The sequence below is a fragment of the Homo sapiens genome, chromosome 3, assembly GCF_000001405.40.
Source record: "Homo sapiens chromosome 3, GRCh38.p14 Primary Assembly".
In the NCBI taxonomy this organism is placed as follows: Eukaryota; Metazoa; Chordata; class Mammalia; order Primates; family Hominidae; genus Homo; species Homo sapiens.
The window spans coordinates 148,242,584-148,530,941 of NC_000003.12; the positions used below are offsets into that span (position 1 = coordinate 148,242,584).

Sequence of the window (288,358 nt, forward strand, 5' to 3'; positions counted from 1 at the left end):
TTAGAGTGACCCTGACACTGTCACTGTGTCTGTGTCAGATGGATATATATTCTTTATATAATGTGATAAATGAGAATGAGGAAAATTGAACACCCACGGTAGGTTGACATGGGCTGGGAGGGCTTACTTCTTTGTCTCCTTTCAGCATACTGCACCACTCTGCACTGTGTTTTACCTCAGTACATGGATATGAGTTGCAGAAGCTAATTTTGACTCTACTAACCTGCACAAAGTGGACACTGAATTAAAAAGATTGACAATTATATTAATAACTCAAGCACAGGTAAGCAATACAAAAATGGCAGAGCTGTCTCCAGTAAAACATCAGGTCTTTGAAAGGTATACAATTGGGATTTAATCAGAATAGCCAAGAAATTGGCTAAAAAATTGAAAATTATGAAAAAGACTATTTGGAATATGGATTTATTTCAATTATTCATAAAAATGAACTTTGCCCTACATGCATATGGTACTTTGAGCATTAACAAATTATGGTATTGTAAAGACAGATGGTCATAACTCATACATATTTATTTTATAAAAATTGCAATCTGTATATAGCATTTTTTCCTTTGTTAAAATTTTATTTCTGATATTTATTTATGCTTTGGTATTGGCTAATAATTCTTGGTTGAAAAGCGATTGTGAACTGATGTTTAACAGTATTTGTGAAAAGTAGATTTTTTTTATCTTATCATAAAGGTTATTTACTCAGACATTTCATTTTTAAGCAGTACTAAAATTTTAAAGTTTTTATGATGAAACTGAAGGCTGAGAATTTACATTAAGATATTTAATGTAAAATAAATCCACACCCATTGTTTTTGAGTAGGGACTCAGTTTTCAGATTATACCCACACCATGTCTTATATCCCACCAGTTATCTATGTTCATTTATATGTTTTTTGAAATTATTTATAAGAATTTTGTGTATACACTTGGACTCAAAAGTTTAAAGTTATTTCCTGTAGACTGTAACTATCAATCTTCAAGCCTAATTAATTTGCAATGCAAACTTTATTGGTCTTTTTGTCAATGTGAAAAATCTCAGAGTCTAAGGTTTTACCCTGCTCTCAAGCTAAAAAAGTAGCTTGCCAAAGTTTTATAGAGACTGGCAGAAGACAGACTTTTGGTTCACAGAAAAAGTCTTTAGTAATTATGGCACAGGAGGCAGCATGAAGTTCACGTTCATGTCAGTTCCCACTCACTCCCCAAGTTCCACTGGGGCTATCCAGAGCAGTCCAGAGAGTGGTTGCATCATCAGTGCATTTGTATCACAGATGAACAGCCCCAAGTTGGGAAACATCCATCTTTTATAATGAGCTATAAGCAAAAACTGCCTCACCTTTGCTCTAGAGATAGACATTATTTTACTGGACAGCAAACAAATCTTCCCTATGCTCCAGAAAGAAATATGTTTCTATCTTCCAAGATAATGCACTCTGCAAACATTCTTGAAAAGAGCACAAAAGTTTGTCCTAATTGGGTGTGAGGGCAAAGGGTTATGAGATTAAGTCTGTGTTTCTCCTTTTTTTCAAATAATTCTTACAAGTCACATTGTTAAAATTCAGTATTTAATATTCATCATATACTAATGATAGTAGGGCATATACCTAATTTTAAAATAAATAAAAGATATATATTTAGGATGTGTTAACCCACAGAAAATGTGTTAATAGAAGTATAAGATCAACAAAATTTGGAGATAGCTGTTATTATAACCAAGTAGGAGGCTGAAAAATGATTCAGAAGAAAATGGCTAAGGTACTTATCAATGAGAAGGGCAGTAAGACAGGAAACCTAGGCTTTGGAATTAAGTAGGTCTAGATCTCACTTCCAGTCTTCCTGTGTAATAAGACAGGTAAATGAATTTCTCTATGGCCCAGCTACCTTAACTTAAAAAGAAAAACAAATAATTTCTTAAAAAGAAAAACATAATTTCTTTTTTGTAAAAGTTATCTACAATTGCTCTTAAAACATGGAAAAAACATAGTATTTTGAATAACATAAAAATCGTGATTCTAAGCAAAGAGTAAAGGTATTAGAAAAAATTAATAGTAATTTTAACCTTGATATTAAGTAAATACTCATTTAATTAAAGGAAAGAAAAAACAGAGATCATATATGGTTATGTTTGTGATTTCTAAAAGTCGTGAAAGGGAAATTCTAAAAGTAGCAAAAAAATATATAATCTTAATAAAATATGAGAGATTAAATATATTTAAACATAAAAGAAGAAAGAAATTTTAGTTAAAATATTTCGTGGCTCACCAGGCGTGGTGGCTCAAATCTGTAATCCCAGCACTTTGAGAGGCCGAGGTGGGCAGATCACACGGTCAGGAGTTCAAGATCACCCTAGCCAATATGGTGAAACCCCATCTCTACTAAAAATACACAAAAATTAGCCAGGCGTAGTGGTGCATGCCTGTAGTCCCAGCTACTTGGGAGGCTGAGGCAGGAGAATCGCTTGAACCTGGGAGGCAGAGGTTGCGGTGAGCTGAGATCGCGCCACTGACTCTAGCCTGGGCAACAAAGTGAGACTCCATCTCAAAAACAAACAAACAAAAAACCCAAAAAACAGTTCATGGCTAAATGGGTGAGTTTAATGCAAAATGTTTAATAAGTATTTTAATGAATTTCTAAGTTATCAAAAATGTAATTTGTAAAAGACTGAGTAGAGAACATTGCTTCTACTTTTATTGTAGGATAGCTTCTTTGAGAGAAAATAATGAATTGCTTCCTTTTGCCCTATCTTTCCCACTCTCTTCCCCCCACATTTGAATTTACATGGCACTTTTTTTCATCCTTAATTTGTAGTTTCTGATTGTCAATTTCATATGGCCTATGCTTGTGACATCACAAATCTCTTCCCATGGAGAGAGTGGCTTGTGATGTCTTAATTAAATGCACTGTGAGGTTTGAACATTTCTAGAATAAATAATCATCCTGGGAGCCCATGTAAGTACAAGTGAAAATAAAATATATTGTGCATAAGTTAATAAATTATAGGCAAAAATAAGAGATAACACGTAAAGGACAGATAATACCATCACTTTTCTGACAGTTAGTGTAACATTTATTCAACATTTCATATGAACAAGAATAAATACATTAAATATTGCTGTGTCATATGTGTCCCCAGTGAACATTTACTCCACTTATAAATTCCTAATTCACTGATGTTCCCAGGACTTGTTTTCTGAATCATCAGTTATTTAGATTCCCTTTGAAAAAAAATATGGTGGAGTACATTTCTATAGCAGGGGGATATATAATAAGTATTACGTAAAATTTTTGTCAATTAATTTGGTGAAATTCATCTTATCTGTTTGACAACTCATTTTTCAGTTTTACATCTTTAAGGTAAATATACTAGCTATAGGCAGAAAGATAGACAGTGGTTCCCTCCAGCTAAGTCATCATTAAAACCAATACATGAGCCAATCTGTCTGATGAAGAGATATTTTTATAAATCACTGAAATTTTGCAAAACATTAATTTGCATTAATTTAATTATTACAAAGTTCCCATTTAATAATTGTAAATAAAATGAGCATCTTCGAAATGACATTGACTAGAGTGCCTATTTTTCAAACTTGGGATTCCAGGAAGTTCCAAGGATTGAAATGTAGTCATTCATTTTGTTGCTTTTTTATTAAACCTCAGCTCTGTGTATCTGTATACAGTCTGAAAAGCTCCAGCTCTAAAGATAATCAAGATCACCTGACTGAAGAATGGCCCAACTGTAGGCAAATAAAGATTCCATCAGTGGAAAGCTAATGCCCTCCTTGTTGAAAGCACGTACTCATTTTGAAGTATCTTTTTTTTTTTTTTAGAAGAATGTCAAAAAAGCAGAGTCTAATTTCATGTGCCTGGGAGTAGCTATCTAAGCTTCAGGCAATACAAACGCTGCTATTACTGGGGAGTAAAAGCTCTGCATAATTAACAAACATCATCAGCCTTACAGTTCCTGTAGAATGCTGTAAGTTCCTTGCCTGAAGGCTGCTCTCATCCTAGTAAGTCTGTTTACCCTGTCCAAGATTAGATTAGTTTAATTATTATGAAAAAGACTGCTAAGATCTTACAGCCTAATTATGCAAATGTTTCTAAATGTTCACAAAAGTAATTTATTTATTTGGAGATAAATGAATCTGTTTTGTCATAAAACAGATTGCAGTCCTGGCAACGTACAAGCAGGGTTATGTAGCCTTGGGCAAATCTTTCACCACAAATATCAGTGGGATCCCTAGATTACAACATTTAAAAATACATAAATGTTTTTAGCAGGTTTTTATTGTTTTTGTAAATTATAGTAATCCCAGAAAGAACTATCACAGGTTTAATACTCACCAACCTTGTTATGAAAACATGGTTTCTCAGCAGAAGCATTTAAAAGATGCTAACAGCTAAAACATTCCTGGTAGACCTATTAAGGTACACCTGTTTTATTATGCTTCAGAGCAGATATATTCACAATACTGTTGTTTGTTCCCCTCTTCCTTGTAGTATCATAGTTTAAGTAACTCATAAAAGAAAATGCTAGAAACAGAAGAATATATGTATAGATCATATTATCTATATTAATTTTACCTGTAAAAAATTGTATTACATTGGAATAAGTTAACCACTACCTCTGTCTGAAAATGACTTCTAAAGAAAAATACATTGATATGTAATTTAGCCAAAGCTTGCAAACTAGGAAACACACACTTTAATCCTACCAAATCTTTTTGTTACCAATATCAATAACATCTTTAAATAGTCATGTCTAATTAATCCAGCTTAGGTTAGTTTTCCAGAGCTTCAAACTTTGATATTAGAAAACTTTTGCAAATTTGCAAATTTTAAGAATCTTTAGTGGGCTGGGTGCAGTGGCTCACACTTGTAATCCCAGCACTTTGGGAGGCTGAGGTGGGCAGATCATGAGGTCAGGAGATCGAGACCATCCTGGCCAACTTGGTGAAACCCCATCTCTACTAAAATACAAAAAATTAGCGGGGCATGGTGGCGCACGCCTGTAGTCACAGCTACTGGGGAGGCTGAAACAGGAGAATCACTTGAACCCGGGAGGCAGAGGTTGCAGTGAGCCAAGATTCCACCACTGCACTCCAGTCTGGCAACAGAGCAAGACCTCCATCTCAAAAAAAAAAAAAAAAAAAAGAATCTTTAGCAAAAACAAATATTCAATGGGCCAGGTAGTTGATTAGGGAAATGTAGTGGATATATGTTGTTCTTGCTTGCCTGACATTTGTTATTTCTGCTTTTAGAAATAGATTACCCCCATTTAGCCTGTGGTAATCCATTCTCTAGGTTTGACTGAGTATGAATAGACTTTAATTCCCTTCCCTCCTACCACAAGATGATCACATGACCTAGGTCAAGCCAATTCTAGGACTTGCCTGCCACAAGCTATCAAGATGATGATAATAATGATGATGTTGATGACAACGACGATGATGATAATAGAATAACAAGAGTTGCAATATAAAAAACCATCATTTATTGGGAACTTTCTATATGTTGGACACTGTGATCAGCTTTTGTGTGCATTAATCTCATTGAATCCTCAACTCCATTTACACTGAGACTGAAAAGCTATTAGGAGGTGGGACCTGAGCTATCAATAGCTGGATACTGACCGTATAGGGAGAACCTGTCGAAAAGATGGAGCTCAGAGGACATTACTTAAGGACAAAGGCAGCCTACTTCTGAACTAGACTTGTCATTTGCAATTAGGAATCATAATGTCATGAACATTGTGTGCAAGTAACAAACCCTAAAATAGAGTTGTTAGCCATGATTGGCCATGCTATGAGGAGCCATGTCCTGACCAGAAGACATGATGCATATAAACTAGAGAACTCCTAAACTTAGAAACAAATGCAGAATTCAAACAGCACATCAGCGAAGGGGGAGCGCATATTTCAGAGTCTATATGATGAAGTTGCTGTGTATTATGTATCTAAAAGTATATAGGTGGCCAGGCATGGTGGCACATGCTTGTAATGCCATCACTTTGGGAGGCCAAGGCAGGTTCACTTGAGGCCAGACTCGCCTCGAGACCACAGATGGTGAAACCCCATCACTACTAAAAATACAAAATCTAGCCTGGTGTGGTGGTGTGCACCTGTAGTCCCAGCTACTCGAGAGGTTTAGGAGGGAGGATTACTTGAGCCCAGGAGGTGACAGCTGCAATGAGCGGAGATTGCACCACTGCACTCCAGCCTGGGTGACAAAGGTAGGCCCTGTTTCAAAACTAAACTAAACTAAAATAAAGTACATATGTAAGAAAAAAGAAGGGGGTACATATATACGAGAAAATCCACCGTGGAATGCAAAGGAATATGTTGAGGATCCCAGCATCTCTTTCCACTTCTTTTAGTAAATGAAACGCCGCTTTTATGTGGGGTACTGATTCCATGTTTCAGTGCAAAAAACATAGCCCTGTTTCCTTGCACCCCTGCCTGGAGGCAGGCATACAACCTAATTTAGACAAGTCAGAGTCTTCATCAGAAATTCTCTGCCCAATCAATCAAGTGGGGAAGACATCATTTTTCAGCTGAAATTAAGCTGGCTTCATGTGGATCTTTAGGGTGACAGGCGGTATATGCTATGGCTCTCTTATTCCATTATAAAAAGCTTTTCTGGAAGACAAGCAGTTGGCAGAGGAAAGTCTTGAGCACCTGGGTCTAGCCATGGCTGAAATCAGTTTAACCCTGGACTTTTCAGATATTTGAGTCAATAAATTCCTTTTCCTGCTTAAGCCAGTTGGGGTTTGATTCCTCTCACTTATAACCAGAGTCTTGATGAGAAGAAAAAGTTCAAAATTCAAATGAAATGACCTAGACACCCACATCCATTTTTCCTCTCTCTATATGTTTGTAATCATTGCTATTAAATGTAGTTTGTTTTTAGAAGTGTGAATTATGTTCATTTCAACTAAGGATCCTCAACACAGCAAATCAAAATTTTGTCAACTTTGCTTAAATCCACTAGTTTCTATTCCTTTTGGACTCTGGGGAACATGGTGGCTGCTACCTTTTAGGGCCTTGGTCAAAAAGTTGTACTGCCAGTCTTCGGCATTTCCTGTGCCTTTAACACTAATGGGGGATAAATCTCAACAGCAAAAGAATGGTGCCTATATAAATATACAGACATGTTTCTCGAGACAGGGGTTCTGTTATTGGAGAACATAGTTTATTAGAAAGAGGTGTGTTAGAAATAATGCAGTTTTGACTTGGGTGTGTGTTTAAATTAACTGCTATTTAAATAAGCAGGGCAATGAGTCCACAGGGAGATTCCATCTGAAGTTCTCTTGTGTATTAAATGAATGGCATGAACAATGAGTTTAACAGGCTTCTCCAATATCACCATTATCTTGGTTATTGAAGCCATTAGAAGCTGTTTTCTTTCAGTTAAATGATCATATCTCCAGTGCACCTGCTTTATAATTATTCATTTGGAGCAAGATCATTAACATATTCCTTAAGTCATTTACAGGCAATTTGACTTGACATTAACATTTTTTTGCTCTTTATAACAAATTAATGAGATACAAAAATGTATAGTTGCACAGAAATTCTATACAATTCAAATAGGCTACAAAAGAGCTACAATTTGTGTGACTTGCTTATTTTTATATAAGTAATGATTGAGACTCATCGGTTATGACATTTAAGAAGTTTCTAAAATAATGCAAAAATAATTGCAATGGGCAGATTAATGTAGACTTGTCTTTTAGTTTGAGGCAACAGCAAAATATTACAGTTCTTAACACATTCCCTGGCACACAGTAAGCACTCAGTTAATGATTGTAATATTAACGATAATATGCTCAGTTCTATGAGGATAGATAAATATAAAATATATTTTTCCCTCAAAGAATGTATAAGCTAGTACAGAAAGCATACCAAAAAGCATTCAATAACGTAATTTTTGTAAGTAACACCAATGCTTATCTACTTTGCAGTTGTTTCTTACTATATGCCAGGCATTGTCCTAAGTGTTTCACTTGGGTGTATTAATTTAATCTTCATAATACAGCTACAAGATTGGTGCTATTAATATCTCCAGTTCATATCCAAAGAAAATGAGACATAGAGAAGTTAAGTAACTTAGTTAAAGTCACACAGCTAGAAAGCAACAAAACAAAGCTAAGATTTGATTTGAGGCACTTGACTCAAGTATAATTAACTTCACCACTGCCTCTTCAGGTATAGAGGCCAACCACCTAAGGTAGTGGTTCTAAACTTTACATGAGCATCAGAATCACCTGGAAGGCTTGCTAAAACACAGATGGAAGAGCTGAACATCCCAGAGTTTCTGATCAGCAGGTCTGAGTTGAGGCTAAAAATCTGTATTTTCTAACAGTGTCTCAGGTGATGTAGATGCTGCTGGTCCTGAAACAAGGCTTTGAGAGCCACTTGCCTATGGTAATGTAGCAGGAGAAGAGGAAACAGAAGTTCATCATGATGGGGTTTTGAACTTCCTTAAGTACATTTAATCTGTTGATAACTGGACTAATGAGACCTTCATTGGTACTGGGGAGTCTTCAAAATGGAAAAGTCAGTCTCCCCTGCTTCCTAGACACTATTGTTCTGACTTCTCAGATTTTAATGCCTATTCAAAGAGTTACAGCAAAACAAAAATCATGGCTTTTATGAGATGACTTATTTGAAAAGGGGTAGCTTTTGTAATTATGATAAAGGAGCACACTCATACAAGAATGGGTTTGTGTGTTTATAGAAAGGAGGAAACAGGTAATAAGTAGGTTAGGTTACTGAAAATGTGAAAGCCTCTCTATGAGATTATTTCCAAGAAAAAACTCTATATTTATTTCTTCATTCAACATATATTTATTGATACCTATTATGTACTGGGCTTATATTAACAAAATATAGTTTTTACTCCCATGAAATGTACATTCTAGGAGGCAGAAACTGGTAATACATGAACATAAATTTATAGTATGTTGGTGGTAATAAGTGCTATAAAGAAAAATAAATCAGGGCAAGGAGTGAGAGTCTATTAAACGGGAAATCAGAGAATGCTTCTCTTGTAAAGTAACATTTGAGAGAGACCCAAATGAAGTGAGGAAGTGAGCCATACAGAAAGCTAGGAATAGAAGCTTTCTAAGTTGCTGGGAATAAGAGCTTTCTAGGCAAGAACATCCCTAAGGCAGGATAATTGCCTCTTTGAGTATAAGAAAGAAGACTAAGGTAGAATGGAGGAGATAAAATCGGGAAATTAGCCAGAATAAGAGGATCATATCTTTTAGACCAAAGTAAGGACTTTGAATTTTATTCTGAGTGAAACAGTAAACCATTCAAATGATTTTAATGGGTCAGGATCACTCTGCCCTTGCTATGGAGAATAAATTAGAAAAGCAAGGGAAAAAGCAGAGAGACTAGATAGGGAAAACTTGCAAATAGCTAGGCAAGAGATGACCTGAATCAGGATGATACCAAAAACGGAGAGAAATATTTGAATCCTGAAAATATTTTTATGTTAGAACCAACAGAATTTATTGATGGTTTGCAAGTTGGGTGTTAATTAAAATTATGTGAAACTTAGGAAATAAGGCAAGAGGTGGATGGCCTTATTGAAAGGATGGCATATCCTTTCAATGTCTTATGGGAACAAAGGCCCATTTAAATGTTATCTCAGTGTAAGAATTTTGGATTAAAGGTACCAGGTTTAGTAAAATTACAGGACAATTTGGAGATGTCTGTCCAATAGATATTCAAATAACCATTGTCTAGTGAAAAAGATAACCCCCAAATTATACTTTATTGCTCTATGGGATACTAACCAGTTTTACATCTAACATAGCAATCCTTTTCTAATATTTATTTCTTAGTTAGCAAGCTTATAAATACACCTTACTGGTTCCCTCTTTAATGTGTCTTTGACATATGTTTATTTTATTTTATACTTGCATGACAGCTATGCTTTCTTTGGAAAATTATACTTTAACATGAGTGAGAGAAAGAAGAAAGGCAAGGATGACACCATGGTTATTGTCTGAGCATTCAAAAGAATGTAGTTGGGAAAGGATGCTTGTGGAGCAGGATGGTGTAGAGGATGAGAATGGAGAGTTTGTTTGTTTGTTTGTTTGTTTATTTATTTATTTATTTATTTATTAGACAGAGTCTTGTTCTGACACCCAGGCTGGAGTGCAGTGGTATGATCTTGGCTCACTGCAACCTCCGCCTCCTCCCGGGTTCAAGCTATTCTTCTGCCTCAGCCTCCCTAGTAGCAGATATTACTGGCGTGCACCATCACACCCGACTGATTTTGTATTTTTAGTAGAGACAGGGTTTCACCATGTTGGTCAGGCTGGTCTTGAACTCCTGACCTCAAGTGATCTGCCCACCTCAGCCTCCCAAAGTGCTGGGATTACAGGCATGAGCCACCGCGCCCAGCCCAGCCATTTACATTTTCATACTGGAGTCATTCATTAGGCAAGTCAAGTTATCAGGCTAGAGGTTACTTTACAAGAAAAGCTTTCTCTGATTTTCTGTTTAATAAACTCCCACCCACACCCTGATTTAGAAAAACAGAACAATGGCTGCAAAGAGATGTGAGTTCAGTGGGAGACAGTATCACATGTTTGCAAACCAGAGACAATTATCATGTAGAGGGGGAAAACAATGCAGGAGTGAAGTTTCTGAGTAGGTTAGAGGAAAACTCAAGTGGAGTTGGCTTCAGATAAAAGGACTAGTAGTTAATACACATAACCAGAGGGATGGCAAAATACAAGGGTCTAGGTGCAGGGCATTTGGCAAACCAAATAATAGCAACAATTGCAAAGTTCTTCTGATTGCTTCTATTTTGTCAGTGAAACAAAAAATAAGTCATTGTCTGATACTCTGGAGAAGGAGGAGGCATCAGAGATTTGAAGTGAAAGGAAGAAGTGTGAAATCATTGTTTAAGGGAAAATGGGAAATGAAATGTCCAGGGAAATATCAAACAGGATGTCTATTAAGTAGCCCTAAAGGTCCCACTTAAGAGTTTTGTGGTCAAGAATTTAATGTGAGATGGTTAATTATGTTATGGTCTCCTCTGGCAATACTCAGCTAAATAGATACAAGCACCATGTAGTTAAAGAATTGGATGTAACTAGAGTTGGGACTGTGTTGGGAAGATATTATTTGGTAAGAGACTAGCAAAGGAATTCATTCAAAGAGGTGTTGCTAAAGGTAGACTATAGAATCCAAGGTTGGTAAAAAGATAGTGACAGTGAAAAGCTCATAGAGATAATGGACTAGAGGTCCTGGTGGTGCAAAAGAATAAAAACCTTATCAAGCAAAAAAAATATGGCTACAATATTAAGTCAATATTTGTAGTCAAATACTGACTTAGGACTGTAAAAAATTAGAGTGCAGCTTTGTATGCTTTTTTCATTCCGACAAAACTTTTTCCATTTAACTCTTCTCTTTTTTTGAGACAGGGTCTTCTACTGTCACCCAGGCTGGAGTCCAGTGGCGCCATCTCAGCTCACTGCAACCTCCACCTCCCAGGTTCAAGGAATTCTGCTGTCTCAGTCTCCCGGGTAGCTGGGATTACAGGTGCCCACCACTATGCCTGGCTAATTTTTGTATTTTTAGTAGAGACTGGGTTTCATCATGTTGGCCAGGCTGGTCTCAAACTCCTAACCTCAAGTGATCGGCCTGCCTCAGCCTCCCAAAGTGTGGGGATTACAGGTGTGAGCCACTGTGCCCGGCCCCTTCATCTCTTCTTAAAGCAGAGCTAACTGAATAGGAAAGGAAATATGTGTGGAAGCGTAGGGATGGGTGCATAAAGGAAAAAAAAAAAAAGAAAGAAAGAAAAGTAAGAAAATCTCCAATTTAAAGGAGTTCCTGAGACCCTACGGGCTCAGAATAAAACAGATCATCCATTGGGGCATAAGAAGAGCGATTTACCTCAAGCAGCATTTAAGTCATGACCATTGCCCCTTCTGGGTGGGCAATGAGACTGTCTTTCCTGTGACTCCCCACAGCACCTAGTACAGTGCTCATTATCTTTAATAGATTATTAACCAACAAGGGCAGAATACAAAGGGAAAATCTTTTGCCAAGGTCATTTTCTTTTTTAAAAAAATTGTACTCCTGCTTCAGTTTGTTAAAGCAAGGGCCAGAAATAGTGTGTAGAATTTCCAATTACAGCACAAGATCACTCTTCTAAACTCATATTCTCACACAATTTCTTTAGAAAGTGATATTTTAGAGATAAGAAAATGAGGTGCATATATTTATGCTATTAAATTAAATAATGTAAGACCTAGGTACAGTAGTTTCACAGAATTTTTCCAACATTGTTATACACAAAATTACCTGCTAGCTAATATTTTAAACCTGATAATTTAAAAACCCCATAATATCACCATTAGAAATTTACTAGTTTATCAGGCAATAAAAATACTTACAAAATCAAAGGCAGAATTAGCCTAAACAGGGTTGTATGTAAAGATGATTTTTTAAGAGACAAGTTTATTTGTCTTTTCCTTTTTTTCAGCATCACTAATACAGTTTTGAAAGTTTATCTTTAAATTAAAAGAAGTGTGAAGGGAAACAAAAATTCCACATCTGATGTTCTAAATTTTAGCTTGCTTTTATTATTTCTACAGAGCAGTATTGTCTAACTAAGAATAGTCTATCAATATTAGAACAAACAAGCTAGTAAAGTGGCCCAGCTCTTTCCCAGGTGGATTCACATCACATGGAATGATTATGTCACAAAGTGTGCTCAGTCCCATATACCTCCCTATCCTTTCTATGAGTTACATGGAAAGCCCCACTTTTGGAGACGGTCTAGGTTCAAATTTTGCCTCAGAGATGTAGGTCAAGGTGAGCTGGATAGATGGCAGTTTTCCAAGGGCCCTCTCTCACATACCATTTGCAAGATATGATCCCCTCCACTGCTAGAGTTCCTCTAGAGGAAGAGCTCTGTGAGATGAGAGCCAAGTCCCTGAAAATGCAAAAAGACAGAAGACCAAATGCTGAAGACCATGTCATGAGCCCTGAATGCTTGAGCAAACAAGAAAGCAAGGATCTGAGTCTGAGCTATAACCACATTCACGTGGAGCCTAGACTAGGGCTCACCAGCGGGTCTTGACAGACTTTAGGTTAGCAATATTGAGCATATGGAAAAAGAAACACATTATAACATGTAAAAATTAGTAAAAAGTATACTTATAATAATGTACTCCTAAAAATGTCCAGAACGGCATTTTATTCTTCTTAGAAAAATAATGTTTATTGAAGTAAAATTAGAAATGGCAAAGAGAAGGAAAAATAATTTAATACCCTGCCAAGAGATACATGCATATTTTCCTAAAAAACTGGAGTTATTGAATAACAATGTTTGATCTTGGTTTTGTCACTTAATATATCTAGAATCCCATTTTAAAGTATTATTCATCCATTAATATATTATGTGTTACCTTAATGCTGAATAAATCAAGGTATTCAGTCCATGTTATTAACACTCTATTGTTAAATGTTTGGGTGGTTTCACTGTTGTCATATGCATCTGCAATAATTTCTGACACGAACTCCCTGCAGAGGTCAAATTTCACTGGCTAAGGACACAGGTCTTCACAAGACTGCCCTTACTCAGACACCACGAGCCACAAATTTGGGGGCCTCCAGGCCACTTTCATTTTAACCAGCTGGCTACAATTTGGAAGTTCTCACTCTCCCCTCAGGTTTCACAATTCTATAGAATGATTCACAGAACTCAGGAAAGCGTTATACTTCTTATTATAGTTTTGTTATAGCAAAAGAACACAAATTGGTATCAGCCAAAGAGAGCCATAAGGCAAAGTCCAGCAGGGTTCCAAACACAAAGCTTACATTGTCCTCAGGAATGCATTACCCTCCCGGCACATCAACGTGTGATAATACACAGAGTGCTGCTGATCACCTAAGCTCACCTAAACTTCAGTGTCAGAGTCTATTGAGGCTTCATTACTAGGTATAATTGCTTGAATAATTGACCATGCAGTTAAACTCAATCTCTAGTCCCCACTTCCATCACAGGATGTCAGGCTGATATCATGTGGCTCAAAATCTCAATCCTTTAATTTCATGGTTGATCTTTCTGATGTAGTCAGCCCCCATCCTGAGTCATTTCACAATCTGATAGGTGCAAAATAGTATTTCACCATGATTGTACTTTGTATGTTTTGATTACTAGTGAGTGGAAACATCTCTTCATACCTTCTTAACCATTTAGTTTCCTACTTTGAATTGCAGGTTTATATCCTTGCCCATTTTTTTACTATTCTGGATTATCAGATGTACTTTTGTATATTTTAAGTATTTATCTCTTGTTTTTAGGCATTACTAATACTTCCGCTTTAACCACTTTTGCTTTTTTTAAGGTGTCTTTCATTGAACGGAGATCTTTAATCTAATATAGTTAAATAAATTCTTTCTCCTTAAGATTTGCATTTTTGCAGCTGTCTGTAGGAAGACTTTTCTTTCTTCAAGATTGCAAGGGTATTCTATATTTTCTTCTATTAATTTTATAATTTTCTTTTTTCATGCTTAGGTCTTTAATCCATATGGAGTGAACCTTTGAATATGTTGTAAGAAAGAGATTCAAACTTTCCCAACCACATTGTGTACCAGTTTTTCCAATATTAACATCTAAATGATTTATTCTTTCTCCATCGGTTTGTGTTACATGTCAATTCTCATACATATTAATGTTTTTGAGCCTTCTATTTCTGATATGGTTTGGCTGTGTCTCCACCCGAAATTTCATCTTGAATTGTAATCCAAATTGTAATCCCAACATGTCAGAGGCAGGACCTTGTGGGAGGTGATTAGATCATGGGGGCAGTTTCCCTATGCTGTTTTCATGATAGTGAGTGAGTTCTCATGAGACCTGATTATTTTATTAGGGGCTTTTCCCCTCTTCACTCTGCACTTTCCTGTTCTGTCACCCTATGAAGAAGGTCGTCTTTGCTTCCCTTTGTGCCTTGATTGTAAGTTTCCTGAGGCCTCCCCAGCCCTGTGGAACTGTGAGCCAATTACAACCTCTTTATAAATCACCCAGTCTTGGGCAGTCCTTTACAGCAGTGTAAGAATGAACTAATACAGTAAATTCGTACTGAGGTAGTGGGATGCTGCTATAAGGATACCAGAAAATGTGGAAGTGGCTTTGGAACTGGTTAACAGGCAGAGGTTGGAACAGTTTGCAGGGCTCAGAAGAAGACAGGAAAATGTGGGAAAGTTTGGAACTTCCTAGAGACTTGTCAAATGGCTTAGACCAAAATGCTGACAGTGATATGGACAATGAAGTCCACGCTGAAGTGGTCTCAGATGGAGATGAAGACCTTGTTGGGAACTGGAGTAAAGGTCACTCTTGCTATGCGTTAACAAAGAGACTAGTGGCATTTTGCCCCTGCTCTAGAGATCTGTGGAATGTTAAACTTGAGAGAGATTATTTAGGCTATCTGGTGGAAGATATTTCTAAGTGGCAAAGCTTTCAAGAGGAAGCAGAGCATCAAAGTTTGGGAAATTTGCAGCCTGATGATGTGATAGAACAGAAAATTCCATTTTCTGGGGAGAAATTCAACCCCTCGGCAGAAATTTGCATAACTAACAAGCAGCCAAGTGTTAATCACCAAGATAACAGGGAAAATGTCTCCAGGGCATGTCAGAGACCTTCACAGCAGCCCCTCCTATCATAGGCCTGGAGGTCTAGGAGGGAAAAATGGTTTCCTGGGCAGGACCCAGGGCCCCCCTGCTTTGTGCAGCCTTGGGACATGGTGCTCTGAATCCCAGCTGCTTCAGCTCCAGCTGTGGGTAAAAGGGACAAAGGAAAGCTCAGGCTATTGCTTCAAAGGGTGCAAGCCCCAAGCCTTGGTGTCTTTCACATGGTGTTGAGCCTGTGAGTGTACAGAAGTCAAGAATTGAGGTTTGGGAACCTCCGCCTAGATTTCAGGAGATGTATGGAAATGCCTGGATGTCCAGGCAAAAGTTTGGGGCAGGGGTAAAGCCCTCATGGAGAACATCTGCTAGGGTCATGTGGAAGAGAAATCTGGGGCTGGAGCCCCCAAACAGAGTCCTCACTGGGACACTGCCTAGTAGAGCTGTGAGAAGAGGGCCACCATCCTCCAGACCCCAGAACAGTAGATTCAGCAACAGCTTGCACCACACACCTGGAAAAGCCACAGACACTCAATGCCAGCCCATGAAAGCAGCTGGGAGTGGGGCTGTGGCCTGGAAAGCCACAAGGGCAGAGCTGCCCAAGGCTGTGGGAGCCCACCTCTTGCATCAGCATGAGCTGGACATGAGACATGGAGCCAGAGGAGATCATTTTGGAACTTTAAGCTTAGCTTAATGACTGCCCTGCTGGATTTTGGTCTTGTATGGTGTCTGCCTGTAGCACCTTCATTTTGGCCGATTTCTCCCATTTGGAAGAGGTGTTACCCAATGCCTGTACCCCCATTGTACCTAGAAAGTAAATAACATGCGTTTGATTTTACAGGCTCATAGGTGGAAGGGTCATGCCTTGTCTCAGACGAGACTTTGGACTTGGACTTTTGAGATAATACTGGAATGAGTTAAGAATTTGGGGGACTGTTATAAAGACATGATTGTATTTTGAAATGTGAGGACATGAGATTTGGGAGGAGGCGGGGGCAGAATAATATAGTTTGGTAGTCTTTCCACCCAAAATCTCAACTTGAATTGTAATCCCTGTTGTAATCTCCACGTGTTGGGGGCAGGACCTTGTGGGAGGTGATTAGATCATGGGGTTGGTTCCCCCATGCTGTTCTCATGATAGTGATTGAGTTCTCATGAGGTCTGATGGTTTTATAAGGGGCTTTTCCCCATTTCACTCTTCACTTCTCTCTCCTGTCACCATGTGAAGAATGTGTTTGCTTCCCCTTCCACCATGATTGTAACTTTCCTGAGACCTCCCCAGCCCTGTAGAACTGTGAGTTAAACCTCTTAAATTAAACCTCTTTTCTTTATAAATTACCCAGTCTTGGGCAGTTCTTTATAGCAGCATGAGAAAAGACTAATACAATTTCATTTTTTGGTCTATTCTTGTCAGTATTGTGCCTATACTATAATTTTAGTATGTTTTATTATCTGAAAGTCAGTCATGATATATTTACATTTCTTCAAATCATTCTCCCATAAAGATTGATTTATTATTTTGTGGTATGTTAGGTTGCTATTGCAAATGATGTATTGTTTACTATATTTTCTAGCTAGTTATTGTCATCGTTATTGCCATAGAAGAAACCTATTAATTTTTGTTAGTTGAGCTTCTATTCAGCAAACTTGGTCAATTTTCTCATTAGGACTAATAGCTTACCTGTTGACCTCTTGGGTTATCTACATAGTTGATCAAATCACCAGTAAGTAATGACAGTCTTATCTCCTCCCTTTCAATTCTTATGTCTTTCATTTATCCTTTCCAATGTTACATTACTGACATTGCTGTAATAAACACCCTGAAAGCTAAATCTTTGAGCATAATCCATATTATTTTTATAGAACACACTCATAGAAGGGGGTTTTTGGGTCAGAGAGTATTCTACTTTTAAGACTTTTCAAATATATTGTAAAAATGTATACCAAAATGTTTTCCCAACAATAGTGTATCAAAATGTGATTTTTTGGGATTTCTACCAATATCTCAGCTTATCTATTTTTAATTTTTATAATTTGATAATATTAAAGTTATCTCCTTTTAAGCACCACACACCTGGAAAAGCCACAGACACTCAATGCCAGCTGCTGGAAGTGGGGCTGTGGCCTGGAAAGCCACAAGGGCAGAGCTGCCCAAGGCTGTGGGAGCCCACCTCTTGCATCAGCATGAGCTGGACATTTTTAGGTATCAGTTATAAAGTGAGTGTAACGTATAAAGTAAATCAGAAAATATATTAGCTTTTTGTCAGAATTTTATTATGATATTAAATAAGGCAGTTAACATATTTAAATGCTCTATTGCTTACACCCAATTTCCCATTCTCTAAATGCACAAAGGATTCTTAATTTATATTTTCAATGTATTAAATTTCTGCTTTGTGTAAGTCATGATACTAGGTACAGTCAGGGATCAAAACTCTGATAATCATGATCCTTGGTCTTCAGAAACTTCTAACAGGAAAAATTAGAGATAGACATAAGTAGTTATAACAGATGGTAGAAACTGATATTTGCCATAGGAGTCTCATAAGTAAATTCCATAGAATGTTAAAAGAGGTAAATACAGTCATATGTCACATAAAATACTTCTGTCAGCTTTGGATGCATGTATGATGGTGATCCCATAAGACTATAATACCATATTTTTACTGTACCTTTTCTATGTTTAGATACACAAATACCACTGTGTTACAATTACCTATAGCATTCACTACAGGAACATGCTATAGAGGTATGCTGCCTAGGAGCAATAGGCTATACCATATATCCTGGGTGTTCTGTAGGCTACGCCATCTAGGTTTGTGTAAGTACACGCTATGATGTTTGCAAAATGTCAAAATCGCCAAGCAATGCATTTTTCAGAACGTATTCCATGTCACCAAGCACACAAGACTGTAACATAAAGTGAAAGAGTTTTAAAGAATGCAATAAGAAGTGGAGGACAGCTGAAAAATTCTGAGCAGGGAAACAAAATGATTCCAATCACATTTAAAAGATCTTGATCTGTCAGTGTATTTAGAATGGATTGAGAAAGGTCAAGAAAGTAGCCTCAAGACAGATAAAGTGGTTAATGGAATATTTAGACCAGGTAAAGAAGCAGTGATGGGTTGAATCAGTGAATTAACAGCAGAGATTAAAAGGTGGGAGACAATATGCAGGTAAACTTGTCAGGATTTAGCATTGGTCAGATTTAGTAGCCTAAAGAACAGGGAATGGCTCCTACATTTTTAGCTTGAGCTATTGGCAAGAGAGTGGAGCCATTAACACAAATGGGTTAGAAATCCAGGGCAAGAGTAGTCCAATCTGAAGAGTTGAAAAATAAAATGTCTGACATGTAGTTAGAAGCTGGAAGTGTGTGGTTTTTTTTCTGTGTGTGTGTGTGTCTGTCTGTCTTTCTAGCTCAGAGTAGAAGTAAAGACATGAATTTGGGCTGGGTGCAGTGGCTCATGCCTGTAATCCCAGCACTTTGGGAGGCTGAGGCAAGCAGATTACTTGAGGCCAGGAGTTTGAGACCAGCCTAGCCAACATGGCAAAACCCTGTCTCTACTAAAAATACAAAATTAGCTGGACACATTGACGTGTGCCTGTAGTCCCAGCTACTCGGGTGGCTGAGGCAAGAGAATCACTTGAACCCAGTAGGCAGAGGTTTCAGTGAGCTGAGATGGTGCCACTGCACTCCAGCCTGGGTGACACAGCCAGACTGTTTCTCAGAAATAAATAAGTAAGTACATGAATTTGGGAGTCATTTGCATAGAGCCAAAGGTAAAGCTCCTATGGCCACAATCACTCAGAAAGAGAAGATAAAGCAAGTAAATGAAAGAGAGTTAAGATAGCAACATCTTACAGGTTTACAAGTAAAGAAGCAGCAGAGAAAAAGATAGTGAAAACAAAGGCAATCATTAAGAGTGACAGGAGAACTCAAAGGTGCGGGAACATGAAACCCAAGGGAGACGGAGATGAGAAGCACAATTTGGTCAAAAGGATCAAATGCATGACCAATTGACAAGGGTGAAGACAAAGAACAGAACTGAATCCACTGCATAAGGGGCATCAGTAACCCTGAGACAAAATCTAGCGTAGTTACAGGTCCTGAAGCCAGAAAGTATTCATCAGCCACAAAAAAGAACAGGCAATGACAGCCAAGCATTCTAACTGTAGGTGTGGTCATGAAAACCCCAGGAGATGTTAAGACAGTACCTCAAGAGAGTTGGGAAGAAGCTTCTTTAGAGAAAAGGAAACCTGACATACTTATAGGAAGAGTAAATGGGGCCCATGAAGAGATAAAAGTTAAAGATACAAAGAAAAACTCTAATTAATAAAACAAAGCCTTTAACGATGTAGAGGGTATTGGAGAAAATGTACAGATCAAGAAACAATCTTAAAAAGTATGAAGGGTGCATTTTGTTCAGGGAACAGAGAACTGTTTTTTTGAAAAAGTAACCTTTCACAAATAGAGCTAACATTATTTTTAATGTGGGAAAAAGATCAACTGAACTATAACCTGTAGAATTTAGGACTGAGACTATCCTCTAATTGGTCAATCATCTTCTCAGATATATCAGTAAGTAAACAGTTGTTTTGAAAAGTCTTAGTGGCAAAAGTTGCCTTCCTGATAACAGAATGGTGATTTTTCCTTTCTCTTGGTACTGCTTGCATTTGTAATAATATTAATTTTGCTACCTATTTGAGTCAAGGGCTAGTGAATAACTCAGGATATCTCCTTCTACAATTCCAGGGTATAAACCAAGTCCAAATGACTTTATGGCAGGCTCTGAAAAAAACTTTCACCAGTGACTAATAGAGTCCTATGGCTTCCTACATTGTAAACTGCCTCTGATTACAAAACAAGCCACCATATGCTGCTGCTCCCTGAGGCTCTTTCTTTTGTGGTAGTCCATCCATCCTTTGTTGTAAACCTGTAATCCTAAAGGATCAATATCTGACCTTTTACTCTGTATCAGTTAATGATCTACCTTGTTATGAAACCAAAGATGGGAATAGCCACATGACCACACTTTGCTATTGCTCTCCTCTAATATACACAAAATACTACACTTTGTGGAAGTGAAGGGAAATGCTAGGTAACTATTTCAACTCAAATAAGTACTGCACCTCCATTCAATGGGAAGAGTTAGTTCACTTGCCGATGTGACTAAAGGAGTGAATGAAGGCAAGTGCAACGCTAACAAGGAAGGCAGATTCCTCTCTGGGGCATTCTAGGGATTTGGAGTTGGCAAACAAGATGATGCCCTACATAACACACAGAACATGATAGAACCTAATAAATATAAAGAAAGAGCTAGAGGACTATAACAGAGTAAATAAACTTCTGATTTAAAAAACCATCTATTTAAATACTTGCTCAGGAGTTAATCATAAGGTCTATCATAATAGTTGGAGACTATTGTCAGTTTTCATAAAAGATGTGCTTTCACTTGCATAAGTTGATAAACTCTAAGCTTAGGTATTTTGATAGAAAATAATTGACTAAGTAACAATTTACTAGACCTGTGGTTTGTAAATTTAAAAGTAGTCAGTAATAAAATAATATACTTCCATTCCTTATCTCTTTAAAATGTTAGGAGATTGTGTGCTCTTTTTTTAACATAAGCTTTATATGAACTCAGACATTTCATAGTCACAAGATAAGCTTCTTGTTTCTTACCTGGACACATCTGGAATAGGAACAGGTGGTAGCATACCTTCAACTGCTTTAAAACTCTTGCTTGATTTATAACATGAAACTTGTCTTGGCACTAAATGCTTCTGCTTCTTCTGCCCATCCTTCTGCTTCTTTAGTTTCTATTTCTTACTGCCCTGCACTGCATTGTGAATATTAAAGCTTTAATGACACAATTGCAAAATGTAGAAGTTATAGAAATTTTGGAATGATTATAACAAAATGTTACAAGAAATTGTTACTATGTAGTGAGATTATTGGTGACTTTCTTTTTTATACTTCTATATATTCATCTTCCCCATGCTTCTTTAATATTCCCTGAAATATTCACAAAATATTATTTTATAATAAGATGATACTATTTGCATTTGAAAAAATTGATTGTAAACCATTTACATTTGAATCACTTTTTTCATAGTTCTATGAAAGCACTTTTGTATAAAGCTAGAATCATTTGAAACTTGTAATTCCTATGTTTCAGGTTTATAAAACATTGCCTTCCTTCTATAATTTATTTAAATTCAGGTATATGTGTGATTATACAAACATGTATTTCTACATTTTCTGATTCTTAATGGAATTGGAGGTGAAGAAAACCAAATTTAGTCAACTCCTGAGATTTAAGATAAGCAATTTTGCTTACCAAAACCAAGTTGAATTCCAAACCATTCATTTCCACCCACATTAATCTCAATGCAACACAACCAGTTAATCTTATTTAATTTTATTTTTCTAGAGTGGAAAATATTGTGGTCAGCATTCTGACTTTATGAAAAAAAGATGACTTTCAGCCAGAGCAGTATCGCTTATTCTCATTTAAATCACTGATGATTTTCTTACTGCAAAAATTCACTTTAATTTTTAAAACATGTTCAAAAAATAATGTAACAAACACATTTGGTAAAGGATCAAAGATATTGAGTCCTTCTCCCCCTTCAATTTCTAAATTCTATGGAACCATAATACCTCATAGCTAATTAGGTGTTAATTTAGAAAATTCCCTACATGGAAACATATCCCAGTTCTTGCAAATCTACACAATTGCGATATTTCCTGTTCTTGTGCTATTCAACTCTTCCTTGAGAACTAGCTTACAGAGGTTTCTTTTTTAAATATATATTATACTTCAAGAGCAATGTATATATCAATGTTACTGCCCACTGAGAAGTAACCTAAGGGGGAAACTGTCCCAATAGGATGAATGTTCATCTTCAGGAAAGTCTGTATCTTTTAGGAAAAATAATGGCTCAAAGGAGTCAAGTTGACAGAGAAAGAGAGTATATGATGATAAATCAATTATATATTATCCCCTGGAAAATAGTGACTCTGACCACCTCACTAACTACTTCACAGGATTATTGTGAAGAGAAAATGAGAATTTAGGTAAAAGCATTTTGTAAATTTTAAAGTACTATGCAAATATTATTCTTCTATTCTTCCCAAATAATTTACGTTGGTACAGTTTCTGGCACAGCATAAAAATAGTCAAGTTTCCTGACAACACAAGTTAAATGTTTACTTTAGCTGATTAAATTGGTCACAATTAGAAATACATTGATTTGTATTGTTTCTTATTATTTTAAAATGAGAACTCAAGCAACGTGTTACGAATAAGATGATAAAGAGGCATTACCTGAATTTTCTATAATGAAATTGTGTAGCTTAGAGGGAAAAATCATGTAGTAATGTGACAAATTTCTAGTATTCTTCGATCATACTCTGCCTGGTTGCTCCAGTCCACCACTGAACTTACTGGGTTTCTTTTGTTTGTTTCTCTTCTACTATATGTATTTGATATTTGTTATTCAGATTGCATTTTTGATCATCATACTGCATTCACAGTTGACAGACTTGTTAATATGATAGTTTTCCATTGTTTTATTGTAAGAAAATTTTAGCATTATAGTAATTGTGCTTAAATTGAAAGTAACACATCCAGTTTTCCAGGTACAAGATTTTTATGGATGTAGAACTGCTCACAACTTCAATGGACAACAGCGGTGCTGATTACAGATCATTCAAACAAATGTTCTTTGATTTGGCTATTATAACCACGTCTGTCTCTGCTAAGGGGGGAAAATAAAGCTGGTGATGTAATTCCCTGTGTGTTGAAACCTTTTAGCTGGGAACAGCTTTTTAATGGCTTTTCTTGCAGTCAGCAAGAAATGTACATTTATTCAACTGAAAGCAACGATGATAAAGAGAAAAAAAATGTTTCCAACTCTTGTTTCACTACATGATTTTGAAGATGGTTTTGTGAAGTTTCATTTACAGTCTCTAACAAAGCAAATCAAGAGATACATATATTATCTGTGTATAGAACACAATAAAAGTCTGAAGAGAAATAAAATGACTGCATCAGATGATATAGCACTGTGTCTGCCCAGACAGGGCCTATTTTATTCCTAATCATAAAGAATTGACTGGTAAATGTTACATATTTATTCACTTTTGGAAAAAATTTCCTAGTTCAATTCAATATAATAAGTCACCTAATGATCATAGCCTTTGTAACAAAAGAACTACCAGGATGTTGCAAATGTTAGTGCAGATCAGGGGAAACATTACCACTCTCATCTGCAAGATGGCTTCTGTCTAATTAGATGACTGCAAGGATCTCAGCTGAGGTCACATCGCCATCACCAACATTGAGACATGTCAGAATACAGTATGCTGATTGTCAGATTTAGGCATATCCAGAGACTATATTGAAATTGGCTGTAATAGGATTTAACTTCTTTTCTTGAGTGGGTGCTCTATGAAAGATTTGAAATTAAATCTCTACGACACATTTATGGTGGAGTTCAATTTAAACAGGAATTGGGTTCTAAAATCGGCAAGTCAAACAAAAAATCTAGTAGACCCAAAATCACCATTTAAAAGCTGTTGCGCTATCCTTAAACCTCCAGGATTTAGGTCCTTGTGTAGTCAAAATCCAGGAGTTATCTCCTTTTTTTCTTTGCATTTTAGTCGTAACCTCCTCTGGCATAGTGGAGGTCAGGATCTAATTTGAACCAGGGACTATCCCTGAATCAATGAGTCTCTCTCTTTCTCTCTCTCTCCTTCTCTCTCTCTCTGCTTTTCTGTTTTTGCGAAGCCTGCAATATTGAGTTCATAGAATTTAAATGAGTTTAATGCTATTGCAGTATCCTGAAACTGCCTATGCTATTCTGAATATTTAACTACATTATTTTTCTTTAATCTTTGTGATAGGCATTAATACTTTCATTTTTAGAGGAGGAAACAGGCTAACAGAACTTATGAAACTTGCAGATAAGTGACAAAGCTTGAATTCAAACCAACTGTATTCCAAAGCCTGTGGCCTTTATATTATACTGCCCTCAATGCCTAGAAATGTTGGGATGTATTTAAAGTATTACTACAATCATAAAATAAATAATAGAGTGGAATCTAACCAGATTATTTGATAATTTTTAGCATGCTACTTTAAATGTCTCCATTAAATAAAAAGCAGTTATCTAGGCCATGTTATCTAACCCTCTCCATCACTCTTCTCAGCCAGGTTCTAAAAATTCCTTAGCCTTACTGATTGTTTATTTTATTTTAATTCCTCCTTCTTTTAAACCAACATGCAAAATACTTTTATAAAAGTCTTCCTCAAACACTTTTTCATCACATTATCACCCTCCTTAAAAATTTTCAGTTGCTCCCAGTAATGGTTAATTTTTTATGTCCACTTGGCTGGGCCGTGGTATCCAGATATTTGGTCAAACATTATTTTGGACATTTCGATGAAGATGCCTTTTCAATGATATTAGCATTTAAAGTAGTAGACTTTGAGTAGAGCATACTGCCCTCCATAATGTGGGTGGGTCTCTAATAGAATAGAGACTGATTTCCTCCCCAACAAGAAGGAATCCCACCAGCAAACTTCCTTGAACTGCAACTGCAACTCTTCCCTGAGTCTCCAGTCTGCTGGCATACCCCATCAGATTCTTTCTCTTCCTCTGTCTGTTCCTCTCTCTCTCTCTCTCTCTCTCTCTCTCTGTGTGTGTGTGTGTGTGTGTATGTATACATCCTGTTGGTTCTGTTTCTCTATTAATTCCCTATTTTCTATTTTATTAAGCTAAGCTCTTGACTTTGGTTTTCAGAGGTTTCTGTGATTAGAAAGCATCTATTGAAATTCATTTCCTGTCAACTTCTCATACACTTCTTCCATTATAGTCAAAATTTATTCATTTGCTTTTTATTTTCCCATATTTTTGCCTATAAAATGTTAATAGCTACTGAAAATGTTTAACATGTTTGTCTTTTTCATGCCTCTACCTCGGCATCAACTTTCGCTATCCAGAATAGTACAAGTTTGGAAGTAACTTTATATCAATGTGGTAAGAAATTAGCTATATTTTGCAAAATACCTGCTTTGCAATTTTGCCTGTGGTGTTTTAAATTTCTGTCTCTCTTACATATCTATTCACTGTTCTCTTTACACTCTCTAGTTATTCAAAATCTCATCCACCATTACAGACTTATTCATCATTGAAGTCTCATTGTCTTAGTCCATTCAGGCTGCTATAGCAAAATATCATGTCTTCCAAACAATGGATATTTATTTCTCACAATTTGGGAGACAGAGAAGTTCACGGTAAGGCAAATCCAATGTCTGGTGAGGGCTTTACTTTCTGGCTCATAGACGGGGGCTTCCTGCTATGTTTACCCTGGCAGGAATTGCATGTTGGTGGCTCTATCAGTCTGGGGTCACAGGGGCAGCCCCACTCCCATGGCTTCTCTGGACATTGCCCTGATGAAGGCTCACCACTGTGGCGGCATGCTCACTGGGGCTTTTGCACTCTGAGCTTGTAATGGAGGTGGTACCTCTAAGTATTTCTGAATTGCCTTCAGAATTACTCTTCTATGGTTTTGGACAATAGGTCCTGGCTTCTGTTTAGATGGCTGACTAGTATCAGACAGTCATTTGGCCACACTCTTGATGTTCTCTTCTGAATACCCTTTCTCATTCTTCGTGAAAGAGATAGGTTGAAAATTTTCCAAATACTTATGTTCCACTTTTTTGTTTTCAAGTTAGTAGTTCCACTTTAAAATTGTTTCTCTTGTCCCACATTTTACTAGAGCAGGTGAGAAGAAGCACTTTCAATATTTTGCTTAGAAATTTACCCAGCCAAATAGTCAATTTCATTCCTCAAAAGTTCTGCTTTCCACAAAACACAATGACATGAACACAATTCAGCTAAGTTCTTTCCAGTTTATGATGAGGATCACCTTTCCTACATTGTCCCATAACATGTTCTTCATTTCCTTCTGAGACTTCATCAGTAGAACCATTACCCTCCATATTTCTACCACCATTCTGTACACGATCACTTACGTATTCTCTTAAGAAGAGGGAGGCTCTCTCTACAGCCATCCTTCTCTCCTTCTGGGTCCTCACCAGAATTGCCCTTTATAATCTGTTCATGGCAATGTAGACTTTTTATAACATGCACCTCAAAAATCTCTGGCTTCAACCCATTACCCAGTTCCAAATCTCTTTCTGCAGTTTTAGGTATTTGTTACAGCAGCATCCTCACTTCTCAGTACCCATTTTCAGTCTTAGTTCATTCACATTGCTAGAATACCATAAGCTAGGTAACTCATAGAAAACAGAAATTTATTTCTCATAGTTCTGGAGGCTAGGAATTCCAAGATAAAAGCATATCCGGTGTGTGGTAAAGATCCATTTTCTGGCTCGTAGACAGTGTTCTCACATGGTAGATGAGGCAAGAGAGTTTTTTTCAAGTCTTTTATGATGGCACCAATTCCATTTATGAGGATTCTTTACTAATAAAGGTATAAGCACAACTTGCATGTCAATCCATACTGGTTATGTATTTCTATGTAAAAAATCAACCTAAAGCTTAGTGGTATAAAACAACCATTTTATTGTTCTATTTTGTGGTTTAGAAATTCAGGCAGAGTACAGTGGGGATGGCTCTTCTTTAATCCACAATGACTAGGCCCATAGCCATAGAAGCTTGAACAGTTGGGATCATATGGCAGGGACCATGACAAAGGACTTTTGTTCTTGCTGTTCACTGGGGTCCTTTGTACTTCTTCATGTTACATCTGCTGGGAATGGATCCAAGATGGCTTATGTCTGGTGCTAGGATAGCTAGAATAGTTATGGCTGGGCCATCATTTCCTTTCCACATGGTTTTATTGGATTCCTCACAGTATGGCAGTCTCAGGGAGGTAGTCACATTTATTCAACAGTGACTGACTCACTCCAGGGGAAGCCTTCCATGAGCTGCTGGTGAAAGTTGCAAGGCTTCTTATGACTTGGTCTGGGAAGTTTCAGAATGTCTCTTCCACCACATTCTGTTGTTCAATCAATTCATCCAGACAGGTCCAGATTCAAGGTGAGGGGAAAAATAGACTCTTCTTCTAAAGAAGGAATGCCATGAACATACATGAAGAGAAAAATTTGGTGGTGGCCATCTATGAGATAAGTTCCTACATTCTTCATAAAGTTATTTTGAGTATTGAAAAGGTAGATTTATATAATAAGTACTTCACTCAGTAAATGGGTGAATACTATTGTTTGAATACCCCTTCCCCTCCAAAACTCATGTCGAAATTTAATTGTCGTTGTGATGATGTTAAAAGGTGCAAGCTTTAAGAGGTGATTAGGTCATGGCATCACCACCCTCATGAATGGATTAAAGTCATTATCATGAGAGTGAGCTAGTTATTACGGAAGTGGGTTAGTTATACAAAGAATAAGTCCTACCCTGATTTTCACATTGTCTTTCGTGCTCCCTTGCCTTCCACCATGAGAAAACACACAAAAGGGCCATTGTCAGATGCAGCCCCTCAATTTCAGACTTCCCAGCTTCCAGGACTGTGAGCCAGATCACTTTTCTTTAAAAGTTTCCCAGCTTGTGGTATTCTGTTTATAGCAGCAGCAAATGGACTAAAATGGTGGCTATATTACTGTATAAAAAGTGTTTTTAAAGAATGTGCTACTTGTAAGATGGCAATATCCTTATTTGTGGGAAAAGGAAACACAATTATTTTTTCCTCTATTTAAATTAATCAATACATAATTTTCATCTTAAAATTTTGCTCCATGCACATTGTGATTGTTTCCACATCTTAGAACCAAAAGAAACAGTCACCATTGTAGATTGCCTCCTATATGAGAAGTCTGAGATCTAGAGAGTTTCCCAAGTCCAAGTCACTGGCAAATTGTGACAATAAATGATGTTTTAGCATGACTTACATGTGTTTACTATGTTTAATTTAAAACCTATTTATATTACATAGAATTAAATTTCCATAGAAAGAATAAATTCTCTGGTTTTGAAACTTTATTTAAAGACCTCAAGTAGTGCTTCTCACGTAGTGGGCAGTCAGTAGCTATTTGTGAAATATTTATAGAATGAATAATGTCAGTAGACTTTCTTCTTTTTTTTACTTTGCTTTTAAGTTCAGGGATGTAAGTGCAGGTTTGTTATATAGGTAAACTTTTGTCATGGGGGCTTGTTATACAGATTATTTCATCACTCAGCTATTAAGCCTAGTACCTATTAATTATTTTTCCTGATCCTCTCCTCCTCCTGCTCTCCACCCAGTAGAGATTAGAACAGTTTGAATTGTTCCCTGGCGAAAATTAAGTAAAAAATAAGATTTTCAAGTAAAGGAAACTGTTCATTTATATATATTGAACAGCATCTGTGTGGCCTTATGTCCATGTTTGGTTAATCAACTTAAAGAGTACCCTTGCAAGAGGGACACTAAGAACCATAATCTCCTCCGATGGGCTTTTCTGGTCTCTTCACATCAACAACCCTGTATTAACCTGTGGATCCTAAAACAGGCAAGTTTCCTGCCCTACACTTATGATTTCCTCCACCTAGAATCTATTCCTTCAGATGCCTGCATGGGTTGCTTCCTCAGGGATGCAGTTTTCTGCTCAATTATCTCCCTTCCAGAGAGGCCCCTACACCTCCTAAGATGCAATAATCCAGTCCCTTTCTTTGCTTAATGTTTCTCAACAACCCTTGGCAATTTTTGACATTGTTACCAAAAAGGGGTTCCATTCTAGACCCCAAGAGAGTGTTCTTTGACCTCACGTAAGAAAGAATTCACGGAGAATCTGTAAAGTGACAACAAGTTTATTAGGAAAGTAAAGGAATAAATAATGTCTACTTCACAGACAGAGCAGCCCTGAGGGCTGCTGGTTACCCATTTTTATGGTTATTTCTTGATGATATCCTAGAGAAGGGGTGGATTATTTATGCCTCCCCTTTTTAGACCATATAGGGTAACTTCCTGATGTTGCCATGGCATTTGTAAACTGTCATGGTGCTTGCGGGAGTGTATCTGTGAAGATGACCAGAGGTCACTCTCGTTGCCATCTTGGTTTTGGTGGGTTTTAGCTGGCTTCTTTATTGCACCCTGTTTTATCAGTAAGGTCTTTATGACCTGTATCTTGTGCTGACCTCCTATTGCATCCTGTGACTTAGCATGCCTTAGCCATCTCAGAATCTAGCCCAGTAGGTCTCAGCCTCATTTTACCCAGCCCCTATTCAAGATGGAGTTGCTCTGGTTCAAACACCTCTGACAATTTGACACACTTATTCGTTTGTCTATTTATTGTCTGTCTCCCCTACTGGAATTAAATCTTATAAAGACATAGACTTTATTGCTATTTCTCTTACTGACTGCTATATGGCTCAGCATGTAGAACAGTTTGTAGCACAAAGGAGTGCTCTTTACCATTTGTTAAAAGACAAAATGCATTACATGAGGAAGGAGCTGGAAGGGGTTGGGCAGCAAGGCAAATCAACTTTTCTGACAAAAACCTGCAATTAATTTTTATCTACAGAATCTCTTCTGTTTGAACAAAAGTGATGATACTCTGGTTATTCAGAATTACTACAGAGAATTTACATCTTACCCTTCAACAGAGAGGACTTACCTTGGCATCCATATAAAATAGAAGCTCTATCCTCTATACAGGAATTTCATTGTTTTATTTGCATCATTCAGAAAACAATCAAGTGCCAAATAGACCATTTTGAATAAAATAAACTAAATCAAATAAAAATTAAATGCAAATATCAATATATTGTTAAATTTAAAATACTGTTAAAACTTAAAAGGATGAAAATCGTTTAAAATTAGCATGAAAATTAAGCAAAAACAGCTAAACTGAATTGTTAAATAGGATCATTAAGACGACAAAGTACCACTTAGGCTATTTTCTAACCAAACAACAATTTGTTAATACAAGCAGATCGGCTGCAAATTAATTCCTTATAATGTAAAATGCGCACTGGTTTCATTTTCTTCACTGATACAAACATCTACCCTCTAAATGCTAGTGTAAAAGAAAATAGGGTAAAGAGAAATGCATTTTTGTTGTGTGAATCCTTGGTTGAGACTTACTATTACAAATAATGATGCTTTTCCTTTTGTTGTTTTGTAAAATCAAGTGGATCTTATCATAGAGAGAGAAAACACATCCAGGGTCACACAGTTTGCTCCTTTGCATTACTGTGGGTTTGACCTTGTCCTTGCAGCCATAAATAGTAATATGTATTTCATCTAATCTACTCTTGAGTATTACTAGTGATAGCACCTTAGTGACCTTTTCTCAGCAAATTATTCCAAAACCTAATCAACCCTACATTTGGAAATACTTTTCTAATGTCTAACCTAATGGTCTAGTTTCAGGCTGTTATACCTCATTATACTACCTTTAACAACATTAGCAAATTCTTCTTCCTGTTGGGTGTTATCACCTCCCAAGTATCTATGCTCTATCATGGCCACTTGTACAGCCTATTCTCTAAACAGAATTGGGTAAATAAATAATGTTCCCTTAACCTCACTGAAAAGACCATGCTCTGCAAATCCCCTATTATCCTTATTACTACAATCTAGATTCTAGCCTTCTAAAGAACTAGAATGACTTTATATTTTAAAATGCCCAAGTAGTGATATAGTGTTTCCTTTTTTGCATTGTGCAAAGCTACACCCTAGGTTTAGTCATCTCAAAATGAAAATGAATCTACTAGTATGATCTTATTAATGGTGGGTGACCAAAATGACCTTAACATTTCCCTTAGTTTGACTAATTAACAGATTTCTTCATGACTATAGACCCCGATCTCCCTTTTCTTAGAGCACTAGCTTTAGAAAACCTTGCAATTACAATTTATTTCTTGGCCCCTTTGAGTTGTAAATCTTCAACCTAGCAGTACTTTCACAAGGACCTGGGAGGCATCCCTTTGGAAGTGTAATCAGGAGAGAGAGTGCCCCCATTTTTCAGAGTTTATTAGGGGTCAGGAATCCAACTTCAATAAGTGCCAATTAGAAAACATAGATGGCCTAATTGCATTGACTAGTCTCCCCTCAACATTCTCCTGTATTTTTTCACTAGTAGACTCCAATGCTTAAAAAATCTCCTACCTTTTGTTTTAGTGAGGTTAAGTTCAATCTCTGTACCCTATTGCAATAGTCTTGAATAAAGTCTTCCTTGCCAGTTTAACTGGTCTGGTGCAAGTTTTGTTTCACATACAAAAAATAGAGATAGCCTTAGCCTCTATAAAACACTAAGTCATTGGTTTAAACAAAAGAGGCTATTTCAGCACAAGTAATGTTACATATAAACAGGTATGTCAACTTTGTGAGACTTTATTGAGCCATACATTTACATTTGTGCACTTTTCTTTATGTATGTTAAGCTTCAATCAACAAGCTTACATAAAAATATAGCTTGAATGCTAGCTCTGTCATTTACAATGTTAGGACATTCGGGCTGGTTACTTAAGTTCTCTGAACCTCAGTTTCTTTATAGATTAAATGAAGAGAATAATATATACCTCACTGGGTGGCTTTGAGGTTTAAATCAATCAAATGTCACAAAGTTTCTTCTGGTAAAGTATCCAGCCTCTAGCAGTCAGTAAGTGATAGCTGTTATTGCTACTCACTGTTAGTTTTTAAACAATCTTTTGTAGTAAACAGTGGAAAATCACTGAAATGAATTTGCCTCTTATTTTAGCAGCCCTCCAATGGATCAAGATTAAAAAACAGAAACAATTAGTGAACTTGAAGACAGGCTATTTGAAAACACACAGTCAAAGGAAGCACACACACAAAAAGAATAGAAAAGAATGCTGCACACCTACAAGACCTAGAAAACAGCCTCAAAAGGGCAAACCTGTTATTGGCCTTAAAGGGGAGATAAAGAGAGATTGGGGTAAAATGTTTAATCAAAGGGATAACAGAGAACTTCCCAAACTTTGAGAAAGATATCAATATTCAAGTACAGGAAGGATATAGAACACTAAGCAGATTTAACCCAAAGAAGACTACATCAAGGCATGTAATAAAAAGAAAGAATCCTAAAAGCAGCAAGAGAAAAGAAACAAATAACATGCAATGGATCTTCAATATGTCTGGCAGTAGACCTTTCAGTGGAAACTTTACAGAACCGGGAGAGCATGGCATAACACAGTTAAAGTGCTGAAAGAAAAACCTTTTACTCTAGAATAGTAGAACTGATAAAACAAACAAGCAAGCAAACAAAAAAGAGCAGGAGTAGCTATACTAATGATAGAGAAAATACATTTCAAGACAAAAATATAAAATGAGGTAAAGAAGGTCACTATATAATGATAAAGAGGTCAATTTAGCTAGAGGATATAATAGTTATACATATATATGCACCCAACACTGGAACACCCAGATATATCAAGCAAATATTATTTGAGCTAAAAGGAATGATAGACCTCAATACAATAATAGCTGAAGACTTCAACAACCTACTTTCAGCATTGGGCATATCATCCAGACAGAAAATCAACAAAGAAATGTCAGACTTAATCTGTACTATAGACCAAATGAACCTAATACATAGTTACAGAACATTTCATCCAATAGCTACAGAACACACATTCTCCTCAGAACTTGGATTATTCTCAAGGATAGACCATATGTTAGGCCACAAAACAAGTCTTGAAACACTCAAAAACACTGATATCATATCAAGTATATTCTTTTACTACAGTGGAATAAAACTAGAAATAAATAATAAAAGGAATTTTAGAAACTATAAAAACACATGGAAAATAAACAACGCGCTCCTGTATGAACAGTAAGTAAATAAAGAAATTAAGAAGAAAATTGAAAAATTTCTTGAAACAAATGAAAATGAAAACACAACATACTGAAATCTACGGGATACAGCAAAAGCACTACTAAGAGGAAAGCACTACTTATAGCTGTAAGTGCCTTTACCAAAAAGTAGTAAAACTACAAATGAACAACCTAAAGATGCATCTTAAAAAATAAGAAAAGCAAGAGTAAGATAAAAACCAACTCTCCAAAGTTAGTAGAAGGAAAGAAATAATAAAGAACAGAGCAGAAATAAGTGAAATTGAAATGAAGAAAATATAAAAGATCAATGAAACAATAAGTTGGTCTTTTGAAAAGATAAGCAAAACTGACAAACCTTTAGCCAGACTAATGAAGAAAAAAGAAAAGAGAAGACTTAAATAAATAAAATCAGAAATGAAAAAGCAGACATTACATGTTTCACAGCCAGGCGAGAGAGGAATCACTAATAGTAGGATGAAAAATTGCATTAACAAAGATGATCAAATACTGTCATACCTCCCATTTGTTTCCATAAAAGCCCATTTATTTTTCCCTTATTAAGCTTATTTGTTCTTCCCATAGAAGCCTTTTCTACTTTTCTCCCTTTTTCTTATTAAGTTGGGATAGAAATCCCTATTTCTAGCTATTCAGGGAGTCACTTCTTTTGTACACTACCACAGGCATATGAGTAAACTTTGTCTTTTCTCCTATTAATCTGTCCACTGTTAGTTCATTCACAGGTCCCCAACCACTCTAGCCTTAGATGGTAAAGGGAAAGTTTTTCTCTCAACAGTAGTGAAAACAAATCAAATGCCACTATAAAGAAAGCAGTTTCAAAATGAAATACAGAAGCTAGTTGGGCATAGGAAACAAGACTATAAAATATGTGAAGGCCTTCAAGAGATATGCTGGCAGGAGAGCCCTACTTAATAGAAAATATGAAAGAAATTAGAAGAGGGAGGAAGAGAGAGAGAGAGAATATCATTGGAAAAGAAAAAGAATAAAAGAGCTTTGCTTTATAAACTCTGGCTTATATATCTTGTAGTACATGGATAGAGAATGAACTCTATCCTGTTCCCCAAAGAGTTAAAACTAAGATATTCTAACTTACTGGCATTTTAAAGGCCACAGATTAACTTTATTCTTCACCACCTTTCCTACCCCTCTTTAGCTGTTGTTCCTAGAGTGAACACCCACACTGCCCATTTATCCACACTGCAACTCACAATTCTCCTTTAGGTTGTCCAACTCACTTTCTATGCCTCCCTGACTGGCAGTCCTTCTATGGTACACATATTACTAATACCAACAGAAAGCATTACTTTTACAAAATGCCCAAGTATAACTGATTACACTTGGTTTGTTTCCATTAAAAAAAAGACAAGGCAATTGACTTTCACTTTTCTTCTAACTACATTCTTGCATAAATAAAGCTTTTCTTGGTAGCCCTCAGTATGAAGCGGAGCATGGTGCGTATTTTCTATGGTTAGTAAACTCTTTGTTTCAATTGCTTCCAAGGCAAATACATTTGGCTTCAACATCTGCAAAGTTAAGCAATTAATACAAGTGTCAGATAAATGACATCAAAATCAAGCCTCAGTTGAATACAAATGGACAAATACACAGAGTACATTTGATATTTAATAGAATGAATCTCAAAGATCACAAAATGATGAGTTCCGTTATTAGCAGTGATTAACTCTGACACTGCAATTAACTTTTGTTTCACATGTATGTCATGGAAACATCTTTATATATGAGTATTTTTACAGTTGTGTTAGGTATTAATATCGTAGTTTTTATCTCTTACTCTCTTTCTCTTCCTCCTCCTTCTATTTTTCTTCCTCCTCTCCTCCCTCTCTTGCTCTGTGAATTTCATCAAAAAGTTCTTACTTCTAATTTGCAGGGCCCAACACAAAATGAAAATGAGGGGTCCCTTGTTCAAAAAGCAGGAAAAATACACCATTGCATATGTTTAAATATAAAGATTTTTCCCTTTAAAATATCTATACTAATTTAAAAGGATAATGATGATATATGAATACCACCATAAACTAAAAATTGCAAAAAACCTCACACTTTACTTCATAATAGAGCATTGTTTCTATTAGTATAAATATAAATGCTTATCAAATACAATGACCTTAAGTAGAAGAGATCATGGGAAAATGACACCCCAACACAGAGAAGACAGACACAGACTGCTCTGGCACACAAGGAATAGTGCAGCAGGGACTCTACCCATGCATCCTTCCTTCCATCCCTTTCCCCTAGTCCACAGAACTAGGGCTAAGGGCTCACTGCAATGCCATCCAGGAGGACTGGCTCTCTTAATGGCAGAAGAGAGGGCTGAGTCCCTGTAACTCTCTTGGGGATGACGACCAGACTGCCCAATTTAGGCTACTCTCTCCCTTCATGAGCCTATAGCATTCTGCTTGCAAACTTGGACCTCAGGTCTATATTCTCTGTAAGAGGGGACAGAGGAGGGTAAGGTAAATGCCAGGAGGGTGGGAAGAAGGAAATTTGCCTTGGTGCAACCCAGGAAGCCATCTCTTCTGCTGTAGGCAGCTAGGCAGTACTCAGGTAGCAGAGAGAGAGAGATGGCATGAAGAGTTTCTGTGTGACAATAGGAGAGCTCATGGTTTTTGGCCCACACGCTGCAGTAACTGAATTTCTCAGGCTCAGCTAGAGGGTATGGGGGTCTGTGGAAGGGGTATATTTTCAGAATAACAGTGGCAGAATTACCTGGGTTAAGTCACAGCATGGCCTAAGTGAAAAAGTACTATATTGCTATGAGAAGAAATGAATTATCCACCAAAAGATCTGTAAGAATTGGCTAATTTGTTATAAAAGCAACCAGGAGAAAAAAGTCTAGGAGTATATATTGAGGATGCAGAAGCAGGGAGGGAAGATTATTAAACTTGTAGATATTGACTGATTTGAGTTTATTGATATGAAGACACTCTACTGTGCCTTAGGATTTAATCTCCTGGCAAAAACCAGGAGAACAAATGACTTATATTAGATACCAGCCAGATTTGGCACTTGGTTATTCGAATGCTCATTCAATAGACTCAGGAATAGAGTAGCAATAATGACAGGAAAGGAAACTATGCACCAGCTCCATATCCTTCTCTTCCTTCACTGTGGCTAATGTAGCTGCTGCTGTTGCTGAATATCTGATCTTCAAACAACAGTTACCAACACTAAGCACGGAGGCCACCTCCCAACCACCACCCCCAATATAGGGATATCCCATGAAGAGACCAACCAACATTACAATGTGGGCCTTATTAGTCTGACTAGTGTTTCATCCTTACTAGGACAGATGTGTGTTTGGCTATGGGTTTGCCTTCTCTATCTTTTTAACACCGTATCTGAGTAAAAGGCATAAAAAGCATTAGATTCCCAATGAGATAACCTTTGATTAAGAGTGGAGAAATGAGCAAGTAACCACAGGACCTACTAATTCAACCATATACCACATCATGATAGCCTCTTAAAGTCTCAGCTTGCGGCATCTGCAAGGTTGGGGCACCATCTTTCAAAATGTGAGGTAAAATTCCAACTACTGGCCATTATATGACGTTGTATCCCAGGTAATTAGAATGCAATGATCTGAAAACCAAAGGGTGTCGAATTCTGCAGATCATATAGAGCAGGAAAAAAAAAGAAAGAAAACCAGAGTTAACATAGTAGTGGTCCCTCTTACCGTGTCCGGAATTGGTGGGTTCTTGGTTTCACTGACTCCAAGAATGAGACTGCAAAACCTCGCCTGAGTGTTACGGTTCTTAAAGGTGGCCTGTCCAGAGTTTGTTCGTTTTGATGTTGGGAGTTTCTTCCTTCTGGTGGGTTCGTGGTCCCGCTGGCTCAGGAGTGAAGGTGCAGACCTCCACGGTGAGTGTTACAGCTCATAAAGGCAGCATGGACCCAAAGAGTGAGCAGTAGCAAGATTTCTTGCAAAGAGCAAAAGAACGAAGCTTCCACAAACTGGAATAGCACCGGAACAAGTTCCCACTGAGGGCTCGGGCAGCCTGCTTTTATTCTCTTATCTAGCCCCACCCATATCCTGCTGATTGGTCCACTTTACAGAGAGCCAATTGGTCTGTTTTACAGAGGGCTGATTGGTCCGTTTTGACAGGGTGCTGATTGGTGCGTTTACAATCCCTGAGCTAGACACAGAAGTTCTCCAGGTCCCCACTAGATTAGCTAGATACAGTGTCCACACAAAAGTTCTCCACGTCCCCACTAGATTAGCTAGATACAGAGTGTCGACTGGTGCATTCACAAACCCTGAGCTAGACACAGGGTGCTGATTGGTGTGTTTACAAAACTTGAGCTAGATAGAGTGCCGATTGGTGTATTTACAATCCCTTAGCTAGACATAAAGGTTCTCCAAGTCCCCACCAGACTCAGGAGCCCAGCTGGCTTCACCCAGTGGATCCCGCACTGGGGCCGCAGGTGGAGCTGCCTGCCAGTCCCACGCCCTGCGCCCGCACTCCTCAGCCCTTGGGTGGTCGATGGGACTGGGCGCCGTGGAGCAGGGAGTGGCGCTGGTTGGGGTGCCTCGGGCCGCGCAGGAGCCCACGGCGGGGGCGAGGCTCAGGCATGGCGGGCTGCAGGTCCCGAGCCGTACCCCGCGGGGAGGCAGCTAAGGCCCGGCGAGAAGTCGAGCACAGCAGCTGCTGGACCGGGTGCTAAGCCCCTCACTGCCCCGGGCGCGGGGCCGGCTGGCCGCTCCGAGTGCTGGGCCTGGGAGGCCACGCCCACCCGGAACTTGCCCTAGTCCGCAAGCGCAGCGTGCAGCCTGGGTTCCCGCCCGCGCCTCTCCCGCCACACCTCCCTGCAAGCTGAGGGAGCCGGCTCCTGCCTTGGCCAGGCTAGAAAGGGGCTCCCACAGTGCAGGGGCGGGCTGAAGGGCTCCTCAAGTGCCACCAAAGTGGGAGCCCAGGCAGAGGAGGTGCCGAGAGCGAGCGAGGGCTGCGAGGACTGCCAGCAGCTGTCACCTCTCGTTACCATCACTCCTAGTGACCATTTCGGGTAAGGGGAGCTCTCTGTTCCTCAAATTTTAGATACTACTACATTAGAAGATCTAGTTCCCAGAATAGAAATGTTTCTTCCAGGAGGTGAAGTATGGATTTTAGTAAATATAAAGCTCAGGATATCACCTGGCCATTTTAGTCTCCAATGCTAGAAGACCAGCTGACATACATTGTACTATACAGGCAGTGTAATTGATCCTGATTATTATGAAAAAACTACATTGATACCTCATAAAGGACTCAAGAAGGTATATGTTTGGGCTGGGCTTGGTGGCTCACGGCCGGTGGGAGGCCGAGGCAGGCAGATCACGAGGTCAGGAGTTCGAGACCAGCCTGGCTAACATGGTGAAACCCCGTCTCTACTAAAAATACAAAAATTAGCTTAGCTAGGCATGGTGGCAGGAGCCTGTAATCCCAGCTACATGGGAGGCTGAGGCAGGAGAATCGTTTGAATCCAGGAGGCGGAGGTTGCAGAGAGCCAAGATCATGCCATTGCACTGCACTGGGCAACAAGGCAAGACTCTGCCATCTCAAAAAAAAAAAAAAAAAAAAGGTAAAGGTATATGTTTAGAGGCTTAGACTCCTAAGGGATGAAGGCCTGGTTTACCCATTGGGCAAGCAACCTAGACTAGCAGAAGTGCTATCTGAGAGTGAGAGAAATAAAGATTGGGTTGTAAAGGAGTGAGATAATTAATAGTTTACAAATTCTGGCCTAGGGGCTGACTGCAGCTGCAGGCAAAACCACAACTTCAGTTTTATGTTTGTTTCATATTATTTTTAAGAATTTTAAATTTTTGAAACAACAGCTATCCAGACCTGTGAGAGAATTAAAAAAAAAAAAGAGAGAGAGAGAGCGAGAGGAAGAAAAATAACTAGACATCATCTTGAAGAGTCAGTGACCAAACATAGTGAAATTAAACTGGAGCATAAGTGAATCAGAAGGATACAAGGGATGGACCACAGTAGACCCTGCCATGGTACTGCCAGTTTCCCCTTAGCACTTAGTGCTCTCATTCAGCTTCTTAAGGCAACACTTAGAAGCTATTAACAGTGTTGAGGAACATACTCAGCCACAACATGGGAAAGGCTGAGGTGCTGGGGAATTAATCCCCTCAAGAACATTCCTCAACCAATGGTGGATGAGAGTTGAAGGATAAATGCCCCAGCTTTCTAGTCCCTCTGCTGGGGCAACTCTCAGAGATGAATTACAATCTTTCAGAGGCACCCATCAGGATTGAATTTTAGTAGACAAAAGCAGTAATCTGCTCACTAATGCACATTCATTTTTTTTCTTCACCTTGCTGACTCACTTTCCTACTCTCCTACCAATGTTTTCTTGAATAATATGTCAAACAAAATACTTTTACTCAAATCCTTGTTTCGGGATCTGTTTCTGGGGAAGCCAACTGGAGAAACTCTTGAGGAAGCATTAGGGGGACTATCAATCCACGTAAAAGGCAACTGAAGGATATGTATCAGAAAAGGTGTTATTTTTTTCTTAGAGGAATTAAAAAATATGTTTCTATTAATTGGACTATTAAGTATAGAAAAACAAATACAAAATGTTATATTAATTATATAAGAGTTAATTTTCAATATTTAAAGAAGTTTAAAGACATATTAAGAGAAGAGGTTAATATAATCTTTATTGAAAGGATCTAAACAAAGAGAAATATTAAATGTGTTCATAATAGGAGAGTTCTTTTATGGAAAAAATGCATGTTTCAGTTATATATCTGCTTTGCATCTTATTTTGTCAAATCAGGAAAATTAATGATTTGGATAATTGTTGATAAAGTAGAAATTATTGGCATTAATCATTGACATAATGTGTTTCTAAAAATCTCTTATAAAGCATTTTTCTGTGTTACTAGCAACCAATATGTTGGACATAAAACAATACTGTGAATTAGACCCTATGAGATATTGTCTGGATAGAAAACTCACTATTAATGATCCCTCATTCATGATTTTTTTGTGGGACCTATACACGCAAAGTGTTTCTTTTGGGAGGCTTATGTTCTTCTAGGCTACAAAGCTGGTTTGTAGCATTTGTAGCATTTGTAGCATCTGCTGTAGGCTCAGGGTCTAAAAAGGAGTCCTCATAGCCTAACCTCAAATACAGATCTTACCATCACCCTGATGCTAAGTCAGAAAGGATGCACCTGTTGAAGCACACATATAAGATGAAACAAACAAACAAAAAAAGATCTGTAAGAATAAAAAAGTGTGTCATTAGGAAGTATTTGAGATAACATCACTGGAAGCAGACAAAGGCGATCCCTTGTAGATGTAATTTTTTAAAATATTTTCACCTTTTATTTTAGATTTGGAGGGTACATGTGCAGGTTTGTTATGTGGGTATAATGTGTGATGCTGAGGTTTGGGGTAGAAATGATCCCATCCTTCAGGTGGTAAGCATAGTACTTGATAGTTTTTCAACCTTTGCCCCCCTCCCTCCCTCCCTCCCTGTTCTAGTAGTCCCCAGTGTCTATTGTTGCCATCTTTATGTCTGTGAGTACCCAAGGTTTAGCATCCACTTATAAGTGGATGTGGATACCACATCCACAAATACATGTGGTATTTGCTTTTCTGTTTCCGCATTAATTCACTTAGGATAATGGCCTCCAGCTGCATCCATGTTGCTGCATAGGACATAATTTCATTCTTTTTTAGGGCTGCATATTATTTTTACATTGAGAAAAAGGACAAAAATATTTCAAGATAACATAGAAGGCAACTTTTCTGAAAATAAAAGTAATTGCATTTGTCAATTGAAAGAAAAAAATAGGTCCCAGAAAAATTTGATACATAAGTATTAACGCCAAGACAATACAAAGTATTAACCCTGAAATCAAAAGTCATGAAATGGTTGTGCAGGATCTAGATTTTAGGCAAAAACAAAACAAAACAAAACAATAACTCATGAAAAGGCTGTGTAGTAGTTTGCTAGGGTTGCCATAACAAAATACCACAGACTATGTGACTTAAATAACAGAAATTTATCTCACAGTATGGAGGCTGGAAGTCTAAGATCAAAGTGTCTGCAGGTTTGGTTTCTCTTGATGCCTCTCTCCTTGCCTTGCTGATGACCATCTTCTCTCTATGTCCTCATGAGGGCTTTTTTCTGTGAGTATGCATCCTTGGTGTGTTTCTTCTGATAAGGACACCAGTCTTATTGAATTAAGGTTCCCACCCATATGACCTCATTTAACCTTAATTTCCTCCTTAACAGTGACATTGGGGGTTAGGGCTTTAACATATGAATTTTGAAGTGGACTCAATTCAGTCCACAACAGGCAGTCAGGAAAGATATCCAATTTTCTATGAGAAGGTGACAGTAGGCTTGCTTCACATTACTGCAGCAACACTCAATCTATGACGCAGCTGAGTTAAAAAAAAAAAAAGAAAAAAAAAAGAAGGATGTTATCAATAATTTTATAAATAGGCAAGTTGTTTTCAAAGCATTCTTAAGGCCTTTTTAACTTGTGTAAACTGAGGTAAATATTTTTCCTGAGCCCTCTTAAAAACAAAATTTAAGAATAAATTCCCCCTGAGAAACCAATGGAAAATCATAGTTAAAATCCATAGACATGTAGAGACATACGTAGTCACATAGGTAAAAGAACTGCATTTAAATAACTATTAGGATTATAACTACAAACAAGAATGTATAAGAAGCTCCAAAGTGGTTAAAAAATTGTTTACCATTTATCTAAGGCTTAGAAAGGAATTCAGTGACAAATTGTCCTTCAAATTAAATTAGTACCCCAAAATTTACCCATGTACAATAATTCTTATTATAACACTAATCATGTACCTATAACTAAAAAATATCCAAATGCCTCTCAATGGCAATAACTATATAAGTTATAATGTATTCAAATAATGGAATACAATACAGCAATGAGAATAGATTACTATAAGTAACAATATAGGTAAATCTCACAAATAATAAGAGAAAAGCCAGACACAAAAGGTTGCATAGTATCTTATTTGATTTATATAAAACTTAAATAGGCAAAATTAATGCATGTGTTAGAGATCAATATAGGATGTAGTGTTTTAAAAAGTGGACACAGTGTGGGGTTTCTGGGGTACTGGTTCTTTTTTTTTTATCTGGATGCTGGTTGCATGTGTGCACTCTTTCTGCAAAGGATCTGTGTACTTTTATACATCTATGCTACACTTCAGAAAAGTTCAAAGAAATTATATTACTAAAGGCAGCCTTAAAACACCTGTTCAGCACATATCAAATAAAATTCTTAACAGTCAAAAACCAGGCAAGGATCGGTAAAACTTAGTTACATAAGACTGGTAGCAATCATTTTAAATCCCATTTTTAAGTCTGAAGGAGATATTAGGTTAAGGGGTATACTCCATAACAGTTGCTTTTGGAGAGAAGACATTGATTAAAACAAGAGATATTACAGTCTATTTTTTGTTAATAAGTAAAGATAAGACATAAGGCTAAAATTATTGAGGACAGAGGATATGGGGGAAAGGGGCCATAGCAGAGGAAACCTGAGTCCTTGAAAGATTAAAACATCCATGGAAAGCAGTGATTCGGAGGACCTCTTGCAGATTGATAGTCAAAGAGGCCATTGGGGGAATTTGAGAGGGAAAATTTCAGCTAAAGGAATTAACTTCTTGACACATTTGTGACTTAAATGTTTTGCTCACATCCCAGGTCCAATCAAACACTAAAATCTGTTTTTTTCTACATTTTAAAAATCTTTGTAATCTGCTGCTTCTTTATGACCATAGTGTCTTTACCTTGGACCAGGGCAACTGCACTTGAATTACTGCACACTTATTTCTTTGGCCTCATACCCTTTCAAGATATTTTCCATGGTAAATCAAAATGTTTCTGAAACCTGACCATGTTAAAGTTTACCTGAGCCCTGTGCTCCTAGAAAGTAGATACAATTAAGGAGCCCTCCCACACTTTTGTATTTTGAATATGGCTTACTGCAAAGAATCACCCTTCCCCTTGTAACTTAGATACAACTCACAGCTCCTCCCTTTGTTTACCTATGACAACAGGACACACAGATATTTAGTCTCCAAATTCCCATTCTTTTCCTCATACGTGATTAGCTGAACTTTCTGTACTTACTGACTAATCTGAACAAAATGCCTCCTAACATGTCTAGTTAAGCTTCTCTCCTTCCCCCAGGTCCGTAAGTTTTGACCCGTCATTAGCATAAGCCAGCACAGAAATTGTCCGTAATAGTCCCTCACAGTTGTAGACTGACCTCAGGGTAAAACATTCTCTCATCTGCTATCCAATCATGCCCTTTCCATCCGTTCATCTCATTTTCCCACACTTGTTTTTTTTTTTCTATCCTTGTTCACTACCCCCTATAAAAGAAAAGTGTTTTTGGCTGGACACAGTGGCTCATGCCTATAATCCCAGCACTTTGGGAGGCCGAGGCAGGCGGATCACGAGGTCAGGAGATCGAGACCATCCTGGCTAACACGGTGAAACCCCGTCTCTACTAAAAATACAAAACAAAACAAAACAAAAATAAATTAGCCAGACGTGGTGGCAGGCACCTGTAGTCCCAGCTACTTGGGAGGCTGAGGCAGGAGAATGGCGTGAACCTGGGAGGCAGAGCTTGCAGTGAGCCGAGATTGCACCACTGCACTCCAGCCTGGGAGACAGAGCAAGACTCTTGTCTCCAAAAAAAAAAAAGAAAAAAAAAGTGTTTTTTTCTGCCTGAACTTTGAAACATTTGCAGATGTCATTGTTGGAGCATCCTTCTTATTTCAATAATCTCTCTGCTCTTATTGAAATAGTCTACCTTCTCTTATTACAATAATCTTTTTGAATAAGGTTACCTAAATCTGGATTAGACACATCAAAACCTAATCATACCATCTCCCTATTTGAAACCTGATTGTCTTTTTACTGTTTTTAAGATAAAGTTCAAATTCCTTTGTTTCCCAGGCCCTTGATGGGTAAGTTTATCCCATGGCTATTTACCTTTAATCCTGTCTCTTTCCACTCCTAAACCACCTCCCTTGCTATTACCCTTTATCAAGCCCTTCTGTATGTCTTTTCAGTTACTTAATTTATGTTTTCTTTGGAAGGTAGAGTTCAACTCTCTGTCTCCTTGCCTTGCCTCAGCCTTTCTGGTTTTACTTATCTCTCAGGCCTCAGGTTTGGTGCTCCCTCATCCAGGAGACCCTCTGTGGCCCAACATTTAAGGGCTTGATGTTCTTTTAAATTCTTTTAAAAACTTTTTGTATTCTTCCTCTCATTGTAACTTCTTCTTTAATAATCTTCTCTATTATGAGACTCTGTACTTTAAGAAGAAAGAGACTATGTGCTTTTTATTGTTGCATCAACAGTATCTATCACATAGAAGACACTCAATATCAATTATATCTGTACAATTGTATTAATGGAATGAAAGAATGAATTGATTGCTTAGACACAGGAGAAGTGGAGATCAAAATATTGAATCTGCCATCAGCAAAGAACAGTTTATTAGTATTAGTTTGGTTACAAGTATCAAAAACTGAACTGAACTACTTTAGGCAGGAAAAGGTGATGCTACTGATGTCATAAGAAAATTAAGGTAAGGGACATGTGAATTAGTTAAGGCTCTCTCAATTTCAGGAAACTCAACTTTAGCTAAAACTTTCTGGGCTGGATTTAGCTTTAAGGTGAAACTTAAATGAAGAGTCCAAGTGCTGATTCATAATCTGGTCTCTCATTATCTCCAGTTTTTCACTGTTCTCTTCTGTGTGAAAGTCTCAATCTCAAGCCCCATTGGGTGATAAGATGAGGGGAATGGAGCTTCCCCTCCTCCCAACTTCTCCAAGATCAACTTCCAGAGCAGCCTTTGTTGTTGTTGTTTTCTAGTGGTTTATATAAAAGTTCTGAAACCCATTATGAGGTAACTGAACTAAGTCACGTGTGCTCTCCGAACCAGTCACTGTCATGCACAGAACGTAATTCCCTTTTTGTCCTAAACTTATGTTACATACTCATCCCTGCATATGGAGGTGAAGCCATGATCAAACCTCAAAATTGAGAGTGGGAGAAAGCTAAATCTCCATCCTAACATTGATGCTGCTGCTAGATTAGCAACAAAAGCAGCAGAGGCAAAGGACAAATGATCCCTACAGGAGATGATAGAGATGAACTAGGGACAAATAAGCCAGGAGCCCTAATGCCCTCAGGCCATGCCCTCCCTGCCTGTGCCACACTCTGCACTGTTACTTTCACCACAGAGCTAAGCTATGGCTCATAGTTCACTTTCCTTCTTTCTACTTCAACAAATGTGACTACACATTAACATTTTAACACTTGAAAATGTATTAAACATTCATTTTCTTTTCGACAATAAATAGTGAATATTTTATTGCATTTCTAAATGAACAATGTAAAAAATATGTTGCTATAGTAGTTACAGGATAACCATAGGACACAAATGCCCATATCCAATTAGTGTGCCATTAAACACTTGTCACACATGGCAACAATACTAATCAAACTCATTATCCTAGAGAAAATATAAAAACTAAGAGGTAATTAAAATGTCCCATTACATAGTAGGGAAAATCTACCACATTAAATTCTCTGTAATGCCAAATAAATGACCCTGAAAAAGTCAGACAAAGTAATACAATTCTTCATGGTGCTTTTGGTACAATTTTTCAAAGTTGCTATGTTTTCTGTTCAAACCATATTTAATCCTGAGTTTGTGGAACTCTTTTCCCTATCTTTCTTTATCTGTCCAAGCGCATGAAAGAATTCTCTGTAAATAGATTTTAACTGCAATTAACAGCAAATTAATCCTTCCCTCTAGATAATCCACCTTGCCTCATCAAACCAGAAAACAATTCAAACCTGGCCTCCTTCTAACTGGAAGCCACATTTTAAGAACTTATTGTGAAGAACTGGAAAGCCTCCAATAGGTGAGTGTAACTAAGGTAATTTGAATATGGGTGAATACAGGAACAATTCCCAGGCTCTGTTACTCTCTTTGTTGAAACCCATTCTTTTGGAAAATCATTTTCTTTAGCCATTGGACAACAAAATGCATTGTCAAGAAATTTTATAGCAATAATTATAAAAGATGTCCATTTGAACCCATTGAGGTCTCACTGATTTTATAACACCCAGCAGACCTCCCTGCAGGAGAACACTATATTTATGTGAGCAATATATGCGAGAATTGAGATCGTAAAATTAAATGACCACATAGAACTGTCATTTATATGATGAGCGCCTACATATGTGAAGGCTGGTTTATTTTGCAGTGTCGGGTTGCGTTAAATGGTCCACTCTCAGTAAATGTTTTTAATCACGCATTTCTTCACTCTTTCTGCAGTATTACACTTGAAGGACTGGTAAGCAGTTTGCTATGAAATGCTAAATGGTTACTGGTACTGCTATTCTGACAGAAGAGCTCACTAAAATAGAAGTACAGTACATATTGTATGCAATTGTTTTATGAGAGACATTATGGTTACTAGAATAACATTTCACCATTACCAACTGCTGAGAGAAAAGTCATTAAGATATTTGGCAAGCCAGTGCAATTTTTCAACAGAACTATAGTATAAGACCATAGAACAGCTTCCATATAGAGAGGCTGGCTGTCTCACAAGAAAAAAAAAAAGAAATCAAGTCTCAAGTCTTCTATGTTGTTTTATTTATAGTTGTTTATTTTCAGAGTCCATTGAAAAAGTTATAAGATATGTCATGTATGTCAGGAGAAACATAGCAAATGCTTATGTGCAATATATGTATATTTCACATATAAGTATTTTCTGTATATGTGCATGTTTAGTGTGTGTGTATGTAAAAGATTAATCTCTTGTGATAAATCTTACAACAACTTCAGTGTGTTAAAACTCACCTTTTCCCAGGGAATTGCCTTTGTTCAGAAATTATTATGTACATTTTTAACAGTTAATTTCTTGTTGTTGTTTCTTTTTTTAATAAGAAGACATTCATGAATGGGGCAGAGGTGAGAATATGGATTAGTCTGAAGGCACTTCATCCAAATAAAGGAAAATAAAATAAGCAGCTTGCTGTAAACATTTAACGTTTCCTACCATGTATTGGTGGTTTAAAAAAAGAGAAAGTCATGATAACAGCTTTATAAATGTTTTGCAAATATATATACCCAAAATATATATACACACGTTTGTGTGTATTTGTATACATATTATATATATGTATAAAATATCTGCACAGTAGATAACTTTTTGATTGCTAAACCAACAAAGCTTGCCACTTGCTCCTGCCAATGCTACTTTCTTATGCTACTTCTTTATACTTCATTTCATCAAGAAAAAATGCCAGCATTCACCAAAAGCAAATATACTTTGGAGTGTCTCTAAAACAACAAACATATAACCAAATTGGAATTATTTAGTCAGATACATGAATATATATGAATAATCGTGAAGGCAAAACTAAGCTACCTTTCTCATCACTGCTGTGGTCCCTTCAGTAAATGGCATACAATCTTAAACGGAGCTCCTAGTCAGTAACTATCAGCTGGATGAATATTCAGAAAAAAGATGCTGGAGATGTAATAAATAATAGTTTTTAATAGATATTTTAAATTACCCAGAAAACGGAATTCTATTTCTGTATATTCAAGACTTTTGACTCCATATAGAGAGGCCCTGAGTTTCTCACAGAAGTTATAAAGGAAAAATAAAAGCTATGCAGTCAATTCAGTTAAAAAAAAATCAACCCAGCTGAATTAAGCAAATTTTTTATTATTTGGAGGTGCCTATAGAAAAATCCAAAGTAGGAGCTAAATGATGAAAACTCGTGAACACAAAGGAACAACAGACACTGGGGTCTCCTTGAGGGTGGAGGGTGGGAGGAGAGAAAGGAGCAGAAAAAATAATTATGGGGTACCAGGCTTAGTACCTGGGTGATGAAATAATCTGTGCAACAATCCCCCATGACAGGAGTTTACTTGTGTAACAAACCTGCACATGTATCCCTGAACCTAACATAAAAGTTTAAAAAAAGAAACATCCAAATTATATATAACTTGTAGAATCATGATGTTTAATTAAATAGCTCAGCATAGCTAGGTCTTATTTCTATCAAGGTCTCTATGACTCATTTTACAAAAGCCAGTTTTTATCTCTCCAGTTACTGATAATAAAATTCATCAGTATCATTAAAATAAATGTAGATATCACCTTTTTTTTTACACAATTTTGGACGGCACCAAGGTGACAAGGAAGATAATGTTCTAGATGGAGGTGATTTTTCCTAACAAGGAAATGAAGTAAACTCTTAACTGCTGATCTTTCAATAATCTCCTTTTCATTCATGCACTTTGTTTCAAATAAATTATTATAGCATCTTATACAGATGGTATAATTAACCTACTTTATTTAAAATTAACAAGTTTCTTTCTTTACCTACTCTGCTGTATCCCATCATAGCTACATTTCTTCCCAATGGAAGCCAAAATGGCCTGACATAGTCACTGACTTTCTATACCTAGAGATTTCGATGTGGTGGAAAGAAAGGGGAAGAGACTGGAAGAGCTGAAGCACGGTATCCTTTGGTTCTACTTCTCCCTTTGTACCCAGATCAAACCCAGATCCAATCACAAATCAGCCTGTAAAAATTCTAAAACCTGTACACACTGTAAAGCCCATTCCACTATGCCATGTGGAAGCAGAAAGGAGTTAACTCCACTCTACCGTGAAAGCTCTAGCACCGTTTCACTTTTTCTTTTTTGCTTTTTTTGTTCTTTCTTTCTTTTCTTTCTTCTTTCTTTCTCTTTCTTTTTATTTCATTCCTTTTTCACCTTTCTTTCTTTGTCTCTGTCTTTTCTTTTTCTTTGCTTTCTTTCTTTCACTAGCATCTCCTAGCATTATAAGTCGTATGTGGCAGGTTGTATTTGAATGAATTAATAAATGAATGAATATACAGAGGAATAAATTAAACAGTAATGGAGTAAACAAATGAGCGAATAAATAGTTTGAATTACTGTCACATAATACGTTTCCTATATTAAGCACATAAACTTAATTACCTTGCAATGGAAAATATTTATAAGAATATTATTATATATTTCCATATATAGGTATTGAAGGTGTTATTCATATTTGATAAGAAGAAATAACGTAGCACAGAAAACTTTTAAAAATTCAGTGCAAAAGGCATTGCCTTTGCCAAACTATAAGGATTTTTTTTTCTAGTGGAGTGGCTGACACCTTAAAAATGCTGAACAGCAGCCCTTGTAAAACAATTTTAACAAAATAGATACTTCAGTTTAAAGAGAGATATAAAAATCTGCCTGGTAAACAAAAGTCTTATTTTTTAAAAGTTCTTCAAGGCTGTGACCCTGGGGAAAGCTTAAATAAACTCAATGAAGAAAAAAAATTAAATCATAAAAGTTGAATAAGTCAAAATATAAAATATTCAATTATTATTTCCTGTGGGGTTTATTTTGTAAATATTTTATCCACAGTCTATAGTCAGCTTCTTCTCCTTCTCATCTTTTAAGGACTATCTGGGGAATAAACCCACATTTCCCCACTCAGTTGCTTGACTTCCTTTTAGTCTTCTTATAATTTATTAAATGATGTTTTTTAAAACATAAGTACTTCAAGTTTTCCTTCTTGCTGCTTTGTGTTTTGTTCCTTTCACCCACAAAATTGCCACAATTAGTGATATAAAAAGGATCCATTAGGGCATCAGCCCATCCTTTGGGGTTTTAGCTATAATTGTTTCTTTCATGGAAGTGCCTCCAGTCCTGCCTCACATACACTGTGTTGAATGTCCCAATATGACATAACTCTCTTAAGATACAGGAGATTTTATTTCATTCAATATTCAGAAACCCCCAGAAGTGTTTCTCATTCATGTTACAATTTTTAAAATAATAATGTGACCATCAAAGTTTATCTCATTACTTTTCTACTATGCACCTGTTCATAAAATGTGAGCCCAGGGTGAATATTGGATAAAGTTTAAAATGCTTTAAATATGAATAAGCCTATAAGAATTGACTTTATGTTGAAATAAATGGCTTAACGTTCAGATATGTAATAAAGCTATATCACTATTTTTTAAATCAACATAATTGGTAGCCATTCACCATATTACCATGATTTTTCCATCCCAACAACAGACTACATGGTTTTTCTAGTAAATCCAAGTTATCAGAAAGTGTTAGTCTCTGATACATCTTTTTATTTTAAACATAAGCATATTTCTTTTACTATAGAGGCTAACTTAAAATTATGGGAATTTTTTTATTAACTAAGCCATACTTTACAGGTCAACAATAGCATGTTATTTAAGTTACAACTTGCTTTCAAATTTATATTTTGGATAACTTATGATTATCACATATTTAATTTATTTAAGTAGGAGGAAAAATAATAATTATAATTACATATTTTATTCTACAGTATATCTTGATGTAAATTGATCATATTCATACCTGCCACTCATATTTTGAATAGTCTTTCTATATGTGGGAAAAATCTCACACTGGGTGTCTTCTCCCCAGTATGGAAGGCAGAGCCAAAATTCTCTAATTCTCCAGCAATTATTGCCCAGAAATATGACCTCAGCTACACCAATCAGAATAACCTAGAGAAGATTGTTTTGGACATTATCAACATGATGCCAGACACTACACAGACTTTCTATTTTATTGGTGTAGTTGGAGCAAAGTAGCACTCCTAGAAAAGAAGTGACATCCATGCTGTGGTAGTCATGGTTTCTTTCAGAAAAATCTCATAGCTGATCTTTGCTTCTCTGTGGTGGCTGTGGCACCAGGGAGGTTCCCTCATCAGGCCATGACAGCCTGGTCATGAGCATTGCTCCTGGCAATTAGTTTTAAATCTTCATCTTTCTAGTCATTCTGAAGATGCTCTAAGCAACCTAATCTTTTTTAATAAACTATTGTTTTTTGTTTAAATCTGCAAGTGTAGATTCTGGTACTTGCAACTAAGAGGTCTAACTGATATACAAGGTTCTCATTATGTTCATAAGACCATCAAGGTTGGGACATTTTTTAGTGCTCTATGATTATAAGATTGGAAGAAAAATGAAGTAATAGTAAGTAAATAAAATTTTCTGAAAGTTTTTGAAACCTAAGTTATGATCTAATTTAATAAGCTATAGAATGACCTGGTAAGTCAGTAAAAGCCATAGAAAATACTTAAGAAATAATTCAAAATTAATGGTATAATTAGGGATAGACACATGATTTAAAAAATTGTATTAAATTTCAAATTGCATTTACTCGGGAGTGCACTGGAAAATTTGTTTATCCTCACTGTCTAGAATACAATTACTAGAATCCTTTGCCCAACAATACTGAGTAAATGTAAAGTGGGAAAAAAAGAAGAAATAATTTTAAAATAACAAGGTGGAAGTCTTGAAAAGGCAAATAACACATAAAAATGACCTCAGGGGGTATGCTATAGTTTTCTTTTTATAAAAAAAAAAATCAATATTTAGTACTCATTTAAAGGAATAAAAGTGACAAGCAAGAGTGACAAGGAAAAGTGTTCTGAAGAGTGACTCTGAATTACGAAATAGCATTTCATATGACAGGGTAGTAAAAGTAGAATACTAATTTAGTGCAACCAATTCATCTATTTTAATTTACACTTTGCACTGTGTCACTCATTCACTAATGCTTGAAATATATAGATGCCTGAGATAGTTCTTGTTCATCAGGGCAGCTCTTGACGCTAAAACAGTAATGTAAATGTCCCCAAAGCAATAGACTATTACCAAATTGATTTATGTGCCATCTCTAGGATACTTTTAAATTCGTAGCCTATCACATGAGTACCATACAAAATTCAACTCAGAATTCAAAATTTAGTTGAAAAAGGACATCTCAGTTACAAACATCATTGCCAGTTAACATTCGAAAAACAGGAAAATATTTAACAGAGAGAACCACAGTTAATTGAATATTTACCCTACCCCAAATATAATGTTACTAAATGGCTGCAAGGGATATCACAATAAAAGAAAAAAATAAATAAGCTGTGCTCTGAATTTGGGCACTCACATGAGCTAATATACTATTCAAATTAAATAAACTAAAATGAGACTATTTTTCTAAAATCTGTTAGTTGATTTTGCCATTATTAAATTGCAGACTTTGTTCTTCAAATACTCCAAGATGGAAAATTCAGATGTAGTTTGAATACAAGGCTCTTAAAAATGACAATATGAAAAAACAATATTTATCTGTTTGATAAACTAATAAGGATATCATATATAATATGAGATATTACTCTCTATATGGTCTATTATATTTAATGTTAATATACATTTGTGGGGAGTGATATGGTTTGGCTGTGTCCTCACGCAAATCTCATCTTGAATCGTAGTTTCCTTAATCTCCACATGTCGAGGAAGGGACCAGGTGGAGATAATTGAATCATGGGGTGGTTTCTCCCATCCTTGTCTGGTGATAGTGAGTTAGTTCTCACAAGATCTGATACTTTTATAAGGGGCTTCCTCCTTCTCTGGGCACTGATTCTTCTCTTTCCTGTGGCCATGTGAAGAAGGACATGTTTGCTTTCCCTTCTACCATGATTGTAAGCCTTCTGGGGCCTCCCCACCCATGCTGAACTGTGATCCAATTAAATCTCTTTCTTTTTAAAATTACCCACTCTCAGGTATGTCTTTATTAGCCTGAGAATGGACTAATACAGGGAGACACTATGTTGAGATATTAACTGGTGTGCTTTCCCCATTCTATACTCACAGACTCTCTTGTTTTTACTCTAAAAGAATCTTTTAACCTCCTTTCACCACCCTCCACAATCGTCCATAGCGATTAGACTTGAAGGATACAGCATGGTTAAGCTGTATTATTGAAAGAAGTGTGGACAAATGGTTAAAAATGCACTCTTGAGCCAGACACTTTGAATTCAAATGCCAGCTTTGTTAAGTTGATAATCAGATAATTTTGAGCAAGTTATTTAATTTTTCCATGCCTCAGTCTCCTCAAACACAAAATAGGATTGTTTTATGGCTTATGTGAGTTTATACGCATGAATTGCTTAGAATAGTGCCTGCTACACAGTAAGCATTAAATGTTCATTGTTATTAGTTGTTACTATGCTCAGAAGTCGTTGATGCAAGTATCTAAACAGATCGAGCTACTTATAGTTTTAACCATTCCAAAAGACTAGATCAAAAGGTGCCAGGCACAGAAGAACAAGTGTAGAGTTGATAATCATACAAGGAGCATGGGAATATGAAAGTCCCAGAGCAAGCACCTCCCACCGCGAGCTCCTGAGAGAAAGGTAGAAGCCAGGGCAGACTGAAATCCAAAGTCAGCTCATTTCTGGCAATCACCCAATTTGGCCAAATGTTTACCTGTTCTTTGAGATTCCATCTAGGTCCGTGGTCTACACCCCAACCCCAATATTGACAAATGCACCCAGCAAACTAGGACTTTTGTATAATCCTCCTGAGAGAATGATGAAAACTTGGAGTGACAAGGTAGTGCCACACAGGGAAAGCCTTGCCCTGCACCAGGATAATTCCAAAGCAACATATTTATTGCCAAATATTTATTGAATTTCTATTAGATTTCTACTAGATATTTTCACAAACATTATATTTTTCTACTACATATAGTTTCTACTAAGTTTCTACTAGATTTTCCCACATGCATTATTTTACTAACAAACTCTAAAAATCAGGAGTACCATAATACTTCAATTCTTCTTTTCTTAATGTAATGGCAAAGTCTACCAAAGATATATATTTTTAAAATGAGTATAGAATGTTAGGCTTTCTGTAATGAAATAGGGCATTCGAGCATATAAAAGGAGCCCTGCAATTAGAATCAGAACACCTACATTTGAATGGGCCCTGCTACCTGGTAGCTAGATGATCTTGTCAAGTCACATAGCCATTTGAGACCTCAATCTCATCTGTAAAATGAGAAACACTGCATTTGTGACCTTACAGAATTATTTTAAGAACCCAATCACATAATAAATATGAAAGCATTTTAAAAACTGTACAGTGCCCTATAATTATCAGGCATAAATCTGCAACAATATGTCAGCTACTTCCTTCTAAATGTCCCACAACAACCTCAATATAAACTCATTCTCTTCTGAGAAATGCACACTTTTATGCAGGAAGATAGCTTTAACTTTGGCAGTAATAACAGGTAATTGTTTTTCTTAGAATTCATTATTACTTTCTATAGAAAACCTTGTTTATAATGTTTAATGATTGAAATGACTCAAAGTTCCTTAATGAAATAATTGGTAAAGGTAATGAAAAATAGTTGATGTGACTTACTTTGCTGTGTTTTTTAGTTCAAGACAGAAAAAGATAACTTTAAAAATAAAAGGGTAGTCTTCTAGGATCCTAAAGAAAAGAGGCCAAACACATACTTAACCCTTGTTTTGTGTGGAAAACCACAGTTATATTGCCCCGAGTCCCCAATAAGGGGACAATGAGTACCCAAATTAAAATCATAGAAATGGTTGCCAATATATATTTGTTGTATTGAAAAGCTGAAAGGTAGGAAAATAATAGCTATGTTCCTGTCCCATGTCCTGATAATGACAGTAGTAGTGATACTGGCTAATCAAAAAGGTCAAATCAATTCAAAAGAGCAACCCTAGAGGAGTTTTGCATGTTTAACTTAATTTCATTATGTGATTGGTATTTATTAGAGTCAAATCCTGAGTAGTCAAGAATTGATTATCTAGTTTGTAAACTATCTAGGGATTTTTTAGGGTCTCTCTTACTGCCTCCATCTCCTAAGTTTTGGTCATTTCAATGTCAACTACCCTCCCTGCTGAATGGTGGATAGAGAAAGTAAAAAAGAAACACAAAATGTGCTATATCATGGCTTAGCAATCCTGACAAAGGCTCATGAGAGATAATTTGGAAGAATTCAGCATGGGTTATTTGTAGATTTCTATATTTAATTATATTTGTGTTCTTCCTTAATTTATCTCATTTAATTAATAACATTTTATTTCCCTTACTGACAAATGGTAACTCTAAAGGGCCAACTCAAGTATATTTCAAATTCCATGAAGACATTTATCTAAAAGCAAATTAATGATACTTTAAAACATCTTATTTTGCATGGTATTTTTTATTTTGTAATAACAATACATTTTTAAATTATAGACCACATTGAAGGATTTAAAATGTACATAAGTGGTATATAATTCTTCACATTCTATAATTCACTCTTTTACTTGATTTTTAAAAAGATTTATCCATGTTAACACACACACGCTTTATTTATTTTGAAATCCAAGTATTATTCTGTTAGATGAATGTACAATATTTATCTGTTTTCTAATTGATGTACATTTTACCTGCTCCATTTTCTATGATTTTAAATTATTCTGCAACTCTCCTTACTAATTTATATGAGCATTTTTTCATGGGGAACATCCAGGGGTAACAATTTCTGTGTCCCGAGATACATCAGCTTTACTATATACCAAACTAATCTCCAGAGAATCTGAACTATTTAACACTCCTGATAGGAGTATCTGAGAGTTTCTGTTTCTCTAACACTTGTTATTGTCAGATCATTTTTCAGTTTTGTTTTTCAGTTTCAGTTTTGCCAGCGACAGGTGTAAAAGTTCTTTTATGGTTTTAATTTGCTTCCCGTGATTACTAATATAGTTGAGCATGTTTTTGCTCATTTCTTGGCCATTTATATTTTTTTCTCCTGTGAATTACCTATTCATATCCTTTGGACATTTTGATTGGCAGTTGATACTTCTGTTTGTTATTCACATGGGCTGCAAATGTCTTCTCTTAGTATGTGACTAGTTTTTCACTTTGTCTATAGTTTCTTTTGTGCAAAAAGTTTAACTTATTGTGTTGCAAATATATCACAATCTTCCTTTCTTTCTCTCTCTCTCTCTCTCTCTTTCTTTTTCTTTTTTTTTTGGCGGAGTCTTGCTCTGTCACCCAGGCTAGAGTGCAGTGGTGTGATCTGGGCTTACTGCAAGCTCCACCTCATGGGTTCACGCCATTCTCCTGCCTCAGCCTCCCCAGTAGCTGGGACTACAGGCACCCGCCACCACGCCCAGCTAATATTTTTGTATTTTTTCAGTAGAGATGGTGTTTCACCGTGTTAGCCAGAATGGTCTCGATCTCCTGACCTCGTGATCCACCCGCCTCGGCCTCCCAAAGTGCTGTGTTTTCTTTCATAATTTGTGTTTTTTTGTGTCTGGAGTAAATAAATCCTTTCTTATCTGAAGGACATAAAGATGTTACTCTTTATTTTACTCAAAAAGTTTTAAAGGACCTAATTTAACTTTTTCCATATGGATAAACAATTATCCCAACACCGTTTACCTAACAGTTCATCTTTTTTCCTCATTTATTTGTAATGCTATGTCTGTCATACATTATTGTCATATATGAATGGATCAGTTTCTAGGCTTGTTATATTCTGTTGCTCTATTTATTAATCATGTACTGATATCTTTATTATTCATTTATTAAAATTTTTGTTATATGTTAGGTCAAGTTTATTATCCCAGTTGTTCAAATCATCATAGTGGTTTTTGGCCATGTGATCTTGCATTTGTAGTTTTTGAGTTCCACAAAAACCTCCCAAAGATTTCCTTATGTAAATTGTATTAGATTTTGAGATTAATCTGTGGTGCATCATCAAAGTTTTCCCAACAAACAATCATATGAACATAACTTTCCATTTATTCAGGCTTTTAAAAATCATCTCCAGTAATTTTTCACCTACAGTCTAACATTCTGTATAACTTTTTCTACTTTATAGAACATATTTTTATTGATTGATTTTTGTTAATTATTGGTGTATTCATTATCAGGAATGATACTGATTTTTGTATGCTGGTGAGTTTTAATAATCTGTCCACAGAATCCCTTAAATTTCCAATGTAGGTAATCATATGCTTAACAAATAAGGGGAGTTTTATCTCTTCCTTTGTGATTATTATTATTTCCCAGATTTATTTCCTTTTCTTTCTTACTGTAATCATTTTTGAACATTGTGTTGACCATTACCTTTTAGAAACCATAAGATTAGGCATCTTTTTCTTATTCCAGACTATATTAGTCCATTCTCACACTGCTGTAAAAAGACTACCCGAGACTGAGTAATTTATAAAATAAAGAGGTTTAACTGACTCACAGTTCTGCATGGCTGGGGAGGCCTCAGGAAACTTACAATTGTGACAGAAGACGAAGGATAGTTAAGGCACCTTCGTCACAAGGTGGCAGGAAGAAGAAGTGCCAAGTGAAAGGGGAAGAGCCCATTATAAAACCATCAGATCTTGTGAGAACTCACTCACTATCATGAGAACAGCATGGGGAAAACTGCCCCCATGATTCAATTACCTCTACCTGGTCTCTCCCTTGACATATGGAGAATATGGGGATTACAATTCAAGATGAGATTTGGGTGGGGACACAAAGTCTAACCATATCACTGACTTAATGGAAATGCTCATCATTTTCTTTTAGGTTTTTGATAGGTAACTTCAATAAAACTAGGAAAATTCTTTTTTATTGATAGTTTTCTTGCAATTTTTTAACAAAATATCATGAATGAATTTTAGAATTTGCTAAAGGAGTTTTCAGCATTTATCTTCATATGGTATATTTTCTTTGACTTGTTAATATGATATTTTGGAATAGTAGATTTTCTGAAGTTAAACTATTTTGTGTTCCAATATTATAATTAGTTATGGTGTATTGATTAACTGAAAGATAAATTTGGTTTGCTAGTAGTTTAGTAAGATAGTATCTTCAGATTTTTTGCATGCATTTGTATCAATATGTCTATTTTTAAAATATTCTCCTAATTACTGTAATATATCTAAACATTAGTCTAGTAGTATCTGTGCTTTTGCTGTTCTCCAAAATGGTAGGTGTAAAATAAACACGTCTGGCTCCCTCGAAAGCTTGGTAAAACTTATCTTCTCAGTTTAGTTTCTTTTGGGGTGGTTTTGTTCACCTTCTAGTCATGAGGTTGTGACTATGCCTATTCTGTATCTCAGCAGGAGCTATAAGCAACTCTAGGACTTCAAGTAGCAAACCTCATTTTGGTCCCCTTTCTTGAGGGTATATTTTAGATCCTGGAAACTTCTGCCTACTGAGAACCTAAAGTTAGGAAGTTAGGAAGGCCATATCATCATCTGCTCACAACTTTTCATTTCTTTTCTGTTAGTGGCCAAAAAAAGATTTTGCCTTTGCATTTGAGAAAGGCCATGTCCTTCTGACCTTATTTTATATTTTACCCATCTTTGATAAGTGTTTGGAACAAAGGGTGTTATCAAAATATGAAATTTTGTCATAGTTTTAATTAAGCACCTGTAAAACTTAGTTTTCTTTTTCAAATATTTGATAGCTAGACGTATTCGTTTCCCAGAACTGCTACAATAAAGTATAAACTGGACAGCTTAAAACAACAAAAACATATTATCTCACAATTATGAAGTCTCAAAGTCCAAAATCAGATTTTCTGAAAGATCATGCTCCCTCTGAAGCTTTCAGAAAGGAGTGCTTCTTTGCTCTTTTCTAGCTTTTGGTAGTTTGCGGGTAATCTTTAGTGTTCCTTGGCATTCCTTGGCTTGCATCTGCAGCACTTGAATCTCTGCCTGTTGTCACATGATGTTCTCTCTGTGTCTCTCCTCTCTTTTTATAAGGATGTCAATCATATTGGATTGTGGGTCCACCTACTGACTTCATTAAATATTTGTTATTATTATTATTATAATTTAAGTTCTGCGGTATATGTGCAGAACGTGCAGTTTTGTTACATAGGTATACATGTGGCATGGTGGTTTGCTGCACCCATCAACCCATCACCTATATTGGGTATTTCTCCTAATGCTATCCCTCCCCTAGCCGCCCACCCCCCAACAAGCCCCAGTGTTTGATGTTCCCCTCCCTGTGTTCATGTGTTCTCATTGTTCAACTCCCCCTTATAAGTAAGAACATGCAGTGTTTGATTTTCTGTTCTTGTGTTAGTTTGCTGAGAATGGTGGTTTCCAGCTTCATCCATGTCCCTGCAAGGACATGAACTCATTCATTTTTATGACTGATAGTATTCCATGGTGTATATGTGCCACATTTTCTTAATCCAGTCTATCATTGATGGGCATTTGGGTTGGTTCCAAGTCTTTGCTATTGTGAATAGTGCCACAATAAACATACATGTGCATGTGTCTTTACAGTAGAATGATTTATAATCCTTTGGGTATATATACCCAGTAATGGGATTTCTGGGTCAAATTGTATTTCTAGTTCTAGATCCTTGAGGAATCACCACAGTGACTTCCACAATGGTTGAACTAATTTACACTCCCACCCTGCAAAGACATTATTTCCAAATAAGTTCATATTCACAAATACTAAAGGTTAGGACTTTAACATATCTTTTTGGGAGACATACACTAATTCAACCCACAACTTTAGGCATATGCTGTGACTAATTATATCAATTATATTTTGAATTCAATATATATTGAATTTAATATATATTGAATTATTTGAATTCAATATTGAATGTTATATATAATCATATTTTTTAAACTTATGTGTGTCTTTGTATATCAAAATATACCCACAAACACACGCACAGAGATATGGTTATATGCATATTTGTAATTTTCTCTTCCCACCATATCAAACTTTGACATCCATTTGTTGAACTCTGACTTGCTTCCCTTAATTCTATTATACATAACACTGCTCCCTTTGTTTGAATTGAAGCTACTGTAATTCTGACTGATTAACCTAGTGAAAGGCAGTCAGGAGAAAGGTCCCAGTCTTCTTATTCTAATAGCAACAAAAAAGTGCCTTAAGAAAAACAATCTATCAATACAATTTCTAAATTATAATGAACAAAAATAGTATGGAGCTCTTTTAGATTGGTAAAATCTACCTCCCTGTAATTTGTGGCAATTTTTAGTTTAAAAAAATCAGGTGTTTGGTATTGATTAAAGAGGGAACAAAGCATAAAATCTCACCTGCAGTAACATGTCAAAATTTTGCTGTAAACTAACAATTCAGGGAATACAGCCACTCCAGGACACCCAACAGAAATGTGAAACAACTGGGAAGCAGGACTACTGCAAAGCATGGCTAAATGACCTAAAATGCATTTTGGAGTAGAGCATATGTGTGTATAGTATAAGATAACAAATTAGCTGTTTATAAATTAAAGATTCTGCATCATCCATAAATATTTATGGAGCACAGGTCATTTGCAAGGTCCACGTATTAAGTTCTTATGTAAGACATTATACTATTTTTTAAAGTATATCACCTGCGTTAAGAACTTGTATATGTAGAAAGGGGGAGATACAAAGTAATATGTGCAAGAAGGCCATTACATAATGGTAAAGGGATCAATTCAACAAGAAGAGCTAACTATCCTAAATATATATGCACCCAATACAGGAGCACCCAGATTCATAAAGCAAGTCCTTAGTGACCTACAAAGAGACTTAGACTCCCACACAATAATAATGGGAGACTTTAACACCCCACTGTTAACATTAGACAGATCAACGAGACAGAAAGTTAACAAGGATACCCAGGAATTGAACTCAGCTCTGCACCAAGCGGACCTAATAGACATCTACAGAACTCTGCACCCCAAATCAACAGAATATACATTTTTTTCAGCACCACACCACACCTATTCCAAAATTGACCACATAGTTGGAAGTAAAGCTCTCCTCAGCAAATGTAAAAGAACAGAAATTATAACAAACTGTCTCTCAGACCACAGTGCAATCAAACTAGAACTCAGGATTAAGAAACTCACTCAAAACCGCTCAACTACATGGAAACTGAACAACCTGCTCCTGAATGACTACTGGGTACATAACGAAATGAAGGCAGAAATAAAGATGTTCTTTGAAACCAACAAGAACAAAGACACAACATACCAGAATCTCTGGGACACATTCAAAGCAGTGTGTAGACGGAAATTTATAGCACTAAATGCCCACAAGAGAAAGCAGGAAAGATCCAAAATTGACACCCTAACATCACAATTAAAAGAACTAGAAAAGCAAGAGCAAACACATTCAAAAGCTAGCAGAAGGCAAGAAATAACTAAAATCAGAGCAGAACTGAAGGAAATAGAGACACAAAAAACCCTTCAAAAAATTAATGAATCCAGGAGCTGGTTTTTTGAAAGGATCAACAAAATTGATAGACCGCTAGCAAGACTAATAAAGAAGAAAAGAGAGAAGAATCAAATAGACGCAATAAAAAATGATAAAGGGGATATCACCACCGATCCTACAGAAATACAAACTACCATCAGAGAATACTACAAACACCTCTACGCAAATAAACTAGAAAATCTAGGAGAAATGGATAAATTCCTCGACACATACACCCTCCCAAGACTAAACCAGGAAGAAGTTGAATCTCTGAATAGACCAATAACAGGCTCTGAAATGGTGGCAGTAATCAATAATTTACCACCCAAAAAGAGTCCAGGACCAGATGGATTCACAGCCGAATTCTACCAGAGGTACAAGGAGGAACTGGTACCGTTCATTCTGAAACTATTCCAATCAATAGAAAAAGAGGGAATCCTCCCTAATTCATTTGATGAGGCCAGCGTCATCCTGATACCAAAGCCAGGCAGAGACACAACCAAAAAAGAGAATTTTAGACCAATAACCCTGATGAATATTGATGCAGAAATCCTCAGTAAAATACTGGCAAACCAAATCCAGCAGCACATCAAAAAGCTTATCCACCATGATCAAGTGGGCTTCATCCCTGGGATGCAAGGCTGGTTCAATATATGCAAATCAATAAATGTAATCCAGCATATAAACAGAACCAAAGACAAAAACCACATGATTATCTCAATAGATGCAGAAAAGGCCTTTGACAAAATTCAACAACCCTTCATGCTAAAAACTCTCAATAAATTAGGTATTGATGGGACGTATTTCAAAATAATAAGAGCTGTCTATGACAAACCCAGAGCCAATATCATACTGAATGGGCAAAAACTGGAAGCATTCCCTTTGAAAACTGGCACAAGACAGGGATGCCCTCTCTCACCACTCCTATTCAACATAGTGTTGGAAGTTCTGGCCAGGGCAATTAGGCAGGAGAAGGAAATAAAGGGTATTCAATTAGGAAAAGAGGAAGTCAAATTGTCCCTGTTTGCAGATGACATGATTGTATATCTAGAAAACCCCATTGTCTCAGCCCAAAATCTCCTTAAGCTGATAAGCAACTTCAGCAAAGTCTCAGCATACAAAATCAATGTACAAAAATCACAAGCATTCTTATACACCAATAAGAGACAAACAGAGAGCCAAATCATGAGTGATCTCCCATTCACAATTGCTTCAAAGAGAATAAAATACCTAGGAATCCAACTTACAAGGGATGTGAAGGACCTCTTCAAGGAGAACTACAAACCACTGCTCAATGAAATAAAAGAGGATACAAACAAATGGAAGAACTTTCCATGCTCATGGGTAGGAAGAATCAATATTGTGAAAATGGCCATACTGCCCAGGGTAATTTATAGATTCAATGCCATCCCCATCAAGCTACCAATGACTTTCTTCACAGAATTGGAAAAAAATACTTTAAAGTTCATATGGAACCAACAAAGAGCCCACATCGCCAAGTCAATTCTAAGCCAAAAGAACAAAGCTGGAGGCATCACGCTACCTGACTTCAAAGTATACTACAAGGCTACAGTAACCAAAACAGCATGGTACTGGTACCAAAACAGAGATATAGATCAATGGAACAGAACAGAGCCCTCAGAAACAACGCTGCATATCTACAACTATCTGATCTTTGACAAACCTGAGAAAAAGAAGCAATGGGGAAAGGATTCCCTATTTAATAAATGGTGCTGGGAAAACTGGCTAGCCATACGTAGAAAGCTGAAACTGGATCCCTTCCTTACACCTTATACAAAAATTAATTCAAGATGGATTAAAGACTTACATGTTAGACCTAAAACCATAAAATCCCTAGAAGAAAACCTAGGCAATACCATTCAGGACATAGGCATGGGCAAGGATTTCATGTTTAAAACACCAAAAGCAATGGCAACAAAAGCCAAAATTGACAAATGGGATCTAATTAAACTAAAGAGCTTCTGCACAGCAAAAGAAACTACCATCAGAGTCAACAGGCAACCTACAAAATGGGAGAAAATTTTCGCAACATACTCATCTGACAAAGGGCTAATATCCAGAATCTACAATGAACTCAAACAAATTTACAAGAAAAAGACAACCCCATCAAAAAGTGGGCGAAGGACATGAACAGACACTTCTCAAAAGAAGACATTTATGCAGCCAAAAAACATGAAAAAACGCTCATCATCACTGGCCATCAGAGAAATGCAAATCAAAACCACAATGAGATACCATCTCACACCAGTTAGAATGGAGATCATTAAAAAGTCAGGAAACAACAGGTGCTGGAGATGATGTGGAGAAATAGGAACACTTTTACACTGTTGGTGGGACTGTAAACTAGTTCAACCATTGTGGAAGTCAGTGTGGCGATTCCTCAGGGATCTAGAACTAGAAATACCATTTGACCCAGCCATCTCATTACTGGGTATATACCCAAAGGACTATAAATCATGCTGCTATAAAGACACATGCACACGTATGTTTATTGTGGCACTATTCACCATAGCAAAGACTTGGAACCAACCCAAATGTCCAACAATGATAGACTGGATTAAGAAAATGTGGCACATATACACCATGGAATACTATGCAGCCATAAAAAATGATGAGTTCATGTCTTTTGTAGGGACATGGATGAAATTGGAAATCATCATTCTCAGCAAACTATTGCAAGGACAAAAAACCAAACACCGCATGTTCTCATTCATAGGTGGGAATTGAACAATGAGAACACATGGACACAGGAAGGGGAACATCCCACTCTGGGGACTGTTGTGGGGTGGGGGGAGGGGGGAGGGATAGCATTAGGAGATATACCTAATGCTAAATGACGAGTTAATGGGTGCAGCACACCAGCATGGCACATGTATACATATGTAACTAACCTGCACATTGTGCACATGTACCCTAAAACTTAAAGTATAATAATAATAAAATAAATATTAAAAAAAACAAAGTAATATGTGCACATTACTTCAGTGATCAGCAAATTTGTACGTTATTTCTATGTTTTCATATGTGTCTCAACTATTGCTTTATTGATGTGACCAATAACTTAGTTTCACTAGTGATGTATAAAACATCAAAATCAAGAAATATCAAACTATGCTAGGGTTTCTTATTTTCTTCTAATGCTATTTTGTGGGTGTTCAATATATCTTTGTGTGGTAAAAGTAAAAGTCCTCTCAGAGGACAATACCCTCAGTCATTATCTTATGAAAATATGAGTCAACATAGGAGCAGTGCCCTATTTCAGATTGTGATTGATAGATAATAGTCAATTTGCTTTCACTTTTACCATAACAAAAGTGCTATTTCTCTGCTTCACCTGCTGGACGATGCCAGCTGGTTGGGAACCAAATCTCTAAAAGTACCAATTAAAATAAAAATAGCTAAATCTGGAATAAGTAATAAAGTACAGCTTTGGAACACTGTGAAAATATATAAGTGATCATTAGCAACACCTGCAGTCTACTTCACTTTGCTTATAATGACTCATTGACAATAGTCTAATGATAGCACAAAAGGCTGAAAAGTGGAAACCGAGAAACTTCAACTTTCTTAGTGATAATTAGACTCAATTTCTTATAATTTCTTTTTATACTAACTCGTTTAACTTATATTTATATCAAACAGCATCAACATATCTATCCTCAAATTTTTCCATTATTCAACTAAAATACTCTGTGATAAAAAGAGGTATTTTTAAAAATCAGTAAGTTACTTATTAAATCAATATCCTCATCTATAAAATGAGGAAATATGTCTAGCCGAGGACTGCACAGAGAGTGCCACTCTTTAATCCCACACCCAAGGTGGACATTGACTATGGAAGTTTTTCTGGTATGGATTATTCACAGCTTTTTCTATAAGGCTCTGATGTAGATTTTCTTGTTTCTTAAACCTATGATCTGAAAGAATAGTTATCTTCTGCTCTTTTCATATATTGAATATACTATGCTATAATGGGGATAAGATAATTGCAATGAGGATTATCATTTAGAAAAAGAAACAACGGAAGAAACAGATCAGTAAGTGGTATGTGGCAATGCAGAAATTGTCCAGGACCAGACATTGTGAAGATTCACTATCTTAGGGATGAGCATTTACACGATTAGACCTGAGTCTGCTCTCTGGGTCCTTGACCACTATCCATTATGGCCCTTGTCTTGCCTCCTGCAATAGTCTCCATTTTCTGTTATCTTGGTTGGATGTATTCGTAATGGATGTTGGAAAATATACCTTATTTATAGTCCATTTTATGATAACGCAAGAGTGGCAAATATAGTTGTAAGTCCCAAAAAGTTAAAAGAATTTGAGTAGAGGCTTATGATTTATTCAGGAATACAATTATTTCAAAAACTTAGTTCTATTTGCTTTCAGTCAGACTTGTAGCTGGTACAAACACTCATTTTTATTGTAATCATGTCTTTGAATGTGATTATTATTTCACAATCTTGATGAATATTTTCACTGTGTATAGAATTCTAGTATGGCAGTTCTTTCCTTTCAGCAAATTAAAACGATCATCTACTGATACCTGCCTTCCATTGTGAACATTGAGCAGTCAGCTGTCAATGTAACAATTCAAAGTAATCTATAAACCCACAGTTCTTGCTTTCATGATATTTTCTTAAGATTTTTCTCCCCTCTTTTATTCTATTTTTTAAAAAGATTTTGCAGTTTTACTAAATTGTAAAGTCAAGGATTCATACTGATTTTCTTATGTAAACTGTACTTTACAGTAATCAAATACTCAATGGGAAAAGTGTCTCCTTATAAAAAGATTCCAATTAATACATAAGGAAATAATAATAGAATTATAGTATATCCATTTTGTAACTTCTAATCTATGAATAGATGTAAACATTGACTAGTTCCTGTTACTATTGTTATTTAACAATAGTAACCAGTCCTTGGTAGATTTAAACAATCTTTTATTTTGCTCAGAATTTTGTGTTGGAAATTCAGGAAGAATTTCTGGCTGGGCATTTCTCTCTTGGGGTCTCTCAGGCAATTCTAAGTAAAGGTCAGCCAAGGCCACAGTGATCTGAAGACTCAACTGGACTGAATATCCAGGATGGTTGGTTTTCAAGGCTAAAAGATGCTGGCTCTCAACTGAGAGCTCTAATGGGATTGACTGGAATATCTACAAGTGGATTATCCAGCATAGCAATCTCAGAGTAATTAGACTTGTCATATCGCGGTTGTTCTCAACCTTGGAACTATTGACATATTCTTGTAGGGGGGTCTGTCCTGTGCATTGCAGGATGTTTAGCAGTATCCTTGCCTCTACCCACTAGATGGCAGTAGCACCACCCTCCCTATTGTCTCCAGACATTACTAAATGTCCCCAAAATGGGAGAGAGGATTAATCGCCCCAGAAAGGAAAAGATTGCCCTAGTGAGCATCCAAAAAGAGCCAGGGGAGCTGCATAATTTTTCTCTGATCTAGCTTCAAAAGTCTCACAGCATTATTTCCACTGTACTCTACTGGTTACAAGAAAATCACTAGAGTAAATTGAGATTTGAGGAGAATCTCTTAATGGTGGAGTGTCAAAAAATTTTGAATATGTTTTAAAATACCTACAAATGGTGAATGACATCAAAAAATGAAGAAAATACATGTGAATCTGATAAAACCTCTAGTTCTAACCGGAAATTTATAGAGAATACAGGGAATATACTAAATAATACACAGGGATTAATGAGCAAAATCCAGTTGTTCCAGGTGATGGGAAAATCTAAAAGTTCAAAGACCAAGTTTATCCAACAAATAAAATTCAAGTCGAAAAAGACTGAGGAAAAGCCTAGAGATTAAAACAGACTGAAGAGACATGTCAACCATTACAATGCATATATTTTATCTGAATTATGATTTCAACATTGTAAGGAAAAATTAGACAACCAGAGAATTTGAATACTGAGTGAATATTTGATAATATTAAGAAATATTGTTAAATTTTTTCCTATGTTAATGTTATTGAGTTTTTTTTTAAAAAAAGATTTATTTTACTTTGGAAACATTCTGAAATAATTGAGGCTGAAATAATATGATGTCTGGAATTTGTTTCAGAATAACACAGGGCTTGAGTAAGGGGATCAGGCATTTCTAATTTTTAAAATTCATATTTGGAAGATTGTCACAACTTTGTTCACTTTTCATTACTTTTACCAAATTGTTATATATATATAAAATTTTATTCAAATTATAAAATATATGCCCATGATAAAAATTTTTGACAATAGAGTACTCTTTTAGGGAAAAATAGCAATAACTTAAAACATAGAGAAAACCAACATTAAATTTTTCTATGCTTCCTTTTGGTCATGTTTCTATTCATAGACGTAATGGAAACATAATTCAGATCACATTGTATTTACCAATTTCTCAGTCAAAATTATATAGTGTACATTTTCCTATATTATTTAAATTTCTTCAATATTTCTCTGACAATAAAATTTTAATTGTGGACATGTAAGTCCTGCACAAACAACTTAAATCCAAAGTCTTTTTCTGAATATTTAAAAAATATATTGTAAATGAAAACTTATTTTCCCACTGCATCTACTCATGGGTTATGAATAGCATAGATTTAAAAATATTTTTTAAATCTCAAATCATTTATTTTAGAAGTTTTTAATTGTTTCTCTTAGATTTTCTATGTATAATTTGTATTTTTTTTCCATTTTTCCAATGATATGTCTTACTTCTTTTCTTTCTATGCTGGCAACATTTTCAACACATCATTAAATAATAATGATCCTGACAATTATATTTTTAAAAAGTATGTTCTCCAAAATTTAAAAAATCAATATCAGATAATATGAGTGCTTCCAAATCCAGGATGTCATTTCAGTTTTGTTCAGTCCTCAGAAGACACAGATTCACAGAAGTCTCTGGTGCAGAATAGCACCAAGAATTCTGGCATAACAATGGGCTATCTCTGTTCATAGGATCAGATTTCATTCAGTCATAATATTTGAGTCAATTCTAGGAGGATTAGAGATTGATCTCGAAGGCTTTAGGTTCAGAAAGTCTTTGGGGGTTTAATCTAATGATTGCTATCACTGATATAAAGATGGAGAGCTGAGATGAATTCAGAGACTGAGCTCAAAGCCTTTGAGGATATTGAAAGCTATAAGAGCCCACAACACAAATCCAAGGTTTGTAAATTATGGACATTTGAAAACAGTTTCTTATCCTGAGGTCAGATGGCAAAGAGAAAAACAATTACTGGCCGGGTGCGGTGGCTCACTCCTGTAATCCCAGCACTTTGGGAGGCCTCACTTGAGGTCAGGAGTTCAAGACCAGCCTGGGCAATATGGTGAAATCCTCTCTCTACTAAAAATAAAAAAATTAGCTGGGCGTGGTGGCACACACCTGTAGTCCCAGCTACTCGGGAGGCTGAGACAGAAGGATCACTTTAACCCAGGAGACAAAGGTCGCAGTGAGCCAAGATCGTGCCACCGTGCTCCAGCCTGGGTGACAGAACAAAACTCTATCTCAAAAAAAAAAAAAAAGACTGTAAAAAAATGATAAACTCTGAAGAAGCACAACTATGGCTCACAAATTAGTGATTCTGAACATTGAGGTAAGTAGCCAGCAATGGGCATATATTATAGAGACAGATGACACTTTTGCACATCATTAAAGGAAAAAGAACAGTCGTCACATATTTTTTCATTAGTCAAAGAAATGCTTTCGTATTAGTAAAAAACAAAAAAAAATTGTTCTGATCAGCCATTTTTGACGCCAGATATCTGATAAATTGAATACTAAACAAAGTACCATTTTTAAATTTATTTTATATAGAACAGAAGCTAAAAGCAGAAATTATAAAAGCTGTTACACCTACTCAGCTCTATTACATGTTGGAAAAACTGAACCAGAGAAACAATTACATACACTCTTGTCTTCTGGAAAAGCTGAATTGGGTTTTGGTCTGAATCAATAGGTGAGTTCTCAGTCTTCCCACCTTTTTTCCTTTTTTCTTTTTTATCATGTCCTACGACCTAATGCCAGAAAGAAAAAATAATTTTAGCCTGATTATGAAAGCTTGTATAATAAGTAAACTCTCAGTAACTGGAAGTGTATGAATCGGGTATGGATGATGATGACTAGCAACTTTGTTTAGAGGGAATTCAAACATCAGGAGGCTGATTGGGTTTTGTGATCTGTAGTGTGATAACCAATGCTGAGTTTCTTTTATTCTTTAAAATCATAAAGTAAATTTTCCTTATGTGTTACCATGTTCCAGTTATTAATAAAGAGTAACAAATGACTTTGGTCAGAACCAAAACTTATTGATGTAAAACAATAATTTTATTATACTTGTGAATTCTGTGGACGAGGTAATTTAAACATGGCATAGGGGACATGGCTTTTATCTTCTCCACAATTTCTGCTCCACAATTTCAGCTGTCTCGATAAAATAAAAAAAAAAGATTAATAATATTCTGTGATCACAATGCAAGGAAATAGAAACTAAATCAAAATAAATAATCAAATCCCCATCCAAAATGTCTGCAATTTTAACTCTCTGTGAAAGAACACTTAGACAAAAAGAGAAAAGAGCCCTGAAGTTACAGAATTTTTAGAACATACTTTTAATGAAAATACTATATATCAAAATATATAATTAAAGCAATTATTTAAATACAATACATAGCCTTACATAATTATTTTAATAAAAATGATAAGATAATATTTTCTAACACAAAAGTTTGAAAAGGAACTTTAAATTAAACAAAAGAAAGGACAAAGAGCAAAATTATACAGATAGAAGCCGAAATTAATCAGGTAGAAATTAGTAAAACAGCAAAAATAGTGATGGTTCATAAAAATATCCAGCAAAGTAAACAACTAGCTAACTTAATTTGAAAAAAAAAAAAAAAAAGAGAGCAAGCACAAATATACAAAATAAGAGGTAATGAGTGGGAAATAATCATTGAAACACATGCATCAGCACTAATACACATGTACTGTAAGTATGAGTATTTTTAAAATTCAAAATCTGAAACACTTCTGGTCTCAAGCATTTTAGGTAATGGATACTCAAGTTGATGACACCTTCTCCTTGTATTCTTACAAGGGGTCTCTCCTGGATCTGTTTTATAAGGCCACTAATTTTATCTATAAGGCCTCCACCCTCATGTCCTAATCACCTCCTAAAGGCCCTACTTCCTAATACCATCGTCTTGGGGTTTGGAATTTTAACATGTGAATTGGAGTGGGACACAAACATTCAGACCATGGCAAGTTCAAAACTAGTTATTGAAAATATGCAAATGATAAACATGGCTCAGTCCAATAAAGCTTTAAGTATAGGCACTAAAAATTTAATTTCTTAATAAAGCTTTTTATATGTCCCAAAATATTATTATTATTTTGATTTTTTCCAACCATTTAAAAATGGAAAAATCTCTTCTTATGTTATCCAAAAATAGACAGTGAGCCATAGTTTGCCAACCTCTGGCTTAACCATTCGGTGATTATTATTGCTGGATGGTAGACATCTATTTCCTATTAGATGAAAGACAAGAGAATCTAGTGTTTAGTCTTTTTGATAGTTTATTTTGAACTCAAATTAATTTACAAATTCTGTAGCCATTGGCAAGAACAACTTTTTGATGTGTGTAAAATCTGTTTTAATGTTTGTATTCGCTTTGACCTGCCTGTGACTGAAATTGTAGAACTGAAGCTATATGTTCTCTCTGCATCTGTTTGTCTCTCTTTATATCATTGTCTATACTCAAGCAATGCTTTACCTCTCATGGTTTTCCTGCCTCTGAAAGCTTTTAATAAACTATATTGTTTTATATTTTACATTAAAAGAACACTGATGGGATTGCTTTATGGAGAAAAATAAGTACTTAGATAAATAAATATTTTTTAAATTCCCAGAAAATAAGAAAATTCTACTATTTTAAATGAATTAGACTTTTAAAATCATCTCTCTTACAGAAATTTTTAGCACAGAAACATTTTGGAAAGTGAGACTAGTTTAAATTTTTAAATTTAAAAACAAACAGCTAGAAGCAGGCAGAGCAAGAAAGCTTCAGTGATTATCTCCCCCTGGAAGAACACCAAATTGAACTATCCACACAAGGAAGCACTTTCATAAGAACCAAAAATCAGGTGAACGATGATCATAATACCTGGTTTTAACATCACATCAGGGAAAGAGGCACTAAAGAGGGTAGGAAAAAACAGTCTCGAATTGTCGACACCATCCCTCACCAGTTTCCTGCAGCAGCCACATGATGCAGAGAGAGAATCTGTGTTTGGGGAAGGGAGAGTGCAGTAATTGTGGACCTTGAATTGAAACTCAGTGCTGTCTGTCACAGTGGAAAGCAACACAAGGTAGAATTCCGCTGGTATCCAGAGAGGGAGCATTTAGACCAGCCCTAATGAGATAGAAATCATCCATCCCAGTGGTCAGAACCTGAATTCCAGGAAGCCTTTCCTCCATGGGCTAAAGTGCTCTGGGGTCCCAAATCAACTAGAAAGGCCACAAGAACTGTAATCCTGGGCAAGTCCTGGTGCTATGCTGGGCTCGGAGCCAGTGGAATTGGGGTACTTGTGAACTAGTGAAACCCCAGATGTGGTAGCCGAATGAGTGTTTGCATCACCCCTTCACTAACCCCAGGCAATACAGCTCACAGATCTGGGAGAGACTCCCTTGCTTAGCTTGAGGAAAGGAGAGGGAAGAGTAAAGAGGACTTTATCTTGCAATCTGGATACCAGGCTACCCACAGTGGTATAAGGCCCCAAGCCTGATGCCCCCATTCCAGGCCCTAGCCTCCCAGGCAACATTTCTAGAAACACAGTGAGCTGGAAGAGAACCCACTGACTTGAAGGGAAGGACCCGGTTTTGGCAAGATTCATTACCTGTTGACTAAAGAGACCTTGAGCCTTGAATAAAAATTAGCAATAACCAGGCAGTACTACCATGGGCCTTGGGTGAGACCCAGTGCTGTGCTGGCTTCAGGAGTGAGCCAGCACATTCCCAGCTGTGGTGGCCACAGAAAGAGTCCTTCTGCTTGTGAATAGGAGAGGGAAAGGTAAACGAGACTGTCTTGCAGCTTGGGTAAGAGCTTGGCCACAGTAAGCTAGAGAACCAAGAAGACTCCTGGGGTTCCCAATTCCATGCCTTGGCTCCTAGGTGGTCACTATCTGGACCTACCTAGAGGTGGAGGCTAGAGGGGAGCTCACTGCACTGAAGGGAGAGAGCCAGGCCGAGCAGCATTCATCACAAGCTGACTGAAAAGCCCTTGGGCCTTGAGTGAAAGACAAGCATTAAATGTTTATTATCTACAGATAACAGATAACATGCTGTAGATGATTTTTTATGTATTCTAATGTGTGCCTGAAGGCTCTCCTATAAATTACAGACCGGAGTTTTTGTCTTCACAAAGGGCAGTCTGAGAGCCTGATAGAATGGACTGTACAAGATACAGTAAGCCCCCATCTGCAGTTTCACTTTCCATGGTTTTGGTTACCTATGGTCCATCACAATCCAAAAATATTAAATGGAAAATCCCAGAAATAAACAATTCATAAGTTTTAAATTGTGCACCATTCTGAGTAAGGTGATGAAATTTTATACCATCCAGTTCTATCCAGGCCTGGACATGAATCACCCGTTTGCTCATGCTCAATGTATCTATGCTGTAGATACTACCAACCAGTTAGTCACTTAGTAGCAATCTTCGTTTATCAGTTTAACTGTTGTGGTATATCAGTGCTTCTGTTCAAATAACCCCTATTTTACTTAGTAATGAATCCAAAGTGCAACAGTAGTGATGCTGGCAATTTGGATACGGAAAAGGAAAGCAGTAAATTGCTTCCTTTCAGTGAAAAAGTGACAGTTCTCCACTAAATTAGGAAAAAAACATAGTGTATATAAGGTTTGATATTTTTCATGGTTCTAGGCATCAACTAGGTGTCTTGGAATGGCCCTCGAGGCTAAGGGAGGACTATCGTACTCCAAGTGATACTTCAAAGAATAGACTCTTGGGCGCAAACTCTTGAGCTGGCATTGCTTAGATAACTTTCAGACCACACCATTGACTGAGTCAGGATTTCCAGAACTCTTTTTAGTATACAGGTAAAAGACTTCATGAAATCAGACCACTGAACCAAATTTAGCAAACAAGAATTAATTAAATAGCACAGCGGTCCCCAAACTTTTTGGCACCAGGGACCAGTTTTGTGGAAGACAGTTTTTCGATGGGCTAAGGGAAAGGTGGAGGGATGGTTTCGGGATGAAACTGTTTCACTTCAGATCATCAGGCATTAGTTAGATTCTCATAAGCAAGCAGCCCAACCTAGATCCCTCGCAAGTGCAGTTCACAATAGTGTTTGTGCTCCTATGAGAATCTAATGTTGCCGCTGATCTAACAGGAGGCAGAGCTCAGGTGGTAATGCTTGCTTGCCTGCTGCTCATCTTTCTGCTGTGTGGCCTGGTTCTTAGCGGTCACAGGGTGGCCTGGGGCTAGGGACCCCTGAAATAGCACTCATCGAACTGACTAGAAAAATTTTTTTCTAGTTATTTGTTTAAAATATTGTTGGTGCCATTTTTTTTCTAGTTATTTGAGATATTGTTGGTGCCATTTTAATGCTCTATTTTTTATGGCTATATAAGGAAATCCTGTCTTTTCTTGAGTGACCTTTAAGGCTTAAATTAATAGATTGCTTTATAAATAAAAATGAAACATTTTAAACTTACATCTGCTTCTCAGTGAAACCCAGAATTCAGATACCCTTTGTGCTTCATGGCAATAGAGTCATTTGTATAGATTTTGTAAACAGAAGTTCTCTACATCAGAATTTGAGGGAAAGAGACTTTGTGACAGTGAACAGTTTGCAAAGTGGGAAGATACAGAGTGTATTCCAGAGAACAGAGGGTTTGGGTTTTTTTTTTAATTGCTTTTTGTAGAGCAATTTACAAAAAATTGTTTGGGGGGTCTCACTATGTTGCCTCGGCTGGCCTCAAACTCCTCGCCTCAACCCATCTTCCTGCCTCAACATCCCAAAGTGGTGGGATTACAGGCAGAAGTCACTGTTCCTGGCCAGGGTTTGGATTTTATAGCAAAAGCTCTCATTTGGGTTCCCAATCAGGTTCATTTATGCAGATAAAGGATTCAAGTTTACTTAGTTGTGATTGGTCAATATAGCTGAGTTCTGATTGGGCAATTCATCTCAGCTGTAACTGGTTGATACAGCAGAGCTCTGAAAACTCCCAGATTTAAAGAGGTGCGGGTTTAGCGGGAAGTCAGAGTGTGTGTGTGTCCTGTAGTCGGGAAGTGGCTGCTTGGCTCTATTTTAAATTTAGGCCCAGTTAGCTACTTGGAATCCATCTTGAGGGATTTGCTCTTTCAAGCTCACTTTTGTTCACAGATTGAAACAGAATCTTTCCTCCTTTTAATCCAGAATATAATTGCACAAATTTCTTATGTAACCACGATCTTACTTTTGGTGGCATATTTGAGACAAATTCTCATTCAATCAGTTATGATGAACCACTATTAAAGAACAAAGTTGACTTAATACATAGATGTATGGCTTAAAAAGACCTCCTATGAAAACTGACATGATGCCTGACTAATGCATTCCCAGTCTTATACATAGTAAGGAAGGTGAGCTCTTACCAGGCTGGTAGGTTTAGCAAATCTTGGGAACCTCACAGAAATGGAAATTCCTTTAAATGGTAGAGGTTACAGGTGAAGTTCGGTGGAGAAAGTTTTTGGGGGTTTGATTTACTAGCCCTGTAATACCTGCAACACCAAAAACAGAGGCTTTTAAAAGTCCTATCTGAAATTTCTTATGGAAAATTTCAAACAAATGTTAATTCTGTAGCTTTAGTGGTTGCTTGATACCATATGCCTGTATTTTTGCAAAGCAACTCAAGGAGGCCTTGTATGTTTAGTTATTATTCTTGCTTCACTTATGTGAACCATTATCACAAACCTGAATGAAACAAGCCTTTTTGTGAATAAGAATAACCTCGAGAAAGAGAGATATTATTTATGATCATAAGGGGAGTAGAGTGACTGCCAGGAAGAATTGTGGATAAATTTTTAAATGTCACAGAAGAAACGACTAAATGTCCTTTCAATGGGATGCTGGGCATTACGTAACCAGTCCTCTGGGAATTGTGTAATTCCATGATTTGTGCATGTTTGGTTATCTTTAGATGGGTGTCACTTGTTTCTTGCTCATAGTAATGCAAGTGGTTCATTTTCATGAAAAAGAAAATGAATTTTGACAGGCAAAGATATCTATATATAGATATATTTAACATATGTAATAAATTTAGCATATATATACAAATTTAACATATATGTTAAATTTACTATATTAGATATATAACATATATTAAGATATCTATAACATAGGTATCCTATATATTAATATACATATCTTAATATCTAATATAGATTAACATATATCTTAATATATTATACATCTATTATATATATTTTATATAATATATAAATAAATATTTAATAGATAATCTTTTATCTTTTATCAGAAGTTTTCCTTCAAAAGACACAACAGAAAAAGTGTTACAATTATAATTTTGGAACATATTAGTGCAACACATATGACTGACGATTATTGCATCCAGAATATAATATATAAAGAACCACTGTGAAGCCCTAAGAAAACAACAGCCTCAAAAGTCATTTTATTTATTAGGTATTTGAGGTATGACAATATTACTCCCAAACTCAGCAACTATAAAACAGTAAATACTCATTATCTCACAGATTCCATGGATCAGAAAGTCAGGTGGGTACCTCTGACCCAGGGTCTCTCACAAAGCTGCCATCAAGGTGTCAGGAGATGCTGTAGTCTCCTTCGCAGGCTCTGCTAGGGGAGGATCCACTGTCATGCTATCTCATACGGTGGTTGACAGAATTTAGTTCTTGCCAGCCCATTGAACTGAGAGCCTCAATTCCTTGCAGCTATTGGCCAGAGCCCTCCCTCAGTTTCTTATCTTGTGGGCCTCTCCATATGGTAGCTCACAACCTGAGTCCTGGATTCTCGCAATGTGAGTCCATGAAAGGGTGAGAGAGAGGAAACGGAAGCCACAGTCTTCTGGTAACCTAATCTCAGAAATGACATCTCATCATTTTCTGCCTTGTTCTATTTCTCATATGCAAATCACTAGGTCTAAGTGCTCACTCAAAGGGAAGAGATTACACAAGGAGGCAAAGATCACCGGGGTCCATGTTAGAGGCTGCCTATACCGGTCAAGAGTAGAAATTTATAGAACAAGAAACACAGAGTACATAAACCTATTAAAAAATGTTTAACCTTCTTAATAATAAAGAAAATGCAAACTAAGACCACAATTTCACAATCACTAGTTTCATTTTTAAAAGTAGAAGTCTGACAATACTATATGTTAGCAAGAATTTGCAGAAATGAGGAAGTGATGGGAATGTAAACTGATACTATTTTAGAAAGTAATTTCTCATCACTTAGTAAAGTTCCACTGACTCATAATCTGACTCAGTAATTCTTCTCCCACATATATAGTCTAGAGAAATTGCACGTGAACATCAGATGTTCAAAATGTTCTTAAACACATTGTTCATAATAGCAAAAAACAATTAGAAGCTTAAATAAATAAATGAGTGATGGCAGATTAATACAACAGAGTACAGTACTCAAAACTGCATATATCAATAAATATTTGTGAGGAAATAAAGTCACAGAAAAGAAATATAGTATGATCCAATATAAATGTTCAAAAAAGGAAAAGCTAAGTAATATCTACTTTAGGAATGCATTTACAGTATCTATGGCTACACTATAAAGAAAAGCAAATTAATGTGATTATACAAAGTTCAAACTGCTCGTTCTATGTGTGTGGGAGGGAGGGAGATGTTATGGAAATAGGCTCATAAGAGGCTTTAACTTTTTCTTCAGCTGAGTGATACATACATGAGTATTCATTTATTATTTGGTTATTACTTCTAAACCACACACTTACATCGTATACATTTTCAATGACATGTTTTGCATTTTTAACTAAAATTGATGAATTTCTTTGACATGAAGAATATTGTATATGTCACAGCATCCAGTAAGGATTAACCAAAGCAAGTCATGACTGCATTATACTAATGGAAAAGCATCTCTATAAGGACTTTGTTATAAGGACCCATCAAAGATTGATTCAATAGCTGTTCATATTTTCATGAATGCATTCCCTGAATATAATGGGAATATTCCTGTATTATAGTCACCCTTATTGCTCGTCTTCAACTGTTTTTAGTATGTTAAATATTTCTTTTGTTAAGGAGAGTATACTGATGTTATGTTTCCTAAACTACTTTCTCTAAAGAAGGGAATAAGTAATTAAAGTAACATGATTATCTGAATTTAATATCACATCAATGAACCCCACTTCAGTTCTCTCAATAGTATCTAGTGTTTTTAAATAATCAATTTACGAGAAACAAAAAATGAATGACAGGATTCAAATACGCAAAAACTTAAATGAAACAAGGGAATTCTTCAAGATGTGTTATACACATACTATTTATTCAAATAAATTAGCTTGTGTTAAAAGTAAAATCTTGAAAATAATAATACGGTGTCAGAGCAAATATTATTAAATTAATTACATAAACCAGCACCATGTTTAACTTAGCAAAATATTAGGTCTAAATTATTTGCCTCCAGTGACCCCTGAAAAGGGTTTATATTTGTGGTTTGAATATAAGAAACTTAGAAATGCTAATCATTCCATCTGGAAATTAAAATCTTAAACTGCTAGATTAATGAGTGTTTTCAATGAACTCTAACATGCAGAATAGTAAAGACAGGAATTTGTTTTGATGAAAATAATTAGAATTTTTTAAAAACATTTTCAATACTGAGATTGGATAAATCAAACATGATGCAGTATAATTTAGAAATACATCAATCTTCATTATAAAACAGAATGAAGCTAAATTAATTAAATGATGTTACTAAAAGGAATTTAATTTTTTTTCACAAGTTTGTAAACTTAAAAATGAAGCAACACCAATATATTGAACTTGTTTTCCTTTAAAAACACATTTCTAAATTTACAGCTTTCCTACTGCTTAAGATTGATAAGCAGTAAAACATGGGGTGCATTATGTAGAGACTTTTTACCTTTTTTGTAAAATATTACATACTCCAAACTCTTGTATTAGTCAACCTAACGATTGTTCAGGTTTCATGCAGAACTATGGTCAACTTTCTATATGAGCACAGTGCAAAGCATTTGACTTTCAAAATGTTTTAAACGTTTGATAACTACTTAAAATCTTAAATGGAATTATCTCCAATATCATGTATGTATTGGAGAACACGAAAAAGACATCTTATTCTTTTGTATATAATAAGCTTGGGACTTGAGGGGTGAATAAGACTTACCTGATCCCTTTGCTTAAAGATCACAGTATATTAGGAAGAAAAAAAGACATATCATCAGGCAATCACTTATAATTGTGATTAGTGCAATTGAGAAAGAATAAAGTTGCTCCATACTATATAAAACTATAATTGATGATGCCCAACTTAACCTGGGGAATCCCAGGAGGAAGCTCAGAGTAAAAGAGCAGAAAAAATAAAGGAAAAAGGGATGTCATGGAGAGGGGGAATGTCTCAGGTGGGAAGCATCATGACCTTTCAGGAACTTGAAAGACAGACATGTGACTGGGACACAGAAATATGGAAGAGGGGAATAAAAGGAGGAGGTGGGGAAAGGGAACAGAGTTTGGTTCCTTTTTCCATTTTCAGTCACTATCCTGGTGAGATGCAGGTTACCTTTCCCTTAAGTGCTGTACCCACCTCCTCCAAAATGTTTCTGCTTAAATTCAAACTGCACACAGCTCCCAGAATATGTTTTTCTTAGGCTTATTGCCATTGTGATAATTTATAGTGAAATATTGTACATTGTAATATACTTAATAATGCACATTGGGAGAATATGTAAGAAGTCATTAGCCCCGCTTGATCTTGCTTTCGTGTCCTGCCTCACAAATCTCACTAACTTGAATGTAAATGAGTTAAAAGGCCCACGTAAAAGACACAGAGTGGCAGGTTGCATAAAAAAGCAAGACTCTGTTGGGCGTGGTGGCTCATGCCTGTAATCCCGGCACTTTGGGAGGCCGAGGTGGATAGATGACGAGGTCAGGAGATCGAGACCATCCTGGCTAACACGGTGAAACCCCATCTCTACTAGAAATACAAGAAGTTAGCCGGGCATGGTGGCAGGCACCTGTAGTCCCAGCTACTCGGGAAGCTGAGGCAGGAGATTGGTGTGAACCCGGGAGGTGGAGCTTGCAGTGAGCAGAGATCACGCCACTGCACTCCAGCCTGGGCGACAGAGCGAGACTCCATCTAAAAAACAAACAAACAAACAAACAAAAAACCAAGACTCAGCCATATGCTGTCTTCAAGACACTATTCTCACATGCAATGACACCCATAGGCTAAAAGTAAAGTAATGGAGAAAGATCTGTCAAGAAAATGGAAAACAGAAAAGAGAAGAGGTTGCTATTCTTTCGGACAAAACAGACTTTAAATCAACAATGATGAAGAAGGAGAAAGAAGGGCATTGCATGATGATAAAGGATTCAATTCAACAAGAAGACTTAACTATCCTAAAGATATAAGCACCCAACACTGGAGCACCCAGATTTAAAACAAGTTCTTAGAGATCTATGAAGAGATTTAGATAACCATACAATAACAGTGGGAGACTTCAACATCCCACTTACAGTGTTAGAAAGATCATTGAGGCAGAAAACTAACAAAAATATTCAGAATCTAAGCTTGACACTTGACCAAATGGATTTAACAGACATCTACAGAACACTCCACTCAACAACAACAGAATATACATTCTCATCTGCACATGGCATATACGTTAAGATTGCCCACACACTCGACCCTAAAGCAATTCTCAAAAAAATTTTTTAAAAACTGAAATTATTTATTGATTTGTGTATGAACCAACCTTCCATCCCAGGCATAAACCCTACTTGATGGTGATGGATTAGCTTCTTGATGGGCTGCTGGATTTGGTTTGTAAGTATTTTGTTGAGAATTTTTGCATAAATGTTCGTCAAGGAAATTGGTATGAGGTTTTCTTTTTTTATTGTGTCTCTGGCAGGTTTTGGTATCGGTACGATGCTAGCCTCATAGAATGAGTTGGGGAGGAGTCTGTCCTTCTCAATTTTTTGGAATAGTTTTAGTGGGAACGATGCTAGCTTTTCTTTGTAAATCTGGTAGAATTTGGCTGTGAATCCATCTGGTTGGGCTTTTTGTGACTGGTAGGCTACTTATTACTGATCCCATTTTGGAGCTAATTATTGGTCTGTTTATGGAATCAATTTCTTCCTGTCTCAGTCTTGCGAGGGTGTATGTGTCCAGGAATTCATCCATCTCTTCTAGGGTTTCTAGTTTATGTGCATCAGAGTAGTCTCTGATCATTCTTTGTATTTCTGTGGGGTCTGTGATAACATCCCCTTCATAATTTCTAATTGTGTTCAATGAAGTATTCTTTCTTTTCTTTATTAGTCTAGCCAGCAGCCTATCTATCATTAATTGCTTTTTAAGCAAACTCCTGGATTCATTAATCTTTGGAAATGCTTTTTGTGTATTGATCTCCTTCAGTTCAGCTCTGATTTTTGTTATTTCTTTTATTGTGCTAGATTTGGAGTTGATTTGCTATTGCTTCTCTAGTTCTTTTAGTTGTAATGTTAAGTTGTTAATTTGAAATCTTTCTAACTTTTTAATGTGGGTGTTTAGTGCTATAGATTTCCCTCTTAACAAGGCTTAGCTGTGTCCCAGAGATTCTAGTATGTTCTAGATTTTTTTTTCTTTGGTGTCAAAGAACTCCTTGATTTCTGCCTAGGAATATAGCCAGCCAGGAAGGTGAAAGATCTCTTTAATGGGAATTACAAAACACTGCTCAAAGAAATCAAAGATGACACAAAGAAATGGAAAAACATTTCATGCTTATGGTTAAGAAGAATCAATATTATTAAAAATGGCCATACTACCCAAAACAATTTACAGATTCAGTGCTATTCCTATCAAACTACCAATGACATTCTTCACAAAGCTTGAAAAAAACACAACTATCCTGAAATTTATATGCAACCAAAAAAGGGCAAAAATCGCCAAAACAATCCTAAGCAAAAAGAACAAAGCTGAAGGCGCTACATTACCCAACTTCAAACGTTCCTACAGGGCTGCAGTAAACAAAACATCAGGGTACAAAAGAAGACATACAGACAAATGGGACAGTTTTAAGAACCCAGAATAAAAGCTATACACCTACAATCATCTGATCTCTGACAAAGTCAACACAAATAAGCAATGGGAAAAAGACTTCCTATTCAATAAATGGTGCTGGGATAACTGGCCAGCCATATGCAGAAGACTAAAACTGGACCACTTCCTCACATCATATACAAAAATCCACTCAAGTTGGATTAGAGACTTAAATGTAAAACCCAAAACCATAAAAACCCTTGGAGACAACATAAGCAATACCATTCTGGACACAGGAACTGGTAAAGACTATATAGAACAAAGATGCCAAAAGCAATCGCAATAAAAGCAAAAATTGACAAAGGGCATCTAATTAAACTTAAGAGCTTCTGCACAGCAAATTAAACTTATCAGCAGAGTAAACAGTACAGAATGGGAGAAAATATTTGCAAACTATGTATCTGACAAAGGTCTAATATCCACAAATTTACAAGAAAAAAAACAACCCCATTAAAAAGTGGACAAAAGACATGGACAGACACTTTTCAAAAGAAGAAATACATGCAGCCAACAATATGAAAGAAAGCTCAATGTCACTGATCATCAAAGAAATGCAAATCAAAAACACAATGAAATACCATCTCACAACAGTCAGAAAGGCTATTACTAAGAAGTCAAAAAATAACAGATGCAGAGGTTGTCGAGAAAAGGGCACACTTATACACTGTTGCGGAAGTGGCAATTAGTTCAGCCATTGTAGAAAGCAGTGTGGTGATTCCTCAAAGAGCTAAAAACAGAACTACCATTCAACCTAGCAATCTCATTACTGGGTGTATACTCAAAGGAATAGAAATTGTTCTACCAGCACTACTAACAATAGCAAAACATGGAATCAATCTAAATGCCCATCAATGGCAGATTGGATAAAAAATAAATGTTAATATATATACACCATGAATACTATACAGCCATAAAAAAGAATAAGATCATGTCCTTTGCGGGAACATGGATGGAGGTGCAGGCCATTATTTTTAGGAAACTAATACAGTAACAGAAAACCAAATATTGCATGTTCTCACTTACAAGTGGGAGCTAAATGATAAGGACACATGGACACAAAGAGGGCAATAGTAGACACTGGGTCCTACTTGAGGTGGAGGGTCAAAGGAAGGAAAGTATCAGAAAAAACTAGCTATTGGGTAGTAGGCTTAGTACCCGGGTGATGAAATAATCTGTACAATAAATCCCCATGACACAAGTTTACCTCTATAACAAACCTGCACATGCACTCCTGAACCTAAAATGAAAGTTTAAAAAAGTGTGATACATATACACCATAGAATGCCACAAAGCCATAAAAAAGAATGAAATCATGCCCTTTGTTCCAATATGGATGCACCTGGAGGCCATTATCCTAAGAGAATTAACACAGGAGCAGAAAACCACATACAGCATGTGTTCTCACTTACAGCTGGGAACTAAACTTTGAGAACACATGGAACCAAAGAGGAGAACAACAGACACAGGAGTTTACTTGAGGTTGTAGGGTAGCAGAAGGGTAAGGATCAAAAAACTACCTGTCAGGTACTATGCTCACTACCCAGGTGATGAAAAAATTGTACACGAAATCCCAGTGACATGAAATTTACCCATGTGACAAACCTGCACTTCTATCCCCTGCACCTAAAATAAAAGTTGGAAGAAAAAATTTAAAATAAAAATAAAATAGAAAAAAAGTAATGTGAGAACAACTTAACCATCCATTGAAGAATGAATTGGAAAACAAAATGTGGTATATACATACAATTAAATATTATTTAGACTTAAAATAGAAGGAAATTCTGACACATGCTAGAACATAGATTAACCTTGAAGACATTATGCTTACTAAAGTAAGCCAGTCACAAAAAGGAAAATATTGTATGATTTTACTAACATGAGGTTTCTAGAGTTGTCAAATGCGTAGACACAGTAAGTAGAATGGTAGTTACCAGGGACTAGTGAGGGAGAGATACTGGAGAGTTAAGCATTTGATTGGTACAGAATTTCAATTGGGGAAGATGAAAAAGTTTTGGATAGATGGTGGTGATGGTTTCAACATTATGAATATATTTAATGTCACAGAAACATATACTTAAATTGTTTGAAATGTTAACTTTTGTGTTATGTGTATTTTATCACAATAAAAAAATGTGTTTCATTCTGAATATATTTGGAAAGTAGAGTCCCAATCTGAAGGATTTTATGGGAGTATGAAAAAGAGGTTTGGGGTTAGGGCAAATAAAATTAATAGAGAAGTCAGCAAGAATTGGAGATTTGAGGTGAAAATCAGATGTTGTGTTGTGAGATTTTGTTGAGATTCAAGTGAAATGAACAACTGGATTGTTGTAATTGATTGCTAACTGCTTTTCCAGCTTCTGCTCTGGCCTTAAGGTCTAATCTCAAAACAACAAAAGAGCAAACCTTATAAATTTAAGTCAGAATGTTTACATCAATACTGAAAATCTCCACTAGACCCCCCACCTCATCCACAGTAAAATGCAAAGCTTTAAAGCAGGTCTGCAAGGCTCTGCATGACCTGTCTCCATGTGCCCTCTAACTCTTCACATCACTCACTGCTCTCCAGTCACACCTGACCTCCTCTAGTTTTTCTTGATTACCCCACATATGGTCTCACCTGAGGACTCTTATACTGGCTGTCTCCTCTGCCTGGAATGTTCCCCCCGCCCCCCAATCCCCCTGCAGCTATTGGCTTGTCTATACATCCTTCAGATCTTTCTATTTAGCAGTCTTATTAGTGAGGTCTCACCTGACAGAATATACAATGAAAAGCCTCCCCTTCCTTGTGCCCGGACCTGCTTTATTTTTTGATCTACTACTTACTACCAGATGGCGTATCATTTATTTACATGTTTATTTACTTATTTTCCCTCATAGAGTTTAAGCTCCATAAAGGAAGAGATCTTCTATTTAGTTCACTCACTTATCTCCAATGCATAAAAGAGTATCATATGTGACATCTGATAGCTTCTTTATACATTTGTTAAATAAGTAAATGAATGAGCTTTTTCTGACCACTCTAGGGATGTTTTCAGAACTGATTGTGTACTGCTCTTAATTTGTAGTAAAGAACTGGGACTGCTTGCCTATCTACAGTTTTCTTTAATTATTTATTATATCGTCCTAAATATACTGTATTACTGATTTTACACCTAAGATATGAAACAAGCAGTAGGTATTTACATTTTCAATTGTCCCATAAATGTAACTTTTTACAGTTTTGTTTGAATCAGGATTTAAACAAGGCCCTCACATTGACATTGCTTAATAGGAATTTTAAACATTCCCCTGGATTATTTTTTCTTTTTTTTGGAGGTGGGGGGTGTGGTCAGGGGGCTTACAATGTTGTTGTTGTTGTTGTTGAAGAAACTAGGTCATTTGCTTATTGAGTTTTCCACAGTTTGAATTTCACTGATTTCACCCTCATCGTGATGTTTAAAATGTTGCTCTGTCCCCTGTACTTCCTATAAATGTGTTTAAAAGGCCAGGAGTGGTGGCTCACACCTGTAATCCCAGCATTTGGGAGGCCGAAGTGGGTGCATCACCTGAGGTCAGGAGTTCGAGACTAGCCTGGCCAACATGGTGAAACCCCGTCTCTACTAAAAATACAAAAAATTAGCTGAGTGTGGTGGGGGGTGCCTGTAATCTCAGCTACTTGGGAGGCTGAGGCAAGAGAATCGCTTGAACCCAGGAGGTGGAGGTTGCAGTGAGCCAAAATCGTGCCACTGCACTCCAGCCTGGGCGACAAGAGAAAAACTCCCTCTCAAAAAGCAAACAAACAAACAAATAAAGAAATAAATGTGTTTAAATGTGTTGTTGAGTTGTGACTCAAGGTTTAGACTCAGAGTCTAATTATTATTATTGTTATTTTTGGCAATACCACTTCAGTGGTGGTTAAGTGTTCTATCAGCCAGCACTCAATATTTGGTTGTCTCACTTTCCAAAATAGGTGTTTTTGTTAATGAAATAAATCATTACAGATTCAGTTTATGTGTTCTTTTTTTCCCTCCTTTATTCTTTGGCTGTGTTTCCTTTGTTGGGAATATATTCTTCCCATCCAGGTTTTCATGCTTTAATAATATAGTTATGCATACATAAATAACCTCTTTTATATCAACACAATAACATTTATGTTACTATAAATGGTATCATATTTTATATTGGATACTAAAACTTACTTTTCCCACTGAAAGTTTTTCTCTCAATTATTCAAGTTAAAACATGTTTCTATTTTATCTATTTTAATAGGCATTCAGTATTCCATAATATGAATATGTTATGATATATTTGTTTCCCATTGAATTAATGCTACAATATTTTTGTAGGTACCTGTGTATAGATATAGAATTACTCAGTCCTATAGGAGACATATTTTAAACTTTACTATATCCTGCCAAATTGTTTCCCAGTTCCTGATAACATTTCAAACACCCATCAGCATTGTTTTCCCAAATGCACAGCAACACTTGGCATTGTTAGATTTTAAATTTTTGCCAATCTGATATTTGTCAAATCCTTAACATTTTTGTTTTCCTTTGCATTTCCCTACTAATGAGTTGAAGCATCTTGATATGTTTGTCGGGTTCAGGGTTCTTTTTCTGTAAGTGATCTGTTCATACTATTTTTATCTGAGTTAATTTTTTAAAAATTAATTTATAGGAGTGCTTCATTCATTCTGAAAAACAATCCTCTCAGCTATTGCATTGAAATATGTTTTCCTAGACTTTATCTTGTTCTTTCACTGTGTTTATATTGCCCATTGTCAAAACAACATATTATTTATCCCTCAAAATTTGTATTTTCACAGCTAGTTTAAAAAATGCTTACCTTCCTTAAATTCATAAAAAGTCATCTATATTTTTTGTAAACATTTTAAGTTTTTTATTCAAATTTTAATTGTTTTTTTCTATGATGTGGCATATAAATCTTCTTTTAATTTTTTTCCATATAAATAACCAAAATGTCCTCAAACCAAACATTAAATTTTTTTTCTTTCCCCATTGATGTGTAAAGCCACTTCTGTGGTTTACCAAATTCCCAGATAATGTTGAGTCATGTCTGGGATCTCTACTCTATTGCATTCATCTAATTTTCTGTCCATATATACAGGTGCTATTTATAATTTCAGATAAAGAGATCATAATTGTTTTAAATCTAACAAAAGGCTCTGCTAAACATTAATGGTTCTCTTACAATCGACTTTCTCTATTTCCAACCATCTACCAATAAACTACTCCAGTTTTAACAGATTACTTCATCCATTTGTGTATCCTAGTGTAAATCCTAGCCAACATCCTGGAATTGCTGCAAGCAAACACATTTTATATTCCCTTTCTCTTAGACAAATTCCCCACCTGACATCCTCTTCCCTCCCTCTCCTCCTGGCCTAGCTGGGCCCCACTTACATATTCATGGTTCACATGAGTCCAACACATGTCACAGTTCACCAACTTTCCTGGGTTATTCACTTGGTTTTCTTCCCTCATGAACCTTTTTTTTTCCTGTTGCCTTGTGAATTCTGAAGTACGTGTCACGACTGAAGAAACGATGAACATAATATCACAAATCTGGAAGTACTTATTAAAGGGCATATCTGATAAACATTGATCCTTCTAATTCAAAATTATACAATAGTCAAAAAGAGTGAAGGCAAATTTATCTGTGTAATTTAAATGCAAAAAGTTTAGCAGAAATGAAAATTACTATAAATATTTCCTTTTTAACTGCTTTTAGATTTATCTGTTGGACCTCCTTTCTAGTCTCTGACATTTTTTTGGCCAACTTTGTGCTAATATGTCACCAGTCAAGCCAGCACAACAAGGAAATCCTATTGTTGAAAAAAAAATTAAAGGCTTTAAAATATTGTTGATTGAGGAACATAGAAAACATCATTTAAAAGCCTTTTAAATTACCATTTCCTCCCTTGCTGCTAAATTTCCCTTTGTCTCATTTCACGCAGCTGGTCTGAATGATGACAGAGTGGTTTGTGATTATGTGGGTGACAGTAGGCACTAGCTGAAATGGACACTAAAGGAAGAATCCAGCATCCTGAATGTATAATTCCTACTACGTTTGGCACTGCACCAACTTTACAAACATGCAGCCCTCTTTTCCTCCCTCTCTCTCTCTCTTTTTTTTCTGTAAATCCCATGGCCAATGAATGCTGCTATGGCAACGAAAGCTGGGGAAAGCCAGGGGGGCCTTGGCTATAAAAAGAGTTTTCAGAACATCATGATAACTGGGAGCCCAGTGGCAGACTCTCAGGCAATAACATACTGTCACACATATTGTCTAGAAGCAAACGCTTCTACAAAATTTATTTACCTGTGTTGTCGAATTACTTGCTACTGAATTCTAAGGACTCTTATTTCTATGATGGTTTTCATTTTCAATTATTGTATGGTTCATTCAAATCACACAGGTACATTTCTACCCGTTATAAGACGCTTCCTAAAATAGACTCTTAGAAACTGAGCACAGCTGTCAAAATAATGTTATCATCTTCAAGAATCTGTTTCAAAGATAGTTATTCCAAAGAAATTTAAAAGTTATATTCCTATATTAGCACACTAAGTAGTTCATGCCAGTTTAGTAAATCAAATATTCCATACTGCTAGCTTAATAAGATGGGGAGTCATGCATGAAATGACTGCCAGGTTAATGACATAGGGAGCCATGCATGGCATGTATTTGCATATAATAGCACAGAATGTTCTCCTAAATCCTTTAAATTACTCATCAATTCTTAAACAGGCATTTAACTAAATCCTCATTCAGAATCAGGAAGTTTTTTAAAAAAAAAAAAAAGAAAGAAACACCTATGTATTTGAAGTGATTAGATGGGAGCTAAACAAAACTTAAGGGATTATCTTTGGTTGGAAATTCTAGTCTTGGGAAAGGTTTACAGATCTGCATAAAGAAATAAACACATCTCCAGGGCCAGAGTAGAGGCGAGGGCCAGCAGCAAGCCAGTTTCCCAGCACTGTTTTTATCATATGCACAGTGAGTGTAGACCAGAAGTTTCACTTTTAGCCTCAGGAAAAAAAGGATGTATCTCTAAAGCAGTGCAAAAAATATAGATTACATCTAGAATTGTTTCTTATTTCCAGTGTTTTGATGCACCCAATTGTGAATAAAATGAATGGGTTTTCTTTCACTTGGCAATCTATACATTCAGGGTGTTAAGAAAATATGTAACTGTTTATACAAACTAAGCAGACTGCATACAATCAGTACAGTTATAAACCCCACTGTTACTCAGAGAAAATCAGAAAGTACCCATGTCACACAAAGGCTATTTTCTCTATCTGAAGGTGATGGTTTACAAATAGCTTCATTAATCTCATAAATACTCATTGCAAAATAGGATGTATGTACACCTCTAGAAGCAAAGCATGTCCGAAGAACAAAGGGAAAGATAAAAAATGCATATTTAGGTAACTGGTCTTCTCTTCCTCTCACATCTAGTAATAATGGCAACTTATCATTGAGCACGTTCTCTACCTCAGTGTGCCAAGTGCATTTTCTGTAGCCCTAACATTGACCTTCAGTGTAGTTATTATCTTCATTTTACAGACAGGGAAAGTGAGGTTCATAAAGATTAAATAACTAACTCAAATGACAGTCTGAAGCCAGGATTTGAACTCTTTTGCAATTTCAATCCCATTTCCTTTCCACTAGCTACATTTTTTTTTCTCCAAGGCAGAAATAATTAGCAGCAAATAAACTGTTTCTTCAGTGAATAAAGAAAAATAAGCTCAAGGATTTCTTTAAAAAGAGTGGTCTAGATTTTCTAGGATTCTTATATTGCCATCATGTGCTAATACAGAAGAGATGAATCCCAATACCAGTCACTTCTTATGGCACGGTTACTCTCTCTGGGAATTTTGGTTGTTTTTAGCTGATTAAGATCATAAGATAAATTGACAATGGGGTGCATTTTATGTTAATTAGTATCTTAAAGCACTTCTAAAGCATGGTTCCAGAAATATAAAGCGAAAACCTACTCATTGACAAGAGAGGCAGAAAGTGTATATGTAAATATTTACATATGGTCAATGGGTTGACATAAGTCTATGAAGCAATGTTTTCTTTCAAGTATAGCCTTTCCTTAAGTGTTCATTATGTCTGATTGGAAAATGAGCTCCTTTCTAGTGAAATGGGTAGCCTTGCTGTCAGATAAAATAGTAGCCATAGCTATGACACGTGTGTCTCTGATTAAGGTGGGGTTGACAGTCAGCTGTTGAAACATAAATGATTTGCAGAACTTAATATTCTCCCAATAAACACAACTGTAAATATTTTTTAAGTTGTAAAATGTAGTAACACAAAATTATAAGAAATAGGGTGTTTTCTTTTACTTAAAGTTGCATAGAAAGAAATGCATTTATAAGTGAAGAAAACATAGGTATCTGATATGAGTCAGATTAAGGAGATACAAAAGTAAATGAAGCATAGATTTTTGCCCTCCAGGAGCTCATGTCGAATGGAAAAAAAAATAAACACTGGCAAACATTTAATCTTCTAGATTCTGCAATAAATAGAGACATTGGAGCACACAGAGATAAATTTAGCCCAGGCAGTAGTAGGTGGTAGGGAGAACAAGGAAGGTTTCCCAGGTGACACCCAAGTTGAAAATGACAGGATACAAACGACTTAGGCAAGTGTGGGGGAAGGGAGCATAGTGTGTCAATAAAAGAGTTTAGAATACAATCCAGCCAGGAAATCAGGGAATTACATGTAGCTCAGGTATGCCTGGTAGGGCAATGGTTGTGTCACGACCAGGACAGTGTTCACCTCTAGAAAACTCTGTACTGGCATAAATGCTGAAACTCAGTGCTTAGTTTTGTTAAATGTAGTTACAATGGGCATGATTTTCTGATCCAAAAAATTAGGATAAATTAGGAGGAGACATTTTGTAGAGTGGGATAAACAATTGAGATCTGATGTTTTCAAAAAATTTGCATTGCCTAATTGTTGTAAAAAGAAAGTAAATTTAGGCTGAGTTAGGTAACAAATTACATATAATCTCTGTTTTTGTAAAATCTAGAGATACTTGTTTCTTGTTGGTTTAACTTTAATGTTTTTCCTTAGACTGCAAATAAACGATATTGGGTTACTTATGATTATTTATTTATTTATTTATTTATTTATTTATAACTTTCATTTTAGGTTCAGGGGTACGTGTGAAGGTTTGTTACATAGGTAAACATGTTTCATGGGGGTTTGTTGTACAGATTATTTCATCACCCAGGTATTAATCCCAGTACCCAATAGTTGTCTCTTCTGCTCCTCTAGCTGCTCCCACCCTTCCCTCTCAAGTAGATCCCAGTGTCTGTTGTTTCCTTTGTGTTCATGAGATTTTTTTTTTTTTTTTTTTTTTTACTTTAAGTTCCAGGATACATGTGCAGAACGTGCAGTTTGTTACCTAGGAATATGTATGCCATGGTGGTTTGCTGCACCTATTGTCCCGTCCTCTGAGTACCCTCCCCTCGCCCCCCCAACACCAACAGGCCCTGGTATATGTTGTTCCCCTTCCTGTGTCCATGTGTTCTCATCACTCATTTCCTACTTATGAGTGAGAACATGTGGTGTTTAGTTTTCTGTTCCTGTGTTAGTTTGCTGAGGATGATGGCTTCCAGCTTCATCCTTGTTAGTACATGATCTCATTTTTTATGGCTGCATAGTATTCCATGGTGTATATGTGCCACATTTTCTTTATCCAGTCTATCACTGATGGGCATTTTGGTTGGTTCAATGACATTGCTATTGTAAATAGTGCTGCAGTAAACATATGTGTGCAAGTGACTTTATAGTAGAATGATTTATAATCCTTTGGGTATATAGCCAGTAATGGAATTGCTGGGTCAAATGGTATTTCTGGTTCTAGATCCTTGAGGAATCACCATACTGTCTTCCACAATGGTTGAACGAATTTACATTCCCACCAACAGTGTAAAAATGTTCATATTTCTCCACAGCCTCGCCAGCATCTATTGTTTCTTAACTTTTTAATAATCGCCATTCTGACTGGCATGAAATGGTATCTCACTGTGGTTTTGATTTGTATTTCTCTAATGATCAGTGATGGTGGGCTTTTTTTTTCAATGTGTTTTTTGACCACGTAAATGTCTTCTTTTGAGAAGTGTCTGTTCATATCCTTTGCCCACTTTTTGACAGGGTTTTTTTTTCTTGTAAATTTGTTTAAGTTCCTTGTAAATTCTGGATATTAGACCTTTGTCAGATGGGTAGATTGCAAAAATTTTCTTCCATTGTGTAGGTTGCCTATTCACTCTGATGATAGTTTCTTTTGCTGTGCAGAAGCTCTTTAGTTTAATTAGATCCCATTTGTCAATTTTGGCTTTTGTTGCAGTTGCTTTTGGCGTTTTCATCATGAAGTCTTTGCCCATGCCTATGTCCTGAATGGTATTGCCTAGGTTTTCTTCTAGGGTTTTTATGGTTTGGGTTTTACATTTAAGTCTGTAATCCATCTTGAGTTAATTTTTGTACAAGGTGTAAGGAAGGGGTCCAGTTTATGCATGTCTTGCTTGCTTTCTTCCACTCATGTATTAATTTTGGTTACGTAATAACCACCTGGAAAACCTCAACCCCCAAACAGAATTGGTGACCTAGATAATCTACATCTAATTTTACAGTACTCTTCACCAACCTACTATCCTAAATCAGGCAGCAATTATCCTGACTCTTTTCATCATTCTTCAGCTTTCCTGTTTAGATAGTACTGTTGCTTCTAAAGTTTATATACATAAACTTTATGTTTGTGTGTATTTACTCATATATATATTTACTATTTTATATATTTTTACTGTTTATATATTTACTGTAAATATATAGAGTAATTTTAAATTATTTTTATCGTGATAAAAGGCTAATAAACATCATGTAATTCTTTGAGAATTAACTTTTCATTTAACTATTGTATTACCATACTGCTAAGATTAATTCATAATTTTTTGTCACTGTATTTCATTCATTTTGACCATTATATATTATTCCATTGGGTGTGAATATATGAATCTACCACATTTACCCTGTTTATGTGCTTTTCTGTTTTTCCAGTTTTTGCCATTGTGAACAGTGCCACTGTGAATATTTTACATGTCTTTGGTTAAACATGTGCACAAGTACTAGATTTATTTTGTTTATTTACCTAAGGCGTAGAATTACTGAGTCATGGGGTAGGTAAATGTTGTGCTGTGGTAATGCCAGATTGTTTTCTAAATCACTGCATCAATTTATCCTCCAAAAAGTAGTGTATAATAGGTACTGTGAATCTACAACCGTTCCAACACTTGATATTGTCAGAGTTTACAATTTTTGCCAATTAAATGGGTATAAAAATGTATCCTATTGCATTCTTCCTATATATGTCCCTCATCATCAGGGATTGTTACTTTGTGTTTTATTGAACACATAGGTTTTCTCACACATATGTTTGGTGAAATATCTTGCCCACATTTTCTTGGATTTTTTTGAGTTCTTATTGGCATAAGAATACTTCATGCCTTTTTGATGCCAATTCTTTGACAATAGTGAATATTGTAAATACATTTTCCTAGTTTGAAATGTCTTTTCATTTTCTTCAAGCTTTGCTTTTATAACCAAAAGTTTTTACTTGGAAAAGTTGCAGTTATTAATTCTTCCTTTTATGGTCAATTTTTTTCCGTTTTATTTTATAAATATTTCCCTACCTTAAAGTTTAGGAGAAATCATCTATATTTTTCTATCAAGGATTAAAAGTATGAAATTGATTTTTGTATATCATGAGAGGTAGGAATTCAGTTTTTTCATGTGTATACTGTTTTCCCAGCTTTATTTATTGAAGTTCTTCCTTACCCACTTTTCAGACGCAATACACCTCTCGTGTATGAGTTCCACACATGTGTGGGTCAACCTCTGAGCTCTATGTTATTCTGTTAGTCTAACTGTCTATCTCTGCAATAGTATCACACTATCTTAATCACCATAGCTTTATCAAAAGTCCTGTTATCTAAATAATAAGTCCCCCCTTCATGCATATGCTCTCAGAATTCTTCTGGCAATTTTTCCCTTTAATCTTCTATATAAATATTATAAATGGGTTATCAAGTTTCTTTTTTTTAGATTTTAACATGATTTGCCTTAAATCTGTGCATCAATTTGAGAAAAACTAACATTTTTAAGATATAAAGATATAGTCATGGTATATCTCCCCATTTATTTAAGTATTTCATATTTTTTAATACAGTTTTGTAATTTTACTATGGAGGTCTTAACATCATTTGTTAAGTTTATTTCTATATACTTATTATTGTTCCTTGGTTTTATCTTTATCTTTGCCCTTGATGTTCTTTGGTGAACCAAAAAGCCTTAATTTGACATAATCAAGGTAATTAATTTTTCACCTTTCTCCTTTTGGGTTTTTGTTAAAGTGTTTTACGACTCTAGATTGCACGGATACTTTTCTACATTATATTCCATTCTCTTTGTAGTTTTATGTTTCTTATCAGTCTTTAATCTAGTTGTAGTACACTTTTTCTATATTGTTAACTAGAAATTCAGTTTTGTTTTTTCTTCACATAATGATCTAGTAAAAATAGTTCATATTTCCTGCATGGATTTGTGATGACACTTTAATCACATATTAAATTTCTGTTTATAGAACAAAATAGTGACATTGATTTATTTAATTTTTCTTTCTTAAGTTTTTATATCTACTTTCTTATTGACTGCAAGATATAAGTGATTGACAAGAATCAAAATATACATTTAAAAAATGTTCAAGTGACAGAATTGTACATATATAGTTTACAACACGATGTTTTGAAGTACATACACATTGTGAAACAGTTAAATCTAGCTAATTAACAAATATATTGTCGCACAGTTATCGTTTTCGTGGTGAGAACACTTAACCTCCAATTTTTGCATTTTTCAAGAATTCAATGTATTGTAATTAACTGTAGTCACCATGCTATGCAATAGATCTCGTGAGCTTATTCCTATCTAACTATAATTATATATCCTTTAACCAACATCTCCCCATCCTCCTTTTCCCCTGACTACCCCAGCCTCTGGAAAAGACCATTCTACTCCCTGCTTCTATGATATTAGCTTTGTTCAGCTCCACGTATGAGTAAGATCATGTAGTATTTGTCTTTCTGTGCCAGTCTTAGTTCACTTAACATAATGCTCTCTAGGTTCGTCCATGCTGATTTTATTTTTTATGGCTGAATAGTATTTCACTGTGTATATAGGTGAAATTTTCTTGATCCATTCATCTGTTGATGAATACTTAGGTTGATTCCATATTTTGATTATCACATATCTCTTTGACGTACTGATTTCCTTTCCTTTGGATATACACCCAGTTCTAAAATTGCTGGATCATATGGAAGTTTTATTTTTAATTTTTTGAGGAAACTCCAGACTATTTTTCATAATGGCTGTACTAATTTACATTCTCAAAAACAGTGTGTAGGGTTCCCTTTTCCCCACATCTGTTCCAACATTTGTTATCTCTTGACTTTTGACAATAGCCATTCTAACAGAAGTGAGGTAATATCTCGCTGTGGTTTTGCCTTGCATTTCTCTGATGATTAGTGATGTCGGGCATTTTTTCACACACTTGTTGGCGATTCACATGCCTTCTTTTGAGAAGTGTCTATTCAGATATTTTGCCCATTTTTTAGTCAGGTCATTAATTTTCTTGCTGTTGAACTGTTTAAAGTTTCTTATATATTTTGGATATTAACCTCTTATCGTATGTATGGTGTGCAAATCCTGTTCTGTGGATTGTCTCTTCATTCTGCTGGTTGTTTCCTTTGCTGTGTGAAAGCTTTTCAGTTTAGTTGTTCCATTTTTCTATTTTTGCTTTTGTCGCCTGTTCTTTTGTGGTCACATCCAGAAAATCATTGCCCAAACCAATGTCATGTAGCTTTTCTCTTAGATTTCCTTCCAGTAGGTTTCATAGTTTCAGGTATTACATTTAAGTCTTTAATCCAATTGAGTTTTTGTTGTATATGATGAGAGATAAGTGTCTGATTTCATTCTTATGCCTGTGGATATTCAGTTTTCCCAATAATTTATTGAAAAAACTGTCATTTCCCCATTATGTGTTCTTGGCACCTTTGATAAAAATCAGTTGGCAATAAAATTTCTGGGCTCTTTATTCTATTCCATTGGTCTGTGTGTCTATTTTTATGCCAGTGTCATGCTGTTTTGGTTATTACAGTTTTGTAATACATTTTGATATCAGGTAGTGCTATGGTAGTGTGATACCTCCAGCTTTGTTATTTTTGCTAAAGATTGCTTTTGCTATTTAGGATCTTTTGTGGTTCCATAAGAAGTTTAGGATTTTTTTTCTATTTTTGTGAAAAATGTCATTGGTATTTTGATAGGGATTGCATTGAATCTGTAGATAACTTTGTGTAGTATGAACATTTTACAATATTTATTCTTCTGATCCATGAACACAAGATGACTTTCCATATATTTGTTTCTTCAGTTTCTTTCATCAATGTTTCATAGTCTTCAGTGGAGATTTTTCACCTCCTTCATTAAATTTATTCCTAAATATTTTATTTTTTGTAGCTATTATAAATGAGATTGTTTTCTTCATTTCTTTTTCAGATAGTTTGCCATTATTGTATACAGACATTACTGATTTTTTGTATGTTGATTTTGTATTCTGCAATCTTGCTGAATTTACTTATTAGATTTAACAGGTTTTTGATGGAGTCAGAACACACGTTTTAATGACACCCATTATAATGAATTATCTATAAAAAGAGTTATGTGTTTTCATTTATAAATGACATCTCAGATTAGTTAATAATGTGGCCTCAACTTGTTCTCAAGAGTGTCATTTTAAAAAATTAGGGGTGGTGAAAATTAAGCATTTATGAATATAATCACATCTTTGACCACTGAGCACTTTTGACCACTTTCACCATTTGGGACACCTGAGACCAATGGAAGCCAAATCTCCCACTACAGTTTTGAACGGTTACCCATTCAAAATGATGGGAGCTCCTAAGCTTAATACTCAGTACTAAGCAAGTTAAAAATATCCACACATTAAAGTGAAATCTCAGAAAATCAAGGGAAAAGAAGAAAAACATTACATAGAAAGGAGAAACAACTTACCAGATTCCTTATAATCAACAACGAACAATTGAAGGTATTGGTGCAATATTTTGTAAAGTGTTGAGGGAGAATTAACTTTGTAGCTAAATCTCTATAGTTTCCGAAACTCATTATTCAAAAGTAAGTATGAATGCTCGGCCTGATGGCTCACGCCTGTAATCCCAAATCTTTGGGAGGCTGAGGCAGTTGGACTGCTTGAGCCTATTAGTTCAAGACCAGCCTAGGCAACATAGCAAAACCCAGTCTCTACCAAAAAAATTCAAAGAATTAGCCAGGTGTGGTGGTGCACACCTGTAGTCCCAGCTATTTGGGAGGCTGGGAAGCTCCCTTGAGTCTGGGAGGTGGAGGTTGCAGCTGAGATCCTGCCACTGCGTCCAGCCTCGGTGACAAAGACTCTGTCAAAAGAAAGAAAGAAAAAAAAAAGAATGAGTACGAAATAAAGACTTTTCAGCCATACAGACTCAGATATTTCACAAGACTGGGTATTACTGGAAGGGATGGGCATGGGGATGGGGATAGAACCTAAGCTAGACTGAAAAGAAAATAATCAACCAAGATAGCAAGTAAATGAACCCAAGAAGTAGGCTGTGAGAAAAGAAGGCTAGTCAAGGAAATCATTACATAAAATAAAACAAATAACAGTAAATCTTTATTTAGAATTTACCATATCCAATTGTGTAACCACTTTAAATGATTTGATTCATTTAATCTTTCTACCACCCTAAGAGGCAGGTATTATTATTCTCATTTATCAAATGCGAAAACTGAAGGGCAGAGGTCAAGCAACTTATTCAAAGTCACGCAGCTAGTAGATGTTGAAGAATAGACATGAACCAAGGCAGCTTAGCTCTATAGCCTTTGCCCTTAGCCAACCTACTCTATTACATCTCAATAAGTATAAAGCATAGGAGAACAATAATAAATAATTATGATAAGATATCTTACAGCAATTTCAAATACAGCTTCAGAAAATAAAAACACAGTAACCCAGTGGGCAAGAGAAAAGATGGGAAAAAGAGGGAAGGGAAATAAAAAATGTTTTTTATCTTGAGTAGTAATATACAGATATGGATTAACTTTGACTGTATTTTTTAAAGTATAATGTTACTTATATTTTAATATTTAATAATAAAATTGGTTATAGTTATATGTTTTGTGGAAAACCAATGAAAATATTAATAGAACACCTGATTACTGTGTTTCTTTTTTCTGTTTCTTTCTTTTATTCATTTTTCTTTCTTCTTTTCTTTTTTCCCTTTTTGTTTCTTTTTTCTTTACCTTCTTTATTATTGCTGTTGGCTATCCAGTAACTTAACTCTTTTTCTATGTCTGAGGGATTCTTAGCTATATGTGTTTTGTAGAAGTGGAGCTCTCCTTCTACCATAGGAGCTAAAATGATCCGATTGCTGCTTTATGCCCCTCAGCAGCTGGTGCAAAGGAACTGGGCTTAGGCATGCCAAACACATCCCATTTAGGTCTTTGAATCTGTAACAGTCTCCACAAAGAAGCAGAAATGGCAAGAACAAGATCCAATTCCCAGGACAGCAATGACAGTGATGTAAGTAGCAGCATTCAGAATTGAAACCTGTTGACTATAAAGATATAAACTGTAGCATCAATGCTCAACTAAATGGTGGTGATGGTGTGCTAAAGGGAATGCATCTGAGACATGGTTTAGATTTTGTCCTGCCTCTTTTTCTATCTTAGCACTCTATCCTTCTCAACAATTTTGGGAGCTTATCAATGTTTCTTTCATTAATGCCTTTTCTGCTCAGATTATTAGAGTTTGTTTCTGCTGTTTGCAAATAAGGACCCTAATTAGTGCAATGTCTAAAACTGTAGAGAAAAAAATGAAAATAATAATTAAAAAAAGATCTAAAAGAAGGTGAAAAAAAACAAAGATGGGGAACAATAATAAAAAAACACAAGATAATATAGCAGAAATATGTCCAAGTACATCAGTAACAATAAATGTGACTGGATTAAACCTAGCCTTTCCTTAAAAGTCTAAGACTTTTTTTTAAAAGGCCGAGACGCATAGAATTTTTCAAAAGTTAACTTTATGCTATTTTTATTTACAAGAGTCTGACCAAAAAAAAAAAAACATATACAATTTGAATGTAAAGAAATGAAAACATATATTCCAGAAAAAATATAATTTAAAGTTCAGCATTCTTAGTTGCTTTCTAAAAGCAATAAACTTATTTTTCATTCCTTTTCACCTCTGCCTACATTTTTCCTACAACATTGAATCATTATTCCCATTATTTATATCTGATAATGAGGCTCCTTGCTTTCTTATCTGGGATGGGAACATTTTTATTCGTAAACTTTCCTGACACCTCAATTAAGTTACAATGTTAATCCCTATGTACAATAAAACATATCATATTAAGCAAAGAAAATCCTAAAAATGTGAGACTTAGTTGAACTCAGAATCCTCTCATCTTAACCTTCCACTGTGGAGTTCAGACAAAAGAGAGTTGACATTATATTAACAGAGCATAGGAAGTAGACTATGGACCCTAAAACCAGAGAGACCTGGTTTTAAATCCAAGCTTTGCCACTGACTAGGTATGTGACATTGAATAAAGCTTTTGATTTAGCTGAGCCTAAGTTTCCTATGCACAAAATGGATATGAACATCTCTATTTGTAGGGATTTTATAAAGATTTAATTAGATAATTAATCAAAACAGTTGTTCTCAACCTAATTGGAATTACCTTGGGAACTTTAGCAAGTAATGTTGGCTGGGTCCCTTCCCTAGAGATTCTGGATGTAATTGATCTGGAATATAACCTGGGCTTTCAACTTTTCAAAAGCTACGCATATTATTGTAATGTTAAGCTAAAGTTGAGAAACACTGATCTAAACATATAGTCTAGTTTATTGCATAGTATATAGAAAGCATGACAAAATTGTTACTAGAAAGATGATGAGGAGGATAATGATGATGATGATGATGATGAAAAAGGTGATAAATTTCAGCTATAAATTTCTGGCATTGAAGTTGGCCTAGTGTGATTATTCTTCCACAGAACTCAAGAGAAAAAGAAGTGATCTGGTTTGAATCTGTGTCCCCACCCAAATCTCAAGTTCAATTATAATCCCCTGTATTGGAATTTAGGCCTGGTGAGAGGTGATTAGATCATGGGGGTGAATCCTTCATGAATGGTTGAGCACCATCCTTTTGGTGCTGTTCTCCTGATAGAGTTCTTATGGGATCTGGTTGTTTACATGTGTAGCACCTTCCCCTTCTCTTTCTTCCTACTGTTCCAGCTATTTGAAGATGCCTGCTCTGGCTTTGCCTTCTGCCATGATTAAAAGCTCCCGAGGCCTCCCCAAAAGCAGATGCTGCTATGCTTCCCATACAGCCTGTGGAATCATGAATCAATTAAACCTCTTTACTTATAGACTACCCAGTTTCATGTATTTTTATATAACAATGTGAGAATGGACTAATATAAGAAGTCACTTAGTATGGAGATTGCCAGAAACTTCATAGTAATACATGTGTACTATTTTAATAGCTTTTAATTTCCAATCCTCTACAACCTATGAAATAAATATTACAATGTTTTTCAGAGTGAAAAACACTCATAGAGTTTAATTGTTTTACAAAAGATGATAGCTTAGGGAGCTAAACCAGAATGCAAATTTTAATCTATTTATCCCAAATTCAGTACTATTTCTATTATGTCACAGTTGTCCACAGTGGACAAAAGTAAACAGTTCAGCTTCTTCATAAACAGAATTTAGAAAAAATTTTCTAAGTCTGGAAAATACTCCAGAAATCACATGATGACTAGAGCAAAGGGTAAAATTGCTTCAGCCACTAAAGATCTCAATGGGATATGAGTAGTTTGAAGCTAAAGACTATTTTTTATTTGTCATTATATCCCTAGTGACTTGCATAGTACTTGGCACTTAATAGGAGCTCAATAAATGTTTGTTGAGTGGATACGCCAAGGCTCTAAAATAAACCATTTTTAGCAATTTAATGAAAGTTTTAAAAAAAGATGTTAATATCTGAAAATAAAAACTCTAAATTCTTACTTTCAGTGAAAATTAATGACCATAAGGATTTATTCCAAGTATATCAATCCAGGAAAGTACTTGGACCAGAAAACAGAAGTTACCATGCACCCTCTGTCTGTACATATATACACATACATATGCATATATATATATAAACTAATTCAAAGAATATTATTTAATATATACAGATGTTACCTATATACTGATTTTTAAATTGCTTTACAAATTGTGTATTTTATCAGCAGAATAAGTCTATGATGCTTTCCTTCAGTTTCAACTAAGATTGATTGAAATTGGATACGTTAAGTATTTTTTTAACTTCGAATACCATAAGATTACCTAAGATTTTGCTTACAAATAGAAAGTAAAAATCATTACTACTGCTAACAAAGAGGAAGTATAAAAATGTGAGATGGCTAAGATTAGAAAAAAACTTTTAACGAAAATGTAAGTAAGAAACATTATTCAGAAAATAATTTTCTATCTAATATAAATTATTAATAATGGTTCTTTGGCATATTATTGAGTCACCATAATATTAAATGTATAGTACAAGAGCTTACTGTGTAAATATTAAAATGTATAACGTATATCACAATAATTATATATCATTGAGCTAGTGTCATTCTTTTATTTATCTTTTAGCTAGTGTTACTGATACAAAGAATTTAGGTGATGGCCATGTGTGTTACTTTAAGATAGAAGAATGTACACATCATTTCCTGGTGAATAGTAAAATAAGAATTCAGATAGTTTTGAAATCATATTTCAGAATATAGTAATACTGTTTTCTGAGGGGCATGGGCAGGGCAGGGGGTATCATGTTCTATCCTCCACTTAGAGACAGGCATTTAGTAGTAACATGGAAAGTTCACATGATATCCCACAATTTAAAAGGTCACGATTTCAAAATCTCTGGCCCTTAGGGTACTCAGATAAGGCTTCATGTAAAAGCAGGATTAAGCTTGACTTGAAGGCAGTAAATAGTTTAATTGGGAAATGAAAATGGGTTGGAAATTCCAAGCAGTAGAAAAACATGCTCAAAAGTAACTCTGTTATAAGTTATAGAGAGAAACAACAAAGAGGTCTATTTAAGTAAAGAGTGGAAGATAGGCTTGGAAGTTTTAGAACCAGAAAGAGGATTTTGAACAGAAACTTCAAAAGATTCAATTTTATCCCAATTGCTAATTAACAACCTGTATCACAGGGGATAGACTAAGTTATGAAGAGATTTAAAACAAAAATGTTAGTTCCTTAAAATAAAAAGTTTTTGGCAGGTTCTTGCTACATGTTCATCTCAGATTGGTGAGGGGCCTGCTTCATGTTGTCCTCAATCAGGGATGCAGCCTGAACCATCAAAAACGTTTCCACCATCTAAAATGTCACCATGGAAGGGGGACAGGGAAGAGATATGCATACACAGGCTCTGCTGTGGTTTGAATGTTTTTGTTTCTCCCTAAATTGATGTTGAAACTTAATCCTCAATATGACAGCATTAAGAGGTGAAGCCTTTTGGGAGGTGATTAGGCCACGGCAGCTCCATCTTCATGAAGGGATCAGGGCTTGCAGGGGCTAGTCCATTCCCCTATTTTGCCATTCTGCCTTGCCCCATGTGAGGACACAAGGTTCACCCTTCCACCACATAAAGATATAGCAAGAAGTTCCTCCTCAGATATCAGACTTGCTGGTGCCTTGATCTTGGACTTTCCAGCCTCCAGAACTGTTTGAAAATAATTTCTGTTATTTATAAACTAACCAGTCTATGTTATATTGTTATAGTAACACCAAAGGTCTAAGGCTTTTCAAGGCTACTATCTAGAAGTGATATCTATTCTACTCACATTTCATTGACTAAAGCAAATTACATTATTATATCTAATTTCACAGAAGTAGGGAAAAGTAACCATACCATGTACCCAGAGGAAGGAGAACTGGAAATACTGATGGAGAGCACTAATGATCACTTAGAATGTCTGATGCTTTTGGTCAGGTACATATTATGTAATTAAAAATTTGTTCTGGAAAAACACTTGGTTGTAGAATGCAAAATAAAAGAAAGGGACACATCTGGAGATAGGGAAGCCTATTATTACAACTACCTAAGTGTAACAATAAAAATCCAAACTGGGGAAAAGAAAGGAAGCGCCACAGTGAGAGATATTATGGAGGAATAAATGTGAAAAATCTGTTAATTGACAGGCATAAAGGAAAATAAAATTTTGAAGGTGATTAAGATATTTCAAGCCTAGATAAAAGATGTTTCTTTTTAAAATAAAGTTCAAGGAAGCCGCTTTGGGGAAAAGATGGTTTAGTTTCATACGTAAGTACTGTCAGATGGAAGAATAAGAACGAAGGAAGATTGGGCTGCTGGAGAATTTGAGGTGTAATGTGGTCTCATTGGAAGTGTCAGCTGATCCTGTGTGAAGTTCTGAATACCAGATGACTTTTCAGAGTGGTCCTGCTTTAGGGTGAGAAGGCTGGCCCTTTAAACCTGTGAGGGGGATGCCCATGGTCAAAGTGGCTCTCCTGGCTGAGACAATTCCTGAAGAGGGCTAACTGTTGGTGCACATCACAGCATCTGCTGCAATTACAGGTGCCTGCATTTAACATATGTGAAGATGAGAGAAAACTTCAGAAAAAGATGTTCAGAATACCTAAAGGAAATATAAATATTTTGTGAGGTAAACTATTTTCTTAGGATTGGTATTCCCATAGGTTAACCTTTCACTGATCTGAGCTGACCCTATGTATAATTCACAAGCATGATATTCCTTGAGGAAAAATCATAGACCATGGCCTCCATGTCAAGCAGCTTGAAAAGTACATGGGGATTCAAGCTATCAGACCTCTTGTTATCTTACTAGCTCATTCAGGTTTCACCTCTGAGATTTTAATCAAGCACCTGTGCTATGTGGCGAATAGCAAGCTGGTCATAGCAAAATTTGGAGTAGACAGTTTCATTTCTTGTGTGATTTAATTAGTATCTGGCATTTCACATTAATTGGAAGTTCAGACAATGAGGCATTGTTTAAAGCAGTGAGAAATCTTTGGTATAATTATTCAAATATTAGGTGTACTTATCATTGCACAAAGGTGGAGATCAAAAACACAAAGGCAAGAATTGTTTAAAGATTAAGGGAGAAGAAGTACAGCCTGGTGGCTATATTTCATAATAATGTATTGCATATTTAAAGTTTGCTAAGAGAGTAGATCTTAAGTATTTTCACCACACACAAAAAAGATAACTCTGTGAAATGATAGATTTATTAATTAGCTTGATTGCGCTAACAATTTCTCAATGCATATTTATATCAAAACACATTACACACCTTAAATATATTTTTTATTTTTCAATTATACCTCAATAAAGCTGGAAAATACAATAAAGAGAGAAGGATGTGTTAGGTAATTGCCATATTAGGAGACATAAATCTAAACAAAAAAGAAGAAAAGAGGGGGGTGGAGCCAAGATGGCCAAATAGGAACAGTTCCAGTCTGCAGCTCCCAGCATGTGCGACGCAGAAGACGGGTGATTTCTGCATTTCCAACTGAGGTACCAGGTTCATCTCACTGGGGAGTGCCAGACGGTGCAGGACAGTGGGTGCAGCGCACCGTGCATGAGCCAAAGCAGGGCGAGGCATCGCCTCACCCAGGAAGCACAAGGGGTCAGGGAATTTCCTTTCCTAGTCAAAGAAAGGGGTGACAGACGGCACCTGGAAAATCAGGTCACTCCCACCCTAATACTGCGCTCTTCCAACGGGCTTAACAAATGGCACACCAGGAGATTATATCCCGCACATGGCTCGGAGGGTCCTACGCCCAGGGAGCCTCGCTCATTGCTAGCACAGCAGTCTGAGATCAAACTGCAAGGCGGCAGCGAGGCTGCGGGAGGGGTGCCCGCCATTGCCCAGGCTTGAGCAGGTAAACAAAGCGGCCAGGAAGCTCCAACTGGGTGGAGCCCACCACAGCTCAAGGAGGCCTGCCTGCCTCTGTAGGCTCCACCTCTGGGGGCAGGGCACAGACAAACAAAAGACAGCAATAACCTCTGCAGACTTAAATGTCCCTGTCTGACAGCTTTGAGGAGAGTTGTGGTTCTCCCAGCATGCAGCTTGAGATCTGAGAATGGGCAGACTGCCTCCTCAAGTGGGTCCCTGACCCCCAAGTCGCCTAACTGGGAGGCACCCCCCATTAGGGGTGGACTGACACCTCACACGGCCAGGTACTCCTCTGAGACAAAACTTCCAGAGGAACAATCAGGCAGCAGCATTTGCAGTTCACCAGTATCTGCTGTTCTGCAGCCACTGCTGCTGATACCCAGGCAAACAGGGTCTGGATTGGACCTCCAGTAAACTCCAACAGACCTGCAGCTGAGGGTCCTGACCGTTAGAAGGAAAACTAACAAACAGAAAGGACATCCACAGCAAAAACCCATCTGTATGTCACCATCATCAAAGACCAAAGGTAGATAAAACCACCAAGATGGGGAAAAAACAGAGCAGAAAAACCAGAAACTCTAAAATTCAGAGCACCTCTCCTCCTCCAAAGGAATGCAGCTCCTCACCAGCAACGGAACAAAGCTGGATGGAGAATGACTTTGACGAGTTGAGAGAGGAAGGCTTCAGAAGATCAAACTACTCCGAGCTAAAGGAGGAAGTTCGAACCAATGGCAAGGAAGTTAAAAACTCTGAAAAAAAATTAGACAAAGGGATAACTAGAATAACCAATGCAGAGAAGTCCTTAAAGGACCTGATGGAGCTGAAAACCACGGCACGAGAACTACGTGACAAATGCACAAGCCTCAATAACTGATGCGATCAACTGGAAGAAAGGGTATCAGCGATGGAAGATGAAATGAATTAAATGAAGCATGAAGAGAAGTTTAGAGAAAAAAGAATAAAAAGAAACAAACAAAGCCTCCAAGAAATATGGGATTATGTGAAAAGACTAAATCTACATCTAATTGATGTACCTGAAAGTGACGGGGAGAATGGAACCAAGTTGGAAAACACTCTGCAGGATATTATCCAGGAGAACTTCCCCAATCTAGCAAGACAGGCCAACATTCAAATTCAGGAAATACAGAGAATGCCACAAAGATACTCCTCGAGAAGAGCAACTCCAAGACACATAATTGTCAGATTCACCAAAGTTGAAATGAAGGAAAAAATGTTAAGGGCACCAGAGAGAAAGGTCGGGTTACCCACAAAGGGAAGCCCATCAGACTAACAGCTGATCTCTTGGCAGAAACTCTACAAGCCAGAAGAGAGTGGGGGCCAATATTCAAGATTCTTAAAGAAAAGAATTTTCAACCCAGAATTTCATATCCAGCCAAACTAAGCTTCATAAGTGAAGGAGAAGTGAAATCCTTTACAGACAAGCAAATGCTGAGAGATTTTGTCACCACCAGGCCTGCCCTAAAAGAGCTCCTGAAGGAAACACTAAACATGGAAAGGAACAACTGGTACCAGCCACTGCAAAAACATGCCAAAATGTAAAGACCATCAAGACTAGGAAGAAACTGCATCAACTAACTAGCAAAATAACCAGCTAACATCATAATGACAGGATCAAATTCACACATAACAATACTAACCTTAAATGTAAATGGGCTAAATGCTCCAATTAAATGGCACAGACCGGCAAATTGGATAAAGAGTCAAGACCCATCAGTGTGCTGTATTCAGGAAACCCATCTCACATGCAGAGACACACATAGGCTCAAAATAAAGGGATGGAGGAAGATCTACCAAGCAAATGGAAAACAAAAAAAGGCAGAGGTTGCAATCCTAGTCTCGGATAAAACAGACTTTAAACCAACAAAGATCAAAAGAGACAAAGAAGGCCATTATATAATGGTAAAGAGATCAATTCAACAAGAAGAGCTAACTATCCTAAATATATATGCACCCAATACAGGAGCACCCAGATTCATAAAGCAAGTCCTTAGTGACCTACAAAGAGACTTAGACTCCCACACAATAATAATGGGATACTTTAACACCCCACTGTCAACATTAGATCAACGAGACAGAAAGTTAACAAGGATATCCAGGAATTGAACTCAGCTCTGCACCAAGCAGACCTAATAGACATTTACAGAACTCTCCACCCCAAATCAACAGAATACACATTCTTCTCAGCACCACATCGCACTTACTCCAAAATTGACCATGTAGTTGCAAGTAAAGCACTCCTCAGCAAATGTAAAAGAACAATAATTATAACAAACTGTCTCTCAGACCACAGTGCAATCAAACTAGAACTCAGGATTAAGAAACTCACTCAAAACCACTCAACTACATGGAAACTGAACAACCTGCTCCTGAATGACTACTGGGTACATGACGAAATGAAGGCAGAAATAAAGATGTTCTTTGAAACCAACGAGAACAAACACGCAACATACCAGAATCTCTGGGACACATTCAAAGCAGTGTGTAGACGGAAATTTATAGCACTAAATGCCCACAAGAGAAAGCAGGAAAGATCCAAAATTGACACCCTAACATCACAATTAAAAGAACTAGAGAAGCAAGAGCAAACACATTCAAAAGCTAGCAGAAGGCAAGAAATAACTAAGATCAGAGCAGAACTGAAGGAAATAGAGACACAAAAAACCCTTCAAAAAATTAATGAATCCAGGAGCTGGTTTTTTGAAAAGATCAACAAAATTGATAGACCACTAGCAAGACTAATAAAGAAGAAAAGAGAGAAGAATCAAATAGACGTGCAATAAAAAATGACAAAGGGGATATCATCACTGATCCCACAGAAATACAAACTACCATCAGAGAATACTATAAACACCTCTACACAAATAAACTAGAAAATCTAGAAGAAATGGATAAATTCCTCGACACATGCACTCTCCCAAGACTAAACCAGGAAGAAGTTGAATCTCTGAATAGATCAATAACAGGCTCTGAAATTGAGGCAATAATTAATAGCTTACCAACCAAAAAAAGTCCAGGACCAGATGGATTCACAGCCAAATTCTACCAGAGTTACAAGGAGGAGCTGGTACTATTCCTTCTGAAACTATTCCAATCAATAGAAAAAGAGGGAATCCTCCCTAACTCATTTTATGAGGCCAGCATCACCCTGATACCACAGCCTGGCAGAGACACAACAAAAAAAGAGAATTTTAGACCAATATCCTTGATGAACATTGATGCAAAAATCCTCAATAAAATACTGGCAAACCGAATCCAGCAACACATCAAAAAGCTTATCCACCATGATCAAGTGGGCTTCATCCCTGGGATGCAAGGCTGGTTCAACATACGAAAATCAATAAACGTAATCCAGCATATAAACAGAACCAAAGACAAAAACCACATGATTATCTCAATAGATGCAGAAAAGGCCTTTGACAAAGTTCAACAACCCTTCATGCTAAAAACTCTCAATAAATTAGGTATTGATTGGACGTATCTCAAAATAATAAGAACTATCTATGACAAACCCACAGCCAATATCATATTGAATGGACAAAAACTGGAAGCATTCCCTTTGAAAACTGGCACAAGACAGGGATGCCCTCTCTCACCACTCCTATTCAATATAGTGTTGGAAGTTCTGGCCAGGGCAATCAGGCAGGAGAGGGAAATAAAGGGCATTCGATTAGGAAAAGAGGAAGTCAAATTGTCCCTGTTTGTAGATGACATGATTGTATATTTAGAAAACCCCATCGTCTCAGCCCAAAATCTCCTTAAGCTGATAAGCAACTTCAGCAATGTCTCAGGATACAAAATCAATGTACAAAAATCACAAGCATTCATATACACCAGTAACAGACAAACAGAGAGCCAAATCATGAATGAACTCCCATTCACAGTTGCTTCAAAGAGAATAAAATACTTAGGAATCCAGCTTACAAGGGATGTGAAGGACCTCTTCAAGGAGAACTACAAACCACTGCTCAATGAAATAAAAGAGGATACAAACAAATGGAAGAACATTCCATGCTCATGAGTAGGAAGAATCAGTATCGCGAAAATGGCCATACTGCCCAGGGTAATTTATAGATTCAATGCCATCCCCATCAAGCTACCAATGACTTTCTTCACAGAATTGGAAAAAACTACTTTAAAGTTCATATGGAATCAAAAAAGAGCCCACATAGCCAAGTCAATCCTAAGCCAAAAGAACAAAGCTGGAGGCATCAAGCTACCTGACTTCAAACTATACTACAAGGCTACAGTAACCAAAACAGCATGGTACTGGTACCAAAACAGAGATATAGACCAGTGGAACAGAACAGAGCCCTCAGAAATAATGCCGCATATCTACAACTATCTGATCTTTGACAAACCTGACAAAAACAAGCAATGGGGAAAGGATTCCCTATTTAATAAATGGTGCTGGGAAAACTGGCTAGCCATATGTAGAAAGCTGAAACTGGATCCCTTCCTTACACCTTATATAAGAATTAATTCAAGATGGATTAAAGACTTACATGTTAGACCTAAAACCATAAAAACCCTAGAAGAAAACCTAGGCAATACCATTCAGGACATAGGCATGGGCAAGGACTTCATGTCTAAAGCACCAAAAGCAATGGCAACAAAAGCCAAAATTGACAAATGGGATCTAATTAAACTAAAGAGCTTCTGCACAGCAAAAGAAACTACCATCAGAGTCAACAGGCAACCTGCAAAATGGGAGAAAATTTTCGCAACCTACTCATCTGACAAAGGGCTAATATCCAGAATCTACAATGAACTCAAATTTACAAGATAAAAACGACCCCATCAAAAAGTGGGCGAAGGATATGAACAGACACTTCTCAAAAGAAGACATTTATGCAGCCAAAAAACATGAAAAAACGCTCATCATCACTGGCCATCAGAGAAATGCAAATCAAAACCACAATGAGATACCATCTCACACCAGTTAGAATGGAGACCATTAAAAAGTCAGGAAACAACAGGTGCTGGAGAGGATGTGGAGAAATAGGAACACTTTTACACTGTTGGTGGCACTGTAAACTAGTTCAACCATTGTGGAAGTCAGTGTGGCGATTCCTCAGGGATCTAGAACTAGAAATACCTTTTGACCCAGCCATCCCATTACTGGGTATATACCCAAAGGATTATAAATCATGCTGCTATAAAGACACATGCACACGTATGTTTATTGTGGCACTATTCACAATAGCAAAGTCTTGGAACCAACCCAAATGTCCAACAATGATAGACTGGATTAAGAAAATGTGGCACATATACACCATGGAATACTATGCAGCCATAAAAAATGATGGGTTCATGTCCTTTGTAAGGACATGGATGAAGCTGGAAATCATCATTCTCAGCAAACTATTGCAAGGACAAAAAACCAAACACCGCATGTTCTCACTCATAGGTGGGAATTGAACAATGAGAACACATGGACACAGGAAGGGGAACATCACATACCAGGGCCTGTTGTGGGGTGGGGGAGGGGGGAGGGATAGCATTAGGAGATATACCTAATGCTAAATGACGAGTTAATGGGTGCAGCACACCAACATGGCACATGTATACATATGTAACAAAGCTACACGTTGTGCATATGTACCCTAAAACTTAAAGTATAATAATAAAAAAAGAATAAAAATGTTATTCCAAATAATGTCAAACCAGCTTGTATTATTTGTTTCTATTTCTATAAAATTTTGTTTATATGCATGTATCAAAGTAAGAAAAACATATATGAATATCTCCTGGTATACAGGGTTATCCATGATGTATGAAGTGAAGAAAAGCAAAAGCAAGCTGAAAGGAAATGTGTATATTATTCTACTATATGAAAATAAAATAACCAATCAACCAACCCAAAACTCCATTTTTTTTTTACTTATATGCCTTGTATTCATTTGTGTGAGCGCAGAAGAGTAAACTTGGTAATCTTATGAAAATGGGGGTGAAAAGGATGTGATAATTGGAATTTTAATCACATTGTTGTTTTATGTTATTTCACCAGTTACAACACAGAAGTATATATTTTCTAATTTGAAAAAATCCTATAAAGAAATTCATGTAGATTTAAAAAAGATAGAATGATGCATGAAGCCTATTCTGAAAGCTGAATTTTAGAACAACTTTCTGAAAGCAAACCGGACAGCCATTTAGAAGAACCAAACACCTTGCAGGAGTTTGACATCCGGAAAGAAACAAGCATATATGGTACAGGAATAAATAAGGTTCTTTTGTCTACAGCAAGCAAGTCAGTCTTGCTCTAAGGTAGCAATCTGAGCTAATCAGCCTGTCTATTCATATGGGGCCATTCAGAATAGATAGATTTGTTTTACCAAAAGTGGTGAAATGAAAAGAGGAAATAAAGATTGATTTTATGAATTGCCAGGGTTAGTTTTGTTAGAAAGAATTTGTTTTAGATGTTGCCTTATCAAGTTATTTGGTTCAGTAAGTGTTGCTCCATAAGAGTTGCTTAAAAATTTTTGAAACAGTGTAAGGTTATTACAAAAATATAAAGCAGAAGCTTTTTCAGATTGGGAGCTATGACAGCAGAGGAAAATCATAATTGGAAGCAGAGAAAGGAAAGATACTGGATTAACTGATGATTTACAGTAGACTAAATGACCCTAGAAGTCACTATTAAAATTCCACAAGTGGATCCCATTCTGGAAGTGGGAAAACTGAGCATTATAAAGGTGTCTGAATAATGAATTATAGCAAAATTGTAAAATAGAATAAATTAAAATCAAATAGGACACATACATAAAGATGCCACTAAATTTCTCTCAGTGTTCAGAAAATTTAAACTTTGTAATAATATTTTAAAATGTCCCCAAATGTTAGCTTTTATAGCTTACAGATTAATTGAAAGTTTTCTTTCAAAAATGAATTGTGCTTAATCATGTCCCTTAGAGCTTTCTGCATCAAAAATATCTACTAAATTCAGTGCTATCTTATTTATCTGGCTCCTACATAGCCAGGCCTCTAGTTTTTCTGGATGGATTTAGTGTACAAGTAAACCTATTTTCTTAAAAATGAGGCCAATACATAAGAAGAAAATTCTATTAGGGAAAAGCACCTATAATCTTAGCTGAATGATCTAAAAAAAATTACATCCACTTTTCATGTAATGAAAACCACAGGACTTCATACATTCTTTCTTTGTAGAGGACAACTTGGTGTATCTGAAAGCATGTTCTGTCTGTACAATATATAAAAACAACTCAGAACAGCCTGGGCAACTCAGCCAAGGTGAGAAGAGATCCCACTGTGCAAACTTAACTCCTGTGCAGACAATTCCAAGATTATTTATTGCACCTTGGTGTTAAAGGGAATGAAAGCGACTAATTGTGCATAATCATTTTCAAATGTCTTCCACATCAAATATATCCACTAAATTCAGCACTACATGATTTTTTCTCACTACCAACCTACCCAAGTGTCTAGATTATGTGGATTGATTGTGGGTGTAACCTTCTGAGTCCCGCACTGGGCCAAACACTATGCTAGGCACCTTCACACACAACATATAATTCAGTAGATAGCACAGTCCTCCCCCATAGGCTTCCGTCTCCCAATTTCATAGATGAACAAGCTGAAGGCAACAAATATTAAGCAACTTGTCCAAGGTCATACAATTATTTAGTGACTAGATTAGGTTTTGAGTCTTAGTAAGTGTGCTTCCAATGCCCAGATTATTTCTACTGTATAATGCTGTCTCTAGGAGGTTATAATTCAAGGTGCCTCTTCTTTTTTGCATTAAAAAGATCAAAATGATTAGGCTGATCTCTTAGCTTTCTTTTATTCCTACTCAGGAGAAGGATGGACTAATGAGCTAGAGTGACCAGTTAATGAAACCACTGGTGATTTAATGAAGACACCACTGAGACATTTTACAGAATGACCAAATTCACTATATTTCATTACATTTAAAAAACTCTATAAATATGCATGTGTACATAATTTTACATAATTATATAAATGGAATCCCCCTTCTCATCAGCCACTACCAGACACTCATCTTCACCTAGAAACCTCCTCCACGTTCACTCTACAACACTTGGACATTTGTTGTTGGTTTTTGAGCTACAACATTTTTTTTTATATTCCTCTGTGTTTTCCTTCTCACCTTCCCCTCAGGGAACAATGTCTATGTAAATAATCTACTACATATCCGTTTATAGTTTTTCATATTCGTATCATTATATGAAACATATATCTATGAATATTCATATCCAACATTAGTTATAATATCTGTAAGAAATTATGTTCTTTTATAAATATTGGATCATATCATGCCTACTTTTCTTCATTCTACATTTTTTAATCAATAATACCTAGGACATGACTGGGCATGGTGGTTGATGCCTGTAATCTCAGCACTTTGGGAAGATGAGGTGAGAGGATGGCTTGAGGCCAGAAGTTTGAGACCAGCCTGAGCAACATAGCACGACTGTTTCTGTGAAAAATAAAAATTAGACAGGCATGGTGGCACGCGCATGTAGTCCTAGCTATTAAGGAGGCTAAAGTGGGGGTATCACTTGAGTCCAGAAGACCGAGGCTGCAGTGAGCCATGATCACACCACTGTACTCCAACCTGGGTGACAGAGGGATCCTGTCTCCAAACAAAACAAAATAATTATAAAAAATTGATAATAATATTTAGGGCAAACCCCTCTAAGTCAACTAGTATACTCTCTGAGTCATTATTTTTAGTGTTTTTATTATACTTACCAATGCAGCAATAAATATTCATGTATGTATATTTTTATTTGCTGATGTTTTTATTTCTATGAAAGAGATTCCCAGGAGTTCTAACCTGGAATATAGTATATGTAGTCTTGATTTTAACCAGCGTTATCAAATATTTTACAAGAAGGCTGTAATTATTCACATTACCAGATAACATTTATGAAGAATATCCTTTTCTCTCAATATTCCTGGCAGCACTAGTTAAGTTTTGATGGGAATAAAATGATATAACACTGTTACTTTAATTTAAATATCCCTTGCTACTATAATATTTGGACATTTTTGACAAGGTTTATTCACATAGATTTAGTTTTTGTTTATTTTCTATGAAATTGTTTATTTTCTTATTATATAAGTTTTTAAATATGGTTCGTAACCCTTTGTTCAAAAAAGATACGTGGAGCTGTTTTTTTGTTGTTGTTTTATTACAAAAGCCTGTAATTTATTTACTATTTGGGGTGTCTGGCTGAAGTTTTAAATTCAATTTAGTCAAATAAGTCTATCTTTCCTTTTAAAAATGTTTGTATCTTCTGCCTTGGTTAAAAGTTTCTCCTGATCCTATATTGTCAATATTATCACTTACATGTCTTCTAAGATAATTGTTGCCTTATTTTTCTCTACTTTGATACTTAATTTAATCAAGCATTTAAGAATTACATAGAAATTTTCTAGATAACAAGTTGCTGCTATCATTTATTAAATTCATCATCCTTTCCTGCTTAATTGAAATGTTCACCTTTGTTGTACATTAAATTCATAAACATTCTGGTGATGAGAATGCAGGAAAACACTACCCCAAAATATGATACCTCAGAAATTGAGAAAACAGCAGAAGTAGGAAGGCCGCTCTCATCTTCCCCTCGCCTTTCACACTGAAGCAAGCCAGAAAACCTAGGAAGGTCACTTTCTGATCTTTTCCCTCCCTTCTCTCCAAAGACTTTCTTATGACAAGTGTCCTTTCTGATACCTGGAGAAGAGAAATGTCATACAGAGATGTCAAGAATCTGGACAAACTTTTGTTACTCCCAGTGTATTACCATTAGATCACACTCCCTTTTGTTCACACTTCTACACAACTGCCTGCTCTTCATCAAACTGAGCATAAAAATATGCCTTTTCTCTGTTTCTTTGGGTCTTCATTTCTGATGTCTCCTATGTCGCATAAAACTTACATTAAATAAATTTGTATACTTTTCATATCTATCCTTTATAATAGGGGTCTCAACCATGAACCTAGCAATGGGTGAGGAAAGAAATCTTTTCTCTCCTACACTGGCATCCCTTCCTGGAAACTTTACATCTTATAATTTAGAATTCCATATTATCCAAGAAGCACAAGTGGCACTAATTTTTTAATAAAAACTTTATTGCTTATCAAATGTAAATTGAGTATAAGATGGAATAAGAACTTTGAAAATACAAGAGTGTGGTAATTCCTATCCCAAAGGGACTTATCAGTTATTAGAGGGTAATAGGATGATACAGGATGTACACAAAAAGTGTTAATTAGCAATGCCACACAACAATACCATGTGAGATCTGTGAGGTCTATTATGACAAGACAAAACTATGGGAGAAGCAGTTGATGATATGTGGTTTCATATCAGAAGGAATAAAAACAGTGGAGCCTGCAATGTGCAGAAAAAACTTTGGTGGAAGGGGGCAGACATAGCCCTTAAAATGAAATTAGATCATTAACACCAGAATTTAGAAGCTCTGAATATTTCAGCATCCAGATTTTCCAAATTTTGTTTATATAGAAAAAAGAAAATATTTTGTTGATGACACCACACACAATAACTGATATCAACTACCAATGAAAAATGCACAATTTAAAAATAATATGCAACAATGATTGCTTAATTTTTCACATTTTGATCTTAAATATATTTTTCATACTTTTTTGAATTATGATATTGCCTTAAAATTCTATTTTATAACATTTAAAAACAATCAACTAAGGTAAGTGTAGGCATCTCTTTGAATAGTGAGATCCAGCTAGTTTCTATCCATTAATTCATGTAAAATTCCTGTAATATATGAAAATAGGAGGAGACAGGACCCAAGTTTTGTATTTGCGTTTGTTTCTCTTTGCTTGTGATGTGTGAAGACTGCTGCCAATTGGTAGTAGGGGTACTCCATCATTACACCATTAATAGATCTCTCCAGAACAAGGTTTCATTACTGTGGATATTGGATAAGGCTCTGCCAGAAGGCTTTCAATACCCTAAGGATAAGATGTGCTAAGTCCCCAAATTAGGTGCAGCCGTCTTTGGGCAAGTATTTGAGGTTTGCAGGGATGTTTATGCTGGGGTTTGAGGAACCTTGATCAAGATATTTCCCTAGGGTGACAAATCCATAATTGCACTTATCAGCTTTAGGCTGCCTTGATTAATGCAACCTTCTGTGATTTATCACCCAGAATATTTTTAAACAGGTGCTCTCTCTTCATTGTAATAGACTGGAGTTTTTCAGAAGTGACAACACAGGCTTGTTTTATTTATTTGTTTTGTGAAATTCAATGAGAATGCATTACAAGCAAAAATACCCAGTCATTTTGTAGAGACCTGAGGTTAGTGTAGTTAGTTTTGTAGAGGCCTGGGGTTAGAGGGTTAGTTGATGTCAGCCTGTCATGATTTCTACCTGACTTTCTTGACCCTTTAAAAAGAAATTGCTGCTTTTTAAAATGTTACTCCCTACCTCCGGACACCTAACACACAGTATACTGTCTTGGATCCCAAATCTTCCTATCCTTGGAGAATCTCGAAACTAGCTGCCTAGTATATAAGAATCAAATATAGCATACCAAAAAGCCTTGACAGAAAAATCACACACACACACACACACACACACACACACACACGCATGCAACATTGGCCATACTTGATGAGAACTTTTAAACTATGGCAAAATATGTTAGAAATCTAAAGTTAACTGTTCTGCAAGTGGTATACAGCCATGCACACCAATTTTACAATTTTAGCATTTAGAGTAGTCTGGACCCAGCTGGAGTAACAAATTCTTTTCACTACTTTATAGTTGTGCCAAACATATTTCTATAGGGCAGCAGTACATCACAGTGGATCAGAAAGTAGTCCCTGAGTGTCAACATCCTGGAATGTAAACCTGGCCTCACCATTTATTAGCTGTATGATCTTGGAAAAATTAATTAACCTCTCTGTGCCCAAATCGTCTCATTTGTGAAGTGGAGTTGATAACTACCTACTTCACAGGACTATTCTGAGGATTAAATCAAATAAAATATGTGGAAAGCTTTGCTATTTTAATTTAAAAAAAAAACACTATTTAACCTATCAAGGGACTACAGATTGTCTTAAGAGCACCTTCTATTTTCCTAAAATCAATTAAAGATCAGCTTACTTTGGTTCTTATCTATTTATTAAAACACATGAGATGGACAATACTTACCAGTACTTTGATGAACCCACAAACTGGGAGTAAATAAAATTTTTATTTTCAAACATCTGGTCTGTTTAACCCAGGCTGCTGTCTCATTAGGTTTCTCACTATGAAAGAGTAAGTTTAGAATGGGCTGGAAATTCACTATTTGAAAAATCTATATACCTCAACTTATGTTTCCTTCCAGGAAACAGAAAAAAAAAAGAGAGAGAGACAGAGAGTAAAGATAATGGGTGAGTAACACATGAAGCAAAATCTAAGACTTTCAGAAAGCCCTGTGAGCTAAGCAAAGATGAAATTATTTTCTGGTTGTGAGGAAAGAATGTGAGTGCTTAAAGGCTCAAGTTGCCCACAAATTCCTGGGATAGTGTGCAATCTACTTTGCTTAATTCTGTAGAACTGTTATTCCCAAACCCAGCAGCATGTCAGAATCTTTCTGAAGAGGGTCTTTAAAAAGTACAGCTTCTTGAACTCTGTCCAGGCCAACAGAATCAGTATCTCCAAGGATATAGCCCTGAAATACATGTTTTTAAAAAGTTTTTATAGTAGTTCTTATACACAACTATATTTGATAATCAAGAACCAGAGATTTTTTTTATTATACTTTAAGTTCTAGGGTACATGTGCATAACGTGCAGGTTTGTTACATATGTATACATGTGCCATGTTGGTGTGCTGCACCCATTAACTCGTCATTTGCATTAGGTATATCTCCTAATGCTATCCCTCCCCATTCCCCCCACCCCATGACAGGCCTCAGTGTGTGATGTTCCCCATCCTATGTCCAAGTGTTCTCATTGTTCAATTCTCACCTATGAGTGAGAACATGCGGTGTTTGGTTTTCTGTCCTTGCGATAGTTTGCTCAGAATGATGTTTCCAGCTTCATCCATGTCCCTACAAAGGACATGAACTCATCCTTTTTTATGGATGCATAGTATTCCATGGTGTATATATGCCACATTTTCTTAATCCAGTCTATCATTGATGGACATTTGGGTTGGTTCCAAGCCTTTGCTATTGTGAATAGCAAATAAACATATGTGTGCATGTGTCTTTATAGCAGCATGATTTATAATCCTTTGGGTATATACCCAGTAATGGGATGACTGGGCCAAATGGTATTTCTATTTCTAGATCCTTGAGGAATCACCACACTGTCTTCCACAATGGTTGAACTAGTTTACAGTCCCACCAACAGTGTAAAAGTAAGAACCAGAGATTTTTTAAATAAACTTTTGTTTTTACATTGGAATAAGTTTGGATGACACTACCGAGTTCTCGTATACCTTGACTCATTTGCCCCTAATGTTAATATTTCATATAATAATCATGGCACATATGTCAAAACCAGAAAATTAACACTGGCAAATTACTAATGTCTTTTTCATATTCCTGAATCCAATACAGGATGCTGTAACAACACTTTTAATCATCATGCCTCCTTAGTCTCCTCTGACCTGTGGCAGTTTCTCAGGTTTTCAAAACTTTGAGAACTTTGAAGCATGTCTTCAATGTAGAATTTCCTCTTTTTCAGACTGAGGTTGTGGGTTTTGGAAGTGAGTACCATAGAGGCAAAGTGCCCTTCTCTTGCATACTATTAGAGAGTACATGATACCAACATAACATCACTGGTGGTATTAGCCTCCATCATTTGATTAAGGCAGTATCTACCAGATCACTCCACTGTTAAGTTACTATTTTTCCATTCTCATACTCTGTTCATTAGAAATAAGTCTTTAAATCTAGTCAAGGGTTGGCTGTATGCGTGTTGAAGGGGTGGTATGGAGAGATGAATCAAGCTCCACTTCCTGGAGGAAGGAGTATGAGTGAAGGTTTATGATCAAAGTAGTACTTTCAGAAAACTGAGTTAACTAGGTACACTGGGGGAAGGAGACTATTGGCTGGGAAATCAGTTGCCAAATTCAAACCAGAGGAAATGACCTGAACAAAAGCAAAGGCATTGGTGAAAAGGAACATATATCTAAAAAATATTGTGGAAGTGAAAGAAACCATGGTTACTGATTAGACATGTGGGAGAGAGAGAAAAATATATATTTTCCAGATATATTGAGGTTTTGATCCTGAGTAACTTAGAAGAGGGTAATGCAATAAAGAACAGAGAAAGAGGATACCTTTGGTTGGGACATACAGAATTCAAAGGCTTGTGTGCATCAAGGTAGACATGTTGAACAAGCAGTTAGAAATTGAATCGCAAAACAATTTACCTCCTTGTGAATTATGCTATCTTCCAGGACCCATTATACAGGCTGCCTTTCCAGCTCTCCAATCATACTTCCAAGAAAACTGCTCACTCTCAGAACCAAGGTTCAAGTTGTACATTGGGATTTGGGTAGAGGTAAGAGGAAACACCCTCAAATAGATTTGGATCATTCCAGATGTCCTATAAATGAAGTTTGACATTTGCTCAAGTATCACCACCTCACTGTAAAAGCAACGAATCTACCTTCATTGTGAAAATTTGGGGACTAGAATTAATGAGTACAGTAACCTTATGGATAGAACCTTCAGAGTTTTTCATTATCTATGTGAAGAGATAATTCTAAATTATTTGAGATCTAGTATCTGTCAGCTTGGGGACTGGTGTCTAGTCCCAAGACTAGACAAAGGAAACCCTTATTAGTATTTTTATTTTCCATTTCAAATAAAAAGGGTATGTGTTAAAAAAAACTGAGCTGGTTCAAGCTGTAAAGCATTTCTTAATTATAGTTTGGTAATGCCTGAAAGCCAGAGGACTCCCAGACAAAAAAGAAAAAAGTATGTTGATTAAATATTTTCCCCTTTTGAGGGTAGATAGAAAGAATAAAAGGAATTTCAAAGTCTCAGGTTGTTAGGAACCTGCAAAGGTGATTTCTTTTTTTCTATTCCTTCACCTTGGCAAGGTGATAAGGCAGATGAGGAGAAGTAGGAGGCACAGGGCCATGAAAATGGACCCAAAGTGATGGGGCTCTGTTCTCTTGTAAATGGCCATCCTTCCAGGACAGCCTTTCTCACAGGCTGCTTCAGCATCTACTGACTGATCTCTGAAATTCGTTTCTCTCATTTCACCTTCATACCTCAGAGTTTGTAATCCATTCCTTTTGTGCTGTTAATGATAAACCACCTGTAAAGACCAGTTTAATTTCTAAAGAGATGAAAATATTAATTACACAGACTTTAAGAATTTTTTTTAAATTTTTTCCCTCTCATTTTTTTTTTGTTGTTTAAAACAAACAAACCTTTTTCACTTCTTCCTCTCTTTTCCTCATTTATCATCTTATTTCTTATTTACAGTTTTACTTGTTTGTGTTAGTGGCAGGATGATATTAATTTCAAAACCCTTGGAGACATACTTTGTTGAATCTGAAAGTTAAAGGTGGCTTTGTGCTTAGCTTTTTCCTAGCAAGATCTAATATTAAAATGTAACTTGCTATTACAAAACTTTTCATGTAAATTATGTGCTTTAAAAAGAAATGAGAAAGACTTCCTGAGAAAATGGTCTTTATCATGCTGTATCCTATGAGCATCCTGTGGCCACTGAAGACTCACATTCTCTTACTCTTACCAACCTATCACTGTTTCCCATTCATTATTATGCTCTCACCTTCACTCTGCTTGATATTGCTTTCTTGTCCAATCACCAACAAACACTTATCTTTGCCTAGAAACCTCTTCCACATTTGGTTTTCAACACTTAGAACTTTACATTTTATGTTTTTCTCCTACCTCTCATTTTTATTTTTACTTACATTTCGCCTTTTCCCTCCCCCTTTCTGGGATGATTATTAAAGCATGACTCTGCCCTTACTCAGCTGTTGAGCATAACCTACCACCCACTTTTCCTAAAACATTTAGTAGTGATTTAAAAAGAATAAAACAATAGGAAAAGAGATTGTCTGAGGATACACAGTTCTTTCAGTCTAGACCTGTGATTATCAACCATTTTGCAGTCATGGGCTGCTTTGAGAATCTGCTTAAAACTAGGAACATTTCTCCAGAAAGATTCACACAATTGCATAACACATACTGCTGTAGTCTGTTTTGTGTTGCTGTAAAAGAATACCAAAGACTGCATAATTTATAAACAATAGAGTTTATTTTGTTCACAGCTCTAGAGGCTGGAAAGTCCAAGAGCAGGGTGCTGGCATCTCTTGAGAGCCTTCATGCTGTGTCATCGCATGACTTAAGTCAGAAGGGCAAGAGAGGCAAGAGCAAGAGATAGAGAAGGCCAAATTCACTTTTATAACAACCCATTCTCACAATAACAAACCTACTCCTGTGATAATGACATTAATCCATTCATAAGGGCAGAGTCCTTCTGGCCTAACCACCTCTTAACAGTCCCATCTCTCAATATCGCAATGGCAATTACATTTCAACATTAGTTTTGGAAGGGACTTTCAAGTCATAGCACATATCAGTCTAGGTACACGGATTCCCTGAAACAAGGTGAGTCACTGCTTTTCCAAGTAAGCTAAATTATATCTTATATGAAAATGGTCAATTAGAAATCATTGTCCCTGAACAGCATTATTTGGGTGATTCCAGAACTGTTTCTAAGGAACTGTTCCCTAATGTTAAGTCCGCAAAGCATAATGGGATACACTTCAAGAAGCACATCCAAGAAATTCATTATTTTATTAAAGGAAGAGATATTATTCAGCAGTTTGTTCTCTGATTCACATCACACTCAGCTTCAGAAATCCCTCTGTTTTACTACCAGGAAGCCTGTGCCAGGCACACTCCCACTTCCAGATTCTCCTACCTGACCTTGTCTTCTTTAGAGATGTTTAGGGTTGACACTCACCTCCTCCAGGTGTTTCCTCAACTACAACCCCATAGTTTCTAATATTCCAGTAAAGGTGCTCATCCAAAGGCTCCCTCTCATGTGACTCTGTGATGTGTGTTTCTAAAACATCTCTACCAAAGTGCCCATACTTGTAGAGACAGTGAGTGTATGGTGCAGGGGAGGAAAAATTTCTCCTCTACCTTGTTAGGGTTTCTGGCTGGGCCTAAAAATTAAACTGATATCAACAAATGAAGAGGAGAAAGCATACACATTTTATTCAGTAAAATTTTACATGTACATGTGCGTTCTAAGGATATATTAAAGACTGAAAGAAACAGAGCCAAACACTTACATACAGGGTTGAACAAAGAGTAGTAAATTACAAAATGTAACAAGAGAAAGGAGTTTGGGCTAAGACAGTTAATAGTGAAAAAGTAACTAGTAACTAGAAAGATAAAGGTTAATTTAACAAGGTTTGTTTGTATACATTTTTCTTGGTCTCCACTCCCCATCTCTGGAGATGAACATGTCTTAGTTTCTCCAAGTGCAGGGAAGACATCTTTCACATGGAAGTTTTATTTCCTTCTTTCGGGAAGAAAAGAAGGAAGATCAGAGTGCCCTTTTGCATCTACTGTTTTTCAAATTCTTTTAATTCAAAATAATCAATATGCCAGAGTGGCACGTTTTGGAGTGGCATGTTCTGAGTTCTTTCAATGTCAACAGGGCTTTTAAAACTTCTGTTTTCGTGTAAAAATACACATGAAGTTGGTTTTCTACTCCATTTGATATAAAGATATTATTTTTAAATTACTTGCCATTGAGGGAAACAGATTGTCCATGAACATACACTACGTAGATCTAGGACTTGCAATATTGGCTGAGCACTAGAGAAGAAGCCTAGGGTATATGAATTCCGTGGAGATTGAGAAGCTCAGCAATAGAATATTCATTGCTTAGTCTAACTCTTGTTTTGTAAAGTATCTCTACTATTTGAACATTTTTTTGAAAAAGTTTTTTTGCCTGAAAAAATGCTTCTAGGTCCAGCACCAATTTTGCCTCTTCCATGATCATGACCTATTTTCTAATTCCCATAACAGGAATTAATTGCAACTTCTCCCAAAAAAAGAAGTCAATTATATTCACAGAGATCATAAAATGTAAAAGAACTGACTGAGAAATGCAAAGTAAATGGACAGATATTTTTAGAATCCCTATAACGTGCCAGTATGTTCATAAATTATTTTATTTAATGTTGCATTAATTCCATGAGATTTCTACTGTTATTCTCAAATGAAGACACATAAGCCAGATGTTGAATAACCTGCCCTAACACACTGCCAGAAAGTGGCAAAGATAGTTAGAAATTTTTGTTTGTATAGTTTTAAAATCCGTAATTTTTATTGCATCTAGTTTAGTTTTCTGGCCTCTATAGCAATTGCCTCTCAAAAATGGAGACAAACAAATGAACCTACTTAATTCTCAAAATAGAAATGCTAATGAGTACTGATAATGACTTTGTATTTTAGTATGTTTTTTCAATGAAGAAATTACTTTGTAAGACAGTATTTATTATTTACAACAAGTTTTCTTGACACTGTTTTTCATCCATCAAGAAGCGGCATATCACTGAATAAAACGGTAGAATAGAGGATGCTTTTGGTTTACAACTTTTATATACAGACCCCTGGGAAGTTACAGAGGTATTGCCAGAGTACCTAAATCTATATGTGCATTTTGAATTGTTTGCAAGTTGAATAATGTGTCTCATGGAAACATTAATTTGCATCTAGTCTTTAGAATGTATATAGAGAATATTCCCAGTTAAGAAATATTTTACCGAATTCAGAGTCATTTTTTACACTTTATTTTTTAACTAAATGAATACTTATATACCTGAAAGCACAGAGATAATCAATGATTTTATTTTATTTTAGAAAGTGGTTTTAGTGCTGATAAAGATTGAGAACTCCTAGAATTTCTTTTTAAAAAAAAAATTGCTCCATGTGGTTTTCAGAAGTAAACTAAATTTACTTTTGCACTGCACTGCACTTTATGTCTCTGTGGAAACATTTTGAAGTACATGGTGGATTTAATCCCATTAATCTTTGGAAATATGATGAGTGGTTCCGTTTCTGATTTTTCATAATCAGCTGGCCTAGCTATAAGATATTATTGCCTTATAGGGACATCTGCTGGTAGATAAATAAAGATCGGGAACAATAAAATACTGTCTTCTCAGTATTTCCCAGGGCATCCCTCTGAGACTGCAGGCTTGTGTGCATCTGCTTCAGATAGTGCATGGCTATTCAAGTTCTGAATATTGTATCATTTCACAGTCCAATCCTGCTGAGGTAACATAAAACTTGCCTTCATTACATATATGCTTTGTTACCACAACAGATTCACACAGGTATTAACTTAAAAAAAAAAAAAAAACTGACCACATATTATCCTGGAAACCTCAGGCTTTCTGGAAGCTTATGTAGTCTGGGGCAGATGGCATGAGAATTGCCGCACTTGGAGTACACAGACTCCCCACAATAAGTCGTCACGTGCTCTGTTACCTGCCTTGGCTTTTTCAGATACGCATTATCATCTGATACATGCAAAAAAAAAAAAAAAGCCGCTCTTTCTGTTCCCAAATTCCAAAAACAAAAGTAAAATAAATTTAATCATGTTACCAACTTCTTAACCTTAAGGCCTTTTTTTCACAAGGAAAAATATCCTAATAACTTTATCATTAAGTTGAAATGCTCCTCTTTCACTCAGCTACACAAGATTTTTCAGTAAGAATTAGCTGCACTAATTAATTACTACCTATTACTTCAAAAATAATTACTTGGTGAAAGTAAAGCAACTGGTAGTACTATTTCTACTAACCTTAACCATCACCAGCAGGATGAAATAATTGATTTTCTTTTGGTGTTTTATTGAACAAAGATTACCTTCATACTCTGTCTTTGGAAAAGCAGCACTGTATTAAATCACATATTGTAGACTTAAAATTAAATTGCCCATAAACGTCAATATTGCCAACAGTACAGAGTGGTAACTTATTCATGCCACTTCTTTAAACTCACCACACATTAATGTGCTAATGTGATGGAAAATAAAGAATCATCATGTGCCTTCCAAATGCTGCTTTCCCTATTGTTTATATATGTATTTTGTAAGTGACTAGAAGACTGTTTCATCAGCTAAGGGATGCCTTGCCAAAAGAAATGACATAATCGTTAACTAATTACAACTAAATGATAGCATCACACATTTTGACAGGTTAACACACATTCTATTACAAGTTGGAAACTTGAGAAAGAGAATAATAAAGCTACTACTCTTGCAAAATCCTCAAATGCCAATAGGGAAAATAAACTCTTTAAGGATTTTCACCAACCATGTGTTTTTCTTTTTCTTCTTGCCCTCATTGTACAAAAGCAAACAATGTGAAGTTGAGTTAACATTCTAAACTAATTCAGTAATCAATTAACTTATTTTTACCAATTTTATCCAATTATAAATCAGAGTCTACCCACATTCACAGTTTAAACATGCTGAAATCATCATTTTGGGCCCTTTTCCCCTTTATCAGTGAAGCAGCAAGATACATGTGGGCTGAGATATAAAAAGAACAAGGAAAACCAGGAGAGGAAAATTGGTATTTTCAGATGTAATCTAGTTCATTAAAAATCCAAAAGCAAAACACAAAGACGTGCCTGAAATGGCATATTACCAGAATTGTCTCTGAAGAGCTTCTCAGTTTAACTGAAAAAAAAAAATTTTAGAAGGATTAATAAAAAATTAAATCATCTATTTTATAATTTCTTACAAAATGACTCCAATACTATAAGTAGAGTGTCTCATTGTTCTCAATCACCCCATACATATTATACCAAAATTCTTCAGAAAAGAAAAAAAAAATAGAGAGTGCTTTCTAAGCCCTGTCCTTTAGAAAGTAAATAAGATGACAATTAAAGAATTGTTCTCCACCCTTGTAGGTACTGAAGTATATATAAGTAAGTACTACAGACTGTTAAACCCCATACAATGTGACCGGAGAATCACTACATGTCAAGTGGCATGCATTTAAGTATAGAATATCTAGTTGTTGGGTTTTTTCTTTTAGTTTACTTATTATAGCTTGTAAAAAATTTTCCCTTAATTCTACTGTTATAAAATTTCACTAGCAAAGACGTAAAGTTGGCCAGTTTGCTACTGCTAGGGTAATGAGTAAAGAGAGTTGGCATATCAAACTAAACACTGGGCAAACACAAAACATTGGAAATCAATTACAATATAATATAAGAAGTAAGTCATTTAAGATATTTTGTCCTTAAGACTTGATATGGAATGATAAAAATTTTAAATGACTATATATTTTCCTTGTGGGAGAAAACTGAATGATTACTTAGCATACAACAAAAGAGAATCTAAAAGGAAGGAATGTTAACATAAGAAGATGAAATGAGATCCATATGTTAAAGGGTGATATTAGTATTTCAAACCCCCAAAAAATTGTAGAAAAAATTAAATTACTTACCTTTCTAGTTCAGTACAAATGTCCTACAGCTAATTATCATGAAATATTGCCTGGAAATTAACCAGTCATGTTGTGTTTCTATCTCCAGATTTACAATTAGTAATGCTATTAATGTGGTTCCTGTACTTAGCGTTACTAATTATATTGCTATGAACTAATGGTGTTAAAAATAGCAATAGCCATCAACTACCAATTAATGCTTAATGAGAGCATATAAACCCTGGCATTGTAATGAATTTCAAAATTATGGTTGCTTGTATTCCTTTTGCAATCATGCAAAAATGGGTGTAACCAGTAACCACTGAAGTAGGGCATTGACTGAAAGCATAGTTACCACATCATTGCAGGAAAATCAAGAGAAGAAATAAATGGCTCCTTCAAGGAATATATATGTGTCCTTTTAATCTTACAATTCAACACACAGATTTTTGGAAAGATTCTTTTCTAGTTACGCATATAAAAACACAGCTGAAGCATGATTTGTAAAGATGTTGTTTCAAACCTATGAATAAAATAGGACTTTTTTTTAAAACTTTGGAAGATTAGTTTCTATAAAAGAACCAGTCAACAAATCATTTATCCTAGAATTTACATAGGGTATAATATCTCAGAAGTTCAGACATAAGATAGGGATATTAGCTAGGTTAAGCTGGGTTATGCTACAGTAACAAATACCCACCAATGGCTTAACATTCAAAAATTTATTTCTTGTTTATGGTGTATGTCCAGCATTGTCACTTAGGGACTAATGCTCACTAGTTACTCAGGAACCCAGGCTGAAAGAGATTCCATCTTGTCATGTGTTTTCATTACCTGCAGAGGGAACTGGGAAAATTGTCTTCTGTCTATTATTTCTATCCAAAAGTGACTTATATTACTTTAGATGACATTTCATTGGGAAAAAAAAACAAGTCATATGCTTGTGTCTAAGTTCAAACTGATGGAGAATGACAGCAAGAAAGAGAAAAACTAGAAAACCAAGAAACAACTATATATGTTTTAGTACTTTGGCACTGTTTTAATGACCAAAGCAAGAAGACTTTCTCTAAAATGGAAAACTTCACTGGGGAACTGTCTGGTGGTAAGGGAATATTGAATAAACACCAATACATCTCTCTGAGTCTCTGGAAATATGTTATTTGACCTTGTCACTAAAAAAGCCATTTCCTACAATGGGCTATGTGTATTTTCCTAGTAGTACACAGAACTGCGGTATTTATCTTTTCAACTTCAAAAATGTACTTTAATATTTTATCTTGACAGCAGCCTTTTCATCCCTTGGTCTCAGTCAAAACTATAGTGAATTTCAGAAATAGTAAAGAGTAGAAGTCACCATAGAATGAGGTAAGCAAAGGAGGAGCTTAGCCAATAAAGTAGCTAATGATGTGAGCATATTATGTGTATGTGTTGGTGTATTGTCAAACCAGTACAAAAATATAATTAAGAAATCCACACTAATTATGCCAATTAGACACTAAAGAAGTGTTATAAATAAGACTATACCACCCCAAAATATAACAGCGACGTAGTTCACGAGATGGCACCCCAGAATATACCCAAAATATAAGTTTTGGTATATTGACTATTTTGAGGTTGAGGCATTTTGAAAAACAGCAAATGAAAGGAGAATCTTTCTTTGAACTCCCTTTGCCTACCTAAAGACAAATCTTCCAAAATAAACTCCATTGTTATAAACCATCTCCCCATGAGTTTCATCAACTAGGAAGATGGACTCTTATTACAGGAGCAGAAACTAGAAGTTGACAACACCCTGACAAACTTTGTCTGAATCTATCATTATCTCCCATCTATTCTTCCTAAGGACCCATTCATCTTTCCTAAAAATCATTTATTCTCCTCTAAGTAACCAACATCTCTCTTCCCTTTCCCTATTAAAATGGTTTGTAAACTCTCACATCTCATGGTTTTGTGCGGTATTAGTTTTTTCTTATAATTCCCTTGTGGACATATTAAAAATTAATAAAGTTGTATGCTTTTTCTCTTGTTAATCTTCCTGTTCTCAGTTTTTCTTTGTTTTGTTTTGTTTTGTTTGTACACCCAGCTACCAACCCTAGGATGATAAAGTCTTTATTTCCCTGCAGAAGATTTAAAAAAGACACTAAAGAAGACTCTTAAGACTTAACCACAATTCTTACAAATCTACACTTTACTGAAGGAGAAGGATAAAATATAGCATGAGCATTTTAGTAAGAATATGCATCCCAGCCAAAGGCTGTCTTACAGCAAGGGGTCCAGAGTGGTCTGATGCAGGCTCCAATTGTCCTCCTTTTTGCGAGGCCATACTGGATGCACTTTCTCACTTGCATCAGTGACATCCAACATGTGCATGGAACGCCTAGAAAACAGGGGCTCAAAATAAAGTCTTGGTTGGGTCTTCTCATATTCTACTGATCCAAAGGGTCATCACTGTTATGTGACTTGCCATAATGGTGGAGTCCACTGGCATCACACCTGAACAGGGTATAAACTGTCAATCTTGCTGTTACTAATAGCCTATACTGACAAGCTGGAACAAACTGTCCTGAAAGTTGTCTGATAAGTATGGTTATAAAATTATACTATTAATTATGTTTTTTTCATCCCAAGGCCAAGGCTCAGCATCATTAAGTTATATCTCTTACAAAGCAGCTTAGGACAATCCCAAAATAGAAGTAGCACTCATAGCACAGCATCCAAATAGGTTTCACAAACTGCTAAGCATATGAACTTAGAAGGACACTTATAGTATTAATAGAGCAATTCAAAATACTGGGGTTTAAGGATGAGCATACTTCTTGGCAAGGGACATATCTACATTGTCTGAAGTTATTTCCAAACTGCATCCCACCCCCCCGCCCCACTTCAGTGTCCTCCAAAACTTAAAGACTGTCGTTGTGCTGAGGCACCGAAACTGAGGCTGGTATGTTTTAGGAGTACTTGCTATTCTAGTTACTATTCTGTGTGTAACATATTGCCTCACAACTTAGAAACTTAAAACAACTATTTTATTAGACTTGCTGAATTTATGCTTCAAGAATCTGGAAAGAGTTCATCATGATGGAGTATCTACTCTGCTATGTCTGGGGCCTCAGCTGGAAGGACTTGAAGGCTAGGGGCTGGAATCTTCTCAAAGACTCCATCAGTCACATGTCTGATGGTTGATGCTAGTTGCCAGCAAAGACTTCAGCTGTGCTCAGCCAGAACACCTACACACAACATCAACATCCACCAGCACCTCTCTCTGGGGTCACGTCACAGCAGGTAGCCAAATATTTCTTACATGGTGCCTCAGGGCTCCAAAATTGAGTGCACAAAGAGAGAGGAAGTAGAAATGTCAGTTTTTGTTTTTGTTTTTTTCCAAAGTTCTGGAAACTAGTCCAGCATAACTTCCACTAGTCCAGCTTCCTCATTCCACACAGGTGGCTTCATGAACAGCTGACTGTGCTTGTGGGAAACTTTGAGGCCTATAAGGCAGCTCCTCCCTCTGGGAGCATGCTGAGCTATCAACTGCTCTACTTATCTCTGCAAAGATATCTGCATCTTATATAATTTAAAAAATTGTATGTCTTTCGAAAGCATCTGTTGGTGCCTTTCTGTCAATCACAATACTGCCTTATTGTGACTATCATGCATTTATAAAGTGAACTTCTAAGAAAATATAAACAACATGGCTTTTAAAAATTTCCAACTTTTATTTTAAGTTCAGGGGTACATGTGCAGGATGTGCAGGTTTGTTACATAGTTAAACATGTAAACCTGGCTTCTTTTCTAAAGCTGACCTAATTTTTTTAAAATTGTTTGCTTTCTAACTGACAAAATTCTTGTTTTCACATGCATAATCCAGTAAAATTATATTTACAACGAGGATAATATTCAAAACATTTAACAGCTAGTGTGTGTTTGGCATGGACTCATCAGAACAGATGCCATCCGTAAACAACTAGTACTGGTAGATAGCAATAAAACACCAGTCTTGTTTACAACTCTCTGTGAGTAACTAGTACAAAATTAAAAATAGAAAAGGGATCAATAAGTCACTGGCATATCTAAACTTCTCTGAGAGATTTTTAAATGACCAAAAGGCATTCTTAAAATAAATAACATTGTGCGAAGGAACTTGTCTCCTCCCTAAGAGTTTTTCATACAAATAGAATTTATAGCGATAATACACTGGCAAGCAGCTGGTAGAAATATAGTAGCATTGATGCACTTAAAATTAAGAATTCCAACATTAGCAAGCCTATTTATTTGTTTGCTTATACATTTATTTATACCTCACTTTGTTTTATGTAAACTTTGAAAAGGCCATATGATATAATGAATAAGAAGTTCACCGACTGCAGTTAACAATTCTAGAAAACATATTGAGTAAAAGATGGCATAGCTTGGTACAAGTATATTTGAGTTATACTCAGAAATATACGCTATAAGTACAACGTGGTTAAATGATTTAATTGTACTTATTAGTGTGCCTGTAAAGTTAATTCAAATGATGCTCAGCAAAGGCAATAAACATATAAAAAAATTCTATAACTTTCTCCATTCAGCTAAGCCATACCCTTTATTTTTGTCTGTGTTATTTTGCTGTACATCTATACAAAATTTTGAGCCTAAATTCATTTGAGTTTAATTTTTCAAAAGTAGTAAATAATATGATTTATTATGTTTTAATTTACATCTGTGCTTTCCCCAAAGGTAAAGGTAAAAGATCCAGTTTGATCTCTGTACTTATACCATCCTCAGCCTCTATTTATCATATAAACACTGGTGCTAATTAAAATAATGGATTCTTTTAGTAACACATTCCAGCTAAACCCAGAATCACAGAATAATAATTTTTACCATATAGGGGAGAGATTTCATCAAACAATGAGTGTGTCTATATAGTTAGGCATTTTTACTGCATTTCTTTATGGTTTGCATATTAGACATATTTTAAATCCCATGAGTCCTGCAGTAAATTTTATACATTGTTAAATATTTTGTCCTTGACTGATTCTCAACTTTATCTAATACATTTTTATATTTGTAATTCATTTTTGTTTTAATGTTGCTTCTTCATTTCTAAAACTATGACTTCTAATCAACCTATTGATATTTTTATTTCTATATTATTTTGCAATTCACTGCAATTCATCACAGAACTTGACATATTTATTAACTATAAATGGGTTGTGGCCAAATTAAGTCATTAAATATGCTGTGTGACTTTCCCTAAAATATGCATGGCTCTTCTAATTAAAACAAATATTTATTTATGAAATTACATAGGTTGTCTAACTCCTTGAACATTAGGAGATATAAAAGATACACACCATTATATTGAATAACTCTGGCATGACAACTGTTTCAATTTAACCTTTGGATTTAAAGCTCTATTTTCATTATAATCCATATGTATGGATGTGTCAGCAAATGTTCACGATCAAAGAGAATATTGTGTATACTATATTCGCATTACACATTTATCTTTCCAATGGGTCATGCATAAACGAGGAATAATAACATCAATAAACAAAACCTATACATAATAATATAAAATATTCATCTTTGCCAATAGTTTCAATCTCTATTCCACCAAATCATCCCAAAATTTGTTAATCAGCAGCAAAATGGACAGACACAAAGGTCACACCCTTGCCTTGTCCATGCTCTAGAGGAAGTGTTAATGAGCATAAAATTAGCCAAAAGTTGGCAGCAGTTAGATGAAAGAGAAGCAGGAGGTCTGTGGATAATTCACAAACTAATCACCTTCTGAGTAGTTGGAAATAGGCCACCATCATTTTAAACTTAGTTACAGTCCAGTATGCATTTTTCCTGTGAGCACCTTTGTTGCACATTGCATAATATCTATTTCCATTTCTGCCATGACCACAAACTAAACTTGAATGATTTTATAATGATTTAAAGAAAAGCCTATAAAAATTCAAAAGCACACTCCTAGAGCACCTTCTGTGTGCTTGGATATATCCAAGGCTCAAGGAATACTGGGATGAACAAGATACATTTTCTTTCTTCATGGCACTTAAATTCCAGTGGAGAAGACCTACAATAAATAAGTAAATGGTGCCTTGCAAATTATTCTATCGCTGAGCAATATTATTGGAAATAGGAGTTATGGAAGGCATATTGAGTCGGCTGAGGAGAAAGTGGGTGATGTCTAAAAAGAGTCAATACACTACTCATTCTAGAAGCTCAAAGTTTAGAAGAATAGGAAGAGGCTTCTTGTTCTAAGCCTGTGTCCAGGCAATATTTTCTCTACAATTTCTTTCAGGTAAGTTGCTTTCCTGATTGCAACTATTCCCACTCATCCATCTTTGCTTTTCTAAAATGCCATTTAAATATGCAACTGCCCTGCTCCAAAATCTATTACAAAAATAATCAGCTATTTAATGTGCATGACTTCCAAGATCTGTTTCCAGCCCACAGCCCTAATCATCTTAATCTATAAAACATACACCTGGCTCATCAGACAAGCATACTCATCTGCCATGTTCATTCACGCACTAGGCTTCTATCGCTTAACCCTGCCCTTAACCCAACATGGTTTAGGAAATCCAGCATGAGTGCTACCTCCAGCTTTCTCTAAAATGGTGACACAACAGAAAAAAGATAAGCTTTGGAGTTAAATTCCCAGGTGAAAAGCCCCTGGGCCTCCCTGAAATCTAGTTTCATCGTCTGCAGAATGAAATGAAATAATCAATACTGTCTCAAGAATATGGTAAAGAGAATACTGAACCCATACTAACCTTGCTTTATTTTAATTTCTCTTTCATTTATTGACATAATGCTATTTTTATCTTTGTTTTATCTAATAATATTGATGACATTTGTTAATTCTGTCACTCAAGCAAAATTGCAGTCCTATGAGGACATACACCGTATTTCTCTCTTCTGTGTTCCTTGCTACAGTGCTGGACATACTGAAAATGCTCAAAAATATGTACTTACCAATTGATGAATGAGATACATGATTGCCAATAAGTTAAAAGAAATAATTGAATAATTAATGTTTTTGATGTAGTACAAGGGTGCTTCATCATAAGCGTAACTGGTTAGCAATGAAATCCAGCTTTGTCAAATAATAAAAAAAGAGAAATAAAATAATGCGAATAAGGTGGAAATATTTTACCAAAAATTTTAATATTTCCTAAAATTTAATTTTGGGACATTCAGAAAGAAGGAAAGTATTTACATAAGAAAGATAGAAGGCTGGGTGCAGTGTCTCATGCCTGTAATCCCAGCACTTTGGGAGGCCCAGGCGGGCGGATCACAAGGTCAAGAGTTCGAGACCAGCCTGACCAATATGATGAAACCCCATCTCTACTAAAAATACAAAATAAATAAATAAATAAATAAATAAATAAATAAATAAATAAGCCAGGCGTGGTGGCATATGCCTGTAATCCCAGCTACTCGGGAGGCTGAGGCAGGAGAAACGCTTGAACCTGGGAGGCGGAGACTGCAGTGAGCTGAGATCACGCCACTGCACTCCAGCCTGGGCGACAGAGCGAGACTCCGCCTCAGAAAAAAAAAAAAAAAAAAAAAGAGAGAAAGAAAGAAAGAAAGAGAAAGAAGGAAGGAAGGAAGGAAGGAAGGAAGGAAGGAAAAGGAAGGAAGGAAGGAAGGAAAGAAAGAAGGAAAGAAAGAAAGGAGAAATACGTTCAAAACAATAAAGATTAGCCATTTCGACATGAAGCTATACTGAATCTATTCTCAAATTCTCACATTTAACCTCAGAAATGTAGATGATATATGCTTGAAAATAATGTTTTTTTTCTACAAAGCAAGGTCATCATCTCTACAACTCAAAAAAAAGGTAACAAAACTTTGTGTTTACACATTTAGAAAAAACTAAAGGGAAAAAGTGCATTTTTAAAAATGCAGAATTTTCTAACTTTTAAAAAGTAAGTAATATGTGTTTCATATTAAATAAAATATTAAACATCCATATTTCAAGTAAAAGTTAGCATGATATGCCCTCCTATCCCCATTCTGCTGGGATAATACAAATGTGTTTCCCATTTCATATTTCATAATTAAGCACAAAACACCATCTAATGAAGTTTTTAGGATATCTTATTCAAATAGTGATTCAGAGAATCCTGTAGATGAATAAAAACACATGATCAGAAATGCCTGCACAGCCACAAAATCTCAACTATGTAATTAGGGGATCTGTTTTGTGTCTAGCTCAAATTACATATTATTTGATAAATATGTGTTTATCTGGTTATGAGACAAAATTCTCCCTCCTTTATGTTTGAATCCACATCTCTGATAATCAAAAAAGTATATACTTGATATACTTGAATTCATGAGAAACATACTCACTGAGTTCTAATAACATTTTCCACCAAACTCTTAACGCATTCATAATGGTTTATTTAAAATAAGTATTTATTAAAAATGTAATAAAACATGACAGTTATCATTGTCTGACTTGCAAGTAACAGGACCTAAATTCGAATTCTGGCTTTTTCATTTGCCAGCTTTACAGTATTACTTTAAAGAAGTTACTTAACCTCTCCAAGGCTTACTTTTATCATTTATAAAATGAGGTTAATGATACAACCACAGAGATCTTGAAAGAATTAAGTGTTCAATATATATTAATAACTGTTAAAACTAACTGCTTCCTGGCCTCAAAACTGAAAACCTTAAGGATGTATTATATAGAGAGTTTGCCTGTGTATCTGCCTCAGTACTTGGCTAAGTGACTGACATATAATATAGATATAATATTTTATGAGTAAATTAAATGAAAATAATTTGGGAGTTGAATGCAAAATATTTCTATATGCCTATACACTTGCAGGGTACCATCCAGAAAAGTTTTTCAGGATGTCATATTATTCTAAGCCATTGGTCAGGATGGAGGGAGAGAAGGACTTAATGAGATAAGGGGTTCCTCTGTGACTTTACTTTTGACATTTGAACAAGATAGTGCTGAAATTTAAATCTACTCGTATAGATTTCAAGTTCACTTACATATATACTTAAAAACTCTCCTATGTTGTTCAAATAATTAAATTTATTGCTTTTCAGAATTTATGCAGAATTGTGAGGCAAAACTTAAAAAATTATATGAGAATAAAGGCCAGAAGGTGAGTATAGGAAGGAAGCAAAACTATCTCAATAATTTAGGTTATAAAAAATTCTTATGTGAATGAGTTACAGAATTCTCAAGCTTTATTTGAGATAAGACACAAAACATGAAGCTGAGAATTGTAATTATTTCCTACAACAAAAAGTAGAAATAATTTAACACATAATGTTCTAATAATTTGACATTTATTCATTGAATATATATTTTTCTAAGGTATTTTTAGGTCCATCTTGTCCATACAGTAGCCACTAGACACATGAGACTATTTAAATTTAAATTTATATTAATTAATATTTAAAAATCACGCTAGGCACGGTGGCTCACACCTGTAATCCCACCACTTTGTGAGGCCAAGGCGGTCAGATCACTTGAGGCTAGGAGTTCAAGACCGGTCTGGCCAACATGGGGAAATCCTGTCTCTATTAAAAATACAAAAATTAGCCAGACGTGGTGGTGCATGCCTGTAGTTCCAGATACCCAGGAAGCTGAGAGATGAGAATCGCTTGAACTTGAGCATGGGAGGCAGAGGTTGCCATGGATCTGCAGCCTGGGAGTCGAGATCACACCACCGCACTCCCGCCTGGGTGACAGAGCAAGACTGTGTCTCAAAAAAAATAAAATTAAAATTTGTCCCTCAGTCACACTAGCCACATTTCAATTGCTCTATAGCCACATGTGACCAGTGATTACCGTATTGGATAGTTCAGAAAACATTTTTATCATCACAGAAAGTTTCATAGGACAATAACTCTTCTAGATAGTTTGGGGTCACAAAAAAGGCTGAGGGCAGTACATTATAGCCAAAGAGCTGAAGATATGCTAGAGGCGATGAAACATGAGCAAAAACCATTTTAATACAAAACAAGTTTTAATTTTACAAATCAAGTGCCACAAGAACACTAGTGACCACAGAAGACTGTTCGTTAAGATTTGAGTTTAATTTTGAAGAATGAACAAGATATTTACATTTGTTGCATGGCTTTAAGTTTCTCTTTATGTAAAAGATAAAATTTCTAGGGCAGCAATTATAGGAAAGTGAAGATTTTTAATGCTATTCGACTAATGTTTCTTCTTACTTTATAAGTGTTGTGTCTTTACTAGAAAAATCTAAGGGGATTTTACTTTCATCTTAAGATTTTTAGATCTTTCATCGTTCCTTAACAATTATTTGAAGACTCCAGAAATAATGCACTTCTAAATTATTTTAAATTCAAAATTGCTTCATTGAGATTTGGTACTTAACCTAGTTCATGTTAAGAAGCAATGAATATGATGTGTTAAATGCAAAAACAATGTGGTATCAGTGCTATGAATTTAGTTTATAAATTCCTTCCTGAGATAAAAGCATTCATATTAAAAATACAAAAAAGTATTTTTTGTTTTGTCCGATTCATCACCTCTCTACATCATTTTCTCTATCTTCCTAGGAACACAAACACAGACACTACATAAGGCTTAGAGCGTAAAATGGTAGGAAGCTATGACACTTGCCTGTTGTACTCAAGAGCATTACTGACAGGCTCTCACTTAATACGATGGAAAGAACCTCCCTTAGGTGTCCCAAGGAGGTGTAATAACTTACTAACACAAGGTGGTGCTCTGTTCTTATGAAACAGCCTGTCTTTGCTTTGGTTCTAGGAAGCAGAGGTCAAACATTCTTACAGCTTGACCATTTTTCTTGAAGGTTTTAAAAACTGTTAATGTCTCATTCTCACTTAAAAACCTCATCCAAACCATTTAAAAATCATTCTTAGAAAGCTGTCCTAATCATAATTCCAACCACTCAGGGAGGATCCAATTTATCTCATTGTTCTCAACAGTAATTTTGATGGCAGTAGGCCTTGGATCGCTCACTGATTGCTTCTTTTCATTTTTCTCTGTTTGTGATCCTTTTGATCAGATAGTTCTTACACTTTTTTTGGGGTTGTCTCAAGCCTATTGTTTCTGTAAACTGATCAGACTTTTTCCAGACAAAACTGCCAGATTGACCTCCAAATAAATGATTAGAACAACTTTGACTCTCCTTCAGCTAACCAGTCTATTATTATTTATTTATTTCATTTTGCTTCCTACGTATGAACATATATAATATATCGTTGTATAGTTATATTAATATGTTTACCTGTTGGTAAATCTCTAATTTCATCCTTCCTGTAGAAAAACCTTGACAATGTAATTTGAAAATGTGACATGCAGTTAACCACATTTAAATAATCCTCCTTATGACTGAACAGGAAACAGGCCAATGCCATATTCCATTTAATGATATTTTTAAGGGAAGAATAACTATAGCTTCAAATATGGATATATATGTACACATATATGTGCATCTACATATAACACAAAAATATACAAATTATAAATATCTATAAATATTCCTGGAAAGAGCTAAAGGCAGGATTCTAGCATTACATAATTTCACATATGCCAAATCCTCTAATCAAATGGAATCTGATTATTTATGCTGCCAGGTAGTTATATATTTCTTTCTAATACTTCTCAAGGAAACTTTCCATAGCTGTCTTAAATTTCTCAAGGACATTGATCTCAAAATAATCTCAACCTCTATTCTTCTATTCTGAATCTTATGAAAGCATTTATCTTGTTTATAAATAGCTAAAAACTTCTTAAGAAATCAGACTGGAAGAGGTTGCATATATTTCAAACATTTTAAAATCACAAAACAAAACCAGTAAGTCAAGAAAATAGACAAGAAAAGATTCCATTTGTTTTAAAGTGTGTTCTAAAATCATATCACTAATGAAAGTCTGCTGATGTCATGACAATGTCATAGCTTCAGCTCTTCAAAGAACATGTTGTCTGGTTACTATAGCATTGCTATATTTGGATTAATTAGAAACGGAAACGTGGATAGCATTAGCTTTGAAATTAAATGAGCCCCCTAACGGGGAAGCTAATTACTGAATTCATTCTGAAGATCTGTTTTACTCGTGAAAATTTAGGTTATTAAATTGAACAATATGTGCTCAGGACTAGAAATGGAAATCAGGGCATCCTCGGACGGAGCACAGGGGAACCAGTGGCTCTTATGGAGCCAGACCTGATATTAGTCTTTTGTTAGAGAGGATTATTATTGTTAATATTGTCACCTTTATGACAAAGGTTCTAATATGAAGAGTACTTGGAATTCTTAAAAAGCTTCCATTAGTCCATTCAATACCCTACTCTGACTTCCATTAATGTATCTTCCCTACTGTGTGATTAGGAAGCTCCACCGGAAGCCATAATCTGGATGCATTGGGGAAGATTTAGGGAGGAAACTTTTCCATAAGCTTGAAAGACAAAAATGGCATTTATCTGGGTTTCAAATGTTTCTTCTCCTTGAGGTTTCGTTTTCTGAATTAAAGTTTGAAGTGAACATACTATATATTCACAGTATTGTGCTTTTCAAATGTCCCCCTCACACAAACATACATACAAACACAGCAAAGATAGCAGGAGGCAGGTTATGGTCAGAGAAAATTCAGCTCCCTTTGTTATGCTATTTAAGTAATCGTTAAGTACATTACTAATATCCATGGCCATTTTTAAAACCAAGTAGCAATAACTAGTTTATCTCACTAAAGCACCAAGATCCTTAGGAACCAGAAAGAAGCTTTTCAGCATCACATCCAATATGCCCCTAATACTTAGTAAAGGCTGATATGATGATGCAGATCTTTTGATCACTTTTGGGATTAAGATCCAAGTTATGTTACTAAATCCCAATTCAATAAGGCAGTGCGGAAGATGCTGACCTAGCAGGGTCTTTATAACTGAAAGCCAGTGTTTGGTTTTATTGACAGAACTTTGTGCTAAAGACATGGAGTTTCCCAGCTACTTCAGGGTTATCCCAGTTACCTGTTCTCTCTCCACCTCCCACAGACTATATTGTGATAATCTCTAGAATTATCCCCAAAAGGAAGAAATAAAACATCTGCTTGGTGTATTCCTTATCAATCTTTATTCTATACTTCTCTTTCTGGATTCTCCATGATTCAGAGCACCTCCAGCCATATTCCAGCTGTGTGGTGCAAAGGACCCAGGCATTGTTTTAAAAATTCTTGAATCATAATGAACTAATAAGGTCCTCAATATAGCATATTTCTCTCATTGTTTAGGTGAGTTAAATTATTTGTAAGTTACAAAAGCCATGCATCTTTCTTGTTTTACTCCAAACATCATATTGGCACTTCATAATAGAAAAATTGAAAGTTGGCTATGTGGTAATATACTTTTTATCATAGACTTGTGTAATACTGTATTAATATATAACAAGTCCATGTAACATCTTTATTTTGTCTAAGAAATAAGTCTAGAGAAATGAGTGATTTATTTTTATAGAAACTGCATCCAAGAACTGCAGAGTTTTCAGCCCCAGAAACAAGAAAACAAGAACCTTATCAAGATATGGGTGCTGTAATGGGCTAGATTTTTCTTTAAAAAGAAAGAAAAAAGGAATAGGGAAGGTGTACGCAGTCTTGCAAATGAGGCAAGAACTGTTCTACAGAGTCAGGAGAGAGTCGAAATAAGGATGCCTGATGCTGAGTTGCAGAATCATTAGACTGTTACTCCTTATCTTCTTTCTGCCTGTGAATAATTTCAATGACCAGTACGTAGTAATGACATTGCGTATGTATACATGATAATATATTATGCAGTAATTTAAAATATGTTGGAAGTGTTGTGCCATTGGAAAAATTGCTGAAGGGGTAATGTTATAAAAAAGGCTTAGTGCAAGAAAATAAGATAGGTGATATAATATCAACTATATGAAACGTTTAGATAAGTAACAAAACTAGAAGAAAATATGTCAAAATGTTAAGAGAGGTTAGGATTTTAGGTAGTAACTTAAGGCCCTATATGTCTGGCCACCTGTAATTCTCTGAGATCATCTTTTACTATTGCTTCACTCCCCATCCCCCACAACAGTATCCTGCTCCAGCCACAGTACTGTTCTTCTTCTTATTGTTATTAAGTTCTGCGGTACATGTGCAAAACGTGCAGTTTTGTTCCATAGGTATACACGTGCCATGGTGGTTTGCTGCACCCATCAACCTGTCATCTACACTAGGTATTTCTCCTAATGTTATCCCTCCCCCAGCTCCCCACCATCTGACAGGCCCCGGTGTGTGATGTTCCCCTCCCTATGTCCATGTGTTCTCATTGTTCAACTCCCACTTATAAGTGAGAAGATGTGGTGCTTGGTTTTCTGTTCTTGTAATAGTTTGCTGAGAATGATGGTTTCCAGCTTCATCCACGTCCCTGCAAAAGACATGAACTCATTCTTTTTTATGGCTGCATAGTATTCCATGGTGTATATGTGCCATGTTTTCTTTATCCAATCTATTATTAATGAGCATTTGGGTTGGTTCCAAGTCTTTGCTATTATCAATAGTGCCACAATAAATGCTATATAAAATTACATCCACACTTTATTTTTCTCCATAGCTGTTACCATTACCTGACATAACTTACCAACGTAGGGATTGCTTTTTGCTAGTATTTCCCAAGAAAACAGAATGATTGCTTAGAAAGGGAGAGAAGAGGAAGCTGAGGGTGTATGTTAGAAAGTGATGGAATTTAGGCTAATAAGAAAGGAAAGAAGAATATTTGGGAGAGGCAGAGATGTCAGGCAGAACAATCACTGGATTATACATCACAAAAATTTTGAGGATCAGGGAACCAGGATAAATAAGCCTGGAAAAATAAGAAGTACTAGTCAAGAATGTTGTTGTTTGTTTTGTTTTGTTTTGTTTGCTTTGGAAGTGAGAATTGTGGAGGGATTGCAACTACTGTCTGGTGTCATTTCCTTACCTTTATAGACACCCTGCCTAATGGGTTTTGGACTGAATTATTCAGGAGGGGAAAAGAAAAAAAGGGGTAGAGGATATTCCACTCTTACTATTTTGATGTATATAATTAGCAGGCTCTGTCTAGATAAGTATGCACCTATAGTAACTTCCTTTTGAAAAAATAAAAATCAGATCTAATGGAACATTTGCAAACTGCTTTTCTTGCACTCAGTAATGTGTCATGGACATTATTTCATGTTAAAAAATATAGATATATATTTTTAAAACTATATAATATTTCACTACTTGTAGAGACCATAATATAGTTAACCAGTAACTGATTGTTGAGCATTCATATTGTTTTTCTCACACTTTAATAGACAAAGTAAAATCTGTATATACTTGATTTCTATTTTGCATACTTGTTGCTATGGGTTTGAATATATTACCTCCAAAATCAGGTGTTGCCAATGTGAAAGTATTAAGAGGTAGAGTCTGTAAGAGGTGATTAGGTCATGAGGGTTCGTCCCTCATGAATGGGATTAAGACCCTTTTAAAGGATCTTTGCAGAGTGCTTGGTAGCTTACCCTTCCACCTTCCACCAGATGAGGACACAATGTTTCTTCCATCTGGAGAATGCAACTCTCACCAGTCGAACCTGCCACCATCTTGATCTTACACTTCCCAGCATCCAGAACTGTGAGAAATGAATTTTTGTTTTTTATAAACTACCCAGTTTGTGACAGTCTGTTATAATAGCACAAAACAGACTAAGACACATGTTTACATCCTTTGGGTAAACTTTTAGGAGTGGAATTATATAGCAAAAGACCATTAGATTTTAAATGTTGATATTAATTTACTGAACAAGCATTTATTAAGAATTTGCAATGTTTCTCAGGCACTATTGTAGTCTTTTTGAATATGGCAATAATCAAAACAGAAAAGAATGGCAGCTTTTATGAAGCTAATGTACTGGTACAAATATAGTTGAGATGATTCAATCAACTTATATTTCCACCAACACTGTATCAAAGTATCCATTTCCTCTTATCTTCACTAACTTCACTGGCTATTTCAAAACTTTAATACTTTTGGCTAATCAATTTTTTTCTTATTTTAATTGTTTCAATAATTTGCACTATTTGATTACTAGAAAAGTTAGACATGTGATAGGCTTATTAGTCATTGTATTTCTACTTCTACATTACATTTTTGTGCTGTTTGCTCTTTTTTTCCCTATTTGGTTATTTTTTCCTTATTTGATTTACAAAAGGTTTTCAAATGAAAAGAAATATAAACTTCTTAGTAGAGAATAATTGTTCAGGCTGCCGAAAAAATAAATATCCTTTCTAATATGAGAGAATTCCATGCTGCCTCCCACTCAGGAAGCCAAATAAGACATGCCATTTTCTCTCTCCAACCTAGTATAGCAAGTACATTGGAGTCAAATGCCCTAAGGATGGCCAATCAGATGCTTCTGTGGGGGATATTGAATCTAGAGGAGGTAATTCAATACAGAGAGTCTTTTAGAAATAATTTGAGATACCTGTGTTAAATAAAAAGCCCCAAAGCTTCCCCATGAACTCTTAGTGAAAATATGCCATTTTGGTACAGTGCCTTTGCTGTACTTGTTCCATCTTGCTTCTAATTAAACTTGCTTCTCAAGCCTTCCTGTTGGTTCTGTGAGCAACTCCCAAAACAACCTTTAGGCTAATGTTAACCAGTAATTTTCTGTTGTTTTGTAACTAGCAACATTATTAGAATAGGTGTTTCATAAATATATATTTCCAGCATAATTTTTCTAATATTTTGTAGTGTATTTGCCAAACACAATGTATTAATTTGTACTTAATCAGGTATATCAATATTTTACTCTGTGTATTCTACCATTGACATGTGCTTAGAGGGCTTCTGAATATCAAAATTATAAAAATATTCATCTATTATATTTTCTAGTATTTAAATTACATCATTAATATATGTGGAATTTATGCTTATACAAGGCATAAGAGCTTTATTTGTTTTCTTTATTTTGGTTCTCAAATATGTATCCAATTGCCTCTCACTTTTTTTTTTTTTTTTGTATAACCAGAACCTTGCTCAGTGATTCAAAAACTACTCTTGTCAGATATTTAATTCTTCTGCTAATTTGTAGAGACTTTGTTCTTTTTAATTGATCTGTCCATTCTTGGATTCTCATTACAGTTTCAATCAATCTAGTTTAAATGACACTTTCATATTTGATAAGGTTAGTCCCCTTCATTACACATCTTTTTCAGAATTTGGCTGGATATTTTTGTCCACTTATTTTTCAGGATATATTTTATAAATTTTTCAATTAAAAACCCTTTGTAATTTTGATTGCTGTTATACAAAATACACAGGCTAATTGGGAAAAATTCGTCAACGAAATATTTCTAGCCAAGACCATGTGATATTTCTTACTTACTTACCATTTTTTATGATCACCAGTATTTTGTTTTTATGTATGCTTTGCATAGTTCTTGGTAAGTTTATGTGCTTTATATCTTTATTTAATTGTATTTTAAAAGTGATTATTATTCATTTTCAAGGGAGTTATTGTTTTTGTTTATTTTTGGCAGTTTATTTACTAATTTTAATTCTAGTAGTTTGGTTTTCTCAGTATGTAATCATGTAATACATAAATCATTATAATTTAATATCATTTGTTCAACTTTTATCTTATTTTCTTGTGTGATAGGTCATGTCCAAGGTTTTATTTGTTATTTTTCTTTTCTTTTATTTAACATTAAACTTAATGCTTTTTTAGAGGAAAGTCACTACTAATTTTAAACATAATGTAGACTCATATTGTTAATAACATTAATTAAGAAATTGGTGGAAAGTCATTTACAGTTGTGGGAATGGGGTAATTTTGTCTCTGTTTGCCTTTTCCCTACATTTGCTGAAACTTTTGCAACAGGGGTCCACCCAGCCTAAAAAAGGGTGAAGAAAAGACTTCATGACCAACGAAAGTCCAACTCCAATTTCAGATGACTTTCCTGCATTGGAGTAAGGCAGCCATTTTGGCAACACATTTGATAGAACAAAAGGTTTGCCATACAAGGCTTTCAGTTGGTGTTTCTCCCCTTTTCTGTTATTGGTCCACTGTTGTAAAAGGTAGTTTCAAATGATTATTTTACATTCCTCCAAAGTCACACCAAATTCTGTGAGATTTTGGAATGTCTCCTTTCTGAAAAACTACACCCAACATGTACATAATACTGTATATCAATTGACCATTTTTCTTTACAAGGTTTGTACAATGCTAACAAAAAAATATGGAACTTTTACCTAAACCATATGTTGGAAAACTGAGTCAGGGTATATGTTATTTTACCATAGGTGACACAACAAAACTGATAACTGCTAATTTCCAAGGCATATCTTGCAGAGCATGCATTTTACAAAGTACATATAGAGATTAAGTCTCAGTAAGACTCAATCTGTCATTCATTCTGAGGCAAATTGCTCTCCAATCATTAACCTGTGAAATCAAACATATTATGTGCTTCCAAAATATAATGATGGAACTGCCATAAGATGGACATTCCCATTCTGAAAGGGAGATAAGAAAGAAAAAAGGAAGGACAGGTCCCCAGTCAAGTCCAAAATTTAACAGGGCATACAACATTAAATCTTAAGGCTTTAGAATAATCTTCTTTGGCTCAGTGTTCTGCCCTCCAGATCTACTGGGCCAGAGATCCTGCCTTCTGGACACACTAGGACTGAGATTCTGCTTCTGAATCTTTGCCTGGCAAAGGTTGGCTCTAGGTGGTCCTGCTTTCATAAATTTGCTGGACACAGCCCATATTGTAGTCTCATGGGTTGGATTGCTTGTGGCTCTCCACAGTGGAATTCACATGCCACACAGGTGGCTCCACCAGTCAAGGGTCACAAAGGAGGCACTGCCTCTAAGGCTCTGTTGGGTATTGCCTTGATGGAGGATCTCTGTTGCAGTTTCCTGCCTGGACCTTGTGGCTCTCCAAAGCATCCTTTGAAATCTAGGTGGAGGTAACTATGCCACCATAGCTTTGCTGGGCACAATGCTCACTTTACTAGGGTTTGTCAGGGCTGCACCTGGGACAGCAAAAAACAAAGCAATGGAGTAAGAATAGCAGAGTCCTTGATTTGTGCTATCATTGGGCAATGGCAGCTCCTTCTTTGAAATTTTTCTCACCCCAGGCCTTAGCACTCTAGGTCTCTGATTGTGGGAGCAGCCTAGATGATCCCTGAAATGTCTTGGGGGTCATTCTTCCATTTTTTTTGACAATGGGTCCTGGCTGCTGTTTAGATGGCTAAATAAACTCCCTATCATCTTGGTGAATAGTGCCTGGCTCCAGTTGAGATGGTCCATCCATACAATCCATAGTAATCTCTTATCATTTGGCCAAATCCTTGCTCTCTCCCAAACAGGCTTTCTCATTTTTTTTTCCAATATGGACAGGCTGAGAATTTTCTAAAATTTTAAGGTTTGTTTCGGTTTTGATTAACAATTCCATCTTTAAATAACTTCTCTCACCTCACTTTTAATGATACAGGTGGTCAAGAGGGACCAAGCTGCACCTTCAACACTTTGCTTAGATATTTACTCAGCCAAATACCCACTTGCACACTCACAGATTCTACTTTCCAAAAAAATACTAGAACATGAACATGATTCTTCCAAGTTCTTTGTCACTTTATAACAAGGATGTCCTCTCTTTCAGTGTCCAATAACATGTTCCTCATTTCCATCTGAGAGCTCATCAGAATGGCCTTTACAAATCATACTTCTGCAACATTCTTCCATTCATAACCACTTAGGTATTTTCTAAGAAGATTGAGGCTATCTCTATAACTGTACTGCTCTCCTTCTGAGCCCTCACCACAATCACTCCTTATGTTTTATTCATAACAATGTAGGCTTTTTCTAGCATTCACTTCAACTATTCCAACCTCTGCCAATTACCCAGTTCCTAACCTGCATCCACATTTTTAGATATTTGTTATAACACCCCCACTTCTCAGTACCAACTTTCTGTCTTAGTCCATTCAGGTTGCTACAATAAAATGTCATAAACTGGCCTATAAACAACAAAAAAAATATTTCTAACAGTTCTGGAGGCTGGGAAATTCAAGACCAAGGAACCAGCAGATTTGGTGTCTGATGAGTGCCCACTTTCTGATTTATAAATGGCATCTTCTTCCTGTGTTCTCACAGTTGGAAGAGGCAAGGGGTCTCACTTAGGCCTCTTTTATAAGGGCATTAATCCCATTCATGAAGATTACTAATAGGCAAAAGGAGTAGTCCAGTTTCTGGTCTCTGTTCACTCTCTGTCTACTCTCCTGAAGCAGTTCAGCCACTCTAACAGCAGCTGTGAAGTGATGTCAATGGCCCATTGTTGTTATGCATCATTTTCTACAAAGGTAGTTAACTTTGAGGGCTCTGGAGATAATGTGGCTGGCACAGATACACATATGTGATTTTATTCCAGTTTGCCTCTTTTTTCTTCATCGTTACCATTAAGATTGACAATAAATCTAAGGAAACTGATATACAGCAATGTGTGAAGGCAATGTATGGCAAAAAGTATTATTTGTTTGTATATTTGTTTTCCTTCCACAAGAGGAGTAGATCAAAAAATTAACAACCTCAGGGAAACAATGAGACATGGTCAGATCCTCTGTCTTCCAACTCTAGCACTAGACATGAGATGCTATTTATCTAGAGTAGAAGAAGGAGCTTCCATCTTTTTTATGAGTTCTCCTAATCAGGGAATTTATTGAGATTTGAGGGAATTTCCCGAGCTAATTTCTCACAACAGTGCTCTGATATCTTGAAGAGAAGTTGAGTATCAGTTCCAAGAGTCATGTTGAACTTGGTATGACTATCTGGAAAAAAATGTCTTGAAGTTTAACAGGAAATAGTTGCTACTGTTCTCTATTTCATTGCTGGTGGCTATTTTATTCCCCCAGTTCCTTATGTCTTATTCATTTTGGACAGATCCTAGGAGTGAGGAAAGGCAACATCTTTGGCTCCATCGTTTTGAAAAGTTTTTCTTTATACATACTTGTTTTGTTCTTCATTTCGTTTATTTAACAAAGTTAGTTTCTAGGAACTAACCCGTGGCCAAGAAAGCAAATATTAAATGAGCTCTCTCTTCTCTTGGTAATGAGGAAAATATCTAGATATTTCATGGTAGATAATTACAACTAAGAGTGATGAGGTCATTTGAATCCATAGTATCATAAACTACAGGTTTTTTTTTTTTTAGAGATAATGGACATTGTACAAGGATGTAATCAGCCTTTTTATTGAAAATCAATTTTACTTCTCTACTTCTAAAGATTGTGTGGTAGGAGCTCTGGAAAATTGAGTATTATTTTCAATGAGGAAACCTGGTGAGGAAATTGTTCTGCTGTGAATGGCAACAAATTAAAACCACAAATTAACATGAATCCACAGGAAATATTGAATATCATTTTAACTTTGTCATTTAACCAGAGGTACTCCAAGTTACACTGCATTTACAACAGTAAAAACAGAACTATAACTACCACCATACTTACTATGTTTTTAATACTGGAAACTTAAAAATTGAGAAATTTGCCTTAGTAACATTTCCTCAGAAGATGAGCTACTTGGGTGTTTACATAAACTCATTTTTAAAAAATGTTCATGTATTGAAATACAACTTCACTTTTAAAGAAACAATTCTTCATGGAATATCAAATTTATACACTGTTGTTTGAAATATTAACCTTTTACATTTGTGTAGTTTCCACATCCTATTTACCAAACACATACACAAACAAACACTGCTATTATTTCACTATGTAAATCGCCATTTATTTTTGCAATAATCTACATTAAAATTACTAAGACACATCTCCCATTTTCTTAATCTATCTACGACTATGAACAAAAATATTCTGGCACAAAATTTCAATGTGTTTTGTAGCCATACATGCCATAACATAACATAGATTTTCTTTTAAACTAAGGCTTTTTGGTTGTTTGTTTTCTAACCTAAAAGCAAATGAGTGCTAGCATATTTAATAAACAATGCTACATAACAGTATATCTTGGTCAGACACAGTGGCTCATGCCTGTAATCCCAGCACTTTGGGATGCCAAGGCAGGAGGATCACTTGAGCCCAGGAGTTCAAGACCAGCCAGGGAAAAACAGAGAGACACCAACTCTACAAAAAAAAAATCTAAAAATTTAGCCAGGTGTGGTGGTGCATGCCTGTAGCCTCAGCTACTCAGGAGGCTGAGGTGGGAGGATCACTTGAGCCAGGAAGTTCAAGGCTACAATGAGCCATGATTATGCCACTGCACTCCAGCCTGGGCAGCAGAATAAGACCCTGAAAAAGAAGAAAAAGAAAGAAAGAAAGAAAAAGAAAATAGAAAAGAGAAAAACAGAATATCTTATACGATGGGAAGACTCAAGACTGTATGTCAATGCAATCTATTTCTCCAAACTTGCTATGCTTTCACACCTCTAAATATATCTATTAGCTATGTAACATAGCTAATATATAATATAGATAATGATTTGTTTTCACTTTTACTTCAGTTTTCACTATGCATATGGCAAAGAGACAAAACTTTATGTCTACCCTCTTAGGGTCTCTGTCTGGGCCTGAAAATTAAACTAACTAAAATAGATTACCTAGAGAAAAGCACATAGATGTTTACCTGTAGCTGGGAATCCCCACAGAAAAGTAAAGACCCGAAGAAACAGCAAAAACTAAATGCTTCTATGCTAGGTTGAACAAACAGTACCAATTGTTAAAAAGTAACTGAAATGAATGAGGAAGCTGAAGAAAGGTAAGAGTTATTTTAACAAGGTTTGTTTGTATAAATTTTTCTCAGCCTCAATCTCCCATCTCTGGTGACAAGACAGTACAGAGAGGTACCTCCTAGAACAATAGACCATCTTTCACATGGTAGCTTTCTCCTTTCTTTGGTGATAAGAGTGTTTCTTTTCTCCTGGGACATAAAGGGCAGAATGTCAGTATATACTATTTTTCAAATGTCTTTAGCTCAAAATAATTATTACGGCAAAGTAGCATATTTATGGGTGGCATATTCTGCCACCATTCTCATATAACAAAAGATTTTATCATTACTGTCTCCAGCATTTGTTTTTACACTTCCATTATTGAAGTTATTTTATTTTATTTTATTTTTTTGAGAGGGAGTCTTGCTTTATTGCCCATACTGGAGTGAAGTGGTGTGATCTCAGCTCACTGCAACCTCTGCTTCTGGGTTCAAGCAATTCTCCTGCCTCAGCCTCCTGAGTAGCTGGGACTACAGGCACCTGCCACCATGCCTGGCTAATTTTTGTATTTTTAGTAGAGGCAGGGTTTCACCATGTTGGCCAGGCTGGTCTCAAACTCCTGACCTTGTGATCCGCCCACCTTGGCCTCCCAAAGTGCTGGGATTACAGGTGTGAGCCACCACACCAGGCCCAAAGTTAATTGTTTAAATAAGAGGTTCTCTTTTAAATATAGGACTTGGATAAAGGCAAGTGGTTAGTTTTTCACAAATCTTACATTTCACATAAGGAAGCTGTATTAGTCCATTGTCACGCTATGAAGAAATACTCAAGATTGGGTAATTTATAAAGCAAAGAGGTTTAATTGACTCACAATTCAGCATGGCTGGGGAGGCCTCAGGAAACTTACAATCATGGCAGAAGGCAAAGGAAAAATAGGTACCTTCTTCACAGGACGGCTGGATGGAGTGAGTGCAAGCAGGGGAAATGCCAGACACTTATAAAACCATCAGATCTCCTGAGACTCACTCACTATCATGAGAAGAGCACGGGAGAACCACCCCCAACACCAATCCAATTACCTCCACCTGGTGCCACCCTTGACACATGGGGATAATGGGGATTACAATTCAAGATGAGATTTTGGGCAGGGACACAGCCAAACCATGTTAGAAGCCATGTTAACACTTTTGACCTAGGTAGAGGCCTTCATTAAAATAAATGTATAACAACAGAAGTGTTCACAAAACACAGTTAATATCATTTGATTTTTTTTTTTTTTTTGCTGTAGATATGAGCAAGCAACAATAGTTCTTTATTTGTAAAACAAAATTCTTAACTTGGAAACCATATTTTACTCTTTAAAAATCCAGAATATCCAGCATAGTGTCAGACATATAGTAGGCACTCCTCAAAATATAATAAATAAAATTTTAGCAAATCTAGAATACAAATATGAAGAACTGTTGTCTCCCTTATTAGAATATGGGCTTCTCAAAAATAATGGCCTTGATTTCTATTTTGTCTTGTCTATACATATTAAAGTGTTCATTTCCAATAAATAACTGGGTAAAGTTCAAAGGAAATGATTTTCTAATTATATTTAGGTATATTTTAAATTAAAATCTTTAAAAGCAAAAGTCAAATAGAAAAATCAAAGGTATACATAATAAAAAACTAAAATCCCGATATAATACAATTTAAATAGCTCAGAGAGTTTTGTAGACATTTCCAAAGTTTTGCATTCATTTATTCATTAAGAAAATTACTTACTGAGTTGCTCTTATAAATTAAGAATTGAAAGATGAAGGACAAATTCCCTGAACTTAAATGGCCTACAATGTAGTACAGGTAAATTAATAAAACATAATTTATACAAAAAAGCTAAATTTATGATACATTGAGACCTTGGTGACAGTTGCCTATGAGTCTGACTTGTTGGGGAGGTGGAAGTCAGAAAAGCCTTCAGAGAAGAGATGAATAATACATAAGTTAAGATTTACCAGCAAAACTGAGCTTCTGGGAGCAGGAATCCTTCTTTTATTTACTTCTGATAATTATATCTAATACAATGTTGAGCACACAACATTGTATTGTGTGCACCAAATAAATATTAAATAAAATTCTAATGAATCTACAACACATATTTAGAAAGAAAATACAGATATAAGCCTATAGACAGATATATTAGAACAATAGAGAGATCTAAAATAAGAGCAACTTTAGTGAAAAGACGAAAAATGGCTTCATTTTGGAAGCCATATATATGGCATTGGACATAGAATAGGAAGACAGAAAAAAGAGCTTATGCCATTACAAAGGTGAATGACAGAGCATGGCTTCTTTGAAAGGTACATGAAACTCAATCTTTTGAGAGTTCAAAATATATATAGGAAGGAGTTGATGCCAAACAGAGGTGAGTGACAGATGAAGAAGATCTTTAAAGAAAGTGAATGGAAAGGAGAAAAGACTAGAATGAGGAAGACTGGAAACAAGGTACTAAAATGGTCTAGACAATTGACAATGTGTTTCCAAGTGAAGATGGTGGTGGCAAAGGGTCAGAAGAGAAGCAATAAATTCTTATGGGTAGGATCAACATGACCTGGTGATTGACTGGATGTAATAAATAGGGGAGAATAAGTCTCATATTATCCCCAGGTTTCTCATTAAAGCAACCAGGTGTGGTTACTAACTGAGATTGCGAGTGTGAAAGAAATGTCAGGTTTGAGAAGGATGGTGCTAAATTTATTTTAAATTTGTTAAACTTGAAGCAAGTTCCAGTTACAGAATTCCAACTATTGGTTGGATATATAGATTTAGAGTTAAAGATAGAAATCTAACATGGAGACAAAAATTGGGTGTCATGGGAATTTATGTAGTTATTGACACCCTAGACAAAGTTGAGCTTGATTAAAGTGAAAAAGAGACTAAAAAGAAAAACAGGGCTGAAGAGAAATCCTGCATAACATGAGCCTTTTATGGGCTACAGAAGAATATGAACTAATGAATGAAATTGAGAAGCAACAGCCAGAAAAATAGAAAGAAAAACTAGAGGTGTGGTGTAACGGAATCCTCAGTAATATTGTAAAAGAAAGATAGTAATGGCAATTACCACGGGAATTAGGGAAAGATGAAGATGGTGGACTGTGTGGCAAGTAGGACATTATAGTTAATCATAATCTCAGCTTCTGTGAAAAAAGGAGAAACGGCTACATTTTTGGGCACTAAAGATTAAACAGAAACTGAGGAAGTAAACAGACAATACACAGTGACCTTTTTTTTTCTATAATCTTAACAGTAAAGGAAAAGTTAAATCCTGGACAAATTATTCAATGCAACCTAGGTACAACACTGATGATAACTTTCTCCTTGCCAAAAAAATAAACCGCGTAATTTCATGGATGCACAAGCTGTAAGTGTGTTGTAGACCATTATTTGTGGCATATTCATAAAAATTATATAAAACATATGTAGATCAACCAAATGAAAGTTTACATTTTAAAGTTATATAATACATAATATACAATGCAAAGTTAGATAAATAATATAAAACTGCATCTCCTTGTCTAAAGCTCTCACACAATACATTTATTTCTAATTGATTTCATGCCTTAGAGTAAAGGAGTAAAAAAACAGTCACCATTACTATTAAAGTAAAATAGAAATAAAGGTCTAATATATTACCTTTAGTATATTAGATATTAGATATTTAGGAAAGCTCAAATAAGCAATTTTGAGAATTCAAGACAAATCTGGATTTTTCCTCTGTTTTTAACTTAAGTTTTCCAAACATGTCACTGGGGTGGCTTCATGTTTAGGATTTTTACATTGAGGATAATGTTATACAATTAAAACTAAACATTTAAATTATATGTTAATATTCACTTATTTGGATGTTGATGGGCTAAGGGATTTCTATTTACAAAAAAAAGCAACCCTTACATTTGTTAAACTGCATCTGGAAAATATGATTTTGCCAATATTAGAACCCATCTGACCTTTTTGAACTGGCTTTAAATCTTTGGGGAATTTCATTTGTTTATCCTCAGAATAATATGACTTCCTGTGTTAAGAACAGAGCTTCTAAACAGCCAAAAGTCTTCTTGGATATCAGGTAGTTAGTTTCATAAGCAATATTTCAGAGGCTGTCCATGAATTAATTATAAACACATGAATTTTATTTTCTCCAATGGACAAACTGTTTTCTGTTTTGTTTTAATAGAAAATATTAGCAAAATACAGTTCAAATTTTGCTATACATAACAATCTGAATTAAAGTTGTAGAAACAGAACATATGTATCTTCTCTCTACTTGAAAATAGAATGTAATTTGTACTGAATACTTGGGGTGTGCTGTAACTTCAATCATATGTTAGGACTACCCAGTGTTCTTATAGCACCAAATATTTAGTGAATTCTCTAGGCTTGTGGCATTTGAGGATTTAACTCTGAGTTTCTACTTTTTTTACTAACCTGAAAGATCAATGACATGCTGTAATTATTAGTTTTTCTAAGGTACAAATACAAGTCAAGAAACAAATTCCTTGTATCTACATTTCAATGTAACTTTGTGGTTTTTCTACCCATCTTGTGTTAATAGCATTCATTTATTAACATTCATTAACATTAGTCTTTTGACAAAAATGTCCACAAGAAAAGATAGAAGTGTCAGTTAAAAAAAAGAAAAGAAAAGAAATAATTAAATTGTTTATGAGAAAACACACAGGAAACACATGACTTAACAAAAAGAGATGGAAAAGCTGGGAACTTCTACAAAAACTTCCACATTTGCAAATTTGGAAACAGATGTTCTTAGAAAGAGCTGCTCTTGAAAGCCTGTGGTCTTAAATTCAGTATCTTCACTGCAAATAACTAAATGATGCTGGACTTATAAAACAGAAGAGATGAATTTTTAAAAGACTGCCATTTAAAATTGTTTCACTTACTAGTAGATAATAACACTAAAAAAATAGCTACTATTTGTTAGATGCTTACTGTGTGCCCACTGTGTTAGTACTTCATGCAGTCCATTAAATAACCCAACAAGATAGCCTATAATTTTCCTCATTATACACCCAGGAAGACTGAGGCTCAAAGAAGTTATATAACCTCCTGAGGAAACCAAGTTATGATTATACAAGCTCATCAGCAAGCTCTGTTGGACTTTAGTTTGCTTTTTTGAGTGTTACTATGAAAATACATATTTCAGACATGGGCTATTGATTGCCTCTGGTAAGCTCATTTATTAGATTCTATGCAAAACATATATAAGGTGGATGGAGGGCTTAATATTGTAGGTTAAGTGAGTGGGCTCTGGAAACATGAGTGCCTGAGCTCAAACCCTGGAAAGGCCTCTTACTAGTTAGCTCATTTCAGACATGTTACTTATAATCTATGGTCCCAGTTTTCTCATTTATAAGATGTGTATAATAATAATACCTACCTAAGAGAATAGATATGTATAAAGCACTTAAAGCAGTGCATGACACTTAGGGCTAAATTATGTTGGCTATTATTCCAGTAAGCATACCTCCATCGCTATCATAACTGCCTTTTGTTATCTAACTATTTATGTTATGTTTTTCCTCCCTCTCCCCAGAATTTAGTCAATTCAGTAAGACATAATAACCAACAAGCTGATAACTATCCTGTTAGGTCAAGGACATTATAGACAAAAATATGCTTTTAAAAGTTTCAAGTATAGTTCTGACTACTTATTTCCCACAAATTTTTTTTACTATTCATGGTAATATTTATTTTGGAAATTCATTGTGGAATTATATATGCAAATAAGCTTTAAGAAAATATGACAGTTATTTTTTGCAAATGTAATATGATATGATATGATATTCAACCTGAGAAGAGCTAGAAACAAATCTTCAAGTTCCGCAAAAGAAGAGTTACTCAAAATGATACAGTCTGAATTAAGCAATCTGAATTCTTTTAAAAATGGCATTTAACTAGCAGACAGAAAGACAAGAAAGCTGAATCAACTTAGAAACTTCCTATATTTTGCAGCAATGGTGGTGTGATCCTTTAAGTAAAGGGAGATCAGTTTGATGTCATTTTGAGCTCATTGTGCATTGGAGCATAAAAGGAAGAGGTGGGTGGGAGCAAAGTTGAGCTAGAAGTCAACTGGAATGAGACACAGCAGGAGACGAATGGAGCAGTCAGACAGATGGGTGGATGAAAAGACGGGAGCACACAGGAAGGTGTTCAGTGATGACGCAGCTAAGAAGGTGGAAAAGGTTATGATATGACCCAATTACCACAAATAACCAAAAAAATAATACCTATAAGGATAGGATGCAAAGAAAAGATTAAAGCCTCATTCGAAATGTTTTCTGGAATTCCTTTTGCGGTTCTGCTCAGATTAAGTTATCTAACTATAATGTACTCAATTTATCTGACAACTATTACATTTTCTTATTTTATTATACATTCAGTACCCTAAATATATAATAACTGTTATTCCAAGGTACTTATGACTCCAAGTTTAAGACTTCTGTTTTGTTTTAAGATTTTGTAATAAAAGGAGAATGCCAATTGATGAAAACATAGTCTTAAAAAATAATAATTACATAACTAAACCTCCCTATCCAGTTCATATATTTATTGTTGCACTTATAATTTATTACTTTTTTGTAAGTGTGTTTCCCATACTAGACAATGAGATTTCTTGAGGGAAAATATATTTTATTATTTGGAATATGTAGCACGGGACCTGGCATGGAGCAGCATTCAAAATATTGGGTAGAAGGAAAAAGGAAGAAAGAAGGGAAGGACAGGGAAGCAAGGAAATAAAGGAAATCAGGTACGTATAAACAAGAGAAAATAAATGGTGCTATCACAACTTGCTTCTGCATTCTATCTTAAGCAATAATTTTGTGGGATAGGGTTCCATTGGATTTAGTGTTCCATGAGGGGTCAAATAAGAAAAATAGTGTCTTGCATATATATAGCACTTTATAATTTATTCTTTCATATTCATTATTTGTTTGATCTTCACAGTAACTTCATGAGACAGATTTTTTTTCTGTCAAATATTTTTTACTATTTATGGTAATATTTATTTTGGAAATTCATTATGGAATTATATATGCAAATAAGCTTTAAGTAAACCTGACAGTTATTTTGTGTGAATGTAATATGATATGATATTCAACCTGAGAAGAGCTAGAAACAAATCTTACAAAAGAATAACCTGATTCCCAGAGTATTTAAATGACTTTCCCAAGTGTATTTAGATAATAAATAGCAGAGCTTGAATCAAACTAAACATTTTCAAGTCCATAAATTTCTTAGGAATATAGTTTAAGTTACATTTTATTAAATCAATTGCACACAGTAGTATGCATTCCTCAAGAAGAGGCTCAAAGTTTGTTTTATATATACCAAGGAACAACAACAACAATAACAACAATAATATAACTAACATATATTGACTGCTTCCTACTTGGAGACACTGTTCTAAGAGTTGATGTGTGTTCATCTATTTAATCTTTATAACAAACCTATTTTTAAAAGTACTATTATTATGCTTATTTTATATATGAGAAAAATGAGGCGCTGAAAACTGAAGTAACTTATCCAAATTCATACAGTAATGGTAAAGCTAAGATCTAGCCATTATTATCTTCTAATAAAATATCTCTGTCCTTATTACAGTATAAAGTATGCACTTAAAATATGAGAAATTATAGTTAACTCATAATGTCTTCCTGGAAACTTTATACCAGTCTCTGAAGCCAGTTAGTTGTATTTTTTGGCAAAGTACTAACCCTGTTTTTTCTGCTTCTTTCCCATGAAATAAGGCTATATATACAGTGATGCCCATCTACCCCTGAGATCTAAAAATCTAAGATGAAAACGAGCACACAGTCTTGGCAGCATTGGGGTAACAGACTATGAAAGAAGAAATCAGATTGGAAAATTCAGTATATCAATGAAGAAAATAATCACTCAAGGAGAGGAATAAACAGCAAAACAATCTATATATTTAATTATAGATACAATTGTTTCAATGCTGATTATTCATCCTTATATAACTGTCTACAGCTATTTAGGGTTGTCTTCATCCATTTTGTGTTGCCATTGCAGAATACGTGAAACTGGGTAATTTGTAAAGAAAAGAGATTTTTTAACTTATGGGTTCTGCAGGATGGGAAGTTCAAGAAACATGACACCAGCATCTGCTTGGTTTCTGTTGAGGACTTTCATGCTTATATCACAACATGGCAGAAGGTTAAAGGGGGAGTAGACATGTGCAAATAGGCAAAACCTGAGGGGCATCTTGGCTTTATAACAACCCACTCTTGGAGGACTAATTCATTCTTGAGAGAACTAATCTGGTCTTGCCAGAGAAAAAATTCACTCACTGCCTACTGTGAGAATAGCACTAAGCCATCCATGAGAGTGGAGCCCCATCACTCAAACACCTCCCATTAGGCTCTACAGCTTACAGATTATACCTCCTAACATTGCCACAGTGGGAAACAAATTTCAAGATGAGATTTGGTGGGGACAGACCATATCTAAACAAAGAGTAAACAAGGGTAAACAACTTTTGAGAACATACTTGTGATCCTTTATTTCAACCCAGAATGATGCCAGAATTTTGGAGATGGGGCTCAGAGCAAATCAGTAAGTTACAATTCTCAAGTTTCACAGGGAAGTGGGAGTGAGAGACACATCATGGAGGACCACGCGACTCTCAGTTACACTGGGTGAATTGTCTTCATTGAATTCCCGCACCATGCAGACTCATTTAACGGTAGTTCTTCCAAAGCTGCTTTTCTGCTTTGCTTTTGGAATACTACTTTATCTAAATTTTCATCTACCCTTTCAATTCCTATGCTTCTTGTGTTGATTTCTCTTTTCCGACTTCTCAGATTTTTAATCTCATTTTTAAACATGAGAATTCTCTGAGGTCTATTTCTTGACCCTTTGTCCTCTTTTTAACTATCCCTTGGGAAACTTGCACAATCTAAATGACTAACTAGAACTTATGAGATTATGAGCCAGATCTCTCCCTGCTTATGAGCCCATTTCAATTAGATGTCTCAGCATCATTGTAAGTTAAAATGCATAAAATCCAAAACAATAAATTTTTCTCAAACCAATGTTATATCTGAAATGGTTATTTCAATGACTTTAATGACTTTCAATAACTTCAATGACCTTAGCTTCTTTCTGTTCTTTCCACAAGCTAGTGCTTTAATTTTTTAAGAATAAACTTAACAGATGAAATGATAAAGACATAATTTTTATGTTGTGTTATACTCTTGATGGAAATATTTCCAAATCTTTTGAATGAAGAGCTTTGAAGAAAAACCTGATCTTACTTTATCCAAAAATTCTTTTAAAAATAAGGGTTTAAAAATTACTAAAGAAAAAGAGTAATTGGAAAAGCAATTTGTACTTTCTCTCCTGAGTTAATCTCCATTTTCTCTATATCCATGATGACAGTAAAATATAATTAAGAAGAATACATGTTCTATTGATCAAAAACCACTTTTGGAAAATACTGAAATTACACATCTATTGCGCTCGCTCTCTCTCTCCCTCTGGCTAGCTTATCCCAACTGTTGTGTCACATGTTTTCGAAGTTACTATGATTATTTAACAATGTTGCAGCTAAAATGATGGACATAAAATCAACACTATAAAATATAGTCCCAGCTACTCAGGAGGCTGAGGTGAGAGGTTCACTTGAGCCCAGGAGAGTGAGGCTGCAGTGAGCCATGATAGTGCCACTCCACTCCAGCCTGGGTTAGAGTAAGACCCTATCTCAATCAATCAATAAAATAGTTTGAATAGTGTTTATTTTCTCAATTCTTGTTAAATAGCTGACATCAGATTGAGCTCTGAAACCCAAAACTCCTGGAGTAGTGAAGCGCTCTCCTTGACGGGAATCAGATATTAGTTCTTGATACGCCACAAGCAATCTGGATGACTTAAAAAAATACTAAATTCAACGAGTTTCAGTGTTCTTACCTGAAAATTGGGGTATTGGGCCAAACGACTCATACACTTACTAATTCTAATTATTAATTCTAATTCTAGGATGTTCTGCTTCTTCATCTTGTTCTCAGACCTTGTTCTCTGTTCTCTCACTCAAACAGAACAGAGTACCAATAAAATAGGTAAAAGTTGATTTGAAAAGCATTTTTAAAAGCTTCAAATTGGAATTATAAATATAAAGGTATTTGGTGTCCCTCCAGAAGAGAATTTAGAAAGATCACATAAAATACATTGTTATCTTTAGACTTGTGAGATTGGCCCCAGCTACTTTTAGAACTGTTCTTGAGTACTCAGTAGGGGGAAAGTACTTTTGTATATTTTAAAGTTTGTCATCAACTTCAGGATATATTCAGTTATGGTGTCATGTCTCATTTCAAGTGGAAAAACAAAGGTAAAAAGCCTAGTGGCACAATAGCATTTAAAAGCTGATAATAGTGTTTCTGCCTGATTTGGTGTAATTACCCAGATTGAACATGCTCAGCTTCAGAATTATAGGCAACCATTAATTATCTGTTCCCTATCCCAAAGTGTATATACTTTTCCTGAGCTTTTAGGGTTAGAAGTCAAAAGGAAATACAGCAGTTGGTTTTATTTAAACTTTAGTTTGTGGTATATTTTACAAGACTTTTGAGAGAAAAGCAATTTGTAATACAGGACTACTAACTTGCCTAGTGTTGGATAAAAGAAATATATATGCCAGCTTAACTCACTAACTATATGGACTTCAACAATGTCTGCAAACGAGAATTTTTATAACATCACACTATAATACAACACTTATATTCACTCTACCTGTAAATAAAGCCAATTTCTATAAAAATCGGGGGCCTTAAGCAAGTGGTACAGGAAGAATATTTCCTCCATTCTGACTTGCCCATGGATATAAGATATTGAAAGAAAGACATAAAGGAATAAAAAATGAGAAGTTCTGCTGTATGATTTCAACACTTTTTGGCATTTTCTCCAAAGACTACAGTAAAGATTTAAATTGTTGTTTAATTATTGTAAATACAAGACTCATATTTCATTAAATGCAAGAATGAGCCAAGACATGTTAATGTGACTTTATGCAAACGCAAAATTTTGAAGTTCCATTAATTTGCATAATTGTGAATTTTTCGTGATGGTATATCCAAAGTAAAGTGCATCCTCTTTTTATTACCGTAAACTTAGCATCTCCAAGTACGGTCGTGCAGGTTGTGCTCTGCACAAAGTTACCTTGCTAAGGAAACATGATTAGGATCTTAACTGAACCTGGGTTTACTTCTTCAATCTATGGAGCTGTGGCATGAAACTTGCATTCTGTCCCATACAACTTTGCAAGAAAAAACTTTTTCTAACTTCTTCGCCCAGAGAAGAAGCCTTTCTCTAACATGCTCTAAAGAATTGCAGGTGAAAACAAAGGGTCTTGATTCTTTTTTTTTTCCTCTAACATAATTATCTACTATTTTTGTTAAATGATATACTGTATTAAAAAGGGATAGTGTTCTCATTTGTCTTTGTTTTCCCACCATCTAACCCAGTGTCAGTCTCTGACTAGATCTGAATGGCTACATATATTTGCTGAATTAGTAGAATCTGGAGACAATGGAATAAGGTACTTGAGTTCAAATCCAAGACTTTGTGCAACTGCAGGGCCTGCCATGTAAATGAAATGCTATGGAAATACCATTTGCACCACCTGGAGTTGTGCAACACTGTTGTACAGCTTTCCATGGACTCCTAATTTGATAATGGTATGCTATGGCATTTTTAAGAATGATTATAGCAATTAATAAGTAATAACGAACTTTAAATGCACAATATGTCACAATACCTTGCTTATTCTTCACAGTAAGCAAGTAAAAATTTATATCACTATTTTTAGATGAATTCACTGAACCTCAGAGGGTTAAAATTACTTCTTGCCTAACATCACATAACCAGTATTTTTTGTGCCAAAATTCAAACACAAGTTAGTCTGATACCAAGGCATATGAACTTATAAGTTATATTCTTTTATATAAATAATTGAAAGAATGTCATGATTTTATAGAACTGCAGACTTCTATAGATGATTGAGTCCTAAGGAAACATATTTGCCATAACAATTACTCTGTGAGACCAGTAAGACATACGAATAATCTTTGGGTTAATAAAATGTTGTGTTATCTTAAATTGTGACACATACAAATACATATCAACATATTTTGACTCTGACTTTGGTGAAATCACAAAGTTCTGTAATATTTATTTAAGCTAGTGTTTAACATGAAGGAAAACAAACAAAACAAATGACCACCTAAGGCCTATCTGATTTTAGCTTAAAGGATATTCATTTAGGTAAAGACATCAAAGGGGGAGAAAAACGCAAGGCATCCTGGAATTATTTTTATTAAAATAATTTCTATATTTTAAAATACTCTTTCACATTATGCCATTTGATTTCATCTTGTAATAGGTAAAAAGACTCTGAGAAGACTAGTTATCACTAAAGGTGATGGTGCTGGTAAAAGGAAACTGATACCACGGCTTGTACACTGATCTGACTCTATATTAAGAACACTTTCATCAGGAATATTTTTGGATGCTACTGACTATTGAGAACACTGAGCAAATGAAATAGGTTTTCTAAAATGGATTGTTTTATAATAGCAAAGAAATTTACTAAGAACTGGGGAATTTTACCTACTTAGATTTGGCTGGAAATCTTATACTGATGAAAGCAAAGCAATTGTTATGAAGTTACCTTGCTAACTTTTTATGTCCGATGAGAGAGTAGAATTAACAAAGGTTACTACTGCTCTAGACTTAGATGATTATTATATCAAAAAAATTATTGATGAAACTAAGGCAGTAGGAAGCTTAGGAGAAAAGTATCTTGGCACATTCATCCAGGGAAGCAGTTCTAGACCTGGTCTCACATGCATTTTAGACTTAAGAGAAACTGATTTCCAGCAGTTTAGGGGACAAGAAAAATTATTGCTATTATCAAATATACTGAGAGGCAAGATATTTTCCTTAAAATGTAATAGCTATGTATCAGCCTAATAAGGATAAACCACAGGGAAAGAAGACATCTAAAGTACGGCTCCTCCGGGATGATGACTTGAGTCAAGGATGTATGGGTGAGTGGAACACATAAAAGGATCATGGGAAACCTTCACAGGTTTTTGATAGAAATGTTGAAATGTGGAGAAAGCAGAGGTGTGAATGAGTCTTAGGACAAAGAACAACATAAAGGGTATTTTCAAATATGTTAAAAGTTGGAACAATGAAGAAAAGTAAATAGCCCCAGTGTTAGGAGAAGGCAAAGTAATATCATACTTCTATTGTGCAGGAATGTATACCCACAGACAGAATTCAGCTATTTCTGTGAGTGATAGAAAATAAGCATTACTTTTAAATCCTCTTTTGCTCTTGGCTTCTTCATTAAGAAGAATGTTCTTAAAACCAAAACTGGTAGTCAAATGGGTTAATAACAGACAGAATTTCAAGTAAGGCCAATGAATCAGGGAAGTAACATGATATGAACACAAGTTTTAGGTTTGAATATTGATACTTCTACTTATGAGCTGTGAGATCTTCAGGAACTCATTGGATCTCTCTATGCAACAGCTTCCTTTTCATCAAAATAAAGTGTCACCCCCATGATGCTGTGAGGAAAAAAATGAGCTTCCAGTAGGCAAACACCTGACATGTAGTCCTTGTGCACATGCAGCACTCAATTACTTTAACTGTTGTTATTATGAAACATGGAGTCCTAGAAAACAAAATTGTATCTAATTAATTTTTATATCTCCATTCCCAACTTAAGATCCAAACACTTAGGGCTTAAATAAATATTTGATAAACAAATAAACAAACAAAAATCAAAATAATGCCAGAGCACTGGACTGTTTTAAATGAATTCAAGATCTTGGGTTCTGATTAATTTTACCTCAAGAGTCAAAACCTTAAGATATTATCATAGAATCAACTATTAGTTATTACTGAAGAATTGTGACAAATATGACAAATTCCAGAAATACAGAATAAGGAAATATTCCAATTTTTAACATGAGAGGATCAAATCCAGAAACTACTGACTGGCAATTTAGAGACTGATTCATAACATAGCTCTAGAGTGAAGCATTGAATACAAGGCCTGTGAGCACCTAGTACAGGAAATCTGTTTTCTAAAGTAAACCAAACACATGGAGCAAGCAGAAGAAACACTGTACAATTGAATTTTAGCCAAAAAAAAAAAGTCTATGGGTGCTTACACAATAAACAAACATGGTTCATTATTGGTCTTATCAGAAGGGAGTTCTCAAATGCTCCCATACTACTACTTCTTATTCTCTACCTCTCCCCACCCTCAGCTCAAAAAAGCTTCATCAATGATTAGAGCTATACAAAGATAGACACCATGTGCATGAGAGATGTCAATCGCTTTTCCTACGAGGTTCGGTCCCATTGTGATGGAATTTTCCACATCATATATATAAAATCTCACTTTCCCTGGCCGTGCTCTTATGAAACTCAAAAATCAAGAAGCACCTAAGAGATATAGAGGGTACTCTTGTTTTCAAAATTTGTTTCTTTTCTATCAATTTTCAACTACAAGACATAACTAAGAAGCTGCCACAAAAAGCGTTCAGAGTGGGGGAATTATTCTCAAACTATGTCTGTCGAAAATAGTCATCACGTTTTGGGAATACTTAGGCCACAATCATGTGTTGTGGTTGACCTGTTAGTGTTATTTTGTTCTATTTTTAATTGAAACCCATTTCTAGTACTTAGGGTACATGAACTTTGGCAGAATGAGAGCAAGTTCCTGAATTATGCAGTTGGCTGGAACTGAGTAAAAACTCTTCTTCAGAGAGTGTAGGTGCTCTTCATTTTGTCAAGCAAGCTGTCTTTTCTAACCTGGTCTTATTAATCTCCAAACTAAGTTAAAAACCAGAAGAAAGAGGTTATGAGGAGACTAATTTCAGTTTGTTACAAAGAAGAGTTAACATTAAAAATGTTCAAAATTTGGCTAGGCGCGGTGGCTCATGCCTGTAATCCCAGCACTTTGGGAAGCCGAGGTGGGCAGACCGTGAGCTCAGGAGTTCAAGACCAGCGTGGTCAACATGGTGAAACCCCATCTCTACTAAAAATACAAAAATTAGCTGGGCATGGTGGCATGTGCCTGTAGTCCCAACTACTTGGGAGGCTGAGGCAGGAGAATTGCTTGAACCAAGGAGGTGGAGGTTGCAGTGAGCCGAGATCACACCACTGCACTCCAGCTTGGGCAACAGAGCAAGACTCCATCTCAAAAAAAAAAAAAAAATCAAAATTTATAGGGACTTCCTGGTTCAACACATGGGGCTTGAGCCCACGTTTACCTTCATTCTTCCAAAGTGCCATGGAAATAACTATTTTTGTGTAAAAATAAATATTTATGGATTATGTTGTAAGATAGTAGGCTCCCTGCTAAGCAGTTTTTTAAAGAAAGATTAGCAAATTGTCCATATACTATAGAAATTGTTTCAGAATCAGATAAAAGACTAAATTGGATGACCCACATTTCTTCAAAATAAAATTAAATAATTTGTACAATTAAAAATGATTTTATATTCCAATCAATCCACCTATAAATATGTATTGAATATATATGCTATGTGCATTGCAATAGGTATTAGAGTGATATATTATTCTCCACTAAAGTTGCCCATCTCTCACCCTATTAATATTATTAATATTCCACTTAACCAAATAATTACTTTAGCCAATAAAATATGAGTATAAGGGATATGTGCCACTTTCGAGCAGGCAGAAGTTTTGAAAGAGCCAGCTTGTATATAGTTCCCTCTGTGTGTGTGTGTGTGTGTGTGTGTGTGTGTGTGTGTGTGTCTTTGTTTTGTTTTGTTTTGGTTTAGTTTGCTTTGTTTTCTTTATACCTCTCCCACAAGAGTAGCAATATCCCAATTAGAGGCAAAGTCAGCATGGGCACTGGAGTGAAGAAAACACATGAATGCCCTGCAACAGGAACAAAAAATAAACCTTTGATACTATAAGCAACTGAAATTTGGGGGTTGTTTGTTAGTCACATAGCTAATTGTATCCTGATTGATACAAATGGAAAACATTGAAGGAATTAAGAAGAATAAAAATTGAGAAGCCAATGTAATCAATATATTTTCTAAATGGATATGGATATTGAAGATACTGAGGTCTTCAAAGGATTAGTGGGCATAAAAAAGGTCAGCAAAGATCAGCAATGAGGCGTGGTTGAAGATGATTTAGGCAAATAACATGAGTTTCAAAGGATCACTGGCTTTACCAGTAGAGTAAAAGCAGCATTGACTATGTCAGTTATGATTAGGTTTGGTGGTCAGGGACAAAAAATCCAATAACAGATCGATATTTATTTATCTTTTAAATAGGAGTCTAAACATAAGCATTCCAAATGAGTTAGAATACTCAACTTATCAAAGATCAAGGCTTCTTTCTTCCTGTTGCTGTGCCATTTGTGGCCTCCATTCCCCAAGTCACAGCTATTCCAGCTCCACCATCACATCCACCTTCAAGCCAATAGAAAGGAGGGATGGGAAGAAGGGTCAGTTCTCTTCCTTTAATGACACTTCAGGAAGTTAAATAACCTATTTCTGCTAACACCTCATTAGGTACTTAACTCAGTCTCATGCCACCCAATTGTAAGGAATTCTGAGAAATAGCTTTACTCAAGATAACTATGACTCAGATAAAGTGGGCATTCTTTTAACATAGAAAGAAAAGAGAATGAATGACCAGGTTCAACCAGCAACCTTTAGACGTGGACCAAAACTACAGACCAGAATATAATATGGTTTGGGAGAATGACAGCCTTCCGGCCATTGATAGAAGCTGCGATGAAGGTGATTTCCTCAAGGAGGAGCCAGTGTCAAGAAGGATCAGTGAGGTAATTGAGGATGAGTAGGCATCTAACAAAGAACAGAAGTTTTAACAAAGAACAGAAGTTTTACAAAGAGCATATTTGCAATTTTGAGAGGCCAGAGAAAACAGAAGTGGACTGACAAAATTAAAGAGAAAATGGATTATCTAAGGGACTTACATGTTTAGTAATGGTTGGAGAAAATAGGGCCATGGTTGGGTTAGCTGGCTGCCAGTATGTCAAGATGAAAAGAACTCTTAGCTTCAGCTCATCAGGACTTGGCTTCATCTTGGGAAGACACTGATAATATAAGAGCTTGTGCATATTTGACAGCATCTCTGCAAGGTGGAGCTGCTGGAAGAGAAGGAATAGAGAAATCTGGGACAACAGAGACAGCCCAGTTTATGCTGCTAATAGAGACATACTTGAGTCTGGGTAATTTATAAGGAAAGAGGTTTAATTGATTCACAGTTCCACGTGGCTGGGAAGCCTCACAATCATGGCAGAGGGTGAAGGGGGAGCAAGACATGTCTTACATGGCAGCAGGCAAGAGGGTGTGGGCAGGGGAACTGCCCTTTTATAAAACCATAAGATCTTGTGAGACACTCACTATCATGTGAACAGCACAGGAAAAAAAACCTGCCCCTATGATTCAATTACCTCCCACTGGGTTCTGCTCACAATACATGGGGTTATTACAGTTCAATGTGAGATTTGGGAGGGGACACAGAGACAAACCGTATTATTCTGTCCCTGGACCCTACCAAATCTCATGTCCCTTTCACATTTCAAAACACAATCCTGCCTTCCCAGCAGTCCCCTAAAGTCTTAACTCACTTCAGCATTAACTCAAAAGTTCATGGTCCAAAGTCTCATCTGAAACAAGGCAAGTCACTTCTGCCCATGAGCCTGTAAAATCAAAAGCAAATTAGTTACATCCTAGATACAATGGGGGTACAAGGATTGGGTAAATACACCCATTCCAGAAATTGGCCAAAATGAAGGGGCTATGGGCATGATGCAAGTCTGAAATCCAGTGGGGCAGTCAAATCTTAAAGCTCCAAAACAATCTACTTTGACTCCATGTCTCACATCCAGGTCATGCTGATGAATGAGGTGGGTTCCCATGGTCTTGTGGTCTTGGGCAGCTCTGACCCTGTGGCTACTTTCACAGGCTGATATTGAGTGTCTACAGCTTTTCCAGGTGCATGGTATAAGTTGTCAGTGGATCTACCATTCTGGGGTCTGGAGGACAGTGGCCCTCTTCTCACAGCTCCACTAGGCAGTGCCCCAGTGGAGACTCTATGTGGGGGTTCCTACCTCACATTTTCCTTCTGTACTGCCCTAGCAGAGGTTCTCCAGGAGGGCTCCACCCCTTAAGCACACCTCTGCCTGGACATCCATGCATTACCATACATCCTCTGAAATCTAGGTGGAGGTTCCCAAACCCCAATTCTTTTCTTTTCTTTTCTTTTCTTTTTTTTTTTTTGAGACAGAGTCTCACTCTGTCACCCAGGATGGAGTACAGTGGCACGATCTCAGCTCACTGCAAGCTCCGCCTCCCGGGTTCATGCCATTCTCCTGACCTAATGATCTGCCTGCCTCGGCCTCCCAAAGTGCTGGAATTACAGGCATGAGCCACCACGCCCGGCCCCAAACCCCAATTCTTGACTTCTGTGCACCTGCAGGCTCAACATCACATGGAAGCTGCCAAGGCTTGGAGCTTTCACCCTTTGAAGACATGGCCCAAGCTGTACCTTGGCCCTTTAAGCCAGAGCACCAAATCCCAAGACTGCCCAAAGGAGCAAGGCCATTTTCCTCCTAGGCCTCCAGGACTGTGATGGGAGGGGCCTCTGTGAAGCCCTCCGACATGCCCTGGAGATATTTTCCCCATTGTCTTGGTGATTAACATTTGGCTCCTTGTTACTTATGTAAATGTATGCAGCCAGCTCGTATTTCTCCTCAGAAAAATGGGTTTTTCTTTTCTACCACATAACTCTGCTGCAAATTTTCTGAAATTTTATGCTTTGCTTCCCTTTTATACATAAGCTCCAACTTCAAACCATATCTTTGTGAATACATAAAGCTGAATGCTTTTAATACCCCCCAAGTCACCTCTTGAATGTTTTGTTGCTTAGAAATTTCTTCTGCCAGATACCCTAAGTCATTTCTCTCAAGTCAAAGTTTCACAGATCTCTAGGGCAGGGGCAAAATGCTGCCAGCCTGTCTGCTAAAACATAGCAATAGTCACCTTTATTCCAGTCCCAACAGGTTCCTCATCTCAATCTGAGATGAGCAGCATTTGGTCAAAGCCATTTAAAAAGTCTCTAGGAAGTTCCAAACTTTCCCACATCTTCCTGTCTTCTTCCAAGCCCTCCAAACTGTTCCAACCTCTGCCTATTACCTGGTTCCACAGTGGCTTCCAAATTTTCAGTTATTTTTACAGCAATGCCCCATTTCCCATTACCAATTTGCTCTATTACTCTGTTCTTTCTTTCTTTCCTTCCTTGTTTCTTTCTCTTTTTTTTTTTTTTTTGTTTGTTTTTTGAGATGGAGTTTCATTCTTGTCACCCAGGCTGGGTGCAATGGTGCAATCTCGGCTCACTGGAACTTCTGCCTCCTGGGCTCAAGCAATTCTCCTGCCTCAGCCTCCCGAGTAGCTGGGATTACAGGCACCCGCCACTAGGCCTGGCTAATTTTTGTATTTTTAGTAGAGACAGGGTTTCACCATGTTGGCCAGGCTGGTCTCGAACCCCTGACCTCAGGTGATTCACCTGCCTTGGCCTCCTAAAGTGCTGGGATTACAGGTGTGAGCCACTGTGCCCAGCCCCAGTCTGTTCTCACACTGCTAATAAAGACATAACTGAGACTGGGTAATTTATACAGGAAAGAGGTTTAATTGACTCACAGTTCCACATAGCTGGGGAGGCCTCACAATCATGATGGAAGGCAAAGGGGAAGCAAGACATGTCTTACGTGGCAGCAGGCAAGGGGGTGTGCAGGGCAGCTGCGCTTTTATAAAACCATCAAATTTCATGAGTCTTATTCACTATCACAAGAATACATGGGAAAACCCACCCCCATAATTCAATTACCTCCCACTGAGTCCCTCCCACAACACGTGGGGATTATTACAAGTCGTGGTGAGATTTGGGTGGGGACACAGAGCCAAACCATATCAGAGGGTAAAAAGGAATGTTTCAGGAAATTTTGATGAAATTGATAATTTCCAACAGAATCTGCGAAATCTAGCCCCTAATTCTCAAATGTTTGGATAGAGAAAAGGTACTGGCTTTTCTCCCTGTTAGCAAGAACATTCTGTGTCAAGATGGGAAAAAAGTAGCATTCATCGTGCAGCACCTGTGATGGTGATTTATAAACAGATCCAGGCTGAATCATGTGGGTGCCTGCCCCAAGGAGGTTAACACTTTGCTGCCTCTTTTAACAAATGTTGTGTGAATAGTTTTAAATATTTATTTAGAGAGAAAACTAAGTCTTATGTAAGGAAGAAAATGAGAGCTACTGTTGATAGAATTTAAACCCCACTTCTAGCTTGCTCTTTGCTCTTTTGTTACTCTGCTCTTTGGCAAACTTGTGCCTTTCGCTGAAGAACACTAAAGCCCTACAGGTAAAAAATAAAATAAAGTAAATTACATAAATAAAAAAAAACATGCTCCTGAGAAGGCAATTAGTTAGTCATCTTTTATCACTTGAACATACTCATTGAGGTCTCACTGCCTACACCAAGGACATATGAAAAATCCTTTCAAACAGAATGCAATGGTCTTCCTAAGAGTAGATCAGGAAAATACTTTTTTTTTTCCATTCTGCTGCATTTCCAGTGATATCTGAACACCCCTGATGGACTGGCATCTTAGGGTTTTCCATTAAAACAGGCTGCTGATTTGCCTCTGAATTTAGAGTTCAACTTGGATCCTGGAAACACAAAGAAGAATAACACACAGCCTCGCCCTCAGGGAACTCACAGGTATTCCAAAATAGACTTTGAGACGTTTATGCCCCCACAGAAATGAAGGAATACACAAATTTACTTTTGTTGTCTGTTTTGTGAACAACCTGAATTTTCCTGCCCTTTAAAAACTATTGTTCTTTAAGCTAATGCTTTGTAATAATTATTGATAGACATCATGCTAAATTCTATAAGGACAGTTTTATTATTTGACCCCATTTAATAATTTAATAATTTGCTCATCCATGTTCAGGCTCAGTACATTTTTCCTTCTCTGAATTTCCATACAATAGCCTTTGCTCCTTTTCTAGGCAAAAAGAAAGAATCCTATTTCCCTATTTAGAATATTATTATTCAGGTTTTGCATCAACTACTGTGATTTTTGATCATCCCCTTAACTCTCAATAGCAGCTTGTATCTGGAAGGTCACTTATGAGCCTCTGCAGATCCCAAAGAGAAATTTATCTATTTGGAAAACAGAGTTTTTCAACATGAGTAAAATGACATTAGTAACAATCTTCCAGGAACTATTGTATCGCTCTGAAAGATGGCACTTGTAGAGTTCAGGTCCAGGAAAATTTTTCTAAATACTCAAAGGCAACTTTCCTAGAATGAACTCATGTATTTAAAAAAATGTGAAACAGAGATAATACCATCTCTAGCTTATTTGGTGAGACAGAGAAAAAAACTTGTTTATAGTTATAAGGAGTTGGAACTAATTATATTTCTTTGTTTCTAGTTTGCCATATCCTGTCTAATTGTTAGGGTATGTGTACCCTTCTAAATACACTGTTTGCTTTGAATAAGATCTGAGTGAGAAAGAGTTTCAGTTCACAGCCTATGGAATCTATTTGCATCTCCAAGGAAATAGTTGTTTACTACTCTGTTGTCATTTGTTCAGAGCACAACACAGAAGTGAGTTCCCATCAATATTCATGGTCCTTGTAGCCTCCAAAGTCTCCCTGTGTGATTGTGCTCCATTTAGCTCTAAATCTGTACTCCCATATAGATTTAAACAAGAGATCTAGGGAAATTTTGAAGTCTTTTGTTCTCAGTCACAGTAATATTTAAATAGTCCACTGAGTATGCAAGTATTGCCAATTCCTTTATTGCTTTGTTATAGTCTACCACAAAAAGATCCACCTTAGGGAAACATAACGCTTTTCTGTTTTTGTTTTTTGTTTTTTGATTTCTGATTGTGAAAAGTCTTTACCTCTTCCTTTACTAGCTTAGTTATTATTCAATTTTGATTTTTAAATGCATATAGTGGCAGGCATATATAATTATTTTCAAGGATAAGTTATAGCCTCCACTCCTACCCTCACCCCAGTGTTCTTACACTTACTCAACAGGTAAACCTGAACTTACCTTGATTCTTCTTACTAAACACCACAAAAGTTTTGGTATGTGTCAGGCCTCTGAGCCCAAGCCAAGCCATCACATTCCCTGTGACTTGCACATATATGCCCAGATGGCCTGAAGTAACTGAAGAATCACAAAAGAAGTGAATATGCCTTGCCCCACCTTAACTGATGACATTCCACCACAAAAGAAGTGTAAATGGCTGGTCCTTGCCTTAACTGATGACATTACCTTGTGAAAGTCTTTTTCCTGGCTCATCCTGGCTCAAAAAGCACCCCCACTGAGCATCTTGTGACCCCCACTCCTGCCTGCCAGAGAACAACCCCCCTTTGACTATAATTTTCCTTTACCTACCCAAATCCTATAAAACGGCCCCACCCCTATCTCCCTTCGCTGACTCTCTTTTCAGACTCAGCCCGCCTGTACCCAGGTGAAATAAACAGCCATGTTGCTCACACAAAGCCTGTTTGGTGGTCTCTTCACACATACACGCATGAAATTTGGTGCCGTGACTCGGATTGGGGGACCTCCGTTGGGAGATCAATCCCCTGTCCTCCTGCTCTTTGCTCTGTGAGAAAGGTCCACCTATGACCTCAGGTCCTCAGACTGACCAGCCCAAGGAACATCTCACCAATTTTAAATCAGGTAAGCGGCCTCTTCTTACTCTCTTCTCCAACCTCTCTCACTGTCCCTCAACCACTTTCTCCTTTCCACTCTTCAATCTCTCCCTTCTCTTAATTTCAATTCCTTTCATTTTCTGGTAGAGACAAAGGAGACATGTTTTATCTGTGGACCCAAAACTCCGGCACCAGTCACGGACAGGGAAGGCAGCCTTCCCTTGGTGTTTAATCATTGCAGGGACGCCTCTCTGATTATTCATCCACGTTTCAAAGGTGTCAGACCACGCAGGGACGCCTGCCTTGGTCCTTCACCCTTAGCGGAAAGTCCCGCTTTTCTGGGAAAGGGGCAAGTACCCCAACCCCTTCTCTGCTTGTCTCTACCCCTTCTCTGCTTTTCTGGGGGAGAGGCAAGTACCCCTCAACCCCTTCTCCTTCACCCTTAGCGGCAAGTCCCGCTTTTCTGGGGGAGGGGCAAGTACCCCTCAACCCCTTCTCCTTCACTCTTAGCAGCAAGTCCCGCTTTTCTAGAGGAGGGGCAAGTACCCCAACCTCTTATATCTCTGTGCCCCAATCCCTTATTTCCATGCCCCAACCACTTATTTCCATGCCCTGACCCCTTATTTCCATGCCCCGACCCCTTATTTCTGCACCCCATCCCTTATTTCCATGCCCCAACCTCTTATCTCTGCACCCCAACCCCTTTTCCCACTTTTCTGGAAGAACCCCCAAACCCCTTCCCTCCATTTCTCTACTCTCTCTTTTCTCTAGGCTTGCTTCCTTCACTATAGGCAACCTTCCACCCTCCATTCCTCCTTCTACTCCCTTGGCCTGTGTTCTCAAAAACTTAAAACCTCTTCAACTCACACCTAACCTAAAACTTAAATGCCTTATTTTCTTCTGCAATGCCACTTGACCCCAATACAAACTCGACAGTAGTTCCAAATAGCCAGAAAATGGCACTTTGAATGTTTCCATCCTGCAAGATCTAAATAATTCTTGTCATAAAATAGGCAAACGGTCTGAGATGCCTGACGTCCAGGCATTCTTTTACACATCAGTCCCTTCCTAGTCTCTGTGCCCAGTGCAACTCGTCCCATATCTTCCTTCTTTCCCTCCCGCCTGTCCCCTCAGTACCAACCCCAAGCATCGCTGAGTCTTTCTAATCTTCCTTTTCTACAAACCCATCTGACCTCTCCCCTCCTCCCCAGGCTGCTCCTCGCCAGGCTGAGCTAGGTCCCAATTCTTCCTCAGCCTCTGCTCCCCCACCCTATACTCTTTTTATCACCTCCCCTCCTAACACCTGGTCCGGCTTACAGTTTCCTTCTCTGACTAGCCCTCCCCCTCCTGCCCAGCAATTTACTCTTAAAAAGGTGGCTGGAGCTAAAGGCATAGTCAAGGTTAATGCTCCTTTTTCTTTATCCCAAATCAGATAGCGTTTAGGCTCTTTTTCATCAAATATAAAAATCCAGCCCAGTTCATGACTTGTTTGGCAGCAAACCTGAGACACTTTACAGCCCTATACCCTAAAAGGTCAAAAGGCCGTCTTATTCTCAAAATACATTTTATTACCCAATCTGCTCCCGACATTAAATAAAACTCCAAAAATTAAATTCTGGCCCTCAAACCCCACAACAGGATTTAATTAACCTCGCCTTCAAGGTGTACAATAATAGAAAAAAGTTGCAATTCCTTGCCTCCACTGTGAGACAAACCCCAGCCACATCTCCAGCACACAAGAACTTCTAAATGCCTGAACTGCAGTGGCCAGGCGTTCCTCCAGAACCTCCTCCCCCAGGAGCTTGCTACATGTGCCAGAAATCTGGCCACCGGGCCAAGAAATGCCCGCAGCCCGGGATTCCTCTTAAGCCACGTCCCATCTGTGTGGGACCCCACTGAAAATCGGACTGTTCAACTCACCTGGCAGCCACTCCCAGAGCCCCTGGAACTCTGGCCCAAGGCTCTGTGACTCCTTCCCAGATCTTCTTGGCTTAGCGGCTGAAGACTGACACTGCCCGATTGCCTCGGAAGCCCCTTAGACCATCACGGATGCCGAGCATCAGGTAACTCTCACAGTGGAAGGTAAGTCCGTCCCCTTCTTAATCAATACGGAGGCTACCCACTCCACATTACCTTCTTCTCAAGGGCCTGTTTCCCTTGCCTCCATAACTGTTGTGGGGATTGACGGCCAGGCTTCTAAACCTCTTAAAACTCCCCAACTCTGGTGCCAACTTAGATAATACTCTTTTAAGCACTCCTTTTTAGTTATCCCCACCTGCCCAGTTCCCTTATTAGGCTGAGACACTTTAACTAAATTATCTCCTTCCCTGACTAGTCCTGGACTACAGCTGTATCTCATTGCCACCCTTCTTCCCAATCCAAAGCCTCCTTTGCATCCTCCTCTTGTATCCCCCCACCTTAACCCACAAGTATAAGATACCTCTACTCCCTCCTTGGCGACCGATCATGCACCCCTTAGCATCTCATTAAAACCTAATCACCCTTACCCCACTCAATGCCAATATCCCATCTGGCAGCACGCTTTAAAAAGATTAAAGCCTGTTATCACTCGCCTGCTACAGCATGGCCTTTTAAAGCCTATAAACTCTCCTTACAATTCCCCCATTTTACCTGTCCTAAAACCAGACAAGCCTTACACGTTAGTTCAGGATCTGCGCCTTATCAACCAAATTGTTTTGCTTATCCACTCCGTGGTGCCAAACCCATATACTCTCATATACTCAATACCTGCCTCTACAACCCATTATTCTGTTCTAGATCTCAAACATGCTTTCTTTACTATTCCTTTGCACCCTTAATCCCAGCCTCTCTTTGCTTTCACTTGGACTGACCCTGACACCCATCAAGCTCAGCAAATTACCTAGGCTGTACTGCTGCAAAGCTTCACAGACAGCCCCCATTACTTCAGTCAAGCCCAAATTTCTTCCTCATCTGTTACCTATCTCAGCATAATTCTCATAAAAACACACGTGCTCTCCCTGCCAATCATGTCCGACTGATCTCTCAAACCCAAGCACCTTCTACAAAACAACAACTCCTTTCCTTCCTAGGCATGGTTAGCGCGGTCAGCATTCTTACACAAGAGCCAGGACCACACCCTGTAGCCTTTCTGTCCAAACAACTTGACCTTACTGTTTTAGCCTAGCCCTCATGTCTGCGTGCAGCGGCTGCCACTGCTTTAATACTTTTAGAGGCCCTCAAAATCACAAACTACGCTCAACTCACTCTCTACAGTTCTCATAACTTCCAAAATCTATTTTCTTCCTCATACCTGATGCATATACTTTCTGCTCCCCGGCTCCTTCAGCTATACTCACTCTGTTGAGTCTCCCACAATTACCGTTGTTCCTGGCCCAGACTTCAATCCGGCCTCCCACATTATTCCTGATACCTCACCTGACCCCATGACTGTATCTCTCTGATCCACCTGACATTCACCCTATTTCCCCAAATTTCCTTCTTTCCTGTTCCTCACCCTGATCAAGCTTGATTTATTGATGGTGGTTCCACCAGGCCTAATCGCCACACACCAACAAAGGCAGGTTATGCTATAGTACAAGCCACTAGCCCGCCTCTTAGAACCTCTCATTTCCTTTCCATCATGGAAATCTATCCTCAAGGAAATCACTTCTCAGTGTTCCATCTGCTATTCTACTACTACTCAGGGATTATTCAGGCCCCCTCCCTTCCCTACACATCAAGCTTGAGGATTTGCCCCACCCAGGACTGGCAAATTAGCTTTACTCAACATGCCCTGAGTCAGATTACTAAAATATGTCTTAGTCTAGGTAGATACTTTCACTGGATAGGTAGAGGCCTTTCCTACAGGGTCTGAGAAGGCCATCGCAGTCATTTCTTCCGTTCTGTCAGACATAATTCCTCAGTTTAGCCTTCCCACCTCAATATAGTCTGATAACAGACCAGCCTTTATTAGTCAAATCAGCCAAGCAGTTTTTCAGGCTCTTAGTATTCAGTGAAACCTTTATATCCCTTACGGTCCTCCATCTTCAAGAAAAGTAGAATGGACTAAAGGTCTTTTAAAAACACACCTCACCAAGCTCAGCCACCAACTTAAAAAGGACTGGACAATATTTTTACCACTTTCCCTTCTCAGAATTCAGGCCTGTCTTTGGAATGCTACAGGGTACAGCCCATTTAAGCTCCTGTATAGACGCTCCTTTTTATTAGGCCCCAGTCTCATTCCAGACACCAGACCAACTTGGACTGTGCCCCAAAAACTTGTCATCCCTACTATCTTCTGTCTAGTCATATTCCTACTCACCGTTCTCAACTACTCATACATACCCTGCTCTTGTTTACACTGCCGGTTTACACTGTTTCTCCAAGCCATCACAGCTGATATCTCCTGGTGCTATCCCCAAACTGCCACTCTTAACTCTTGAAGTAAATAAATAATCTTTGCGGGCAGGACTATGCTGAATCTCCTTAGGCACTCTCTAATCAGATATCCTGAGTTGTCCCAATTCTTAGACCTTTTATACCTGTTTTTCTCCTTCTGTCATTCCATTTAGTTTCTCAATTCATCCAAAACCGTATCTAGGCCATCACCAATCATTCTATATGACAAATGTTTCTTCTAACATCCCCACAATATCACCCCTTATCACAAGACTTCCCTTCAGCTTAATCTCTCCCACTCTAGGTTCCCACGCTGCCCCTAATCCTGCTTGAAGCAGCCCTGAGAAACATCGCCCATTCTCTCTCCATACCACCCTCCAAAAATTTTCGCTGCCCCAACACTTCAACACTATTTTGTTTTATTTTTCTTATTAATATAAGAAGGCAGGAATGTCAAGCCTCTGAGCCCAAGCCAAGCCATCACATCCCCTGTGACTTGCACATATACGCCCAGATGGCCTGAAGTAACTGAAGAATCACAAAAGAAGTGAATATGCCTTGCCCCACCTTAACTGATGACATTCCACCACAAAAGAAGTGTAAATGGTTGGTCCTTGCCTTAACTGATGACATTACCTTGTGAAAGTCTTTTTCCTGGCTCATCCTGGCTCAAAAAGCACCCCCACTGAGCACCTTGCGACCCCCCACTCCTGCCCACCAGAGAACAACCCCCCTTTGACGGTAATTTTCCTTTACCTACCCAAATCCTATAAAACGACCCCACCCCATCTCCCTTCGCTGACTCTCTTTTCGGAGTCAGCCCGCCTGCACCCAGGTGAAATAAACAGCCATGTTGCTCACATAAAGCCTCTTTGGTGGTCTCTTCACACGGACTTGCATGAAAGTATGCCTATAATTATTAAGTGAAAATACATAATGAGTTGTGATTGCTGCTAGCAGTGAATCTGTACAGCTCTGCAGTAAACTTGATCCTTGCCTCCTCAGAGGCAAGAATTCGGCTGAAGGGCAGAAGTAGGTTTAAGGCAGAGGGAGAGACCAAGGCAAGTTTTAGAGCAGGAATGAAAGTTTATTAAAAACTTTTAGACCAGGAACGAAAAGATGTAAAGTACACTTGGAAGAAGGCCAAGCAGGGGACTTGAGAGATCCAAGTGCCCTGTTCAGCTCTTGACTTGGGATTTTACACATTAGCATGGTGCCAGGGTTTGCAGGGGTTTTTTTTCTCCCTTGATTCTTCCCTTGAAGCAGGCTGTCCACATGCGTAGTAGCCTGCCAGCACTTAGGAGGGGCCACATGCACAGTATGTTTACTGAAGTTGTGCACATGCTTACTTGAAGCATTTCTTCCTTATCAGTCGAGATTTCCTAGAGGTAGATCGTATACCACTTAAACGCCACCATTTTGCCTCTTAGTGCGCATGCTTGAGGCCACTTGCCCACTCCTGAGATCTTATTGGGACGCTACTGATCACCAGCTTCAGGTATTTTCTAGCTATTAGAGACTGCCTTTCCCTGGCTCTGGCTGCAACCAATTATGATTTTAAAGCGACAGTTTAACAACTGATTGACCATCACCTGATAGTTGCCTGACATTCCTTGTTGTGGAGCCCTTCTCCTACTCTGCTCATGTTTGCATAACTACCTTCTCTAACATGGCAGCCATAAGAACGGAGATAAAACACCTTTTAGGGTATATGTCAGGTCAATCAGAAGTAAGAATTCCTCTAAAAATTACATTCTATATATGTACTTTATTTTGAAGTACATATTCAGCAAACTGTAAACGTGCATCCAACAGGTAAAAATTTGTTCTTCTCCTCTAATGAGAGGAATAGTTATTAAAATTTTGCTTTCTTTCCCTTCATTGTGTAATTATTTTAAAATGTGTATATATACCTACAATAATTTTTATTTAAATAGTTATTAAAATTTCTAATCCCCCTAGATATTTATAAGCAACATTTTATTTGGAAAATGATGTAATGCACCATAGTTAAAACTAAAGAAAATGGACTTAAAATTTAATGGAATAATATAAAGAAGTAATGAGGCTAGATACTAACTGAGGTTCTGGAATATACTTAGAGGGGCTTTTTTTAAAAGGGATTTGTGCTATTTGCCTAGAATGCTTTAGGACATTTAAGCCTAACAATATATGGAAAAAAACAAGTAAATAAGATAGACATAAATTAAAAAGTACCTAATATAATCTTTTCAATATATATTTAAGATTCTGGCTCCAGTTCAGATAAAAGTAAGCATATGTCACCCTGTTTCTCCTGTTGAGTACAACGAATGACTAAAACAGATATATTGAGCAGCTATCTGAAGACTCTGAAACGTTAAATGGTAGCAGGTAGAATGAAATAAGGAAATGAGTACTCAAAGTAAGACCAATTTAAGGGGGAGTTTCTTGTTTTTTGCCTCTGGTATCTCCCACGGTGGAATGAAACGCATCATAAAGTTCAAAATTCTGGGCTGAATGTAGGCAGAAAGCTGTAAGAGAAGACCTCAATTTCCAGTCCCAGTCAGGAAAAGGAGTCCTTGGGGTCAGTTCCTGGGGAAAGTATAAAAATTTGACTGTGTTGTTTTTTGTTTTTTCCATCCCAGACCCAGGAAAATCTATGGCAGTACTGTCACAGAGGTGAAAACAATAACAGTGGTAGCTGGGCAGACACTTAAAACTCTGAGGGAAAGCAACCCTTCCCTCTGACAAGAGGGACCGTGGTCCTAAGAATGTGATGGAATATCCCAATTCTTTCTTTCTCTATATACCCTGCTACTTGGCTTCAGTGGCAGACACAGTTGTGGAATGTTCACAGCAGAGAGGGAAAACTAAAGCCCTTTCTTTCTAGACTGAAGAGCAGAATCAGGGCCTTTCAGAACCAAAAAGTGTCACAAAGACTGTAAAGAGGAGAGAATTCAAGAAAGTAATTCCATAAAGTTGTGTCTGAATTGTGGGTCTCCCCTACAAGCTGCATAAGCATGAATAAGAGCCTAACTAAAGACTCTTGAGAACTGATAGGTAGGCCATCCCCAAGGTCTCAGACTGTGGCTTCTGAATGGCACACACATGGGAGACAGCCAAACAACACTGCAAACTCTGAAAATGGAACCCACTTAGAACCATCGCTTACAGAAAGTGGTTTGGTACTTTTAGCTTAAATCTCCAAGTCTATAAACTTCTCTCTCTCTCTCTTTTCAATAATCTCCATAAGAGTTAAATAAGACCCAGAGTCTCATAACACAGTATATTAAGTATCCAAAATGCAATCCAAAACTAGTCAGCATAAGTAGAAGCAGGAATCAACAGATGCCAATCCTGTCATGATCCAGATGTTGGAATTAACTGATAAAGATTTTAAAGAAGCTATTATAGTCAAGCTTCAAGAAGTAAAGGTGAGGCCGGGCACGGTAGCTCACGCCTGTAATCCCAGCACTTTGGGAGGCCAAGGCGGGCAGATCACGGGGTCAGGAGATGGAAATCATCCTGGCTAACACGGTGAAATCCCATCTCTACTAAAAATATAAAAAATTAGCCGGGCGTGGTGGCAGGCACCTGTGGTCCCAGCTACTCGGGAGGCTGAGGCAGGAGAATGGCATGAACCCAGGAGGCGGAGCTTGCAGTGAGCCAAGATCGCACCACTGCACTCCAGCCTGGGCGACAGACCAAGACTCCGTCTCAAAAAAGAAAAAAATAAATAAAATAAAATAAAATAAAAATAAAGTAAAAAGAAGTAAAGGCGAATTTTTTAAAAGTGATGAAAATACAGAATGTATTCGCCAGGAAATAAATGATATTACAAAATAGGAATTTTAAAACAGAAAGGTAAAAAACTAAAAAAAAAATTTCCTGGAAAGACCCAATAGCAGAGTAAAGACAGAAAGTCAGTGAACTGAAGAAGTTTAGTAGAAATTATCCACTCAGAATTACAAAAAGAAAAAAAAGATTGAAAAAATTAAACAGAAGTTCATGGTCAGACAACAACTGGTGTAATATTTGTTTAGTCGTAGTGCCAGAAGAAAGAAGAAAACAAAGTGTAGGGGAAAAAGTGAAGAAATTATGGCTGACAATGTAACCAAATTTCGTTAAGTACATAAACTTGCAGAAGCTCAGCTAACCTCAGCTAAAACAAACACAAATAAATCCATGCCCAGAAATATCACAATCAAATTTCTGAAAATTAACAACAAAGAAACCTTAAACAAAGCCAGAAAGAAATGACATATTATTTATAGAAGACAATGATTTAAATGACAGTGGACTTCTCATTAGAAACCATGGAGTCCAAGGGTACTGGGATGATATTTTTAAAGTAAAAGAACTATCAATATTCAGAGAAAATAATATTTAAGAATAAAGGTGAGATAAGCACATTCTCAGATACAGGAGGCCTAAGATAATTTGCTACCAGTATATCTGCTCTAAAAAAATGGTAAAGGAATATCTTGAGAGAGAAGAAAAATGATACTAGAGGGAAAGTGATAACTTTAAGAATGAAAGAACCACAGAAATGGTAACTATCTGTGTAGATAGACTATTTTTCTTCTCCTAAGTTCTTTAAAATATATGATGGTTGAAAGCAAAAAATTATAACCTTACCAGTATTAAAAGGTAAGTTTCTCGACATGGTAAAGAGGCACTTATGAAAAATCTACAGCTAACATCATACTCAACGTTGAGAGACCTAAAGACTTTCCCCCTTAAAATGTAGAACAAGGCAAGGATGTCTGCTTTCAACACTGCTATTGAACATTGTATTGGAAATTTTAGCCAGAGCAATTAGACAAAAAGTAAAAGACATTCAAATTGGAAAAAAGGAAGTAAAATTATGTCTATTCACGGAAGTGACCGTATATAGGGGAAATCCCAAAAGAATCCACAGAAATTACAAGAGCTAATAAATAAATCCCTCAAAGCCACAAAATACAAGATCAACACACAGAAATCAGTAGTTTCTATACACCATCCATGAAAAACCTGAAAAGTAAATTAAGAAAGCAATTCATTTACAATAGCATTTAAAAGAATAAAACACCTAACAATAAATTGAACCACGGAGGTGAAAGACTTGTACACTGAAAACTGCAGAGCATTGCTAAAGGAATAAATGGAAAGATAGCCTATGTTCACGAACTGAAAAACTTAATGTTGTTAAGATTTCAATACTACTCAAAGGAATCTACAGATTAAATGAAATTCCTATCAAAATTTCAGCAGCCTTTATTTACAGAAATAGAAAAATTGATTCTCAAATTAATATGGAATGTAAATGGTCTATATTACAATGCAAGTGGTACATACACACAATAATTAAAACAGTGCACTATTGGCATACACATATAAATATAGAAATATAGACAAATTGAATAGAATTGAGAGTCCAAAAATAAATCCATGCATGTATTACCAACTGAATTTGACAAGGGTGCAGATTTCTTTCCACTGGGAAAGAATTGTCTCTTCAACAGGTGGTACTGAAGCAACTGAATGTCTACATTCAAAACAAAGAAGTTATTTGAAGTTATTTTAATGAAATTCTACTCGACATTATATACAAAAATTAATTTTAAATGAATGAATAACCTAAACATGGAGGTAAATCTTCATGAATTTGGATTTGACAATTGATTCTTAGATATGACAATAAAAATAATCAACAAAAGAAACACAGATAAGTTGGACTTCATCAAAATTAGAAAATTTTGTGTCTCAAAGGAAATTATCAAGAAAGTGAAAAGACAACAAACAGAATGAGAGAAAATTTTTGCAAACCATATATCTCGTAATAGCTTATTATCCAGAATATATAAAGAACAACAACTCAACAACAAATAAACAATCCAATCCAAGGATTGGCAAAAGACTTGAATAGGCATTTCTCCAAAGATATATAAATGGCCAATAAAGCATTGAAAAGATGGTCAACTTCATTAGTCATTAAAGAAATGCCAAAAAACCACAATGAAATACCATTTCATATCGCTGGCATGGTTATCATAAAAACAACTGGAAAATAACAAATATAATATATAAGAAATGTCTACAATTTAATAATAAAAGACACAGTTTGTTGTTGTTGTTGTTGTTGTTGTTGTTTTGAGACAGAGTCTCGTTCTTGTTGCCCAGGCTGGAGTGCAATGGCGCAATCTCAGCTCACTGCAACCTCCATCTCCCGGGTTCAAGCGATTCTTCTGCCTCAGCCTCCCAAGTAGCTGGGATTACAGGCACACACCACCACACCCAGCTAATTTTTTGTATTTTTAGTAGAGATGGGGTTTCACCACGTTGGCCAGGCTGGCCTCGAACCCCTGACCTCAGGTGATCCACCCACCTCAGCTTCCGAAAGTGCTGGGATTACAGGCATGAGCCACAGCGCCTGGCCCGACAACACAAATTTTTAAATGGACAAAGGACTTTAGACACTTCTCCAAAGAATATATACAAATGGCCAATGAGTATATGAAAAGATGCTCAACATCGTTAGTCATATGGATATGCAAATCAAAGCTGCAAATGGATATCACCTCATCCCCCAGTGAATGGTGATCATTAAAAATACTTACAAGTACTGGACAAGATGTGGAGAAATCAGAACCTTCATACCTTGCTAGTGGAAATGCCAAATTGTGCAGCTGCTTTGACAAACAGTTTAGTCATTCCTCAAAATGTTAAACATAAAGTCACCATATGACCCAGAGAGTTTACTCCCAGGTAATTAAATGAAAACATAGATTCTTACAAAAAGTCAAAAACTGGAAACAACTAAAATGTTAATCAACTGATTTATATATAAATAAAATTTAGAATATCTATACATTGTGCATAATTTGGAAATAAAAAGAAATGAAGTACTGATACATGCTACCACATAACTGACCCTTGAAAGCATTTTGCTAAGTAAAAGGATCAAATCACAAAAACCACATATTTTTTTGTCCCATTTATTTGAAATTCAGTATAAGCAAATCCATATAGACCCAAAGTCAATAAAGGTTTGCTTAGGAATGAGGGTGGGAGTGGGGAGAGGAGATGAGAATTGATTGCTTAAGGCTGATGGTATAGGGTTTCTTTTACAAGGGATGAAAAGTTTCTAAATATTTATTCTCCTGTTTAAATAAATACTTAATTTTTAAAAAATTTAAAATGCAATTTCAACTTTTATTTTAGATTCAGGGGATACATGTGCAGGTTTGTCACATAGGTATATTGTGTGATGCTGAGATTTGGGATATGAGTATTTCTGTCACCCAGGTAGTAAGCATAGTACCCAATGGTTAGGTTTTCAAACCTTGCCCTCCTCTTTCCCTCCCATCTAGTAGTCCCTAGTGTCTACTGTTGCCATCTTTATGTCCACGAGTACCCAATGTTTAGCTCTCACATATAAGAGAGAACATGCAGTATTTGGCTTTCTGTTCCTGCATTAATTCATGACGTTGAGTATTTTTTCATATGTTTGTTGGCTGCATGTATGTCTTCTTTTGAGAAGTGTTCACATCCTTTGCCCACTGTTCAACAGGGTTTTTGGTTTTTGCTTGTTTAATTACTTAAGTTCCTTATAGATTCTGGGTATCACACCTTTGTTGGATGACTACTTTGTGAATATTTTCTCCCATTCTATACATTGTGTTTACTCTGTTGATAGTTTCTTTTGTTGTGCAGAAGCTCTTTAGTTTAATTAGGTCTCACGTATCAATTTTTGGTTTTGTTGCATTTGCTTTTGAGAACTTAGTCATAAATTATTTCCCAAGCCCAGTGTTCACGATGGTGTTTCCTAGGTTTTCTTCTAGGATTCCCATAGTTTGAAGTCTTAGATTTAAATATTTTATCCATTTTGAGTTAATTTTTATATATGATGAAATGTAGGGGTCCAATTTCATCCTTCTTCATATGACTACCCAGCTATCCTACCACCATTTATTGAATAGGGAGTCTTTTTGCCATTCCTTATTTTTGGTGACTTTGTTGAAGACCAAACAGCTGTAGGTGTGTGACCTTATTTCTGGATTCTCTATTCTGTTTCACTAGTCTATGTGTCTGTTTTTGTACTAGTATCCTGCTGTTTTGATTGCTGTAGCCTTAAAGTATAGTTTGACGTCGGATAATGTGATGCCTCTGTCTTTGTTCTTTTGCTAAGGATTGCTTTGGCTATTCAAGCACATGTTTGGTTTCATATGAATTTTAGAATAGTTGTTTTTTAATACTGTGAAAAAAATAATATTGGCAGTTTGGTAGGAATAGTGTTGAATCTATAGATTGCTTTGGACAGCATGGCCATTTTCACAATTTGGATTCTTCCAATCCATGAACATGGAATGATTTTCAACTTGTTTGTGTGATTTATGATGTATTTCAGTAGTGTTTTGTAGTTTTTCTTGCAGAGATCTTTCACCTTCTTAGATATATATATATATATATATATATATATATATATATATATATATCTAGGTATTTTATTTTTCTGGTGGCTATTGTAGATGGGGTGAGTTCTTGATTTGGCTCTCAGCTTGAACATTATTGGTGTATAGAAATGCTACTGATTTTTGACATTGGTTTTGTATCCTAAAACTTTACTGAAGTTGTCTATTAGTTCCAGGAACCTTTTGGTGGAGTCTTTAGGATTTTCTAGGTATAGAACCATATCGTCCACGAAGAGAGATAGTTTGACTTCTTCTTTTCCTATTTTGATACCATTTGTTTTTTCTCTTGCCTGATTTTTCTGGCTAGGACTCCCAAAATGTTCTAAAATTGGTTGTGGTGGTGATAGCTACACAGCTAAGTGTATAATCTCGAAACTTTACATTGGGGGCTGGGCTGGTGGTTCATGCCTATAATCCCAGTGCGTTGAGAGGCCAAGGCAGGAGGATCATTTCAGACTGGGAGTTTGAGACTAGCCTGAGCAACATATCAAAACTCCATCTCCACAAAAAGTTTTTTAAAAAATAGCCTGCATGGTGGCACATACCTGTAGTCCTAGCTACTTGAGAGGGTGAGGCATGAGGCTCACTTAGGCCCAGGAATTTGAGGCTGCAGTAATCTTGATCATACCACTATACTCTAGGCTGTGTGACAGAGTGAGGACCCTATCTCTAAAAAAAAAAAAAAGAAAAAAAAAGAACAGAAACAAAACAGATACATCCTTTCTTGCTGAACTGAAATGTTAACTTTTGTTATACACTAAATTCATAAATACTCTAGTGACGGAGTACAGGGAAATGCTACCCGAATATATGATGCCTTGGAAACAGAAAACAGCAGAAGCAGGAAGACCATTCTCACCTTCCCTATCTCCAAAAACAAAACAACAATGAAAACTTAAATTGTACACTGTAAATGGGTGAGTTTTATGTTAATTATATCTTAATAAAACTATTTAAAACAAAACTGTTAGTCTACTCTAAGAATAAACTAAATGAATTCTGTCTCTTGGAAGCTTTAAAACTATCAGCCTCTACATTATGCCCTTTACTCGGAATTTCTAATTCTAACAAAGCCTGCTTACTTTCAGAATAACCCCAAATTCTAAATTATACAAGTCAAAATTGATGGGTTGGTAGTAAAATATATCCCTGCTAATTTTAAAATTAACATAGAATATTTAATACTGAAGTCACAGACAGTGAACATGAAAATAGTATTTAACAAAAAAAGTCTTAAGTGATGTTTCAAATGGTCATATCGACATTGTAACCAGACAACAAGTATTTTGCAGTGAAAGTGCTCATGTAAAAATTACTTGTGATGCAGACTTCCAGGAAGAGAAGAAATATAAAGAAACCTAGAATACAGAATAAAAGTCTAACATCATGGACCATTCTTGCCCATTACCATAGAGTAGACACCCAATATATGCAGATGACTGGCTTTGGAGATAGATTTAAACTCATAAATGACACAGCTTTTCTTTGATTCAACAGGCCACATCAGCATGTATCATTCTTACAGAATGTTAGTGAATAAAAGAAATATCGACCATACAATGACAATGTTTATAGATTTTTTTTAAAAAAAACTACTTACCCCATTAAAGATTATAGAACCTACAAAATTCAAAGAGCTGGTTTAGAGTAGAATCAAGGGCTCCTGAATACTTGTCTATTTTCTTTCAACCAGTCTCATGTTGCCTAATTTGTTAAGTCCACTGGGTAAAAAACGAATGTAACTAAACCTTAGTATAACTTTAGAATTGACCCTGTCAGCTATTTTTTCATTGTGTGCAGCTGCTTAAATGGATTGTCTTCAGCAAAAAGCAATGTAAGTAATTGCATAGCATAAAAGTAAATGTTAAATTATAATTAAATTATTCTGCAAGCCTATCACACTAAGTTTATGGCCATTTCATCATACTGCAGCAGCACACAGAACAACAATTAGAGAGAAAGAAACATTTTAAATTGAGATCTCAACTTTCTGAGGACTTGTCTCCTTGAAGGCATCTCCTAACATTATGTCATTACTTTTCATTTTAGTTTTTCAACTGTCAGCTTTTCTTTCATACATACATTTATTGCAAACCTTTTTCCTTGAGCAGATAGCCAAACACTGGAAGATTCCAAATTAAATGCTTCTTAGTTTGACTTAGCACAGAAAGGTCCTGATTTATTATTCAAGATTTACCAAGTGCTTCTCCTTGTCTCAGAGTTTTGCAATCATTTATTAGCTTTTCCTAAGGACTATCCTGTGAAGGTCATTTTTTGCATGTTTATTTGACAGACCTTAATGGAGAAAATTATTTTGACTGAGGTTGGAGAATAAGGTTAGTTCAAAGTCCGCAATAAAAAGCCAAGGTCATTTTTTAGCACACTTAGTTTCACTTTAGTTCATCCATCTGATCTTTAACACAGAAGCACAAACTATTCATTTCGAAAATCACTGACTTTTTAATGATTGCCATTCTAACTGGTGTGAGATGATATCTCATAGTGGTTTTGATTTGCATTTCTCTGATGGCCAGTGATGATGAGCATTTTTTCATGTGTTTTTTGGCTGCATAAATGTCTTCTTTTGAGAAGTGTCTGTTCATGTCCTTTGCCCACTTTTTGATGGGGTTGTTTGTTTTTTTCTTGTAAATTTGTTTGAGTTCATTGTAGATTCTGGATATTAGCCCTTTGTCAGATGAGTAGGTTGCGAAAATTTTCTCCCATGTTGTAGGTTGCCTGTTCACTCTGATGGTAGTTTCTTTTGCTGTGCAGAAGCTCTTTAGTTTAATTAGATCCCATTTGTCAATTTTGGCTTTTGTTGCCATTGCTTTTGGTGTTTTGGACATGAAGTCCTTGCCCATGCCTATGTCCTGAATGGTAATGCCTAGGTTTTCTTCTAGGGTTTTTATGGTTTTAGGTCTAACGTTTAAATCTTTAATCCATCTTGAATTGATTTTTGTATAAGGTGTAAGGAAGGGATCCAGTTTCAGCTTTCTACATATGGCTAGCCAGTTTTCCCAGCACCATTGATTAAATAGGGAATCCTTTCCCCATTGCTTGTTTTTCTCAGGTTTGTCAAAGATCAGATAGTTGTAGGTATGCGGCATTATTTCTGAGGGCTCTGTTCTGTTCCATTGATCTATATCTCTGTTTTGGTACCAGTACCATGCTGGAGAGGATGTGGAGAAATAGGAACACTTTTACACTGTTGGTGGCACTGTAAACTAGTTCAACCATTGTGGAAGTCAGTGTGGCGATTCCTCAGGGATCTAGAACTAGAAATACCATTTGACCCAGCCATCCCATTACTGGGTATATACCCAAATGACTATAAATCATGCTGCTATAAAGACACATGCACACGTATGTTTATTGCAGCATTATTCACAATAGCAAAGACTTGGAACCAACCCAAATGTCCAACAATGATAGACTGGATTAAGAAAATGTGGCACATATACACCATGGAATACTATGCAGCCATAAAAAATGATGAGTTCATGTCCTTTGTAGGGACATGGATGAAACTGGAAACCATCATTCTCAGTAAACTATCACAAGAACAAAAAACCAAACACCGCATATTCTCACTCATAGGTGGGAATTGAACAATGAGATCACATGGACACAGGAAGGGGAATATCACACTCTGGGGACTGTGGTGGGGTGGGGGGAGGGGGGAGGGATAGCATTGGGAGATATATCTAATGCTAGATGACGAGTTAGTGGGTGCAGCGCACCAGCATGGCACATGTATACATATGTAACTAACCTGCACAATGTGCACATGTACCCTAAAACTTAAAGTATAATAAAAAAAAAAGAAAGAAAAGTAAAAAAAAAAAAAAAAAGAAAATCCCTTGTTCTCCCAGCTGTTCTCAGAGCAGCAATTTTCCACAGGGGTCATCACTGCTCACACAGTGTCTTTTACTTAATCTGTATAAATCTCTACAAGATACAAGTACTCTTTAAGTACAAGTCTTAGCAAAATTGTGACAGTCATATCAATTACCTAGAAAGTATTCATGTGGGTGTACACACATGTATACAAGTAAAGGGGAATAATTTATTCAAAATGTATTCTTTCAACAATAATTTTGGGAAGTCTGCTATGTGTCTGGTATAATACTAGGTTCTGAGGATACCAATGCAAATAAGACATAGTTCTCACCTTTTTTTTTTTTTTTTTGAGACAGAGTCTCGCTCTGTTGCCCAGGCTGGAGTGCAGTGGCGTGATCTCGGCCCACTGCAACCTCCGCCTCCCAGGTTCATGCCATTCTCCTGCCTCAGCCTCCTGAGTAGCTGGGACTACAGGTGCCCGCCACCACGCCCGGCTAATTTTTTGTATTTTTTAGTAGAGATGGGGTTTCACCGTGTTAGCCAGAATGGTCTCGATCTCCTGACCTCGTGATCCGCCCACCTCGGCCTCCCAAACTGCTGGAATTACAGGCGTGAGCCACTGCGCCCAGCCAGTTCTTGCCTTTAAGAAACTAAAAACCTACAGTAGAAACAAAAGAAAGAATAGAAAAAACAGCAAGCAGAAAATTTTATGTATATGTATGTATGATACACACACACACACACACACACACACACACACATATATATACACACACCCCATACACAACAACAATGAGAAATCTTAGTGACGTTAAAATGTCCAGGGTGTTTACGGGACTTCCAATAAAATAGTGGCCCAGAAACTGGTGATGTCTTTGAGAAGAAAAGGACATATTGGTAAAAGCTTTAGATTGGCGTATTTTGTGGGTAAAACGTGTGAGATGGGAGCAGCTGACAGTCCATTTCTCCACATAGATCTCTTCTCTTCTTACTGGGCACTGAGACTCTGAAAACGATACAGAATACAAAAAAAAAAAAAAAAAATTGGCATGCACTAATGAATGTCCACCTGAATGTTAACATAACTAAGAAGATTCTGTCTCATCTTCCATTGTCATCATTGACTGCAGGATAATCAGTGACTACATCCTTCATAATCCCAAATATTATGAAGAAAATGATACAAATAAGTACTAGCAATATAGTATGTATAAACTGTTTAGCACAATGCCAAGCACAGAGTAACTGCTTAATAAATGTTAGCTATTTTTAGTTGTTATTTCTATCTCAACTAATTGTGTAAGTAGCTCTTTTCAAATGCACTGGCGCTGCCATCTTGATAGAATCAGTAAAGGGGAAATAAAGGAGAAAAACCATGATAACAATATTGGCATTCATGTTTTAATTGGAAAAATAATAAGATAGAATCAATTATATTTTACCCTGTTTTGTGCTATTCATTGTACTAGACGTATATATTATTTACTTTTTACATCGAGGAAGGTAGGTAGACAACTTCATTTTACAGCTAAGAAAAGTAAGGGTCAAAGAAGTTTAAATAGTATCACAAGTCGATATAGCTAGTGAAAGGGGCAACAAAATTGGATAATTTCTCCAAACTCCAATTTGTTTCTACAAAATCTCTTTTCAAATTCAGAAAATAGTAAAACCATGGTTTAATTCATGCTATATGCCAGACTCTATGTATAAGGTATACAGAGGGAACAGTGACTCTTCAGATGTGGTCCATGGACTTCCATGGCTAAAAACGCAGAGGGAGATGGAAAAAATGGAGGCAATTGTAAAGCAAAAAACCAAAGTACTGTGGGAGCACACAATAGGAGCTTTAAGCCCTTGGAAAGAGTGCTATCAAAGCTGAGACATGAAACATGAGTATAAATTAGCATTGATAACGTGCAAGGAGCTGAGTGATGTAGGTATAGAGAGTAGTCTGCGTGATGCTCCGAGACAAAACTGGGAAGCATGAGTTTGAGAGTAAGACTCTCCACCACAGGATGGGACTGTGATGTGGACAGAGGTCCAGGTCACGCAGAGACATTGAGAGTCTCTCAGAATGACCTGAGGATCATACAAAGCAATGGCTTCATTCCAACTTAGGATATGGAGCCTAGGACACATTTTAAGTAAGAGAGTAGAGTAATCAGAATTATATTTTAGAAGTAATATTTTTAGTAAAAGAATAAATTAGAAGAAAATTGGCAGTCACATTTTGTTTTCATTAAATTGGCTTTTAAAAAAAGCTATTAGGCTCATATAAATAATTAGTAGGTGAACATACATACAAGTGAGAAACAGGCCGATGTGAAAACTGCTATGACTTATGCCATCTTTGAAGCTAAACAGGCTTGGCCTGACAAGATGTTCTGGTGAAGCTAACTGTGGAAGGCCATCTGTTTAGTGATCATTGAGAAGGTTTTAAAGAATAAAATGCATTTAGCACTCAGTTGGAATTCCATGACAGGTTGCCTGCCACGGTTTCTACTTGTAAAGAGAGATTTACAACAGGGAAGGCAGTTCAGGTAGTTGAGACACAGCAATTTACTAAAACATCCTAAAGCTGGTTCTGTTCCAAAACAAGGGAAAAAGCCATTTTTTATAATTCCAGACTTTTATTTCTGTTTCCAACTCCTAACCTAACACCTTACCTTTGGCAGATGATTTTGTTTCCTAATTCACAGAGATACAAGAGCAATTCTACCATATGAATCTCTTTAACTTCCCTCTATCACACATAAATATTCTATTCCCCTCTCCAGCTATTTATTAGGTTTATTACATTTGAAGTAAAAGATAATCCTACCCGTTGGCCAGGTCTAATAATCATTTGCCTTTATTCTCCTTCCATCCCCTCACTTTTGGATTAGGGCTTCACTAAACAATTTCCCCCTCTTTCTTCTATCTTCTGACCCTCCCCCTTTCCCTGATCTCTTTCCAAAGCCTATTAATATACTCAGGTCTTATTCATAATAAAAAGAAAAAAGTTTTCTTTCATAAAGATGGAAATGTTGGCTGGAGTTTTATTTTAGAGTACTTATAACTGCACCAGGATTGAGAGAAGACAGGGAAGGTGATGAAGAGGAAGGGAGAAATTTGCTTCCGTGATCTCATATCTTTTTCCTATTACTCTCTCTTTTGCCTTCCTTCTTTTAAACATCTTAGCTATGGTCTGAACTTGCAATTATTATTGCCCCATGCCCCACCATTCCAATTCGTTCCACTGAAACCTAGACTCAAACCTTTTCATAGTTACTTCTCTTGCAAAGATGAGGCATACCTCCTTCTTGAAGCTGTCTATTTGCATCAAAGTAGATAAATTGGACTTTACCAAAATTAAAAACTTTTATGGATCAAAGGATACTATTAACAGAATACAAAGACAAACCACAGAATAGAAGTAAATATTAGCAAATCATATATCTGATAAGAAATTAATATCTTGACTATATAAAGAACTCTAACTCAACAACAACAAAACAAAACAAAATTTAAAAAATGAGCAAACAGCATGGGTAGACGTTTCTCTAAAGAAGATAAACAAATGGCCAATAAGTACATGAAAAGATGCTTAGCATCTCTAATTAGGGAAATAAAAATAAAAATTATAAGACACTACTTTACAAATATTAGAATAGCAACTACTTAAAAACTAGAAAATAACAAGTGTTGGTGAGTATGTGGAGAAATTAGAACCCTTGTGCACCATGCTGGTGAAAATGTACAACAGTGCAGCCACTGTGGAGAACAGTATGACATTTGCTCAAAATATTAAACATATGATTTACCAATTTCACTTCTGGGTATATGTCTAAAAGGACTAAAAGCAGGAGCTTGAAGAGATATTTGTACGTGCAATTCATAACAGTTTTATTCACAACAGCCAAAAGGTGAAAGCAATCCAAGTATCCATTGATGAATAAAAGGATAAATAAAATGTGATATAAACATACAATACAATATTTTCCAGATCAAAAAAAAAAGGAAATTGTGACACATGCTACAACATGGATGAACCTTGAAGACTTATGTTAAGTGAAAAAAGCCAGTCATGAAAAAAAAAAAATCAAAGATTGTTCAATTCTACTTATACAAGGTACTAGAGTAGTCAAATTAACAGAGACAGAAAGTAGAATAGTGGTGGCCAAGGGCTGGGGAGAGGAAGGAACTGAGAATCAGGGCTGAATAAATACAGTGTTTCATTTTGGGAAGATGAAAAAGTTGTGGAGATGGATGGCAGTGATGGTTGCACAATAATGTGAATGTACTTAACAATATTGAACTGTACACTTAAAATTGGTCAATATAGTAAATTTTATGTATATCTTAGCACAATAAAAATATTTTATTGTTTTCTTCCATTGTGCATGGTATCTTATTTTGTTTTATGGGCTTTTTTCTTTGTAAAGGTAAATGCTGATATTTATAAGATCTTATTTTTTATTTTAAATTATCATTTAAAAATTTTTTGTGGGTACATGGTAGGTGTATATATTTATGGGTACACAAGATATTTTGATACAGGCTTTCAATGTGAAATAAGCACATCATGGAAAATGGGGTATCCATCTCCTCAAGTATTTATCCATTGAGTTGTAAACAATCCAATTACATTCTTTAAGTTATTTTAAAATGTGCAATTAAGTTATTATTGACAATAGTCACCCTGTTGTGTTATCAAGTAGTAGATCTTCCTCATTCTTTCTATTTATTTTCAGTAACTATTAGCCATCTGTACTTCCCCCACAACCCTCAATAACCTTCCCAGCCTCTGGTAGCCACCCTTCTACCCTCTATGTCCAAGAGTTCAATTGTTTTAATTTTTAGATTCCACATATAAGTGTGACCATGCAATGTTTGTCTTTCTGTACCTGGCTTATTTCACTTAACATAATGATCTCCAGTTCCATCCATGTTGTTGCAAATGACTGGATCTCATTCCTTTTTATGGCTGAATAGTACTCCATTGTATGTACCACATTTTCTTTATCCATTCCTCTGTTGATGGACACTTAGGTTGCTTCCAAATCTTAGCTATTGTAAACAGTGCTGCAACAAACATAGGAGTGTGGCTATCTCTTAGATACACTTATTTCCTTTCTTTTGGATATATACCCAGCAGTGGGATTGATGGATCATATGGCAGCTCAATTTTTAGCTTTCTGAGGAACCTCCAAACTGTTCTCCATAGAGGGTGCACTAATTTAAATTCCCACCAATAGTGCACAAGGGTTCCCTTTTCTCCACATACTCACCAGCATTTGTTATTGCCTGTCTTTGGATATAAGACATTTTAACTGCGGTGGGATGATATCTCATTGTAGTTTTGATGATCAGTGATGTTGAGCACCTTTTCATATGCCTGCTTGAAATTCATATGTCTTCTTTTGAGAAATGTCTGTTTAGATCTTTTGCCCATTTTTAAATGAGATTAATAGATTGTTTCCTACAGAGTTGTTTGAGTTCCTTATATATGCTGGTTATTAATCCTTTGTCAGGTGGGTAATCTGCAAATATTTTCTCCCATTTTGTGGGTTTTCTCTTCATGTTGATTGTATCTTTTGGTGTGCAGAAGCTTTTTAACTTGATATGATCCCATTTATCCAGTTTTGCTTTGGTTGCCTGTGCTTGTGAGATATTACTCAAGAATTTTTTTCCCCAGACCATGTCCTGAAGATTTTCCTCAATGTTTTCTTGTAGTAGTTTCATAATTTGAGATCTTAGATTTAAGTTTCTAATTCTTTTTTTAGGTTTTTTTTTTTTCATTATACTTTAAGTTATGGGATACATGTGCAGAACGTGTAGGTTTGTTACATAGGTATACACATGCCGTGGTGGTTTGCTGCACCCGTCAACCCATCATCTACTTTAGGTATTTCTCCTAATGCTATCTCTCCCCTAGCTCCCCCTGCTTGACAGACCCTGGTGTGTGATGTTCCCCTCCCTGTGTCCATGTGTTCTCATTGTTCAACTCCCATTTATAAGTGAGAACATGAGGTGTTTGGTTTTCTGTTGTTGTGTTAGTTTGCTGAGAATGGATGAGTTCATGTCCTTTGCAGGGACATGGATGAAGCTGCTAAGTATCATTCTCTAATTCATTTTGATTTGATTTTTGTATATGGTGAGCAATAAGCATCTATTTTTATTCTTCTGCACATGGATTTTCAGTTTTGCCAACACCATTTATTGAACAGACTGTGTTTTTCCTACCATCATTTATTGCAGAGACTATACATTCTTGGCACCTTTGTTGAAAATGAGTTCACTGTAGGTGTATGGACTTGTTTCTGGATTCTCTATTCTGTTCCATTGGTCTGTGTGTCTGTTTTTATAACTATGATATTGGAAGAAAAGTTTCATTAGCTTACCAATGATTGTGCATAAACACAATTTATACCTTTTTCACAATCACTGGGTGATAATCAAACTAGACTCTAGCAAAATATTGAGTTCCTAGTACTATCTGTGGTGAAAAATAGTTCTAACAACATGTATTGTAAGACTAAAATTGTACTGTAAAGGCCATAAATGATATTGCAACTACTGTACTTATCTATTACTGAGTTTCTGTCAGCATATTAAGGAAGTGTTCATTGGAAATAACTAGAGTGGAAATACGTTTTGTTTAGCTGCCTGCATCAGAAGATAAGCAATATTACCCTAATTTTTCCGTGTAACTCTTTGACGACTGTTATTTTATACAAATAAAGAGACATCCCTGTCACCAAAGAAATGATAGCTTAATAATGGTAATAAAATACCTGGCTTCTTTATTTTTAAAAAATATGCCCAAAAAAATGACATATTGTCTAGAAATGCATCCATAAGAACTAAACATATAAAGACATGCCTAGAAGGATGACCATCAAACTCAACATACTCAGAAGGAATTTGATTGGTGTGGGCAAGCAAAATACTTCCACAAAAAAAGTAATTATTTATTATGTCATAATTTATAGTAGATATATGTTTATTATTCTTTATCTTTTTGTCACAAATCTTTGATAATAAAAAACAGAATAAAATCCCATGTTTAAATTATTTTCCTTTGCAATTGTGACCTCACTTCTTGCTTCTTGGGTCATTAAGAGAAATCTAAAGTCAATCTAAGTCTTTTTCTTTTAGGAAGATCTGCTCTATTCACAAGCTTTTGGAATATTCTTGATATAGTTGATGTTAATTATAATATGTCTAGATGTAAATGTTATATTTTAACTATAATATGTCTAGATGTAAATGTTTCCTTGTTTATCCTATTTGTCATACTAGGAATCTCTTCAATATGATTTATTTATTTTGCTCTAGTTCTGAAAAATTGTGCGTGATTATGTATTCAACACTTTCCTCTCCATCTTTTCTATCCTAATATTTAGATTTTGATGTTTCTAGTACTAAATTTTATACACCTTAACTTTTAAAATTTCTCTTTTAATTCCTGCTAATTCTTTTCACAAGAGTTTGTTGACACAATACTCTCATTTATTCATTTTCAGGTATAATTATTCATTTTTAATGTTTTAATTATTTTCTTTCTACATCCAAGTTTTCTACTTTGTGTTTCTTTAAAATGGCTTGCATTTCCCTCATTTTGTTATTATTCTGTAGTATTAGAGGACAGTGTTTTTATTTTTAATTCTTGATTTGATATTTTAATTAAGTCTCATTCATCTAGTCTGACTTGCCTATTTTATTGACCCTCCTATTTCATGATTCTGCCTCACAAAAGTCTGACACCATTTGCCAGCACATCTTCCCTGGGCATATGCAATATCTTGCTGGTAATGTGTATAAGGTAGAGCATGTGCTGCTCTTGGCCTGGTTAAAGGTGGGAGAGATATACCACGAGGCAGAGGCTGAGGAGCCATCATCTGCCCCCGACCCAACAGATGGCACTGGTTTTCAGGGAACCCTCTGCTGTGACACAGCTCTCTCCCAGAGCCTGCCTTCATTGTTTGGTTATTCACAGCTAGGTGAGGGTGGTGGCAGGAGAGGAGGGGATGAGGGCTTGTTCAGAAGCTGGCCTTCCAGTCTGTGTGGTCTTAAGCCTCTCTGATGTCACCCTACTGACCCCAGTGGCCCTACACAGTCACAGCTGCTTTTCTATCAAAAATGAGGAGGAAGTGAGCATCTATGCAAGCCAGTGTGACACTACGAGAAAGGAGCACAATTGAAAGCTCTTCCCCTAAGTAGTTTCTATGCTGTGCATGCAAACCTTTTCAGTCCTGCCAGCTATTTCTCTCCATACAAGCACAAAACCACCTCTCTCTGCCCAGTGTTTTCTAACAGTCTTGATTTAGTTCTTCAGACCCACACTTTTTGTCATTTAACTCCTGTGTCTTTTCTGGGGTTGAACTGGGAGAAGGAATAAAGTAAGCAGCAGCAAAGTCTGATAGAGATTCAAACATTGCCAAGCAAGATTACTTGGACATGGCATTGTCTGCATTCAGTTTATTTTGCTAAAACTCACAAACAAGCAATGCAAATAATTCATGCAAGTAGAAAACAGGACACAGCTCCACAAGGCCTCCCTAGTCTCTCATGGAGGGTACTTGAGGTCTAGTCAGCGAAACAGTGAAGGGAGTGCCAATTCACCAGAGCAGCCCAGAGCAAGGGCTCACTGGCTTTCACCATTACCTACAATAAGGTTCTACCTACATATAAAAGGTCCCTTGCTATACCTGTGCTGTCTTCCTGCTTCATAGGGCCAGTAGTAATCTGTAGCCTGTGATCTGTTTCTCTAGTGGCAGTAACCCTAATTATTTATTTCATTTTTTATATTTCTGTTTTATTTACCAACCACTCAAGGTCAGAAGTCCTATTCATTATTTCTGTATCTTTAATAGTTTGCATTCTGTAGCACTCAGTGAGCATTCATTTTTGTTATTGTTTTGTTGTTTATGAGCAAATGGAGGAGAGTGTCATGAGTTAACACGGTAAGTGTTAAATAGTTGAAATCTCAATTAAAAAATTAGATGTCTATCTGTGAAGCAGTCACTTCTGAGGTATCAGTCTTCACAGGAATTTTACTCTAGAGTTTGGAAGTAGGGGTGTTCTGCAAAGCCAAAAGGAGAATCCAGAAGTCATAAGAAACTTAGGCGCATGGGGGAAATCAATAACAGAAAGTATAGACGAGTTGTCAGGGTTCTGTACAGAAATTTAAGGGAAAAGCAGAGTCGAGTTTGTTCAGGTCAATGAAGAGAATTGTAGGACCTCAGTAGATTGACTCTAGGAAACAAACAAACACAAAACATTAAAAAAAAAAAAAAACTGCCAAAGCAACATCTGAAGTGACTCCTAACCTCTCTTTTATCAGGGCTGAGCCTAGGTAACCACTCAGTGGGCAGATCTCTCACCTAAAAAAGGTGAGAGCAGAACCGAAAACATCAAAGTAATTATTGATAAGAAAGCGTGCTTTGATGTATTGCCCTCTTCCCAACCATTTCCACTATGAGCCTCCAGAGGTTTGAGATGATGAAGCAATAATGTCTGGGGGAGAGGTTAGCACAATTTCTCCCCTAATTGCAAGGTAGATAAGAAAATATTTAATATTTCCCATGCAGTGTTAGAAAGTTTTCCAGTCTCTAAAATTCTATATCTACATTCAAATTTAATGAGGCTATTAACTAAAGTTGCTTCATGTTTGAGAGTTGTTTATAAAGCACATATAAAAGATAAACTAAATGACGGGTATATACAATCAAGTAAAGGGTCATTACCCTCATTTGAACAACCAATATACAGCAATTAATGGGGATTTCTCAGTTTAGAAATATTTTTAAAGAGCAGGACTAAATTACTAAGGGAAAAATGAAAAGTTAATTAGTTACTTCTGACTTGTGCTGGGCTTTATTGTTATGCAATCTTTTGAGGTCATCTTTAGAAACAAGATATTGATGTGTCCAAGGTGCTAAGCCCATCCGCTTGTTCTTGAGGTTCTAATTAACTTCCATGCTGGTTTGATTAACACTGGCATTTGCTTTTTCCTAGAAGAAAGCAGCCTCTGTATAAAAGAGCATAACTGACTCATTTTTGGTTAGAAGGCTTGATAATTACAGAATTTTTTTATGTGATAACTTTTTTTTTGCATGGACTTTGTAATACATGACTTTTGTAACTTATATTGAGTTATTACATAAATGCACATTTTTAAAACTTTCTTCTTAAAAGGCCAAAGGGGAACTTTTACTATGTTTTTGTGAAAGAAGGTATGAAAAACAACATAAAATAAGCAATTTCATTTGTCTCTGCTTGTTATAATTGTAATATTAAAATAACCAGCATATTTTATTTTTGGTGTCTACTTGAATAGCCTATGCAACATAGTCACAGTGATTTCTCAATTCCTTAACTTATCTTCAGGGTCCTACCATCTCCATTCCAGCCACCTGTTCTAATAGTTCTTCCCTGGAAATTTCATCTTATCATGCTCTTCTGCCAATATCACTAGATCAACCTCTCTACTTTATGACCACAGTGACCATCTTTCCTTACAGCAAGAATGGCATAATTAGTGTTTCTAGTGGTTCTTAGAGTGAGTTGGAGAGGAAAGAAGATCATTCAAAAGGCCATTTTAGTAACAAAATAAAATAAATAAATAAACCAAAGTGGTAGTGATGAGAAGGTGAAAAATGGGAGTAAGAAATATTGTGTATGTAGAAGAGACAGAAATTGGTTGAAGAGCAAATGTGGAAATTGGAAGAAATGAGTGTTCTAGTTTTCTACTGCTGCATAACAAATTACCATAAATTTAGTGGCTTAAAACAACACATATTTATTATCTCAAAGTTTCTGTAGGTCACAAGTTTGGGCATAGCTTCACTGGGTACTTTGCTCAAGGTTTCACAAAGCTGTAATCAAAATGGTGGTTGGGATGTATTCTCATCTGGAAGCTCAACTAGGGAAGTATTCACTTCCAAGCTTCCTCAGGTTGTTGGTAGAATTCATTTCTGTTTGGCTGTAAAATTCATGGCAGCTTACTTCTCCAAAGCCAGAAAGGGAGAGAGTATCTGCTATTTCCTGTGCCTTATTTTGGAAAAGGCTTACAGCCTCTTTTAAAGGGCTCACATGATTAAGTCAGGCCAACCCAGGATAATCTCCCTTTTTATTAACTAAAAATCAACTGACTAAAGACCTTAGTTACATCTAAGCTTTCCCTTCACCTTTGCAATATTCTACTGGTTATAAGTGAGTTACAAGTTTCACTTGCATGAAAAAGGAGATTACAAAATGTTGTGCATTTCACAGGGCAGGAATCACAGGCATCACTTTAGAATTCTGCCTATACAGAAAGAAAAAAACCCACAGATCTAAATACTTATCCTGGCTGAATGAGGACGTGGAGGTACTAGTGAAATGAGACAAAAAATAAACAGGCTTGGGAGAACAGATGTTTATACTTTCATTAAGATGATAAAAACATAAGAAGAGTTGCCCAGAGAAACTGAAAATAAGATGGAACGAAAGGTGGAGGTCCTAATTCAAAATATTGATTTACCCATAGAGGGTACATTTTAAGTTATCATATTAATATCTCATTAAAGAACAGAAAGAAATTTGGGAGCAGGAGGCAGGGAATAGAAATCAGCAAAGAGTATAGTAATTAGACTAATTAAATATCATGCTGTGTTTGAATAAAAATGACTAAAATATAGGAGAAAATTTAAGTAAGCATGCAGATATATAGCATGCAGGCCAGTGGGTTTTAGACTTATGTGTGCTTTCTTAGGAAAGCTTCTTAAAGAAGGTATACAGATTAGGAATACAGATATAAAACTTTTTGTTCATAGATGACATGATCTCCGTATAAAATTCAAAACAACAAAAAACTGGAACTAGTAAGTGATTATAGCAAGGTTGCAGAATACAAGGTTAGTATATAAAAGTAAATTACTTTCCTATAAATCAGCAATGCATAAGTGAAATTTGAAAATAAAAATACAACACCATTTGTATTAGCATGCTAAAAATGAAATACTTAGGTATAAATCTAACATAATATAAACAAAACTTATATGAGAAAAACTACAAACTCTGATAAAATAAATCAAGGAAGAGCTAAATAAGTGGAGAGATATTCCATGTTCACAGATAGGAAAACTCAGTATTGTCAATATATCAGTTTTTACCAACTTAATCTATAAATTCAGTGCAATCTTAATGAAATTCCAGTTGGTTATGGTTGAAGAATATCATACAAATATGAGTAAAATGGCTATATTAGTCATTTATAAGCACATTTTCAACGTGTTATGTGTGATTTTTATAATTATTTTATTCTACTCTATTTGCTTTGATCATAGTAAATGAAATTTTACATCTATTGACTCTTAAAGTAAAAATTGTTTGCATTTTGTATGTACTTGTCTATTATTTTCAATTCTCAAGTAAAATTCATGATTATTATATTTTAATAAAATATCATTTGACAGTGGGTTGGGAAATAAAAACTGGTCCTTCACCTCACAGATAGTTTCAGAAACCCTGCTCCAGAATACAAATAAGGACTTATAGGAGAGGCTAAAAGATGGAGGGAATAGAGAAGTTTAGAGACAGGGAATCAGGTGAAATTGAAAAATGGGGTCAAGAAAGACTAAAGGGAAAGGGAACAGTTGGAAGGGAAGAAGGGTAAAGTCACAAAGTAGAACCTTAGAGTTCATTTTCCATCTCATCATTTCCAAGTAATTTCAAGATTCAAGATATTGCCATACGTAAGGGACAATATGGGAAGGTGATAAAGGAGGCCATTGATGTTGAAGTTGAAGCTAGTTTGGTAGATGATAGCAGTATGGACAATAAAGTGTCTAAGGAATAATCCCTGCAAATCATAAAAATAAAATAATAAATTAAATGAAGAATATAAGGAGAACTTGAAGCTAGCATATCATGTCAAAAATGGGGAAAGAAAAGCAACCACCAGATATCATCAACTTCAAGGGAGGAGAGATTGTTAGATGGTGGTTGTAGAATAATGGTGTGGAAGAGGCATCAAGAAATAAGGACGAGGCATCTCCTTACATGCACATTGAGTTGGCAGAAGTAGAAAAGAATTTACTTCCAGCAGAAGGTCATCTTACAGAAATGGAACCTCCAGGAGAAAGTTGTGCTTCCATTTCAGGGAATTGAAGCACCATTAGAAAAAAAGATTCAGGTAGAAGAAGTTTGTTCTAGAAGTAATGCTTCCACCTCACACAGGGAAGGGGGCAAGGAAAAGTCCGAAGTTTATAAAGTAGGCATGTTGGGGAAGGTTGGGCACGTGGCATCAGCATAAATTTCATGGATACTCAAGGATAATTTCCTTAAGCAAACAGGTGAACTGTATGGATAAAAATACTGGCGTTCAGGGGAGGTAAGAAATCATGGGAAGATTTACTGAAGGGAGAGGTGAGTAGCCAGAATTTTACTTTAGTGAATTTTATGCCAGTAGAAGTAACAATGATGGCCCTCTATCCAGATGTGACCAATGTAATCAGGGGTCCTTGTCAGAGGGATGCAGGAGGAGTCAGAGTCTGAGAAAGAGACTCTGATGAAAACAGAAGTCAGAGTGATGTAGTTGCTTGTTTTGAAGATTCCTTAAAAACCAAGGAATACAAATAAGTGGCCTCTAGAATATGGAAAAGGAAAGAAAAAGGATTCTCTTTTAAAGCCTCTAGAAGAAATGCAATCCCATCAACACTTTGTTTTAACACTGTGAAACTCATTTCAGACTGATCATCTCCAGAACGATAAGATAATGTATATTGTTTTAAGCCATTAAATTTGTAGTAATTTGTTACAGAAGCAATATAAAACTAGTACATGCCATTACATTTTAATTTAAAATTTTAATTACAATGATAAAACCACAACCTCCACTTATGCACACACACAAATCACATACACACACATGCACAAATATGCACACAACACATACACACTCAATCATAGAAGACTGCAAAATCCTGCACTGCAACCAAGATGTGAGCCGGTATAAAAATTATGCCATCTTGCCTACTTGTTTTTTCTGAATTTTCAAGTTTTATATAAAGTTGGCAGATTAAAACATTCATTTCTATATAATTAACTAAAAATTATATTCAATGAATGAATGCAAAATAAATACAATCCATCTCCTAATCCATCTTAAGGTTAAAGTGTAAGATACTTAAAATGATCATTTAAAAGAAAAACCCTCCAATAATTTCAATGTAACAACACAAAAATGTGTAAGGACATGACTCTTAAAAAGAGATAGAAATCATTACTGAGAACTTTTAAACCTCTTAGAAGTTTATTGATTTTAAAAATTAGCAGGAACATTACTACTAAGAGATACACCCAAGAGACTTTGCACAAACATCTGTTTTTAGCAGCTTTGGTGTTCAGCAATAAAACCTTCCATTGTCCCAAGGCAAGGCCCTAGGAAATGCCCACCAACAGTTCCAACAGTCATTATGTATGTACTGTGTTCTCATCTCTGCCCTAAGGAAGTTAGACAGCAACCCAGTATTTTTTTTTTATTTACATACTTATTAAAGTCACACAGGTAAAACATTTCCGAATGTGTTTTCAGAACACGTTTTATTTTAGTGCTTTCAAATGTTTTGAAGATAATTGTTAGGGGAATGAAAAAAATATAGGAGCTCAGTCTGAAAATAAAAATCTGTTTTGGCATTTTAATGTCTAAAGACTCGGGAACTGCCAAATGTTTGCTAATCAAGAAGCACTAGAGATTCACAATCAGTACCCAAAATATAAAACAATTCTATTCACTGTAAAAATATGTTTACTGCATTTACTTACCGGCTGTTTAGCACAAATGTTTTTTGTCCCAAAGTGGAAAAGCTGGCAATCCTTTAATTTCCAAAGTGCTCATAGAGTGCAGCTGTAGATATACAAGGCATTTGTTAATGGCATATCAAGGTATCATTTGCTTCCCCTTTTGTCAGATACCGCCTTTATTTGAAGTCAACAGAAGCCTTTTCTCTTTTCCCTCTGGCACCATTTGTGGTTATTGTGTTTTCAGAGAATGCACACAGCATCAAGATATGGACTGATTTTGTTTTGAACCCATTCAGATGCAATGCTGACATTTTTTGGTAACTTTATATTTTTTGCTCTCTAATGTTCCATAGTCTTCAAAAATAGCCCAGAGAATTGCATTTGGGATTCATCGACATTAAAGTATCTGCTACCCAGAGTAAAATTCCAACAATAACAAGTTTATAACAACTCAAAGAGCATACCTTGTACTTGAAGGAATTTCATCATCCTTTTTAAAGGCATTTTCTTTAATTGAACCATAGTCTCACCTCTCTTATTGGATTCCAAATTTCCTTTTTAAGTATGAATATTTAGGGGTCAGTGGACTAGCCCTTGCTGATGTAATCTCAGCCTCAGTGAATACATATTGATTGGAGAAAAAGATTATCTTACTTACATGTATAGGAGCCATGATTCCAGGAATCAGTAAAATAATTCTATTGCCCATAAAACCGAATCAAGATTACAGCCGCTTTGACTCCTCCTTTGGAACCTTTGGAAAAGGTTTAGTGTGTTGAAAAGAGAGAGAAAAGGAAAATTAGTGAAAAGAGCAAATATTTTGTGCTGTCTCAACATTCAATAAATTCCACTGTGTGCACAATTGCTTTAGAAGGAAGGAAATGACAAAGGTATTTAAAAGATTGAGCCTAGAAATGTACTTGTGGGTGGTATGACCTTGATCGTATAAATCAGGAGCATCACCATATTATCTGAGGTTCAGCTTGCCAGCACAGCAGGTGTTGGCTAAAGAGTTGCTCAAGGTTTCTTCAAATGAGAGGACATCACTCAGAAACCCAACCTTTTTTAGCTTCTACCAATTTGACACCCTTTCACTTACATGTTGCTACCACCTCTTCTTAAGACTTCAAAGAAACCACTAAAATAACCACTATAGAAGTCTTAGGGATCATTACCTAGAGTATCAGATTCATCCAAAAGAGTTCATATATATGATTAGTAATATTCTTCTGAGTAAAACAAAAAGTTCAAAAGGATGTTTGATGAACAGGTATTTAGGGTACTTATTTTTAAGGCCACTTTAAACTTCAGAGTAACTCTCTAAGGGAAATAAAACTTCTATTAAAGCTTTAATTAAGTTTAAAAAGAGCTCTAACAGAAAAATGTAAAAGCCACACTGCTGCTGCTGACTCTAGGTATCGAGACCTATAAAAGAGTATTTAAGAAGCAGAAGTGGGGCTGGGGCTTTCAGAGATGTATTGATTTAAATTTGTGCATCCATATTGTATTTTCTAGCCACTATGTTCATGCAAATCTACAGACTAGAACACTCAGGAACATTAAGGATGCTGTGACTATTTTTTCCCATCACTTTATTTTTTATAAGCCTAGAAGCTTTATCATCCCTTCAGGTCCTGGTTATGAGTGATGATGAAGCATATCATTGTCAGTGCTGTCAGATCAAGAAGAAAGTTTCAAAACTAATAGAGTGTATGTTTACATGGTTCGAGGAACATATACCATGCAGAAAACACATATAAAAACACATACAAAACCCACCTAATCTTCTGGTCTCATTATTCCCCCAAGTTTTTCTTAAAGACAATCAACACAACAAATTTTGAAAGATTGATGACATATCAAAGAATCAAATTTGAACATAATCCAAACCCAGAGTCCACAGTGTGTGTTTGTGTATGTGAAGGCAGAAGAGGGGAGGTGGAGGAAAACAGGGAGAGGTGGGATGTGAACTCTTGTTGTGAGAAGAGCTAGGCACCTGATATACTCTTTCATTTAGCCTTCCACTGACGGATCAAATGAGAAACTGTTTTGCTCTGTTTCTGAACTGATTGACATTTTAATTATTCTACAGCTGGAAGTGTTAATCACACCAGAGAATGAGGGGATAATTCCCAGCTGGTAAAATTTCACACAATAGCTTGGCATGCACCAACATGCAGATAGTTTAAATTATTTGTTGAAGAAAAAAATCAATATTTAAAACCTCTTCACAAATTAAACCAGCAACAATACAGCTATACTTCAAAACCTCCTTACTTATGATTTGCACTTCCTATTTTTGACTCTCAGAGAGTCAAAACACCTTATGAATCTGAGAAATTCACAAATTTAAATGTTACTGATCTGAAAACTGTGAGATGATTAAAAGAAATTAAGATAATTGAATTTGGTTTTGTTTGTAAAATGTAAACTTTATTGCTGTTCAAATTCTGTTGCATTATTTTTAATATAAGCCTCTCTCTTAGAAGGTCCATGTTGTTTGGTAATGATTAAAAATCTTAAAAGATGTGCTTAACTCAGAGAAATATTTGTGTTAGTTCTTCACATACTTATCTGATCATAAGAATAACACAGAGTGTTATTTCAGACTGTCTTTAGAGTTTCTGATTTGATAGCTCCAGAATAAACCCTAGGAATCTGAATTATCAGAAATGATTCTGGGTGGGTGATGCTTAAAATCAGACGAGTATGGAAAACACTGAAATGCATATTCTGAATTTTAAATTAAATTTCATTTAGTTCTATTGGTATATATAGCAAATACCTATTTTTCCCAAGTACTGAAACATAAAGATAACTACCAAAATTTCTGCCTGTTAGCTCAGGTGGTTAAAAACTAAACTTGATATTTTTTCATAAAACAAATTCTCTTAAATATTCTAGTTTTAAAAAAACAAAAATAAATGGGACTTAATTAAGTTGAAAAGCTTCTGAACAGCAAAATAAATAATTATTAGAGTAAACAGACAGACTAAAGAATGAGAGAAAATATTTGTAAACTCTGCATCCAACAAAAGGACTAGTATCCTTTGAATCTACAAGGAACTCAAACAAATCAGCAAGAAAAAAACAAATAAGGCCATTAAAATGCAGGCAAATTACATAAATAGGCAGCTCTCAAAAGAAGATATACAAATGGCCAACAAGCATGGAAAAATCACTAATTATCAGGGAAACGCAAATTAAAACCACAATGAGATATCACCTTATCCTAGGCAGAATGGCCATTATTAAAAAGTCAAAAAACAATAGATGTTGGTGTGGATGTAGTGAAAAGGGAATGCCTATATGCTGCTGGTGGGAATTTAAAGTAGTACAGCCTCTATGAAAAACAGCATGGAAATCAGTATGGAAAGAACAGAAAGTAGATCCGGCATTTGATCCAGCAATCTCACTAGCGGATATCTACCCAAAAGAAAATAAGTTATATCAAAGAGATACCTGCATGCATATGTTTATTGTAGCACAATTCACAATTGCAAAGATATGGAATCAATCTGAGTGCCCATCAACTGATGAGTGGATAAAGAAAATGTGATATATACACACCATGGAATATCAATTGGCTATAGAAAGGAACAAAATAATATCTTTTGCATCAATTTGGGTGGAACTGGAAGCCATTATTCTAAAGGAAGTAACTCAGGAATGGAAAACCAAATACTACATGCTCTCATTTATAAGGGGGAGCGAAGCTATGGATACAAAAAAGCATATAGAGTGGTATATTGGACATTGCGGGGATGGGCATAGGGTGAGAGGGAGGTGAGGAATAAAAACTACATGTTAGGTACAATGTATGCTAGTCAGGTGACAAGTGCACTAAAATTGTAGACTTCACCACAATACAATTCACACATGTAACCAAAAACCACCTGTACCCCTAAAGCTATTGAAATAAAAATAAATATTCTAGTTTTGATAGTTAATAGAACTTTTGACAATCAAATGTTTTTTTAGTTTTTAACTTTGTTGTAAATCTTGAGAATGTGGATGTGCTTTCTTTTTAATAAAATCAGCCTCCAATGTTCAACAGAAAACACATTCTAAGAGGAATACTGCCACCTTAGATATTAACATTTTGTCTTCAAAGTAAGTTTTTCTCTATTTTTCATTAATGTGTATGAAGGAGTCAAACTCCAAAAGTTATGATAAACACGTTTTTAATCCATGTGAAATACACAGACATACGTGTACTTCTGTATTTCTGATTAATTAGGGAAGGTCTTCAGGAAAGAGATGCACTGTCAAAAGTTTGATTCCTTATAGGGAATGTGTTACTATGTGCTAAGTTTCATTCTAGCACATAGTAAAAAAGCAAAGTTGAGACAGCCATCATTATCATTATAATTACCATTTTATAAATGAAGAGACTGAAGTTTACTGAAAATAAATAATTCAAGGCTACATATTTTAAGTAGTAGATCTTGGACTTGAACAGAGTAAGTCTGACAAAAAAAAAAAAAAACCCAACACAAAAAACCTGTGTTCTACTGCTACTTTATCTTTAATCTTTCTCCTAAGTATACTGATAAAATACAAACATTATTAAGTTGGTATCTGATATGGTTTGGATATTTGTTCCCTTCAAATCTCATGGTGAAATGTAATCCCCGGTGTTGGAGGCGTGGCCTGTGGGAGGTATCTGGGTCAGAGGAGTGGACCCCTCATGAATGGTGTGGTGCCCTCCCTACGGTAGTAAGTGAGTTCTTGCTCTGTTAATTCATGTGAGAGCTGGTTGTTTAAAGGAGTCTGGCTCCTCCCCCTGCTCTCTGTCCCTCTCTCACCGTGTGTTGCACTGGCTCCCCCTTCACCTTCTGCCATAATTGTAAACTTCCTGAGTCCCTCACCAGGAGCAGAGGCTGGCACCATGCTTCCTGTACAGTCTGTAGAACCGTGAGCCAAAATAAAACTTCTTCTCTTTATAAATTACCCAGCCCCAAGTATTCCTTTATAGCAATGCAAGAACAAACTAAAACAATTTCCTTCATAATCTCTTAATTTTTTTTCCTGTTTGGGGGTAAAGTTTTAGAAAATTAACAGCTCTGTGTTTGATGAGCTGTGAAGCCCTAGTGTGGCAGAGGTTGTCTGGGACATAGAGCAAGCTACTGCTGCTGCTACCTTTAAACTTAAGAACAGAAGGAAAGATTAGTGTGCCATTAGCTAGAACTGACTTTCAGAACTAACAAAAGGCTTAGAAAGATATTCTCAAGAGTCTTAGGGCTGTAACATAAATAAATTTGGCTGGAATATTTTCAGAGATCTCTTAACCAAACTGAGGAAACAGAGACTAGGTTGGTGGCAGTCCTCTTACTTGAAACCAATCACCTTCTCATTCCACCACAATTTTCTTTTTCCCATCGCTTTCTGTCAGCTTTTAGTAATAACAAGGAAGAAATGGCTTCTTGTCACTTAACTTTTAAAATGAAAAAGTTATATATATATATATATATCTAATGATGTATATATATATCTAATGATGTATATATATCTAATGATATATATATCTAATGATGTATATATCTAATAATATATATAATGATATATATATCTAGATATATATATCTAATGATGTATATGTATATCTAGATATATATCTAATGATGTATATATATCTAATGATATATATAATTATATATATAATTATATATATATCATTTTATATATATATAATTATATATATATATATATCATTCTGTCTCTAAGAACTGTGTTTCATTTAATATAGAAAAAAAAGGCCAGTCCTCTATGAGTGTTGTACATTCTGAATTGTTTTGAAGAAAACATGCAAACTGACTGCTCCAAGGTTGTGAAGCTCTTAGGCCCTTGGGTTGCTGATTTACAAGTTGATGTCCACATGCTGTATCTTTTTATGTCTCCATTTATAATGCAGTTATGCAAGCAAGTTAAGCTATAAGGACATCATCATTGATGTTGCAATTTGTGTATATGTTTTCTACCTCATTACATTCTCATCTTTCTAGCCCAAAGCCATGGGATTCTGGCCTAGGCTATAGCTTACTCTCATAACATAATGAAAAATGCAAAATCATCACAGAGAAAGCTGATGGTTAAAATCTTTACCCCCAGTCAGTTGATTTATTGGTGTATATGGCTTTAGAGTCAAATAAAAATTTGTCCAAGGCAAATTCAGGTAATTTTCTTCTTAGTATTTCCAGAATTCCCACCTGAGAGAGCAGGTAATTTTCAAAAGCAGAAATTTTAGCATCCTGTCAGTAAACATTTCTGTTTTAAAACAAAACCATATAAACAACACACAGAATAATAGTATGGGCTGTTTCTCTACAAAATCATAAAGTTTTAGATTATCTAGTAAATGGATACATTTGTAATTGATGCTACTTTCCCACTTCTGTAGTTTATAACTTAACAAGACAATTCTGCCTTCTCAATACTATATTGTCATGAGGAAATGTCTTCTGTGATTCTAGACATTAATGATTGTTTTGGAATTTTCCCTGATCAACTGATTAATCCCCACCCCGACTCAGCGCCTCAGACACAGAGTGAGGCCAAGAAATATCTGTTGGCTGAAAATACCCAATTCATTTAACCGAATTAACTGTTACTTAAAATAAAAAATCACTGGGAAAAGTCCACAGCAGGAAAGAACAATTAAGAAATTAAGAGATTAATTAATTGTCCTTGCCTACTACTATTTACAAAGCTATTCATTTGTTTGCTTAAACACAAATATCTATCTATCTATCTATCTATCTATCTATCTATCTGTCTATCTATCTCTATCTTTAAAGAAACGTAATCTTGCAAAACATTTATGGAGCCTGGATTCTTTACATGAATTGAAAAAAGTTGAGTTTTTATAATTTGAAAACTAAAAAACAACTCTCTTTTTACATGTACAAATGTTAGTGTTAACAGACATAAAGATAACTTCATTTTATAATCTCTCGTAAGAAAATATTTTTCTCGTCTGGCTATAAGTGACAAATGTTTATCCTAAGGCTTTAACCTCCTAGTTCCTACTTCCAACTACAGCACTTGCTTATAATATATTCACACTATGCAAAATTTATATATTAACTAAAACTTATATAGAAATTATCATATACATCAATGCTAAAATTCTAACACACCTGAAGAGATAAGTTTATCTGTCCATTATCTGCCTCAAAATAAGAGTAATTGAGGAAGGAGAGAAGTAAAAAAAAAAATTGGGGGAGATGAAAAGCTATACATCACAGGACTCAACCTCAAAGCTATGTAACTTTGATGCACACATAGATTACAGTAAATAGAGTGTGGGTTAAATAAATAATAGAATATGTTCACAAAATAGTAACATTGGCAATGTCCACCAAAACGAAGGCTGTTGAGGCAGAAATAATTTGATAATGGTTTATTGGAAGGCAAATGTGAGGATTGACCTGGGAAAACACACCAACAAAATTGGGAGTGTTCTGGAGTCTGTGACAAGTTGGAAGGCGTTTATAAGAAAGCTTGGAAGGGAGGGGGGACTCCTCATATGGGAGTTGTCCATTATTATTGATGGGTACAATACAGAGGTTACAATCCTTGGAAACAGATTGCAACATACAGGCTAGAATGTCTACGTGCAAGACAGTCAGTAAAACTTTATAATTCAGAAATAAATCAGTGTCCTTTTCAGTGTCAGTAGGTTATGCATTTATCAGTACGTCAACAATTTGAAAGCTCACGATAAGATTCTTTACTCATGGACAGGATGTTGCCATGAATCACAAGACCTTCCCAAGGTGGGTTAATTTGGAAGCCTGTTTACTTTTAAAGTAAACTGTGAGATTTGAACTGTAGGTTATCAGCAAAAAAGAAACCAATGGCAAAAAATAAATCAAATCTAATCTATTTATCTGAGGTTGACCCCTTCACAAAAGAAGGAAAGAGAAAAATAAAGAATGCTTTGCAGAATGGTTCTTCATGAAAAACGCTTTTCTCTCTCTCTCTTTTTTTCTTTTCTGTTTTTCCCATCCTGGGTTTTTCCAACTAGTTTAGATAGGAATCAAAGTTAAAGAGAACACTAGTTGGCTGCAAATAAAACACCTGTGATGACTTTACAGCCAGTATCAACCCCTGATAGCCTGGTGTCCAGTGTGATATCAAGGTCATAGTAGCCAATCAAAAACATTTGCAAAATTAAAAATGCAATCTGTATCATGGTCAGGAATAATCTATTACTGAAAAATTTAGCCTTTTAGCAAGGTTATCAGAGAAACAACATTATTGGCACTGAAGTGTCATCTATCCAGAAATCCTGTCAAGTTTATTTTAACATAATTTCACCAGTGTTTCTTTGTAAGAGAAAAATTTAGTATACCTGCCTAATTTATTTGTTCTTTGATAATCAGGGGCATTTTATGAAGGTCGCAAAGGCCCAAAAGGGGCTTTATAAACACTTGTTTACGAACTATGTAAAGCCTTAAAAAAAGTTTTTCTTATGCTAAACAGTTTTACCGTACGATTTTTTTTTTTCCTAAAAGGGATTTGAGCTCTGAACTGAACGCTTTTTTCTTTTTCTATTTATGACACAAAATAAAGATACCCACAGGCCATGAGTCTGACAATACTTAATAAATGGATCTGAGATAAAGTCATAATTGAAAGGTAGTATCATTCTTTTTTGTAACTCTTGGATCAAGTTGCTGCTTTGTATAATTATGACATACTCAATCTCATAATGCATGAGTTAATGTACTCTTAAAATATTGTGTTACAAAGAAATAATTACATAGGCAGCAATCATTGTAAATGGAATCAATTCCTAATGTTAAGGGAAAAAATTAGGGATCAGATGACTGAAATGCCAATATTTATGATTATACTGCTTGAATTTTTTCATCTTGGACGATGTGCCAATGAAATACAAATCATAAGCAAGATAGATGCAAGTCAAGTACTTCATGTTCTGGACAGAGGGTAACACATCTCCTGGAATTGATGTTAATAATAAACAAAGAGGAATTCTGCCATCAACATCTGGCAAAAGTGATGACAGAAAAAGAGCTACCCAGGGATATGTTTTCTATCCAAGGCAGAGTTTTAGGAAGGGGCTGGGAAGCATGTGCTCACATTTCTCAAAAGTAGGATGTGTTTGTGATTGCTTGAACGCCAATAGGAATGGACCGGTTACCAGCAGATGAGAGAACTTCAGATTGGAAGGAATTGCTGAGATGTTGCCCAAGACCCAGTTTCCACGAATGAAGTATAAATTGGGGAACTGATTCATCTCAAGTCAAGAATTGCATTTTCTAGAAATAAAACAAAAGGTCAGAGTAAAACCAGAGAAACATGGATTCAAGGTTCAGTCTCCCTGAGAACTCAGCTACAAATAGTTAAACTCCTTTATACCTTCGATTTGTCCCAGATTCCAGAGTAGAAATGACCTCATAGGCGGGGTGGGTTTGAGGAGATGAATGGGGACAAATCAGGGTGCAGATTCAGAGTGTAGGGCAGAAGACTACTTATTAACTTCACCCTCAACTCCTTTCTTCTTCCCCTTTGAATTTTGAACCAGTGACTAGTAATTGGTACTTCATTTAGAGCATGTCTTAACTCTAAAGCTAATAGCACTTAAAATGCCAAGGAGCAACTTGGTATGAGTGTGCCTAGCCCCTTTAAAAGGAAAAAAAAATGTTGCAGGCTCCTAAGACTTCACCCACATGCCCTAATTCGGGGGGTGGGAGGATGACTTGATAGATGACTAAATAAATACTAATATTGTGATGCTATTACTTCCGGATGATTTTTCAGAATTTTAGCACCCTTAGGAAATAAAAAATAAAATAAGGTTTTTTAAAAAAAATATGGTGAGAGAGTAAAAAATCTGGATCCTTGGAGGGGGGAGTTGGGGATGATTAAGGGGTATGAAAAAAATAGAAAGAGTGAATAAGATCTACTATTTGATAGCACAATAGGGTGACTATAGTCAATAATAACTTAAATGTACATTTTAATGATTTAAAGGGTATAATTAGATTGTAACTCAGAGGATAAATGCTTGAGGGGGTAGATACCCCATTCTTCATGATGTGCTTATTTCATATTGCATGCCTGTATCAAACTATCTTATGTACCCCATAAAGATGTACACCTACTATATACCCACGAATTTTTTTTTTAAAAATCTGGATTCTTCATTTAGTAAATACTTCTTGAGGGCCTAGCATTGTGCTGGGCACTGAAATAGCATGGTAAGCTAATGAGTCATGGTTCCTGACTTCAAGAAACTTGCAATCTAGCAAGGTAAGTAAACGAGGAGGCAATTGCAAGTATTATGACAGAGAAAAGGGCAAAGTTCTAGAGAAGCACACATCTAGGGACCTTCTCTGAATTACTAACATACACTGAAATAGAAATTTTATGACTTTAGAAGGAGTGCGTTTTTTTAGAGATGTTGTTTTTTCCATATATTTTATCAGAAAATTTAAAATGCAGATTGAAAAAAACAAATACATGTTAAGTATCCCTTATCCAAAAAGCTTGGGACAAGAAGTGTTTTGGAGTTTTTCAAATTTTGGAATATTTGCATATACATAATGAAATATCTTGGGGATAGAACCCAAGTCACAACACAAAATTTATGTTTCATATACACCTTGTACACCTAACCTGAAGATAATTTTCTACAATATTTTAAAACAGATTTGAGCATGAAACAAAGTTTGTGTACGTTGACTCATCAGGAAGCAAAAGTGTCACTATCTCAGCCACTCATGTAGATAATCTGAAGATTTTTTTCTGGCATTACCATCACTCCTGACTCTGAATTTATATGCTATTAATAAGCAATCATTTTCTTACACTTATTCACACATAGGTATTTAACTGTAAAAAAGAGGACACACCATTAATACAGTGAAAAAAATAATGTGTTTGAGGTAACCAAACAGCACAGTGTCATCACCAGAATGCCTGTATCAGCTGTCAAACAACATCCACAAGCAATGGCAGACTTTCAGTCTCTACCCGCAATCCTCTGTTTAGATTAGAAGGTTACTATACATCGTATTGTATTTTGAGATAGGCGAGAAGAAGAATCAGAAGCACTTGAGGGCCCTCTAAAGATGAAGAAGCATCCTATTGGATGGCTTCTTAAAATGTTTCTTCCAGAATGTCATCTGCCTCATTAACAACTTGTTTTAATTTTTCATTTTTTTGTCTTAGAATTATTTATTTGATTTTATAGCTTACGTGATTTCTTGTTCTGTGATGAATGCATACTGCCCTAGTCCTTCAATAAGCCCATCACACATTTTCACCATGCCATCTCTAGATAATTTTTCTGCAGTGTTAACAATGTCAGTCATCTTCATCATCACTGTTATCATGATCACTAGTCTGTTGTGTGCCTGCATTTTGATTGCAACCAATCATGTGAGGTCAACTGTATTATTTCCACTTGTGGCATCAAATGGGCACTCAAAAGTTTTGGATTTTGAAGCATTTCAGATTTCAAATTTTGGGATTAGGAATGCTTAACCTGTACAGGATTTTGAAATATTAAGAAGTAATTTCTTTCTCAATCCTAAAAACACTTTCTCTCTCTAAAATAAAATCGATTATTTTCTTAGGTTTTTAATTTAAGGGATTGCTCTAGGAAAGTCATTATAATATTTAACAAACATTTTTAGTAATAAATTTTTTAAATATCTGTTTTTACTCTTTTCCAAATGGTCTTTTTCATGAATATGAAAACACTTAATGTACTCGGGGGATGTATTTCATGTAAATTTTTATGTCCAAAAACTGAATTCAATTTTTTATTGACATTAAACACAACAACATCTGCAAGTCATTAAAAGGAAATTCCTTTGGAAAACACTATAGTTTGACTCTACTGAATGATTTTTCACTTGGAATAAATTCATTCATATGTTTCATGATATTCCAAAAGCAGTTATGACCTAGATTAACAAAAATAAATTTTATTTTCATTAATATATTAGACATCAGGTTTTACAAACTACTTTTTCAATAATCAGTGTGTTCCTGATAATGTCTTTGGACATTGAATTTTATATTACAATAATTATTTTATCAGTTATAAAAAGTATCATTCTTTTAAAAGGACACTTCAAAATAGTAAAAGAATTCTTTGAAAAAATCACCCCTTATGTCACCGGCTGTAAAATAATTCTACATAATACCATCTAACCATTTTCCACAATGAAAAATATTTTACACAGTTATACAGTGTTTTTAAAATGAGCACACACAACAAATCCTGTTTCTCACATATTTCAATACTAATTTCAGAGATGTAAAGATAAATATGTGTATGTAAATGTCTATATATGTATGTAAATGTCTATATAAACACATTTACATACATATAAAAATGCCCTCAGAATATGTTAGAAGTCACTTATCTGAACGTCTAATATTTAGGTGGCCTGTATAGAATTGATATGCTTTAAAAATATAAAATGTAAATATTTAAAAATTTGGTCAACTTTTCTTGTCTTTTTTCCTTATCAAGAAAATAGTACTAAAAGAAATAAATTGTCTTAGTGAATGCTTCTCTTTTTTGATCTCATTAATATAAGGATAATGATCCTGCTTATACAGATGCTCCTTGACTTAACGTAACATTTCATCTCCATAAACATTGTAAGTTGAAAATATCATAACTTAAAAGTGCCTTTAATACACCTAAACTACTTAACCTTGTAGCTTAGCCTAGGCTACCTTAAATGTGCTCAGACACCTTAAATTAGGCTACAGTTGGGCAAAACCATCTGGCAACACAGGACACTACAGAGTACCAGTTGATTACCCTCGTGATGGCATGGCTGACTGGGAGCTGCAGCATCACAAGAGAGCGTCTTACCACTTTCTATTGAATGTGCATGGTTTTTGCACCATCATAAAGTCAAAAAGTCAAGTCAAACCATTGTAAATTGGGGACCGTCTGTACATCAGTTTTTTATCCCTTTGATTTGTATACTAAATAGATGCAAGCATAAAAAGAATAAGAAGATTTAAGGAGAAAATTATCTTCCTTTTCTACAACAGCAGAAATATGTGTTACTTCAGGATATCATTCAGTTGTTCTATAAGAAATTGCTGAACTTTAGGAAGTATTAACAAATAATCTAAACCAAGATCTTGTTTGCTTGTACAGTACTCAGATATTCTGAAGTCTTTCTTGAAATCTTTCTTTGTAATCTTTGACTGGTACCCATTTCATTGATCAGTCAAAAGATAATATGCATTTTAATTTTGGACTAATAAATGTGGGGTTGGACTAAGGCAAAAGAGAAATGTTCCCATATACTCTATCAGAATTTGATCTCAAGGTAATACAAACATGGACACCCCAGCAATGGAAAGATACATTATTATATTTTTAAATAATTAGAGTCCTTTTTAACCATATTTTGAAGAGTTGATAGTTGTAGATGTGGGGAAGGGGACCATTGTTCCTTCTCCAATCCTAAACAGCAAATACAGAAAAAAATTATGTATATGATATATGCAATTTATATACATATAATTACATGTAGATAAATAGTGACCAACACACAATATATCATTTTTATCATTTCTGTGACATAATTATATTCATATAAATTTTATATTTATATATAATATATATCATCCATATCTATCTATATACCATCAATTATGAAAAATAAACTTTTTTATAATTCTTCTATCATGGACCAACAGTGACCACTTTCTTTTTTTAAGTTTTCTTTCTTACTTAAAGCTTCTAGAAAGAAGAGTTATTGGGCACCCTCTTTTCTCTTCATTTTTCAAAGGAAAAAAGAACAAAAGTGTTTTTATGAAAAGTGAGATGTGTTTTATTTTAGCTAACCAAGGATGGCAGATTTTTATAACAACACTACCATCTGCTGGAATTTAAGAGTATTGTTGCTAACATTTTGGAAGCCTTGGGTTGCATTTTTACAACTATTGGCCTAAAGTGGTTTTTATTATATACTTTTTAACAGCACTACGTGACTATTTCCAAAGGGAAGTTTACTGGTAGGTGCAATCTCCACCTCCTTACAAGTCACACAAACACTTCTACACTGCTGATGGGAATGTAAACTAGTACAACCATTATGGAAAACAGTGTGGAGATTCCTTAAAGAACTAAAAATTAAATTGGACTTCACCTTTCTCTGGTGCCTCCTTGATTAGCTTAATAATCAACATTCTGAATTCTTTTTCTGGCAATTCAGGGATTTCTTCTTGGTTTGGATCCATTGCTGGTGAGCTAGTGTGATTTTTGGGGGGTGTTAAAGAATCTTGTTTTGTCATATTACCAGATTTGTTTTTCTGGTTTCTTCTCATTTGGGTAGGCTATGTCAGAGGGAAGGTCTGGGGCTCAAGGCTGCTGTTCAGATTCTTTTGTCCCACGGGGTGCTCACTTAATATAGTACTCTTGCCCTTTTCCTAGGGACGTGGATTCCTGAGAACTGAACTGTAGTGATTGTTATTTCTCTTCTGGATCTAGCCACCCCGCAGGGCTACCAGGCCGTGGGCTGGTACTGGGGGGTGTCTGCTCAGAGTCCCATTATGTGAACCATCTTCAGGTCTCTCAGCCATAGATACCAGCACCTGATCCAGTGGAGGTTGCAGGGGAGTGAAATGGACTTTGGTACCAATACTGTTGACACTATTTCCCAAGACTGAGAAAGAGGGAATCCTCCCTAATTCATTCTATGAAGCCAGTATCACCCTAATGCCAAAACCAGGAAAGGACATAACAAAAAAAGAAAACTACAGACCAATATCCCCCATAAACATAGATGCAAAAATCCTTAACAAAATACTATCTAACCAAATCCAACAGCATATCAAAAAGATAATCTACCACAATCAAGTGAGTTTCATATCATGCAGGGACAGTTTAACATACACAAGTAAATAAACGTGTTACACCACATAAACAGAATTGAAAACAAAAATCACATGATCATTTCCAGATACACAGAAAAGGCATTTGACAAAATCCAGCATCCCTTTATGATTAAAACCTTCAGCAAAATCGGCATACAAGGAACATACCACAATGTAATACAAGCCATCTATGACAAACCCACAGCCAACATCATACTGAATGGGGAAAAGTTGAAAGCATTCCTTCTGAGGACTGGAACAACATAAGGATGCCCACTCTCACCACTTCTATTCAACATAGTACTAGAAGTCCTTGACGAGCAATCAGACAAGAGAAAGAAGAAAGGGCATCCAAATTGGTAAAGAAGAAGTCAAACTGTCGCTGTTTGCTGATGATACAATCATGTACCTAGAAAACCCTAAAGTCTCCTCCAAAAAGCTCCTAGAACTGATAAATGAATTCAACAAAGTTTCAGGATACAAAATTAATGTACACAAATCAGTAGCTCTGCTATACACCAATAGCAACCAAGCTGAGAATCAAATCAAGAACTCAACTCCGTTTACAATAGCTGCAATAAAATAAAATAAAATACTTAGGAATATACAACCAAGGAGTTGAAAGACCTCTACAAGGAAAACTACAAAACACTGCTGAAAGAAATCACAGATGACACAAACAAATGGAAACACATCCCATGCTCATGGATAGGTAGGATCAGTATTGTGAAAATGAACATACTGCCAAAAGCAATCACAAATTCAATGCAATTCCCACCAAAATACCACCATCATTGTTCACAGAACTAGAAAAAACAATCCTAAAATCCATATGGAACCAACAAAAAAAAACCTGCATAACCAAAGCAAGACTAAGCAAAACAAACAAATCTGGAGGCATTACATTACCTGACTTCAAACTATACTACAAGGCCAAAGTAATGAAAACAGCATGATAGTGGTATAAAAATAGGCACATAGACCAATCAAACACAATAAATAACCCAGAAATAAACCCAAATACCTACAGTCAACTGATCTTCAACAAATGGTGCTGGAATAATTGGCAAGCCACATGTCAAAGAATGAAACTGGATCCTCATCTCTCACCTTATACAAAAATCAACTCAAGTTGGATCAAGGGCTTCAATCTAAGACCTGAAACTATAAAAATTCTAGAAGATAACATTGGAAAAACCCTTCTTGACATTGCCTCAGGAAAGACTTCATGACCAAGAACCCAAAAGCAAATGCAACAAAAACAAAGATAAATAGATGGGACTTAATTAAACTAAACAGCTTCTGCACGCAAAAGGAACAGTCAGCAGAGTAAACAGACAACCTACAGAGTGGGAGAAAAAATCATCACAATCTATAAATCTGACAAAGGACTAATATCCGGAATCTACAATGAACTCAAACAAATCAGCAAGAAAAAAACACACAGTCCCATCAAAAAGTGGGCTAAGGACATGAATAGACAATTCTCAAAAGAAGGTATACAAATGGCCAACAAACGTGAAAAATGCTCACTATCACTAATGATCAGGGAAATGCAAATCAAAACTGCAATGCAATACCACCTTACTCCTGCAAGAATGGCCATAATAAAAAAAAAATTAATAAAATAGATGTTGGCATGGATGCAGTGAAAAGGGAACACTTCCACACTGCTGGTGGGAATGTAAACTAGTACAACCATTATGGAAAACAGTGTGGAGGTTCCTTACAGAACTAGAAGTAGAACTACCATTTGATTCAGCAATCCCACTACTAGGTATCTCCCTAAAGGAAAAGAAGTCATCATGCAAAAAAGATACTTGCACACACATGTTTATAGCAGCACAATTCACAATTGCAAAACTATGGAACCAGCTGAAATCCTCATCAATCAACGATTGGATAAAGAAATTGTGGCATATATATATATATACAATGGAATACTATTCAGTAATAAAAAGGAACAAATTAACAGCATTTGCAGCAACCTGGATGGAACTAGAGACTATTATTCTAAGTAAAGTGACTCAGGAATGGAAAACCAAACATTGTATGTTCTCACTCATAAGTGGGAGCTAAGCTATGAGGGTGCAAAGGCATAAGAATGATACAATGGGCCAGGTGCGGTGGCTCACGCCTGTAATCCCAACACTTTGGGAGCCCAAGGTGGGCGGATCATGAGGTCAAGAGATCGAGACCATCCTGGCCAGCATGGTGAAACCCCATCTCTACTAAAAGTACAAAAAGTTAGCTGGGCGTGGTGGTGCGTGCCTGTAGATCCAGCTATTTGGGAGGCTAAGGCAAGAGAATTGCTTGAACTCAGGAGGCAGAGGTTGCAGTGAGCCGAGATGGCACCACTGCACACCAGCCTGGCAACAGAGTGAGACTCTGTCTCAAAAGAAAAAAAGAATGATACAATGGACTTTGGGGACTCAGGAGAAAGGGTGGGAGGCGGGTGAGGGATAAAAGACTACAAATTGGGTTTAGTGTGTACTGCTCAGGTGATGCGTGCACCAAAATCTCACAAATCACCACTAAAGAATTTGCTCATGTAACCAAATAACACCTGTTCCCCAAAAACCTAGGGAAATAAAAAAATAAACTAAAAGTTTAACTAGCTTCTTTTTCCTTTAATTAATTTTCTGGGATCCTACCCCTATTTATAAATATACAAAATGACTCACTCATTCAACAAATAGCAGTTAATAGTCAATAACTGTTGGCTGCATACTAAGAAATATACTACATATTAAAGACATACAGTTAAATAAAATATTAGTCTCTAGGTCTTAGCCTATCAGGAGACCTAGACCAAAATAAAGTGTTGCATTACAGCATGGGAAGTGCCATCATCCAGCTCTGGTCAGAGATAGAAGCTCCAACAATGAGCCTTTTCTCTCTGTCAGTCTGGGTGTACCCTGGGTGTAAATATTGGGGACGGTGGCATTTTCTGAGGAAAAGATGCATATCTTGAGTCTTGACATTTGAGTTGGAATTATTCAGACAGATAAGAACAAATAAATTTTTAAGAGTCTGGCAAGTAAGATTTGGAAACAAGCCTTCCATACCACAATCACTTGTGTTTATTCATAACTTCACTTTTTCATTCTTTCATTCATTTGGCAGATGTTTCTGAACAACATCAGAAGGAAGGCCAGGAAAAAAGATTATAAGATTATAAAATAAATAGCTGCAATGCATATGATAACTGTGATAAAAATTTGTACAATAAGAACATTCACTCACTTATTCAACTAGGACTCAGGAAATATCCAGGCACAGGAGACAAGATGACATCATCCATGCCTTCAAGGAACAGGAAAAACACAAATCGGAATAGTCACATAGTAATAATCTCATCTAACTCTGCACAAAGGGGAAACATTGAAATGTCTGTCATGCCAGGCTCTACTCCTTGGAGAAATGGTTAGCTGCAAAGATTTTGTAAAACCAGTTTGCATTCGCTAGCTAAATAAGTTAGAATGATTGAAGGTTATCATTATATTGGTGCAACAGTAATTGTGGTTTTTGCCTTAAAAAAAAAAAAAGTCAAAAACCGCAATTACTTTTGCACCAACCTAATAGCTTGAGAGCTATAGTCATACAGATAGAAATTAAGTCCAATTTCCACACTAGTTGTGTAACTGTGGGAAAGTTCATTGATCTCCTGGTTTCAGTTTTCTATATTGTCAAAAGGGGATGATAATGGTTCCTGCCTCATTTGGTTATTGTGAGCTTAAATTAACTAATTAAAGTGCTTGGCACAGTACCTGGCTCAGCAGGTTCTTGGTACATGTTGGCTATTTCTCCCCTCTTTCCTCTTCATTTTCTTCTTACCTTAATGACTCAGCTAGACAAGACTCTGACCAGAGAGAAAGCATATGCAAAAGAATAGGAGTGTGAATTAATCCATCATGGGCTTGATGAGAGCACTGCAAGTGATTAGATATCTAACCAGTCAGTCATTCTGTTAGTCTGTAAGTGTCAATATTGATGCCAGTCTGTAGATATTGAATGCCTATTTTGTTTCAAGCACAACCTCAGGTGCCCCGATGTATTCTAGGGGCTGTTGTTGAAAAATGTGCTGGATACAGAGAACCAAAGCCACGAGTAGCCAATTTTGCCTCGTTAGGAGTTTGCTGAGAAAGCTGTCATAGGAAAACTCAAGTTTGAGTCATTTAATAGAAGAGTTGAGAGCTCGCTTTTGTCTGTTCTGAGGAATGGAAGGCATCCCAGGCACCTTAGTTCAAAGGTGTGAAACAAAGCCTGTGTGCACGGATCTTAAAGAACCTTTGAATTAATATAGAAGAAAACGCTATCCTTTGGCTTAGATGTGAAGAGCAGTAAGACGTCAATATCAAGTGGTAAAGAAGACAAACTCTGGAAGTCTAAAAGTCACTTAACAGGATACCAAAATGGGATATCCTGCCTGTAGATAGCCCTTTTCTGTTACAGGAGAAAACCTGCATTAGATGGATTTTGAAACACCAAGGATCAAATTGGATCTTCTGAAAGAAAACAACGACATATAGAAATTTTAATAAGCGGTATCACACTGCTAGTATGTCATTATCTTCACCAACCCTAGGGTTCTTTCACAGGCAGGTTACATAAAGTATGCAGAAATGTTGAATCACATTTTAAATCTTATTTCTCAATATATCACCTAAGATGTCTTCATAATAAGTGTATTTAATTCTACATAAAAAATATGAAGAAAGGCCTCAATAAGCCATTATATGTATCTCTGTGAACACTACCCTTTTATGAGAATATTTTATTCTAGGCAGCAGTCACGTTCCTCAAAAACAATAAGAAAACATAAATGTAAATTCTGATTTGTATCCCATACATAAAACAATAATTCTTTATAATAATCTGTCTTAATTCATGGACCAATAAAGATTACATTCTAAAAAAGATTACTCAAACCTCACTTTAGAAGAAAGATTAAAAATAATTGAGACAAAAACTGAAAAGGCATTTAAAATGGAAAAATGGGGTGTTTTTATCAAACAGTTTTCCTTTAAGCATGTGTCTGCACTTCAAGCTTCTTCCGTCTCACCAGCAATCCTTGGCCCCTTTTTCTTTTCTGACTCTGCAAGTTGGAATTTCTGTCAGTTTGTGACTGAGTACTGATTGTCATTGTTAGGTTTAAGAGCAAGGAAGTGGGAAGGTGGCAGCCTCATTGTGGTGGTGGCTGACGTGAACTCTGGAGAAGAGGAAGGCTTGAATCACCCCCAGCTTTGAAATCACCCCACTCAACTTTTATCATTCTAACAACAGAAGTTGAAGGAAGTTTGCCATTCTCCACCCCTTTTCTTCACTGTGGTGTGGCAAATGTTAGAGGCATCTGAGACAAAATTCAGACCAGTAATAAATTAACTAGGCTCTTCCTACAAAGAAAAATAACACAATAAATAGGAAATAAATGTCTGAAAGGGTTTTCTCAAGCAGCAGAAATCAAAAAAGGCAGAATGCACAAAAGAAGAACATAAAGAAGAGAGATGCAAAGAAAACATGGGGGCACCATGGGGGGGCCTGTGAAATAGAGTCTTAAAACATATACAAAGACCAAAGAAAGAGTTAGTGATGTGAAGGACTGGGGGTCAGGGGAAGAACCAAATCAGAAAGGAAAAGTATAAAATTCAAAGACAGAAAGGGGACATTAAAAGGTACTGAGCTGTCACGTGAGGCCACAGCACCAGAAGGCCCTGTCTTTTTGCCAAGACTTTGAAAACATAAAAAGCTCCAGATATGTTGTCATTAGGCATTGAAATAAAGTTCCAAAAGCCTTTAAGATATACATGCTTTTAAATATCATGATAAATTATGCATCTATGACACAGATTGGGATGCCCTGGCCTTCAAGTAATCAATAATTCAAAAGCTATGAACATGAACCTAATCCAAATGGCAGGTTCAAAATTGGATTCTAAAAGGATTTGCACCATTGACAAGAAGGGTGTGCCCAGCAAACTATTTCCCTCTCATCATAAAGAAAAAGGAGTAGCTTAAGCATGCACTTGTATATGCAACACTGGAATATTTCAGCTGAATGTCTTGTGTAAATAGTCAGATGAATTATTCATGGATTTTTCAAAACTTTGTCTTTTTTAATTGTAAATATTCTATCAAGGCTCTAGATCCACTAGCTACATAATGACATCTCAGATGATTTCCATTTCTTGGAGCAATGACAGTATGAATGTTGAGCCAGCTCACTGAAGGGAGCAAGAGTTTTAAGCCTGGCAATATCCATATATGACCAGACATTTTTTTCCTAATATGCTAATGTGTCAATATAAAGAAAATATGATGACATCTAGTAGTTACTTTGTCATTTCTATTTTACTCAAAATATTTTCTTCCAGTCTTAAACAGAGTTAAACTATTGCCAAGTGATGTACAAGGCAATTGCTACATTTATGTGAGATGTTCTACAGACTTTAAATCTGACATTTGAAATTGCTCCTAATTGAAGAGCTGCAAGTTGTACTTTAAATAATAAAGCTTTTACTCACACAGTCAAACTCCTTTCTTGGAAAGCTAGCAAAAGGAAGATACTTTTCTTCCCCAAAATTAATGTTGCTATCTGTTGAGATAATAGCATTCAAACTTAATTGTAGGATCAGTTTATTAACTAATAGGAGTCCTATCTTTAAGGAACTTCTTTGGATACTCTCTAAAATCAAAGCATAGTCAGTATTCTTATTTCAAAATCATAGATGTAGATACTCTCTAAAGATACTCTCAGATACTCTCTAAAATCAAAGCATAGTCAGTATTCTTATTTCAAAATCATAGATGTAGACTAGCAGGGACAATAATTTGTGAATTAAACCAGTCTCTCTTCCCCTACTTTCCTAAACATAAATCTCTCAGCTTAACTGCTTAAGTGCAGGTATGATGATTTTCTTTGTATCTCAATTTCCCGCAGTTAAAATTCCATTTAACGAGGGCATTTTAGCTGCTCCATATTATACTGCTGCAATTGCATTACAGAAATTATGTACTAAGGATGCAGTGATTAAAATTGATATTTGACTTAATTACAGGGTACAGTACATGGATATTTGAATGTAACTTAATGGAAAACAAGATGCTTTATTTGTAGTGATTTTCAAAGCTTTTATCCTTGCAGAAAGCTCCCTTGTCAGTAGCTGTTGGGCCAAATCTCAAGCTGCTGACTCTCTTCAGAAGGAATAAAGAAGAATATGCATAAATATGAAGCTAATGATGTAGTTATCCTGCTAAAATACTACACAATTATAATATATTATCTTCTAAATAGTGCCTTTCTCAATCAATTGTCCTAATTCTATTATACCTCACTGAAGTAAATATTTAAATAGCCAGATGACAAATTTTCATAGTACCATACATCAAACAGCAAATATATTACATGAAATATGTCAAAATTTTGACTAATAAAGAAAGAATTAGAAGGGCTATGACTGCAAGAAGGGAAAGTATGTAGTCATAACTTATATATAATTTAGTTAATAAGTCTACCTAAAGTCAATCTATCTTCAATGAGAAAGGGACTGGGAATACAATTATGTATTTATTTATCTATTTATTTATTTATTTTTACAAAGTCACATTTCAAAGCAATGTTTTAAATTTAAAATATAATATTTTAAGATCTAGTTAAAGGTTTATATATCAGATAATCACTTCAAATATATGCCTCTAAATGATTCACTCTTTTAAACAACTAAATCATAATAACAGTTTTTGGTTTAGTTTCAACTTGTGCTCTTTCACTAAATATATACCCATCTAGTTACCCTAAGTTTTGGAGCACACAACAATAACAAATACATCTTAAGTATATTTGAACACGAATTTATATACCTATGCCCAAAGCATTTGATTTAAATTGAGACTATAACTCACAAATTTAAAAGACTAGAATTAGCTCTAACATCATGGGGAGGGAATATGAAAACAGAAACAGGAAGGGCAAATCCATTAAATAGGGGTTGCAATTCATATGAAATATACAATTTCCATAAGTCACTTATCTAGCAACTTCACTGTATGAAGACATCTGAAAAATCATCTGAAGAACCTAAACAGGTATTACAAAGTTGAGTGACACTTGTTAATGACTTACTTACTCTTATCTTGTGCAGAGCTTATTCATCTGCTCCCTTAGGCATGTATATTAGAAGAGGTAGATATGAGTAAATAGGAGAAGACCAGTGGTATGATCGTGGATTCAGCATCAAGAAAACTAATTTTACCCCATAGATACTTTACATTACTTCATAGGATTGCTGAAGATGAAGTTAACCAACATATGTAAAGCACTTGGAACAGTTGGCAGAATATATTAAACACTCAATAAGTATTATTCATAACAAGCCTAAGAGTCTCGAAGTACTGGAATTCAAAGCAAGTAGCCCTGTACATCCTGGTAATCCAAAGGGGATTAGATAGCCTCAAGAATGAAATGCTAGCCTTTACATTACTTCATGTAATCCATGTGATTTTGTAGTTTACAAAAGCTCCCTGCCATTGCAGCTTTTGTAAACTATAAAACCCTTGCAAAGGAAATATTCAGCTGTCAGATTGCCTGATCTGACTGCTGAGTATTTTTGCACTGGTGAGGTAAAGCTCAAAGCCAAAATGGGCAATGCATGCTTTTTTTCATTTGTGTTTCCCAGAAGCAGACTGTGAGTTGAGAATTCAAGTGGAAAAAGTTTATTTATTAGGGAGGTGAGCTAAGCAAATGCCAGTCAGGTTATGGAGAACTGAGATAGGAATTTGAGGGCAGCCAATGAAGAAAGTGTTGTTAAGTTAGTTTACCACTATCAGTAACTAGAGATTGATCATGTTACAGATTGAATGTAAAACAAATTCCACAGACTCAGCCCACTTGAGAGGGGATAAAGCTGAGATATTTGTGCACAAACTTCCATCACCCTTAGCTGAGGGATCCCTCAGGGGATTTGAATTATCCAGCACTTCAAGCTGCTGTACAAGGCAAGTTGTGGTGTAAGAGAAAGCCCTCACCCAGTTAAAAGTCACAGGCCATTTTACACTGCAATGATATGGGAGGAGCACAGACAACACCTGTTATAGTCAACTATTTCTTCAGATCTACCTGTGACCCAAGTCAAGTTCACTCCATCCATCCTGGCAAAGCCTCTTCAAAATGGTAACCAGATACAATTTTGGAAAAAAAAATGGTGGAGGGAGATTAGTTCTGGCTATTGCACTTGATCTTGAGACCACAACTGATATTCATCATCTCTCTCCTCTATTACCCATTCTAGTTTCCTTTCACTTTCAACCAACGTTTCTGCCAAACTAAATTGCTTGTCTATTGGGATAATCCAGGCAGAGGAGTCTGCACCGCAGGTATCCTGTTAGGTTATGATGGCTATAATTGCCTAATCACAGTTATCAATGAGCATGGAAGCACTAAGATGTGACCTATGACCTAATGCATCTCTAGGTTCTAGACATATCCTTCTCTGCCCACATCATGTAATATGTAGCAACGATATTTCCTCATGGTACTCATGGCATGTGTTTATTACTGTGTAATTATACCAATTATAATAGTAAAGAAACTTTTTCTTTACCTGCTTGTCTACTGGCATGACAACCCTTAAAGAAGTGGGCAGTGGTTAGCTTAGATTTAGAGAAACCTTAGCAGCATAATCCCCTTTGACAACAAGGCCCCTAGTCCAGCGCAAATTCACCAAGTGGGCCATGGGGAGTAATAATGGAGAAGGCACTCCAACGTTCACCTTTTGGTTCCTAGATGCATGTTTTACTGATCAGGGAAAGAGCATATTAATTCCCATTGGCTCTAAGCAACATTTTATTAGCCTGGAAACATTTAGGTGCTGTAACTGGTGAGATCAATGGAGCTCTTGAACATGTGCCATTGTTATACTTTATTTGCTATAAAGTGGATCATTTGATCTAAGATAATATATGTGATGCTGTGATAATAAGTGATAATAAGTCAAACACAATGAAACCTCAGATATTGGTGATGGTGAAGGCAGTAAGGTATGAAAGGCCAGCCTAATTAGAATATTAATGCCAGTCAGGACAATTGCTATCCTTCTAGGATGGAAAAAATAGAATGCTATCAATGTGAGGACAGGTAGTTTGTTGGTCTCTTCAGAGAAGACTAAATTGAGAGCATAGTGCAAGTCTGCTTACAAGTCTCTGCTGCTGACAGGTTGAACACTCAGGAGTAACAGTAGCCATATTAGGCTTGGTGAGAAACATCTCATGCCTTTGAGACCATGCATAATCTCCATTTCTGCTACTCCATGTGTGAGTCCCTATACTATCATTTAAGTAACTAAAAAACAAGTCTGGCTGATATCCACTGGCTGAGTCATTTTATCCAGGTGGCTATTCTGTGGTTGATACTTTTGTAGGCATTAATCAGAGACACATTCCTGCAGGTTCTTCCACATGCTTTTTCTTCAGATTGATCCCCATCTTTCAATGTTGCTTCTTCCAAACCTTTGACCACCAGCCCAGCTATTCATCATTGCCAATGTGCTCATGTATATCATTAACCGAACTTCTCCTTTTTCATGAAGTTTACTACCAGGTGTACTGCTTTAAGGTCTGCCCACTTGGAGGAATGTATTCTCTACTATCTTTCAGAGCCACTTTTGATTTGGGCTAGAATGTAGCAGAAGTCCATTTCTGGCTTTCATCAACATAGTCAACCCATCTGAGAGATATAGGCTTGGGTGTTTTGTTTTGTTTTGATTCTTTATCTATCATTTAGTTTCAGGTATCCCCTAACAAGGCCATAGCTGTAAGTGAAAGAAAAGGCACTGATGCAACAGGGACATGTAACATGGGGCTCTGGTCCCCTGTTGTGTCACTTGTTTATGGACTTCAGACCCTCTTGAGCCCCATCCTGAATATACCATTTCCATTGTACAATGGATTGTTGCCGTTACTTCCTGATATTATGATTTGGTGGATATAATATATTCATTTTGTGATGGGCACTTCTGGTTGCATAATTACTTAATGTTCCATGGTCAGGAGCTTCCTGCCCTAGGGTCAGGGAACAATGGCATTATAGAAGTTGTTTTTCAAGCTCTGAATATTTTTCTCTGCTGCAGATTGGATGGCCTTGCTCCAGAACCTAAGGAGTGAGTACTATGACTTTCTTACTGAAGCTGGAAGAGATTCCACATAGCATCCTTATATACAATGGATACCAGCAGTATATTTGCCATCATGCAGAGGGATAAGTGGTTGAGGTAAAGATATCCATGAACTCGTGGCAGTGATCAATGGCTTGGCTGGTAGTCAAAAGTCTGGAAGAAGGGTTCTATGACTCTTACATTGGGGCTTAGAGAAACTCCACATAGCTCCTGCCGGATCATATGATCCAAACAATGTTGCAGCTTAAACCTGCTATAAACTCTTCTGTTCTGGACCTGTTCTGGAACTCTTCTGTTCTGTTCTGGACCACTCAAAACTAGCAGTTTTCTGAGTAACTCAATAAATAAGATGGATCAGTATAACCAAAGTGCTTTCTTCCAAATTCAGAGAGCTACCAAATATGACATCTCTTTCTTAGTAACAGGAAATGCAGAATGTAATGTTTCAACCTTTACATTAGAGGATATGTCTCAGCATGACCCAGATCATCTGATCTCTTAAGCCTTACTCAAAGGGGTAGACCCCTTAATTTTTATTGCATTTCTCTCCAACATTGTGAACAAATATCCAGATTACTTACAAGTTCCTGCTTACCAGATCTGATTAACACAATGTCACGAATATACTGCACCAGTAAAATACCCTATACAATTTCTCTATAACCAAGGTCACTTCAGACCATGCTGTAACAGAGAACGGGAGAATTAACACAGTCTGAAGCAAGATTATAAATGTGTGCTGCTGTTCATTCTCAGTGAATGTGAAATGATTCTAAAATGAATGTTTAAGGGTTTTAAAAGCATGCATTTACAGGATAAATAAGTGCATATACATGGCAGAGTCTGCATTGATTTGTCTAGTAAATAATCATCTTTTAAATAGCAGCTATAATTGGAGTTATCATTTGGTTAAGTTTATAATAGTCCACCATCATCTGCCATAAGTTATCTGGATCCATTTTTTTTGGAGACTATACTGATTCACCAAGAAGAGATATGATAAAGACCACCAGCTCTGCATCCATGAGATCACTGAGGCTGCCACTAAACCCTGCCATTCCACTCACCATGCACTCAGGATTGTTTATGACATGCTACTTTCATTTGGGGTGAGACGCTTTCAAGAGCTTCCAGTTGGCCTTTCCTATAATTATGGTTCTTACTCCACAGGTCAGGTAAATAATGCATGAGTTTTGCCCACTTGCTAAGTATATCCATCTTAATTAGGCCCTCAAGTGATAGTAAAATGACCATAGCAGGAGGCCATAGACCCATATTGGGTGCATTGTGAAACAGACTTGGATCTTTATCACAGGGCCCTCATACTACCTCACTCTTACAAGGGTTCCATGATGGCATTTTGAATCTACAGTTGTGAGTTCGGACCCTAAATTCAACAGCTTTTTAAAAATCTAGATATTTCCCTTTCTCCAGTAAATATCCCTAGATACAGTTACAGAAAAATTGAGGAATCCTGCTGTGCCGCTACGGAAGAACTGGCTTTCTCTTCAAATGGTGGGCTTTGTATCACAGAACTGACTCTGGTCTGGAAATTGGTCAATGGATTACAATTTTTCCAATGCAGCATTTTTCTCAATCACTGTATTTGTTATCTATTGCTGCATGAAATATCAACCTCAATCCTGGGGGCTTAAACCAACCAACCCTTATTATCTCATAGTAACCGTGCCAGAAATCTAGGAGCAGCTTAACTAGGTAGTTCTGGCTCAAGGTCTTTCAGGATATTGCAGTCAAGACATTGGCCAAAGATGCAGAAAGTCACACTAAAACACAAATAAGTGATAACATTCAACTATACCTACCTTTAAGAAATAGTTATCTAACTAAAATAACTTTTTGTCATGCTTTCAAGCAAAATGCCATTGAAAACTGGAAAATTTCAAGTGGTCAATGCAGGAGAATTTGGTAATAGAAGGTAATTCAATTGGGACCAAAGGATCTACTTCCAAGCTCACCCACATGGTTTTTGGCAGCCGTTCGGTCCTCACTGACTGTTCACAGCATCACTCATCACTTCGCAGTGCATCTACCACAGGTGTGGACTTTGCATGGTCTTCAGGCAAGTCCTGAAGGCTATTAATCTCTAGCAAGAGGAATTTCTCTGACTGCTAAAACCTTCTCTGAGAAATTATAGTGTCCACTATAAGCTCATCCACTAATGACATCTCAGGTCACAGGGCCCTAGTCCTACTTACGTGCCTCTTGACTTTATATAGGGAGTTGGTGGGACTATGAATTCACCTTTCTTTGTAATTCTACCATGGTAACAATCAAAGATCTTCAGCAAAGTCTGCTCTTCAGCTACAAGGGATGCCATGCCCCAAGTAAACTGTCTGACTTGAGCTTGCCATTTTCTTTCCTCAAACATTGATGGCACCTAACAATAGTCAATCAATTCCACAGTCCTTAGTCACAGCGCCCCACATCACTCAAATACTGAATATACTGCATAAGCCAATTTATCTCCCTTCTCCTGTACTCCATCTCAGTCACTACAGGTGAGCAGTTTAATAATAGTCACCACTATAATTAGTAGTTTTGATGTTTTAACCACAGGATTCATCACCGTCTCTTTGCACTAACATTAGGTCCCTTTTTGTCATTTAGCTTGCAAGTATTTAATTCTAAACTCCCATTCTAAGTATCTGCTACCTCGAACCCCTTATATAACAAAATATCTTAGTTTGGATTTTGCCATAGTAGATTCTGTAACAAGGAATCTGGTGGAAGTAGTTTATTTTGGAATGGGCCTCAGGAAACACTAGTTGTAAACGGGAACTAGAGATAAGGAAGGAAAGGCAACAAACAAAGTGGCTGTTATCAAGTCAGTTACCACTGAGGGAGCCACTGTAATTTAATCCCCCTGAAGGACCATGCTATAGTTTGAAGGTTTGTCACCTTCAAAACTCATGTTGAAATTTAATTGCCATTGTGATGGTACTGAGAGGTGGGACTTTTAAAATGTGTTTAGGTCATGAGGGCTCTACCCTCACAAATATACTAATGCTATTATCATGGGAATAGATTGGTTATCACAGGAATGGGTTTGCACCCTTTTGCTCTCTCTCTCTTGCCATCTCTTTGCTCTTCCACCATGTGATACCTACCACCATATTGTGATTTAGCAAGAAAAGGCCCTTTGTCAAATGCTGGCACATTAATATTAGACTTCCAAGCCTTCAAAACTATGAACCAATACATTTCTGTTCAGTAGAAATTACTCAGTCTTGGGTATTCTGTTATAGCAGCAGAATACAAGCTAAGACAGATTCTGAGATCCAATGTGGAGCAAGCAGCTCTGAATTATAGTAATCAGTGGTCAAAAGAACCAAAGTATTAAACACTTTCCATCACTTATACATTAAAGGATGTTTCTGGGAATTATTAAATCTCTGGGACTTTGGGCCTGATGTGCTAGTGAGTAGAGGAGACTCTAGAAGCCACAGAAAGTTATTAGGCAGTTAGAGCTCTGCTTGTAAAGTACTATAATGCTAAGATGCTAAAAGGATTAAGGCAAGATTCCAACAGCATGTGCTACTTATTTTGTATTTAAGAAAGAAACACTTTGCACACACCAGAGGTATGCATTCTAAATGGGCTAGAAAATGTTTAAAAATGCAGATGTGGATGAAATTAGATATTGATCTATTTATCCCTGCTTAGTTGTGCTTTGCTTTGTTATTCATATAGAAGTATATTAAATATCTGTACTTCTGAGTGGAGAAGGTTTATAAAGCAATACTTTATAATAATTTTTAATTTGTATTTAAGGCTAGACATATACTTGATTGATGGTTTATATAATTATTCTTAAAACTCTGAATTATACACTATACATAGAATATGACTATTGTAATTAAAGAGGGGGCTCATCCTAATTGATTGTATTACATATGATCCCAATTACTTCTATCTTGGAAGAGAACATCTAGTGTAATCTTGTCAAGAAACAACAATTATTTTATTTAATAGAGTTTAGTCTCACGGTATTTTTGGAGAGCCTGCTATGTCTACAGAAACTGAGATCTTTGTGTTATTCAATCCAAAAGGAATCTCTGGTTACTAGAATCACAAACCAGAATGAAAAGTAAAATAAAAGAAATATTTTTACAGAAGTGATGCTTATGCTTAAAAGAGTATTTCTCCTATTATATTTTTATCTCTTGAAAATATTAAGATAAGTATTAATTATTCAGCCTATAATCCATTTATAATAAACAACTCAGGTTAAAATCCCAGCTCTACCACTAAATAACTGTAGGACTTTGCCAACCCTCTATCTGCTCATGTGAAAAACGTGAATAGAAAACATTAGCTTCCTCATAAATTTGTTTGTGGGGGTTAAATGAGATAGTGAATCACATATCAAGTATCAGCTTCATAAGACATCAATATATGGTATCAATTACTATGATAAGGCTAGAGGAAACATAAAACTCATTTTTTGGATGAAATTGAATTTCAAGTTCTTTCTCACTGTGGATAAAACAGATTTAATTCTTGGCTAACTAAAATTAAGTTCAAATCATCATCCTTTCAAGTTTCAGATGGTAATAATTTCTAAATAACTTATTTTTTATGATACAAAACTTTAAAAATTCAGGAAAACATAAAAAGAAAAAATATCATCTATAATTTAAGAACACATAGATATACCATTAAACTATTAAAATACATTATTTTCATTCTTTTTATACACATTTCAGTTTCAACAGCATTGGGACTATAGACTACGTACAATTTTAATTACTACTTTTTCATTATGACTGAAGTCTAAGGTTCCTTTCCTTGCTGACTGGTTAACCTAAGCTCCTGAATACTACCCATATTCTTCTCATGTAGCATCCTCCATCTTCAGAGCAGCTATGACTGTGTTGAGTCCTTCTGAACACTTCAAATTTCTCTGATTTCCCCCTCTACCACCAGAGAGAAAACATACTTTGCTTTTAATAGTTCATGTGATTAGATAAGCCTCTCAGATAATGTTTCTATTATAAAGTCAACTATGCATTAACATATTTTTAGGAATAATATTTCACCATATTCACAGTTTCTGGAGATTAGGGTATGGAATCTGGAGGGAAGAGGGGTCCTTTTTAAGAATGCTGCCTACCATAGACTCCAAGTAAAAAATTAAAGAAATCCAACCAATTCCTAGCAAAATAATTTTTTTAAATCCACACATAACAATACGACATGACTGGAAGAATGGAATGACTTTTTTCAATGGACTAAAAATCCCTGCTAATCTCAAGTTTTATATCCAGCTAAATTACCCTACACAAATGAAACCTGAGTAATAATGTTTAATGAACAAAAACTGAGAATGTTCACCACAAATAGTCCTGCACTAAAGGGTATTTTTACTGTCAGAAGAAAAATATTCCAATATAGAAGATGGCATGAGATGCAAAAGAGAATGTAGAGCAAAGAAAATAGAAAATGTCCGGGTACATCTAATGATTAATAATGCCTTATGTAGTCTTTTTAAAAACAATAATTAAAGTATACTGTGACAACAGTTTATGAATTAATGTTGGTTAAAGTATCCTAAGGTCCATGGTAATTTTCAGAAGAAGGGTCAAATATTATTTAAGATTAGTCTTTAATAGGTTAGGGATGCATATTGTATTTTCTTGAGTCACCACTAGTGTGTGTGTGTGTGTGTGTGTGCGTGTGTGTGTGTGTGTGCGTGCGTGCGCGCGTGCGTGCTCTTCCAAAGTAGTCGAGGGAAAATAAATGAATTGAAAAAAGTGCTCAATGAATCCTAAAAGAAGGAGAGAGTTATATAGTAGATAAGTGATAAATCAAAAGCACAAGATAGTAGATTTAAACCCAAATAGTAATTGTATTAGATACAGATGAATAATGTTCCACTTAGAAGACAAAGACTGTTAAATAAGAGGGGGAATCCAAATGCTAGCACAGCAGTCTGAAATCAACTTGGGATTCTGGAGCTTGGCTCAGGGAGGGGCGTACGCCATTGCTGAGGCTTAAGTAGGTGGGTCTATGCTCACAGAATAAACAAAGTGGCAGGGAAGCTTGAACTGGGTGGAGCCCACTGCAGCTCAGCAAGGCCTACTGCCCTCTAAATTCCACCTCTGGGGACAGGGCATATCTGAACAAAAGGCAGCAGACAGCTTCTGCAGACTTAAACGTCCCTGCCTGACAGTTCTGAAGAGAGCAGTGGTTCTCCCAGCATGGCGTTTGAGCTCCGATAACGGACAGACTGCCTCATCAAGTGGGGGGTCCTTGACCCTCATGTAGCCTGACTGGGAGACACCTCCCAGTAGGGGCTGACAGACACCTCATACAGACAGGTGCTCCTCTGGGATGAAGCTTCCAGAGGAGGGATCAGGCAGCAATATTTGCTGTTGAGCAGCCTCCGCTGGTGATACCCAGGAAAACAGGGTCTGGAGTAGGCCTCCAGCAAACTCAAACAGACCTGCAGCTGAGGGGCCTGTCTGTTAGAAGGAAAGCTAACAAACAGAAAGGAATAGCATCAACATCAACAAAAAGGACATCCACACCAAAACCCCATCTGTAGGTCAACAGCATCGAAGACCAAAGGTAGATAAAACCACAAAGATGGGGAGAAACCAGAGCAGAAAGGCTGAAAATTCCAAAAACCAGAATACCTCTTCTTCTCCAAAGCAACACAACTCCTCACCAGCAAGGGAACAAAACAGGATGGAGAATGAGTTTGACGAGTTGACAGAGGTAGGCTTTAGAAGGTCGATAATAACAAACTTCTCCAAGCTAAAGGAGCATGTTCTAATTCATTACGAGGAAGCTAACAACCTTGAAAAAAGGTTAGACAAATGACTAACTAGAATAACCAGTGTAGAGAAGTGCTTAAATGACCTGATGGAGCTGAAAACCACAGTATGAGAATTTCGTGAAGCAAACACAAGCTTCAATAGCTGATTCAATCAAGCAGAAGAAAGGATATCACTGATTAAAGATCAAATTAATTAAATAAAGTGAGAAGACAAGATTAGAGAAAAAAGAGTGAAAAGAAATGAACAAAGCCTCCAAGAAATATGGGACTATGTGAAAAGATCAAATCTACATTTGAGTGGTGGACCTGAAAGTGATGGGGAGAATGGTACGAAGTTAGAAAACACTCTTCAGGATATTATACAGGAGAACTTCCCCAACCTAAGCAAACACAAGCTTCAATAGCTGATTCAATCAAGCAGAAGAAAGGATATCACTGATTAAAGATCAAATTAATTAAATAAAGTGAGAAGACAAGATTAGAGAAAAAAGAGTGAAAAGAAATGAACAAAGCCTCCAAGAAATATGGGACTATGTGAAAAGATCAAATCTACATTTGAGTGGTGGACCTGAAAGTGATGGGGAGAATGGTACGAAGTTGAAAAACACTCTTCAGGATATTATACAGGAGAACTTCCCCAACCTAAGAAGGCAGGCCAACATTCAAATTCAGGAAATACAGAGAACACCACAAAGATACTCCTCGAGAAGTGCAACCCCAAGGCACATAATTGTCAGATTCACCAAGGTTGAAATGAAGGAAAAAATGTTAAGGGCAGCCAACGGGTTACCCACAAAGGGAAGCCCATCAGACTAACAGTGGGTCTCTCGGCAGAAACCGTACAAGCCAGAAGAGAGTGGGGGCCAATATTCAACATTCTTAAAGAAAAGAATGTTCAACCCAGAATTTCATATCCAGCCAAACTAAGCTTCATAAGTGAAGGAGAAATAAAATCCTTTACAGACAAGCAAATGCTGAGAGATTTTGTCACCACGAGGCCTGTCTTACAAGAGCTCCTGAAGGAAGCACTAAACATGGAAAGGAACAACTAGTACCAGCCACTGCAAAAACATGCCAAATTGTAAAGACCATTGACACTATGAATAAACTGCATCAATTAATGGGCGAAATAACCAGCTAGCATCATAATGACAGGATGAAATTTATACATAACCATATTAACCTTAAATGTAAATGGGGTAAATGCCCCAATTAAAAGACACAGACTGGCAAATTGGATAGAGTCAAGACCCATTGGTGTGCTGTATTCAGGAGACCCATCACATGTGCAAAGACACACATAGGCTCAAAATAAAGGGATGGAGGAAGATCTACCAAGCAAATGAAAAGAAAAAATAAAGGGTTGCAATCCTGGTCTCTGATAAAACAGACTTTAAACCAACAAAGATCAAAAGAGACAAATAAGGTCATTACATAATGGTAAAGGGATCAATTCAACAAGAAGAGCTAACTATCCCAAATATAAATGCACCCAATACAGGAGCACACAGATTCATAAAGCAAGTTCTTAGAGACCTACAAAGAGACTTAGACTCCCACACAATAATAATGGGAGACTTCAACATCCCACTGTCAATATTAGACAGATCAGTGAGACAGAAAATTAACAAGGATATCCAGGACTTGAACTCAGCTCTGGACCAAGCAGACCTAATAGACATCTACAGAACTCTCCAAATCAACAGAATATACATTCTTCTCAGCATCACATCACGCTTATTCTGAAATTGACCACATAATTGGAAGTAAAACACTCCTCAGCAAATGTAAAAGAACAGAAATCACAACAAACTGTCTCTCAGACCACAGTGCAATCCAATTAGAACTCAGGATTAAGAAACTCACTCAGAACTGCCCAGCTGCCCAGGAAACTGAACAACCTGCTCCTGAATGGCTACTGGGTAAATAATGAAATAAAGGGAGAAATAAAGATGTTCTTTGAAACCAATGAGAACAAAACTATGTACAAGAATCTCTGGGACACATTTAAAGCAGTGTATAGAGGGAAATGTATAGCACTAAATGCCCACAAGAGAAAGCAGGAAAGATCTAAAATCAACACCCTAACATCACAATTAAAAGAACTAGAGAAGCAAGAGCAAACAAATTGAAAAGCTAGCAGAAGACAAGAAATAACCATGATCAGAGCAGAATTGAAGGGAATAGAGACCCAAAAAACTCTTCAAAAAAAAAAAAAAAAAAAAAAAACAATGAATCCAAGAGCTGGTTTTTTGAAAAGATCAACAAAATAAATAGACCGTTAGCAAGACTAATAAAGAAGAAAAGACAGAAGAATCAAATAGATGCAATAAAAAAAGATAAAGAGGGTATCACCACTGATCCCACAGAAATACAAACTACCATCAGAGAATAGTATAAACACCTCTATGCAAATAAACTAGAAAATATAGAAGAAAGGATAAATTCCTGGACACATACCCCCTCCCAAGACTAAACAAGGAAAAAGCTGAATCTCTGAATAGATTAATAACAGGTTCTGAAATTGAGGCATAATTAATAGCCTACCAACCAAAAAATATCCAGGACCAGACAGATTCACAGCCAAATTCTACCGGAAGTACAGAGAGGAGCTGGTACCATTCCTTCTGAAACTATTCCAATCAATAGGAAAAGAAGAAATCCTCCCTAACTCATTTTATGAGGCCAGCATAATCCTGATACCAAAGCCTGGCAGATACACATACACAAAAAAAGAGAATTTAAGCCAATATCCCTGATGAACATCGATGTGAAAATCCTCAATAAAATACTGGCAAACTCAATCCAGCAGCACATCAAAAAGCTTATCCACCACTATCAAGTTGACTTCATTCCTGGGATGCAAGGCTGGTTCAACATATGCAAATCAATAAACGTAATCCATCACATAAACAAAACCAATGACAAAAACTACATGATTATCTCAATACATGCAGAAAAGGCCTTTGACAAAATTCAGCAGCCTTTCCTGTTAAAAACTCTCAATAAACTAGGTAGCGATGGAACGTATCTCAAAATAATAAGAGCTATTTATGACAAACCCACAGCCAATATCACACTGAATGGGCATAAGCTGGAAGCATTCCCTTTGAAAATGGCACAAGACAAGGATGCCCTCTCTCAACACTCCTATTCAACATAGTATTGGAAGTTCTGGCCAGGGAAATCAGGCAAAAGAAAGAAATAAAGGGTATTCAAATGGGAAGAGACTAAGTCAAATTGAATCTGTTTGCAGATGACATGATTGTCTATTTAGAAAACCCCAGCATCTCAGCCCAAAATCTCCTTAAGCTGCCAAGCAACTTCAGCGAAGTCTCAGGATACAAAATCAGTGTGCAAAAATCACAAGCATTTCTATACACCAAGAACAGACAAACAGACAGCCAAATCATGAGTGAACTCCCATTCACAATTGCTTCAAAGAGAATAAAATACCTAGGAATCCAACTTACAAGGGATGTGAAGGACCTCTTCAAGGAGAACTACAAACCACTGCTCAAGGAAATAAAAGAGGATACAAACAAATGGAAGAACATTCCATGCTCATGGATAGGAAGAATCAATATCATGAAAATGGCCATACTGCCCAAGGTAATTTATAGATTCAATGCCATCCCCATCAGGCTACCAATGACTTTCTTCACAGAATTGGAAAAACTACTTTAAATTTCAGATGAAACCAAAAAAGAGCCTGCATAGCCCAGACAATTCTAAGCCAAAAGAACAAAGCTGGAGGCATCAAGCTACCTGACTTCAAACTATACTACAAGGCTACAGTAACCAAAACAGCATGGTACTGGTACCAAAACAGAGATATAGACCAATGGAACAGAACAGAGGCCTCAGAAATAACACCACACACCTACAAACATCTGACCTTTGAAAAACCTGACAAAAAGAAGCAATGGGGAAATGATTCTCTATTTCATAAATGGTGCTGGGAAAACTGGCTAGCCATAGGTAGAAAGCTGAAACTGGATCCCTTCCTCACACCTTACACAAAAATTAACTCAAGATGGATTAAAGACTTAAATGTTAGACCTAAAACCATAAAAACTCTAGAAGAAAACCTAGGCAATACCATTCAGTATATAGGCATGGGCAAAGACTTCATGACAAAAACACCAAAAGCAATGGCCAACAAAAGCCAAAATAGACAAATGGTATCTAATTCAACTAAAGAGCTTCTGCACAACAAAAGAAACTATCAGCAGAGTGAACAGGCAACCTACAGAATGGGAGAAAATTTTTGCAATCTATCCATCTGACAAAGGGCTAATATCGAGAATCTACAAAGAACTTAAACAAATTTACAAGAAAAAATCAAACCACCCCATCAAAAAGTGGGCAAAGGATATGAACAGACCCTTTTCAAAAGAAGACATTTATGCAGCCAACAGACATATGAAAAAATGCTCATCACTGGTCATAAGAGAAATGCAAATCAAAACCACAATGAGATACTATCTCACACCAGTTAGAAGGGTGATTATTAAAAAGTCAGGAAACAACAGATGCTGGAGAGGATGTGGAGAAATAGGAAGGCTTTTACACTGTTGGTGGGAGTGTAAATTAGTTTAACCATTGTGGAAGACAGTGTGGCAATTCCTCAAGGATCTAAAACTAGAAATACCATTTGACCCAGCAATCCCATTACTGAGTACATGTACCCAAAGGATTATAAATCATGCTACTATAAAGACACATGCACACGTATGTTTATTGCAGCACTGTTCACAATAGCAAAGACTTAGAACCAACCCAAATGTCCATCAATAATAGACTGGATTAAGAAAATGTGGCCCATATATACCATGGAATACTATGCAGCTATAAAAAAGGATGAGTTCATGTCCTTTTTAGGGACATGGATGAAGCTGGAAACCGTCATTCTCAACAAAATATCACAAAGACAGAAAACTAAACACCGCAAGTTCTCACTCATAAGTGGGAGTCGAACAATGAGAACACATGGACACAGGGAGGGGAACATCACACACCAGGGCCTGTTGGGGGCTGAGGGGATGTGGGAGGGATAGAATTAGGAGAAATACCTAATGTAAGTGACGAATTGATGGGTGCAGCAAACCAACATGGCACATATATGCCTATGTAACAAACCTGCACATTGTGTACATGTACCCTAGAACTTAAAGTGTAATAATAATAATAAAATTTTTAAATATTGTATAGGTGTAAATAAATCATATCTCATAAAATGTCTAAAGTTTTAATGTATAGTATATTCTCACCACAAATTTGTAACAATAAATTTTAAATTCATTATATTTTTAGAAATAAAAAATTAAATCTAAATAAATCATGTGTTAAAGAAGAAATTAAACTGATAATTAAATATATTCACCCAAATGGTAACAAAAATAGTACATAACACACTTGTAGAATCCAGCCAAAGCACTGCATAAATGAAACTATGCGAACTTTATTTATGCATTAGTAGAAAGAAGACTGAAAATGTTTAAGCTAAACATTTACCCAAAAGGTTCAAAAATGAATTGCAAAATAAACCCAAAGAAAGTAGAAGAAACAAAATAGAAAAAAAATTTTACAATAAAAGGAATCATCGAAAGAAAACAGGGGTTTATCAAAAGGCTAACAATGTTAACTTGAAAAAAAAAAGAGAAAGAGCAAGAGAGAAAGAGAGAATAATAAAGAGAAATGGGGTGAGAAAAGAGAGAGAAAAAATAGAGACATTTAACAGATAACCAAATTTCATGAACAGCTTCATGGTAATTCTGAAAATGATAAATGTCTAATTCTTTTTAAAAATATAACTTACTGGAACTAACTCTAGAAGAACTAGAAAACCTGACTAGTATTATAAACATTAAATGAATTGAATTGGTAATCAAACTCTTTGCACAATGATTACCTCAAAGCCAGATGTATTAATCAGTGAGTGTTAACAAACATTCAAAAAGGAAACAATTCTAATTCCAGAGAAATACTGGTAAGAAATAAAAAAAGAAGTTATTATATATATTTATATATATTATTTATATATACTTACAATACATAATCTATAAATACATATATATGATTTTATGAAGTTAACACAACCTTGATACCAATGTTCTGAAAACCACAATAAAAAATGGAAAGGTACAGACCAATTTCACTCATTAACACATGCAAAAGTTCTAAATGAAATATTAGCAAGCTGCATTGAGCAACATATAAAAATCTAATTGAATAGCTAGCTTTATTATAGGAAGACAAGTTTGGTTTAATCAAAAATAATCAACATAATCACTGATTTAATAGATTTAAAAATTATTTTAATCCTCTCAATAACTATAGAAAAAGTAAAACAATTCAAAAAATACACACACACACATACACACACACAAAGAGAGAAAATATATATTTATTATATAAACTCTAAGCAAGCCTGGAATAGAAGGAAATTTCTTTAATGTGATAAATAGTATATACAAAATGAACTACTAGGAACATACTAATTAATAGTAAAACATAAAAATATTTATCTATTTGATATGTAGAACAAGACAAGAATGCCCCTTATCACTACTTCCATTCATGGGAAAAGAGTGAATAAAAAGTGCGAAAAAAAGAAAGAAGAAAAAAGTTCAGTTATTCTCAGAATATATCTTTGAATGTGTTAAATATTCAAAAATTATCAGCAAAAATTTATAACTAATAAGGAGTTTAGTAAGATTGGTAGATGCAAAGTAACCATAAAAGATAATTTTATTTCAAAATGCACAAAGCAAAAACAAAAAAGAAAGGAAATATTTAAAAAGGTATCAAATATGTCTATTAACTAGAAAACAATATGAAAATGTATAAAACCTATAACAGGCAAGTTCTACAAATTTTAAAAGAGACATTAGAGAAGTTGTAAATAAACTGAGATATGTGCTGTTCATAGACAGTGCTCTCTATATATGTCAATTCTCCACCCAAAAATCCTAACGGATATTTTAAGTATATTAAAAGTTTTTTATTGGAAGTGATTTATATGGAAATGCAAAGGGGCAAATTACACAAGATACTCAAAATAAATGATTCCAACAGGAACTTACACTATTAGGTATCAATACTCAAGTAATTAAAGCTATTGAGCACTAACACAGAGATAAGAAATAATAACAAGCGAATGGAAAGAATAAAGATCAGAAAACTAATACACATATAATGGACAATTGATTTACCAACAAGACATGAATGCAGAGTAATAGGAAATAGATTTTTTCAATGAAAGTGCTGCATCAGTTGGCAATCAAACTGGAAAAAATTCGAAATTCACTCACTCATAGTTTATACCTTATAAAAGAATTCCAGGAGGATTATTGATCTAAAAGTCAATAGCAGAACTAGGAACTTTCTAGAAGATAATATAAAAGCATATCTCTATGATCTTGAAGTAATGAAATATTTTTAATCCAAAATGATACCAAGTACTAAAGAGGTTGTTAAAGATTGATGTTTTCCTTCAAATTTAAAAAGTCTCTGTATCAAAGAAACAACATTAAACAAGTTACAAGACAAATGACAGAGACATTTTCTTTTCCTTCTTCTTCTTATTTTTTTCCATTTTTTCCTTCTTTTTGTTTTCTCTTTTCCCTTTTCTTCCTCTCTTCCTTTGTTTCTACCTCCTTCTCTTCTTCTCCCCTCCCTTTCCTTTCATTCTCTCCCTCAGTCATGTTGCAAACATTTGCATGATATGTAAATGACAAAGTCTTAACTGTAACTTATGAGCATAAGTTACATATGACCCAAAAAAGACATGACCCAAAGGGAAAATGGGCACTTCTCAAAAGAGGGATTTTTAATGGTCCATACACATAAAAAATTGCTCAGAGAAATTCAGATTTAAGCCACAAGAAAATACCATATACGTCCAGGTGCGGTGGCTCACGCCTGTAATCCCAGCACTTTGGGAGGCTGAGGCAGGCAGATCACAAGGTCTGGAGTTCGAGATCATCCTGGCCAACGTGGTGAAACCCTGTCTCTACTAAAAATACAAAAAATTAGCTGGGTGTGGTGGCACGCGCCTGTAGTCCCAGCTACTCTGGAGGCTGAGGCAGGAGAATCGCTTGAACCCAGGAGGTGGAGGTTGCAGTGAGCCCAGATCATGCCACTGCATTCCAACCTGACGACACAGCGAGACTCCATCTCAAAATAAAATAAAATAAAATAACATATACAACACCTGTTATGTGTCAACTTGATTGGGACATGGGGTGCCCAGATATGTGGTTAAACATTCTAGGTGTGTTTGTGAGGGTGTTTCTGGATGAGATTAACATTTAAATAAGTAGAGGGAGGTAAAGCAGATTGCTCTCCCCAATTTTGGTAGGCACCTTTTAATTCATTGGAGACTGAATAGAACAAAAGGGAAAATTTGCTCTCTTTCCTAATTGCTTAAATTAGAACAATGGTGTTCTCTTGCCCTTGGCTAGAACTTAAACCATCAGTGATCTTGGTACTAGAGCCTTCAGACTTGTACTAATACTTACATCATCAGGTCTCCAGGTTCTTGGGTGTTTGGACTCAGACTGGAAGTATATCACCAGCTTTCCTGGATCTCTACCTTACAGATGGCAGGCTGTAGGACTTCTCAGTCTTCATAATTGTGTAAGCCAATTTCTTTTAATATATCTGTGTTGTGTGTATGTGTGTGTGTGTCCTATTTGTTCTGTGTCTTTGGAGAACCCTAATACAGCCATCTAACTGGCAAAACTATAAGCATTACAGTACCAAATATTGCTAATGGAGAAAGAAAATGAACTTTCAAGCAAGAGTTTTACTTCTGTATTTATACCCTAGGGATATGCATGCACATGAATGCAGCATGCTTATACAGATTACTTATGGCAGCATTGATTTTATTTTCTAATAGCAAATGAAGGAAAGAATGACTGAGGAAGAGGATAAGATGGGGGGAAGGTTAAAAGAAAGAAGGAGGAAGCAAAGAAAGGAAACGAGAAGGGGAGGAGTTAAAAGGAATAAAATAAATAAAAAGAAAGTAAAAGAAATAATATAAACATTCATCAATATTAAATAAAATGGATAAATAACTGATGACATATTCATAACTGGTTGTATATACAAATATTACAAACTACACAACAATAAAAATAAATAAGCTATAGATTTATATATAAACTTTATACCCATAATATTGAGTTAAAGAAGCAAGACACAAACACATATATGCAGAATTATTCCATTCATATAAGATTTAAAAACCAGGAAAACCCATATTATTTAAGGATGCATGCTTGGTGTTGAAATAAAATTCAGTATAGTGGTTACCTTTGGGGCAAGTAGGAAAGAGGTTTTTTGTGTGTTGGCCCCATTCTGTCTTGATTTATGTGATATTCATATATGTGCTTGCTTTATAATTGTTGTATGTTTTATGTAGTTTTCATCATTTGTGTTATATTTGCCAATTTTTAAAATAAATGATTAAGAATAGCAATGCATGGAAAATCTTTATAAATAAATCTCTATCTAATTTTCTTAGTATAAATTTCTAAAAGTTGGAATTACTGGGCCAAATGGAATAGATATTATTCTCAAGTTCTTTTTTTTTTTTTTTTTTTTTTTTTTTTGAGACGGAGTCTCGCTCTGTCGCCCAGGCTGGAGTGCAGTGGCGCGATCTCGGCTCACTGCAAGCTCCGCCTCCCGGGTTCACGCCATTCTCCTGCCTCAGCCTCCCGAGTAGCTGGGACTACAGGCGCCCGCTACCACACCCGGCTAATTTTTTGTATTTTTAGTAGAGACGGGGTTTCACCGTGTTAGCCAGGATGGTCTCGATCTCCTGACCTCGTGATCCGCCCGCCTCGGCCTCCCAAAGTGCTGGGATTACAGGCGTGAGCCACCGCGCCCGGCCCTCAAGTTCTTATAGATGATAGATAGGTAGGTAGATGGATAGATAGATGATAGATAGATAGATAGATAGATAGATAGATAGATAGATAGATACAGATAGATAGACAGGTTTCTTTAAAATCATCTACCAATTTATACTTTCACCACAGTTAATGAGATTGATGATACTCCCGAACACTTGTTAGTGTGTTTTGCAACTTTGCTCAAAATTGGCAAAAGTAGATGAAAAATGGAAAAACAAATATACATGGGCTTTTTTGCTCTGATTGAAGACTCATTTAAGTACAGCTATCTTATTTGTGTCCTACTCTGCTCCAATAAAAACAAAATAGCTTATTCTACAACCTGAGCCAGAAAATGGCTTTAAATGGTCCTCTGATTAACTTCCCTTCTATACACACAGAAACACACACACACACACACAAACACACACACACACACACACACACACACACACACACACACGACAACATATACTTTATATCTGGCTCCTTGACTCTACCCTGGCCCTTCAATCAGGATTGATATTCTGTTTTTCCTCTGAGTTCCAACATAGTCTTCTCATTATTTTCCTTTTCCTTTAAAAGCTTCACTTGGTGAAAATGCTGTTGACCTCTCTCGTTTTTAGTAAAGCCTAAGAATATCATTAACTCTTGGCTAAAAGTCATGGCCACACTAACATGATATACTTGAATCCGACTCTCTACTCCATCACACCATGCCATAAGAATTTAGTAAGTATTGTTGAATTATGAACACACATGTAAATATTTCTCACTTTCTTCATTACCATTTTAATGAAAATTACCATTCTTGCACCAATATAGCATATACTTTATATACATATATCTTAAACATTTTCCATTTTTCAAGAATTCAAATACATGATACATTATCATCTTGATAACACAAAGAACACAACATGGAGGAAGACTGAGAAAATAGCTTCCCAGTGTTTAGTCACTAGTGATTCTACAGACTTTCCTTTAGTGTTTTCTACTAGAATTTTAATATGTCCTGCCATGGCTCTGCAAGAATAGAGCTGCCTGGGAAAGGAGACAATGAAAAAAAACTGGACCCAAAGTTAGAAAAAGTTAAGAAGGAAATCCAAGAAATAATATATTTTGAACCTAAATAAAAGGACTCCCTTCCACCAGAGTGTACATAAATATAAGGACTCCCTTCCACCAGAGTGTACAAATAGGTATAAAAGAAGCAATTATATCTTCCCATTTTATCCTCAAAATTGGCCATTTAGAAACAAAACAGATAGCACCCATTCATCTGAGAAGCAGAACCTTTTTCATAGCATTGGGAAAGGAATGTCAGGGCACAGGGAAAGGAATCAGATATACCTGATATACCTGAGTTATAGGTATCAAAACCATAGGCAAAACCTGTCACAGGTAAAGCTGTGACCCTCCAACATCCTTTATAAATTACAATATGTAATAGCAGCTTTCTGTTGAAGAGCTACATGAACTGAGAAGAAATGTTTATGGAAAAGAGCCAGATATTCAGGCAGCAAGATCATGTGAGAACTGAACAAGAGTTTTAAGTGCTTTCAACCTCTCTGCTCTACAGATCAGGTTAAAAACTCTAACCCCTTCAAATTTAGGTCAAATGACCTTAGGGCAAATACAAAGCAATACCTTTGCTTCAAATGCAGCAACTAGATGGAGCCAGAAGAAATTAAACACTCCTATAGAATATCACTTGGAAGATGTTGCACAATTCAACAAACAGAAAAGAATAGTGGAGGTGCCACCAACACAACCCTCTTATCATAGAAAGAAACATTCTTTTCAAGTAAACATGGAACATTCACTAAAAGAAATAATCTGGACCATAAAACAAGTCTTAACAAATTTTAAAGATTGAAGTCATACAGAATATATTCTCTGGCTTCAGTAGAATTAAGCTAGAAATCAATAAGAAAATAATATTTGGAATAAGCTACACATACAATCTTGGACCAAAACATAAATTGCTGTGAAAACTAGAAAATTCTTTGAAATCAGTAATGAAAATATGACCAAACAAAATGTGTGGAATGCAGCCAAAGAGTACTTAGAAGGAAATTTGAAGCTTTAAATACGTATATTCACTTTGAAAAAGATAGCAACCTATACACTCAAGATCTCTGCAGTTGACTTTGTATATATTAATCTTCAATTTCAAAAGTTTAGACAAACAGGAAATCATCTGATTTTAAAATTTACACTAAAATTCAAATGAGTGATAACATTCAACTACATCTACCTTTTAAGAAAAATTATCTAACTAAAATGATTTTTTGATCATGTTTTCAAGTAAAGTGCCATTACAAAGGAAAATTTCAGCTGGTCAATACAGGAGAGTTTAGAAGCCTTTCAAATAGTAACTTAGGCCAACCCATCTAGCAGGAATTTATATAAAAATTGCATTACAGGGACACATTTAGGTGAAATAGAACTAAGAAAGTAAGATGTTGATATGTGATTAAAAAAAGACAAAGAAAAATAATTTCCCAAATATATTTTAATAGGCTCAGATTTTAAATGGTAAATGGAGACCTATGAAACTCTTATGAAACTCTTTACTGATATCAACCATATTATATCTAGGATAATCTTTAGAAAAGATCCTGTTAAACTCTCAGTTGCCTCCCAATTTGTACTCCCATGTTGATTTCTCTATGATTCTATAGAGAATATAATTCTTATTCCGCCTCTTCTACCATTGATTATTTAACAAGTTCTTAGGATTTTGAAGCCCATCTTAATGTTAACTCAGTTAAATATTATTAATAGTTGTTATTGTGGTTCTGTACACATAGTTGACTTAAAAACATGTGTTTACTGAAAATATATGCTTAGCAGAATTGAGAGTCAAATTTAATTTGGTTCAAATGCATCTTGTTGGTTCTTCATTTTCAAATTTATTGACACTTCAGCATTGATTTAATCTAAACTTACCTGCCTTTTCCCCTCCTTAGTGAAAAAGAAATATTTCCAAATGATATATAATTTGGAAGTGGTACTTTCATTTTACCTTTTACTACAGTGTACTTAACAAGATACTTTCTTCTTCCTCTTCCATAAACAACTATTTCTTTTTCTCCCTGCTTTCCCATCTAAATGTTTAAAGACAATTTATCAACCTGGTTGCACTTGACTGCAAACACATTAGATCAAGAACAAAGAAGCATAGCTTTTAAGAACTATAGATACAAGTAGGTCATCATGGTCACTGAAATGATATTTAGTGTCATTTGCAACATAAAAGACAACAACTTCTTGACTTTGAATTTGAGTTTCTATTCATAGCTGTGGGGGAAATTTAATATCAGAAACTCATCCCAGAACATTTTGTGAACATGAAAACAAAAAATCTATGTTATAAAATACAACCATTGCTTAAAATATTAGTCATTGGTAAGTTTAAAGACAAACTTTCACGTCATGGGGCTCATAAGTTCTAGTTTACTCTGGATCAGCTGAATGGTTTACACACAGGACCACCATCAACCATTTCCACATTTCTGGCAAATGCATACTAAGAGGTGTGAGGAAAAAATAGTCCAGCATCCAACAGGGAAAAAAGTATAATCTAAATATATAAAATAAATATTTTCTTTTGCATATACTCAGTGGTTCATCATTTTGAAATCACATTATACAATACAATATCCAAAAATTTGGAAAATTTCTATGTTATTTTAACATATTATTGATTTGGAATTTTCTATCTAAACAAGAGTTCAACAGATTTGTTTTGTTATAAAACAACATATCCCCATTATATATAATTTAGAAAATACAGAATAATGTAAAAACTAATCATACATACTTCCATTATCAAGAGATAGTTATCATTATGTCTGTGTTTATTAATCTTCTTTCCTGTTTATTATTATTTTGGTGGGATTGGGGGAGGGTTAATTGCACAATTATGGCTACATTGTTTAAATCTTTCTATGCTATTTTAATTACTTAGGCTGTTTTAATGTTAGTACATAGTTGTTCATAAACTTCATTTACATGGCTTCATAATTCATTGCAAATTGGCTTTGCAACAGTTTACTTTAGCACTTCTCAATTTTTTTAACTTTTGATTTGTTTCTCCCACCATTTTTCTTCCTTAAATCTTTTTTATGTTTATGATTTTAGCTTATGATAGATTATGAAAAGTATAATAAATAAATGAAAGGGTACAGGTATTTTTAAGGGTCTTTTTTTTTTCTGTTACCAGATTGATTTTGATAAAGTTTATACCAATTACTATGTTGTAAATATTTGTCCCCTCCAAAACTCATGTTCAAATTTAATTGCCATTGTAACAATATTACGAGGTGGAACCTTTAAGAGATTATTAGGCCATATGGGCTCCACCCTAAAGGGTGGAATTGGTGCCCATATACAAGGTCTAGTGTGGTCCCCTCTTGCTCTCTTGCCTTCTGCCATGGGATGACGCAGCAAGAAGGCCCTCCTCAGATGGTGGCAGCTTGATCTTGGACTTCCCAGCCTCCAGAACTGTGAGGCAGTAAATTTCTGTTCATTATAAATTACCCAGTCTCAAGTATTCTATTATAGCAGAATTTAAGTTCTAATACATCAGTTTATATATTAGCAACAAATGAAAGTATCACTTCAAATCATCTCGCCAAGATTATTTGTAATATTTGCTAATTTGAACATAAAATATAGTTAAATGTCATTGTTATTTCTCACTTGGCTTGAGAATCTGGTTCATATTAAAGTAAAACATTGAGAAAAATGCCTAATTATTCGATAAGAGATTTCTACAGAACACAGGTTCAATGCCCTTTTTAGAATTTGCTCAAAAGTTCACTGTCTGCCCTCAGTTAGACATCCCAAATAGTCAAGATCCTTAAACTCCTACTGCGTTTCAGTCTTTCAAGTAAACTTTTCAAATATTTAAACTATTTAAAGGAAAACACTCATGATCTGTGTTTCCAATGGCAAAAGCCAACAGAAATTTTATCAGGAGCAAGTATTCTACCCAGCAGTGTTGAAATTGAAACATCATTATTTACATGCTTATTTATAACATTTTTTATTCATTTGGATTATACCTACCTATTATTTAAAACACACACACACACATTTTTCAACATACAATTCAAAGCAATGTAAAGTTTCTATTGTCTGTAACTGGCATCCTGTGGGGAAGATAATTATCTTATTCTGTGGTAAAACAGCACGTTATATGGTTAGCACAATAACTCATGTCTCAAAAGTACTCTTTGAAACATTATATATATAATTTGTTTGTCTCCATTTAGCGCACACACAACTGTCTCCATTTGTTTAGTTGCCAAAATAAACTACTACTAAAATAATAGCATACTTCCAAATGAGATAGAAATGGTTAAACTCTTCCTTCTATAATTGAAATTTGCCATGTTTAAGTGCCTAAATGTAATTATGGAAAAAAAGAAATTTCCTCTGCTTATATACAAAATAATATTTTATTGTAATAGTCATCTTGAATTGAACTGAGTTTACCTGTGTAGTGTAGATGGCCAGCATGCATTTTAATCCTATTTCCTGTATAAAAAGCAATTCAGAGTCTATGACAAGAAGGCAATATTTCTGTAGCATTATCCAAGTACAGAGCATGTTGTTCTCGTAATATCCTCTGTCACTTGGCCTTCTTGCAGAGATTACAGCTCTTTCTTGCCTCATTAAAACTCAGGGAACATGCTGATGTAATTTTCATTAACTCACTAAGCTTACCATTTTTAATTGAATCAGAATACTTGAACTTTTAGAAATTTTAAGATTTATTTTCTGTATTTCTAGGCTTATTTTTCCTAATTATTTGTGCATTTTCCTGTCATATCCGTTTTTAAAAATTAGTTTGCCTTTGCACTTAAAATAAGTATTAGTTCTCATGAGTGAATCTCTGTATGGTGAGAAAGGAAAGGTGAGACAAAAAAGAGAAAAAATGTGGATACGTATGATGGTTTTTTTCTTGAACTTATTTTATATGCTTCCTGACACTGTGGATACAACAGGGAAAGGGGTCTACTGTTTTTTTCTCCATCCTTTTTTTGTGTGCGTTCATTTGCTTTATTTTTATTAATCATATTGTATTTATTATTGTTACCAAATATTGAGCAAATAAAAAATTAAATAATATATGTAGGGCATAAAGCACAATACTACAATAACTACACATTTTCTTACCCAGTTTAGAAAATGAAACTTTATCACCATTGGGAAGACTGCTCTCTGATCCTACACATTTTCTGCTCCATCATAAGTAACCACTTCCCTGAATTTTGAGTTTAATATTTCCTTATTTCTTTCATATAATTTTACCAAATATGCTACATATATTTATTTCTTTCAATAAGATATTCTTTACTTTTTATTAATATGTATAATTATGTTTCTGCTTCCAAATCTTCTGTCTTGTTTTTTGACTATTATATTTCTGAGATTGATGCATGTTGTGTTTAGCTATAGTTCATTTCACTGTTGTACAGTATTCCATTGTGTGACTATACATTCCTTTATGCCTTCTATTAATAATAGATTGTTTGTTTTGGGTACTTTGCTACTGTAAACAAAGATGCTGCAAACAGTTTGCACGTGTCTCCTAGTACACATGTGCAAATCTTTCTCTAGTGTAGTGGTTCACACATTTTAGCTGTATCAGGATCACCTGAAGAGCTTATTTAAACATGATTGTTGAGCCTTAATCTTAGTGTTTCTAATTTCGTATGGCTGTGATGAGTCCTAAGATTTTATATGTCTAGCAAGTTCCTAAGTGATGCTGATGCTGCAGGTCCAGGAACCAACTTTGAGAACAACTGCCCTAGAGTGTATAGCTATGAGTAGAATTGCTGGGTCATGAAAAAACAGCAATTTCAAATTTATTATATAATGCCCTGTTATTTTCCATATATTCCATTATGCCAATATAGACTTCCACCAGCAATGTGTATAAATGTTTTGATTTCTCCATATCCTTGCCAATATCTGTTAGTGTTAAATTTTTTAATTCCTGCCAAACAGGTAGGTGTGAACTATTGTCTCCCTACAGTTTTGATTTTCACTTCCCTGATTGAACAATAAAGTTGAGTGTATTTTCATATGTTTGTTAACCACATATTCTTCCTCTTAGTTCCTTTTCTTCATTTTTCCATTGGATTAGATTTATTTTTCTTACCAATTTACAGAAGTTTCTCTATGATCTTTTAATGAAGGCTCTTATGTTCCATTTTTATTACCTACTATTTTTTCTTGAAGGGGTTAGGAGAAAATTGCTTGTATTTTTTCATACACTTTGCTTAAAGCCTGAACATGTAGTTTCTTTGTAACTGCTCAATATAGACATGATAATAACAATAGAATTATTTACTAAAAGCTTATCCATACCAAGTATCATATTATCTGATGAAGACTCATTCACTCCAAAACACTGCTCCCAAGTCAAAGCACAGCTTTTTCTCTTGTTCTCCTATGTTAGCCTGCCATCACTCCCACTCTACCTCCTCCTCTCCCACTTCCACCTTGTCTCCCCTACAGCTATTCCCTACTAAACACCTAGACTAATCTTTGCAAAGCACAAATCAAATAATCTCTTTCTCTGTGCAAATCCCTCCAATGGTTTCCCTTTATTGCACTTAGAATAACATTTCAATTCTTTGCCATGGCCAAAAAACCCTAGCAAATACTTCATTCTTATTTTCGCCATTTTTCCCTTAAATAACCAAAGTGTAGCCATTCTTACCTTGCTGTTTCTCAAACACTCTAAATATATTCTTCTTTCAGCAATGCCCTTTTCCCAGACATTTCTCAGAAAGGCTATCCAGACTACCCCATTTAAAATAGTTCTCTCTTCTCTCCTTCACACACACATACTCCCCACTCTTGCTGTATTTCTCTTCACAGAACTTTTCAACATCTGACATTATATTAGATGTTTAATTTTTAATCATCTCCCTTTGTCCTCTAATAAAATGTAATCACAATAGGCTAATAAGATTTTTTATTCATCCTAATATCTCAATGCCTAGGAGAGTTCCTAATAACAATTATGTTCTCTACAAATATTTACTGTATAAGCTAATGAATTCTCACACAATCCTCACAGTCCTTTTAGCTATATAATTCTTGAAAGCAGAGACTGGATATTACTCATCTTTATGCCCCTAGGATCCTAATACATGCTCTACAACACATTTAATCACTCAATAAAACTATACAAGTCAATTAATAATGCACATAAGTAGGATTAGGTTTGTTTTACAGATGAGAAAATGGTAGTGCTTGCTTAAAAGCGCAGGAATCTGTTAGTCTTGAAAGCAATTCGCTGTGCCACATTCTCTCTCAGCTTGACATCATAGCACACCAATGAGACATTGCAATCAAGATGAGCAGATCGGTTAGGACAGTTCACACCAGTTAACATAGCCTGAAAAACCTGTGGCCACCAAAGAGCCCAGGAGACGAATTAGAATCCTCACTTTCCTATTTCTAAAGGAAGATCTTTTTCCATCTCCTATCACTTGGAAACAGCTAAGGGAGAGAATATTTCTTCGTTTGTTCAAAGTAGCCACATACTTTGGTAATATTTGAAAGGAATGGTAAGTTTTATAATGTTTAAATTTTATTGAGATATTTCTTATTTTGAATGGTGATTTGAGTGCAGATGTTTAACTCTATCCTCTTCTAAGTTCCCACTAAAATGACAAACACAAAAATATCTAGAAAACATCTACATAAATCCTGGAAACAAGCAAAATGAGACCATATACATGCCAGAAATTTCAGGGAATTTCTGTTAGAACTACAAATCCAGATTAAAGTAATTGTTAATTCATCTGGGATTAAATACATATAAATGAAAAGAATATTTAATATAAATATAAAATGGTAAGATTAAGAAGAATCAATGATCAAAGAGGAAAAAAATCCCTACACTGAAAACAGAATTAAAGCATCAGATCAAAAAAAAAAATTTTTTTTCAAGTACTAGGCTAAGGTTTTCATTTTGTTTGTTCTTAATTTCAAAACCAACGTTTAAAATGAAATCTATACATTTCCATGAAGAAAGAAAAAGTAGCCTTTAAAATGACAAATAATAGAGAAGTGCTTACTTCAGTTTAAAATAACTTGAAACATTTTAGTTAGGAGGAGTAAGTTCAGGGATCTACTGTACAACATGGTGACTAGAGTTAATATAATGTATGCTTGCAAAATTCTAAGAAAGTGGATGTAAAGTGTTTTTGGTACAGAAATGAAAGATAACTATGTGAGTTATCATTTGTCATTTATCTATTTGTCATTAGAATATCTTCCTTTCACAAGAGATGAATCTATTTATCATTATCTATTTGTCGTTAGAATTCTCTTCCTTACACAAAAGACAAAATGTCAAGAAACAATAGAGTAAGGTCTTAAGAATGTGTCACCTACCTAAATGATAGTATGTGAATAAGAGCAAAAGAAAAAATTAAGAATTGTAATAAAAATAGCGAAGAAGGGGTATGAAAAATAGTGAGCAATAAAATTAATGAAACTTAAAATTAGGTATAAGATTGTTCTTAGAACAGTTACAAAACAAAATGTCCCAAAAAATTCCTATAAAGAGAAGAGACACTTGCAAAATCTAAATCCAAAATCTTCTAAACAAATCTTGGAGATCACAGGGAGAAGGGATGAAGAAAACTGTCAAATTTATCTGCTCACCCAAAGGGAAGGTGTGCCAGTCCTTGTCCAATTTTCTCTCAGATCTACTGTCTGCCTTACCCTGGTCTGTTCTGTATTACAGGGAAAGATTCTTATGGCCAGCATTTCTGGCTGGGGTTAGCATATTAAAGAAGTTAAGAGGAGATAAGAGTGTAGAAAGAAAGGAAAATCAGGAAGATTTTCCCCTACCTCTGCCTTGAGTGGCATCTCTAATAGCAGCTACAAATCCGTCATGGTACCAACTTCAGCCAAGTGACCTGAACGATGATAAAAATATATTATATGAAAAGAAGGTGAGTTAAGCTATCTTCCAAAAAATAATTATCTAGATGAAAATGCTATAATTCCAAATTGAATATTACATCTGGAAGTTATTCCTGTAAATATAAGAAAAGGAATATTTTTAGATTTATTGCTGGCATTTTAATAAAAGCTCTCATTTCTCATTCTAAGTGTCTTTTCATAGATATCTTTCATGAAAGGTCTATTTTTAAATGACAGATAAAATGATATTAACTATGTACAACATGATGTTTTGGAGTATGTATACATTGTGAAATGAGTAAATTTAGCTAATTATTAACATGTGCATTATCTCACATAGTTATCATTCATTTTTGTGCCAAAAACACTTTACATCCACTTTCTTAGAATTTTGCAAGAATGCACTGTAGTAACTCTAGTCACCATGTTGTAAAATAGATCCCTGAACTTACTACTCCTAACTAAAATGTTTCAAGTTATTTTAAACTGAAGTAAGCATTTCCCTATTACTATTTGTTTATCTGTTCATTTTGGTTCCTGAGTTTTGCTGCTGTGCAAAGAAAAAAAAATACATCATAATGCAATAAGTATTCTTGGGTGTGTATGTGTGTAAGCAAATCAGGGCAGGTGATCATATTTAAAGGAATGTATTTCCAAGAGTATAAAATTGTTCTGTCAAAAGATATGCACAGATCATTTTTCCAAAAGGGCAGAAATTTTTCACCTAACCACTAGCAGTAAATGAAAATTTTATTCTGTTAGCATCCCTACCAGCAATAGATTTCACCATACTTTTAAATTTTTGCCAGTCTTATGAGTATAAAGAGATATACAGATTTTACTTCAATTTACATCTCCATGGTTACTAAAAAAAAACTTGGAGACATTTTATATTGGCAATTTAGATAGCAATTTTGTAAATTGTTGTTCATATACTTTTCCTGTTTTTCTATTGGGTTTTTAACATTGTTGTTTTAGTTCATAAGACCTCTTTTTGTCACAGATAAGTGTTTCCAATGCTTTTTACCTCATGACAACCAGAGAATTATACTTCTATATCATCCTGGGGTAAATTGACTTAGTTGTAAATGTATATTTGTACTTTATCATGGGTAAATGGACTATGAGGCTGCTATTGGCTGGGCTACAGTAGCCTGGAGATCCTAGCCACCTTCCAGATGAAAGGAATTCCAAAAGAATCAACATCTTGTCAGAGCTGTAACTCCTATCTGGTCTGATCACATGAGGTATTATTACAAAAAGTTTCCAAATTTATTATTGATTTAACTATTGACTTTACCCATACATTCTTTACATCATCTAAAAATTTTACATTTTGTGTTGTAGCTTTCAGATTCCATACCTTTTAAGTAATTTCCTTTCAGTTCTGAATTTTACTGTAGCTTTTAAAAGATTTTCATCCAAGACTTTTACAAACCATGTATTCTAAAACTCTAACATTATTCTCCCTGCATGTGAACATTTTAGAGGATACCAAAGTAAAAAGCAAAAACATGAGAAACTTCTCATTTATGACCAATTATAGATGCTTGTACTGGCTAAAATGAAACTAACATAAAAAAATCTCTGAAATACTTTGAATTAGGCAATATTTTAATAATTTTAAGAGAAAAGAATATGGTGTCATCTAAAAAGCTGGGACATTTTTGTTTTAGGTGCTGCTCAGTCCCTGACTTGGGAAGTCTAACAGTTTCTCAGGATCTCAGTGTTAACACTCTAAAAGATGTTTATTGCATTAAACAAAGTCAGAGAGATTTCTTTCACTCTAACAATCTACAATTCTACTAATTTGCTCAGAATTACATGTTAATCATTCAGAAGAAACCAAAGGAAATATATTTTTGGTAGTATTTCCTTTGGGGAAGCCCAGTGAGATAATTCCCAGTGTTAGAAACTTGATTTTTATATTTCCCTTTCTTTGTAAGAAAAACAATTTTGATGAAAAGCTCTTAAGGACTACTTCAGTTCATTGTTGAAGTGACTGACATTATAATCTCACCCATGGGATTTCACAGTTTACAAGAAGTATTACCTCAGGGATATGTGTTTAAAAAGAAATTCAAAAGACATAAATAAATTATGGAACACTAGGCAACTTGTAGAGGCATTTTGTCCATTCTTTTCATGTTATGCAACAGACTTTCATGAATCAAGATCAGTGTTCAAAATAAAGAGAGACATCAAAGCCACACAAGTGTAACTGAAAATTGCATAGATTCTTAAGGATTACTGGAACTTAGGCTGATAATTTAAACAAACAAACAAAAAACTAGACTGCTTCCACAACACTGACCAGAATCCAATCCTTATTTGATTCTGACAATATTCTGTTATTCATCAGCTTAAAAGTTTCACTGATTTTACTGAGAGCCAGAATTTATAATTTTTAATGCAGTGCATACCCTAGGACAAAAAGGATGTTATTCCCATTATAAAAGTCTATCATATGCCCATCAATACTAACACCTGAACAAAATATCCTTGCTGTAATCACAGATGAAATTTGTCTCTTCTCCCCTTTCCTGTTCAAGACATGTTTTGTCTGCCTCCAAAGGATCCTTTTAAAATCTCTCTCCAGATGAAATTCATTTAAGTGAGCTAGCATAGATGACCCTAAGAAAAAATTAAAAGAATCTACTTTTCAAGGTCTAACTCTAGTCTGGACCCTTTCCCTCTAGAAAATCTTTCCAGATCACCCAAGCTACAGTGTTGTCTCTCTCCTCTAAATTTACGAAACTCTTTATCTAAATCGCTCACTTAGAAATTAATTGCATACTCTTGTTTTCATGTTGCACTTTCATTGCAGACTCCCTTTTTTTCCCAATTTACTTTCAGGCTTAGATTTCTATTTATTTTTTTCAAACCTTTATAGTTTTTCTTCCCAAGTAATCTCTAACTAAGATAGTTGAGAAAAGAACTTTTGTTGCAACCATGAGACCCAACTCCAATCAATTTGAATAACATCAGAGCAACAGAAAGGACAGAGTGAACCTGGCTCAGTAGCATTGGAAGCTAGAATGTGGAAGACATCAAGCCTTCCCCATTCCATCTGTTGTCTTCTCTTTAATTGGTTTTAATTCTTTCTTGCTGCAGTTCACTGGGAGGGGAAAATAACCAGAAGAAAAAAAATGGCCACTGATAATTGCAGGCTGATTTTTTCTTTTTTTTTTTCTTTGTAAGCTCTTCACCCAGAGACACAACTCTCCAACTCCAATCAAAAAAATCTTTGGGCAGAAGATTGATTGATCCATCTTGGATGACACTGTCATCTGTGGATGGAGGACTATGGATCAGACCCTTTAATGGCTCAGCTGCAGTGCTCAACCTGTGGTTAGAAGGAGTTGACCTGTACAACTTTTATGTCATGGTTGTGAAGGAATATTTTCCAGGAGAATGTAACTGCTCTGGGCAGACAAGGCAATGTGTTCAGCAGTATTTCATAACTAACATGATGCTTTTCACAAATTAGATGCTAGAAAATTACTTATTCTACTATTACACTACTAGATTTCTTAACAGCTTTATTAAAATATAATTCACATACAATAGCATTTACTTAAAGTGGTTTTTTTTATATTCACAGAGTTGTGCAACCATAACCATGATCTAATTTTAGAATATTATCTGAAACTTGGTTTTAGCCTAGTGAGAATTCTAATGTAAAAAACTGTAAGATAGTAAATTGGTGTTGTTTTAAGCCACTGAATTTGTGGTGATTTATTATTGGTTTATAACAATAAGAAACCAATATGGATTCACTCACCCTGAGATTCTGTTTTCTCATATTTAAATTGAGCATAATAATGTATATCTCACAGGATTTTATGAAATTAAATACGATAATATGCATGGTAGAAACTTCTGAAGACTCAGTACTAATAAATTTATCATTTAAGTTTTTAATTTTAATGTATTATAGTCCAAATATTTTACAGTTTATTGTAAAAGATTATACAAAATAAAACATTTGTAAATATTGTACAAAACTGTGCTTTCTACCACCCTCAGATAATGAATCTTTTTAGATAATTAGGTAACTGGGAATTAAGCACAAACACATTCTTTTAAATTCTAAATGTTTTTAAGGAATCATTTTGAATTGCATCATACACTTTTCCAGTTTCCTTTTTTTTTTTTTTTTTTTTTTTTTTTTTTCTGAGACGGGGTCTCGCTCTGTTGCCAGGATAGAGTACAGTGGTGCGATCTCGGCTCACTGCAACCTCCGCCTCCCGGGTTCAAGCGATTCTCCTGCCTTAGACTCCTGGGTAGCTGGGATCACAGGCACGCGCCACCACGCCCAGCTAATTTTTGTATTTTTAGTAGAGACAGAGTTTCACTATGTTGGCCAGAATGGTCTCCGTCTCTTGACCTCGTGATACGCCCGCCTTGGTCTCAGGAAGTGCTGGGATTACAGGCGTGAGCCACCGCGCCCAGCGACAAATTAGCAGCGGTGGGATTGAAAACCACGCCCCCAAAGAGACTGGAGACTTAATTCAGAATCTTAGACCACTCAGCCATGCTACCTCTCCTCCATTTTCTTAAATACAGAACACCAAATGTAAATCAAATTTTTTATGTCCTTGGGTTGTCATGCTACATTATTTCACTTAGTTATAATCCTGTTGTATTCTCAGGGTCTGGAAGCTCTGTAGGCATTATTTGCTTTTCCACCAGATAAGCTCAAGATTTCTGTGCTTTTTAAAATTATCCTTTTTTTTTTAGTAGATTTTCTGACCCCCACTTTTTATGGGGTCAGAAAATTCAGATCATATTTTGTCAAATGTTGATTGCTGTGAGTGTAACTCTAACAACAAGAGCTTACAATTATTTGTGTAATTTTGTTTGTTTGTTTTTGGTTTTGCTTTGTTTTTTTTTTTTAATTATACTTTAAGTTCTGGGATACATGTGCAGAACGTACAGGTTTGTTACATAGGTATACATGTGCCATGGTGGTTTGCTGCACCTATCAACATGTCATCTGTCATCTGCATCAGGTATTTATCCTAATGCTATCCCTCCCCTAGCCCCCCCACCCCCAACAGACCCCGGTGTGTGATGTTCCCCTCCCTATGTCCTTGCGTTGTCATTCAATTCCCACTTATGAGTGAGAACATGCAGTGTTTGGTTTTCTGTTCCTGTGTTAGTTTGCTGAGAATGATGGTTTCCAGCTTCATCCATGTCCCTGCAAAGGACATGAACTCATCCTTTTTATGTCTGCACTAATTCCATGGTATATGTGTGCCACCTTTATTTATCCAGTCTATCATCGATGGGCATTTGGGTTGGTTCCAAGTCATGGTTATTGTGAATAGTGCTGCAGTAAACGTATGTGTTCATGTGTCTTTATAGTAGTATGATTTACAATCCTTTGGGTATATACCCAGTAACGGGATGGCTGGGTCAAATGGTATTTCTGGTTCTGGATTCTCGAGGAATCGCCACACTATCATCCACAATGGTTGAACTAATTTACATTCCCACCAACAGTGTAAAAGCCTTCCTATTTCTCCACATCCTCTCCAGCATCTGTTGTTTCCTGGCTTTTTAATGATCACCATTCTAACTGGCATGAGATGGGGGGATCTCATTGTGGTTTTTATGTGCATTTCTCTAATGACCAGTGATGATGAGCTTTTTTCATATGTTTGTTGACTGCATAAATGTCTTCTTTTGAGAAGTGTCTGTTCATATCCTTCACCCTCTTTTTGATGGGGTTGTTTGTTTTTTTCTTGTAAATCTGTTTAAGTTCCTTGTAGATTCCAGATATTAGTCCTTTGTCAGATGGATAGATTGCAAAAATTTTCTCCCATTCTGTAGGTGGCCTGTTTACTCTGATGACAGTTTCTTTTGCTGTGGAGAAGCTTAGTTTAGTTAGATACCTTTGTCAATTTTGCTTCTGTTGCCATTGCTTTTGGCGTTTTAGTCATGAAGTCCTTGCCCATACCTATGTCCTGAATAGTATTACGTAGGTTTTCTCCTATGGTTTTTATGGCTTTAGGTATTACATTTAAGTCTTTAATCTATCTTGAGTTAATTTTTGTGTAAGGTGTAAGGAAGGGGTCCAGTTTCAGTTTTCTATATATGGCTAGCCAGTTTTCCCAACACCATTTATTAAATAGGGAATCCTTTCCCCATTGCTTGTTTTTGTCAGGTTTCTCAAAGAACAGATGGTTGTACATGCATTGTGTTATTTCTGAGGCCTCTGTTCTTTTCCACTGGTCTATATATCTGTTTTGGTACCAGTACCATGCTGTTTTGGTTACTGTAGCCTTGTAGTATACTTTGAAGTCAGGTAGCATGATGCCTCCAGCTTTGTTCTTTTTGCTTAGGATTGTGTTGGCTATATGGGCTCTTTTTGGTTCCATATGAAATTTAAAGTAGTTTTTCCTAATACTGTGAAGAAAGTCAATAGTAGCTTGATGGGAATAGCACTGAATCTATGAATTACTTTGGGCAGTATGGCCATTTTCACGACATTGAGTCTTCCTATCCATGAGCATGGGATGTTTTTCCATTTGTTTGTGTCCTCTCTTATTTCCTTGAGCAGTGGTTTGTAGTTCTCCTTGAAGAGATCCTTCACATCCCTTGTAAGTTGTATTCCTAGGTATTTTATTCTCTTTGTAGCAATTGTGAATGGGAGTTCACTCATGATTTGGCTCTTTGTTTGTCTATTATTGGTGTATAGGAATGCCTGTGAGTTTTGCACATTGATTTTGTATGCTGAGACTTTGCTGAAGTTGCTTATCAGCTTAAGGAGATTTTGGGCTGAGATGCTGGGGTTTTCTAAATAGACAATCATGTCATCTGCACACAGATTCAATTTGACTTCGTCTCTTCCTATTTGAATACCCTTCATTTCTTTCTCTTGCCTGATTGCCCTGGCCAGAACTTCCATTACTATGTTGAATAGAAGTGGTGAGAGAGGGCATCCTTGTCTTGTACTTATTTTCAAAGATAATGCTTCCAGCTTTTTCCTATTCAGTATGATATTGGCTGTGGGTTTGTCATAAATAGCTCTTATTATTTTGAGATATGTTCCATCAGTACCTAGTTTATTGAGAGTTTTTAGCATGAAGCAGTGTTGAATTTTTTCGAAGGCCTTTTCTGCAACTATTGAGATAATCATGTGGTTTTTGTTATTGGTTCTGTTTATGTGATGGATCACATTTATTGATTTGCATATGTTGAACCAGCCTTGCATCCCAGGGATGAAGCCAACATGATCGTGGTGGGTAAGCTTTTGATGTGCTACTGGATTCAGTTTGCCAGTATTTTATTGAGGATTTTTGCATCGATGTTCATCAGGGATATTGGCCTGAAATTTTCTTTTTTTGTTGTGTCTCTGCCAGGTTTTGTTATCAGGATGATGCTGGCCTCATAAAATGAGTTAGGGAGGATTCCTCTTTTTCTATTGATTGGAATAGTTTCAGAAGAAATGGTACCAGCTCCTCCTTTGTACCTCTAGTAGAATTTGGCTGTGAATCCATCTGGTCCTGGACATTTTTTGGTTGGTAGGCTATTAATTATAGCCTCAATTTCAAAACTTGTTATTGGTCTATTCAGGAATTCAACTTCTTCCTGGTTTAGACTTGGGAGGGTATATGTGTCTGGGAATTTATCCATTTCTTCTAGATTTTCTGGTTTATTTGCATAGTGGTGTTTAGACTATTCCCTGATGGTAATTTGTATTTCTGTGGGATCAGTGGTGATATCTGCTTTATCATTTTTTATTGTGTCTATTTAATAATTCTTCTCTCTTCTTTTTTAGTCTGGCTAGCAGTCTATCTATTTTGTTAATCTCTTCAAAAAATCAGCTCCTGGATCCATTGATTTTTTGAAGGGTTTTTCCGTCCCTATCTCCTTCATTTCTGCTCTGATCTTAGTTATTTCTTGTCTTCTGCTAGCTTTTGAATTTGTTTGCTCTTGCTTCTCTATTTCTTTTAATTGCGATGTTAGGGTGTCGATTTTAGATCTTCCCCACTTTCTCCTGTGGGCATTTAGTGCTATAACACTGCTTATAACATTTACTGCTAAACACTGCTTTAGCTGTGTCCCAGAGATTCTGGTGTGTTTTGTCTTTGTTCTCATTGGTTTCAAAGAACTTATTTATAGCTGCCTTAATTTCATTATTTACCCAGTAGTCATTCAGGAGCAGGTTGTTCAGTTACCATGTAGTTGTACAGTTTTGAGTGAGTTTCTTAATCCTGAGTTCTAATTTGATTGCACTGTGGTCTGAGAGACTGTTTGTTATGATTTCCGTTCTTTTTGTTTTTGTTTTGTTGAAACGCAGTCTCACTCTGTCACCCAGGCTGGAGTGCAGTGGTGATATCTTGGCTCACTGCAATCTCTGCCTCCCAGGTTCAAGGGATTCTCTTGCCTCAGCCTACCCAGTAGCTGGAGTTACAGGTACCCACAACGACACCCGGCTAATTTTTGTATTTTTAGGAGAGATGAGGTTTCGCCATGTTGGCCAGGTTGGTCTCGAACTCCTGACCTCAAGTGATCCGCCCACCTCCGCCTCCCAACGTGCTGGGCTTACAAGCATGAGCCACTGCGCCCGGTTGCCAAGAGTTTACAATTATTGAGCGCTTGCTATGTTTCAAGCACTATTTAAGCACTTTACAATATTACTTCTTGTAATGTTCACAATGAACTCATTATATGGGCACCATTGTGTTACCATTTTACACATGAAGAGATTGAAGCACAGAATATGAGCTCTTAAACACTATGCCATTCTGCTACCTGTAGCAACCTCTGACCTTCCTTCTAATTGGCTTTTTATAGATTTCTGTGGACTTAAAAATAAAATAAGGAAACGGGAGAAAGTTATGTGTCAAATATGCACAAATATACATTAAGTGAGAGATGAAGCCTGATAAGGTTTTCTATGAATGCCATGTACAAATTGCATGGCATGGATCCTAGGATCTATTCTCAGATGAATGAAATATGATGTATTCAGAGCTAAATTCTGAATGGCTAAAGTCTTAAACAAAAATGGTCACCTGTATTTTGTGAAAATTCATCCCCTCGAATTTACTTTAAAAACAATATATTAACATTATATTATGAATCAGAAATACTGCTTACAAAGACTTTTAAAAAAATTTTAATCAAAAAGGATGACTAGCCCACTATGCCTGCAGGAAAAATTTTGTAAGTGTATACAATGTTCTCTCCAGATGGTACAATAAGGAAAGAAAACTTTGGTTTAATACAATTTTGGCAAGAAGTAAAGACTTAGAGCATCAAACTTAAAAGTATATCAAATTTACCTGATTATGGTAATAATATGAATACTCCATTCAACATGTTGTTGCCAGATAAATCGCCCAGCATGTTTTCAAGCTGGCTAGAGAAGTCTGTGTACTCATGTTTTCTGCAAATCAATAAAGCCAAATTACTTTAAAATGTAATTACTGTAAAATGTAGAATATAATGAATAACCACGGTAATTCCAGAAGAGAGATTTGGGTGGGCAGTGTGATTCAACAAGGTTCACATTCCCAGTTTACAAAGAATAACTATAATAAACTTCTGTATACCTGAGATAGGAATGGACTATGTCTTGTTTTATTTTGTAGACTCCGAAGGATAAAACTGACTCTTTTTACATAAGTAATTATACCTAAATTGGATCACATCCAATGGGATGAGATATTTAATTTTTTGATTAAAAAAGTAAAATATATTGTTTTGTTTTTGCCTCTTCCCTCCTCTGCATCTCCCCCTTTCTTCTGACATGACCTCACCCATTCAAGATAATGCATGTTGATACTGGGTATACATTCCTTTTTGTTTTTACTTTTTTTCCATGTTCATATAAACATATGCATGTGCATATATATCTCTGTATATATATACATACATACACACAGAGACACAAATATCCTCACACAGATATAGATACACATACATTTATGTCCCCATTTTTGCACAAGAGTTTTTGCTTCTTGCTTTGTCCTGGGATTTGACTTTATTTCTCAGATTTTGCCACTACTAACAGTGCTAAAGTACTTTAAATATTATATTTGTTCACATGTTTTGCTACATTTATTTCTTTGGGATAGATTTCCAGAATTAGGACTTCTGGGTCAAAGGGTTTTGCATATTTTTTTACTGTAATGTATATTGCCAAATTACTTTCCCACAAAAAAAACTGAAAATTTTCACATTTGGCCTTTTTCATCATTATTGTGAACAATGGGTAAAGTCTTAAAATATTTTCCAGTCTGATAAGTATTCAAGAATATTTCTTTATTAATTTAACTTGCATTTCTGTAACTAGTAGTGGGGTTAACCATTTTTTTCTACTTCATTTATCAGTTTAGATTTTCTTTTCTGTGAACTAACTCTTCATATTATTTGACAATCTTTGTATTGGTTTGTATGTTTTTCTTGAGAATTCTTAAAATCATGTGTATATATTAATCCTTTGGTTCTTATCTATTTTTCGAACTTTTTTCCACATCTATTATTTATCTATCGATTTTGATGTTCCAACTTTCAAATATTTTTTAAAAATATTATTAACCATCTCTATATCTTGTTAGCAGTTTCTGAATTTCCGGTCTTGGAAAAAAAACCACTAACTTTGAGATGTATATGTAGCTTCCCAGATATTTTTCTAAGGTACTCATTTAATTTTTAATATATAAATATGGAGCTATCTGGAAGATGATGTTCTGGGTGATGATACGAAGCAAGGGCACAATTTTACATATTTTTTTCATATGGCAGCCACTTTTACCACGTTGTGCCTGTGCCATCCCACTCAGTGAAAAGTCTACCTTTGTCACATTTGAATTCTCATTTATGCTTGGATCTATTTCTGGATTGTCTATTTCATTCCACTGATCTATTTGCTTATTCCCTTGGACTACCACTGATTTGATTATAATGACTTTATAATATGTTTTGGATCTATAAAGAAAGACTTTTCTTATTCTTCATTTTTTAAAGCTTCTGGCTATTGATGACTTTATTATTCTATATAAAATTCAAGATGATTTTCTTCATTTATGAGAAAAGCCCTATTGATATTTCTATACAACTTATAAAAAAGGAGTGTTTTTTATTACATAAATTCTTCAGGAAGGTAATTTTGACTTTAGGTTTAGTTTTCATTTTTATGCTTACTGGAAAAACTCATACAAACTGGCCTACAGGGAGATGCCTTTATTTGAAATATAAAGTATAACATAAATCTTTGGAATAATTCTAGCAATATGACATTTATTCCTCTGTGTACACATTGAAAACAGAAGGTTAAGTTTCCATAGAAAACAAAAAGGAAAACATTTCATTTTATTACTCCCCTTTGCATCTCAAGAGAATAATTCTTCACATTGTTTTGAGGTCAATAATGGAGCTACAGAGGCATAAAATGTCATATTTTCCTTATTTTTATAATTGACATGTATAGTGTCTAACATCCTTTCATGCTTGTGGTCTGGCATAGTTTACTGTAATGTATACTAATACATAATTAGGATATATTTCAGCCTGAGACACCTGGCCAAATACCAGATAGGAAATCCTATCATTCGATACATCTGTTCTGAAAGCAAATAAGAATATCTTCATTTTCTAATTTTTCTTAGGATTACATGTATTTCTTTGTCTTTCAAACAGCCCTTGCATTTTGTGATACTTTAGAAAACAAAATTTAATTGCAATAAAGAATATCATTTTGCAATTTAATGGAAAAAACACATGTTTGGCACTCTACAAAGTTATATTCAAATCCAGACTCTACTGTAAGACATTGTGCAAGTTTTGTAACCATTTTGAGTCTCAGATTTTTCATGTATAAGATATGCTGAATTTAGAAAACTTCTGAGAGATTTCCAAAGATTTAACAGGACTAAAAGATCTAGTGCTGTGCCTGGCAACCAAAAGTTTCCAAATATTACTACTTTTTTTAATAGTAGAAAATAAGGCTTCATTCATAATAATTATACTATGCATCTACTTATTTATTGTTATTAAAAATAAGGCCTCATGTTTTCCTAACAAAATCATATAATTTGATTTTTAAAATCCATTAATTGTTTCACTGAAGATAAACATAGTTAGCATTAATTTTGAGCCAGTACCACCCTACGCACTGTATACAGATGTAAATTGGACAGGTGGGTTCCTTTCTCTGGTGGAGTTTACATTTTAAGGAAGAAATATATATATATGAAGAAATTATCAAAATAATTAAAGATTTTGAGAAGTGTTAGAAATTAACAACATGTGTGACAAAGTAACTCAGTAGTGTATAGCAGTTACAGGTTTGAAAGTTCCATCTGAACAGTTTAAAAGTGTTCATAATATATATGCTATTTTATTTCAGGAGAAAATAAATATTTTTTAAATTGGGAAATAAATATATCCTTTAAAGAAATTGATTATATAATTTGTAATTAGTACCTCAATTACTTAATGGATGCTTCAATTAACACAATATTTTTGAGGATCTAGAATGTTCTAATTACACCACATACATTATTAGGTCAGAGACATACAGAGATTTATAAAAGACAGTTTATGTCCTCAATATAAGTAACTGTAACAATGTGATTAAGACTATATAAGGGATGTGCATAAAGTGATACAGCCTCCCAGGGAACAGAACTTGAAAATGCACTCTGCAACAAATAAGTATCTACAACCGTCTTAGACCATCTTACACTTGTAAACTTCTAATAAAAACTTTGCTCATAGTAAAATAGTAACACCTATACCTCCCTTAAGTATCAAACCATTGAATCCTTAGAGTAGGATTTATTGAAATTCCACAGCATGTCTTCTCTTTTTTATATGTCTTTAAACGTCTTTTCAAATATCACCGATTTCTTCCTTTACGCTAATCAAGTGAAGATATTTGCTTGAAAGCAAACTCTTAGAAAAGGCCCTGCCTTCAGAGTACTTTCTCTTTCATCTGGGGAGATGAGAAGAGAAAGTTGTCTTCATCAAGTCCATGAAAAAACCTCACTGCCTGACCCAGATTTGCTCCTGCTTACGCATTCCTGTTTTACTCAGAAAATCACCACTTTCACATTTACCTAAACCAAATGTCATCCTTGAGTTGTATTCTTTACTGCCACTGCCCACATCCTGCTGTCCACCAGTGTCCCCTGGGTCCCCTCACCTCTTCAATCTCACGGCAGCTGCCTTGGATTATGTGCATATCACCTTTATCCAGGATAACAGCAATGACTGCCTAATTACTCTCCCACATGGTCTGTCCATACTTTCAGTCTACTAGAGCTTATTTTTAAATTGCTGAGTGTAATGTTATTCCTCTACTTTATTACCTACATGAAAAAAAAATCATCCAAACTCTTGTCCTGCCTTACTTCTGGCTGCACTGTCCCTCCTGCTCTATGATCCAGATACAAGTTACTTGCCATTATTGCAGAATACCCCAGACTATTTCACTTTTGCATAGAATGTTCTTGACTCCATTAGCCATCTGAGAAACTCAGACTTCATGATGGAGTTTAAACATCCTTCCTTTGCAGAGAAGTGGCTGTTAAGTCTGTGATCACATTGTTAGCACACTGAACTATCAGTATCAGCTCTAGACCAAGAGTTCCTCATGGATGGAAACTGTGCCATAGTCATCTGAGCATCTAGCACAGTTCTTCCTAGGAAAATTTCCTGACTCTTTTTCCAACTTTGAAGTCCATTTCAATATGAAAATAAACACAGAGACAACTCATAATTTGGTTCTTAGAGCCAATTACCAAGTGTGTAGTCACCAAGAAGAGGAGAAATTACTCTCAGCAGTTCTTACTCCTGACCATAAAGACAATAACTTTTGCTATCACTAGAAACATGGAATTAATCATTAAGCCTTCTGGATTTGGGCCCATGCCTGCAAATGTGAAGAAATAGACACTAGATAGTAATATGCAGTAAGATGGTAATAGGCTTAATCTAATAAACTACAAATTCCCCAAATGTAGTTTCAATTAAAAATTATGCTTAAAGGGATCAACCTCCCTAACAATATAAGAAACCATTTTTGAATATTAAAGAATGATAGCATCATGATGATTTACATATAAAGTCATAGTCCATAATTTTTCATCCCCATTGAGATGAAAGGTAGCCAAGACCATAAACAGACACATTTTTGCAAGGTCTTACATAAAACATTCAGTATCAGTAGAATATGTGTTGAGTTATTACCAAGGAATTGCCTCACTGGTCCATTTTCAAAGGAGAGGTAATCTATTATTTACATTGTTTTATTCACATTAGCCTCAGGGGAAAATGGAAAAATGTAGAAGTTTAGATAAGTCTACATCTCACATCTATCATAAATATTGTAATAGTAGGATTTTCTCAGGCAAAAAAGTGAGGAAACTAACTTTTTGCTATAAAGCAAATACAATGAGTAAGCACATATTAATATGCCTATTATTTCTCAAAACTTGAATGTTCTTACCCAGGACAACCCAATAACATGAGCAATATACTTTCAAACAGGAAAAGGACAAAATGTTAAGTGCTGAGCAATTTCCTCTCTCTATGTTATTTTTAGAAAACCTTATTCTTTCACTATACATTTCATCTTCAACATTAATTTCTTCCTTAACCTAAATTTTTTACTATATCACAACTTTTTCTCTTCATTCCTCTTGTCTATCCAAGACATGACAGTGCCTTATTTAGACTATCATCTTGGGCTTTTCTATTTTTTAATCAAAAAAGTTTTCTCTCCCCAAAAAAGAAAAAAAAACTAAATCTTTTAGCAACTCTAATAAATCCACTTATGGTCCACTGACTACCTCAGTTTAGAAAACTTATACATCAGTCTTTTCTCTTTTTAATAAAGATGGGAGAAGATGAGAACAGTTACTAAGTCAAACTACTTTGATCGTAAACTGCTATTTTTAAAATACCAAAACACATGCTGCCCCAAAAACTGCCTGCTCCCCCAACTCCCACTCCAATTGTAAACAACTGGAGACCTAATTTCCCACCCTTTACTCAGACCTACCTGAATTGCCCCCACCTGCTCCAAGCATCAAGCTCAGGGCTAGCAGTAACAGCAGACACATCTAGCTTAAGTTAAGTGTTGCACTTCACTTTTCTTTATACATTTATTGTTATAAAATATATTGCCACCTCAATATGTATTATGAACAGCATGTTTCTAAGGATAAAAGTTGATTTAATTGGGCCAGAGTGGTACTATGGCCAGATTGACCAGAAAATTTTTTAAAATAATTTCAACTTTTACTTTAGATTATATGTACAGATTTGTTTCATGGATATATTGTGTGATGCTGAGATTTGGAGTATGAATGATTCCATCACCCAGGTAGTGCATAGTATTCAGTAGGTAATTTTTGAGCCCTTGCCCCTCTCCCTTTCTCACCCCTCTAGCAGTCCCCAGTGCCTGTTTTTTGCATCTTTACGTCAATGTGTACACAATGTTTAGCTCTCACTTATAAGTGAGAACACGTGGTATTTGTTTTTCTGTTTCTGTGTTAATTTGCTTAGGATAATGGCCTCCAACTGCATCCATGTTGCCGCAGAGGACGTTGGACAAAGATCAGGTGATTTTAATGAGGACTCAGATGGCAATGGACCGCCCTACAGGAGACAGCTTTGTAGATGGCCAAGCTCTAGGTTGAAGTCCTTAACGTGAGTTAGGTTTTTTTATCTCAAAAGTATCTGTATAATGTCATATCAAAGGCTCTTAGTAAACAAATGATGTAAAAAATGTTGAGGTTATGTTTCATTACAGCAATCAACAAGAACTGTCCACATGAGTTACAACGAAAGAATTGTTAAAGAGGGACAAGGATTGGAGATTTAAATATATTTCGCATTTAGATTTTTATTTGAATTGCATTTATTTTAATTGCATTTGACATATCCTATTACTACATTTGTTTCTTGTTCTATTTTAAGTATGAATAACTTTAAGTCTTTCCTTTTACAAATAACTTATGAAAAGTAATAACTAATTGCTGAAATTAACCTTACTGCAGAAAAAACTATGTTTTGATTTTCTGAAATATTTGCATTTTAATAACATGTATCAGGGGTATGGATAAAATTTAAATCTCAAAATGCTGCCATTGAGAATTTTCAGTTTTAACTTTAGCATTGTTTTTCTACAAGGCTAATATAGTTCTCTCTTTAAGATACAATCAGAATCATTATTTTCTCACACTTATCTCTTTGAATGATTAAACTTAATAGACCCACATGGATTACCTACCTATCCAAGGCAGTTTCTGATTTCTTAAAATTTGAAATATAATATTTATTAAAGATGTGAGTTGACAAAAAGTGAATCAGTCCAGCTCACAATGAGTTATTTACAGTTCACTATTTCAATCAAAGCTATGTTAATGAAAATTACTGTGTAGCTCTGAAGTTTAAAAATGAGTTAATAAAGTAAATGTAATTCTAAGGTTTGAGATACTTGAGCTGATTCACATTAGATGCAATGTTCTATGTATTATTATGTTAGAGCTACAACTTGATTGACTTAGAATGATTTGTTAAAACAATTTACCACTGCAATATTGAGATGGAAAGCAAAACAAAATCTCCATCCCCTTACTTTCTTGTTCCTTAGTATAGTGCATGTGAGTTCACATATTCATATTGAGTGTCTATTTATTCACAAACTCCTTCAGCAAAATTAGCACAAAGTACTTACCACAGACTTTGCGAGGCCCTGGAAAAATGAAGACAAAAAAGCAATGGGAACAAACAAACAAAAGCAAATTTAAAATGTATTATCATTGCATACTTCACATCATAGAACTTCAGTGGATAGAGTGAGCAGGTAACACATGCCTTTTCAGTCAAGGAAAACTGTACGAAAATGGTCAAGTTATTTGTCATCATTAATTCCTTTGACTAAATAGGAAATTAGAAGCCCAGATTTACACATACTTCCCAACTACTTCTGCATCCTTAATTTACCACTAACACTTTTAGAGAATAAATTCTGGTTTTAAAAAAAAAGAAATAATGATTACAACTTTTGCATATGACAAGATGCAAGACTAAATAACTTGCTGCCCTCAAGGAAACATCTAGAAATCCTACAAAAGGATAAAATAATTTCTTTTAAAGAATCTATTAAAAAAGAAAGGGAATACCAAGTGGCTGATATCAAGGGGAATAGTCCATTTTAGAGTGAGGAGAACAAACTTATTCTGGGAATATCCTGGTAAGAGATGTTCAGCAATAAAGAGATCTCAACAATAAAGGGCTTAGAAATGGAATGAACCCTTAATTCTAAACAATACAAGAAATTGGAGCAAAACTCCCACACAAAAAAACTGTGACCCTCCAAGAACTACAGCCTCGAGGAATAATAATAATAATAATAATTAACTAATGAGAAGTCCATTCACACAAAGAGATTAGAAGGGAGATTAGAAGGGAGCTTTTTTTCCTCTCAGTCCACGGGTCTGAAAATAAATAAATAAATAAAGCCTGTTTTTGAGATTTTGTAAGCATAGGTTAATCACCATTCAGGTTTAAAAAGTTGACAAATCTGTGGAGAAAGCAAAATAAGCTTTGACTGATAAAACAATAATAAGCTCTAACTCAAGGATTAAGAAAAAAGTAGAGATAAGATTTTGGAAAACAATAACATGGAGTAGAGCCAAGATGGCTGTCCCCACTTTAATTTGCATAGGACAATGGCCTCCAGCTGCATCCATGTTGCAGCAATAAACATGATTTCCTTTTCTTTTGGCTGTGTAGTATTCCAGGGTGTATATATAAAACAGTTTTTTCTTTTTAATTCAGTCCACCACTGATGGGCATCTGAGTTGATTCCATGTCTTTGCTATTGTGAATAGTGCTGCAATGAACAAACACGTGTATGTGTCTTTATGGCAGAAAGATTTATATTCTTTTGGGTGTATATCCAGTAATAGGATTGCTGTATTGAATGATAGTTCTGTTTTAAGTTCCTCGAGAAATCTCAAAAATACTTTCCACAGTGGCTGAACTAATTTTTATTCCCACCGGCAGTGTATAAGTGTTTGCTTTTTTTCACAACCCAGCCAACATGTTATTTTTTAACTTTTTAGTGATAGCCATCCTGACTAATGTGAGATGGTATCTCATTATGATTTTGATTTGCATTTCTCTAATTATTATTTATGTTGATCATGTTTCATATGCTTATTGGCTGCATTTAAGTCTTCTTTTGAGAAGTGTCTGTTCATGTCCTTTGCCCATTTATTAATGGGGTTGTTTGGTTTTTGCTTGTTAGTTTGTTTAAGTTCCTAATACATTCTGGATACTAGCTCTTTCTTTAATGCATAGTTTGCAAATATTTTCTCCCATTCTGTAGGTTGTCTGTGTACTCTCTTGATAGTTTCTTTTGCTGTACAGAAGCCGTTTGGCTTAATTTGGTCTCATTTGTCAATTTTTGCTTTTGTTGCAATTGCTTTTGAAGACATTTTTATGAAATCTATGCCAATGCCTATGTCCAGAAAGGTAGTTCCTAGGTTTTCTTCTAAAGTTTTTGTAGTTTTAGCTCTTACATTGAAGTCTTTAATCAATTTTGAGTTGAGTTTTGTATATTGTAAAAGGAAGGGGTCCAGTTTCAATCTTCTGCATATGGCTAGCAAGCTAGCCATTTATCCCAGCACCATTTATTGAATATTGAGTCCTTTCTCCAGTGCTTGTTTTTGTGAACTTTGTCAAAGATTAGATGGTTGTAAGAATAAAACACTTAGCAACCAGAAAAGGCCATGGACCCAGCAAATTTATAACTGAATTCTATCAGATGTACAAAGAAGAGCTGATACTAATCCTACTGAAACAATTCCAAAAAATCAAGAAGAGAGTCTTCCCTAACTCATTCTATGAGGCCAGCATTATTCTGGTACCAAAATCTGAAATAAACACAACCAACAAAGAAAACTTTAGGCCAATATCCCTGATGAACATTGATGCAAAAATCCTCAATAAAATACTAGCATACTGAACCCAGCAGCACACCAAAAAGCTAATCCATCTTAATCAACTAGGCTTTATTCCTGGGATGCAAGGTTAGTTAAACATATGCAAACTAATAAACTTGATTCATCACATAAACAGAACTAAAACAAAAATTACATGATCATCTCAATAGAGTCAGAAACAAGTTTAGATAAAATTCAACATCCCTTCATATTAAAAACCCTCAACAAACCAGGCATTGAAGAAATATACCTCAAAATAATTAGAGCCACTTATGACAAACCCATGGCCAACATCATACTGACTGGGCAAAAGCTGAAAGAATTCCCCTTGAGAACCAGAAAAAGACAAGCATGCCCACTCCTACCACTCCTATTCAATATAATGCTGGAAGACCTAGCCAGAGCAGTCAGGCAACAGAAAGAAATAAAAGGTATCCAAACAGGAAGAAAGGAGAGGCAAAGCAAAATGGCAGAATAGAAGACTGCATTGATCGTCCCCCTTGCTACTCCCACAAGAACACCAACTTAACAAGCCCACACAGAAAAACAACTTCATAATAACCAAAAATCAGGAGAGCACTCATAGTACCTGTTTTTAACTATATCACTGAAAAAGGTACTAAAGAGTTAGAAAAAACAGGCTTGAATTTCCAATGTCAACCCTCCCACAACTTAGGCAGCAGCTGCCTGGTGCAGAGAGCATCTTTGAACAGTGAGGGAGGGAGAGCACAGCAATTAGGAGGCACTGAACTCAGTGCTGTCCTGTTAGAACAGAAAGGGAAACCAGACCAAACTCAGATGATACTTAACCATGGAGGGAGCATTTAAACAAACCCTAGACAGAAGGGAATTGCTGATCTTAGTGGTCTAAACTTAAGTCCCCACAAACCTCACCACTGAGGGCTACAGTGCTCTGTGTCTCCAAGGAAACTTGAAAGGCACTGTTGGCCATAAGGACTGCAACTCTTAGACAAGTCCTAGAGCTGAACTAGGCCCAGAGACAGTGGACTGGGGGACACCTGAGCTGCTGACACATCAGCTGGGGTAGCTAAGGGAATGCAGGTATCACCCCTCCCCTAACCCCAGCCTGCACAGCTCAAGGCTCCAAAAGAGACCCCTTCTTTCCACTTGAGGAAAGGAGAGGGACGAGTAGGGAAGACTCTGTCTTGCATCTTGGATACTAGCTCAGCCACAGCAGGGTAGGGCACTTGTCAGAGTTGTGAGGCCTCTGTTCCAGGTCTCTAGCTCCCAGATGATGTTTCTAGACACACTCTGAGCCAGAAGGAAACCTGCTGCCATGAGGGAAAGAACCCAGTCCTACAAACATTCATCACTTGTTAACTGAAGAGCCCTTAGGCCCTGAATAACCAACAGTGACACCCAAGTACTACACAGAGGGCTTTGGAAGATCCTCAGAGGATTGCTGGCTTCAGGTACCAGCAAGACTACAGTGGGGTAGAGTACCAAGCAGGCTCTTTGGGTGCCCAATTCCAGGACTTGATTTTCATATGTCATGTCTGAACTTATCCTGGGCCAGAGGGGAGCACACTGCCCTGAAGGGTGAGTCCCAGGCCTGGCAACATTCACCAAAAACTGACTTAAGAGTCCTTGGGCCTTAAGAGAACATTGGTAGTAGTCTGGCAGTACTCCTCATGGCCTGGGGTGGTGGTAACTAGAGGGTGAGGCTCCTCTGCCTTTGGAAAGGGGAGAGATAAGTGGGAAAGACTATGTGTGTATTGTGGTTTGAGTGTCAGCTCAGCTGCAGTACAATAGAACAGCAGGTAGACTTCTAAGGTTTTTGACTCTAGGCCCTGAATCTCTCATGCACCTCTGGACCCATCCAGGGCCTAAAGGTCCTTGCTGCCCTGAAGAGGACACAGGCCTGGCTGGCTTTGTCACCTGCTGATTGTAGAGCCCAAGGCCTTGAACAAATGTAAGTAGTGGCCAGGGAGTGATTAGAGCAGGTTTTGGGCAAAACCCAGTGCTGTGGGAGCTTCAGGTCTGATGCAGTGCAGTCATAGTGGTGGTGGCTACAGGGATGCCTGTGTCACTCCACTCCCAACTTTAGGTGGCTCAGAACAGAGAGTGAAATTCTGTTTGGGAAAAAGTCAGGGAAGAGAACAAGAGCCTCTGTGTGGCAATTCAGAGAATTCTTCCAGATCTTGTCCAAGATCATCAAGGCAGTACCTCTATGAGTCTGCAAGAACCACAGCATTACTGGGTTTGGGGTGTCCCCTAAAGTTAATACAGCTTATATCACAACATCCATGTTCTTTCAAATATCTAGAAAGCCTTCACAAGAAGGATGGGTACAAACAAGCCCAGACTATGAAGACTACAATAAACACCTAACTCTTTAATGTCCAGGAACTCACAAACATCCACAAGCATTAAGATCATCTAGGAAAACAAGACCTCACCAAATGAACTAAATATGGCACCAGGGACCAATTGGGAGAAACAGAGATATGTGACCTTTCAGACAGAGAATTCAAAATAGCTGTGTTGAGGAAACTCAAATAAATTCAAGAGAACACTGAGAAGGAATTCAGAATTTCATTGGATAAATTTAACAAAGAAACTGAAATAATTAAAAAGAATCAAGTGAAATTCTGGAGCTTAAAAATGCAGTTGGCATAATAGAGAATGCAACAGAGTCCTTTAATAGCTGAATTGATCAAGCAGAAGAAAGAATTGGTGAGCTTGATTAAGCAGAAGAAAGAATTAATGATCACAGGCTATTTGAAAATACACAGAGGAGACAAAAGAAAAAATAATTTAAAAACAATATAGCATGGATGTTTTGATCTAGAGGATCTAGAAAATAACCTGGAAAGGAAAAAGCTAAGAGTTATTGACCTTAAAGAGGAGGTAGAGAAAGAGACAGGGATAAAAAGTTTATTCAAAGGCATAATAACAGAGAACTTCCCAATCCTAGAAAAAGATACCAATATCTAAATACAAGAAGGTTATAGAACACCAAGTAGATATAACCCAAGGGAGACTATCTCAAGGCATTTAATAATCAAACTCCCAAGGGATAAAGAAAAGATTCTAAAAGCAGCAAGAGTAAAGAAGCATACGATATAAAATGGAGCTCTAATATGTCTGGCAGCAGACTCTTCACTAGAAACTTTACAGGCCTGGAGAGGGTAGGAAGACATATTTAAAATGCTGAAGAAAAAATAACTGTTACACTAGAATAGTATATCCAGTGAAAATATCTTACAAACATGAAGAAAAAACAAACATGAAGAAGAAATACTTTCCCAGACAAACAAACACTGAGGAATTTCATCAACACCAGACCTGTCCTACAAGAATTGTTAAAGAGAGTGCTTCAATCATAAAGGAGAGGACATTAATGAGCAATAAATAATCACCTGAAGACAAAAAACTCACTGGTAATATTAAGTACACAGAAAAAACACAGAATATTACTGTAACTGTGGTATGTAAACTACTCTTATCCTAAATAGAAAGGGTAAATAATGAACCAATCAAAAATAATAACTACAACAACTTTTCAAGATAGAGTCAGTACAATAAGATATAAATAGCAACAACAACAAGTTAAAAAGCAGGGATGCAAAGTTAAGGAGTAGATTTTTTATTAGTTTATTTTTGGCTTATTTGTTTGTGCAGTGTTAAGTTGTTATCAGGTTAAAATAATGAGTTATAAGGTAGTATCTGCAAGCCTCATGGTAACATGAAAACAAAATCATATAATGGATACAAAATAAAGGAAAAGCTAGAAACTAAATTATACCACCAGAGAAAATCACCTTTACATGAGGAAGACAGGAAGGAAAGCAAGAAAGATGAGAAGACCATAAAAACAATGAGAAAACAAGTAACAAAATTGCAAGGGTAAGTCCTTACTTATCAATAATAACATCGAATGTAAATGGACTAAACGCTCCAGTCAAAAGACATAGACTGGCTAATTCGGTGAAAAAACAAGACTCATCAATCTATTGCCTACAAGAACCACACTTCACCTGTAAAGACACACATAGACTGAGAACCAAAGGATGGAAAGAGATGTTCCATGCCAATGGAAATTGAAAAAGAGCAGGAGTCATTATATATAAATCAGACAAAATAGATTTCAAGACAAAAACTATAAGAAGAGATAAAGAAGGTAGCTATATAATGATAAAGGAGTCAACCCCTTAAGAGGACATAACAATTTTAAATATATAAGCACTCAACACTGGAGCACATGGACACATAAAAAAATTATTAGAGCAAAAGAGAGAGCAAGGCTCCAATACAATAATAGCTGGAGACTTTAACACCCCGTTTTCAGCATTGGACAGATCTTACAGACAGAAAATCAAAAAAGAATCATCAAATTTAATCTGTGTTATAGGGCAAATGTACCTAATATATATTTACAGAACATTTAATCCAATGGCTGAGGAATACACATTATTTTCCTCAGCACATGAATAATTATCAAGGATAAACAATATTTCAGGTCATAAAACAAGTCTTAAAGCATTCAAAAAAACTGAAATAATATCAGGCATCTTCTCTGACCACAGTGGAAAAAAATTAGAAATTAATAGTGAGAGGACTTTTTGAAACTATAGAAGTAGATGGGAAGTAAATAATATGCTCCTGAATGACCAGCGGGTCATTGAAGAAATTAAGAAGTAAATACAAAAATTTATTGAAACAGGCCAGGCGAGATGGCTCATGCCTGTAATCCCAGCACTTTGGGAGGCTGAGGTGGGCAGATCACAAGGTCAGGAGATCAAGACCATCCGGCTAACACAGTGAAACCCTGTCTCTAATAAAATTACAAAAAATTAGCCGGGCACCTGTAGTCCCAGCTACTCAGGAGGCTGAGGCAGGAGAATGGCGTGAACCTGGGAGGCGGAGCTTGCAATGAGCCGAGACCACACCACTGCACTCCAACCTGGGCGACAGAGCAAGACTCCATCTCAAAATAAATAAATAAATAAATAAATAAATAAATTTCTTAAAGCAAATGATAATGGAAAGACAGCACACCAAAATCTATGGGATACAGCAAAAGCAGCACTCAGAGGGAAGTTTATAGCTACAACTGCTTACATAAAAAAGAGGAAAATCTTCAAAGAAACAATATAACAATGCATCTTAAAAAACTAGAGAAGCAAGAGCAAAACAAACCCAAAATTAGTAGAAGAAAAGAAATAATAAAGATCGGAGCAGAAATAACTGAAATTGAAATGAAAAAATAATGCAAAAGATCAATGAAATGAAAAGTTGGTCTTCTAAAAAGTTAAACAAGATTGAAAAATCTTTATTCATACTAACAAAGAAAAAAAGAGAAGATACAAAAACATAAAATCAGAAATGGAAAAGAAGACATTACAACTGATACCACAGAAATTCAAATGATCATTAGTGGCTACTATGAGCAACTGTATGTCAATAAATTGAAAAACCTAGAAAATATAGACAAATTCCTAAACAAATATGACCAAGATTGAATGGAAGAAATCCAAAACCTGAATGAACCAATAACATGTAACAAGATCAAAGCTGTAATAAAAAGTCTCCCAGTAAAGCAAAGCTCAGGACCTAATGGCTTCACTGCTGAATTCTACCAAACATTTAAAGAAGAATTAAAACTAGTTCTACTCAAACTGTTCTGAAAAATAGAGGAGAAGGGAATATTTTCAAACTCATACTATGAGTTTGGTATTATCCTGACAAAAACCAGACAAAGACACATTAAAAAAGAAAACTACAGGCAAATATTTTTGATTAATACTGATGCAAAAATTATTAACAAAATTCTAGCAAAATGAGTTCAACAATAGAAAGATTAGGAAGATCATTTATCATGACCAAATGGGATTTATCCCTGAGTGGCAAGGATGGTTCAACACATGCAGATCAATCAAGGTGATACATCATATCAACAGAATGAAGAATGGAAACCAAATGATCATTTTAAATGATGTTGAAAAAGCATTTAATGAAACTCAACATTCCTTTATGATAAAAACCCTCAAAAAACTGGGAAGAGAAGGTACATACCTAAAGGTAATAAAAGCCATATATGATAGACCCATAGCTAGTATCATACTGAATGGGGAAAAACTGAAAGCCTTTCCTCTAAAACCTGGAACATGACAAGACAAGGATGCTATCACCACTGTCATTCAACCTAGTACTGGAAGTCCTAGCTAGAGCAATTGGATCAGAGAAAAGTATAAAGGGCATCCAAACTGAAAAGGAAGAAGTCAAATTATTCTTGTTTGAAGATATGATTTTATATTTTGAAAAACCTAAAGAGTCCACAAGAAAACTATTAGAACTGATATACAGATTCGGTAAAGTTGCACAATGCAAAATCAACATGCGAAAATGAGTTTCATTTCTATATGCCAGCAGTGAACAATGTGCAAAAGAAATTTTAAAAGTAATACCATTTTCAATAGCCACACATAAAATTAAACACTTAGAAATTAACTTAACCTAAGAAGTGAAAGATCTCTATAATGAAAACTATTAAACACTGATGAAAGAAATTGAAGAGGACACCAAAAACTGTTTCATGTTCATGGATTGGAAGAATCAATATTGTTAAAATGACTGTACTACCAAAGGAATCTAATCTATACATTCAATGCAATGTCTGCCAAAATACCAATGGCATTCTTCACAGAAATAGAAATAACAATCCTAAAATTTATATGGAATCACAAAAGATGCAGAATAGCCAAAGCTATCCAGAGCAAAAAGATCAAAACTGGGGGAATAACATTCCCTGACTTCAAGTTATACTACAGAGTAACCACAACAGCATGGTACTGGCGTAACAGACACATACATCAATGAAACAGAATAGAGAAACCAGAAACAGATTCACACGCCTAGAGTGAACTCATTTTTGACCAAGGTGCTGAGAACATACAATGGGGAAAAGACAGTCTCTCCACAAAATTGTGCTGGAAAAACTGGATATCCATGTGCAAAAGAATGAAATGAGACCCCATCTCTCACCATATACAAAAGTCAAATAAAAATTAATTAAAAACTTAAATCTAAGACCTCAAACTATGAAATTACCACAATAAAACATTGGAGAAACTCTCCAGGACATCAGTCTGGACAATAATTTATTGAACAGTATCCTACAAGCACAGGCAACCAAAGCAAAAATGGACAAAGGGGGTTACATGAAGTTTTAAAGCATCTGCACAGCAAAGGATACAATCAACATAATGAAGACAAATCCCACAGAATGGGAGAAAATATTTGCAAACTACCCATCTAACAAGGTGTGGGGTCTGTCCCACAGATCCTGACCCAACGACAGATGAAAGATGTACACTGACACAGATATTTTGCCTGTCTGTTTGTCTCCATCTCTTTCTTGCTTCCCCTCTTTTCCTCTTGGTTGTCTGGGATGAGCTCCCTCCGGGCTGCCAGAGTGCCCAGGCTGGGTGCTGCAGGATCCCACGGAGAGTGCCAGTGAAAGGTGAAGCTGGCTGGGCTTCTGGGACTGGTGGGGACTTGGAGAACTTTTCTGTCTAGCTAAAGGATTGTAAACGCACCAATCAGCACTCTGTGTCTAGCTAAAGGTTTGTAAATGCACTAATCAGCACTCTGTCAAAACAGACCAATCAGCTCTCTGTAAAATGGACCAGTAACAGGATGTGGGTGTGGCCAGATAAGGCAATAAAAGCAGGCCACCCAGCCAGCAGCAGCAACCCGCTTGGGTCCCCTTCCATGCTGTGGAAGCTTTGTTCTTTAGCTCTTCACAATAAATCTTGCAGCTGCTCACTCTTTGGGTCTGGGCCACCTTTATGAGCTGTAACAGTCACTACGAAGGTCTGCAGCTTCGCTCCTGAAGCCAGTGAGACCACGAACCCACCGGAAGGAACAAACAACTCCAGACACGCTGCCTTTAAGAGCTATAACACACACCGCAAAGGTCTGCAGCTTCGCTCCTGAAGCCAGTGAGACCACGAACCCACCGGAAGGAACAAACAACTCCAGACACGCCGCCTTTAAGAGCTATAACACTCACCGCAAAGGTCTGCAGCTTCACTCCTGAAGTCAGCGAGACCACAAACCCACCAGAAGGAATAAACTCCAGACACATCTGAACATCTGAAGGAACAAACTCCAGACACACCATCTTTAAGAACTATAACGCTCACCACGAGGGTCCGCAGCTTCATTCTTGAGTCAGCAAGACCAAGAACCCACCAATTCTGGACACACAATCACTATGGAGAACAGTTTGGCAGTTCCTCAGAAAAGTAAAAATTGAACTGCCATATGATCCAGCAATCTCATTGATGGATATATATCCATAAGACATACCCAAAAGAAAGGAAATCAGTATATCAAAGAGATATATGCACTCCTATGTTTGTTGCAGCACTGTTTAAAATAGCTGATTTAGAAGCAATCCAAGTGTTCATCAACAGATGAACAGATTTAAAAAATGTAGTACATATACACAACAGAGTACTATTCAGCCATAAAAAAAGAATGAAATCCAGTCATTTGCAACACCATGGATGGAACTGGAGATCATTATGTTAAGTGAAATAAGCCAGGCACAGAAAAACAAACACATTGCCTGTTCTCTCTTATTTTGGGGATCTAACAATGAAAATAACTGAACTCATGGACATAGAGAGAAGGATGGTTACCAGAGGATGAGAAGGTTAGCTGGGGGCTGTGAGGGAAGTGGGTTGGTTAAGAAGTACAAAAATTAGAAAGAATGAATAAGAACTACTATTTGATAGCACAACAGGGTGCCTATAGTCAACAATAACTGGAGCATACTATTTAAAATAAAGAGTGTAATTGGATTGTTTGTAACTCAAAGGATAAATGCTTTGAGGGGATGGATTTCCCATTCTCCATGATGTGATTATTTTACATACATGCCTGTATCAAAACATCTCAAGTATTCCAGAAATATATGCACCTACTATGTACCCACAAAATTTTTTTAAAACAAACAAATAGGAAAACAGGATGTCAAACTATCTCTGTTGCAGATTATATGATCCTATATCTAGAAAATCCCATAGTCTCTGCCCAAAGACTCATGGAACTGATAAACAACTTCAGTAAAGTTTCAGGACACAAAATCAGTGTACAAAAATCAGTAGCATTTCTATGCACCAATAATGGCTAGCTGACAGCCAAAAGAAGAATACAACCCCATTCACAATGGCCACAAAATGCATAAAATACCTAGGAATACAGCTAACCAGGGAGAGGAAATATCTCTTCAATGAGAATTACAAAACACTGCTGAATGAAATCAGAGATGACATAAACAAATGGAAAAGCATTCTATGATGATTGATTGGAAGAATCAGTGATGTATGTTAAAATGTCATACTGCCCGGAGCAATTCACAGAGTCAATGCTATTCTTAGCAAACTACCAATGTCATTTTTCACAGAATCAGAAAATACAACTATTCTAAAATTCATATGGAATTAAAAAAAGCCTGAATAGCCAAATCAATCCTAAGCAAAGGAACAAAGCTAAAGGCATCATATTGCCCAACTTCAAACTATACTACAAGGCTACAGTAACCAAAACAGCATGGCACTGGTACAAAAATAGATACATAGACTAAAGGATCAAGTTAGAGAACCAAGAAATAAAGCCAGACACCTGTAAATTGATTTTTCCCAAAGTTAATCATCTGTGAATTCTCAATCTTCGTTCATAAAATTGGGTTAACACATGCTAACATTCATTTTTTTAAAAATTTCTATCTCCATGTTAATTTTTTCCAGAAGTTTTATAACGAAAACTGTACAAGTCTTTTCCCTTTTTTGTTTATATTCAGTGCATGTGTTAAAGAAAATAGCAATGAAGTATTTTAGCATAACTATATAAACAGGGGTGGGAAAATAAACATTTCTCACAATTGAACTAGAATTCACAGTCCAAATAAGCAGTAATGTACAAAATTCATTGAGAGTTGTTTGTCAGTGACCATCTGAAAGGTCAATGCTTCACCAGAGTAACTAATCATCTAATATTTGTTGATATTGAACAATGTGCACTGAGGATATAAAAACCTACTTGTGAATATTTATGTAGAGCTTATCAAAAAATTATCTTGGTGCTTAACACCTAAGTGGTTTTAGGTACTAAAAACATAGAAAATACAAATCAAAAAAGATAGAAATGATATTAAAAACATATCACTATTTCAATGTAAGTTTGTAGCAAAATCTGAAGTTACACTAAGCCATTCAGAACATTCTTGATTAATGACTAATCACCATTTTAGAATACTATGAAATACAAAGTACAAAGAGAATGACATGATATAATGCCAGACAGCTATTAACAGATTTAGTTTCTTGTTTAAATTTCATATAGAAAATCATAGTAAGATATTGGAGATAAGGTGAAACTGAGACCACTAAACAAAAGTCTTATTCATTAAGACTAACAATAGAAAGAATAAAAATTTTAATGACTAGATTGATATATCATCTAAAGAAAGAAAAGAGTGAAAAAATGTTAATAAACAGTAATAAATACACATACAATGTTTGTATTAGCATTTTTGTTTTGAATTAGCAGGAAACAATTAGCACCATCGTCTGGATTATTGCAACAGCCTTCTGTCTCATCTTCCTGCTTTAGTAGCCACTAGTCTTTGAATCTGTTGTAAGCCTTTTAAATCTAAGAGATCACATCACTTCTCCACTTAAAAATTTCTGGCCGGGGTAAAAGGCAAGGTCTTCCACACCCCTTAGGATCCAGCTTCTGGCCCTTCTGTGACCCAATCTTTACTACTTTACTCCTTCCCCCTCTGTATCAGCCACATTGGCCATAGCCAGTCCTCAAACACTGCACCACATTCCTGCCTGGGGCCTGTGCACTTGCTATTCCTTTATCTAAAAAGACTTTTGCCAAATGAGTAGAAATTTTAAAACACCTTTATTTAATATTTAGGAGATAGCTGGTACATAACCAAGGCCAAGTCTTGAAGAAAAAAGAGACAGGCATTTATAAAACCCAGAGTTCTATTATTAAGATGCTTACATTCTATTGGGTAAAATAGGAAAATTAACACACAGATTAAGGTTTTGTGATAATTGCCCCAAAAAGAAGCTTATACAGTGCTATATGGCATAATTATAAGTAATCCTGCCTTAGGGTAAGTGAAGAATGTATAAAGGGGTTAGGAGACAGCTTTAGACATAGAGAGGATAAACAGACATTTGCTCTGCAAAGAAGAGGGAAAAACGTATTCCTGGCCAACATCTTAGGCTGATTCAAGCATGAAAGCAAGAGCATAGCATAAGTGGGCCAAGCAGAAAGTTCTATATGGGGAAATTGTTGAGTGGGTATGAGAGAGTGGTAAGAGAGAACATCAGGTTATGAAGGAGATTGAACTTTCTCCTGTAACACTGAGAAGCTATCTAAATGAAAGCACCAGAAGCCACTCTTCAAGGAGTGGAGGATTTGTGTAAGGCATGATACAAGAAAGAACCTGAAAACTCCTTGCAAATTTTGGAAGATTCTAGGTAAAATACTGATGTGAATGTCATAAGGAAGCCCAGGGTCTCGATTAATAGCTCCTTTGCTTTTGCACAGAGTTGGCTGCAAGGCAAGTTGGAAAAACAAAACAACCTCCAGAGTGTGTTATGTCCCCTCTTGGGAATCACAGAGGGAAGAAAAGGAAGTACAGAGGGAATTACAAGTCAATTATAATAATATAGGCCAAAGTAAACTATTTAACCCAGTGGGCTTGGCAGCCCTGAAGAAAACTCAGTCCCTTAACTTTTATAAATGCTCCAAAAAAAGTGACTGACTTTTACCTTAAGCATTAAGTTTTGCTTTTTTTCTGTCTCATATACACCCTGGTAACCAGTATGGAAACTAAACTCTTTTAGAAAAGAAATCCTATAAATTAGATGCCAAATAAAGTTACATAATCAGACAATTAAGATACATTTTGTTCTGACTTAAAACCCATTTTAAGTCAAATGCTCAAAATTGTTAAATCATTTTAGTGTCATTCATTAAGATATGCTCTCTAAATCAGAAAAAAAGGCAGTAATGAAATACCAGATAATCAATAAATCTCTATTGGTTTGATACTATTTCCAGAATAGAATCCTTATTTCCAGAATAAGATTGTTTTTTCTTTTTCTTGGTGCCTCTAGAAAACAAATTTAAAGGATCATAATAATGTCCTATTTTATGTTATCAAATTTCTTCTTAACATTCTTTCATTGACTTAAATTTGTTTAATCATCACAAAAAATTGTATGAGGTGAGTTTTATCAGGTCTGTTTTACAGATAAGGAAAATTTGATTTAGAGGTCATTGATATTGCATTTGAAAGATCATTTTCTGATGACCAAAGTCATTTTATTTTACTGTAGGGTCAAAAAAATACATTTCCCCTTTGTCCTATGTGATTGAGATCCATCATTAGCTCAGACTGAGTTACAGATGTTTAAATGACTTTCTCAGCCACAAAACTGGTAGAAAGAAGCGTCTAGATGCAAATTCATGTCTTCTGAGTCTAAACCTGCTATTTTTCTCCTGTATCATGTCCTAGAGATAGCCAAATTAACTACTAATGCAAGCCAACCCCATTGTCAATGATTGAATGTACTTATTATTGACACTTTAACCATTCATATTGTATAGAATATCTGTGTATGTATGATTATTTTAAAAGCTGATTTTTAAAAATCTCATTAATTCATGTGGCTTAAATTAAATCATCTGGTATCTAGATGCTAGTCAGGACCGAGCTTTACCTTTTGTATACCTGGAAAGATACTTTTTCTTCAAGCTGTTAAAATATAGAAGGTAAATTAAGTAAGAATTTTCTATCTTATGGTCCAAATAGAGTTCTATGTTCTCAGAAATCTAACTAATTTCTGCTCTTCTACTGTAGTCAAGGCAGTGTTGTCCAGGAAATCTTGAGTAATTCCTTCAATCTGACTTCTCTCAGAATTC

General features: G+C 35.9%; 4 long non-coding RNA genes across 7 annotated transcripts, besides 6 other annotated features; 1 reads left to right on the top strand and 3 right to left on the bottom strand.

Moving 5' to 3' along the window:
* Positions 13,659 to 13,953: an enhancer, noted in NCBI's record as "tiled region #10294; HepG2 Activating DNase matched - State 5:Enh". NCBI's record gives its function as "activates a minimal TATA promoter and a strong SV40 promoter by Sharpr-MPRA in HepG2 cells {active_cell/tissue: HepG2}" and the evidence as "EXISTENCE:reporter gene assay evidence [ECO:0000049][PMID:27701403]".
* Positions 13,659 to 13,953: a silencer, noted in NCBI's record as "tiled region #10294; K562 Repressive non-DNase unmatched - State 24:Quies". NCBI's record gives its function as "represses a minimal TATA promoter and a strong SV40 promoter by Sharpr-MPRA in K562 cells {active_cell/tissue: K562}" and the evidence as "EXISTENCE:reporter gene assay evidence [ECO:0000049][PMID:27701403]".
* Positions 38,308 to 157,373, top strand: LINC02046 (long intergenic non-protein coding RNA 2046). Its single transcript, NR_146712.1, has 5 exons — positions 38,308 to 38,526; positions 46,352 to 46,460; positions 69,528 to 69,669; positions 119,615 to 119,718; positions 157,194 to 157,373. It is a non-coding gene; the product is annotated as a long intergenic non-protein coding RNA 2046 (long non-coding RNA).
* Positions 46,129 to 47,440: an enhancer, noted in NCBI's record as "VISTA enhancer hs1115". NCBI's record gives its function as "enhancer in: midbrain (mesencephalon)[5/7]" and the evidence as "EXISTENCE:transgenic organism evidence [ECO:0001131][PMID:17130149]".
* Positions 56,006 to 56,195: an enhancer, noted in NCBI's record as "active region_20676". NCBI's record gives its function as "activates an Ori minimal core promoter by ATAC-STARR-seq in GM12878 lymphoblastoid cells {active_cell/tissue: GM12878}" and the evidence as "EXISTENCE:reporter gene assay evidence [ECO:0000049][PMID:35858748]".
* On the bottom strand, positions 69,501 to 97,392 carry LOC105374148 (uncharacterized). Of its 2 annotated transcripts, XR_924567.3 has the most exons (5): positions 97,197 to 97,392; positions 87,455 to 87,585; positions 75,368 to 75,493; positions 71,873 to 71,992; positions 70,016 to 70,133 (listed from the first exon to the last, which is right to left on the bottom strand). It is a non-coding gene; the product is annotated as an uncharacterized LOC105374148 (long non-coding RNA). The 2 variants fall into 2 exon arrangements; XR_001740955.2 differs by lacking the exons at positions 70,016 to 70,133; positions 71,873 to 71,992 and adding an exon at positions 69,501 to 69,727.
* Positions 76,824 to 76,883: an enhancer, noted in NCBI's record as "active region_20677". NCBI's record gives its function as "activates an Ori minimal core promoter by ATAC-STARR-seq in GM12878 lymphoblastoid cells {active_cell/tissue: GM12878}" and the evidence as "EXISTENCE:reporter gene assay evidence [ECO:0000049][PMID:35858748]".
* LOC105374147 (uncharacterized) lies at positions 141,259 to 167,191 on the bottom strand. Of its 2 annotated transcripts, XR_924566.2 has the most exons (4): positions 167,120 to 167,158; positions 166,463 to 166,636; positions 165,837 to 165,932; positions 141,259 to 142,286 (listed from the first exon to the last, which is right to left on the bottom strand). It is a non-coding gene; the product is annotated as an uncharacterized LOC105374147 (long non-coding RNA). The 2 variants fall into 2 exon arrangements; XR_007096282.1 differs by lacking the exon at positions 141,259 to 142,286 and having other exon boundaries at positions 161,427 to 165,932; positions 167,120 to 167,191.
* Positions 176,797 to 177,580: an enhancer, noted in NCBI's record as "OCT4-NANOG hESC enhancer chr3:148137167-148137950 (GRCh37/hg19 assembly coordinates)". NCBI's record gives its function as "activates a minimal SCP1, AML or CMV promoter by ChIP-STARR-seq in primed H9 embryonic stem cells {active_cell/tissue: H9 hESC(primed)}" and the evidence as "EXISTENCE:reporter gene assay evidence [ECO:0000049][PMID:30033119]".
* On the bottom strand, positions 197,409 to 223,208 carry LOC105374150 (uncharacterized). Of its 2 annotated transcripts, XR_924571.2 has the most exons (7): positions 222,321 to 223,208; positions 221,797 to 221,856; positions 212,770 to 212,948; positions 204,320 to 204,415; positions 203,683 to 203,764; positions 198,732 to 198,887; positions 197,409 to 198,129 (listed from the first exon to the last, which is right to left on the bottom strand). It is a non-coding gene; the product is annotated as an uncharacterized LOC105374150 (long non-coding RNA). The 2 variants fall into 2 exon arrangements; XR_924572.4 differs by lacking the exons at positions 212,770 to 212,948; positions 221,797 to 221,856; positions 222,321 to 223,208 and adding an exon at positions 209,767 to 209,986.
* Between the last annotated feature and the right edge of the window lie 65,150 nt (positions 223,209 to 288,358).